Source organism: Pholcus phalangioides, unplaced genomic scaffold (assembly GCF_987345545.1).
Source record: "Pholcus phalangioides strain wild (caught in Gottingen) unplaced genomic scaffold, Ppha-v1.0 ptg000008l_1, whole genome shotgun sequence".
NCBI classification, from domain to species: Eukaryota; Metazoa; Arthropoda; class Arachnida; order Araneae; family Pholcidae; genus Pholcus; species Pholcus phalangioides.
Window position 1 is genome coordinate 19040782 of NW_028301601.1, and position 264219 is coordinate 19305000.

The 264219-nt window shown below is 38.9% G+C and overlaps 5 protein-coding genes and 1 non-coding gene across 9 annotated transcripts in view; 2 read left to right on the forward strand and 4 right to left on the reverse strand.

Annotated features, from left to right (window-relative positions):
- Window positions 1–7551: 7551 nt before the first annotated feature.
- LOC149083940 (ATP-binding cassette sub-family F member 3) lies at window positions 7552–39607 on the reverse strand. Its single transcript, XM_089234315.1, has 18 exons — window positions 39346–39607; window positions 36385–36532; window positions 34908–35046; window positions 29585–29667; window positions 28812–28943; window positions 25159–25263; window positions 24842–25003; window positions 23925–24074; window positions 21993–22049; window positions 21840–21862; window positions 21004–21059; window positions 20506–20706; window positions 19190–19266; window positions 18896–19070; window positions 16406–16586; window positions 15069–15201; window positions 14742–14829; window positions 7552–8065 (listed from the first exon to the last, which is right to left on the reverse strand). Exons 1-18 carry the CDS (start codon window positions 39413–39415, stop codon window positions 7913–7915), a joined length of 2133 nt encoding a protein of 710 aa, XP_089090441.1. The 5' UTR covers window positions 39416–39607; the 3' UTR covers window positions 7552–7912.
- A 1167-nt stretch (window positions 39608–40774) lies between these two features.
- On the forward strand, window positions 40775–41601 carry LOC149083941 (prefoldin subunit 1-like). Its single transcript, XM_089234316.1, has one exon. The coding sequence runs from the start codon at window positions 40979–40981 to the stop codon at window positions 41351–41353; it is 375 nt and encodes a 124-aa protein (XP_089090442.1). The 5' UTR covers window positions 40775–40978; the 3' UTR covers window positions 41354–41601.
- Window positions 41602–78650: 37049 nt separating this feature from the next.
- LOC149083942 (ankyrin repeat and BTB/POZ domain-containing protein 2) lies at window positions 78651–211269 on the reverse strand. 4 transcript variants are annotated; one of them, XM_089234319.1, is made up of 17 exons: window positions 210754–211269; window positions 151391–151946; window positions 149520–150059; window positions 140323–141473; window positions 110459–110617; window positions 107401–107584; window positions 105878–106030; window positions 100731–100989; window positions 96446–96547; window positions 94892–94985; window positions 94509–94780; window positions 91432–91597; window positions 91110–91288; window positions 89849–89954; window positions 89538–89725; window positions 87547–87615; window positions 78651–82471 (listed from the first exon to the last, which is right to left on the reverse strand). In XM_089234319.1, exons 2-17 carry the CDS (start codon window positions 151864–151866, stop codon window positions 82145–82147), a joined length of 4425 nt encoding a protein of 1474 aa, XP_089090445.1. In that variant the 5' UTR covers window positions 151867–151946; window positions 210754–211269; the 3' UTR covers window positions 78651–82144. The 4 variants fall into 4 exon arrangements, with proteins under 4 accessions (XP_089090445.1, XP_089090443.1, XP_089090446.1 ...); XM_089234317.1 differs by having other exon boundaries at window positions 151391–152012; XM_089234320.1 differs by lacking the exon at window positions 210754–211269 and adding an exon at window positions 180944–181369.
- Window positions 211270–228640: 17371 nt separating this feature from the next.
- The window catches only part of LOC149083943 (uncharacterized), a 51227-nt gene continuing 15648 nt past the window's right edge, over window positions 228641–264219 (reverse strand). The window contains exons 2-5 of the mRNA XM_089235431.1: window positions 240247–240325; window positions 231478–231566; window positions 231158–231241; window positions 228641–229568 (exon numbers count right to left, since the gene is read on the reverse strand). Of these exons, the coding sequence (XP_089091557.1) occupies window positions 229425–229568; window positions 231158–231241; window positions 231478–231566; window positions 240247–240310 (381 nt within the window). The 5' untranslated portion in view covers window positions 240311–240325 and the 3' untranslated portion in view covers window positions 228641–229424. The remainder of the gene's footprint in view (window positions 229569–231157; window positions 231242–231477; window positions 231567–240246; window positions 240326–264219) is intronic.
- On the forward strand, window positions 239259–239365 carry LOC149083944 (U6 spliceosomal RNA). The gene has a single exon (XR_016193142.1). It is a non-coding gene; the product is annotated as a U6 spliceosomal RNA (small nuclear RNA).
- timeout (circadian regulator timeout) lies at window positions 256439–261092 on the reverse strand. The gene has a single exon (XM_089234321.1). The coding sequence runs from the start codon at window positions 260963–260965 to the stop codon at window positions 257618–257620; it is 3348 nt and encodes a 1115-aa protein (XP_089090447.1). The 5' UTR covers window positions 260966–261092; the 3' UTR covers window positions 256439–257617.

Consider the following 264219-nt stretch of genomic DNA (forward strand, 5'->3'; position numbering starts at 1 on the left):
TCGCCCCGCTTTGGCAACGCTAGAGCAAGAAATGTGGGTCAGAGCCGAAACTAGATACTTTGTCAGCCTGGGCAAGCATGCATTTGGGTTCCCCCTTGTAATATTGGAGAAGAGGTTAAAGGATGAAATTTGAGCCTGTTCCTCACATCCTGGTTCGGTGTCCGTTACCCTGACCCACCTGCTCACCCCTAGTTTTGGCCCTGGCAGAGGCGCATTTATTGTTTTGCCACCTGCGGGCTAAACGAATATTGCCGCCCTTTCCCATTCTACTTTAGTTTTCTTGACTACTCTCTTCACCACGCTGTGTTATAACCAGCTTGGTCTCACTCCCTCTCCTGCAAGTGCACCTGTGTCTCGGAGTCACTCTTTTAGTCACTCCCATGCTCTCACACTCTCGAAGTCGCTCTTTTAGTCATTCGCATGCTTGCACACGCTCTAGAACGCGCTTTTGATTGCTCATTGACATGGTTCCTTGCTGGGTCACTCTTTTGATCATTTACACATGCTCTAGGTCTTTTTTTATTTTGGTCATTCACACGCTTGCACATGATCTGGGTCACTCATTTGGTAATTGAAATACTTTCACACGCTCTGGGTCACTCACTGACCTGGTCCCCTGATCTACATGCTCAGTAGGTCATTCGCATGCTTGCACGCATTCTAGGTGACTGTTTTGGTCCTTCTCAAGCTTACACATGCCTAAGTCACATTCTGACCTGGTCCCCTGACCTACATGCTCTGTAGGTCATTCGCATGCTTGCACGCATTCTAGGTGGCTGTTTTGGTCCTTCTCAAGCTTACACATGCCTAAGTCACTTTCTGACCTGGTCCCTCACTCTGTAGGTCATTCTTTTGGCCATTCACATGCTTGCTCAAGCTCTAAGTCAATGTTTCGCTCACTCTCGTGCTTGCAAACATCTTGGTCACTTTTGCGGTCACTCACTCACCTTGCTCCAAGCTGTCTGGGCAGAGCCGGATTTATTGAGGGCCATACAAACTTTTGCTGTGCTTATCCACATTCCACTAATTTTCTTGGCCAATCATTCCTCGGATTTGCCGCCGTTGTGAACTTTCCGCACTGGGCTATAGCCCACTAAGCCCCCTGCATAAATACGCCACTGGCTCTGAGTGGTTATTTGGGCATTTTTTTTGTACACAAAGATTCCGAGCAAAGATTCTGACTCATCAGAGTTTTATGTAGAATCTAAGAAACACCCTGTATAAATCGAGATGTAAATACGTGTATCAACAAACTCATATTTTCCACCTTTTTAAGCACCTGTTATGCGTTTTCTTTTTAGTCCAAACTTTTTGTGCACAAAACTTTTATTGCCATTTTTGCCATTTCAATAGTTATAACGATTTCATGCTTCATTTTATGCACTGTTTTTTTTTTTTTAAATCCTCTGAGAAATAAAAACTTACATCCACGAGTGTTGCTTTTTTTCTTCTTTTGTATGGATGACGAAACGAGCGCGAAAGTGTTCACGATACTTAGTTGCGAAGTAGGTGGCGCTTCAGACGTTAATCTTTGATTATTTCGTCTAGATGTGTCATTGACGGAACCTCTCACACTAATGTCGGGATATTAATTAATGTACTGAGCTCTTGAAACTGTGGCTTCGTCTCGAGAGTCTTTTGCCATATCCTTGACCTTTTATGAGGCGTCCGAGAGTGTCGACGGCTGCGGTTAGTAGCGAATTCGAAGCCGCTTTCGGATGCTGATTGATTGGGAATTCTAGCCTTGGCGTCATTCCAATGCCGCCCTGACCAGACGCGGGACCAGGTGCGTCTCAATAATTTTGGGGCAACCAAAAATGTTTAGGGCTCACTTTGCCCTGATTTTCTGGGGGGGGGGGGGGATCGACATCTATTATTTCGGCCTGCACAGAAATGTTGAGATCCGTACAGGGAATTTTGCAAAAACAGAATACAATATAGATAAATACAAAAAATTTATGAAAATTCAGCATTGAAAGTAATTTTAAACTGATGAGAGAAATAATTCCCGCAACTAATGAAAACTTTAGGGCGTAAAAATATTTAGATTTTGTGACGCACTGTATTTTCACTCTCAAAACTGTTACAGGGTAATTTTTGAACGCCTTTTTTGAGCATTATTTATATTGGAATCATACTCCCCTACGACTCCTCGCAGTTGATGAGATGAAGGCAGCGTTAACACTTACTAAGGACACCCTGTATATTTCATTAGTTGCTCAAAAATATCTTCATCCGCGATTCCTATACAGAATTCAATTTCAAACAAGCTTCGTAGGAAAAAACGGGTCATTTTTTATGAAAATTCGGGGCGTTACTAGGACAGTAGTTCTCAACCTTGGGAAGCGCACGACGACCCGCTTGATTTTGTGAGTAGAAGGCCCGGTCATACACACGAGTGATGAGAAATAAAGTGGGGGGGAATGAAACATTGAACCGCTCACGGCCCGGGGAAAGTTGAGAAACACAGTCTCTAGGTGTAAAATGTGGTTTATATGGTCACGCACACTAAGAATAGAGCTGTACACTGTACTTAGTGGCACTAAAGGAGTATTTAACTCAGTCCAGCCAATTAGTATCTTACACAAGATGAACCACTGAATTGTGATTGATTAGCCGGTTGGGTGGCACGTATTTATAGGCCGTTCTACCGGTCTTATGAGCGGGTACCCTTAGGGGGGGGGGGCTATGGTTAAATAAATAAAGAGTTAAATAAGACGTTAAAGGAATATGTAAAAGATTCTAAATATTAGAACTCTGCCTCCAAAAACGACTGACGAACGAACGTATCTACGTCCCTCTATATAAGTTACGGTAAATGTCATAAATCGGTTATGAAGTAGATCATCCTACATGCACCCATTGTGATGATGCATAATACCCAATATGATGTACGTAATATCGGGGGAACAATCGCAAAATTTGTTAAATAAGAGTTTATTGTATTGATGTTCGACCGTGAAATTAATTATACGTTGGGGGTATATTGTACCCGGATATGATTGTGGAATTCGTTTAAATAGGAGTTTCTTCACATAGGGTCTGATCGTATATGCACAAGAACTTGTAGAAATTCATTAAATCGAAGAATTTGTTAAATGAGTATTTGTTATATCGAGTATGATCGCAAAATTTGTTGAATATTTTCGTTATATCGAAGTCCGTTTCAGAATTTGACTTATTTTGGGGATGTTCGTGAAAACTTGCTAAATCAGAGTTCATTATATCCGGTCCAGACTCTGGCTCACAAGTACGGTCATCTAAATAATAAATCTTATCACGGCAATATGGGACCGATTTTTAATATTTATGCCAATACGAAATGTCGATTATGCATAATTACCGGATGAATTTAGTGTGATTTATCATGTCCACCAACGACGCTTGGGTATTATGCATAACTGCCGGTAAAATAGATAAATTTAGGGAAATTTGTCGAATTTGCCAAAATGGTATTTTTTATACGGTTTTATCACATTTACCGCGTAACGTATACAGACTGACCAACGTCCCTTCTATTTCTTAAGATGTTTATTACTGGGGTTAGAATAACCAGAAGTTTGTTCGCGGATTATACGTTACTGTGGATTACAAGGATGACATTTTTTATCGATAGCCGCGAAATTTGAATTCACGGATTATACGCAGGAACTAACGCGGTTAATTGTAAAGATTTATAATTTGCCAAACATAAGAGTCAAATATGGTGATATTTTCATCAGGATGTGATAGGTCAAGAGGTCAGACGTAGAAAAAAAAAGTTGATATAAACAAAGCTCTTTTGTTGGAAATCCGTGGTTTTTTTTCGGAAAGTGGCGTCATCTGCCGTGAGCATTTGTATCTGACGTTGCTTACGACGGTACGCATTTGTGTCCTCATTTAAGGAGTTTCGAAATCCCTAACTTCAGCATGACCATCTAATTTTAAGACGAACGTAATAAAAATCAGAAAGTGCTGTTGCTTGTCAGATCATTAAGTAAATTAAATACAGAAATTAATAACAAGATTTCCTGGAGAGTGCACAAGGAGCACCGGTTAAAAACCGCTGGTATAAGGTAAAGATTGGGTGTCTCTAGTATTATAACTCCCAGTCGCTAATTAAAGATCTAGTGCAGGGATTCTCAACTGGTGCTCCGTGTGCACATTCCAGGGGCTCCGCGGCGACTCGAGGAAAATGAAACTAATCATTAAATTTAATAAATTAAAAAAAAAAGATCTACAGGGGTCCGCCATAAAAATTATACACAAAAAAGGGCTCCTCTTGTCAAACAGGAATCCGCCATAGAAATTATATACAGAAAAGGGCTCCGCGAGTAAAAAAAGATTGAAAACCGCTGATCTAGTGATTGTTTCGCAAAGCGGGAATCGCGTCGAGCTGGAAATTCTAACGTGTGTGTGCCTATTTACGCTTTGAAGTCGTTCTGTTGGGAGAATGCATACACAATATCTACTAAACTGGAGAACCGCAGACGAACCACGAATAGGCAACCGTCCTCCGTCCCCCACATTCATTAAGATCACTCTTGTATTTCGATAGCATTTACTATTGAATCGGGGAAGTATTTCACAGCTGTATATATATACAGCAGTACAACTCTCAGTGGGCAGCTTTTTTCTTGGGGGGGGGGGGGGGCTTTACCAATATATATATTTTAAATATAATTTAATAGTCTTCCAATATATATAAAGAGCTATTATCTCAAAATGGTCAACGGCCACGGCAAAAAGCTCTGAAAGTCACATTTGGCTCTCGGGGGCACCCCCACCTGGTTTTCTGAAGAAAACTTATGCGTTCGTTGTTAAAAGGCTTTGTTGAGTACAAACACTTGAGACGTATCATAAATAACACTCAATGCCATTTTTACCATATGCCAAGGGTAATCGACCTTTTGGGGGGTGTACAGGCCACTTCACTGGTTTGAAAAAGTGACATAGGTCATTTCAGTTATCTTGAAATGTGCCTCGAGCCACTAAGGTGATCTATAAATGTGTTGCAAGCAATTTAAGTGATCTAGAAATGCATTTATAGTCCTTTAAATGATCTGGAAATGTGCAACTAAAATTACCTATAAAAATATCTTAGAAATGCATTTATGACCGTTTGAATAATCTGGAAATGTGCCAAGAGCAACTAAAATTATCTGTAAAAATACCTCGAACCACTTACAGGAGTGGGAAGTGACGAAGTCCATTTGGGAGCAACAAAATATAGGATTCGGGAGCAGTTTTTGAGCAGATACTTATAAATTGGAAACATAGAAGAATATTTTCGGTAACTCCCACCCCTTTTTAAAATATAGCAACCGCACAGTCAGGACCGTCATTTCAGCTTTTTCTGGGGGGGGGGGGGCAAAAAGCATAAACTCAAATGTATGTATATATATATACCATTTCTAGTGTATTTTTCAAAGCCGGGGGGGGGGGGGGAAGTAAGCGCTCTCCTCTGCCCCCCCCCCCCCCCTCCCAAATGACGGGCCTGTGCACAGTCTTTTGTTATCAAACATCTTTTAATCGGCTTGTTCTTTATTTTTGGTCTTTCAGGCTTTCGACACCTTTCAAAAGAGTGGCTGTCAAAATTTTTCACACCAGTTTGAGATGACACTTTTTTGCTTACTGAAGGCTCCGGAACAGCAGCAGTTTAAATGGGCTAAAAATTTTCTATAAGTTTTCAATTTTTTTATACTCTGAAAGAAATTGTTACGAAAGGGGAGGGAATTTCGGAAATTTCAACGATATTCGGCGATTCAGCACTCGTTATTTGCAAGATTGGCGATTTGACACTTGTTATTCAACAAAGTTGCAAATTAGCATTTTACTACGGACTTGCTCTTTTACTCGCGAAATGAAATTGTTTTGAAGAAACATCGGGATTTGGCAATGACGATCTACAATAGTTCTGCTGCTTGCAGTGGCGACTTTTTTCTTTTTTTGAAAACGGAAACCGACTCACACATTTGCGCTTTAAAGCTGAAAGACCATTACAACCATCTTCAGCTGCACGATTACGGATATTATCGGGGTTTCGCGATGAAAAGCCCGATGTGGGGGCGATAATTTAAATAAGGGGCCGCAGTTATACCAATTCGATTTTCGGGGACAAAATCGAGCGCAGGAACTTGTCGGGAAAATTCGAAAATTGATTCGGGGGGGAAAAAAAATCCGCTACTTTCTAATTTTACAAACTTTTCTGGACTTCCAGCCACTCTTTCAACGAGACCAGATGGATTATCGGTTCAACATGCTTTTGTCGCACTTTTAAGAAAAATAACAGTCTTGAGGTAAAGTTGCGAAGGGTAAATAAAAATTAAATATTTTTTGATTGAAAATTTTCGTTCAGATGTAAAAGATACTTCTGTAGTGCTTACAAAGCACACACACACACGGTTAGCCCGCGAGTTTTTTTTCCCCCAGCACTGTACTTTACAGTGTAATCAAACTACTTTCCAACAGACACTTCTATTTTTTTAAGGTCACGAGATAGCACAACTACAGAAGATGGAGAGAGAGAGAGAGGAGGAAGGGGGGGGGGGGTGCTGAAAAAAATACAGAGCAATAAAACATGCTCTTCTCCGAAAATCGTTTCGCGGCAAGCAGGAACCAAAATTTTTTGGCGTCCTTTCGAAATTTCGAGCATACCGAGGCAAAATTCGCTATTTTGGCTATTTGGCGCAGAAAAGTACTATAAGTTTATAAGTATTATTATTGTACTTATAAACTTATATTATATATGAATTTATACGTACAATATTCTCTAAGATATTTGAATTCAAAAATTAGTGAAAAGGACAGCAGGGTGGGAGGCCATATCACATTTTGTTACACACTGTGTTTTGGAGCAGGATGGCGCAAGATGTTAATTTTGGCACAGTGCGGCGCAAAGTTTCCAGCCCTACACCTAAGTGATCTGCAAGTGTACTGCAGAGTGAGCCACTCAAGTGATTCCAGAAGCATGCAGCAGGTCACTAGAGTGATCTGAAAATTCTATGCCAGCCATTTATGTAATCTATAAAAGTAACCACATGCAAAGTAAACTGGGGGTGTGGTGCAGGTCACTCAAGTGATTTGGGAAAGCGCTTGGAGTCGCTTAAGTGATTTGGATGTATGCAACTTAAATGATCTGGAAATGTGCCATGAGCCACTGAAATAATCTTCAAGCTTGCCAAGGTCCACTTCAGTGATTTGATAATCTTTCATGGGCTACGATGGTTTTGTGTGGTTTGGTTTTTTTTAGTCTGGTTTTTGTCATGGGATATATTAGATGACTCCGAGGGCTCCATTTTGCCCACAGATAATGGATTGAGCACGTATGTTGCATGCTGTATATTTATCAGCTGTCTTTTCTATGGCATCACTAATAAGCGATATTTGAAAAAAAAAAAAAAACCCCGACATTTTCCACATCAAGAAACCAAAACATCCCAGTGCTATGATACAAACTCTATGTGAACCACAATTCAAACAAATTCATTAAAAGATACAGAAATTTAGTTTTTACAGATTCCGTGCCTGCCTGAAATTTACGAAGGAAAACAAAATTACAAACAAACAAAATCAAAGAGGTAAAGTATCAATTTATTCTCATCTTTTGATTAAGTGTAGCACTTTCACAAAGATATTGCACTACTTTACAAATATTCCGTCTTTTTTCCCCCCACTATATATTCAAATATAACACGAAAACTAAGTAACATCATTCTCGACACTGACATTCAGATGCGACTCATGCATGCATACATACATACACACTCATGTTATAAATATTAGCAACTCTGCTTTACACGCATGTACAAACAATGAAAAATAATTTAGAATTCGTAAAAGTATGTGCAACCTTTTTTTTCTGAAAATATACCGAGTACTGAATATATATTTTATTATTATCATTTGATAATAAATGAGCTAAGTATAATAACTATGACTGGGCTGCGAGTTCGGTTTCAACTAATTTGCGATACTCAGAAAAGCCTCCCGACATCGAAGCGACACTCCCATTCCTACAAACCCATAGTTCTTTACAGACCATTTCGATGAGTTGTTCGTCGTGACTTACTAGGATCACACCTCCCTGTAGAAGTCAAGAAAAAAATCAATTAGAGTTGGAATTAGCTAAACGATTTCACAACACACACAAATGTTTTCACTAGGGCCCAGATTTCTATGACATTGCAAATTCTTTCAGTCACGGACCCTCTTTCCGCACATTTATAGCAGCAGAAACTACAGTCATATATTAGTGCGAATGTATTCTCGAACAATGGAGGATTTTTTATCTAGAACTAGTTTTTGTGGTGCAATAGCAATGCAATGTACTGCACTGAAAAGAAACCAACAAAAAAAAAACCTGTTTCATATTCCTACAGGGCTCCCAGTAAAAAAATTAGAAAAATAGGACTAAAAAGTGAGATGCTCCTCCCCAGACAATATAATCACAGCATAGTAAAAAAAAATTCCCTATTTTTATCCTATTTTTTTTTAAAAAATCAAAACATGAACAGTACCCTATAAGATTGACTCAAGCCAAAGCAAAATGACAGAAATGACAGTAACAAAAACAATTTTCGGCCAAAATAGGTTACTAGTTTTAAGTCGTACTAGTGCGACCACAGATATTTTTTTCTGTCTCTCCTCAATCTCACAATATATATCACATTCTTTTTCGGAGTCCTCCACAGTCCATCCAGTATGGCAACTCTCTTTGACAATGCACAACAAGTTATGTAGGCATGTCATTTTTTTTAAGAATGACACTCTATCATGCTTTTGCAAGTAAATTTAATTAAAATCTTACTTTCTAACACTAGAAGGATCACGCCAGTCATTTTGGCAGTTTTCGATCTTCTCACTAAATTTTTATGATGAAGCAGATAATTTAGAATGTTGAAATTTTATGACTTTTCCGAAAGTTGCTTAAAGATTGTGCTATCCAACTGTCATAAATTAAAAAAAAAATTGCAAAGATATTTTTAGTTATACCTAGAAAGACCATCACTGGTCAATTTGACCGTAACGTTAGGCACTTTCACAGCCATGCACAACAAATATTTTGTGGAATCATGGCATCAAATTTCTATTAGTATAGATATGCTCACTTCAGTTAGTTGGAAGCATACTTAATTATCAATTACACAATAAAAATATTAATATGGCCAAATATGTAGTGATACAAACCATTGAATTTTGCCTGAAAGCTAGTGCGCATTTGAGCATGCGATGATTGTTTTTAATTATCAATACTTGCTGACATAGGGAAGCAGAATTATACTACCTTGGTAGGAATAATAATAAAAAATGGGAAAAGAAAATTTCACGTGAAATTCATCAGGGACCCCTTTATATGTGTTTATAAAGGGGAATATATTATTAATATGCTCTTGTTTACACATAAAGATGTTACATTATATGTTTTTTGGGTATAAAAAATGAAAATATTCTTCTACTATGTTCAATACATTGGAATGTTGAAATACATATTTTCAAAGTGAGAAAAAATTTCTCAACCGGTCAAAGTTTACCAAAAGAAAAAAGGAAGTATAGTGTTGTGATCAGATTGCTCAAAAGCATTCCATGCGCATATCATTTGACAATGTGCATTTTCTATAATATTCTATGCAATCTCAAGAAATGCTTGGTAGATTTGTAGAAAAAATAAATAGAGCTGGGGAAGTGAACTACCTTGTCGTTGAAATTAGCTAAAAAGCCGAGACACCTTTATTGTTCAGGAATCAGAGTTTTGCTAACACATGCTAGTCTACCAGGAAAAAGACAGCAATGTCAGGTCCTGCTATGCGATAACAAAACAAGCGATAAACTTTCAATGCATAAAAAATCTGTACGTGTAAAATATATTTCTAATGCAACAGAGGTGTGGAAAGTATAATGTGCGAATACAATTGCAATTATAATGTTTAGAATGTAAATTTTTTCTTCTATCAGTTATGCAATGAGGAGCTTTTGGGTGGGTATTATTCTTTAAAAACTGAATTACATTTCCATTCATTCTCTTGAATTATATTTTTATTGGGTTCAGGGGTCAGCACGGATCATGGCCTCAAAAATAGTGAAAATAGTGACCAAATTGTTTAAAAAAGTGAGCAAATAGTGACCAAAATGTTTAAAAAGTGACCCAATAGTGACCAAAATAATTTTAGAAAGAGACCAAATGGACAATGAATTTTGATTATTACCAAATTGAATGAATTGAAATTGAATTTAGTTTTCACTAAACTTTGTATTTCAATGGAGCTCATCGAAATTGCTTTTTTTACATAATAGTGTGAAATAAATCAAACTCGAATGCATTCTGCTAACCAGAAAAGTTTTGAATAACTTATCAAATTTATCAACAACTATGTGTGAGAGAGTAACATTACATCCTTTCTAAGTAACAGTAGCAATGCCTTTCCCCTCCCCATAGGGGCCGTTAAAGTATTACGTCATCATAGATGGGGGGGAGGGGGTTTCCGATTTGCTGACTTTTGATGACAAGGGGGGAGGTTGAATAACGCTTACGTCATCAACCACCCTTTATGAAAATATGAGTTAGGATTCAGGGGGGGGCAGAGCTGATGACGAAATTTTGCTGACAGGGGGGGGAGAGGGGTCAGCGTTTTGCTGACGGGAGGGGGGGGGTCAAAAATGGCTAAAAATTTGCTTATGTAATACTTGAATGGCCCCCATATTGCTATCCACAACCCATCTTAAAATCAATTTAAGCCGGAAAAACTTCAAAACGAGAAAACATTTTCACATTCAAAGAAGGAAAAAAAATGAAATAACACAAAATTTGATGAGAGAATTTGTCCCATCTACATTCTAGTGGATTTTTCATTCATGTTATGCTATGAATGACAGTATACAAAATGTACTTTTTTTAACTAGTACAAATTGATTTACATAATTAGGTTTGTATAATATCTTCCAACAAATTTTAAGAAATTTACTATAATGATTGATTTAAAAAAAAACTAAAATTACATTTTAAACAATATTTTAAATTATTAAATTAAAATATTACTTAAACTACTGAATTAAATAAATTATTTAAATTATTAAATTAACTAAATTATTTTAATTGTTAGGGGCCGTTCAAGTATTACCTCATCATCGATGGGGGGGGGGGTTGGTTTCGATAATGCTTACGTCATCAACCACCCTTTATGAAAATATGAGTTAGGATTCAGAGGGGCAGAGCTGATGAAGAAATTTTGCTGCCAAGGGGGGGGGGGTCAAAAATGGCTAAAAATTTGCTTACGTAATACTTGAACGGCCCCTTATACGTTGAGGGAGGGCAATCCATCCTCCCCCCAACGTCAATGGCAGAGCCTACTGATGTATACATGATGTATATCAATTGTCATCTGCCGCACCTCTAAGACCTTCAAGTCTATCTGCACCTATGGCTGGACTGGGAAGGGTGGGTGGGTCTACTCTTTTACAGGCAGAGGGGGCTCCAAAATAATACCCTCCCTTGGGCGAGGGAGAAAATAAATCAGTTTTGAAATTGGTTTTTGGGAGAAAAATTTGTAAATACATATTTTTCTTTTTTTTTACACACAACATACACCCCTAGCAAAAAAAACATTTACTACTTTACCCAGAAACAATATAATTTTGCCCCCCCCCCCCCCGTAATTTTTAACAGAAAAAGACTCCGCGGTCTTCCCCGGTAAATTTCCCATGAACCTTGTAAGCACCAACGTGGCGACTTTTTTCCGCGCCAACCAATCGCCGTTTTGCGGCGGTCAATTCAAGATGGCTGACAAAGGCCACATAAAATTACAAAAAAATATATAATTTATAACATGAATCAACCAAATATGCGAAAATCGATAGAAATATATCGGGAAATACGGAAAATTAGGATAAAAATGAACACAAAATTCGAATCAACGACATACGGGGTTTATAAATGCGGTTGATACAGTTTATGGATGCCGCTGTCAGGGCTACCTATTTTAATGCGAAAAAAAGTCGCCACGTTAGCTCTGACTCCTCCCGTAATTTTCAACGAACAAAAACAGTGAATTCACCCCCACCCGGGGCACCCGATTTACCATGGCCGTAATACGATATTTTTTCTGGAGGGGAAACGTAATTTTACTGCCCCTTGACTGTGAAATTCGATAATTTTGCAAAGGAATTTATTTCCTTTTCTTAAATATACCATTCCATCAAAAATTCCATTCGAGGCATTGCCCCCCCCCGTGTTTTGGATTTGATCACGGTATGTAGCAACCCGCACCGCAAGTACGAACGAAAATTTACTATCGCCCGGGGCCGGTATCCATTTTTTTAACGGAAAAAGAGTAAACTCGGCACCCTTCCTCGTTCAACACCCGTGGAACCAGACCCCGCCCTCTCCTATTGCGGTCATAACAGCGACTCGAGACAAAAACGTTGTAATAACTTCCGAGGTCTAAAAAGGCTTTTTTTACACAACACCGAGAATGGAGCGCAATATGTCGATATTAAGTCAACAATCAGCATCGTGAAGATGCTCTAAATTAAGTTACGACCAGAGGCGGATAAAGGTCAGTTATTGACGGCCCCGGGCATAAAAAAAAATTAATATTACGCCCCTTAAATTAGGAAAAAAGTATAAAGTAGGGGCCAAAGGCGCGGTCGCTGTGCCCACCGTTAAATCCACCTCTATGTACGGCTCGCATGCACATTAACTGAGTTTTCATCAGCCTGATGACCAATTTTCATCTTATTTGGTTAAACTAAACATTGAATCCGAAGGTTTTAACAACTGGCTGTTGCGAAGATATATTTTGGAAAGAGAAAATTCAACTGCCCCTGCGGGGAATCGAACCCACTAGACTACAGAGGCAACGAATCTCTCAATCTTTCCTTGGAGCTCGTGTACACTGAAAAGGACCGTACATGGACGGCCAGACCAGACTCAGGCCAAGCTCACAACTGCTGACGCTGCCACCAGATGGCGACTTATGGAAGGATGACGTCACTTTCCGCTACCACACGAAGGTTTTTAACAACTGGCTGTTGCGAAGATATATTTTGGAAAGAGAAAATTCGACCGGAAAGTGAAAGGACGTGGGTTCGATTCCCAGCAGGGGCAGTTGAATTTTCTCTTTCCAAAATATATCTTCGCAACAGCCAGTTGTTAAAAACCTTCGTATGGTAGCGGAGAGTGACGTCATCCTTCCATAAACGTTGAATTGCAGGATTCTGTGATCTTTTCATAAATAGTTCTCCTTTCGATCATATCTGGGGCTACGGTTTCTTGCTGAGATTTAAATCCAGTTAGAAAAATAGTACGAATTTTATTTCTAGATAGATCGCGTTTTTCAGTCGGATGATTTTTTTTTTATTGTAAGTAAATTCAAAATACTTGCGAGCTTCTTTAACGTTGGCCAGCTACAAGTGAAATTCAATTCTCCAAAGCGTACTAATAATACGCTTAATACGTATTAATAGTACGCATCTTTAATAGGCGCGCTTTGGTATTCTCCCGCTGCGCGTAAGTTAGTTTCTGCACGGGCTCTCTTTATAAACTCGCTCAATGTAAATGAGCCTTTAAATCGTCATTTCAAATATTAAAAAAAATTAATAAAAGTAACGATAGAACAAACGACAAATGTAACTTGCTCGATGCTCCAAGAAAGGAATTCGGCCCTTAGGACTAAAACTTTTTAAAACAAATAAAATAAAGGATCAATTTTAAAATAAGATGAAAATGAAAGAATGAGTGGGGAAATAAGAAAGAATGGTAGTAGAGGAGGGGAAAAAATTCTTTGTTGTAAATAAGCCTTTTACGCTATTTTTTTCCGACCGGCTTTTCCATAAAATGACGACTCTTTAACTACAAGTATAAGGAGCTTTCTTTCCAAGCGCCTTGAAATCAAGTTATGCTGACGTCACACGGTATGCTCCCGGGAAGATAAAGACGCCTTCATATATATATATAGGGGTTCCTTGTACGATCGTAGTTCAATGAAGGGAGGGAGAAAATTAGCGACCTTGAACCGGTAAAGTTCCTCCTTGAAGAAAAGAAAAACACTGACAGCGGAAAAGAGCGCGAGACTTAGGTTTTCTTGCTAAAAAAAGTGGAAAAAGTGACCTGGGCCCGAAAATAGGTAATAAAAGTGACCAGCTTCTAAAAAAGTGACTTTTAGAGAAAAAAGTGACCCGTGCCGAGCCCTGTGGGTTGCTGTTTATTTTTGAAATATATGACATCCATATTTGTTATGGGCATCTTTTTCTCAGCTACCTCATTGGGCATTCTGCCTGTTGCGGCCTTGTAGTTGTATTAAAACTTGAGTCAAAATTAATTTTTTCCCCCAATTGATTTGTTTTTATTGTATGTCAAAAGAGCCTTTAAAAAAAATGGGGGAGAAATTAATAAATTGATAAAATAAATTAATTCATTAAATAGGCACTCTCACGCATACCTTGAGTCTTAATGAAAAAATAATCAGAATCATTCAAAACCATTAAAAAAATAGGTAAAAAATACCTCTGAAGCGAAGAGGTTAAAATTAAAATTTAATTTATTAAAACATATTTGCAAAACTTTGGGTTTTTATATTCTATTGATTATTTACACGCATATCTGCATTCAAACTTTAAAAAAACACTTAGGAAAATCAAGATTTTATAGTGCAAATCAACCTCTGGTCATTTTGACCAGTATCGGTCCTTTCAGGTGGAACAAAATGTTTGTCCTTCTAGTGAGCTAGATCAGTAAACTGTGTTATACAAATAAAACTGATACTCACTTTGAATTTTTGGAGAGCCCTGCCCAATGCATCTACAGTCTCTACATCCAAATGATTGGTAGGTTCATCAAGGATCAGGAAATGAGGACTGCAAATTAAAAGAAAATAAATCATAAGAGGCAAAAAGTGCAAAAAGTACAGTGAAACTTCCATATATTACTCTTTGATCCCCAGAAGGTTCAATTTATTAAATCCGACATTGAACCAGTTTGTAGAATGGTGATGTACGAATGTGTTAGGAAATGTTCCTTATCATTTGATAAGGATAAATTTTTGAATATTAGTAACAGATTAAAAAGTTCTTTGAAAGCGAATTCCATCACTCACTTTAACATGGACATCAGCGAGAAAGCCACTCTGCTCTTCTGACCACCAGATAAACTTGCAACTGACTGCAAAGACAAGTCTCCAGTGATACCAAAACAACCCAGTTGCCTACGATATTCTTCAGAAGTTTTACCTTATAAAAAAGAACAAAATGGAGGATCGATTAAAATTCTAATAACTGATGGTCTTGTGACAGACTGTAAAAAACATGTTTGCATTAAAGGTAACAATTATGTTTTTGCCCCACTGCCCCAGAATATAATTTGCTTACTGCTTCTACTCCGCATTATCTTCTACTTTATTGTTCAGTTTTGGTGAAAATAAAACTTATTTTATTTTTTATTGAGCTGGCTTATTTTCAATGTACTGTATCGCCCCCCCCCCCCCGAACTAGCAGGCATGCTGAGAAACAGCAAGGGAGACCAGCATGCCAGGAATACCCATATTCTCTGACGTGCTGTAAAAATTTGAGTTACAGATTCGAATAGCTCTTAGATATCTGGACTACAAGAATCAATTAAATCGACCGGTTTGAATTTTGTCAAGTTTCTCTGCATTTTAGGATCTGTTTTGTTCTACGAACTAAATTCAGATAGTTATAGCTTTATGTTTTATTTTAAAACCACAAATCTTGATTTATAAAGATGTTCACATCGATTAGATTATAATGGAAACAATATAAATAGATTGCAAAGGATTTTTGTATTCTTTGATAATGTGAGTAAAACAAACAAAAACAAGCAAAACTATTTTATTTTTAATTACTGAGCAATACATGTTTAAACGAGCAGAAAAACATGTAGAAAACAGTATCTGTATTCCATATTGAGTTGACGTAAGTCAAATTAAAAAACTAAGTTAATGCTCAATTTTTATAATTTTTATCAAATTCCTGGGGAAAACGTATTTTCCAAGGGGGAAACTATGATTTCATTCCAATTAACTTATTTATTTAGCCCTTGATGGATATCATTGAATTTTGCTTTCTCCGACATGCTAGGAATGGACAAGACTAAAATTCAAAAGCTGTCTTCTCTGAGCCTGTATCAACTGGCATGTCAGTTGATACAGGGGACACTGTGAAAATATATTTTGATTTGGACCTTTACCTATTTTTCCACCAATATAATAAGTATAGAAAAGCTAATAGATTCTAGTGGAGGTATAAATAATCCGAATGGATTTTATACCTCCACTAGAAGTTATTAAATTAAATTCGTAACTAATTAAATTATTAAATTCATACACTAAAATACACGAAATTGTTGTCAGACACCTTAAAGATTCAGGACTGCATACACTAATAAAAAAATAGACAAAAAACTTTTTTTTCATACCTGGAAATTTTCTGGCCATAAACTCTAAAGAAGAGATGTTCATATCTAATTGATCGATGTGATGCTGAGTGAAATATCCAATAACCAGTTGTCGATGTGCGTGTCTGATTCCACTGGATGGGTCATATTCACCAGTTAACAGTTTGAGAAGTGTCGTCTTGCCCGAACCATTGTCACCAACCTTTATGTGGAAGAAATTTAAAAAAAACATTGGCAATGGTAGCATGATCATCAAAACAATATATGTTACAGTTCTTAAATACCAAAGTGTCCGAGACTCAACATGACATTGGAATGGTGCTCATCCTGGCAATTGCCCCTTAATTCTTCAAAAACAGTTTTATGAAAATTACTCGTAAAAGACTTCCCCTTGATTCTTCTTACACTATCAGTATGCAACCGCTTTTCCCCCGTAGATATACCTCTCGATTAACTTTCCCTTTCAAAACCCTTCATGGCCATTTTCATATCGACACTTCGAATTTTCTAACTCCAGCTTTATACTTTTCAGAAAGAATTAAACATTCACAAAAATTGAAACCCATCTTTGCATCCACAGATTGCTTCAAATTTAGTTTCTTTCCTTGAACAATAATCAACCTCCCGTCGAACATTATTGATTGAACAACAGTTTCTGATTTCCTTTGTAACATCAATCGTCTGTCAAATTTCACCACTGCATTCCCTTGTATAGGCCTTGACCAAGCAATATATTGTATAAATAAATAATAAATAAAAGACACATAAAACCAGAAAATCTTCCATCTGGCCATCACAATATAAACTTCATGCCAGAGAAGTCATTTGATAATAAAATGGTGATAAGAATATTAATTTTTTTTAAAATAACTTTTAGTGACATTATACAACAGAAACTGGCTTTTCCTAAGAGTTCTATAATAATTTACATTTAAATTCCCAGATGCAATATTTTCTCCAATTTCTGTTCACACAAGAACAGTAGAACCCTTTTTTATTGCAAATGTCTGGGACATAGTTTAATAACCTAAACACAGTATATTGGGTAAATAAAAGTATTTTCTTAATCCTCAAGCAGAATGCTTCACATTTTTCTGCAAGGAACTCTCCTCTGACTGGTAATGTTAGGCTGCAAAAATTTCTATAATAAAGTTTTCTAAACTGAAGAGTACTTTTCATTGCTTTATTAAAACTGTTTTTAGGATTGTTATGCAGCAGTGCTATTTGTTCAACAATATATGTCATTTAGGTATATTCTGCTTGGGGGAACTTAATTAGATAAAACAACATGACCATGTATATTATCCCAATATATATCATATTTTAATATAACAGGATTCAATAGTAAAAATATTATGTACACCATAGGTGCCAATTCACAGACTTGAAAAATCTGTAGTTTATCACATGACACATTCTGCATCAATGAAAACATGTCAAACAAATAAAAGGGAAAATTTGGACACATTTTTTGAAATTTAAAAGGGTGACCATATATATGTCCTGTTTCTCCAGGACACATTTTTTTTAGCTATAATTAGCCACTTCGCTCGCTTTTGTTATCATATTTGGCGCCAACTAGTGATTTTTCGTACTTGAAATCCTGATTTCCCTATATTTTCCGAGAAAACTGGCTCAGCCTAAAATTGCAAGGACTGAAAGTATTTTCTTTAGGGATTTTCCACTCAAACAAAGCTGAATTTGAAGACTTTTAGGGATTTTTCTATGAAGATACAAAAAATCTTAAGAATTTGATTTCCGACGAGAAGATTTTAATAAAGCTAAAAACTTGGAAGCATTGGCATCTACGTGTACACTGTAATTAGGGAAAAAATCAAAAATACTTTGAATGCATAGATTGATTTATTAATGCATTTGATTATTTTTAAACAATTTGCTTTGTCTTTAAACAGTTCTCAAAGAGATTTAACAATATATACTCACTACCACTTATTTAATATTTTTTTTTTTTTTTGACATTGAGAGTTTCTTTTGATGTGTCCTATGCTCCCTACTCAGTTAAATTATGAATCTATTCGATCTTACACATTGCAACATTATATTGATTCTTATTATTAGTACTGATAAGGAAATCATGTAATGTATATTTCATATAGTTGGACATTCCTTGCTGTAGCCAGAACTTTGCCACTGGACTTATCCCGTTGCTGAGATCTCTTCCTGCCCAGCTTATCCTTGCTGTAGCCAAAAATACTACAAATCATGTCAAAGTTTTGTTTCACGATTTAATTTTAAATCCTCCCTTTTGCATTTTTTTTAGCATTTATTTTTTCCGTTTTAGTTTGTTGATATTGTTCACTAATAAGTAACTGTGTTATATAAGTATAAATATCAACTTGCAATATGTTAACCAGTATGGGTCTGGTTGGTCTAGACCCCTTGGCTGTTTTTTTTTTTTTTTTTTTTTTTTTGTCTCATCTTGTATTCATGTAACGAAATGAAGCAATAAAGTGAAAGTGAAGTGATTTTAAAACAGATATTGGAACTCACTATACATATTCTTGAATCCATATTTGCAGAAAGATCAACCTTCTTCAAAACAGGCTTATCAGCAACATAAGAAAATGACACTTCATCTAACTGCAAGACAGGAGGTTGTAGATACTCTGGGTCAGGAAATTTGAATGAGACTGGCTGATCTACTTCTACTGCCACAAGTTTTGGTCTGTCGAGTGAAGAAAACCATGAATAAACATCAAAATACATCACAGGTCAAATCACAAACAAAACAATATTATAATCAATGACCAACAGTTCAATAAAAAACCCTTCAATCACACTTACAGTTTTTCCAACATTTTTATTTTGCTTTGAACCAACGATGCCCTATTGGCATTAGCTCTGAATCTATCGATGAACAGCTGAAATGAAAAAATAATCTAGGCATAAAAATTTGAGAGTGGCTTTAGAGACAATATGCAAATCATCAGATTGTGCAGCAAGAGTTCACAGTGTATTTATGATAAGTAAAATTCCTATGAGCCAAATTGTGTCAATCTCCAGGTGGTCCCGGAACCTTCAATGCTATAGGATAGTTTGATGAGTCAAATTAACAATAACACAAGTTTTTTGTTAGACGCAGCATAATAGACTAATCAATATTTTACAACAGGAAGGACACATAATCAATACCAATTAGCCCAACCAAGTGTTTTAGTTAGTGTTAATACATAAAACATCTTCGTCATGTTTACAAATGGAATCAGTCATTTTTAGGGGTGCACAATAGGTGCAGCTGCATGGGGGCCCTAGAATTTTGATGGGGCCTGTACTCGAGAATAGAAATCCAATTAAAAAAAGGGGGATTATGTTAATAAAACCAGATGACTGTTTTTTTAATGACTGACAATAAGTACTAAAGTCACTAAAGGTAAAAAAAAAACTCATGGGCTAAAAATTTTATCCTAAAAAGTATGGATAACTAATAGCAACCAAAATTCTGAGAAGCATACCAAAGACAAAAGTGAATCTGCAAATGTGTCACTGCAATATGTAAGGGATTGATTGAGCTCCATAGAGTTGAAAAGGATGAAGATACCTGGCAATATCCTGAGATGTGAGATCTTGAACAGTAAACATTTTAAGATGGTACGGACAGTAATAAGAGTTTCAGTGGAAGCATAGAGTGAGAGTGAGTAAAGTCATTGATCCTTTTTGTTGCCCCAAGTAATTTTCTGCACACGTGCGCTAATTAGACCAGGACATACAATTTATTGCCAATTCCAGCTTTTTTTTCATTCTCACCGAGAGGTAGGTGGGCTAAATCCTTGGTGTGGGACTCCCTATGATAGCAATCTTTTTCTGCAGTCATGGCACCACTTCTGTTGTGACAGTGTCAAAGTTTTGAACAATGATGAAATGGGTATTAAACTCGCCACACCTTTAAACATTTGGTATTTTAGGTGAGTATCTTACTGACCTGGGCTACTGTGCCCATGAGTAGCCGGATTCTGTTTTTATAATATAATAAAAACAGTTGTTGTTAAAAGTAAGATCTGCCTTCATGGTTTCGTTGTGACCATCCTAAATTTGACAGTGAAAGGCTAACAATTGGAATGGCATGTCAAGAATGTATAAGGAAAGTAATTATTTCCACACACCTGAACATGCTCCCTGAATTGCTGCTGGGCTTCATACTCCCTCTGTTGCCGTTTGAGCTTTTCCGTCATGGTCTTCACAAAGTTCTCATAGTTGCCCCTGTAGCCTTCGATGTGCTGAGAGTGGAAGTGGAGTATATCCGTCGACACAGAATCCAAGAACCTTCGGTCGTGGGAAACAACTAAAATTGTAGATTCCCATGTCTGTGAACAAATACTTCAATGTATACACACAAACATGAACAAAAGTAAAAATGAAAGAAAAAAAAAAACTAAGCAAAAACCCAAAATAGTATTTTAGTCAAATTTAATCCAGAATATTGCTTTAAGCTGTCTACATTGCTTTGTTTTCATTTTAATAATAATCAAAAGAATGTAGGATGCAATGCATAGGAAAATGAATAAGGATGCAGAAAAAAAGGCAACTTTTTCATTTAAAAAAAATTCTACGACACTCAGAAATGAAACGAATGGCAAGCACATATATTCACACAGACTAACCTGCAAATAATTCTCCAACCATATAATAGCTTTCATGTCCAACATGTTTGTAGGTTCTGAAAATAGCATTGACAGGGGAAAAAAGTAAGTGACAATAACGAGGGAGACTACTTAGATCATACAAAAAATGTTTTTTTTTTAAAATCATAATAATGTTCAACAAACTAGGATGGAAAGAAAGCCATTGAAATCATTAAATCTTGTTTTACATCCTTCTTAAAGATGATAGATGTAAAAAAATTGTTTCCTCCTCCTCAGCTTAACTAAACTTCGGCGTGTACAATTATTTGCTTCTGCCGACCCCATCCAGAGAGTTAGATGTAAAAATATAATTGAAGTATACCAAAATACGTTCTTATGAAAGAGATTAAAAGAGGATGTACTTTTGGCCGTCGTGACCTTTTTGTGATCCCCCCCCCCCTTTTTTATATTTTTTCCATTTTAATTTGTAATTTTAACGGAGATGGTTGGTAAAGATTATTTCAGTTACTAAAAAATAAAAAATAAAAATTATTATTACAAATACAAAAAAGTGTTAAATGTAAGACAAAGTAGTGTTAAATGTAAGACAAAGTAGTGTTAAATGTATACAATGACGTCACAATCTGTGAACACAAAGTGTAGCTCAGGCATAAACAAATTGAACAGATGGTATCCATGCGTGCACAAGGTGCTTTTAATTTTAACCCTAAAACTGTTCCTATCATATATAGATAATGAATGTATCAGCCTGCTCTATTGCTAATAAATACTGTGAATTTTCTGTCAATTGTTTTTACCACTATGCACAAGTTTCAATTACTTTTTAAACGTTCATCAGAAACAAAGAAACTTACCATCTAGCAAAAGCAAATCTGGCCTAAAATGGAATTAAAATAAGTATTTTAAAATAAAGTACATAAAATTATAATATATTACAATAAAATTTATTTTCAACGAATACACATTCCACACATGAAAGAATAAAATAAACAGATGTAAGAACTCACTTTGAAAATAGCGCTCTTGCTAACGCTATCCTCATTCTCCAACCACCAGAAAATTCTCTGCATTGGGGAAAAAAAATAGCCAGAATAAATTCAGATTTACCTTTATTCTTATACAACAAGATTGACGGCAATAAAAGTAAATTGTTAGTTTAATTACTATAATTTACTGTCTATAGTCAAGAGAAGAGAAAACGCTCACAGAAGCTAAAAAGTTAGAAAGGACTACTACGTTCAAAAAGTTCAGAGACTTACTTTATTGTGGAATAATGAATACGGATAGAATAGATTCATTCTTCTATAATAAGTCTCTGAGCTTTTTGAATGCAAGTCTGTCCATATTTATGGGTTTGTTGGTTATTGTGCCCTTTGTTTTCAAAACTCTTCCACCAGGAGGTGAGGATGAATGAGTGATAATAAAATGGAATATTGATAAAACATATGCATGCCACCAAACTCTGGGAACACCAGATATTTTTATTGTTAGGGTCTGGTTCGTTCCTGGCATGCCAGAAAAAGTGAGTTTTAATATGGATCACAGCATGGATTCAGCCAATTCAATGGATTTTTATATTAAAGATATTTAATAATTTCCCAGAATCTGTGAATCAAATCTGCTGGCATACTGGTCTCCCTTGATGTATGCTGGCTAATGCAGGGGAATGACTTCTCCCAAACCTGTTTCCGGGGTAAAGTTATAGAGGATTTTTACATTAACCAGCATTTTTGTACTGAAATTTTTGTTTCTGCATTGCAATTAACCCTTTTATGGCCAATCAGTTTTATTAATTAGAAAAATATTTCCTTACATGAAAGCATTTTATTCATTTATTTTTTCCTGAAGGTCCGAGTCTAAACTTCATTTACAAAAAAAAAAAAGCTTTATGTAAACGATTGCATAAAATTTCATTTATTTCAGCACTTATGCCATACAATTACTATTTTTTTAAATCACCTACTTTTACGGAATAGTATTTTTTTTTTCAATTTTAATGTTATTTCTACAGACATGGGCATGTCCAGAAAACATACATGAAAAATTATTTTCATGCATTTTCCGGTTAATATGACTAAACTAAAAGATCAAAAGGGGAAATAACAGGAAAAAAATTGAGAAAATCAATTCAAAACTCTTAAATACTCAAATTTTTTTTTAAACTGAATTTTTTTTTCATAGTTAATGGCACATATAAACAGGCAGGAAGATAAATTTTAAAAAATCTATAAAGAAGCCATATAGAACCTCAAAAATTGCTCATAAAATAAATGTATTCAAGTAATATTGCACTCAAATATATAACTACTTTCTTTGTGATTCAAACTACAGTAGAAAAAAAAATTTGGGTTGCAAACTTCAAGGTAAAAAACAGAAAGAAATGCAAACAAAACATTTTAACAAATTAGCGAAATCACAGTCACATATGCTCTGCAACAAACAAAGAGTTGTGGCCGTTAATAGGAACAGCTACCAGACAATTCAAGATATAAAATAAAAAGAATATGACCTCAGTGCAAAGTTGATTCTGAATTTTTATCTTCATACTGGCTGTACCAATGAATGTCTAAAGGATTCTTTGCACATATGCAAAGACATGAATTTAAGGGTTAATTCAGCAAGCACAAGGTTAATAAAATATCACTGTATTGTTTATTTATACTATCAACTGAGCACAAAAAACATGTTTTTTACTAGGATAGTGCATGGGTTATGCAGACAAAATTAAGGTATCAATAATTCTATTTTTCAGAAAAACAAGTGACTGTGAATCGCTCAAAGTGCAAAATATGCTGCTTCAATACAAAATATAACATTTTTAAAAGCTGCAATATGTATAATGAAAAACAAACATTGCAAGATCAGCCAAATTATGCTGTTAAAAAAAAAAGAATTATAAGATATTTTTTTTTTTTTAAAAACTTCAAAAGTTTTCAAACCTTGTAGCAGATATTTGCATTTCTGGAGAGAAACCTAAACCTGAAAGTATGACAGATGCTTTTGCTGGAGCTTTATCAGCTTCTATTTGCTGAAGCTCAGTATAAACCTCTTGTAGTCGGGCATTAAGTGAACCATCACTGAGGTCAGGTCTGAAAGAGAGTGAAGTAGGGAAAAATTAGTACTTGATGGCATTTAATTGAACCCCAAAACTTGAACAGAATTCTTAGCAAAATCTGCTTGGTCGTTTTCCTAACCAAAACTCCTGAAGAAAGAAATAGTTTGACCCCAATTAAACAAACTCCAATTCAATGAATTCCTAGATTTAATTAATTTTTTCTGAAGTTGTGGCAATAATTAGAGGGCAAACACCCCCCCCCCCCTCCATTTAACAAATAAAAACAAATAATTTTTAAACTACCCAATTTTTTTTTTTTTTTTTCATTTCTATCCCCCTGAAACCACAATCTGAGATTGGAATTCATCTTCAGCCCTTCTTTGGAGACAAAAAAAAAGGGGGCGGGGGCAGTGCAGGAATATGTTCCTTTTTGAGTAAAGGAGACAATAATGGAGCCAGCTGCCACACTAACCTCGGTTGACCCTATATGTATCAATACTTTACATACAAAATTATCATAAAACAATACTTTTCAAGAAACTTTCTGCTCCAATTATAATTCTCTTCATACAAGAAAATAAAAATGGGCATAACACGTGAGGATCAAAAAAATTTACACTTGGAAAAGTCAGTGTTAAAACTTGCAAGATACAATAACAAAATTTCACTTGCAAATTATTTTGGGAAAATAGACAAACATTAAAAACTAGGGTAAACTTTATCATATGGAGAAGTGAAAAAAATGTGAGATCAAAAGTTGGATATGAATATTAAAAAAAACATAGAAGAGAATGTACTTACCCATCTGCATTTAATTTCGCTGTTATGTTTTTCTCTTCTTGCAGAAGGCTATACCTCTTCAGGTCACACTCAAGAACACTGTCCAACGCTGTGGTATCATCACCAACAACCTCTTGTTCCACATGCAGGATACTTATGTGTGATGGAATTTTGAGCTGGGAACTAGAATACATTGAATTTATTTAGTTTAGGATGTACTTCTAAATTTCATTGGGAAGTATGAAAAGAAATACATATTCATATGAAAGCAAGTAATGGATGTTATAGTTTGATGGCAATTGTGTGAGAGAACAATATATTTTATTCTCATAGCTCACCTTGAAATCATCTTCAAAAGCGTACTTTTGCCGATTCCGTTCCTTCCCACCATACCGTATCTCCTTCCATACACTAATGTAAGATCAGCACTAGTTAATAAGGCCCTAAAAATTAAAAATTTATAAATCCATGAAACAAGATTAGATGAGCATAACCTAGAAACAGCAAAAACCATGAATAATCTCAAAATAGTTGAATCTTTGATTCTTTTTTTTAATTCGTTCAGTAAAATAATGTAGACAGTACAGACACTGTATCCCTGGGAAACTGGTTCCCAGACCCTTCAAACCAGGGATAGTAAGAAACGAGTTTTGCGATCTAAAATGCTGGATACTGCTCTAAAATAACCATACAAAGCATGGGTGTTCAGCTTTTTGTTCAAGGGTCAATACACAAGAACTTTTTTCAGGCACAGAGAAAAACTTAAAAATATGCCATTGCCATAACTATATTATAAATATTTAAAAATATGGTATGCAACAGAGCTTGACTAATTGGGAAAAAATTATGTCCCAGTTAAATTTTCTAAAGCCAAACGTTTTTTTTTTTTTTTTTTTTTGAGCAACTTGGCAACCTTCTCCGAAATGGTCACACACAAAACTTGAATACAACAAAAAATAGTTCAGTTAAATTATAATGACACTACTCTGACCTATGTAGTGCCCATTATCTTCGATGTATTTCATTGAAAGTTGCTATACGGTAGAGTCCTGTTTATCTCACCTTCGCTTATCCGACATTCCGTTTATCTGACGTCCCACAGCGAAAAAAAAAAAAAAAACTCATCAATCGTTAACAAGAACTGCAAGTTGCAAGCATGAGTTTAGTCTATTTTTTGTTGATCTCCACTGTACAGTGGTGCACCCATCTACACAATTACTCATGAGTCTGACATTCGCCCAATCCTCACTCACTACTCAGTGCAGTGCACAGCGGATTATCATTCTCCACGGATCGGTTTATTGTTTGTTACATGTGTACGTGTCTGTGTGGGTTAATTTGCCAAACGTTGTAGTGTTGTTTAAAAGTTGAAATTTATTTAAGTGTATGTATGGCGACAAAAATAAAGTTGTAAAACATGATAATTACATTTGTAATGTGTAAAATTATACCATGGTTAGGCATTTGATATAATTTTTCTTACCACCTCTTTATTATCCGACATTCTGCTGGCCAGTTTATGTCGGATAAGCAAGACTCTACTGTATATGTTATTTGGACTATGGGAAAAAGATAACTGCGATTAAAAAGTGTTACTTTTTACCTGGTGATCAAAAATTGAATTATTTTGTTATTGAATTGTTCTTCTCCCTATGGTCTATATGTCCTATACACAAAGTTTCATCGAAATATGTAGCACCCATTCTGGTGGAGGTACCTCTGTGAGTAGAGTCCGTTCATTCATAACCACCCTGTACATTGCTAGTTTTATGGATATGTGTCTTAAACTTTTTTTCCAAATTTTAAGCCCAAAAAATAAGGGGTTCCTCATACACACAAGAGTTCCTTATACACATTAAAATACAGTAAACTACAGACATTGATTACAAAAGATTACATTAAATAAAGATGTCTGGGCAAACAGAATAGTACAGAATGTTTGTATTGATTTGATCAGGGTATGAAAAATCACAAAAGAAGTAGGTGCCAATCAAATTTCTTAGGAGTCAACCATGATTTTGTTCTCTAGAAAACCAGTTTTACATAATTTTTTAAACTTTTTTCCAAGACTTCATATGCAGACGTGCCAACTTTTGAAATCCAGAAATCCGGAGATTCTCTCGAAGGGGGTACCCCCCCCCCCCCGACACTCATAGACTCGATCAAAAAAAAAAGTTCATAAAAAAAAATTTCTGAATTTTTTTTATTTTATTTTTTAATAAATTAAGAAAAAGTTACATTCTTCTCCCCCCCCCCAGGGCAGGTTCTGCATTTCCCCTGAGCAGAATATAATTTCATGTCAGTCTTTCCATGCGGAATAGAGAAATCACATCTACACTGTTCATAAATTATAAGTGTTTCCTTTCGTGGATGCTATCAGTGATTGATAATCTTGGGTATATGAATTCTTAAAAGCTTTATATTTCGCTGTATATAGCTTAAAATTTTATATTTTCTTTCTGAAGATGTTTAATCGGAAGAAACGATTTAAAAAATTCAAATTACAAAGCTGCGGAGGAAAAAACGTGTTTACCTCACGGCTGTTAATGGAATACAATAACGATTATACAGGAATTTCGGCAACCAAGGTCATGCCCCTGATAAATGATTGCCGATAAACGCTACGAAAACTAAGTCTTTGCCAGTAGCTTAAATGCGGTCACAGAGACTTTTTTTACGGCTGCTCAATGGAAATGATTACGGCTGTCCTCTATGGGTGTTTTCCTTAACGACGACTGTAATCATTGACGCCACGACAACGTTAAAGCTCACGTAAAATCTAATTTTCCGCCAAAATCCGGAGAAATTTTAACAAATCCGGAGAGCAGGAGGAAGGATGAAAATTCGTGAGAGTTGGCAGGTCTGCATATGTTAAAAGACAGTCACACTGTCATGAAATCAGAAAATTTTGTCTGATTCATAGACTCCAATTTATAGCAATCACATACAGAAAATTTCCGGTGCCAATATAAATTTTCTAGTCGCAACCTGGCTCCTGGGATTTAATCAATATTTTTAATTTGTATTTGACCCTCAAAGATATGATTTAGTTTTAGAGCAACCCATGAAAGCATTTCAGGGCAAAAATGGCCCACAAAACATAGTTTTCGCACCTATTAAAAAAAGATAGACACAGGTACATAAAACAAAAGCAGAATGTTTCCATCACATATACACACACAAAAGTAGCAGCATTATGCTATATGATTTATTCTTCTGAGATTGAATGTATTTGAGTAGATGATGTTGATGCAAATAACTTGGACAAAATTTGACCTTTCTGGACGAAATGCTCTGCATTCATGCTCAATTAACAACATGTGTTGAAGTATAAGGAGCCTTCGCCCATGGTCAAGTGCAATATGTCTTTAGAGTGAGAACAATAAAAGAAATTCAAGACTCATTTAATATTATTTTCTGTGTTTTTTTAATAGTTTTCCATTTAGTTCCCTTCAGAAATCAGAGGAAAAAAACTAGCTTAATAATAAACTAGCTTAACGATTAACATTGTATTAAGTTTGTTAATGGATTCAACATGGGTTTTTGTTAAATAAACAGATTGGGCATGGTAGCCTAGGTCGATAGGATACTCATCTGAAGTACCAAAGGATGTTTAGAGGTGCCACGAGTTTGATGCCTGGTTCGTCCTTGTCAGAAACTTTCCTGGCACAAGGGGTACAACAGTAAATGTTGTACTGTTAATGTTGTACTGTTAATGTTGTACTGTAAATGTGGTCATAATATGACCACAGTAAAAGGTTGCTACAGCAGGGAGTCCCATGTCGAGGGGTTATTGTACCAACCCCTAAGTGAGTATAAAAAAAAGGTTGCCATTCAAAATCAGCAATAAGTTATAGGTCCCAGCCTAATTAGCCCTTGTTTGCATAAAATGGCAAGTCGTGCAACAATAACAATCAAATAAAAAGATTTCCAAAAAAGGGGTAGAAGTCAACACCTTAATGATTGAAAACATCATAGAGATAATACTCACTTGTCCCCAAAAGCAATATCGAAATTCTCTATTCGAATATCTTTTCCTCTATTAGCTCCTCGACTCTCTAACTTATCTTCTTTTCTGTTGGTTGCTTGAATGGCAGTAGCTTCTTTGTTACTGAATATAGTGCTGTATAGAAAAATGAAGTTTTAGCATGCTTAGATAAACAGTTTTAACTGATTTTAAATGAATGTATTATTAAAAAAAGTACACTAACATAAAATGAATCCCCAAGATTCCCACAATTTATTTCACATATCATATTACCCCAGAAAAGATCCTAGTACAGTAGGACTTCCTTATAATGGATTAATGGGTTGGGGGGGGGGCCCTAAAGGTTGTCCATTTTAATAAAAGTTTGGTTTATAACAAATAATTCTTATAGGGATGTAAAGCAACAAGGTGCATATCAATGAAAGTACAGTAGTTATAAAAAGTGTTTATTGCATATCAAATAAAAACAGCATTAAACATAGGTTAAATTGGAAAAAAAATGTGTATCTATACAATGCATTAATTTTAAATTTTTAGCTGGCGAGCAATATGAGTCATGCAGCGCATCCATGTTTACGCAAAATAACACAACGATCAATGTTTAATCACTTGCTTGCAAATGTAAAAAATTTATCAGATAAAAATAAGCACCCTTTATTATTAAAAAAAATTTCACAATCCATTATCAGTGATCTTTTATGATGAAATTCTACTGTGTTTCAGATAAATTTTTAATCATGTGTTGCAAATGCAAGAAAAACAGGAAAAAAACCTACACAGGCCTTTCAACCTGGTCCCTACGGCTTTGCTTCTGCTTCAATTTCGCTTCAGCTTTTTCAAGCTTCCTCTGATCAACAAACTAGAGAAAATATCCAGAATAATTATTATGCATGTTATAATTTCATATCTTCAAATTAGTTATATTCATCACAGTCACACTCTAACTTACATCAGTAATTTGTTCCAAGATCTTCAACATAAGTAAAAAAACATGCAGGTCAGCATAAATTTTTCCACTTTTACATTGTTAAAACAATGAGGAAACGTAATCTATTGTATTTAATGAGGGTATTATCTATTCTTGCCAGAAAAAAATGCCAAACATGGAAAATTACCAGTTATGGCTGAAATTGCCTATTGGTAAGGAAGTTACATAATTACATAAACTGGTTATAATTTCACCACAGAAACCACATGCAACAACAACTAAGGGGGTAAAGGGTTGCAAGTGAAAAAATTTGTGAAATGGAGTTAAGTGTTTAACCTTTCCAATGTTCTTATTCTCACTCCTCCTTTCAAGAAATTCTATTTTTTTCCCATGTGGGTGCTCACCCCCCCCCCCCAATATTTTTTGGCATTCGTCCAAGCACACAAGAATTTATTCAAAATCAGAATTTTTACGTGAAGCTCAAGCCAAACACCACTGGTCTAATCTTCCAAAGCCCCTGAATTTAATCCTCTCCACTTAAACTGAGCATTTAGATTCTAGCACCATGCATAAATCAGACGCACAATGAAACATATAAAAAATTAGAAATTAATTCTCAAGCATAATATCTTGTCGAAAAAGAACTATTCGGTATAATACAGGGTGTACATAAATGAATATGCCAACTTTGCAGGGCTATTGAAAGAAAACTAAAAAAAATTCAAACTTGTTGATCATCAGAAATCAAAACTAACAGTTGAAAGTTTAAATTTGACACAGTTATAAGGCCCAGATCCCACTGCGTCGCGGCAGCACTATCTCATATAACCAAACCATACGCTTTAAATTAATTGGAAACAGCTTCAAGAGAAAAATGCTTCAATTCTGATTTCAGAACTTGGACAAAATGGTGTTTCTGCAACTGATGCCCATCGTGACTCATTCAAAAATTCACTACTTCTTGTCTTCAAGCAGATGTTAGGGCATAAAAAACAGTAGTGCTTATTGGTATCAGCTTTTTTTTTTAATCACTTAATCACCCAATTTAATTAATGACTCAAAAAATAAAGTATGAATATGCAACCCCATTTTCCAACAAAAATATTCTGATGTTAAAAGTAAAAATTAATTTTGATTTAGAACTTAATATGAGAGAAGCAGTTTAAAATATTACAGCATCGATTTTAAGATATTTTAATAGTTTTTGACAGTTTTGGGCAATTAAAATCATTTTTGAGTTGTTAAAACCTATATTTTTACATAGTTCTGGTCGAAACTCTACACCCTTAATAAAAAAAAAAAACAAATACGAGTTGTCAGAATAATGAGCCACATGGGGCACCAGTGCTGCACTTGGGGGTATATCACCTTTTGATAATTAATAACCAATCATCCATGTGTAAGAATCGATTCGCAAGAAGAGCGTTAAGAATCGAACTCCGAATGCAACCACGTGATTGTTAAAGGTAATTCTTAAGGTCATGCGATGATGTACAAGCCGAAAAACTTCCCTTTTGAGGAATTTCGCCACTGACCAATCAGCGCCCAGCTAAAAATGAACAACAAGGTGTTGTTGACAAGATGGGGGAGAGAGAACGGTTGTAAAACGATGCTAGCCTTAAAAAATGATGGAGTTCATTTAAGGAAATGTGAATATGGATGCGAAGAAATGATAAATACATAATGCTTTTTCAGCTATGTTGCAGTAAAAAACTGGCATTAGGGTGGGTCAAAACAAAATGAATTTTTTATTTTCAAATTCCTATAGTGCGGAAAAGTTGCCTCCTTTAACAATAATAAAAAGGACGTCCACATTTTCAAAATCGGTTAATATTTTCCTGTCGCCCCTACTTGAAGTTTATGGAAAACGACGAAATTGAAAATTTTTCTTCATTTTTTTAAATATTACTTAAAATTTCATGATCGACATGCAAAAGTTTGTTGTGCTTATTTTATGGTTCAATAAAGTAAAATAAATTAAAACATCATTAATATTTCAATATCTATTGGTCAGCAACATGTTCAAAAACTGAAATTTACCAAACTTTTACGAGTTTCATCGTGCAGCTCTTCATGCGTTCTGTCACAACAAAAAAATCCAACCATAACCATAAATTCATTAAATTCCGAAATATTTTTAAAAGAGCAGTAATAATTAAAAAATGATCTGGTTAAAAGGAGAAGATAGCAGTCATTCTGAGGATTCATTACTCTGCAGGTGCTTTCCAGTTGTCCAAATTAGCCAATTTTGGGGAACTTAAAACTACAGAATAACTTGAAATATCATTAAACACAAATCAAATATCATAACATTATATTGTATATTAATATCACATTATGAAAGACAACCTGTCATATATAGCAACAGATCTACAGAATGCCATCAACTGGCTGACGATTTTAACAGGCTAATTTTCGGACGGGGGGGGGGGGTGTGTGCTTATGAGCATCGTGAAAAATCAAGCTAAGGCTTATTTTCTGGTCAGGTCTTATTCTTGGAGACAACTATACTTTTTGGTCTGCCATAATTGGTCTGCCGGGGTCCCAATTGCCACTGCTGTAGTGGCCCATCTGGTTTCGCCATCTGCTTAGCGAGTGTTGTGTGAAGCCATGGCATTTTGTGAAAACTCAGAATTCATCACAGTAGGTAGCTGCACGTTGAGTTCTGCCACACCCTACCCAATCAACCGTCCAAAGTATGTGTGTGTGTAATTCACATTATATTTTAAAACTTGTCACCAAACCTGACTAGGATTTGGTGGTTCACTGTTACACACTTTTAGTTCTTTTCGAAGTGGGAGAACAGTAACCCAGGTCGATAAGGTACTCGCCTAAAGTACCAAATAATGTTTAAAGGTGTGGTGAGTTTGATACCCATTTCATCATTGTCCCAAACTTTCTTAACACGAGCACAACAGAAGTGGTGCCATTACCACAGAAAAAGATTGCTACCATAGGGATTCACACACCAAGGGGGTTTAACCTACTGACCTCTCTGCGAGTATAAAAAAAGCTGACATTTGGAATCTGCAAAAAATTTTAGGTACCAGTCTAAATAGCCTTCTACATAATTGTGTGCAGAAAATGACAAAATGATCAACGAGCTTATGTCAAAATCAACAAAATGATTACCGAGATCTCTTCCAGCCCAGCTTTGTTACCAAGTCTGGAACAAAGTGTGCACCTAACAGTCTGAGTACATGTGATGTTGTGTGGAATTTCCAAGTATACGCATTTGAAGCAGGGTTGTAAAAACCCGGGTTTTTTGGGCAAAATAGGTAAAATTTAATTTCCTATTTACACAACAACAACATATCTAATTTAAACATGTATGTACATCCTTTATGTGTACATCTTACATTATGTCTAAATATACATTTTTGGTCACGTTAAACTATGTATTTGATTAATAAAATTTATCGTACAACAAGGGAATAATTTCTCACACACACTTCTGCATAATTGTATCTGACTTTTGTATGCAGAACTGCAGCAAGAAAATTATCTGTGGTAAAACAAATGGATTTGGATAATGAAAATTCTGAGAAATCAGGATGATGCCTGAATTTTTTTTTCTCCAGATTTTTCAAACACTGCAGAAAACTTATTCAAAAAAGTGTCCTGATCCGTCAAAAATAAAACCTTTAGCTATGTAACCAGAACCATTAAGTTTTTCTTTTTTTTAATCGAACCCAAACTTTCACGAGTCGAAGTCACATGCTTCTCTTTTTCTTGAATTCCTCACTGTTAGAAAATATCCCTGCTTCATTAAATTCCGAAATATTTTTAAAAGAGCAGTAATAATTAAAAAATGATCTGGTTAAAAGGAGAAGATAGCAGTCATTCTGAGGATTCATTACTCTGCAGGTGCTTTCCAGTTGTCCAAATTAGCCAATTTTGGGGAACTTAAAACTACAGAATAACTTGAAATATCATTAAACACAAATCAAATATCATAACATTATATTGTATATTAATTAATTGTAATATAATCACATTATGAAAGACAACCTGTCATATATAGCAACAGATCTACAGAATGCCATCAACTGGCTGACGATTTTAACAGGCTAATTTTCGGAGGGGGGGGGGTGTGTGCTTATGAGCATCGTGAAAAATCAAGCTAAGGCTTATTTTCTGGTCAGGTCTTATTCTTGCAGACAACTATACTTTTTGTTCTGTTTCACTTGAAGGTGTTCGTTCAATGTTCTAGATTCTTATCTAAACATCAAATCCGTAGCTAAGAATCTGAAGGTGGTACATTCCTACGTGGTCCAGTACTGGAACAGTTTGGAAATTATTGACCCTAAAATTGTGTACTTTTTTTTTTTTTTGTCTCTCAACACAACAATAAATATAATGTTTAGAAGTGTTCTCAAACTATGTGCTGCCAATCCTTGTTGGGGGGGGGGGGGGGGCACTGTGGAGTGGCAGTCCAACAAAAGAGTTTTTGAAGAGATTCTTTGTTAACTTGCTTATCCGTGGCCCCTCGCCCAGAGCATTGATTAAGGTAAGGGAACCAAATGTGGAAAAAGTTTGAGAACCCCCTGGTCCCTAAGCCAGAAGTTCTCAAACTTTATGTGCAGTCTGCCACTTTTAAATATTTATGCTTTGCATAACATAGTCACTTTAAACATAACATGCAATGCATTATTTGGAATTTTTATATTGAAAAGTAACATTTGAGGTTTTGACAGTTTTTGAGAAGGGTTTTGACATGACAGTTTAAACCGTCAGAAACCTGCCAACCCTGCTTAGAGATGATGTAGAATTATGGCATTTCCATATAAAATTAAGGATACAGTTGAACAACAGAAACATCGAATAAAAACTTCTCTTACAAAAAGCGCCAAGAACCAATTAAACTAATCCTTTTTCTCAGACTCTTCTAAACATCTTTTCAGCTCAAACACCAACTACTTTGCGAAAGAATTTTGATTCAAGGAAACATTTTATTTTCTGGACGTTATGCCGAGGTGAACTTGGAAAGAAAAGTCATCTTGTCTCCGCCGAGAATTTTGATTGCTAAATAGTAGGAGGGGGTTACAACCAATCAAATTTGGCTTGCCTATCATTCACCTTTGACCTTGAGGTTTTTTCTAACTTTCAAAACAGGTGGCTCACTACTGGGTGCTCTTACCTTACATATGAAATTTAAAGAAAAAACTCACTGAAGGCATTTCTTTCTGTTTCAGCCAAATACTGGAGATTTCTTCAGACTCTTCCTCGAAATTTCCAGCCATGTTTCCTAAGCATACTGGTGCACTCAAGGTTTTGGCCTCTTGGCGATTAGGATCAGATTCATCACAACTAGAAATATAAAGAGATTTTTTTTAAAAAAAATTCATAGATATTATTTTAAACTCTCAAAAGAAAAGAGAATTGCAGAATTCTTTCCATTGAAACTCATTCGATAAGGAGGAAAAAACTTTGCCTTTCTCTTCTTATTAATGGATCTTATTAAACCCATAGATCTTGACGGTAACCTTCATACTGGAAGACGAGCATCTTTACCACTGCACCACTCTGGCTCCAGCACTAATCACTGTCACTAACTACTGTATCATTTACTGACTGACTCACTTTGTCATTCTTCACTCACTTACGGCCATATTTACCAACAGAGTTTAACTGCAATCCCAGGTTAAAGGATTAGAGATAGACACAGATTGGTGAAAATCCAGAATTTGACTTATCCGATTCAATCTCTAATCCTTTAACCTGCGATTGCAGTTAAACTCTGCTGATGAATACAGCCATTACTGGCTTAGTGACTCGTGTCGAACCCTGTTGTCTGTGAATTTTCTGTCTATGAGTTGTTGGTCGGTGAAGTGAATTTCCCATAAATCTTTCCCAACTACATCAGGTAGTCAAAATGGCAAGAGGTCAGCATCTGTGTCATTTGAAAAATTGCAACTAAATTTTCTGCAGGATGTGTAACTTGAGATCAAATTTGGCAAAAATATTAAGCCTCTCAGCAATCGAATGCGCTTGATGTGTGCAAGAAAAGGTTTAACAAATTTTTAAAACTTGGCGACTGCCGAAGTTTTTAGGAGCCAAGAATTTTTCTTCTTTTTTTCGAGAAAATCTGTACAAAAAATAATGTTATTCTTTTTTAGTTTTGCAAAACAGCACGATGTCAAGGTCATTCTCATGTTGATGGGCAAGTAAAAATGATCTCCAAAATTTTGTGTATTCTTAAACTCCAATTCAGTTTGTCTCAACGAAATATAATCAGCTCAACATTGCATTATAATGTGCTTTCCTTTGCTAATTCCGACAGGAGGATGTGGAAATTGCTATAATGTCTCCACTCAGTGCTTCATACAAGGCTCACACTAAGATATTTAGAGGCATTTTCCACCCAAAATCTTAGAATGCGATAGAAGTGATAGTCACTTTCGCAAAAATGCATATAGGAGGTACGGAATGAGTAGACATCCAACCATCAATCATTACATTAGCTTTGTAGCATTTTACTAAAGCTTTTCTCCCCATTTTCGCTTTTTTGTGAAAGGAATTATTTTTTATCTATCTTAAACCCTGTGGTGTGCATAACTGAATTTTTTGAGTTGTTGCCATCTTGAATCAGTCTATCGATACATAAATATTCATAATTAACAAGAACAATAAACTAAACTTTATTACGTCTTTAAGGCATTCAACAGTTGAGAGCAAAGAGTGCGGATAGCTTTCTCATCCATAGTGTCACCAGCAACATCATGTAACATATCGCCGATGGCATCATAAACGTGTTCAGATGATTCAAATTCGTTTTTGTTATCATCCAAAACACCTGGAAAAAAAAAAGAAAGAAATTTTAAGATGATTATCGCTGCTGCAACTCGCAATTCAATGTCTGAATTTCTCAGGAATGCAAATGGAAAATGATGTTTTGTGAACTATGTCAACCCAGCTATATCATTATTGTGGCCCAACCCCTAGGGGTGATTTGCTTATATCCCACATGGGACAGGGCCTGGGTCATATCTCACATAACAGCTATATCAGATGAACACAACACTGCAGAGGAAGTCACGTTTGGTTATAACATACACCCTTGATAAATCAGAAGTGTATGGTATAAGCCAGGTCTTGGAAACAGATGAATTAGCAATTACAGTTGCCCCCCCCCCCGCCCCCCGTATTCGAGGTTTCCATATTCGCAGGTTTTTTTTCCTTTATTGGAAATTCTTTTTGGCATCACTCAGCAATTGTCATTGACGTGCTTTGCTCACAAAATTTCAGTTGTGTGTGTTTAGGATGGCTCATTTTTCTAGTGCTACTGATAATGCTTCGAAAAGGCAAAAAAAGGGAAAACTTTACAAGAAAAATTGGATATATTGACTATGCTTGGCGAAAGTAAGTCAATTGCTGCTATTACGGAATCAACTAATCTACAGTAAGAGATATCATGAAAAAGGAAGCTGAAATTCGAGCAACCGTGGCCGTAGCTGCAGGCCGTAGTCAGCGAAAACTTTGCATCGCCTACGAGATCCATTTATTTCTCGTACAGAAAATGCTGTTTTTTTGTGGGTACGAGATTGCTACAAAAAAGGTATGACGATGGACACAAGAATAGCAGTGCCCCCCCCCCCCAGCCCGTGCTCGCAAGTATCGAATCACTCGTGTCGTTATCCCCATGAAGACAGCTATCAACTCGATGTAACGTATAAGCCATTTGACTAAAATGTATAGCTAAACCCAATGACTACAGAGAATTGCACGTGCGCCCAGTGGCACTTAAGGGCCGGAGACCACAGCCTGGGATTTAAAAAAAAAATGTGAAAAGACTTGTGGGGCAAGTAAGAAGAAGAAGTAGACATGTTGAAGTGGGAGAGATTTGAAAATGGTCTAAATACTTGATGATATGAAGAAGAAATGGCAAACATACATCACAATGTTCTTTCAGAAAACATCGCCAACAATTGTGGCATCCCTCTTTCACATTCCCTTCTACCTCTGTGTCACCCTGCTCTTTCTCATGATGTTCAATAAACAAGACATGTAAAAATAACCTATGGTTTCGGTTATTCGCAGATTTCCGTTTTTGCGGTCACCCCCCGGAACGTAATCCCCGCGAATACGGGGGGGGCGACTGTATATAATATGCATACAATACATTATAGAGACTGTGGGAAACAAAATAAATATATGCGAGAACAAAATTGAATTTCTAGTATAGGCAGATGGGGGGGGGGGGGAGAAACAGCCACTCTTTTCCGTTCCCAAAAAAATTTATTATTAGCGCATGAGGGTAGAAAAAATCCACCATGACCATTAACAATTCAGCTGCCATTCCCATTCAAATTGCCTGTATCCGCTTATGATTGATAGTATCATATATACAGTATCGATTTTATATTAATTCATTCATCACTAATTGAGTAAATTGAAGGAGAGGAAAAAGCATTCCGAAAAATGCTTTTGAGAAAGCAGGAAAAATGAATCTAGAATGACCCTTAAAAATAGAACACATGGTCACATTGTGTAAGGGGGTCGTAATTCAAAAAGTTTGGAACCACTGCCCCAGGACTCTCGAAGCATCACCCATAGAAAATGCACATTTTGCTCTTACGACTTCTTAATATATTTTTTACCCTTGTGTGTTTTTGTTTTTCCCTCATGCAGTATGTTGCGTATGTTATAACAGTGCATCTGTTGTGCAGCTGTTATACAGGGTTAAAAAGTCTGTAGAAACTTTAAAAATTCATAAAAACCATAATAACAGAAAAAAAAAACGGTTTGCAGGGTTAGCATCACTGGAATTTTTTTAAGACAGGGAAAAAAATAACAAACACAGCTGATAGCTGGCACCGACATGCACAAGTCAAAGAAAAGATACACAAATAATGAACAAATGCCATCTGGAATGACTGCTGCAAAAGCAATGATTGATGGCACGGGAAAAAAAGTTGCCATGCTGGTACCGACCACGCTTATCAACCACGGAAAATCAACCGTGATAAATCCTCCCTCCTAAAACAATACTTTTTCAAATCTTGTTTTGACTCGCCCATTATCTAATATTGAACTCATCTCGATACAATGACAGCCTTTACTACGATAAACCTGAGGCAATCACTGATAGATGGTACTTTCATTTCCGACCCAACCCAATCTTTAGTAAATTACTGTATGGAGTCGGTGTGCTGTGAATTAATAAAAGGTGAAATTGATATACACTGAAGTTAGGTATGTTTCAAGAAAAATCAAATTATCGAGGACTCAATATAAGCTAAAATTTAAGAATTGGGGGAAACCTTGAACATTTCGGAATCGAAACAGTAGCAAATGACTATTTCAGGGTTGTTTTCCCTATAAATCTTCATTTCTAGTCTTTTTAAGTGTTTTTGATATGCCTCCCCCCACACCCAATATCTTGCCACAAGGACCTAGCTAGGATCTCTACAAGGTCCTCCCCACAGTGTGGAAAAACAAAAAATGACAAGAATCGTCCCATGGGGCAGGCTTGAGCTGTCAGCTCCAGCCTTGCGGTTGGGGGGCGCGGGGGGGGTCCTTAATAAAACTGCCCGTTAAAAACTAGATTTTGACATGAGACTTTGTTTAGTCCAATCTTTAAATTAAATAAAAGCACATATAACCAACCTTCAATATAGCCGGATATTTCAGAGTCCATACAAGGAAATGCTGATTCGAGTATTGAATTGGTAGACATGTTAACGGGAAGGCTATGATCAGATGTCTACGGGAGCAATGTCTAAATGTCTATTGATTAAATAACAACGTGATTACAGACACAACACACCGACATGGCCAGCAATACTTTACCCTTTCCTCTGCTATCTAGTTTTTTACGAGTGTAACTTCCATTTTTCTCCTTAAGGGTATCTACGATTTTATCGTAACTGAACGTTGTCAAATACCGGGTGTAGGAGGCCGGGTTTGAGAAATGACTAGATCAAAAGAAATATGGGAGGACCAGTCGATTCCTAAAATTGTTTCTTTCCCTCATGATTGCAAGTGAAATGAACAATGTCAGTAGAAGTGTGGTGCAAATGCAAATTTTTTTTTTTTTTTAATATCATCTCGTGAAAATGCCGGTAATTTTTTTATTTTTATTTTTCTGTAGTGCACTTCAAATGTGGATTAGTGCTGCCATCTGTATTTTTTGTTCACATTATCCAGATTGTGTGCCCCATGCTTTGATATTTCAATTTTGGCCGAACTGAAAATTTTGGGAAAACATAGAATGTATAAACATAGGAAAAATTGATAACCTGCCAGACGGCTTCTCTTTTACACTTTTCAGCGATCTCTTTCCTTGGTGAGTTCCATTGAGAAGAAATATAAGTAGGGAGCATTGAGAAGAAATATAATTCTTTACTTTATTTCTCCTCTAAGGTTAGGCTGACCATATTTCCTCGAGAGAAATACGGGACATTGGGATTCCAAATACGGTAAAATACGGGACATAGCTAAAAACAACGCCAAAACAAACAAAGTTGCCAAATATTGTTGAAATTACGGAAAAATCACAATGGCGGATAATGATGCATCGCTGCAAATTGCAGTTGATTAAAATGTATTCCACGAAAAACAAACGTTCAAGACTAATGTGGGAGATTAATATTCTCATATGTAGTTGTAATTATCGTAAAATAATTTATGAGTTGAAAAATAATGCCAATCTTTGATTTCAATAAAGAATAAAAATTCAAGTAGGCTTCGTGTAAAATACGGGAAAAACCGGGACACTTTTGCCAAATAGTCGGGACGGCCAAAAAAACAGAAAATACCGGAACTGTCCCGGAAAATACGGGACGTATGGTCACCATATCTAAGGTGAGTTCAGATTTCAGCAGTCAAAAAAATTCTTGGCAGTCACTTTGACTGCAATGAGCAATGCGCCATCTATATTTTAAATAATTATAGTCTACATGTTTTTCTAAGAGTTCATAAACGATCGTAAATCGTTGATGATCGTAACTTTACGATCGGTTGTGAAAAATACCAGTAAAATATTTTCTCACAAAGTTTGTTTCAGTTAAAGAAATTGGGATTAATTGTAATTTATTTGAATCTGATATTGATTGAATAATAATAACTCTGAGTTAATGAAGAGAAATTCAAACTCATTCATATGTAAATAAGTCCTTGCTAGATTGGGAGTTTCTCCTTCGCCTCAAGGACTGAACTCTAACTACTGAAATTTTGAGTGAAAGCAGTAGCCGCCTGTTTACATCAGATTTCAGACGAGGTTATCTCAGCAGACGATCCAATGGCCTCTGTTCCCGTCGACATGGAGCTGAAGAAAGCTTTCCAAGAGCTTCACGTCAAGGTGTTGGAGACCACGCAGAAGCTCAAGCTGTCTGACATCCAGATCGAATCCCTGAAGAGGGCGAAACAACACGCGGTGTTGACTTCCAAGGAGATCCGCGACTACGACGACGACACTCGGATGTTCAAACAGATCGGGCGGCTGTTCGTGTTGACCAACAGGAAAGACATGCTGACCTCGCTGGACCAGAAGAGCACGAGGATCGATACGAAAATCCGGGACCTCGAGGGCAACAAGCAGTATCTGGAGAGGAGCATGAAGGAGAGCGAGGAGAACCTGAGGGAGCTCGTCGCGTCGAAGCAAAAAGAGCGATGATGTTTGAGACTCGCCACTTAATTTTGTAAGAACATTTCCTAACCAGCGCTATATGTGTGTACCATTTTGTTCAGTAAATGCTTTCAGTGTTGTAATAACTACCAAAGTGCACGTTGACTATTTCATATTGGGCAAAGACTCACTTTCTAACACTAAATAGTCAAAGCCACTTGTCTGGTTTCCATATCGGCGCATGTTATTTTGAATTGTGATCGAGTTAACAGCTTAATAAATTAGTGAGATAAATACCTCCCGCTTTAAACAAAGTATCTTAACTCTACAGTTACAATATTTATATGTATTGGTGTAGTAGTGATGTGATGCATCATGATTTAAAGGCTGTTATATTAAAGCTCGAAGAGTAGCAGTGCCAATCCGTAACTAGACACTTGATCAGACGGGGCAAGCATGCATTTTGGTGCCCACTCGTAATTTCGAAGGGAAGGTCAGAGTAAAATTTGCACCCTCTCTATCCAGCAACGGGGGCACCAGGCCTGCCAACATTGTGGCATGTGATCGTGTGAATAATTAGTAGTCCCTCGTGCTCCTAGGAGCAGCCAAATGAACCCGTGTGCCGATATTGGTGCGTGCCAAAAATATTGCCACAATATGGGGGGCAGGGATGTTAAGGACACTTGTTTCATATTGATTATCTATTACTTTTCTTTGTTACCTAGTGCTGTAACCAGCTAAGAGCAGACTTCTCTGTTACGCTGGACCAGCAAGGAGTGCTGGTTTTCACTCTAACGTCTTTAACATTACAAGGGGGATGCATAAACGTGTGCTTGCCTTGGCTGACCAAGCATCTAGTTGCAGCCTCGTTGGTTGTGACTCAGTTACTAGCTTGATGAATTGATGATAAATGTCTCCAAAATCAACCAAATTATTTAAACTATATTCGAGACAATTTTAAGTTATTTCAAAGCAATGGACCATAGTTCATCATGATTTAAATGGGCTATTATCAGAATACATATTGAATCATCCTCACTCAGGGCCAGATTAATACGTTTGAAGGCCCTAAGCACAGGTGATTTTGGTGCCCCCATCATAGATATTAGTAAAAATATATTTCGTTCAAATTCAAACTATCTATGAATAAAACTGTGAATTTTTTTTTCCCCAATGTAATGAACAGCTGAGCCAAAATTTGAAATACGAATACAGTTGAATCCCGTTTTAACGAATGCTGTTATAGCGAAAATCTCATTTTAACGAACATTTTTTCAATCCCCCAAAATAAGTTCAAGTAGAAACAATGCAAATAACTAGAATTCCTTTATAACAAAATTTTATTTTAACGAAGTGATTTGTCCGGTCTCTTGGAGTTCGTTACAATGGGATTCAACTGTATTTCTAAATACACATTTTATTTAATGAAATGTTTTCTTCTACTTTTCCTTGGTGCAAAATCCTTGATCAAGTCTTCAAAACCAATGCTCCGCAACACATCTGCCTCTATGTAGCATACGCAGTAACAATAGCATACCTCGAGCCTACCTTGTTGCATAATTGTTCTGTTAAGATTTTTTATATGCTTTAATTGAGAAATGAACGTTCAGCAGAGCAATTATTTATCATCAATGTTAAAAATGTCCTGAAACCGGTATCAACATTCGGAAAAGCTCACTCAATGTTGTCTTCTACAATTATTGTATATAGTTCCAGTTGTGAGTGTATTTTGTTTTTACAGTATTTGTTCCACTGAATTTATGCAGCACATAAGAATGGAACTAGTGTAGATCAGCTGCTAAGTTCTCGTTCAAGTCTTGTGGATAAGCATCAATCAGTTTTGATTGTCACATAAAAAAATTTGTATGAAAATTAATCAAAAAAAAAAATTTTCAACAAAGCGTTGTGCAAATGATTTGTTCAAACATTCAACGTCAGTTGAAAATGTTACCCTTTATATATCCGACATTATGAAAGTGGAATGAGAAGCAAATTGTAATAAATCAGAGTGCCACTGTACTTTAATTTATCTGGGTCCCGGGGGTATTCAAAAATCTGGATCCCTTTTAAGTAAAAGTGGGTCCCTCTCGAAAAAAAATATTTTGTAAAAAGTATGCCTTTCCCCCCATAATTCACTGGTATATCTATGAAATGTTTTTTCCCAGAATGCCCCAGGTTTTTCAACACCTGCTTACATCTCTTCGTTGAGATAGAGCAGTGGGCCATGTTCTGGGTAGGAGAAGAAGGTATCTCGGGAATAAATGATTTATGTCTAAAAACATGTTCTATCCAAAGGTTTCTTTGTCTACTAGTAGGAAAAGCTTGCAAAGAAGCCCGTTAATGAGAATTTAGCCTAACATGGAATGTAGCACATATAAAAAATCTAAACCACAAATATACAGTTGATCCCGCTTATAACGTTCCCATTTAAAACATTTTTCCACGTAGTGCAACTGATTTTCACGGTCCCAACTCTAAATAATCCTTATTAAGATTCCCATTTGAAGTGTTTTCCTGTTTGAAATGTTTTTATGACAGTTTTTTGAAAAGCGTTATAAGCAGGATCCACGGACCGGGCTACCGCGCCCATAGGAGCTAGATGACAAAACTGAATATTGAAGGCAGAGTTTATACAGATTCGTTTCTTTTCAACGATCTCTCGGAAAATGTTGCCTACTTTGAACGGGCGTTCCAAATCGTTAACGATTTTTCAAAAATGCGCATTCGCAATCTTGTAAGAACAAGGCGAATTTACGCCGTATAGACCGCTGAATTTGAATGAGGCTTGGGAGTCTGCCCGCCCTTCCCCCCCTACTCAAAATGTGAGAAAATGACAGAAAATAAGAAAAAAGATGGCCAAATCTATTGTTCTATCCCTTTTGTCCGTCCCCCGAAATGAAAGTGGTCCCCCGAACGAAATTTCTGGCTACGCCCCTGCGATGAATTGACATCATCATCGTGCTTTCCCCCCCCCCCCCAGAGTTCCTAGTCTATCTCATATGTTCATAGAGGGGTTCAACTATGTTGTTCGTGAATGTCTCCTGAATACGAAATAAAGTATCCACTCTCAATGGTTTAAGTGAGCTCCATGACACCGCCCACCTCCCTTCACATACACGTACAATGGTAGCATGGGCCCGGGACAAATATTGTTTATTACACTATAAATTGGCACACCAAAGTACTCGGTCTAGGGTGACCTGGCTCCAGGACGTGGGGGGTGCCATTGGTGGGCATCAAGACGCTCTCGCAGAGAAAGGAAACATTTTATTCTCACATGAAATGGAAGGTTTCTCCTTGGAGTGTTGTTACAGTCTTTATCTCATCAACCGTTCGTCGTATCACAAAAAATGCTTCCCCCCCCCCCTCCTCTAACTTCCAATTAGACAGTTGTTGCTCTTTCTCTTCTGAGCCCAACAAACAAATTACATGTTTTTAACTCCATTATTCCCTGAGATATTCAAATTCAAAAATCGGAGACCAGTCCGGGCTTAGGAGAATTTCACGGCCCAATGCAAAAAAACAAAAAAAATTGCTGCCCTCTCTAAAATTTTTTTATGTAGTTGCTCCCCGACTTACAAACTTTTCAAGTTACGAACATAAATCTTGAAATTTTGTTTTCATGAAAAGAACGAATTCTATCACACTCATTTTTTTTCATTATTTCAGGAACGCGTTGATAGTCTGGATCGTAATCAAACACGATCCATTGAGAGGGAATGACATTTAAATTAATTTTACATTTTATTCTCACATGAAATGGAAGGTTTCTCCTTGGAGTGTTGTTACAGTCTTTATCTCATCAACCGTTCGTCGTATCACAAAAAATGCTTCCCCCCCCCCCTCCTCTAACTTCCAATTAGACAGTTGTTGCTCTTTCTCTTCTGAGCCCAACAAACAAATTACATGTTTTTAACTCCATTATTCCCTGAGATATTCAAATTCAAAAATCGGAGACCAGTCCGGGCTTAGGAGAATTTCACGGCCCAATGCAAAAAAACAAAAAAAATTGCTGCCCTCTCTAAAATTTTTTTATGTAGTTGCTCCCCGACTTACAAACTTTTCAAGTTACGAACATAAATCTTGAAATTTTGTTTTCATGAAAAGAACGAATTCTATCACACTCATTTTTTTTCATTATTTCAGGAACGCGTTGATAGTCTGGATCGTAATCAAACACGATCCATTGAGAGGGAATGACATTTAAATTAATTTTACAAAATTCATAAATTATTAACAATAATTAGCGCATGGTCCACCTGCTGACACTTCATCGTGGCTCGAACCGTATTGAACAAACATAAATTTTTGTCATACTTTTAAAGCGCTTCATCATCTCTTTATCAAATATACGTTGCAATTCGATAACTTTGATCATTTTTCGAATTTTTTATTGATGTTTTTGTCTAATTAATGTGAATTAATAGAAGTAAAGGAATCAGGTACTAGAATTCCATGACCCCCACAAAAGTGGGGCTGACAGGCAGGGTCGTCGTAATAGCATCATAGGCCCGCCCCGAGCCAAAGGATTTTTTGGAGGCCCTACCAGAAAAATTCGTAAATTGAATCTGGTAACCCTACCCGAAGACCACATAATCCGTGTTTTCACTTAGTTGTTCGATCATCCATATTGTCCGAATGTTTTTGTCGAAAGAAATAATTATTTTTTCTACATAAAATCGATTATTGCAAATGTACAATTTTTGTTACCGAAATTTTCGTATCATAAAAAAATTTCTTGCCAAAAAATAACAAAGAGAATTCTCTTTCATCATCGCATGAGTTGCCTGAAATTTCGAGATTAAATGGCAGCACCAACAGTATATAAATCAAGCCTCCGGAAAGAGTAGGACGTCAGCGGTCTCCGCCTTGGCAGTGCTGAGAACTGTCCCCCCCCCCACATCTTTTGTCGGAACATCACGTGACACGGCGAAAACAAACACGATCCCCCCCCCCTCCGGTTATTTTCTTATGGCATAAATAGGAGTTTAAAACAATAAATGAAAAAATAATTTCAGCTTGGACGAGATAATAACAAAATTAATGAAAGTTATAATTTCAGCATTAAAGAAAGATAATTTCAGCATTAATGGAAGAAAATATTCTATAATTAATGTAAGGGATAATTCAAAAATTAGTGAAAGAATTAATGAAAGAGATAATAATAAAATTAATGAAAGATAATTCCAGAATGAAGGAAAGAGATAATTCCAAAATTAATGAAAAAGAGATAATTCCAGAATTAATGAATTAATTAGAGATAATTCCAGAATTAATGAATTATAATTTCAGAATCAATGACAGAGATAATTCCAAAATTAATGAAAGAGATAATTCCAGAATTAATGAAAGAGATAATTCCAGAATTAATGAATTAATTAGAGATAATTCCAGAATTAATGAATTAATGAGATATAATTTCAGAATCAATGACAGAAATAATTCCAGCATTAATAAAAGAAATAATTTTAGCATTAATAAAAGAAATAATTTCAACATTAATAAAAGAAATAATTTCAGCATTAATAAAAGAAATAATTTCAGCATTAATAAAAGAAATAATTTCAGCATTAATAAAAGAAATAATTTCAGCATTAATAAAAGAAATAATTTCAGCATTAATAAAAGAAATAATTTCAGCATTAATAAAAGAAATAATTTCAGCATTAATAAAAGAAATAATTTCAGCATTAATAAAAGAAATAATTTCAGCATTAATGAAAGAAACAAATCCAGAATTGATGAAAGCAATTATTTCAGAAGTAATGAAAGAAATAATAATTAATAAAGGAAATAAAATTCCAGAATTAAGGAAAGAATATTAAAAAAATAATGAAGGAAAATTCAAGAAATTTTGAAAGAAATGATTCCGGTATTAAATGAAAATAATTTTATCTTTTTTCACCTTTAGATCAATGTTCTTCTCTATCCTTTTTTTAAATCTTTAAAACCCAATATTTAGAGACCGAACTGTACATTTCTTTGGAAAAATTGCCAGGCGGGAACTTTGTTTTGACCGAGTCACGCGATTTCCTTGCATTTGATGTCGCTGCAGTCGCGGTGGCTGGATGCTCCCTCCTGTAATGTATAATCTCTGTCGTCTGCTTCTCTCCAGGTTACTTGTTTTGGGCGTCTCCTTGTGTTCGGAAAAAATTACTGAACTGGCAGTTCGAACTTCCAGTTCTGTTTGTGAGCTTAGCTTGTAGGGAACCGAACAAACCGTCTGTCGTCTGCTCATTAAGAGGCCCTTTGTTTTGGACGTCTCCTTATGCTCAAATAAAATAACCGAACTTTCAGTTTGAATTCCCTGTTCAGTTCACGAGCTTTGTTTATAAGGAACTGAGCGGAATAAAGAATATAGTTTTTTTTTTTACTTTGAACTTCATCATCACCACATGAGTCACTTTTAAATTTGACATTAGATGGCAGCACATTACTATAAAGTGCAGTGTGGAAAAACTCACTTTTTACGATATTACCTGTCGTCTGCTTGCGTGGAGGACCTTTGTTTTGGATGTCTCTTTGGATCTTGAAAAAATTACTGGACTGGACGTTTGATCTTTCAGGTCAGTTTATAAGCTTTGTTTACAAGGAGCAAAGCTGAATGAAGAATTTAGTTTTTTATACCTGAGCATCGTCATCACCACATAAGGCACTTCTGATTTTGAAAGTAGGTAGCAGCACCAACAATATTTTTAAATGAATTTCTTAAAGTACTCTAGTATTAAATTAATTTTAATTCCCTTTTAAAATTGTTAGTGTCATTGTGAATTCGCGGCAAATGCTACAAGGAATAAAAAAACAGTTTTGTCATTGCGTAACGCAATGACAAAACTGTTCATGTGAACATAATAATGATTGATTATCAGGATTTCAAATCCATCGGAAAATATAAATAAGGGGCTATTCAAGTATTACGTAAGCAGATTTTCAGCCATTTTTGACCCCCCTTTCCCCCCCCTCCCCCAGCAAAATTCCGTCAGCAGCTTAGAATATTTCATATCTTCAAAAAGGGGTGGTTGATGACGTAAGCCACCTTCAACCCCCCCCCCCTGTCATCAAAAGTCAGCAAATCCGAAACCCCCTCTTATCAGTTTGTTGACTTTAATTTCGATACGGTGAAAATCTGAGATTTCGTTGGGTGACAAGCTACCTTCAAGTGGCTTTTTAGTTCGTAATATGGCCGCTCTCTCGCAGGCGAACGAAGCAACGTGCGAGTTGGCTCAAATCAACACAATATTTCACATAATAGTCTGTACTATATTTAATATACAAGGCGCATAGGTAACGGGGCATATGGCATTTTACTGGCGAACCATTGGTCCTAGAGGCATACTTCCAATTGGAAAAAGTACCTGAATAATGTGTAGTACTCAGATATTTGATTCATGTTGCCAGGGGTTACATAGTTATTAAAATAAAAATATTAACTTTTTATGTGGACACCCTCTGCCCCAAAACCCAATTGGAAAGTTGTTTCCCGGTCTTCAACAAAAAAAATCCATCGTTTCTAAGTGCAATATTCACTGAGATATTCGAAGAAAGTTGGGAAAAAAAAAATCATTAAATGCGAGGAAACCATTCTACCCGCATTTAATGCTGTTTTTTTCTCCCCCAAATTTCCTCAATTTTTCGAATTCGCATATCTCGGTGAATATTGCACTTTGAAACGTGAAATTATTTTAGTTGCCATCGGAAAAGACAGAGCAACATTTTCTTAATTGGGTTCTTAGGCACACGGGGATGGTATAAAAAGTTGTTGTTTTTTTTATTTTATAACTATACAACCCCCTTACAACATGAATGACATATCTGAGTTGGGCACGTGATTTGAATACTTTTTCTAGTTGGGTATGTCTTTAAGACTAACGGCTCGCAAGTGGTGCCATACGCCATGTTACCCATGCAGTCTGCATATACACGTAAAAAAATAGTTTGAGACGAAATACAGTCGACTCTCGTTTTAACGAATACCGTTATAACGGAAAAAAAATATCGTTTTAACGAAAACTTTTCTAATGCCCCGGATAAGTTTACATAGGAACAATATAAAAATCTGAAATTCTTTTGTAACGAAATTTCTTTATCACTCCGGTCTCTTGGAGTTCATTATAATGGGGGTTGACTGTATTCCCACCAAAAAAAAAAATCTGATATTTTTCCATTAAAGTAATTGAACTTTTGCAATTTGATCTGAAAACTGTCCTTTTTATAGTGATTATGTCATTTTACTTTTATAAATTTCGGAAGGAAACAAAAGGAAGAAAGGGTGGGGAGAAAAAAAGAAAAATGGCTAAGAGGGGCTCTGTTGTGCGTAAATGCCATGAAATTCCACTTGTGCGCAAGGGGATTCGGGCCTCACTCTCAGTTTTATGACAGAATTTCACATTTATGAGACGTTTGACTACGGTCACGATTAATCTCTATAGCTTTCAATATTAAAATATTTCATTTATACGAAGTACATAATTTCAATTATTTGACATTTTCATTTTGACTCGAACTCCAAATCTTTGGCCTTTAGACATCATTTCCAACTATCAAATCCACGAGGTTTTTGCAGATTGTGAAAAATGCGTCGCTGAATTGGTTTTGCATGCGTATTATGAACACTAAAACCACAAATTTTAGGTTGAGTGATATAAAGATACGCATTGAGCCGGTCGGTTGTGGACATTTCAAAGTGAAGACTTACGTGATAATTTATTACACGTTTCTGAAAAATCAGCAGATGCCCTGACTCTCAAATAAACGGATTTAAATTGCTTTAAATGTGGTCATACGCCATTTTAGAATTTTCTTTTCTAATGTCCACAACATTGTTCTTGCAGTATAGGAAAATTGCATTGAAATTATTTGGGATGTTGCAGGCCAGCAGCAGGCTTACGTAGTAGGGCAGTTAATAGGAAGCATTACAGTATAGATTAAAAAAACTTTAAAGATGTGGTGTGAATCTTAGTCCTACTAAGTCCCAATACATTATCTGCTTGGATTGCATATAGAAACCAATCAGCAAACCAAATGACGTTAAGATCGTCTTAAATATGTTTAAAATCACGTTTTTCCTGTTAAATTGAAAGGAATGACATAAGAACACTTGCGTTTGAGACACAAAAGCAAATTTATGCAATTACAGTTTCTTAAGTTATACAGCAATGTAGTTTTAAAAAATTTAATTTCGCGGGTATTTTTCCTCATGTATGATTTGGTCTCTTGGATGGAGTTCGTTATAACTGAATTCGACTTTATTTCTTTTCAGTGGAGGCAATGGGTTGGCACACACCTCCCCAAAAATTCATAGAAAAATACCCCAGAGCAATCATTCCTTATTCGATTTTTATAAATATATTCCCCATCAGACCACTCAGGTTTAGAGGCGTCGCGAGTTCGATACCCGGTTCGTCCTTGTCAGAAAACTTTCCTGACATAGGGGGTACAACAAAAAATGACAACTTGAGCGCAGCACAAAATTGCTGAGTCCCCCATCGAGGGGTTAGCGCACCAACCTCTCGATGAGTATAAGAAACAAGCCTGCCGTTCGGAATCGTCAATAAATTGTAGGTCCCGGGGTCTAATTAGCCCTCGTCGTGCGCCAAAAATGATCAATGATCAGACCACTTAGTGCCGGTTGAAGATAGCTTTGTGATAAACTAGATGGCTATCCGTCTGTAATTGCATAAAAACGATGAGGGTTTTTTAAAAGCTTTCACTTTTCACCCATTTACTTCTTGGATTGCATTTACTACCAGCACTCAAAAGAATGTCAATGAATGGCCAAGAAATCTTTGTCTGCTTTCTTTATGGAAGCCCTCTTTGAATGAAAAGTCTTCAAACGCACACAATTTTCTGTCTTTACAGTTACTCCATTTTGCTTTAAACCTCTTCTATAGTTTTTGTCAGGGCCTACCGTCACCCCCAAGTCGTAAACCCACCGAGATTACATGCAACGCGCTTTTTTTTATTTCCCCCCTCATGTTAATGTTACTTGAATAGCGGAAAAATTGCGAAAAATATATTTTATGCATTTTTTGTTTGAAATTAAATTTTTTTTTAGTCACAGTGACTAAAAAAATTTAATTCCACAAACTTCTTCGTGGCCCCCGTATCAGTAGCCGTGGCTCCCCTTTTGCCAGATTTTCATCCGTGGCCCCCCCCCCCGAGGCCATATGGCCCCCGGTTGAGAACCACTGGTCTACATGATCCAATAAAGGGGAAAGATAAAACTTTATCCTTGTATAAGGGGTTTTTATATTTTTAATTTATTTTTGAAAGGGGAAGATCATTTTTCCCTCTCAACTCGTCATAAGTTTTTAGTTCAGTGCCTTCAATTTATTTTAAAAATTCGATGCATCCCATTTATGTCTATGGGAATATGATTAATTAAAATAATATGCAATAAATAATATGCTAAAATGAAATTTTCATAAATTTTTTCTTTTAACTGTTTATTTTGCATTTTCGTTTCGTTCATCGTTATGATAGATCCGGGACATTTCGAAAGTGTTTCAGGGCCCGTGGGCGCTCGTCTTAAGCTTTACATGAATAATTTTGATTTCTGAATCAATTCTGAGGTGCTCGAGCACCTTCTGACAAGACCGTAGCTCGGGGCCGTCTTAAGAGCATTATGGGGTCCCGGGCCAAGTGATTTCACTGGGGCCCTTCCTGGCAAAATCTTGAAAAATTCAACTGTTTCTCATTTTTCTGAGGCCCCTGGGCCATGCCAGGGTAGGCCCATGCGTTAACACAGCACTGCCGTAGCTAGGATTTTTACCACCCGGGGCAAACATGATTCAGCGGGGTAAACAGCATTTTGCCGTCCCCGTGCCTCAAAGTACTGGAAGTGCTCGAGCGTCCTCCACCACTGTGTATTTATGGTTTTGCTGCCTGTAGGCTGTACAAATTTCGCCACCCTTCCTCCGCTCCACTCTCATATTCTTGAATACGTATTACTGAAATATATGCCGTACATCCAAACCTTCCGGTATGTAGATGTAGTATTGAGAAAAAAAGTATTAAAAATAAGAAACTTTTTTCACGAGCCGCGATAAGTCATCTCTCTGGCCTATAGTATTTAGGAAAATAATCACTTGGGCTGTTTTTCTTTTTCCTCTTCATTTTGTACCTATTACTTTGCTTTTAAAGTGGTATGTGTACGAAAATTTGACAAAAAAAAACACAATTTCGAATTGAATTTGAAATCTAAAATTGTTTGTGTTCGAGTTTTTGTTCTAGCCTGGACTGGAAATATTTCTACAATATTTTAATATAAACAGCTGAAAGCCATTATATATGATGATGTTTTGCATATATAATGTTTTTCGCGAAAAAAGTCAGATTTTTTCAAACACCGATGTTCAAGTGTCTTTAAACATTGTCTTTCTCTCAGCACTGAGGTGTTACATGCTTTGGCATAATTATTTTAAAATTAAAATGCCGAGAAGAAATTTTGTGGCACAAGATATGGGTAAATTTTGCTTATTTTCGCAAAAGCTTCCATGTTATTGAAATTAATAATCGAAAAGTATAACAATTAAAATTGTCAAAGCTCTCGTTCAATTGTATAAATATATCCACAGAATTTGAGAAAAAAAAAATTGAGTTCCTGAAGTGAAAAGTTTTTTCAAAACGGGGATGTTTCTCATAGGAAAGCATGGGAAGCCACGGTTTGTTTGAGCTTACTTGGTCCCTTTAATAGAGCGTGGAACTAGAATTTCCACAGTTTGATTAGGCTGACCATATTTCCTCGAGAGAAATACGGGAAATTGTGATTCCAAATACGGGACATTGCAATTATTGCCAAAACCGAACAAAGTTGCCAAATATTGCTGAAGTTGCGAAAAAATCACAATGGTGGGAAATGAAGCATTACTGCAAATTGCAGTGGATTAAAATGAATTCCACGAAAAAAAAAAAACGTTTAACCAAGACAAATGTGGGAGATTAATATTCTCATTTATAGTTGTAATTATGATAACATAATTTATGAGTTGGAAAATAATTTCAATCTTTGACTTCAATAAAGAATAAATATTCAAGTAGGCTTCGTGTAAAATACGGAAAAAACCGGGTCGCTTTTGCTAAAATGTCGGGATGGGCAAAAAAAATAGAAAATACCGGGACTGTCCCGGAAGATACGGGACGTATGGTCATTTTAAGTTTGATTCATATTGGAAGTCCTGCTATCTAGGTTAGAAATTAAAGACGACTCAAGCGGTGATAACAAAATCAGGATCGAGAAGCAGAAATTTTCATTCGGTACTGTTAACTAATTTAACTGAATGGCCAGTTCTGTTCGTTTTTCGGAGCATAAGGAAACCTTCAAAACATAGAACCTAGAACAAAGCAGACGACAACATTCAATACAGTTCCTTACGAGTGAAGCCCACAAACTGAACTGAACGGCTGACCTTCGGGGCATAAGGAAACATCTGAAGCAAACAACCTAGGATATAGCAGACGACAGCAGAAGTTTTCGTTTAGTACGGTTCCCTACGAGCACAGCCCGCAAACTGAACTCAATAGCAAGTTCAGTTATTTCATTAGGGCACAAGGAGACGTCCAAAACCAAGAACCTATCGTCATTTTGATATGTAGAAATTCGTCTGCAAGTTCACGAATTCATCGCTAAATGGCTGTAACGTAACTTGTAGTGGCCCCGGGGGCGTAATTACAATCCCTACTCTCTTAGTAACACAGGAAGCGTTAGCACGCAGGTGATTGGTTATACGATACCAAGACGTCACGAGGGGCGAAGCTTTTGGTGAAATTAACTCGCTAAGCGGTTTTTAGTTGACGCTACAAAAATTAGTTATGAAAATAATTATATAATATAATAAGGGGATACACATAAATTTCTAATTTCCGAAGTGACCGCTATAAATGCGAAATTTGCCAATTCTGACGAATAAATGCTAAATTTTTTTTTTACAACTTTTTCACGAAATCTTCGCAATTTGCACTTTTTGAAGTGGAAACTCGTAATTTTGCCCAGTACGTGTGTGCGTTGTAGGACTGTTGCTCTCTGTGGCGAGACTTTTTAACGGGGAGATCGGCTCGCATTCGCGCCTTGAAGTTGGGAACCACAGAAAACCAACTTCAGCCGAGCACCACTGTGGGGTTCGAACCCGGATCCTCGCATCGTGAGTCCGTGCAATTTAAAAATTCAGAAGAAAAAAAAAGCCCTCCACTGATGTTTATGAATTTGATATACACGTCACACACCAACACGCTTGCATTAGCATAGCTTTTGAAGTGACCGAGTTGATTTGCAACAATTGTTCTGCCATCACCGTCACCAATAAAAATACCACAAAGTAATAAAAACAAGTAAAAATTCAATAATTCGAAAAGCATTAGACGATACAGTTTTACGCAGAAAGACAGGATTTTATTAATTGTCAACTTTTATTGCTGAAATAGTTACATTTTTCCTCGAAAGATGACGGTTAAAGTTAAAGTTATTTGATGCCATCTTTTGATCAGAACTGTAACTGGCAATGTATTCTGTTACATTTCTATCAGAAATGTATTCTGGCAATGTGTTAAATTATTGAAAAAAAATTTAGGTCTTTTTGTGGGAAAACGGCCAAAATATCACCCAAATAAATGAACAAAAGTGTCTGTTTTTTGACTATTTTTCTAGGGCCTTTTTGCAGTATGTCATACAGTCGAATCCCGTTATAACGAGCGCCAAGAGACCGGAGGAATCACTTCGTTAAAACGAAATTTCGTTTTTAAGGAATTCTAGGTTACCTATCATTGGTCCTATGTGAACTTATTTGGGGGATTAGAAAAGTTTTCCTTAAAACGGGATTCGACAGTATCAGGATTATTTTTTTGGTTAAGACCATTCTTTTGGTTTATTATATCCACAGTGTACTTTTAAACAGGGTATGTTATAAAAGAGGTAAAAATATATAGAATATGAATGAGCCATTGAGGACTTCTGGACCTTTTCGATGAATTTTATATCTTTCGCTTTGTACGGACACCGTATCTGCGAACAATATTCCATGTTGTGACATTCAACTGCGAACATTTTGTAATGGAAAGTCTCAAAGGGCAAAATTACGGGAAAATACAGTGGGCATAATGTTCCGCGTACGGGTCATGTTGATTAGGAGCACGCAGGAGCCCCCAAACTTCTTAAAATCATTTTTTTTTCCATCGTTAGGTATCAAACTCATAAAACGACGAAAAATATGTCATTATTTCAAGATCGTGTCACTTTCATCCATACTATAAGCAAGGTTCATCTTTCTCTATGAGGATCAACTCCGAATTAGAATTGCTGACGTTGGTGAAGTTTCTGTATAGTTATTTTGTTTTCTATATATATATATATACACACATATACATATATATGTTTCAATGCGTTGTATTGTGTTATTGCACATGAATTAAATGTGAAATTTCAGAAAAAGCCGTGGTATAGTAAAATTCGTGCTCAGTACACGGAATTACATAAGAAATTGACATTTTTGTTTTCGGACGAAGAAACTTTGTCAAAAGTTTTTTGCTCAGTGTTATATGTGCTAATGTTTTCATCATTTTTTTTATTCAGAATTGTCGTTCATATTCGTTGTTGTCTGAATATGAATCGAATCGATCGGTTTATACGCGGAATTCATCACAACTCCCATTTAAACTCTCAATCAAGAAATGAAACGCAGGTGGGAACATATTATAATCATTCCGTCGCTTGATTAGGCGAAGTCGGGATACCGCATCTGGGAGGCAAAGATGGTCCATTTCCATCACGAGAGTACCTACAAACCTAAAATCCCACCTTCTAGTCAGGTTGATTGTAATGACATGACCGCGTAATGACATGGCATAACAGATGTGATCCAACCTCCATCCAGGACCGGCAGGTTCATCAGGTTTTCTGCCAACCTCATGAAGCTACCCCCTTTGAAGCCGAGGGAACATATAAACCCAAGTCGCCGTTGCTGTATTGATGAAGTTCTGTTATATTACTTTTAAGTAATTTGGTTACTAATTACTGAAGTTGCCACGTCCCAAAAGCCGCTTAACGGCTAAGCCGATCGATTGAAAGTATACGTTATGCATTCCTCTTTTATAAGAGTATGGATTCATTGTTGACGTTCAACAAATCATCGATCAACCATTTTTGCCGCAATAATCCTTGGTTCAACAATTTGATGTTGATCGTAATTATCAATTCCATTCTTGCAATTAATGACTGAGAATTTTGTTTGCATTATACTGCACCGGTAGTTCACAATACATGTAATGGCCATTTATAAACAATTTAAGAAATCAATCAGCGATTTCGTCGACGATTTGCATTACTTTTAAATGAATGTAAACATTCCTTTAGAGCAGTGGTTCCCAACATGAATGATCAGTAAATATGCAGATCCCTTATGGGATCTGTAAATTTATTTCTCTCTACACATACACTCACTATACTACTGACACGTAAGTCTTGTCTTTTCCTTCATATGTAAATCCCAGGCAATTTGTAGGTTGGAAGACGGCCTGTAAAGGCTAGGAACGGACGAAAACGTTCAATTCTGGTCCGATATGAATGGGGCCAAATTCTAAGGATTACACTACCTATGTTATATCTACTGTTTATGCTATATGCGGGTTATGTTATAAGTGTACTGGACAGTATATGCAACTTTTTGGAAGTTCGAAAAAACATATAAAAACATTTGAAAAAGTATGTTACATTGGGGGGAAAGTAGAGATATTACAGTCGAATCTCGTTTTAACGAATACTGTTACAGCGAAAATCTCATTTTGACGAACACTTTTCTAATCCCCCAGACAACTTTACATAGGAACAATGCAAAAAACCTGGAATTCGTTTATAACGAAATTTAGTTATTGCGAAGAAATTTCCTAGGGATGAGGCCATTCGAGGTCCCCAATAATTTCCGAAAAACAATGAAATGCACCATCCTCCTCCTGCGTACGCGCTTGAGGCCCGTATATACGGGACGATCAGCAATTTTCAGCCTCTCCACGTCGGCGCCTCCGGTGAGGGAGCGAGTAAGTGGGCGATAAGGTAAGTGAGCAAGCTACCGTTTGAGGAGGTGAGTGACTGAGTGTGTGGGTGAGCGGGTGAGTGAGTGGGTGAGTGAGTGAGTGACCGACTGGGAAGGCGAGTGACTCAGTGAGTGGGCGAGTGACTCAGTGAGTGGGCGAGTGATTGAGTGAGTGAACGGGTGAGTGGGCGAGTGAGTGAGTGAGTGAATGGGTGAGTGAATGGGTGAGTGGGCGAGCGAGCTACTGAGTCCATGAGTGGGTGAGTGAGGGAGCGAGTGAGTGGGCTATTGGCTTGGCGAGTAAGCGAGCGAGTGAGTCTGCGAGTTGTTTGGGGAGTAAGTGAGCGAGCGGGTGAGTGAGTGAGCTACTGAGTCCGTGAGCGGGTGAGTGAGTGGGAGATACGAACAATGAGTGGGCGAGCGAGCTACTGAGTCCCATGTGTGAGTGGGGGGGGGAGTGAGTGAAATGGTGAGAGTGGGTGAGCAGTAAAGTGATCGAGTGAGTGGGCGATCGAGCTACTGAGTCCGTGAGCGGGTGAGTGGAAGAATGAGTGGGCGACTGGATGAGCGTGTGAGTGGGTGAGTGAGGGAATGACCGGGCGAGCTGCCGAGTCCGTGAGCGAATGAGTGGGTGGGTGAGCGAGCTACCGAGTCTGTGTGGGTGAGTGAGGAAGCGAGTGATTGGGCGCGATTGATCGAGTGAGGTACTGAGTCCGCGAGCGAGCGAGTGAATGGGTTAGCAGGCGAGTGATCGAGTGAATGGTTTAGCAGGCGAGTGATCGAGTGAATGGGTTAGCAGGCGAGTGATCGAGTGAATGGGATAGCAGGCGAGTGATCGAGTGAGTGGTTGAGCGAGCTACTGTGTCCGAGCGAGTAAGTGGGTGACTGGGTGAGTGAGGGAATGACCGAGCGAGCTACCGAGTCCGTGAGCGAGTGAGTGGGCGAGTGGGTGGGTGAGCTAGCTACTGAGTCTTTGCGCGGGTAAGTGAGGAAGCAAGTGATTGGGCGGGTGATCGAGCGAGCTACTGAGTTCGTGAGAGAGTGAACGAACGATTGAATAGGTGAGTGCGGGATTGATCGAGTGAGAGAGTGAACGAACGATTGAATAGGTGAGTGGGTGAGTGCGGGATTGATCGAGTGAGTGAGTGAGCGAGATACTGAGTCCTTGTGCGGGTGAGTGAGTTAGCGAGATACTGAGTCCTTGTGCGGGTGAGTGAGTGTGCGAGAGAGTGAGTGAGGGAATTACCGAGCGAGCTACCGATTCCGTGAGCGAGTGAGTGGACGAGTGGTTGGGCGAGTGGGTGGGTGGGTGAGCGTGCTACTGAGTCCTTGTGCGGGTGAATGAGGAAGCGAGTGAATGAGTGGGTGATCGAGCGAGCTACGTCCGTGAGAGAGTGAACGAGCGAGTGAATGGGTGAGGGGGGGATTGATCGAGTCAGCTACTGAGTCCGTGAGCGAGTGAGTGTTCGTGTGGGGGGGGGAGCGAGTGAACGGGTGAGTGGATGGGCGAATGAGTGGGCGAGCGAGCTACCGAGTCCTTGAGCTAGCGGGAAACTGTTCAATTATAAATGTGTAAGGAATGAAAATTATGCTGAAAATTATTAATTAAATACAGTATGTTTCGAATGAAAATTATGAATTAAACATGTAATGAAAAGTTTGTCAAAAATTCCTCTAAAATTTTCCAAATCTCCAGTTCCCGGCCTACACTGGGCAAAGGGGGTTTTATGGTTTTTTTTGGGCCCCACATGATTGGAAACACCTGCTAACATATTCACATTCTGAATGTCGAATTTTTGACTAGGTCTCATATGGTCATGAGGCTCATTCTGCACTTGAGATTCCGGTGAAATGCCCTGGTGGACCCATGCGTTAAGACGGCAGTGGCTCTGACTACATGCAGTGCTTACATCAGAAGGCTGATAGTGCCTCATGATGAATTACATTATAAAATTGGCAAATTAGTTCTAAATTATAAAAATTCTCTGATTTTTATGATGATATAATTACCGGAAGCAATTGCTTTTTTTCTTTTGAAGCTGACTTAAACTGAAGAAATAATTTCAAAGTAATTAAACGTCTTCAGTTATTTCGGCCCCCCTACTTAACCGGGTTCCCCGTTGGCCCATTGTACACTGTATCAAGCCGTTGTGACTTGTCGGATTCAGCAGAGTTGTTGGCCCGTGGACTACGTGGACAGTTCTAATTTTTCCCGCAATGTTTGATGGTTTGAAAATCCCTGGATTAGGCAGCTGAAATTTCTCTTCATATATAAAAATAAGTAAAATTTATTTTTACAAATAGTGCGATTTGAGGATTAAGATTAATGTATTCTTTATTCCCTTTTGCAAATATTAAACCAGTCACAGAGAAAAAAATAAATCAGCAGTGTAATCATATATAAGCAGCTTAACAACGGGAAGCGTCCATTCGGCATAAACAAGTAGGATAGGGTTGCAGAATAACAGTAAGACATAACGCGAACTATCGCCGAGTCCACAGCATAATACCGGGGAATCTCGTTTACACTACGTTCACAAGAGCATAGGCGTAAACTTCTATAGGGCCCATGGGCCTGAGCCCCCCCAACATTTTTGAAGACGCGGCTCAGCCCCCCCAAAAATTCGTATGAATATGGCTTATTCATTTTGCAATGATGAAAATTTCTTTTTAACCAAAAGTTGTCCTAATTATGAATTAGTTAATGGAAACAATCTGCACAAAATTTTAGTTCTTTTAAAAAATCTGGATGGTCTTTGTCTTTCTTGTTCCATGACAATACGTTTATCTCATTTCTTCCCTGCCGTTCAATCCCCAATTGCACCCTCCATCGGTTCCAATCCTTACTGCCAGAAGGCACGGCTGAGAGGAAGATTCTTTGAGGTGTTGAGGGGGCTCTTTCTTCTTTGCCTGTGGCAAAAACTGAGTGTCTCTTCTTTTGTTCACTGCGACCGGAGGACGGCCATGGCGCCAACATGAAAATATGCCCAAAGATGCATGGTGGGGGGAGGGGGAAGGTTGAAAATTGGGAAGCAATGATATTGAAACCGAAATAAATTACACTCTATAAAGAATAGGTGCCAGAACCTAGAGGCTGAGGCCATTTGAGCCCCCCCCCCTCTCCGCAATACATTTTGTAAGGGGACTGAGCCTCCCAGTAATTACTGAAAAAAACCATTGTGCAATGCATTCTTCCTCTCCTTCGTACACGTTTGAGTCTGGTATATGCGGGAGGACCAATAACTTTTAGCCCCCCCCCCCAATGTTTTTTTGAAAAATATTGGGGAAAAAAGCACATTCTAAATGCCCATTCATAACAGATCTTGAGGACCGATGCCGAAACATTTTTCAAGCCCCTTTACAACAAAATTTGACTGGGGGTGGGGGTAGAACATACGCGTAAACTTGTATCCGGCCCATGGGCCCGAGCTCCCCCCCCCCCCAACATTTTAGAAGAGCCGGCTCGGCCCCCCCCCAAAAATTCGAGTGGATAAGTTTTTCACACTTGGCTCAGAAAAAAATTTTTGACAAAAAATTTCTTTAAATAGTAGAAATCCATCTGCTCGAAATTTTATTTTTTTACTTTTCTTCAGAATCTCAACGCACTTGTTCTGTGACAATAGTAGTCTTATCTCCGAATCAATCCAGCATCCATTCATCCTAAATTGCGTCCTCCCAGAGTGGTGCCTGAAGGCACCAGTGTAGATAACTTGGGGGGGGGGGCGGAACCTTTCTCTTGCTTGCACTGTCGGTAAACTCAAGAGCATCTCTTCCTTCTTTTGTTGAGTGTGACCTTTGGGGATGGGGACATGATACAACACAAAAAAGAAAAAAAGTGGGAGGAGGTAAAGTGAACAATGATTAAGCTTATTAACAAGTTCTTCACAACAGAGGCGCTGACATGAAGAAATTAACATTGGGTGGGGAGAGAGCGCTGAAAGTTGCTGGCCGTCCCCTATATACGGGGATGAAATGAAGCACATACGCAGGAAACAGAGGACGCACTGCATTGTTCTTCTAAAAACTATTGGGGGGGGGGGGGCTCAACCACCTTACAAAATTTTTTGGGCTCAAATATCCTCCACTCCTAGGTTCCGGTGCCTTTGAGGGGAATCAAATAAATAATAGTAAAATAAAATTAACACACAAAAAAAAAGAAAATAAGAAATGAATGGAAAATTTCAAAGCCCCCTGAGTCGGGTACCATTGCATTCTAATACTAGGAATATGAAATTTCCTCCTTATAAATCAGGGATTCTCAAACTATCTACGTTAGCAGCACTCTTATATAGAAATTTTAAATACGGTATTTCAATAAATGTTGAAGAGAGGTTAAAAGGTGAAATTTGCGTCCCCCCCCCCCTCTGGTCCGGCACCCTAGACATTCGACCCCTCCCCCCCAGCCCTGTTTCCAGTACTCCAACACTTAGGTAGCCAGGGCCGGAACTGGGGAAGAAGGCAGTTTTCACAGGCGGAATTCTTGTGGGGACTGCTAATTCTGGGGGGGGGGGGGTGGAAGACGAGAAATATCGTTTCGATCGTTTTTTTTTAGTGGGGAGAGGATGAAAAAATTACATACTCTTCCCTCCCTCCACGACTAAAATGATCCTGTCGCCGTTGGACAGATCTTTCGCGAGGACCCCGATTTTTCACAGGGAAGTGCTTGGACCTGTCGTAAGCGTAACTTGTATTAAGTCGTATGTTAAGTGCATTAAGTCGTAACTTGTATTACCTGTCGTAACTTGTTTTAAGCCAATGGGATCGAGACTCCCCCCCCCCCCTCTTATTAATTTCGGAGAGCTGGCTCAATCTTCCCCTCTCCCCCCCCAAAAAAATCGCATGGATACGTTTTCCACACCTAGACTCGGAATAATCACGTCACGTCAGTACAGTGAATTTGGGCCTTTATACGAAGCTGTGACATGTAAAAAAAAAAGTGGCGATTTTTCCACAAACACTTTTTTCCGGCCATTTTACAGGATGCGACCTCTATTTATCGGAAAATACTGTAAATTTTTCTATGTTCCATTGCAAATTAAATTGGGGAATTTTTCCAAAAAGGATGTAGTATTTCTTACTTATGTTATTCGAAAAATTGTGTTTATTTCAAAATGAAGAATTATTCTCAAGGTTTTAATAGGGTTCCTCCTTTCCCGATCAATTCTTTTTTACGGACGAATTTCTATTTGTCCAGCCGGTGACCGCAAAGAGGGGGTTTTACATGCCCTGTTTACGTTCGCAGCACTGTTAGAAATTTTAAATATCTTGCGGCATCACAGTCGATCTCAAGGAGGTATTTCGATGCTTCCCCCCCCCCTTTCCCGACAATAAAATGATCTTCACTCCTAGTTACAGCCCGTCTGTGGCATCTAGTGGCGTGTTTCCCGGGGGGGGGGGGCACTCAGCGAGCTATAAGCACGGCCATGGACTCCCACATACTGGAGAAGGGCTTCTAGCCTGGGAGCTTTGGCGGACTTTTTATTCCATGTATTTTTTTTTTTCCATGATAAAGGGGCCGCACCTTCTGCAGCTGACAAAGAGCATTTCAATAGGGTTCAGTTTCGGCTGCTTCAATGCAGGTTTACTGAATACAATCACCATTTCCTAATTAGAAGGACGGGGAGTGTATAGCGTGTCGCTTATGTGGGGAATATGTCACCTGGAGGCATCCGTCCATATGGGGACCCCCCTTCTGATCCTGAAAACTACATTCTTCTTGACGCCGCCGGTCAAGGCTTTAAAAGCTTTTGTGCTTAATGGATGGCCATCCGTGAAGGACGCCGACATAGATGATCCTAATTGGAATATAAAGAAATTACGGTGGTGAAGAAAAATCTAGACGAGGTTTGCGATTCTGCAAAATAAGAATAGCTGTGTTTGGAGCCACTTGAAGTAAACTCCTTGTTTTTCCCCTGAAAAAAAAACCCCCACAAATGTTGAGATAGACAGTTCCACAGTATTTTATGGTTTGTGTGGACCACATTCGGTTGTGCACGTACATTATAACCTTCTGTTAGTAAAACATGTTGTATTACAAGAAAACGGAAAAGTTCCTCGTGATTCCGCACAGTTTCCTGACAGAAAAAGTAAGCAATATTAAATATAGCTACACATTTTTGATAAATTCATGCATTTTAAACATTTTCTTTAATGATAATTTATTCAGAATCTTCAAAAACAATCTAGATTTTGCAGCCCTCTAATACTTATAATCAATAAAGCGTAGTATAAAATACTTTTTTTTCTGTTAGACATATCAATAAATTAATAAAACTTACCATGTTTTATTTTTTTCAATCATATTTAAAATTTATTTAAGAAAAATTTAAACTCCATTTGGCTTGCATACTTGTAAAAGTGACAATATTTGAATCGAGTTTTTAATAAGAAATTTATGCAACTAAAAAAATTATTATTTTTCTAATTTAAAACCTGATATATGACTCAATATATGAGAGCAAAATAAATCTTAAATAAGTGACATGTAATTTGATTTTGGGGGAAATATACACTGTATCATAAAATATAAATAAATACAGGGCTCGATAAAAATCATTAAAAAATCTAGGCACCAGCCAAATTTTGTAAGAGCCAAGCATGGTTTTTTCACGAGAGAAGTATCTTAAATAATCTTTTTTCAACCTTTCTGGGAATTGATGACCCCTTCCCAGGGCCGCAACTAGATACTTTGTCACCTGGGGCAATTCGGAATTTCGGCGTCCCTTGCATGTAGAAGAAGCAGTTAAAGGGTGAATTCGACTCACATTCTGGTCCAGCGTCCGGAGCACCAGACCTACCTGCTTTCTCTAGTTGTGGCTCTGCTCCTTTCCATGTTGGAAGACAATTATGAAATCGGAAAATTTTGAGCCATCACTAGATTCTGATTTAGCAATCACATATACAAAATTTTAGGCGCGAATACAGATTTTCCAGTCACCATGGTGACCTGGCACTTGGGGTTTGTCCAACCCTGGAATAAATAAAGATGCATATACTGTTCTGAATATATTTTTTGTATATAGTCATTTTCATGACCCCGCCCAGGGGATTTCGGGATTCATGAGATCTGGGGGAATCCTGGGAGGATATACTCAGATTTACGGCATGACTAGATCTGAATAAATTGCCTATGGCGATAGACCGGAGTTGTGCTCGTTTCAATGAGAGAGAGAGAATGAAAGTATATTTTTACTTGGACCGTGATCAAACTAGAATGGGGCTCAAGGGCAAAGGCTACGCCCCCAACAATCAAATAAATTTTTGTTAATTAAATGCTTTTGGGAAATTGGCACCAACTCAAAAATTCTCTGAAAGAAATTCCGTGTCCCCCCCCCCCCCCCCGAATAGATTGGTTTTCTTGGGTACGCTCATGCTCAGGGGTAATCCCATTCCAAGGGCGTAGCGAAGAGGAAGACTTGGGTGTCTGGTCCCCTCGTCCGAAATGTGAGAAAATGACCGAAAAAAGGGGAAAAAGATGACCAAATCTATTGTTCTGTCACTTTGGTCCCCCCTGCCGAACGAAATTTCTGGCTACGCCCTTGTCCCATTCACTTTGATAACAATACATTAAATGATTGTTATACAGTCGAATATCCTGTTATAACGAACTCCAAGAAACCGGAGAAAACACTTCATTATAAAGAAATTTCAGATTGTTTGCATTGTTCCTATGTATACTTATTAGAGGGATTAGAAAACCATTCGTTAAAACGATATTTTCGCTGTAACGGTATTCGTTAAAACGGGATTCGCCTGTAATTAGAGCCCGAATTTTCCACTTAAAAAAAATGGCTAAATATGAACTAAAACTGAGAAAATATGTGCTAAAAGAACAAATAACCAAGCAAAAAACGCAAATGCTTTTTTAAATGCATCTTTTCTATTTATCTCGATGCATATTCATTTGCAAAAACATTCTCATGCAAATGATTTCTACATGTATTTTATTTAAGAATTTCTAGTTATTAGTACTGTAGCTGCTCACTAATAGAAAGAAAAAGTTGCTCGAAAAAGAAGCAAACTACACGTGCACACAAGTAACAAAACATGAATAATGTCAAAAATGGGCGGATTTTTCTCCTGAGATTTTACTTCTTTTTACTTGAAAAAAAAGAAATGACAAGCAAATAAAGCACCCGGGCTTCGGGTATGGTCCATGTAGCTAGAAGGTCCTTGGAGTTGAGCAACCAAACTATTTGAAAATGTCGAATTTCCGATTCGATAGACGATGTTGCCTGATCCATAAATCCATGGAAGTGAGCATGAATGTAATAAGTTCAGACTTTTAATTGTTCAGTTGGTCATCTAAACCGCTTTGATGATACGAAATTCTATGGAAAACGTCTTATACTCTTAGAGAATCAACTGATTTGAGATCGAAAATCAATTTCACATGACTAGAGTTCCGTTCAATCGTTAATATTAGAACGAAATGATCTCAAAGACGTCCCAATGCAGATAAAGCAGCAATTTTCAATAATTTTATGTCCTTACAGAGCGAAACGTGAAAATTCGTTTATAATGAGAACTACGTTACAGCGAGAACTTTTCTTGTGGTTGTGAGCTGTTGTTATAACGAACTTTTATTGTATTATGAGCAATATTAATTTGAAAAATTACAAAAATTTAATTAATCTTCCGCACAACTTGAAAATTTGCACTTATTTTGAAAATTCTTCAATTACATACATTTATATACACATTAATGCTAAAAAGAGGTTAATTTATATAAATGCAACAAACAGGACTAATCATAACAAATTTATAAATAGTGCAAAAAAAAAAAAAATGAATAAATCAAAATTAAAAAGGTCAATTTCCCGTGACCTTTCATTAAATTAAGTTGTATAATAACCAAGAATGGCCACTGAAGCTGTGCTTTCCAAAGTGTGAAATATCGACCCCTGGGGGAAGGGGTCGATGCAATTGTCCAAAGGGTCGATAGAAGCTATGGGTTTAGTATAGGATCCTATGGGTGGGCTTGAGTTGGGAGAAATGAGAAAGAAATTTTTTTTAAAGAAGAGCTATGGAACACAAAAAGTTTGGGAGACTTTTCACTGAAGCAGCGGTTCTCAACCGGTGCTCCGTGTACACTTCCCGGGGGCTCCGCACCCACTCGAAGAAAATAAATCAGTAAATTCGATAAATGAATATAAGGAGAGCGTACGGGGCTCCACCATAGAAATTTTACGCCGAATAGAGGCGACCACTGATGCATATTTGTGTTTGAGTACAGGTGATCATTTGTGGAGATTTTACTGTATTTAGGAAAATGTAATGGAACCCTTTGTATATATCTCCCTATTACGTTTCTGACCTTACTTATTTGTACGAGGTTTTGCTTCAGTTGCTATACATTTCTATACATTATCCATGTATACAGGGCCTAATTTCTTCATGGGCAAATGAAGCCTTTATAACTTTGAGCCCCCGAAATTCAAACAACATACATTCACTGACCAATTAACATCTTTGACTCTTGTCGCAAGAGCCTCCTAATTCCTGCTTTACCCAGGGCCCTGCCTGTATACACTTCAATTAATCGACGTTTTCACTTCGATTCGAACTCCCAAGTCTTTGGAAAACACCTTTTCTATCAATCGAATCACATAATTTTTCAATTGGTGAAAACGTGTCACTGAAATACAGTGTTTTACAGTTTTCAAAAACCCATCATGAAGAAACGTTGTAAGCGGAAAAACTAAGCGGGATCGACTGTAGTTTCTCATGCATATTTTTTACTGAAAAAGTAATAAAATTTAAAATGATTGACTGGTTCAATCAGGGCTGCAACTAGATGCTTGGTTACCCGGGGCAAGCGCGCATTTTGACGCCCCCCTTGTAATGTTGAAGGAGAGGTTTTAGAATGAAATTTGCACCCCATCCGGTCTAGCGCCCGGGACACGAGACCCGCCTGCTCCTCCCTAGTTGTGGCCCTGTGTTCCATGGCTTTTGACAGGTACTGAAATAATTATTGAACGGGCTACGGTATGCTGATAGCCAGGGCTGTAACTGGGATTTTTGTCGCCCCCACATTCGATAATTTTGTAACGGTGTTCTCTGTCAAGTAAAGGACGTTTTACATAACGTTTAAATAACGCTTTTTTTTCTGTTAAATCTTGAAATGAATACCGTAAAATTGCTTGAGACTTTAGCAACAATAATGTTATGATAGTATTATAAGTATATTTCTTCTCAAGCATAAGATTTTGAATCAAAACGACAGATTTTCACAAAATTTTTTTTCGGAAACGTCTGTAAAAAAAAAGTGGGGGGGAGGGTAATTTTCGGAAAAAGTTCGTTTTTCAGTACTGCTTTCGCATTTATACGACGCGTCGTATAAACGAGGTTCCACTAGAGCCTGAGCCCCCCCAACATTTTCAATAAGTTTACGCCTATGCACAAGAGGCCATGTCATAACATCGTATGAATGCGTCGAGTAACTGAGACTTCTCCCCCAGACATACAAAATATTATGCCGCGAGAAATGAAAATCCCGACAGAAAGTGCTGCTTATACGGTGAAAATTAATATTTCAAAATTTACTTCATCTGAGCCCCTCGCCGCGAGAAATGCAAATCTCGACAGAAATTGCGAAGTGCGGCGTATACAGTGAAACAAATTTTCAATTCGACCCTATCGGGATTTTAACCCTGTTGGGATTTTGACCTGTCGACCCATGACCCAGACCCATGTCCTACTACTGATGCTGGAATGTTTTTTCCAGCATCAGTAGTAGGACATGGGTCTGATAAGCACAGTATGCCCCCAATGAATACAGTGTGTTTTGAGTGAAAATTACTAATTGTTATGAAAATTACAATTTGAGTAATTTTCATTCATTCCCTCACTCACTCACTCACTCGCTTCCTTATTCCCCCGCTCATGGATTCAGTAGCTCAGTATCTCGTCCGCTTACCAATCACCCACTCATCCGTGCACTCGCCCGCTCACTCTCACATTCACTCCTCCACTCGCCTGCTCACCAACTCGCTCGTTTACTCCTTCTCCCAACCACTCGCCTACTCACTCGTTCCTTCATTCACCCGCGCAAGAAATCGGTGTAGCTCACTCTCCCACCCACCCACCCACTCACTCTCTCGCTCACTAACTCACTCATTTGCTCACTCACCCACTCGCGGACTCAGTAGCTCACTCGTCAACTCATTCGCACACCCACTCGTCCACTCAATCGCACATCCACTCGCCCACTCAATCGTACACCCACTCACCCACTCATTCGCCCACCCACTCACCCGTTAACTAACTCACTCGCTCATTTACCCACTCGGCCCTAACTCACTCAATCGATAGTCCACTCGTCCACTCTCTAGTTCGCTCGCTCTTCCACTCGCCCACTCATTCGCCCACCAACTCACGCGTTAATCAACTCACTCGCTCATTTTCGCCCACTCACTCACCTGCTGACGGACTCAGTAGAACGCTCGTCCACTCATTCGCCCACCCATTCACCCGTTAACTGACTCGCTCCCCTACTACTCACTCGCTCATTTACCCACTCGCCCATTTATCCACTCGCCCACTCACGGACTCAGTAGCTCGCTCTCCCACTCATTCGCCCACAAGCTCCGTTCACTCGTCACTCATTCAGTCACTCGCTCACTCGTTCGTCCACTCACTTATGGACTCAGTAGCTCGCTCAGCGTTCCCTCACTCAATATTTCACTCGCTCACGGACTCGGTAGCTTCGCGGCGAACTGTTGTCAGTGAATTGATGGTCCGTGAATTTTCCTAGCAGTGAATTGTTGTCGGTGAATTTTCCGTAAACCATTCGGCTCAGGGCAGTGCTCCGGTTGCCCCAGACTAGTTACGGCCCAGGGTGTCACAAATATCTGATATTAAATCAAACTTCTTCACAGCCATTGAACCCGGGTTTTAATTTTCGTCAATAGATAGCAGCAGCAGCGGCATTTTCATTTTATTTAATTACTGGGGGGCTCTTCGCCTGTGGGGGCCACCCCCACACCCCATTTGCTCTTACTTTAAAATAATAAATGGAAAAAAAAGCTAATGTGATTCATCAAGTACCCCCAGAAAGTTTCTCCATGAGGGTTCCCCAGACTGGAGCCCTGTTGCACCAAGAAAAATTTTCAATTGTATTCATTTCACCATCATATAAATTCCAGGGCTCCCAATCGGGGACCCAGAACCCGATTTGCAAATTTTAGCGGAGCCCAGACTGGATTTATCTCGGTCTTCCACTGTTGCAAATTTTACAGTGTAAAACATAAAAAAAAAGCAATACGATTCATCCAAGGCCTCCAAAATGAAGCCTGTCAACTACCACATGGGGCCCCCGACCTGGTAGCTTGCCGGAGATCCCCCCCCCCCCCCCCGTGAAGGCCACGGACAATTTTAACTTGTATTCAATTTACCAACAAATAAATTCCAGGGGGCCCCAATCAATGGTATTCATCAGTCAGTTTACTGATGATGATACCTCAGCATATAGACTCAATAGATGTCACTGCAAATAGTTTGTTGTCTGTAACAAATATAAGTAAACAAATCGACTTTTTACCACAGCCTAAAACATATAAAAGCCCAATACACTTCTGTCAGCTTATGATAATGTCTCAGCATATAAAGACTCACTAGATGTCACTGCAAACAGTTTGTTATCTGCAACAAATATAAGTAAACAAATCGACTTTTTACCACAGCCTAAAACATATAAAAGCCCAATACACTTCTGTCAGCTTATGATAATGTCTCAGCATATAAAGACTCACTAGATGTCACTGCAAACAGTTTGTTATCTGCAACAAATATAAGTAAACAAATCGACTTTTTACCACAGCCTAAAACATATAAAAGCCCAATACACTTCTGTCAGCTTATGATAATGTCTCAGCATATAAAGACTCACTAGATGTCACTGCAAACAGTTTGTTATCTGCAACAAATATAAGTAAACAAATCGACTTTTTACCACAGCCTAAAACATATAAAAGCCCAATACACTTCTGTCAGCTTATGATAATGTCTCAGCATATAAAGACTCACTAGATGTCACTGCAAACAGTTTGTTATCTGCAACAAATATAAGTAAACAAATCGACTTTTTACCACAGCCTAAAACATATAAAAGCCCAATACACTTCTGTCAGCTTATGATAATGTCTCAGCATATAAAGACTCACTAGATGCCACTGCGAATAGTTTGTTGTCTGTCACAAATAGAGCTCAAACTGATTCCAATGCCTATAGAGTATAGTAAAAGACGAATACTATTTTATCATGATCAGCATCAGCTATGATCATGTCATAGCATTTCGCAAACTCACTAGATGTCGCTGCGAAATGCATATTATGTATTACCAATACCAGTAGATAAACGTATTTCTTACCTGCCATATCAATGATTAAAAAGTGAGCTGATGAATTATTTGCTCGAGTAAAATACGTGAAATTTTCCTTCGAAATACGGGAAAATGCGGGACATTGCCAATAACCCCCAACAAATGATGCCAACAGTGAGCAAAGTCGCCAACTTGTACTAAAATCACAGAAAAGTCACTAATCGAGGAAAATGAAGAGTCATTTCAAATTGCAGTGAATTAAAAACAAAACATGACAAATATCTACTCCGTAAAATATCACAAACTACAACAGGAACCGTTTCTATGCAACGAAAATTAATGACGATTTTGTGTTACGGAAGTCGGTTACGATTTTGGGTAAAGTTTTCATTTAACTCCTGAACACATCGGGAACTGCTTGACCTGTAGGGTGAAGTTTTGTGCATGTACCCAGAAGTATGTGCAGAAGTAACATCAACAGTGCTCCCAGTTAGCAGGGTCGGGGGTGCCCAGGGCGCGGCATTGGACAGATATCATCAATTCACAAGTTTCATTTCGAGCCGAGGATGAATCTCATTGTTTTGCTTTTCATTGCGCATTGTGCTGTATTTGCTTATTGTGGTGCATTTGCTTGTTGTGGTGCACTGCAAATAATGGTCGAAAATGCGGTGCATTGCATATTCGTGCTGTATTGCTTGCTATAATGCAGCGTTATTGAGTATTGTGGTCCATTGCGTACTTTGTGCTTTGCTCATTGCGACGTATCTCATAATGTGCTGTATTGCGAATTGTGGTACATCGGGTAGTATGATGCTGCATTGTTTATTGTGGTGCACTATATTACTGATACACACATCACTGATTGCGATGCTTTACGTGCTGTAGTGCACTGAGTGCTGTGATGCTTTACGTGCTGTAGTGCACTAAGTGCTATGATGCTTATTGTAAAGCAGTGTTTATTAGTATAAGCATGTCATTAATTGCGTATTATGGTGTTTTGCTTATTGCGATACATCGCGTATTGTGCTGTATTTCGGTGCTGCATTGATTATTGTGTGATAAGTGTGTGTAGTGTATTAGAGTGCTTTTGCTTAACCTAATGCAGTGCTTATTATTATGTATTGTGGTGCATTGCGTATTATAGTGCTTTGCCTATTGTGATGCATCGCGAATTGTACTGTATTGCGTATTGTGGTGCTTTGCCTATTGTGATGCATCGCGAATTGTACTGTATTGCGTATTGTGGTGCTTTGCCTATTGTGATGCATCGCGAATTGTACTGTATTGCGTATTGTGGTGCTTTGCCTATTGTGATGCATCGCGAATTGTACTGTATTGCGTATTGTGGTGCTTTGCCTATTGTGATGCATCGCGAATTGTACTGTATTGCGTATTGTGGTGCTTTGCCTATTGTGATGCATCGCGAATTGTACTGTATTGCGTATTGTGGTGCTTTGCCTATTGTGATGCATCGCGAATTGTACTGTATTGCGTATTGTGGTGCATTCCTTATCATGTTGCATTACTTAGGCCCCTTTCCCACGGAGCGCATGCGGGTCCGGAAGAAGTTTTAACAATTGGAATATACTGAACCTTAAAGACGAGCCGAAATTTCCCCGCACTTAGGAAATGTTCATGCGAGTCCGGACGTCGTCCGCATGTGTCAAAACCTAGAACCGGGTTCCGAATCCGCACATAGAAGTTTTGATAATTGGGTTATTCGGAGCTATTCACACGATGCGGATGCGGAGCGCATTCGTCCGCATCTTTGGCTACTTTTTAAAGGTGATTTTGCACGGAATTTTTTTAATTATATATATTTGAAATAAATACACTTAAAAACACCTGTTCATCAAATATGATGTACCCACATACGTCTATCCCTCCGTTTTCTTCTGCGATGGAGATATAGCAACTTTAACTGCCTCTTGTCCATACTTTACAATTTTACACAATAAAACTTGTTAACAACGGCCACTGACGGGACCAAAATTATAAGCCGTTCTGTTCATTACGAACAGAAGTTTTATAGTGTAAAACTTTGATAAAAATTATTTTATAAAACTTGAAAAATGTAACCAATAAACATATCTGTTACATTCGAGCGAACTTAACTGATCCGCCTATTGGTTGCATTTTTCAAGTTTTATAAAACTTTTATAGCGTAATCCCGGCTTTAGACAGAATTGTGAATATTTCTAAGCACAGACATTTTGGAAGTCTCCACCCCCTCCCCTTTTTTCTACTTGCAAATTCTTTGATATCTCCTGAATTTTTTTTGGAACATCGATGTTTTGGATGTTTTTGGAATTTTTCTTTCATATTTTTCCGAAAAAACAATTTCTTTTCTTCAAAATTTTCGAAAAAAAAGTTTTTATGCACGAATTTCAAACTAAAGATGCGGTCGTACGCTCGCATCTTTAGTGCTCGTGTGAAAGGGTATGCGGTCCCGCGTCCGCATCCGCTCCGTGTGGAAGGGGCCTTATTTTGCTGCATTGCCGAGGGTGTTGTATTGCGTTTTGTGCTGTATTTCTCATTGTGGTCCACTGCATATAGTAGTAGTATTGTGCTTTATTGCCGATGATGGTGCTTTGCGTGTTGAAATTCACCGCGTATAGTTGTGCATTACTTATTGCGTGTCGCCTACCGTTGAATATAACGCATATGTTGCTGTGCATCGAGTATATGCTGTATTCATGATGGCAGCGCATTACTTATCGAAATCAGAGTGGGAAACTGGCAATTGAATGACTATTTTCGTGCACTGTAAAAATTAGTCAATTGCTCATTTTTATGCATTACGTATTTCAGTGCATCACGTGCCATATTGCTTGTAGTAATGCGGTGCTTTTTTTCGCCTATATTATGGTGCTTCGCTTATTGCGATACATAGCGTATTGCGATGCATTACGTTTTATGCTGTATTGCGGTGCATGATTTTTGGTGCATTGCGTATTATAGTGCATCACGTGCTGTATTGCTTATTATGGTGCATTGCGTATTATGGTGCATTGCGTATTATAGTGCATCACGTGCTGTATTGCTTGTTATGGTGCATTGCGTATTATAGTGCATCACGTGCTGCATTGATTATTATGGTGCATTGCGTATTATAGTGCATCACGTGCTGTATTGCTTATTATGGTGCATCGCTGATTGTGGTGCATTGCGTATTGTTATGCATTACGTATTTAGTACGTTGTGTACCGTATTGCTTATTATAATATCGTGCCTACTGCTTATTACGATGTATGCTTATATTGTGGTGCACTGCAATATGGAGAATTGCTGATTGTGGTGCATTGCGTATTTTATGCATTAATGCATTGTGGTGCACTGCAATATGGTGCATTGCTGTTTGAGGTGCATTGCATTTGTTATGCATCACGAATTGTAGTGCATCGCGTGCTGTATTGCTTAATAAAATGCAGTGGTTATTCCTATTGTGCTATATTGCTTATTGTAGTTCACTGAAAATAGTAGTACAATGCTGGTTTTAGTGCATAACATGCTGTATTGTTTATTATAATGCAGTCGTATTGCGTATTTTGCCGTATTGCGTATTGTGGTGAATTGCTCATTGTGATGCTTCGCCGATTGAAGTGGATTGCTGATTTTGCTAGTTGCGTACGGTTATGCATTACGTATTGTAGTGCATACGTGCTGTATTGCTTATTGTAATGCAGTGCTTATGAGCAATGCGTATTATTGTGCTTTGCTTAATGTGAGACGCGTATTGTGGTGGATTGCATATCATATTGTATTGCTTATTGTGGTGCATTGCTTTATTGATTATAATGCATTGCGTAGGGCATCACGTTCTGTATTACTTATTTTAATGAGTGCTTATTGCATATTGGGGGTGTATTATGCTTTACTTAATGCGATACGTTGCGTACTGTGGTGCATTACATATTGTGCTGTATTGCTTAACGTAATGCAGTGCTTATTATTATATATTGTGATGCATTGCGTATTATGGTGCTTTGTCTATTGCGATGTATCGCGTATTGCACTGTATTTCGTATTGTGACGCATTCCTTATCATGGTGACTTATTATTTTGCTGTTATTGTCGAGGGTGTTGTATTCCGTTTTATGCTGTATTTCTCATTGTGGTGCACTGCATGTAGTGGTAATATTGCCGGTGATGGTGCTTTGCGTGTTGAAATTCACCTCATATAGTTAGTGCTAAAGAAAAATACGCACATGTTTTCAATTTTTCCACCGTTGATTTCTTGATGGAAGACGCAATGTCATCAAATCATCTCGCAACAGTAAAAATTTGCTGACGTAATACTTGAACGATCCCTTTGCGCTCGAAGACGTCATAATGTCATGAAGTTACTGTACAGGATAAAGTTTGAATTATTTACAAATTAGTTTTTTTTTCTTGGGTAAATTTGAATTTCGATAAATCAGAATTTCAAACTAATCAGAAATTTTAAATAATCAGATTTCAAATAAAAACACTATTGGATTATCGATTATAATTTCGATACGGTGAGATTTACATTCATCGTGAAAATCTGATGTCTCGTTGGATGACAAGCTATCTCCAAGTGGCTTCTTTGGCTCATTATGTGGCCTCTCTCTCGCAGGCGAACGAAGCAACGTGTGAGTTGGCTTAAACGCAACACAATAGTTCACGTAACGGACGCTACTATACTGTATGTAATGTACAGGGCACATAGGTAACAAGACGTATGGTGTATTTTACTTTCAAACCGTTCACCCTACACAGAAATACTTTCAATTAGAAAAATTATGCAAATAACGTGTATATATTGTAGTACTCAGATTTAAGCACAGTGGTCATAAGACCGCGGACGCACCGGGAAAACCTACTGGTGTTTCAGCCAAGCGAAGCCACCCCCAAGAAAATCCAACCCCCCAGGGCACCCCTCACCAACTCTCTCGTCACCCTGCCTCCCTCACATTCCCGACCCAACAATAGCCCTGCATCTCCGGCCGGCACCACCAGGACGTTTGCGCCCCCAACCCCAACTAAACATCCTCAGCCCCAACAGCCACCACCCAAAAACCCACATTACTCCCCACGACCGAATTCCCCCGCCCCCAGAACCATCCCGCCCCTTCCGGAGCTTCATTGTAAGTCAAAACAATAAATAGTTACACACAAAACATATTTGCAGACATCTGGATGCTTCACAACACAGGCCTTTACGGCGCATCCGTTTCGTTATAATGTCAGTTCTCAACAGCTCCTCAGAAATTCATTGCATTGCGTGTAGGGCCCTTATGGCGTGGCTACACAGTTATCCGTCTTCTTCAGGTACAGGGCCCCTGTGGCCAGTCCACGTGGGAGTCTTTCTCCTTCACGTGCAGAGCCCCATTGGCCTGATTACACGGTATCCAACTTCTCCACTCTTGTAGGGTCCTCATCCTAATAAATCCTCGAGTGGAAACCGGTGGGCTTATGGGCCTTTTTCCTTTCCCATTATCAGCAGCCATGGCTCCCCTTTTGCGATATTTTCCTTCATGGCCCCCCCTGGAATATCCTGGGGGCCCCCCCCTTGGGGCCATATGGCCCACGGTTGAGAACTACTGGTTTAAAGGTCGTCGGAGAGCTGTTAAAAAAATAGATTCGAATGCGAAGAAATCAGATTTTTAAGTGAAATATGGTGGGGGAAAGAAGGTTGGTCTATTGCATTTTAAGTTCCATTAAGTGGTACGCGGCACACTTCCAGATCTCTCAAGTAACCTGTGGCATATTCACAGATCACTAACGAACGTGCAGTTCCACATCAGTTAAATAAAGTATGCTCAACCTTTTGGAGAAAGTTAGTCACTTTGGTTTGAAAACGTGTCGCGGGGGGCCACTTGATGGATCTGTAAATGTGCCACTGGTCACTTAAGTGATCTGTGAATGTGCTGCACACCACTAAAGTGATGCGAAACTACACCGCTGGTCACTTAAGTGATCTATAAACATGTCGCGGGTCACTAAAGTAAGCTGCGATTGTGCTGCGGGAAACTTAAATGATGTTAAACATGAACCGCGGGTCCCTTAAGTGGTTTGGAACTGTGCAGCCAATCACTCGAGTGGTCGGTGAACATACCGCAAGCCACTTGAGTGATCTGGGGATGTTCCGCTTGGTTCATTTGCACAAAGTTAGGTTCGAGGTCGCGGGCCACATCAGATGACTGCGAGGGCCATGGGCTGAGCATGTAGTTTCTATGCGCCATATCTGTTGTGAACAGAGATTAATGAGGGTTTATTAAGTCAGTTTTCCGTGGTTCCCAACTTCGAGGCGCGAATGCGAGCCGATCTCCCAGTAAAAAAGTCTCGCCACAGAGAGCAAACAGGCCTACAACAGTACAAATATTCAAACATAACGCTTCACTCAGAATTTGTAATATAGATGGCATAGCACCTTCTAAAGTATCAGCTAATAACAAATTTACAGATCAATTCAGTGATACGCAGGGCCGTCTTAAGAGCATCATGGGCCCTCGGGCCAAGTGATTTTTCTGAGGCCCTACCTTGGCAAATTCTCGAAAGAAAATGCACTCCTTCATTTTTCTGAGGCACCTACAGTAGTGCCATCTGTTATGAATAGAGACAAATGAGTCATTCTTAAGGCGGTAAAAAAGCGTGCGCTCATTTTGAAATTCCGAAACTGAAAGAATCATTTTTGCGGCACAAGACTGGCTATTTTTCTAGTTTCCGCAGAATTTTCATCTGTTATTTTTCGTGTGCCGCAATTTTCTTCCTTATTCTAAAAGTGTGACGACATCATCACAATTAATTCATAAGTACGACCCCTTCAATATATTAAGGGTTGCCCATTAGCGACCGTTCTTTACATTGACTCTTTCCATTTCCTATAAGATAGCAACGTTACCACCTTTTTCAGTTGCGGCTGAATAAAGTTAAGAACCCTCGGGTTATGTTAATCATTACAAGATTCATCCAAAGACTGGTTATTTGTGGAGATGAAGATTACACGGAAGAAAATTCATCACTGCCCCCACGGGGACTCGAACCCCGGTTTCTTCGCTTGCCGGACGAGTGCTCTACCAACTAAGCTATGGAAGCAGATAGAATATTTCAACCTTGGAGCGCGGCAAGCGAGAGACGGGGGTTCGAGTCCCCGTGGGGGCAGTGATGAATTTTCTTCCTTGTAATCTTCATCTCCACAAATAACCAGTCTTTCGATGAATCTTGTATTGACAAGTGGAGAGGACGTTTCTGTATGTATGTTAATCATTGTCTGTCAATAGTCTCGGCCTAGGAACGGGCCGCAGCCGTGGGCCTCAAATGCAGAGGGGAGGAATGGTGACACGATTATTTTCGACAGTAGTACATGTCGACCAATACACCACCTATTGTAAGGATTGAATAAATTGTACACACACACACAGGGACAGTTAAAGAAAAAACAAAATCTCTTCCCGCAGGGTACTTCAAACCTGGTAGCAGCACTAATTTCCGGCAAATTCGCCGGAAACAAAATTTACCTATTCTACAAGCGTCATCTTCCAGCGAATGTTAACCGCTGTGTTGGTCGAGTGGTCATACTAGTTCGAACCTCACCGGCGGCATAGTGGTGGTCAGCTGAATTTGCTTATCTCTGGTTCCCGACTTTTCGAGGCACGATATGCGAGCCGATCTCTCTCTCTCTCTCCGTTGAAAAGACTCGCCACAGAGAGAGCAAAAGGCCTACGACGGTACAAATATTCACTCATTAGACACTATTTTAAATATACATGGCAGCTATGAAGGGGGAAAAAAACACTAGATATACGCACATTGTTCCAGACTCTGCAACGAAGCCGGGCTGTAAGACCAGACATGGCCCAGGGCTCCCACGGAGGATATAAGCACACTTCGGATATAAGGGTTGGGCCACGCTGACACAGTACGAGTCCGTCGACAGATCCCTGGCGTTCATTCATTCAGCTCATACCAACGCTTTTGCTCACCAATAAGAAAATTGAAGTCATCAAACAAAAATTCTAAATAATTATTCAGGTATAGACTTTAATTAACCTTCACAAATCTTAAAAAAAAAAGTACAGTGTGTAGTAAAAAGATATGATTATTTCTAGTTTCCAACAGCATCTGAAACATCTACCAGATGTGCTTTTAAAAAAGAGGCACACAAATACAATATAAATGTATAAAAAAAATAAATTGTATAATCTCAATATTACATCGTTCCGCCATGGGAAAAAAAGAGACAGAGAGAAATGGCTAATAATAATAATAATAATAATGACGTTAAATATGAGATTATTATTAATAATAATACTTGTAACAAAACTGATTTCCAAAACGGTGGGCTACTGAGGTAGAAGAGAATATTTAAAAAAATAATAATTATTATTATTATCCACATGCAACATTATTCCAGTAATCGTACCTCCAACTCCCTCGAGGCTACGCATAATTAATAGCCTCATGATAATTATGATAATAATAATTCAATTTGGGTCTCTCACAGAGGACATAATTCCATTGTTGTCGTTGCAGTTTTATTATTATTTTTTTCTTTTCCCGGGCCTCGGACTGTACAAAAAAATGAGGCTTCGGATTCATGGCACAGTAAAAAAAATAAAATAACGTTATTCTATAGGCCTACTACTAGAGGGCAACTGCAGTAAATTGATGGTTAAGAACTTTTATGGCACACAGTATGTGATTTTGTTCTCCCGTGATAGAGCAACGCTATTTGTGTGTTTTGTTCACCCCCTCCTTAATATTCTAGTTTAACATTTATTCTCACCACACGGGAAAGATATATATATATATACAGACGTCCCCCGGCTTACGAACAGGTTACGTAAATCGAATTGTTCGTCAGTAAGATGAAGTATGCTTGAGTATGTATCTTTAATTCTCAAAGTACTATCATGATACGCCCTGTTTTTACACATGGCAGAATCATAATTTAATATTTAAAATAAGGGTTCTTGACATTTTAAAGCCGCGACCCAAAATCAAAGAAACCATCAACTTCGTGACCCATGGCCCCCCACATCCTGAAGCAGGGCACCCCCCCCCCCTTCCGGCCAGACTTTCACGGGGCCCCTTTATGAATTTATAGCGTGAATAAACAAAAAAAATGATTAAAATTCCACCGGGCCCCAGAGCTGGAGCCTTTTCAGCCCACGCCTTGTGGGGGCCATGTCGTGACCCATGGGTTTAGTTTTGGCGTACAAATACTTATTAAATATTCCTATTTTTCTTCTTCTTGTTGGGTTTTCTTTCTTCTTGTTGAAATTTTTGAAACTAAACAGTGGAGTTTTAACTGAGGCCAGATAGCCCAAGGGCACCCCTCCCCGACCCAAGGCCCCCGAATAAAACAGGAATTTTTAAATTATTGAAAGATTTCCTTAATCCAGAAAAAAAAAAATCTGAAATTATTTTTCATTTTATTCTTTAGTTATTTCTCTCATCAATTCCTTTTTTGTCAATTCTGGTATTATTTTTCATTAATTGTGTGAATTTTTTTCATTTCGGCACAGTTCCAAAACATTTAAGCGGTCCGTGGCACAGTTAGAGATCCCTTAAGTGCCCTTAAGTGATATGTGACACAACTTCGAAGCATTTAAGCGGCCCGCAGTGGAGTTCCACAACACTCAAGTTAACCGCGGCACATTCCCAGATTACTTAAGTGATCCGCGCCACATCTACGGATCACTTGGGTGGTGATGCGCTACTCTTAAGCGGCCCGCGACACAATTCCAGATCATTTGAAATACCCGCAAAACATTTAGAGATCACTAAAGTAGCTCTGCAGAAGACTTGTCGATATGGAGAACATCAGTTCAGGTGCCCACAAACTACGGAATGGTTTTTCTCGTTTTTGGCACATCGAGTGAGATGCCATTAAGAATATTTCATATTTTTATATGGGGGTGGTTGATGACGTAAGCATCATTCAACTCCTTCCCCCTTGTTATCCAAAAGCCAGTAAACTGAACCCCCCCCCCCACATAGATACTGACGTAATACTTTAATGACCCCTGATTCTTTAAAAATTTATATTTCTCTCACTGATTTCAAATTCTTATCAATTCTGAATTTTTATATTAATTTATCTTAGTGTGTGCACATATTTCTGTATAGATATTTATGTTTTCACATTCCTGCGGATTCTGTGATAATATTATGTGTGTGCTTTCTTTGGATACCAATTACTCCCTCCTAAATACAGGGTCTCCCAAATTCATAAATCGGGGGATTTTTTTTTTTTGTCGACAAATCACTGGAAATATGCAAATCAGAGTCCTATGAAATGCAGGGTGTACGATATTAAAAGCTCATTCCTGATTTTTCCCGGTTGCTTTTCGTTCACATAAGGTTGTTTTTGATAGAGAGGAAAAAATTTTGTTCAAATCTCCCTTCGTGTGAGAATAACGTCTTCGTAAACCGCATTCAAATATACCAATTCCTTGAATTTTTATGGATTTTTAAACTGTTTACGAATTTATATATAGGACACCCAATACTTAGAAATAGCGTTATTACTGTCACGACTTGCAATGTCAATATGCCAAACATCATCACTGCAATCACGATCTGGGCGTGATTCTCACATGTTTGAGAAATTTTTTCAAGGGCTTCCTCTCCCCCCAGAATTCTGGGTCTCAAACTGAAACAAATATACCACCTGACTGACCCAAATCCTCTCGTCCAGAAATCCCTCAAGCCGAATTAGATAACTGGACATAACGTACAGTCTAAGCCTCGTCGAAAAAAATCCATAGTCCAATCCTTGCCTAGCAGTATTTTGCATAATATGCACAATGGCGAAATCATCATCATCATAAATCACCCATGAGCGGCTCGAGGAAAAAAATATCTACCCGTGAGACCTATTTTTGGCCTTCTTTGCCAACGATTTTTTTTGTCGAATCGCGTTTTAACTCGAATTTGGTGCCCTCTCCTGGAGCAGCGCCCTTTGCGTCCGCCCAATTCAACAGCTGCCCCTGCAATCACCTAATACATTGCGCTGTAACATAAAAGCTGAACATATATATCAGCTGCATAAATCATTTTTGTCCTTCATGATAAAATCATTTCCTACGCAGTCAAAATCTGTTAGAAACTTCAAATAGTCGCCCTTAATTGCACAGTCAAAATCACATATTCTGTACTGTAAATTGGTACCTCAGAACACTAAATATACAATAATAGCAACAAACTATCCTGGGCCATGATAATGAATATAATGGAAATTTTAAGCGGGAATGTTCACTAGGGAGTCTTCCAAGGGGTACACCATTCGGTCAACCAGTTATTTACATATTCGACATTCCATTCAGGGCAAACAGATGCATTTGAATACCCCCCCGACGAGTCAGTTTTATCATCCGTATACTTACAACCTTCTTCAAGAAAGATAGAGTACCGTGTGTCTGAGAATCAACACATCCACCTTCTCAACACTTGGTATGTAATGAATATAAATTAGAGTCATTATAGATAATGTAGATAAAGTTGGTTTTTTTTTTCCTTGTCGGGCTTCAGCCTTTGCTCGTAGCCGGCGTCTTCGTGGTCTGAGATTTCTCCCTGATTCTGGTCTGAAGGGTGAGCAGCAACCCGCTCAGAACGTCATGGTTGTGCAGCTTCTTGCCGAATATCAGCTTCCTGACGCTGTCGTCGTAGGTGAGCAGCGCGACCATGTTCTGCAGCAGGAAGCCCTGGCAGTACTCGAGCAGGTAGACGGCGTTGTAGATCTTGGCGTGGATGTACATAGAGACGACGTTGTCCAGATCCACGAGGGTCGAGCTCCTCACCTCGCAGAACCGCAGGAGCCCGTCCAGCTGGAAGAAACTGGCAGCGGCCATCAACTGAAATAATACCAGAAAAGACGCAGTGTCAGTTATAAATTACATTAAACATCCAGAGAAGGACCGGACATATCCCGCTTTCCATCCCAGAGAGATATCGAACCGTTCGATATCAACAACGTTAATATAAATACGATATTTCATATATACAGGGCGTGCATAATTAAAAGACCCTATTTTAAAGTAGCCTACACAGGCGAAACCAGTTATCAGAAAAGTGTGAAATTTTGTGGAGGACTTCATGAAGCTATGGGAATTTGTTTCAGGGGGAAAGCTGCACATGTCGCCACCAGAAGGCGTTTCACTTTGAATACCTGTAGTAAGCATGTAAATTAATGTGATGTCACGCAGCGGATGTTATAAAACCTAGAAACATTTGCGGAAATCTTGTTTCTCAATGATTTTGCTGCTCACAATGACGTAAGTTACGAGATCGCGCTTTCTTGGTCTAATTGTTTTACCAAAACGGCCATTTCGCAGTAACCGCTCTACGGAAATATCGGACTTGGAAGAGGATTTGAAAAGGTCCAATGAATATTAGAAACCTTCGGAGCATGATAACGGAATTTGAAACCACGGGATCGCTGGCTGTTCGTCCTGGAAGATGAAAAAACCCCGTTTCTGTACAAGCAGTACAGGAGGTTTCGCTTCAGGTGGAAGAGGACAGAGCTTCAAATTCTCGTGGTATGTAGTGTCACAGGCGTTGGATAGGCCACGTTCAACTGCCTATAACATCATGGGGAATATCCTCCGATACTACCCGTACAAACATTCACTTGTGCAGCGGTTGATTCCACATGATTATGACGCTCGACTCCGGTTCTCACTGCAGTTCCAGCTCGCGTTGGGGTCGATTCAGAATAGCCTCTGAATATCCTCTGGACAGACGAAGCACATTTTCACTTGGATGGTGCTGCCGAATTTGGGAACCAGAAAATCCGCACGCTATCTTTGAGGTTACGTTGCATTCACCAAAAGTGACGGTATGGTGTGGATTTACTTCATCATTCATTATCGGTCCCTACTTCTACGAGGAGTTACGTTCTACAGGTCCAGTGACATGTTCGATCACCGGAAAGCGATATGCATTTCTGTTACAGAACGAAATTGTTCCAGCTCTGCAAGCACGTGACTGTCTTGCAGAACAAAATCTTTATGCAAGACGAGCTCCTCCACACATTGCAGTGTGTGTAAAGAATGTTCTTAAAACACATTTTACAGAAGAACGTGTCATCAGCCGGTATTTCCCTAATCTATGGGATCACCGGATAAAAATCCCCGAATAAATTAGGATCCCCGGACCTAAATACATGCAATTTTTGGCTTTTCTTGGGGGCATTTTAAAAGTCCGGTAAGTCGTCACAATCCAAGAACTTTACCTGACCTTAGAGGCGGCATTTCACGTCGCGTGCTGAACATTCCTACGCACACACTTCGGTCGGTTGTGGAGCATGCCATCTTGCGATTTCACATGGTATCTGAAAATGATGGCCATCATGTGGAACATGTTTTGCTGCAGTAACAATTGTAAAAAGTGTTTAACAATTGTTAAAATTTTAAACGTTTGCCTAAATTTGTAATTTCTTAATAAAACGCCCTCTGGTGGCAACATACGTAACTATTTTTTTCCCTCCTGAAACAAATTCCCATCCACTTCATGGAGTCCACAAAATTTCACAATTTTCTGATGATTGGTTTCACCTGTAGGCTACTTTAAAACAGGGTCTTTGAATTACGGACGTCCTGTACATATATGCAATAAGGAATCTGGAATAACAATCGTGATCATAACATCGTCCGCAGTAAATCAGATATCGTGATCTTACCATTGTTCTTATGTAGATAAATCACACAATAATCATATTGTCTTGTATATATGATAAAATCTGGAATTGAATTTATCCAATCTGGAATATGCTAATATCATTGATTTTCATTTAGGGGCCGTTTAAGTATTACGTAAGCAAATTTTTAGCCATTTTTGACCCCCCCCCTCCCCCCCGTCAACAAAAGTCAGCAAAACGCCGACCCCTCTCCCCCTCCTTGTCAGCAAAATTTCGTCATCAGCTCTGCCCTCTGAATCCTAACTCATATTTTATGTTCATAAAGGGTGGTTGATGACGTAAGCATTATCCAATCCCCCCTTGTCATCAAAAGTCAGCAAATCGGAAACCCCCCCCCCCATCAATGATGACGTAATACAAATACAACGCCACAACAGGCAAATTGCCCAACGAGGTGGCTGACTTAAGAACATCATGGATCCCCGAGCCATTTTTTGGAGGCCCTACCTACTACTGCTACACCACACATGAACCCCTCCCACACAGCTCCCCACCCCCCGCGGAACCCCCCAACGAATCGGTACATGCGGGAATGTGCGTGTACGTGTAGTGAAACCTGACGGGAAGTTTTTTGTTTCTCTGTAATGCTTGTTATGTGTAGTGCTGCCATCTGCCACCAGTTTTTCTAACTATGAGACTATGAGTGAAGTGTTATGATTGAATGATTTATCGTTGTAGGACTGTTGCTCTCTGTGGCGAGACTTTTTAACGGTGAGATCGGCTCGCATTTGCGCCTTGAAGTTGGGAACCACAGAAAACCAACTTCAGCCGACCACCACTGTGGGGTTCGAACCCGGATCCTCGCATCGCGAGTCCGTCACTATAACCACTCGACCACCATACTTGAACGGCCCCTTATAAGCAATCGTGCCGGACCTTTATCTTTATCTGAAACCGACTATAGCTCAGGCCTACCACAATGAAGTGATTTTCTGCCCTTTACCCAATTGGGTGAGCTATAGCGGAAAAATGAGCCTCAACATCACAGCCTTTCCGAGAGCCAGACGTCCCTCCCAATCTCCCACAACGCTCCCGCCTCTCGAACCGACAACGCTGCGGCCGCCATAGCGCAACCCGATCCCCATATCCAAAAAAAAATACATATACTGTATATATATATTAACTTATCCATGCTTTAGATCAATGTCTCGCGACAACAGTCCTCGGTGGAACATTGTCTTAACAGTAGCATGGCAAATATTCAAAATCAAAAATGTACAAAAGAGAATTTGGAAAGCTTTAATTCTCACGCTGGTGGGCCTTAGCGCCAGGCACCAGCGGGTATTCCTTGAGAGCCAAAGAAATTCTCACGCTGGTGGGCCTCCTAGTGCCAGGCACCAGCGGGTATTCCTTGAGAGCCAAAGAAATTCTCACGCTGGTGGGCCTCCTAGTGCCAGGCACCAGCGGGTATTCCCTGAGAGCCAAAGAAATTCTCACGCTGGTGGGCCTCAATCGTGCCGGATCATAAGATGCAGATTGTCGTCTATATGGCCGGCTCCTCTATTTCATTCACACCCGCCAGAGGTGGATGAAATCATTACATTGAGGGGGTGGGCGGCAACTCTCAATATAATGATAATCTCTCTAAAATGATATTTTCCCTTGGTCGGCATAATATCGTTACTTCCGGGTTACACTGTATTGCATGTCAGCGTCATCTATCGATGACTTATGTAACTAATTTCCCCCCCCCCTTTGAAAAAAAATATGATCTCCTTTTGATCCCACTTGAGCGAAGCTAACTTTTTTTCTCATTATCATTTTCTTTTGTTAATTAGTACTTAATATTTTAATGAAAGTTGACACACCCTTTACTTGAATCATAAACTAAAAATTTATCTATAAAAACAGCAATAAACCGTTTGCATTTTTGTTTATGGACATAATATCTTGCATCAGCAATGTCTACAAGAACGTTGTGTGTATTTATGTCAAAGTTGTAAAAACTGCTTTGACACAGAGAGAAGGATTCACCGGACCCGGGACGCTCATCAAACAAGTCACAGTCCGTAATACAAAATTACCAGCAGTTATTGAATTTCCCATCGCTATGGCTTAGTGTGTACAGCATACCAGTGCCTTCTTAACGAACGCATGGGTCCAACCGGGAAGGGGGCCTCAAAAGAAGTAGGCACCTCACAAAAATGAGATATAGTGTAAATTTTCCTGGTTGGGAATCAGATAAATCGCTTGACCCGGGGGGCACATGGTGCTTTTGAGACGGCACTGCAAGCATATTCACGATATTTTGTGAGGATATCTCGAAATCGGCTACAATGATAATCTTGAATTTTGCTTAAAAAAATCACTATCAATATATTTTTAAATTCCTCAACAGGGTTTGTTCTTCAAGGGTGTTTGATGTTTTGCACTATCTAACCCGTTAATGAAGTTGCCGTGAGGCTACTTTCTTCTTAGTGCATAAAAGTGTTGTGCAAAAAAACTACTTAACAGGATGAAACAACTAACTGAAGTCGATTCACCAACGAATCAAGTATAAATATGCATTTTATGCAGGCGCGGATTCAGGACGACGTGTGGGGAGGGGAGAATTGTGTAAGTTCTTAGAATCGTCCCGTACTTTACGGGACAAACAAATTTTCCTTATTTTGTTCGGCTCTTTAGAAGGGCGACCGTTATTATTGCCCCCCCCCCCCACCGACTGGATCCGTGCCTGAGCGAAGGTAGACATCTTCAGCTGTGAATGGAGTAGAGGCAAGTCTCTCCAGCTGCGAATGAAGCCGATGCAGACAACTTCAGTTTCAAATGAAGCGAAGGCAGACCATCTTCAGCTACCAATGGAGCGGAGACGGGCCATCTTCAGCTGTTAGTGGAGAGGAGGCAGCCAATCTTCAGTTGCAAATGAAGCGGAAGCAGGCGGATCTGTGCTTGATTTCATGGTGGCAATAACGACGCCGATTCAGAAGAGACGCCAACAGCAGAATAAATTTAACGGCACCTGATGATAATATGTCACCTCTCGATATAACGATAACCCTATCCACAACGATATTTTTTCTTAAAGTATCGTTATATCGAGGTTTCACTGTATTTGCAGTTTGAAGGTGCACTTGTAATATAAGTTGCATGCATTCATTCTTTGAGGAGATCATATATAATAATAATTATTAATAAATGCTTAAGTAATTATAATTATTTCGAAATAAGTCATTTTTGTATAATAAATTATCAATATCAGTTATCACATAATGAAGGTAAATGAAATTTCACCTCTAAAACGTCGTTCTGATCGATATCGCAGTTCTCAAATCCTCCTTTATACAGGTACTGCATAACCAGCTGATGTAGGGTACATTGAAAGGAAGGAAAACATAGTGAATCAATATATCTCTCAATCGTGAGATAACTAATGTTAATGTATGGAGCTTATTAACACTAAAAGACAAAAAAATATCATAGCATACAACTGAATTTACAATGAGTGTCCCGTATAAATTATTGGATTTAAAAGAAATTATAGCAAAAATTAGGTATGTATTTTATAGGCATTTTAATGTACAGGGTGATTATAATTAAAGTTCTCGTACTGTGAGGGGTTTTTCTCAAAAACTGCTTATATCCGAATACAGGCAAATTTTTAGGAAATCTTAATGAGACCATGGGAGAGAAATTTATGATATAAAAAAAAAGTTAAATTTTTTACCACCAGGTGAAAAAGTGGCACTCTTTTATTGACTTTTTCTTTTCCCCATGGTCCATATAGTGTATATACAAAGTTTCAATATTCAAGTTTCAAATTTGGATTTCTAATTAATACAGGGTTCAAAGCAAAACAACTGCTTGATCATTTCTTTGACTTTTTCCTGACCGAAATAAAAAAAATTTGCCTTCACAGAATCTTTCGATCACTTTTATTAAGGGGACGTTCAAGTATTACGTAAGCAAATTTTTAGCCATTTTTGACGCCCCCCCCCCTTGTCAGCAAAACGCTGACCCCCCTCCTTCCCTTGTCAGCAAAATTTCGTCATCAGCTCTGTCCCTCTGAATCCTAACTCATATTTTCATAAAGGGTGGTTGATGACGTAAGCATTATTCAACCCCCCCTCCCCCCTTGTCATCAAAAGTCAGCAAATCGGAAACGCCCCTCCCCCCATCGATGATGACGTAATACTTGAACGGCCCCTAAATAGTTGCATATTTTCTTGGCCTTTGCAAAGTATTTGGATTTTTTTTTAACCGTTGTGCCAAGTATTTGCATATACAGTCGAATCCAATTTTAATGAATACCGTTACAGCCAAAATTTCGTTTAAACCATAGTTTCCCAACCTTTTTTGTCCCACCGCCCCCTTCTTCAGAAATTGTTTTTCTCCCATTGCCCCCTAACGCAATCTAACCCATAGGATCCTATGTTATATCTGTAGCTTCTACCGCCCCCCCCCTGGAACTTTCCATCGCCCCCAAGGGGTCGTTAACACCCACGTTGGAAATCACTGGTTTAAACGAACGCTTTTCTAATCCCTCAAATAAGTTTACATAGGAACAATGCAAACAACCCGAAATTCCTTTATAATGAAATTTCGTTATAACGAAGTGATTTCTCCGGTGTCTTGGAGTTCGTTATAACGAGATTCGACTGTATTTCCTTGGCTTTTGCCAAATATTTGGCACTCTTCCCAACTTTCCTGGACCATTTCCCGATTGCTGGGAACCCTGAGGTAAAATTTACATCTTTCTCTGCCACACGAAATAAATGTACACCGAAACAACGGGGAACACCCCGTGTTTCAGGCATATTAGAATATTTTTGCCACTTCCTATATCGTAAAATAACTATGTCCCAAAACATTTCAAGACGGATAAAGAGTGAAAAAGTTGCAAAAAATCAGGCATTTTTTCCCATCCACCTATATATCAGCACCATCATGTTCAATTTTTGCTGGGGTGGGCAAATGTTTTTCGGTACAACGGGAATAGGCACCACAATTTTACTTATTAATAATTATTCAGTAAGGGGGGGGGGGCCGATAAAAAATAATTTTTATATCCGCTCCCAATTATTTTTCACTAACAGGTCAAATCGAAGAGGCGAAATCCTCTTTTTGCTGAAATTTTTTTCTCATATTTTACTTTCATTTTAGAACAAATGGTAGAATTTTTATTATATCGGGGCAAAACGGTTTGTGAAACACTAGAAATGCAGATTAAATGTGGTCAGGACGGAAACACAAATTTTTTAGTGGCTAATAATATCGGTAATCACCTGGAATATATCATAGCATATATCATTTATCTGGACGACAGGTGGTACTCCTTCAGAGAACTTCGTAGATAACATGGACTTGAACCTGGGCGAGGCATTGACGAGTATGATTTTGTGAGCGTAGAAAACTCGGCCTTCGACCCTAAACTGAACATCGGACATTTCTGGGTTGTTCACGTACGTGGGATCTGCACGGGAGAAAAAAAAATTATATTTATAATTCACGACATGTATATTATTCCTTGGCCTCATTATACTCAGTACAATAATTTGAAGAAAAAAAATTCTGTCACATCAAAGTTATCCCTCACCGATTCGAGCTCCACCAACATTAGGGACATCACGGATTTCTTTGATGGATTCCTTACCGAAGCAGCTCGAGAAAATATCCGCCAGCAACAAGCTCGTGCCTTCCTTCTATAAACCATATAAGAAAAATATACAGGGTGGTTATGAAATAACTTTGTCGATTTACGCGCTCCCCAGCGGCCGCAAAAATCAACGCATGAAAATGATGTCCGAGCAGAGCCACCGCCAGGGGTGTGCTACGGGTGCAGTCATAAACGGGCCCCGCGCTTTGTGAGGCCCCGCACTCACGGTTAAATTTTATATTTGGAAGCTCTCACCGACTCTTAAAAGTATTTCTTTTATCAATTCTTAATTTTCATCAAGTCTCGAATCCCCCCCTTCCCCCGTTATTCTGAGTTTTTAACAATTCTGGAATTATTTCTTGCATCGATTCTGTGTAATTATATCTTTCAGAGTTTGTTTTGGTTCTCGCTTTTATGCATTGCAAGATGATCAGCGTAGTGGGAACTTTGTCACCCGGGTAAGCAGGAATTTCGGCACCCCTTACGTGTAAAAGAAGTAGTTCGATGTTGAATTCGGCGCCCATGGTCCAGCGCCCGGGCACCAGACCTGTCTGCTCACCCCCCCCCCCTTCTGCCTAGTTGCGGCCTTAAGTATAGCACATAGTTTCCCAAACGTTTTGTTACATCTCTGTCTCAGCCTTATATAATATACCTTCATCAAAAAAATTTCTTTCTCATCGCCTCCCAAATCAAGCACTCTCATAGGATACTACACTAAACTCATAGTTGCAACAACCCCCCTCCCCCCGGGTTCCCTCTCCTCGAAGGCTAGCATACAAACACCTTGGTGAGATCTTTCTTTGACTGCGTCCTGCACCGTCGTTTATGATGCTGCAGGTACCGTTCCAACATCATTCATGGTTTCTAACAACGCCGATCACTTGGCATTGCATAAAGTGAGCGTTGCCATTTGAATTTTTCGAATTTTTTTGCTGTGACCGTAACCACGAGAGAGCTGTTCCGTTTTTCTCTTTAGTCTCGAGCGCATACTGTGGGAAAAACCATATCTCGAATTTCATGCGAGTTGATTTTTGCTGCTGCCAGGGCTTCCTATAGCGAAAAAAAAATTAATTTATGACCACCCTGTGCATGCTGAAGCATGCTTAACGTAATAAATAACTGCGTCAATAATAACGTATTGCACGATCGGGAAAAATAAATCGACACAGAGTTTTTAGGCGCATTTACAAACACAACGGACCTTGCTATGCCTGAAGATCGTGAAAAGCAGTGGTAGGCATTCGTCAATGAATTGCGAGCTGCAGTCTTCGGGCCAGACTTGAAGGAAATCCTGCAGCAACTGATCAATCATCGGTTCGACTTGCATCTCGCACGCCATCGCTAAGGTATTCATCCAGCAATGCAATGTCCAGGGAACGCCTATATTGAAAATTAATGAATTTATATATTTTTTCCCCCTTAAATCTAAGAAGAGAAAAAATCGTACGCACGCATTATGTAGAGCAGAAAAGTTGTATATAAAGTCCATTTGATTAGAGATCGGGAAAATGATAATAACGCACCTATATTACGCAAATCCAGAGTGATGTCGATGTGACCATTCTCAGCGCTGTGATACATCGTTTCCTGGAGAGCCTTCAGCTGTGCCTTCGTTAGTTTGATAACCTGGCTGTTATCGGTTATAGCTGTCACGTTCCCCGAGCTCCTGTTCAGATCGTCGACGCAGACCTAGATTTCCAAAACATATAATTATAAAATCCGCTTTCTCATGCGCATTCTCTGAAATGATGACATGAAAAAATTTCCGAAAACACCGAGAGACGATGATTATCCCCTTGAACCAAAGGTTCTTAACCTTTTGCGTTACACAGATCCTATGTACACTGGTGAAATAAATTAAGAGAATTTGCATATTTTATCGAATTTTATGAAAAGAACTGAACTGAAAGTAAAACCACTGCTTCTAGACAAAGATGCAAATCTTGAACGTCAAATACGTAAGCGTACACGTGTGTGTAGGCGGAGCCAGTAGAGAAAATGGCTTTATAAGCGCGCGTAAGTTAAGACGCATTTCGTTCGCTAGCACACCTCGGCGAATTTCTTGGTGTTATTTTGCAGCAATCTGCTAATTTGAAATTGTAACAGTAAAAATGAGTAACCACCATCGTTTAGATGATGGAATGAGGTGGCGTATTGTGGGGAGGATAGAAGCAAGGCCAATCTCAAGTCCAGATTTGTAGAGTGTTCAATTTAACGCCCAGCGTCGTGTGTAACTTATGGAAACAGTTCCAGGATATCGGATCCATCGAGAGAAAGATTGGGCAAGGTCGTCCAAGACCACTACGGCCAGAGAAGATCGCCATTTGTCGATTATAGCGAGGCGTAACAGGAGTGCTACAACTTCTCAGCTCTCTTGTGACTTGTATGCAGCCAGAGGAAACCGTGTATCAAGGGTGACTGTTTCCAAAAGACTTCATGAGAGAGGGTTGTTTGCAAGAAGACCTGCTGTTTGCGTCCCGCTCACTTCTACGGACAGGAGAATCCGTTTATCATGGTGCAGAGAGCATAGAGATTGGAGTATGGATCAATGGGCGACCGTTCTCTTCACTGATGGGTCCCGGTTCAGCCAAGCACCGATTCTCGCCGTACGTTCATATGGAGAGAACCAGGGACCCGCTACCTACCCTCCAATGTCCGCGAAATCAACCATTATGGCGGAGGAGGTTTAATGGTTTGGGCAGGCATCATGTTGGATGGCCGCACAACTCTCCATGTCTTTGAAAGAGGCACTGTGACTGGTGTGAGGTCTTAGAGCCCTATGTTCACCTTTTCAGGGGTGCAGTTGGCCCTGAGTTCATTTTAATGGACGATAACGCGAGGCTACATAGAGCTCTTCTGCTCGACGATTTTCTAGAGAGTGAGGATATTCGCCGGATGGATTGGCCAGCCAGATCTCCAGACCTTAACCCTATAGAGCATGTCTGGGACGCTCTGGGGAGGGCAATTGCAACTCGCAACCCCCCCCCCCTCTCCGGGAACCATCCAGGGAATGAAAACAGCGTTGCTGAACGAGTGGGACCAATTGCCACAGGAAATGATAAACTGTCTTATTTCAAGTATGAAATCACGCTGCGAGACTTGTATATCTGTAAGAGGGGACCATACCCCCTATTAACCCATCTATTAACCCATTTTTTTGTTTATTCTGCAACCGCTGTTTCATACCTTCCGACTCCAACGAGTGTTACGCACGATCATGCGTGTGTATTACAATTATTGAATGGTTATTTGTTTTGTATCAATGTATGTACATATCAAATTTCATTAAAATCGGTACAGTAGTTTTAGAGATAATCAACCAAGCCTACGAATTCTCTTAATTTCATACACCAGTGTACCATTAAAATGGGGATAACTCAGATTTCTTGTAAGTCCGGGGGATTATTCTGTAAAAGTTTGATAAACGAGTTTTATAAAGCTGGAAAAAAAAACCATAAGCCTATTTTTTTACATTTGCTCGAATGCAACCGATATGTTTATTGGTGAGTTTTATAAAAGGATTTTCATAGTCTAATAAAAACCTGACAATGAAATAAAGTTTAAAACTTGTACCAATAGACCGTGAACCGCTAACCGTCAGGGGCGTACGCAGGACCTACCTTTGGAGGGGCACAAAAATTTTCTTCTCAAGATATTTTGAGTTACAACTTTTAAAAAGCATTGAAATTAACAGAAAGTGGTTAATGCAGCATATAAAAGGTATTTTCTTTTGTATATTTGAATTTTTCACAGAAATATTAATTTTTTTCTTCTAATTTTTGGTCGGCTTGTAGAGCGCACGAGACTCTTCAGGACCCCCCCCCCCGCCCCGTGCGTACAATTCTGTCCACCGTACCAATAAAATTAGAGCTAGACCCCCTTGTACCAATAAAATGGGGGTCACGGAACCCGTGTACTAATAAAATTAGTAAAAAATTAATAAAAGTCCACATATTCCTTGTACCAACGAAATGGAAGCCACTGACCCCTTTGTACCAGCAAAGGAAGGCCATGGACCCCTTATACCAATAAAATGAACACCGCGGCAGGGCCTGTTCCTCATAAGTTTGGGATCTGTCCAAATATGACACATATGAATCTTTTTTTTTGGGGGGGGGAAGTCCCGTTTAGTACTCTTCTTTGAAGCATAGGCGTACGCAGGGGAAGGGGCCCATGTAAGTTGTGCCTAAAATACAAATAGCAGCCAATTTTAGAGCCCCAAAAATTTGTGAGTCCTGGGCACGTGTCCCATTTACCCAGGCGAGAAACATGTCCTGCACCGTGGGCCCTTTGTACCAATAAAAGGAAGGTCATTGACTACTTTTTAAAAAAAAATTCAGTTTCACGCGTTCAAGCTCACGGACCCACTGAAAGGTTGCCGGGGACCCCCAAGTTTATCCAATTAAATTTGTTGTCAATTTTTGGAAGATGACAGTATGTCTTGAAGCACTATATTAATATTATTCAGCCGAAATAGTTGATTGCATAATAAACTGTTTTGTTAGTAAGGAGTATTTTATTTGCATAAGAGCTATGTGGAATCAAGAAACAAATTATTTCGTTCGAGGATATAACAAGACTGAATCACGCCGGTCATCACCTGAATCCTAGCAGCTCTCCTGTCATGAGTTAGCTGAGATGCACCCTCCGCAAGGATCTCCTCCAGGGACAAGACATCTTTGCTGCTCTTGGCGATGGGATGAGACAACAGCAGATGCAGCATCGTCTGTTGGCCGTGCGCACCGGCTACGGCTATGGCACTGTAACAACCACGTTGGGCTGCACCGCCGTACGCTAGCGAATCTCTGGAAGTTGTGGACAGGAATGGGTGTGCGCCGTGCATCAGCAACAACTCCGCTAACTTTAATCGTCCTGAAGAAACAGAGATACGGTAAAGTGATGTTACATGAGCTAATCAAGACCACAGTTTATTTTATTTACATGATATATATGACACCTTTTAGTGAAATTTCTTGAGCTGACCTGAAGCAGCAGCGAGCTGGAGTGGCGTAACAGTAATCTTTTCTTCACTGAGATGCGCACCACCTTCAACATTGGCACCTTTTTCTAACAAAAGCTGGAAAGGGAAGCAAATGAAAAAGTTAACCGTAGAAAATGAATACAATATGATGCAGCGGCGGCTCGAGCTTACCCACGGCCCGGTCGCGAAGCTTCATGTGCCGCTCCTAAAGTGACCCTAGTGGGAGGCTGACAGGGCTCCTGTCTAAGGAACCTCGAGATAAACCTGAATTATTTTTTTTCAGAAGAAAGCCGCACACCATTGTTTAGCGTGAAAAATGTTCGTGACCATACGTCCCGCATTTGAAGTAGATTTTTTTTTTTCCTCCCTATTTTTTGGTCCAGAATTATTTAGTCGTTCTTAATAATTCCAGATAACTTAATCCTCAAAACAGCACATGGTGAGCCATCGTCACTAGGAATTATCCTTTAAATGTAATGTATGACGAGGTTGACTTTAATTAAGAAATTTATTTCAAGTCTGTTTCTGGTGCTCCAGGGACCGGGTAAGTGAAAAGCCAAATTTTTCCTTTGCCTTCATTCGACCGCTCTGGGTGAAAAATACTAGGTGAAGGAACCGAAATGTGTGTGCGTGCGCAATTGCCTCTTGTGATAGAGTACAGGGGCGGCTCTTGGGCTATGCGATTCATTGCGGCAGCATGGAGCACCGTTCAAGAGGGGTGCTAAATCCGAGGTGAATGGGTGGAAAAGTTTCATCGACAAAAAAAAAAAAAAAATCAAAGAAAATGATTCCTCTCTGCCCGCTCTGTAGAGGTGCCAAATCCAGGGATGAAGGGGCAATTTAAAGAAAGGGTTTTTTTTTGTCAGGAATTGTTGAGATAAGTTGTAAAGGAGGGGCATCGCCCCAACAAAGGTAGGACTGACAAGTCTCATCTCGGTCCCCCAAGATCCTCTCTGATTATTTTTCTTTTTTTCACGCTATAAATTAACTGTAGAAGGGAGTCAAATATCCTATCAAATATCTACCTTGGAGGCCTGCGAAAGATTCGAGCCTAGGGTCCCTGACACATGATGTGGGGGGGTCATGGCTCAAACGCGTGATCCCATGTGAATTTTTACTGTGTGAAATTTTTAAAAATTTTAGTCTAACTGAATTCTACGCTTGCCCTCCTTACAACCTGCCACCAAAGTGCAACACCCTTCGCACCCTCGCTTTAGCTGCCCTCGATATGATATAGCATAGTGCAGTCACAGCACACCAGTTAAACTAACACCATAAATAGCAGAACGTGGTCTTCCACGCGAGGCTCGTGACGTCACTGAGGAAGGTAATCTCACCATAGCCATTGGACATACTACGAAAAGGGGTAAAGATGGCTCATGCGTTGATTTCTATATCCAATATCTATCTACACGTAAGATGACCTTCTTCCGTGACGTCACGAGCTTCGTGCAGAGGCCTGCTATAGTACCCTGCCTCAATTTTGAAGCCTCTACTATCCTCCCCCCCCCCCCCATTCTTCCAGTAAAAAAGCACGTTGAATAAAAACCTCTTACCTTCACCACAGACAAATGGCCATGGGTAGTGGCGTAAGTTAGAGCCGTCCAGTGTTGCGTTTCTGGGTTCACACTCGGGAATGAGCTGCTGTAAGCGGGAGTCTGCAATAAAAAAGAAGCAAAACAAAAAAAACCAATTATGCTCTATGTTGAAAAGGTCTCCGGACACTCGATAACATTTTAGTTTTATTTAGAAATCAAGAGGGGGGCGGGCGAATGCCACCTTTCGACACGACTAAACTCTACAATTTTCTGGTCATACTTCAGGGTTTCCAGTGAGCTGGAAAGTCAGGGTAAGTGAAAAATGGACAGAGAATGTCAGGGAAAAATATCAAATGTTTGAGAAAAGTCAGGGGAAAATTCTGTGAACGGAAAAAAACTGAAACTGGAAAAGCATTTGGAAGTTTAAGATATTTGATTATACATTGGATCCCGCTTATAACGTTCCCATTTTGAACATTTTCCCCAGTTAGTATGACTTATTTTCCGAGTCAAACTCTTCAAAACTCACCGAAATTTCTTGTTTTAAGCGTTTTCCCCGCTTATAACGTTTTTTTCCAATGACGGTTTTTTGAAAAACGGTATAAGAGGAATCCATTTTTATTTATTTCTTCAGGAGTTTGGATCAGAAAAAGTAAAGTAAAACATTTAGAGTTTGGTCGAGAGAAAGGTCAAAGAAATAATCGGTGAAATTTTGCCAGGAACCCTGCAATTTCAACATGCCCCCCCCCCCCCCCCCCACAAGTTTGGGGCTTACAGGGCACCAGCTCGGGTCAATCCTCATCATCTTTAGTTTTTCCACAATATAAGCTCACTCTAAAGGGAACATTGAGAGAGACTAGCTTGGGGGCCTCATTAAAGATGCCAGCCTAGGGACCCGACTATAGGATGTTGGGTCTTGCGCCTTAGCAAGGATCACAGTCAATATATGTTGATCTCTATAGTCAATCTCTATAGCATTGAGGTAAGACTTCTGAGTAGGCCTGATAATTTTCTCCACTCTCAAGTCATTAAACAACTGTTTGAAACACCATGTAGTGTGACAGAGCACATTATTACACTGGAACTTGAGTAAAGCTAGGGCTACACTCGTGTCCAGCTAAGCCCAATACTTTCCAATGTCATGGGCAAGTAGTGCTGTCCCTCCACCATTGGCAATGATCATCAAATGTTGGAAGCTGGGGTATTGGAAGGCTTGCCAAACAGAACGACCAGAACCAGCTATCCCTCCAGCGCAATTCAAAGGAATTGCCTTCCTTTCCCGATCTTCCAATCCGCCTGGCCACATATTGGTCAAAGAACGCCAACGATCATAGCACGCGTTGGCGTATTAAATGGGTCTAGGTCAATTCGTCGCAATCAATTTGTCGCAGCGTCAATTCGTCGTGCTACAAACTCGTCGCGGTACAAATTTGTCGCAGAGTCAGTTCGTCGCGGTGCAAATTTGTCGCAGACTCATTTCGTCGCGGTACAAATTTGTCGCAGAATCAGTTCGTCGCGGTACAAATTTGTCGCAGAGTCAGTACGCCGATCAAATAAATTTTCAAAATTCAGTTTTCATGGTATTCATGCCACACTTCCCGCTTTCTGGCGGGATCTCCATTTCTCGCAGCGAGGGGCGTTGGGCGAACACACCAAGATGATAAATTACGATAAAATAAATTTTCAAAATTAAATTTTCACCGTATAAGCCGCACTCCCGCTTTCTGGCGGGATCTCCATTTCTCGCAGCGAGGGGCGTTGGGCGAACACACCAAGATGATAAATTACGATCAAATAAATTTTCAAAATTCAGTTTTCATGGTATTCACGCCACACTTCCCGCTTTCTGGCGGGATCTCCATTTCTCGCAGCGAGGGGCGTTGGGCGAACACACCAAGATGATAAATTACGATAAAACAAATTTTCAAAATTCAATTTTCACGGTATAAGCCACACTCCCGCTTTCTGGCGGGATCTACATTTCTCGCAGCGAGGGGCGTTGGGGGAACACATGAAGATGATAAGTTATGATAAAATGAATTTTCAAAATTAAATTTTCATCGTATAAGCCGTACTCCCGCTTTCTGGTAGGATCTCCATTTTTCGCTGCGAGGGGCGTTGGGCGAACACACCAAGATGATAAATTACGATAAAACAAATTTTCAAAATTCAATTTTCACGGTATAAGCCACACTCCCGCTTTCTGGCGGGATCTCCATTTCTCGCAGCGAGGGGCGTTGGGGGAACACATGAAGATGATAAGTTATGATAAAATGAATTTTCAAAATTAAATTTTCATCGTATAAGCCGTACTCCCGCTTTCTGGTAGGATCTCCATTTTTCGCTGCGAGGGGCGTTGGGCGAACACACCAAGATGATAAATTACGATAAAACAAATTTTCAAAATTCAATTTTCACGGTATAAGCCACACTCCCGCTTTCTGGCGGGATCTCCATTTCTCGCAGCGAGGGGTGTTGCGGGAACACACCAAGATGATAAATTAGGATCAATGCCCATCCCAAAGCACAATTTGCCTAAGGGGTCATTCAAGTATTACGTCAGGATCGGGGTGGGAGTTTCGGATTTGTTGACTTTCGATGGCGGGGGGGGGGGTTTGAAGGTCGCTTACGTCATCAACCACCCCTTTTTGAAGATATGAAATATTCTAAGCTGCTGGTGAAATTTTGCTGACAGGGGAGGGGATGGGGGTCAGTGTTTTGCTGATTTTTGCTGACAAGGGGGGGGGGTCAAAAATGGCTGAAAATCTGCTTACGTAATACTTGAATGGCCCTAATTCACTATTGAATATGTATCTGCCATGTAGAGAATACATCTTTGAGGAATTTTTTACCGACAATATATCTAAGGCCAGCATTACACTATGAAAGTGTTCTAAAAGTCCTTTTATAAAACTTGAAAAATTCAACCAATAAGATTATCGGTTGCATTTGCTCGAATGTAACCTATGAACTTTATTGGTTGGATTTTTTGAGTTTTTAACATGAGCAACTTATCCGGTGCAAATTCAATTTTGAAAATGTGTGTGATCGCAATTTATCATCTCGGTGTGCGCCCCAACTCCCCTCGCTACGAGTAATGGAAATCTCGAGAGAAAGCGACAAGTGTGGCTTATCCGGTGAAAATGAAATATTAATTAAATTAAATTATTAATTATTTCAGGTTCTTGTGGAGATACTGTAGTGGTTAATGTTGGTGGGAGTCTCGATTCCACATGGGACAGATACAAGTTTACACTTAAAGACAGCCTCCGCTGTACTGTAATTTGGGGAATATCATAAACACCGACATTTTTTTACAGAATTTTAAAATTTTATCATAAAAAAAATGATTTTTTTAACATCTACAATAATTGAATAATAAAACATTAATATCAATTGTAATTTTAATTTCGATGATTTTTTTCGAAATGACAAAAAAAAAAATTTAGTAAACTGTGTGCATTTCTTGATGGAAAAAAACTTTTCTTCATGTTTATTTTTTCACGTATGAGACAAAAAACCTACATACAGATCGCGTGACGAGTTGACTCTGCGATAAATTGACGTCCCGACGAATTGGTTACACGACAAATTGTCACTGCGACGAATTTGTACCGCGACGAATTTGCACTGCGACGAATTGGCTCTGCGACGAATTGGCTCTGCGACGAATTTGTACCGCGACGAATTGGCACTGCGACAAATTGATGCGCGACGAGTTGAGCGCGACAAGTTGAGTGCGACAAATTGACCGGCTACGGTATTAAATATTGTTCTGGAAGTAAATATTCGCTAAGTAACAGTGGGCCAGGCTTGGCCGGTAGTGCTTCATTGCAGTAGGGGGGCGGGGAGCAAATATTAGAAGCAAATGTTTTCTAATGACTATTTGGCCGGGGTGGGCCAACATCATCTATAGCAGAAGTCCCCCGCAAACGAATCATCTAGAACATAGTTTTCCAACCTTTTTTGTCCCATCGCCCCCTTCTTCAGAATTTTTTTTCTCCCAGCGCCCCCCAACGCAATCTCACCCATAGAATCCTATGCTATACCCGTGGCTTCTACAGCCTCTTTTGAACATTCCATCGCCCCCCCCCCCCAGGGGACGGTAACGCCCACGTTGGGAATCACTGATCTAGAATGTCTAGGTATGCTCTGGCATTCATGATACCGGTCATAAGAATTCCTGCTCCGCATAATTGTTTCTGCATATTCTCAAAATTCACCAGGCACTTCATTCAACATGGTGGTAAAAGGTAATTGAATGTTGAAAATACATTGCATTTTTAAATGAGTAAATACTTACCTCGATGTCGACGCTTGCCCCGGCATCAAGCAGAGTATGTACAAGTGCCTCGTCACCCCTGATGCAGGCTATCATGAGCGGAGTGAGTCCTTGCTCGTTGAAGGTGTTTATTTGAGTGATGGGCAGAAGCTGTAGCGCGTGTGACATCAAGTCGGTCCTTCCGCTGGTCAGCATGCGGAAAGCTAACTCTACCTTCAAGGCACGAGCGCATTCTAGATCTTCCGTGCGCTTCCGGGAATACAAACGATCTTCGCTTACCCTGAAAGTAGTAATGGCAACTCATTCTATAAAAAACCGAAACGAATTATAGAAAATAAAATTCTCTCTCACCTCTATGCCAAGGGTTCTTAACCTTTTGTTTCAGCCTTTGTGCGAATTATAAACTGGGGACACGGAACCCTTTACGAAATAATATCCAGTATATAGCAAAGTGTGACAGGAGAGAGACCCCTTTAGAGGAGACCTACATTCAGCAGTGGATTGAGAAGATCGCTGTGCGGTCGGGTCGGCATCGTACTGGACTGTCAAAGTGAGAATCCAGGCAATGATTAACTTAAATGATCTGCAGTGCTCTTGAGGGTGATTCAAGTGATCTGCGGCACATTTAAAGATGACTTAATTTACCTGCAATGCTGTTGCAGATCACTCTAGTGGCTCGTGATACATTTTCAAACTACTGAAGTGACCTGTGATACATTTTAAAACCAATGAAGTGGCACACCCTCTTCTAACGCTCAAGCATCCTTGTTGTAAATCAAAAATAGAACGATTGGTCGTTTGATCAAGTTAATCATGTTGATTTTGTGTCGCGGCTGAAAAACGTTTAAAGCCCCCTAGTCCAAGGAGCTATGAGTGAAAGAGATCTAAACTACTCAAAAAATCGTCAACGAATATAAGGCACAAATACCAGGATATTACTAAAATACTTGTAATGCATTTCGACACACTAAGGGTGTCGTCTTTAGAGGATACGAGTATTATGCTGACCGAGTTTCCCACTTGGATTGAGTACCAAATCTTGGTTGCTCAGCGAACGAAAAACAATACGTCTGTTCAAGTCAAACGTCATAGCAAGAAATATTTTTTTTCGTTCCGCTGAGCAACCAAGATTTGGTACTCAATCCAAGTGGGAAACTCGGTCAGCATGATACTCGTATCCTCTGAAGACGACACCCATAGTGTGTCGAAATGCATTAGGAGTATTTTAGTAATTTCCTGGTATTTTCGCCTTATTCATTGACGATTTTTTGAGTATTATTAGACAAAGTCATGTCATCTACTCTTCTGGGATCTAAACTGTTCGGGAGCTAAACTCGGGGGGAGCCCAGTTGGTTCCGTTTTTGAGATGTTACTAAATTACATGAGTTGACCGCGGGCTTCGTGGGAAGTTTCAATATGGCCCGTCATGTCCGAAAAGACCCCTGGCCCTAAGAGGAATCCACAAGATGCTTTTCAGAAACAGAACAGGAATTGGAATAAGATATAGCAAGTGAATATGCAGCTGTGCGGGGATGGACGGGGGGGGGGGGGTTCCCGAGCTTGCCTTTGTTTGCCCTTATAACTACAGACACTGAGTTCTCTTTCACTACTAGCATTAAAGTGGAATGTTGTATAGTAAATCTCTGTTCGCGCGAAGAAAAATAATTCCTTTTTATAAAAAACGTGAAAAAAATATTCAACGTTAAAAATTTTTTACTAATCTTTTTGAACTCGGTAGCACTGCCGTCTCTCATTGAGTGTAGTGTTTCGCGATATAGAAATAGGGCCTTTATCTGATCTCATCTAACCAATACTTATTAAAACATTGTGCATGAGAAACTTCTCAAATTTCCCCAACACTTTCAAGACTACGATTATCACTGATTGTCAAGAGCAGGGGTGCACAACTTCTGGCCCGCAGGCCTACCGAGGGGGGGGGGTCAGTTGGAAAAAGCTCAGTAGAATCCGTCTTAATCTGGGCGGGTCTGATAACAGAGAGACATCGAAAACACCACTTTAATACCGAAAACGGTTCCTATTCATATTTTGTGACCTCTTGGTACAGGTCTTTTTATACAGTACATACCGTATATACTCGTGTATAAGCCCAGTTTTTTTTGTGGAAAAATTGGTTCCTCAAGTGTGGGGGGGGGGGGGGGTCGGCTTATACTCGGGTCAGTTTTTGATGAGAAAATATCGACCCCCGCAATCAGTAGTCATTTTTGTAGCAGTGTTCGAGAAACTGGTATTATTGGCATGGGATATGTTCAAACCCCACAGAACCGATAATGTCAAAGCCGAGGCAAAGAAATCGAAAACATCATTGACTTTGATACCAGGTGGGCTAACGTCGATTGTACAGCCTTTAGATGTGAGCATCAACAAGCCTTTCAAAGACTATTTGAGGAATTTGTAAATCGAATGGACGAGTTCCGATGATAAAGAAACTACAAAAAGTGGTGCTTTGAAGAAATCTGACATTGGTCTAGTGTGCGAATGGGTACATGAGGCATGGAATTCTGTTTCCGCCGATCCTGCGAAAAAGTGTTGCATGAGCAATGCAATAATGTAATAATCTAATGCGATGGACGGAACTGAAGACGATATCCTCTTTGAAAGTTACGATGGCGATGAGACAGGCCAGATGAAGATAAAAACGAAGATGATGCCGCACCCCCAAGATGATCTGATGGATTACCATGAGCTTGGAGAGTTAGAAGAAACGGATTTGAAAATTTGAATCATTTTCTATTGTAAATTTCTGTAAGCTATTCATTTTGCATGAAAATATAAGAATTTTTTTTCCTCTGAAATTCACGGATTTTTTTTTTGTCGGCTTATACACGGGTTTTCAATTTATTGCGGTTGTGGTGGTCCTGAAGTTGGGGGGGGGGGGTCGGCTTATACACGAGTATATACGGTAAATGTAATGTACTAATCATCTAAATGTATAATCTGATGTACTAATGTATGTAATAATCTAATGTACTAATGTATGTAATAATCTAATGTACTAATGTATGTAATAATCTAATGTACTAATGTATGTAATAATCTAATGTACTAATGTATGTAATAATCTAATGTACTAATAATCTAATCGTACAGTATGTTACATTTTCAAAATTTATTACAGAAAAAGGATGTTCAATAATATATGTAGATAGTGTTACGGAAAATTATAAATAGTTCTTATTAAGTATTTATTATGTCATTTTTAGCGCGCCTGTAAATAGTCATTATCTTATGTAAAAATGAAAATTAACGCCTTCCCCTCTATAAATATCGCCAAATTAGCAACAAACTTAGCGAAATTTGGCGACAGCTCCGATGATTTAGCGACGTCATGGCGCCAAGAGACTAGGCCGGATTGAGGCAATACAATATAGCAGAAGGATAACTGATATAAAATGAATAGCTGTAAATCCAATGACTAGGGAGAAAAATCGTACGTAAGCTATTCCATTTATTAACAACCCTATTAGAGAAAAACTCCCTGCGACACCATAACCTAGAATTGTCCCTTACCAATCGATACTGGTGTCCCCATCATATCCCCCCATTGAGACCTGTGCTCTTCCAATGAAAACATTTAAAAATTTCAAGTCTCTCTTCATAGCTTGAGCCCCGTATGCCCTCAAGAACACGCGTGACTATTCTCTGCACTCCCCTGACCAAGTCAATGTCCCTGTGTAGGTATGGGTCTCCAGAACCTGACGACATACTCCGATCCAGGACGAACTAAGGCACAAACTATTGGCAACTTTACGCCCATTGTTATATTTCGTATGCATTCTCCACGTAACCACACGTCTTTAGTTTCGCGTTTACGTCATTTTCTGCCCTCTAACAGGTATCTGACGACTTAAGAGCTTATGAAGAGGGGGGGGGGGACAAGATTGTGTGCATGTATGTGTTCTTATATAAAAGTCATCTCCTAATCTCCCTAGTCATTGGGTTCAGCTATCCATTTCAGTCAAGTGGCTTGTACGTTGCATCGAGTTGATGGCTGGAGAACGACGCGAGTGATTAGATACTTGCGAGCACGAAGCAAGGGGAGCCACTGCTATAAATATTTGCTAACTTTTTCTGACACAACTCTGCCTCTTTTGAGCTAACGGAAGTAAGGTGCTTTGCATCACTCCGGGATTGTGAGTGGTTCTATCTATCTGTAGCAGAAGCTCGAAGCTCGTGACGTCACTGAAGAAAGTCATCTCACCTATAGCCATTGGATATACTACAAAAAAAGGGTAAAGATGGCGCTTCGAGCAGAGGCCTTCTGCTATAGATGGCGTTGATTAAAGCGACAGGAATAAGGCTATATCCAGTAGCCATAGGTCGGGTCATCGCTAGCCGGATAGTTGAGATTCCACTGTATTATTAAACACCAAAAATTATACATATTTGCACTACTGACCACATTTTCTCCATAAAAATAGGATAAACCGGCAATTCTTTCCCATGTGAAAAATACGGGACATTTCCAATTATCGTCAAAAAAATCAAAGGCAAGCAAAGCTGCCATTTATCGCTGGCAAATTTGCTAATGGCTAAAATTAATCACTGCTGCATATTGCAGTGGATTAAAAATGTAATTTCCGAAAGAAAAAAATGTTTAATATGACAATATGTGAGATGAATATTTATATCACTGATTAATTTGTAATTCTAATATCATTATATAGTTTATCAGTTAAGAATCATTGCATATACTTAGGGGGAAGAATGGGGGACAACCACAGTTACGAGATGTCCCGTAAAATACGGAATACGTATGGTCACTTTATGCATAAAGGTTTCCGGTCCCACACTGAAAAAGGGGTTGTGCACTTCCTGAGCAGGAGTGTATTACTAAGGGTCTATATAAGGATCTTTCATGCTCTTCATGCCCAACTCAACCCCCCCTCCCCCCCCCCCCAAAAAAAAAAATCTATTGTTTTTACACAAGGTATAACATCGCTTCCCACCTTAACTTCCGCCATCGTGTATTTATGCATGTTGATATCTGGCACTTCCATACTAACTCAACATGCTTTTTACACCAAAAATGTCTCCTCTTACGGAGGAAAAAAGAAATGGGGCGCCACTATAAAATCTTGTGAACACTATTATACACTTCACAGAAACAGTCACGAGAATAGTCGAATTGAACAATTTGTAAATCTTACCCGAATTCTCTGATAGGACAGTCCACTCCCGGAAGTAATAGTCTCGCAGCTTGCATGACGTCATCCTTATCCACAACATGAGATCGCCTGTGCTCAGCATGGGCCGACGATATACGCACCCACTCGATCAGAGGCGGTAGAACTAAATATGGCCTGATAAAATACATTTAGTAGGTTATTGTCGATCGCATACCCTGGTCCTTGGTATTTCAACTAACTTTTATCAGCACACAAACGAAAAACAAGGGGGGGAATAACATTGAACATAGATAAATATGCGTGAATAGCTGCCAACCTTTGAGAATGAGTGTTAACGAGATTTTTGCGAAGATCCGAATTCAGCGGAAAAACTGCAGAGAAACTTAATCTTATCGATTAGACCAGTGTTTCTTAACCTTTTTTTGCCCGTGGCCCCCTTTGAACCATATTTTTTTCTCGTGGCTCCCCTGTCTTACCCAGAGATTTCAACTCTCATCTAGAAACAAGACACTTTATACTTATTGAAATGATTTTTTTTTTCAGTGAATTTATACTGAACGAAAATTTTGCAAAGAAAATTGGCCTCCAGACCACTAGCCTAGAACTTATTGATCTCCCCACTAGTCCGAGTTCTATCAGGACCGTCTCAATATCATGGGCCCCCCCCCCCCACCTTAGGCAAAGTGATGCTATGGTAGTCCCATACTTTAGCTGGAAATAAACGGCCTACATATTTCCTATTTATTTTCAAAATTAATTGCACTATACAAAATATCATAAGGTGGGGTCACTTATGGGCATGAGGCCCCTCACAAGAGTGGGACTGATAGAGCTACAACCCGGGACCTAATATGGTTTTCATCTTTTTTTTTTTTTGTTTTTGTTTACCATACAATAAATTTCATATAGGGAAGGGGGTCTGAAAAATTTAGCCGGAGACTTGAAAAAAAACCCCATCCTAGGGAACTTGTTGCAAAATGTAGGCGGTGAGGCCTGGGTGGGTCCATGCCCTAAAGAAGGTCCTGGTTTTATGGGGGGTTTTGTTGGATTCTCTCTTTCACTGTATAAGTGTTAGTCACTAATATAAAATCTTTATTTCTTCACACCTTAATTTTTCTTCTCAGCTCTCCAAACCACCTGTCATGGCCCCTTTCTCCATTTTCTTCCGTGGCTCCCTTGAAGTATCCCAGTACCACAAGGGGGGCCATATGGCCCCCGGTTGAGAACCACTGGATTAGACTATTCATAGGCCAAACCATAAAGTTATAATAGTATATATCTTTAGTCTATGAGTCAAACTGACACCTAGCTGTTTGGCAAATTTTGTCTTTTCCTCGCAAAATGAAACATTTATTTGTGATTTGGCGAAATGGCAGAAATTTACTTAACGTAAGTGACGTCAATTTAAGCAAAAAAAATTAAATTGCAATTTTAATTTTTTTTTTTTTTTTGCAATTCGAGAGATGGAGTAGAAATTCGGGACTATGAATTAAACTGCTAATATTGTTATGCGATATATTATTATATGTATCTGCATAGCGTACCTCTCGTACACAAGTTCTTGCGCCTGTTGTACCCTGTGAGTCGTGTGCTCAGTATGCTCCAGCTGGGAGCACCGCATGAAGTAGTACAGAGAGTGAAGTGCTCCGGGTCCCCAAACAGCTGATGATCGACTCGAATTGCCGTGCATCCGTTGATAATACTGGACAACTCTTCGCAGTAGGTCACCTTTAAAAAAAATCGCATACATAATATAAGTTTTTGTGCTTTTCATTCTGTTACGCAGCGCTGCCGTGGGGTTTGTTTCCTTCATTTCGGAGTTTCAAAACATTACTTTTATTAGATAGAGTATATGAGGAGCTTACTTTCGGAAGGGAACATTTCCATTTTTGCTAAATTTACAGTAGAAGATAAAAAGGTATTCCTCCAGAATACGTTTGCGTCACAAAAGTAGAAAATAGCTCAACAGGTAGCATGTAGAAATGGTAGAAGGATATTTAAATATACTACATTTCTTGATCAATATTCAAGGGAGCTATCCGCATTTGAATTTTGGAAATGCTCCGTTTTTAAAAAAAAAAATTAGTGGAAATGTTACCTTTTGATTAAAATTGGAGCTTTTAAGTCTGAAAAATTGGAAATTTCTACGTGACCTGTTGATTCCAGCCAAGAAATGTTTTACTCGTAAGTAACATAAGAAACACGACCATTCTACTGTGGAACCTCCCATAACGGACACTCCCGTTAGCGGACACCCAGACTGATGAACGCAAATTTGAAATACATCGACGAGACTCAATGTATCTTACTATCCATTAACGGACACTCCTCGTTGGCGGACAGAATTTCAGGTTCCTAAAGGATGAGCGCTATCGAGAGATGAAAAATACCGAAGCATATGAAAAGGTCGATATGTTCCCTTTTGATAGAAACGACTGACTGTACGTTGTAATTTCTACCAAAATTATTTCCGTTTGAATAATCCCGGTCGCATAATCCGACAAAGCTTATCCCAAAGATATTCTTAAACTGTAAAAAAATTGCATTTTGGAAAAAAGTGGAAATGTTCCCTTTTGAAAATAAGCTCTTCGTACATAAAATTCGAAAATTATAAATATAGATCACGTGCTTTATATAGAAAACCAGGAAAAGTTGAAGAAAAGATTTTTCACAATGTATGCTTGTAGGCTCTCAGGAGTGTTACACCCACACTTCATCAAAGGGCGCCACGTTGAGATGAAAGATTTTGTGCCTGATAAGGGGCCGTGCAAGTATTACGTCATCATCGATGGGGGGGGGGGAGGGAGTTTCCGATTTGCTGACTTCTGATGACAAGGGGGGGGGGTTTGGATAATGCTTACGTCATCAACCACCCTTTAAAATATGAGTTAGGATTTGGAGGGGCAGAGCTGATGACGAAATTTTGCTGACAAGAAGGGGGGGAGGGGGTAAAAAATGGCTAAAAATTTGCTTACGTAATACTTGAACGGCCCCTAAGCGGTTAGAAGGAGAATCGGAGTTTATCCGATTCAAGAAATTCCATAGAATTTTTTCATGAGGGTTATCTCAGGGCGAGGGGGGAAGGGTCCTCGAGAGTCGAAGGATTGAGAACCTTAACAGGAAAGGACTCAGGCAGTTGCATAAGATACGATTGCACTGGAGCCGCAAAATGGTCAGCACCAAAGAGAAGGTAGCCTTTTGGTTAGCCAAGTTTTCCTCGAAATTTCCCCCTTTTGAGAAAATTTTTCCCATGCTTTCAAAACGAACGAGATGCTATCTTTTGATCAAAATCTGCAGTCGAGTATTTAACGCTAAGAAAAATCATTGCACTGAATTTATAAAAAAAAAAAATTCAAATCGTTCTTTTGTTTGATGAAACCTCAAAATTTCCCACAAATGCTAAGAAATTTCACGTACGACCAATTTTGGACACCAATGCATACATCCAGTTAGATGTGTGAAAAATGGCATACCGAAACTTGGCCTCCGACATTTTACCCCTGGCATTTTAATCCTGACATTTCATCCCAGAAGGGGTCTAAATGAGTGGGTGAGTAATCATATGAGTGAGTGACCTTTGACCTTTAAGACCGGACACACCCCGCTTCCTGTCTCGGACAGATATCAAATCGTTCCCGAAGGATGGGGGTAAAAATCCGGAAAGTTTTATTAAAAACAAAGAGGCATAGTCACCTCAGACGAAGGCAACAAAAAATAAATAATTAATTAATACGATCATCTTGGAATATCAAGTGAGTGAGTGACCGGAAAATTCAGCAGCAGCAATCCACCGGCACGCCAACGATGCGATAAATTGACATAGTGAGCAAGTAGATAAGCAGTTGAGTGAGCAAGTCAGCAAGTGAATGGTTAATCAAGTGAGCCATGGAGTACGTGAGTAACAGGTGAGCAAATGAGTGAGTGAGTCACTCATACGGCCACTCACTTGATCGCTCACTTAGTGACTCATATGGTCATTCACTCCCACATACGATCACTTAGGTCATTGGTCACTCACCTATTCATATGGTCACTCATACTCATTCACTCAATCGCTCACTCCATCGGGGAAGGGGGGGGGGATATGTCAGAGGTGAAACGTCCAGGGGAACGAAATGTCGGAGATGAATTTCGCGGATCCCGGGAAAAAAGGGAGCGCTGGGAAAAAGATTTCGAACACTTTTGGTGAGACATTCCGAATCACTAAAAATGCTTATCTCGAAATTAATCATTAAATGGCCATGGAAGAAGAAGAAGAAAACTAAAAAATGGTTTTTCTCTCTCGAAGGTGTACTGAACTCTCTCAATACATCTTCGCTCTCGATTACATCCCACACATTACATACATAAACTTATAAGGCCTTTTCCCCCTTCACAAAAATATTTCTCCCTTCGCTACCACTTTTCTTAAAATAACAACAACAACAACAACAACAACAAAAAAGAGCAGCAGTAGATGAGGCTACTCTTTAATTAACGGTCAAGATGAGCTGTTATCGTCCATCATGAAGTAAATTGCCTTCTTCTTCTTCTCTTCGCAACGGTTAGTACGTATATAACGTACATCAATATAAATATATAGTGCATATAATATTTTCATACCAAGTTCAGTGACGCTTCCAACGCAAGTCGTTAGCAGGTGTTGCTCGACAGATTTACTGGTGGACGGTCTTTGCTGTTCCTCGGCCAGGTGAACCGAGCTGCCAGGTCGGCTGTTGCTGTTTTCTGATTGGTTTGGCCACCTCGGCAGCGATAACGCTCCTGTAGGAAAGATAATAATATTGGGTATCGGAAAAATCTGTGTAATTTAAATAACTTAGGGAAATTATTACAGAGAAACTCGATAGTAATGATATCGAAGATTCCATGGAATTTTGTCGTCTTCACCGAGGTTGACGCTTTAGTGGGGTGTGTGGAGTTAGTACCGCCATCTATGTTTCAAATCGTGAGAGAAGTGTAATTGGTGAATATTTGTACTGTTCTATGATGTGTTCCTCCCTGTGGCGAGACCCGTGATTCGAAATTAGAAAACTACAGTCAGCCGACTTACACTTCTAGGTGGCTGACGTTATACCTGGGAAACAGCAGTAGATTTGAACGTGTATAATTGTTATGTCATACGCAGAAATCACCCAACATCTTCAGGAAGATGCTACCCTACTACTACACCTCACATGCACCTCGTAAACATCCCTCTGAATAATTTACAATGAATCGGTGCGTGTTCGGAAAACTTTGCGTCGTATATTCACACGGTCCGAAGTTATTTATGACATCAGAGTTACGCGTGTTTCGTGTTCGAGAATTGCTGTCGTCTGACTTCTATATTTTGAAGTGAAAGTGAGAGATGCCTGAATCTTCGTGTTTTTAACGAGTATCGTGTTTTCATGGCCAAATATTGTAATTAGTTGAAATTGAAATGCGTCGCATGGAAGAAATTACCAATTCCTTCTGGTGAATGATTGATGCCATCATTTTGTAGCGGTAAAAATATTGACTAGCCACCTGCGATTGATTCCTTACTCCGCAGGAGTGACGTTGCAGATTGCGTATTTAGAGCAGGCTGCTTCAACTTGCAGCTCGCGAGCACAGCGAAAAATTCGAGAAAAAAAAATCAGTGAAAAATAAAGAGACAGCTCAGTTCTCATGATTCCGATTTGATATTAGTAGAGCCCGGATTACATGCAAATGCATATTTCACCAAGCACTTTTTATACAGTTAGTGCATATAAATGCATAAAATCACCAAAGCTTTAGAACAAGATCGCATTTTACTAATGTTTTCAAGATCATTTTTAAGTTTTCATTCTTCAAATTTAATAAAATACTCCAATTTTTTTCAAGAAAATATTTCAACATTGAGTATTGTCCAGTTTAGGGTGAATTTTTACATTATTAAATGCATGTGTTTTGCGCTCCTATAACTACATGCTTTCTGCATGTTTTGCGCATATTTTTTGTTTTTACTGCATATTTTTCTTTTCTTTTAGGTACGAGAAAAAACACTTTCTACGTGATTTTTGAGTTCTCAGTTTTTGAGTTCATCCGTAAAGATTGAAAAAAGGGGCAAAAAAACTGCAATTGTTGAGGGGCCGTTCAAGTATTACGTAAGCAAATTTTTTAGCCATTTTTGACCCCCCCCCGTCAGCAAAATTTCGTCATCAGCTCTGCCTAACTCATATTTTCATAAAGGGTGGTTGATGACGTAAGCATTACCCAAACCCCTCTTCCCCCCCCCCCACTGTCAGCAAAATTTCGTCATCAGCTCTGCCCCTCTGAATCCTCTCATATTTTCATAAAGGGTGGTTGATGACGTAAGCATTACCCAAACCCCTCTCCCCCTTGTCATCAAAAGTCAGCAAATTGGAACCCCCCCCCCTCCATCGATGATGTCGTAATACTTGAACGGCCCCTTATTTAATCTCCAAAAAATGATGTCATCAATAACCAGGACAAAACTTATAAATTTTCCAGTTACATACTCTTTTATATTCCGAAATCATAAAATGAAGAAATGGTAAGAAATTTGGTTTCATGGGTAAACCCCCCCCCCCCCACCTTCCCTGCTTAGAGCTAAGAAGTGTGAAATTGTTGTTTTTGTTGCTAGGCTGCAATATGATATGCTTGCAAATAAGGAGACAGAAGTATGTGGTTTTCTGGGAGGGTGGTGTCTTTCCCCCTTTTTCTGAAGAAAAAGAAAAAAACGTACCATAAATGCATTGACGTACCAGTAAAAATGTGCCTTTTATAGAACCAAAGAGAAGTACCACTGAACAATTACTATGTGCAGGTGTCGCCGTGTTCTTGTCAGAAATGTGCCGCATGTTTTGAGAAATTTGATGATTTGTAAAAGTGATACGAAAGTTTCGACAGCTGGGTTGATGCGAAGATAAATCCAGGAAAGAAAATTCAGCTGGCCCCGCGGGAAACCGAGCCCACGTTCTCTCACTAGGTCAAAGGTTCAATTTTCAAAGTTCTTTCGGTTTTCATTTTGCTGGTGGACATCGTCTTCGGATTGTAAACGTTAGAATATTAATGAATTTTTTGTAGAAATTTTTACTGAATACTTCTTGATAACTTCCTGTAATTTATGATTTTATTTATTTTTTTGTAAATATTTACCAATGAAATGATGAATAATTATTACTTATTTATCCTTTTGATATAAAATTAATATTTTGAAAATTCCATTCAATGTCATGGTATTGCCTACAAGGGAGCTAAACCACCATCCACTTTCCCTAGCAGCAATACAAAAAAAAAAACTTTCTAATCATATTTTACATTCATAAGGCCTAGATATCCCATTGATCTTTATTGTTTTAGGCAAAAAGCCTCTGCAATGGGTGGCAACAATAACAAATACAGTATGACAAATAGTAAAAGAAATAATTACAAATAATCATTTTTGGAAGTACACAAAAAGGAAAACAAATACCGTACATACTCGTGTATAAGCCGACCCCCCCCCCCCACTTCAGGACCACCAAAACCGCAATAAGTTGAAAACCCGTGTAAAAGCCGATCCCCCAAAAAATCCGTTCATTTCAGAGAAAAAAAATTCTTATATCTTCATGCAAAATGAATAGCTTGTGGAAATTTACAATAGAAAATGATTCAAACTTTTTAAACCATTTCTTCTGAGTCTCCAAGCTCATCGTAATCCATCACATCATCATAAGGTGCGGCATCTTCGTTTTTATCTTCATCTGGGCTGTTCCATCGCCATTGTCACTTTCAAACAGGATAGATATCACCTTCAGTTCCGTCCATCGCATTGCTGATGCAACATTTTTTGAAGGATCGGATGATAATTTCGGCGGAAACGGGAATTCCACGCCTCATGTACCCATTGTCACGCCAGGCCAATGTCAGTTTTCTTCAAGACACCACTTTATCATCGGAACTCATCCATTCGATCCACAAATTCCTCAAATAGTCTTTGAGAGGCTTATTGATGCTCACATCTAAAGGCTGTACAATCGACGTTAGCTTACATGGTATCAAAGCCAATGATGTTTCAGATTTCTTTGCCTCGGCTTTGACATTATCGGTTCTGGGAGGGGGTTTGAACATATCCCATACCAATAATGTCGGTTTCTCGAACACTGCTACAAAAATGACTACTGATTGCGGGGGTCGATATTTTCTCACCAAAAACTGACCCAAGCCTAACCCCCCCCCCCCCCCTACTTGAGGAACGAATTTTTCTACAAAAAAACTCGGCTTATACACGAGTATATACGGTAGCTATTAGAAATGAACATTTCCGTTTGGGAGGGGTTCAAACAGTTATTATTAGTGAAATATATACTGTATATTACATGTTAGCAAAAAAAAAAATTATCAAGTGGTGTGATTCATTCCACAAAAAGATCTCTAAAGGATATTATATCAGACAGCAAACGGAAAAGACAGTTTTGCCTTTGTTCACAAAATTTGAGAAAGGCAATAAAATAGATTGCATGGCTGGGTGTGCCGAAATACCTGCATCTAAATGAATTGTAAGCCGAACATGTCATTAGTACGTGAGCCCAGGTCTCAAATTCATTGGAATTACAATATGTACATGGCACCTGCGGATTGATTCCAAGGACCCTCCCGTTTATGAACAGCCTATTTGCACCAAAACGAATGAGAGTTCTTTTAAATTTAAGCGGAATATTGTAGTCAGTGAGGTAGCTCTCGAGTCCAAAATTCATTTTAAGTTGTTTGTAGTGGGGTGAAAAGTTGGTGCTCTGAATATTAGCCATGTCATTTTGCATGTTTTGGATGTTAATTGAGTTTAGAATGACAGGAATGTAGTATTGGGTGATAGCTGGGTCACTTGAGTGCTTCAAAAAACAATAACCACTGTTGTCAATTATTTTCCACTAATTTGCAAGCCAATTGTATTTTTCGCTTTTACTCGCCTCGTATCTCTCGCGAAGTTCAAAAAACATTGTTTTGGAAGCCTGTAGGTCGGCATTTTTTCGATCCTGAGCCAGTAACGCAAAATAAATTTCGAAAGAAGTGCGGAAATGTGTGGTTGCCCAAGTTCCGCTCTGACCATACGTCCCGGAGTTTTTCTATCTAAATGGAAAATTCTTTTGGCAAAGGTGTTAAAGATCGATTCAAGTTTTTCAAGATAAGAAGGGGACCAGATCGCCGAACCGTAAGAAAGCACTGAAAAAACAAGAGAGGGAAAAGAGTTTGAATGCTACAGGGGGGTGAGGATATTTTTGCGCCAGCTAAAATGGGTAAAACTGTATTCATTGCTGAATTGGTTTTTGAATGAAAAGTTAATCTTGCTAAATGAAAATGACCTGAAGAGGAAAATGGGACACCCAGATATGTGTAATTTGCTACTACCTCTAAAGGTAGACCCTCAAAGAAGAATTTTTCAGATTTCTTGAGCTTACCTCCTCTCCTAAAAACCATAACTTTGGTTTCGTCAGTATTAATTTTTAATTTTTTACGAGAGCAGAAATTTTTCCACAATTTTGATTTTTCTCTGCAGGTTCAAAGGAGAGTCCGCTAGGATGACCGTATCATCTGCGTAAAATAGACAATGTACCGAAGTTTCGGAGTTAATAAAAATTGGTTCAATATGCGATTCCTCCAGCAGTTTAACAAGATCGATTATGTAACAAGAAAAAAGAGCGGGCGATAAAATCTCCCCCTGCAGAACCCCACAAGTAATTTTTATACTATCTGTCAGGCCGAACGGGGTCGGTCCTGACCCTCAAAGTCGCCTTTTTGTATATGTCGTGAATCACAGCTATAAAATGTTTACTTACAACCATTGCAGACGCTTTTTGCCTAAAACAATAAAGATTATGATGATGATGATATCCCATTTATCAAGTAATTTCATTAAAAAAATTGCGAGAAATAAAAAATGCTCCTCTAAAAGGGGTAATCAATTGCGCCTTCATATATAGGGATTCTAGGCCAATGAATGAATGAACGCCAGGGGCTCTGCCGCCGGACTTATCCCGTTGCCGAGATCTCTTCCAGCCCAGCTTCGTGGCAGAGTCTGGGACAAAGTGAGTGCACCTAACAGTCTGAGCGTGTAGATAGTGTTTTGTTTTTGATATTTCAGTGGCGCCATCTATACTTCAAATTGTGAGTGAAGTGTAATGATTGAATATTTGTAACGTTGTAGGCCTGTTGCTCTCTGTGGCGAGTCTTTTTAACGGGGAGATCGGCTCACATTCACACCTAGGAGTTCTGGGCCAGTGCGGAAAACTCTGAAAAACTTCCTCCTTCTTTTTTTAGCTCTAGTAAGGAAAGGAGTCCCAAGGTTACGCCGTCAAAGAGTTTTGAAAAAAAATTACCACTAATTTTCTACTCAGGGGTTATTAAAGTATTACGTCAGCATCGATGGGGGGGGGGGTCGGACGATGCTTACGTCATTAATCACCCTTTATAAAAAATATGAAATGTTCTTAATGGCATCTTACTCGGAGCCATAAATGAAAAAAACCTTTCACTAGTTTGTGGGCACCTGAACTAACATTCTCCCTATTGATAAGCCCCTCCCCCCTCTACAGAGACACTTTAGTGATCTCTAAATGTTTCGCGGATCCAAGTGATCTGGAAATGTGTCCGGGCCGCTTAAGTGGAACTGTGCCAAGCGTCACTGAAGTAGTCCGTAACTCTGCCGCGGACCATTTAAGTAATTTGGGAATGTGCCGCGACTAACTCGAGTGATGTAGAACCGCAATGGGGGCCACTTGATTGCTCTCACATGTCACTCTAGTTCTGGAAATGTGTTGCGGGACTACTTGAGTGATATTGAAAATATGCCACGGGCCGCTTAAATGCTCTGGAATTGTGCCACGGGTCACTTAAACGATCTGTAAATATGCCACTTAGTTCAGTTTTACATAATTAGGTTTGAGGGGGCAGGTCATCAGATAAACCCCCAGTGCTACATTTGGTCCGAGGGCCATGGGTTTAGCATACAGTCGAATCCCGTTTTTACGAATACCGTTATAGGGAAAATCTCGTTTTAACGAACACTTTCCTAATCCTCAAATAAGTTTACAAAGGAACAATGCTAGGTAACCAGGAATTCCTTTATAACGAAATTTCGTTTTAACGAAGTGATTCCTCCGGTCCCTTGGCATTCGTTATAACGGGATTCGACTGTATATGGCTAAGTGGGTAGGTCGCAATGAATGTCTTTAAAAAAAAATTTTTTTGAGTTCTTAGCCTTCAAATAGCATTGGAATTAACAGAAAGTGCTTATAATAACATAAAAAAAATTTTCTTTGGATATTCCAATTTTTTTAAAATATCTTTTTCCTTAAAAAAATTAATTTTTGATTGTCTTGGTGGTGGGGGGGGGGTGCCCATCTCCTATGCCAACCCCTCCCCCCCCCCCTCCGCATACGTCTCTGATCCCAACAATATCCGTTAGGAGGTAGGGAGCAGAGCTGACGAAATTTTGCTGACGGGGGAAGGGAGGTCAGAGTTTCGCTGACTTTTGCTGACGGGGGGAGAGAGGGTCAAAAATGGCTAAAACCTTACTGACGCAATACTTGAACTGCCTCTCATTTAAATATTCACAAAAAAAAAAAAAAAATCACTCAACCCTAGAGTGTTAGATTGACGTTCATTCAAACAACACAGATCCAAGTACAGCCCAGACAAAGAAAGAGAAATAACTAGAGTTTCCACTAAAAAAAGCAACAACTGTTTGCGAAAAGAAAGTGAAAATAAATGTTTTATAGACACATCACCAAGAAGCGCGAAAGGCGAAAGGCGATGAGTAGCCAACTGCTGCCATTTATACTAATTTTTGCGGCTTTAATAATCGCACTACGCCACTGATTTTCTTTTATACTTCTTGAGTGAGAGATGAATGTACTTAAATGTTTTCATATATTTTATTTTGAGGACGACACTTTGGGGACCCTTTCACTGTAAGAACTTGAAAAAGTATTAAGGAAAATTAATTGAAAACTATGAGGTGGTATTTCTGATTCATTTGTAATACATCGAAGACCAACACCCCCAAGACTACTTCCCCCGTAACGCGAATCACGGAAATCAACTCAAGTTTAAATAACTTCGTGACTTTTAAGAGTATTCTTGTTATTTTCTGCTGGTGGTGGTCAAATTCCTCAAGATGCTATTAAAGCAACAAGACAGCAAACAACAACAACTGAATGTTTTTCCAACACCATTTCCTCTATTTCTCGTCGTCCCCCCCCCACAACAACATTATATGCATATATATACGAAGTATATATATTATTGGAAGTCGAAGCTCCCATCGTGATTCATGAAATGATGTTTACCCTACCTTGATAGGGTAAATGGAAAAAAAAAAGAAGAAGAAACATGACTTATGACCGAACCACCTACGCTTCTCATATAAAGTAAATGGCAGTTTAGAGGGAGGGAGGGAGGGAGGGGGAAGAGCCATAAATTTTTTTATTGCAGGGCGTAGCGATAAATCATCGAATCGCGTCCGTCTCGGGAAAAAATTGCATTTTTCTTGAAGACATTGGTGGAGATAACGATCGAAATTGCGGTCGGTCAGCAGGAAAGAAGATGGAAATACGTATTATAATGAGAGGTTAGGGACCAGGTAGCAGCAGCAGCAGCATTTACACGCGCGTCTATCTCTCCACAATCCACCTCCCCCATAGAGCGAAAATAACTACACCGGGGGTATAAAAATGAAATTGTTTTCACACTCTTTTTATTGATTTCAATGAAGTGATTGAAATTTGAATTTCAGCATTTGTGGTGACCCCCGCAACGCAATAAATGTCACGGTGATTTAAGATGAGGGGTGTTCAACCTTTCGGAAAGTGCAAACCACTTCATTGGGTATGGAAACGTGTCGCGGGCCACTTCAGTTCTTTGGAAATGTGCGTTACTCGGGCGATCTGAAAATGTGCCGCGAGGCATCGAGTTACCTGGAAATGTGCAGTGAGTCACTCAGGTGATCTGAAAGTGCACTGCGTGTCGCTTGAGTGATCTGGAAACGTGCTTCTTACTACTCAGGTGATCTGAAAATGTGCAAAACGCTGACCTCCTCCCCCCCCCCCCTTGTCATCAAAAGTCAGTAAATCGGAACCCCCGATGATGTCGTAATACTTGAACGGCCCCAATTTTCTCGCCATAAGCTTGTACGTGAAGTGGCTAAATGATAAGTTCTGTAAATGTGCCAAGAGTCACTTAAATGATCTATAAAAATGCCGCGGGCCGCAGTGGTGAGCATTAAATGTTTCGTGCTTAAGTGATCTGTTACTGTGCCGTGATCAACTCAAATTACCTGGAAGAGTGCAGCGGGGCCACTGAATTAATTCGGGAATGATGTGCAGCGAGTCAGTCGATTGATCCGAAAGTGCGCCGCGGGCCGCTTGAGGGGTTCTGAAAATGTTGCGAAAGCCACTCAAGTGATCTATGAATGCCGCGTTCCGCAATAAGTGAACGGTAAATTTGTCGCGTGGCGCTTAAGCGATCTGTCAGCGTGGTGCGAACCACTCAATTGATCTGAGCTACTGAGTTAATCCAGAAATGTGCCACGGGTCACTAAAGTGATCTTTCGAGGGCTAATTGAGTGGCTTGGTTATTCGTCGCGGGACACATCAGATGAATCCGAGGGAAACATTTGACCCGGCGGGCTATGGCTTCAGCATGTATAATTTTAAACATGGTCTTTGTGAAATTGTGTGTCCCCTATTCTATTGCTTTACATTAATATTCTGATACAGAAGTTCCAAAATAACATGGCGCAGCTCCACAACATTCCGAAAATATAGGGTTAACTAAACTGAAATTCCTAAACTCAGAGGTTTCTGGTTATTCCTACTTGTCCCAATGACACCAAATTCCGACAACAGACACCTCAAAAGAATGATGCGTTCATCATTAATATTTAAAAAGATAAATAAACAAAACTACAACAACTCGCCGATATGTGGCGCCACAGCATTTCGTTAGAAATTGCTTGCGCTACGGCATATTCGAATTACTAATAATGGCGATAGTCCAAGTTGGTGTGTGTGGAAAAAGAATTCAAAGATAATAATTACTTGATATGGGCAGGCATAAGCGAATACGGTCTCCTCGAACGGGGGATAGGGATTTCCTACCCTCTCGCGTATGCTAATAATACACACTTTTTTGGGAGAACGAAAAACTCAGAATTTCGTGCTCAGCGTTGTTCCTAAATCAAAGAGTAGATGTACAGTACACATACAAGATGAACGGTCAAGTCCCAAGTCCCTCGGCCGCATTTTATTGGTGGACCGTTGATCCTAGAGGCATACTTCTATTGGTGTACGCAAAGGGCCAAGATTATAGTGTTATTTTGCTGGAAAAAACCTAACCCCCCCCCCCTGAGAAGAACAAAAAATTGAGCCCCCCCCCCCCCGAGAAAATTCTGCGTACGCCTATGCATACTTCTAATTATAAAATGTTTCCAAATAACGTATGGACTTCAGATACGGCATCCATATTGCGAGGGGTTTCATAGTTAGTTATTAAAAGGGGAAAAGAAATTTACTTTCTATTTAGTAACCCTAAATACGCAATTAAAAAGTTATTGCCCTGTCTCTTCTGATGCCAACAACAACAAAAAAAAAAATTCCACTTCAGTAAGTGCAATATTCGCGGAGATAATTGAATGCGAGTATCGGATAAAAGTTTGGGAAAAAACAGCACAAACTAGCAACAAAGCTTCTTTCTCTTGCCCTTTTACTGTCCTTTACTATCTTTTTTTCCGATTTTTGAATTCGTCAAAGAATACTGCACTTATAGTTCGTTTCAGGTTAACTTTGCAGTGGAGAGAAAGGTAGAGAGTGTACTCTTCCGCCGCAAAATAAAGTTCCCATAAATCGGAGTTTTATTATGATTATTTATACAGAATATTTCAATTTTTTTAATGATTTTGTGAAAAAGAAAGGAAAAATATCGTTTTGAACCGATGTTTCTTCGTTTGAAATTTTTAAATTAGAAAAAAATATTGGTTACCATTATCCAAAAATCTATAACAACCACAACAACATTTTCGCGGTATCCTAGAAATCGTCCATACCTTACCCAGGCCGCGCATCGATACATTGGTTGAGAGGCTTTTGTTGCCATAGCAACGAGTGATGAGGTTCCCTCGTAGCTTCCTCTTCACTGCAAAGTTAACCTGAAACGGACTATAGAAACATGGAACTTTTTTTGTTGTCCTCGGGAAAGGCGGGGCAACAACTTTCTAATTAAGTTTTTGAAAACGGCTTGAGGGGGGGACCCACCATAGAATTAATCAAATTAATTTATTAATAATATCATTAAAATCACTTTAAAAATATCTAACTATATCTACTTAAGAAATATATAAGGTAAATATGCCGTGGAAGATCAACAGCAAGTTAAAGTATGCCGCGGGATAAAAAAAAAAGGTAGGAAAAACGCTGATCTAGATTCTCACGTAAAGATTCCATATAAATGACAACGAATTCACCATCCCAGAAAACAACCGAACAATAGCGATCCATTTATTAGTGTATTCCATCGAGTGTATTTGTATATAGGATTAATCCCTTAATATAAATTCGCTCATCCAATAGTGAGTCCATTAGACTGAATGTGCGGTAGACAGAGTTCTTAATTTAAGGTGAAGTAGAAAAAGCAAACAAATTAGACTGTCAAATGAATCGTTCGGGATAGGGAAATATCCATTCGTATTATGGGGGAGGGGGGACTGATGTACCTTGAGCATAGTTAACCCTGCAAAGAACCATAGTAAAACCTTAAAGCGCTTAAAATAGTTTTAATAGTATTGCATTCTAGTTGATGTTTTTGGAGTGCAAGAGATTAGAAATACATAACCTCCCAACTGAGTGTTGTCTCGGTTCTTTTTCTGTGACCTTGACAGAGGAGATCTTGCAAGTGGGCACGTTTTAGAGACAAAATTGTGAGTTTGGTTCTGCTGTGTTTCTTCTCAACATTGCAAGTTTAGTTAACTAACATTCAGTGCCGTCTTAAGGCATGGGCCCACCCGGGCAAGGCCCGGGGGCCTCAAGATAACAGGGGCCTCACAAAAATGAGATCTGGTTGAAATTTTCGAGAATTTGCCTTATAGGGCCTCAGAAAAATCACTTGGCCCGGGGGCCCATGATGCTCTTAAGACGGCCGTGCTAACATTTAGTAATTAAAATCTATGAACCATACCAAGTGCTCAATCATACCAAGCGCTGTGAACAAACTTATTGATATTTTTCGCAAATGATGGAACATCGTGTACCTTGAAACGAAAGAGATCGTATACCTTGGAATAGTAGATATTAAACTTGGAATTTTAAGTTTTACTAATTTTTGGTAACTCTTCTTCTTTCGTCTTTCAATACATTTTATATATTTTAAATTTTATAGTTCTGTACTTCTCTAATACAAAAATTACAGCTATACACATTTCTTCTCTTCTATCCACATTTGGTTATCTCCTGATTAAATTTGTTTAAAGGAACAAAATTCATGCAGTGTGAGAGATGCGTCCAAGAAAAACTTTAATTTATTGGAATTGAGAAGTGAGAAAATATTCTATTGCTCATCAGTGCCAGGTATAGCAAATGTTACAAGGTATAGCCTTGTAACATTTGTAATGGCATCACCTAGCATCAAAGGAACTGACAGAACTAAAGATTTAAAATATTCAATTTCCCTTTCTACAAGTATATAATATAGAATATACATTTCTCATCTACACAAATACGTCCTATCTACATTATTGTTTCTTTTCTGTTTATGTACATAATAACCATATTTGCGACATTATGTATTTTTACATATTTACATGTATGATTTATATTAAAATTTCTCATTATATATCTTATTCGAGTAATGTTTGATTTTTTTTTGTCTTTGTAAGCCTGTTTTAAGGCACAACACTACATGTATCAAGGTACAAAATCCAATGTTGTACCTTGGAACATTTTTGTCCCCTCTTAAATCGGTATCTCATGGTTACAGCGGAACAGAAAGGTAGTTTAAGTATCATACGATGTCTCATACAGTATACAGATAAATACTAAAACTGAATTTAGTGAAAGTTTTAATGTAAAAACTGACTTTGACGGAAAAAAAAGTTTGAAAATAATTGTACAAGGTGAAACAGTCTCCCTAATTCGTGGGATATATGCTCATCGTTATGGGTATCTCACTATACCTTCAGCCTAGAGGCATTTTTCCGCTATTTCCATTTTTATGTGCGTGACTCTCGGGACATGTTGGTTCAGTAATAACTTTGTACGAAACCGACTTCCCACCAAAACTTTTCTTTACCTTTTCGTTGTGTCATCAACCTCAGGTTGATCAGCAGATCTTAATCCTCAACATCTTATTTTCTTTCTTCTTCCTCCTGTTCCGTTCCGAAGATGGCAACAAGTAAAATATAACAAAACAAAAAAAAAAACTACCTTGTCAAGTATGTATGTAGTATGCACTTAGCACCTGCCGAGGTGATTGCAATTTACTAGCGTTACATATGTAGTTTCTTTTTTTTTTTTTTTGACGTGAGATTAAGGGGCTGGAAGGAAAGGATTACGATATTCGAATGAAAAATAAAGCTAAAAAGTAAAAAAAAGAGCAGTTTTTATCTTCTCTGCGGTTTGAAACACGTATGAGAGGTATAATATATGAAAATATTTTTTTCCGAGTTCTTTTTCTGTGAGATGATTTCAATTTAACCTTTCCACACCCCAGCATTCATTTTTTGGAATTTTCAAAATGTTTTTATTCATTTTTGGCACTCAAGAAATGCATTAAAAAACATAAATGTCAGCAAATCTGTATTATTTCAAATTTTCAAATTTTTTTTTTTGTGAAGAAATAATTCACTTTTTTTCAACCAAGATGATGCAAGGTATACCTTCACATCCAATTTTTTCAATAATTTTATTGATAAAATTTTATGTAATAATAATAAATCACACTTTCCCCGAAGGCACTTTCGCCTTCACGCCATCTTGAAAACTCCTGAAAGTTCAACTTTAATTGCTGCCCTCTGACGAAAGCCCCAGAAGTTCATATTCACTATATTTTTCACTCAAAACCTATACAATAATTCAATTGAGGGCGTAACTCTCTGAGTTCAAAAGAAAAAAAATGTACAGAGAGAACAAGAAATCCACGCATATTTGTGGCACCAGGGTCTAAAAGGGGTTAAAGAGCTTTTTAGAAAAAGATGTGGAAATTCATAGAAAAATTCCATAATTAACAGCGAGATCGAAATTCAGAATTAAAGAGAGAGAAGATCCCAGAATTGATAAAGAACGAGAATTACCGCGAGAAAAAATCACAGAATTCAGAATTAATGAGAGAAGAAAAATTCCATTATTGAGAGAGAGAGAGCAAAATTCAGAATTAATTAGAGGAAAAATCCCAGAATTGAAGGTAATTGACAATTATGTGATAAATAATGGATGAAATTCCAGAATTAATGGAGGATTTCCATATCACTGAGAAAACCAAATGAAATTTACTGCATACCCTCATTTAGAACAGATATATTTCGCAAGCATTTTTACTACATTGCTCCTAAACTATTTAATGCTTTACCGTTGGTTATACAGAATACTTTTTGAATTTCTAATAGCAATACATGATATTGATGTATATTTTCAATTATAGAAGCGAATTATATTATTATCAATATGCCTGTAGTTGCCTCATACCATTTTTTTATTGTATCAAATGCTACTGTTTTGTGAACAAGTATTTTTTCAATATTAGTTTTTACAAAAATTTACCCAAAATCATTTTATTATTTAACTTTATTTTTTATTATAACTTTTGTATTATTATTTTCTTATTTTTTGTTTCTTTCGTCTTTAGTTTTTGATCAGTTGCTCTGTACAGGCTTAGGCCCCCCCCTGGTGGTACTGGGATACTTCAAGGGGGCCACGGAAGAAAATTGAGAAAGGTGCCATGACAAGTGGTTTGGAGGGCTGCAGAGAGCTGAGAAGAAAAATTAAGGTGTGAAGAAATGAAAAAAGCTTTTATATTAGTGACTGGACACTTACAGAATCCAACAAAACTACCCAAAAAACCAGGGCCATTTTAGGGCATGGACAAACCCGAGACTCACCGCCTACATTCTGCAGCAGGTTCTCTAGGATGGGGTTTTTTTCGCAAGGCCCCTCTAGATAAAATGTAGTGTGAAAAAACAAAAAATGTTTGACCCCCAGTCAAACCCGGGGGTCTCAGGTCCATAAGTGACCACACCTCATGATATGTTGTGTAGTATAATAAATTTTGAACATAAGTAGGGAATATGTAGGCTGTGTATTTACATCTAAGTGTGAGACTACCATAGCATCATTTTACCTAGAGGGCCCCATGATGTTGAGACGGCCCTGAATAGAACTCGGACTAGCTGAGAGCTCAATAAATTCTAGCCCAGTGGTTCGGAAACCAATCTTATTTGCAAAATTTTCGTTCAGTATAAATTTACTGAAAAAATCCAATACGTATAAAGGATCGTACTTCTAGATGAGTTTCGAAGACTCTGGGTGAGACAGGGGAGCCACGAGAAAAAAAAAATGTGGTTCAAAGGGGGCCACGGGCAAAAAAAGGTTAAGAAACACTGCTCTAGACGACAAACATCAAGATTTGACTGTTTTATTTAACTTCTGAAACAAAATAAAAATAACTAATTATTAGCCCTCGTATACAAATTCAGAATCAATGAGACGAAAAAATCTCAGAATCGTAAATATGTTTGATATATGTATATTTTTTCACTTCTATTACGGTAAGTACGCACCACCCCCCCCCCCCCCACCAAACCGTGGTTCCCGGTGCGACTACACCTGTCGCACACACTCTAAGGGCGGCTCTGACGTCAAACAAAGCGCTGACGTCTAAAAAAGTTAATCAGCAGTGCTAATTACAAATACTGAGCTACGTTGTCATTCGTAAAAATCTTATCAACATTCCAAAACGAACAGTAAAGGAAAAAAAAAACCCATGTGTTTAGTCTTCTTTCATGTTCACAACGAAATCCATTGACTAGAATTTTTTATTTTACATACACATGGTTGCGTAACATACGGTTAACATGAAAAACTTTTACCTCTTCTTTTCATTCATATTTCGACTCCACCTCTTTCCCCCCCCCCCAACTGATTAGAAATGTTTGACGTTTTAATTAATCGTGTGATTGATTAGCCAATGATTTTTGACCATCGATTATTTGACGTGTCTTAATCGGGAACATATTTCCCCCCCCCCCCCTATTTCATTCTAATCCGTGCATTGTACTCCAACAAGAATTCGACAGATAGTGGATTGTTAAATTAGTGTTTCAAAAGAAAGTATCTGTTGATGTTCTTAGAAATTCACGGATATTGGCGAAAAATTGAGTTTTTAGTGAGTAACCAGGGTTGTAACGAATCAGGAACAAATTTAAGCACCAGCCGAGTTTCATAAGAGTTAAGCATGGTTTCGTTCTCAAGAAAAAAAGATCCAATAAACCGGCGTTTTTCAACCTTTCTGAACCCAAAGACCAGTAAAATGTGGGAAACAATTTTGGGCGCGGTAGCCCCGGTCGATAAGATACTCGCCTAAAGTACCTAAGGATGTTTAGAGGTATCGCGAGTTCGATGCCCGGTTCGTCCTTGTCAGAAAACTTTCCTGACACAGGGGTGCAACAGAAACGGCGACATGACCGCAGAAAAAATTGCTACCGCAGGGAGTCTTCCCCCCATTGAGAGGTTAGGGCACCAACCTCTGGATGAGTATCAAAACAAGCCTGCCGTTCGGAAGCGGCAATAAATTGTAGGTCCCGGTCTAAAATTAGCCCTCGTGTGCAGAAAATGATCGTGGTATCAAAAAAATGATCTGAAACAATTTGACAGACCACTTGTGTCCCATATTACGGGACACTCCTGTATATTTTTGGTTGTTCCGAACTTCTTTATACATTTGTCCCGTTTTTTCCCAACGATACTTTTTTTAAGTTTGTGATGTTCACTAAAATTGTGAATACACAGCGTTTTCATAACTTATTATGATAATTATAGGCTATAATTTATGGCTATAAATATTATTCACCTCAAATATTTGTCAGATTCAACGTTATCTTTCTTCAATTTTTCAGCGATTTTTACCGCAATTAGAAATTCTGCTGACTTTATGGTAGCGTTTTTGATTACAAATTGGCAGTATCCCGTATATTTTACCTTATTTAAGATTCCTATTCTTCTTATCTTTCACAATGAAATATGGTTATTTAGTAATGTGAATGTTTTTTTTTGGTCAAATATTTTTCGTCAAATAAGTTTTTTTGTTTACTGCGACTTGTCGTAAATTGAATTCTTCGGCTACAATTAGTGATATCCAGTGTTTAGGGGCTCCAATTTCCTGCATTTTCCTTGATGAGGTATGGTGAACCCGTAAGTAAGAAGGTAAAACTTTTATTAAAACCCATATGGATAGTACAAATAGCAACTGAATAATTATTCATTAAGTTGGAACTGAATTATTAAATCTATCAACGGAACACCGATGCCCATCGTCACGGACCATAGGTTGAGAAAGGCTTCTTTAAACAATGATTTTTTTCTTCGACTTTACAGAGACTTTATACTAAGGCTGGACGAATCTCCAAAAATCCACATGCCCGGTTGAACATGTAACTTGAAATTAGAGATGCCCGAATCGATATTTTACATGTCTGAAAAATATTATCACTGGATTTACTTACTTTGAAAAATTTTAAATACAAATTAATTTATTTGCATAAAAAATATCGAAAGTGGTATGATTTTTTCTTAAAACCGAAGTTTCGCGAGAAATACAAGAATTCACAGGGAATGTGATTGCCAATTTAAAAAAACCTAGAATTAGTCTACGGCCGGGATTACACTATAAGGGTTTGATGAAAGATCTTTTACAAAATTTGAAAAAAAAAAACCAACCATTAAGCGTATCGGTTACATTCGAGCAAATGTAACTAATATTTTTACAGGTTGTTTTTTTTTTTTCAAGTTTCGTAAAAGATCTTTTATCAACCTTTTATAGTATAATCCTTTCCTAACCAATAATGCTGTTGGCGTTGTAAAAGAGAAGTCACCAAATTACTATTCGCCTTGCTTATATTATCAAAGCCGATTCACGGTACGGGATCGAACCTGAACAGGCGCATACCTAGGATACGGTGCGCAGATCATGTGACTGAGAAACCCGGACGAATCCAGATGAAAACCGGGATAGTTAAAAAAAAATGTCAGAGCATTATAGTGTCGAATTGAAAGGCAAAGGATAAAGTTATTTATTGGCACCTTCCTCTGGCCTTGTTACCCCTGGGCTTTGTTAATTGAACGGTTTAGTGTGATGTTCTCATTGAAGACCGCTGAAATTGAATGAAAATTTTCTTGAACTGGTATAAATGGGAGAAATAATTTGCGAACCAGTGAAAAAAAGTGTGTTAGCACACATTGGGAGCATTCCCTGATTCAAACAAAAGGGGAAAAAAAAGTGTATCATGGGATAAAAACTTAAAATAATGCAAATTACAACGTAAAGTGCAACGTTAGAATTTGTATTTTTGTATAATCTGATTTGAAATAAAATTGACAGAGGTAGTTTAAACGTGAATACGTCTTTTTTAGACCCCGTGCTGCGCAATGCGACATATTTAGCAGCCTAGTAATTGAACCTGAAGGTTGCCCTTGCTTGCATGGAGCATCGTGTAATCTGCCTCTCCATGTTCATCTTGCACATACCAAGACAGCGTAAAACAATTTCGTTACGAATCAGGACAGAGGGTCTGGTGCCCGGAAGGGAAGAGGTATTAAAACCAAAATGAGAGTCATTGGATTGGTACTTGCAATACCCATCTCACGATATCATTGATTTTGATTTGCATTGCGTATTTTCTGAGATATAGCGGGAAAACAATTTCGATATGAATCAGGGCAGCGAATCTGGTATCCGGAAGACGGGAAGAAGCATTAAATCGAAAGGGCAGTGTCATCGGACTGGGTTTATAATGAGCGTTTAAACTTCAAAGCATTCCGTTACGCATCTTTTTTGGTGATTCAATACAGGTATCGTCACATAATTTAAAAGACGAATTCACGTAAAACAAAAAAAATGTATCACAATAAATTTTCTGTCAATTCCTTCGGATGTGGGGAATAGAAATGATTTTTCATTCATTATTTTTTCTCTCTTCCATTATTTCGCCCGTTATCCCAGAAATGAAGGTTAATGATGTAATCGTGTGCTCCTCAACCTCATTTCTTTTACCTCATACTATTTTTCTTTTATTTGTGACTTCAAAACCCCGGTAGGTTAATGAAGCAAAAAGGATGAACATGTTAAGGAATGAAAAGGGCAAAAGGAACTTCCATTGTGTTCCACAATGTCCTTTCGCTCTTCTTTGCCAACTTCTAGTTATGATTAACTACTTACTATACTATTATTGATCCCTGCACGCATTAACCAGGTCGTTACACCGTACGAACTGGAAATACGCAAGTGGGGCAGTATAGTAAAGATTATACGCATTACATTTTTTCCACTAATAATAGTTATCAGAAAAAAGATCACACTACTGCTTCAACGCTAGTGTTATCTTTTCTTTTCTTTCTTTTCTTCATAAAACGTAGTTTAGTACCGGAATCCGTTTTCTTTAGTAACTAAATACGCAGTAAAGTCTTTCTTATCCCAAATAAAAAGAGCTGGACTCATTTTGGACTCTTTGGATTCATTTTGGATTCTGGACTCTCGGAAGAGGACTCTTCAAGCATATGGATACCTACTCTTCCTCACGATGGATACCTAGTCCAAAACCTAGGTTTTACTGAGGCTAGTTGGTGCAAGTCCGAAATACGCTTGTTAAAGTTTTTACTTCTGAGTATTACAAAGTTTAAATTTGTTAACTTGTCTAAATCTATACGATTAAATATCCGTTTTCGTAACAATCATGAAAGTTCCTGCTGCTGATTGATTAATAAATAATTGGAATTGATAAATAGTTAGCAAATTAATAATTAACCATCATGAACTTTATCACTTCTTGACGACAGTTAAGCAGTTATCAATTGTCATTGACTAATTAATTAAACTCAACAATAAAAGCCTATTCTAAATGAATCAATTAAACATCATGAAGTTATTAGTTCCTAACGCTTATTAACTAATTGATAATTACAATAATTTAATAATTGAAGGTTATTAATAAACTAATTATTTAATAATTAATTATTATAATTAAGAATTATAACTATACCACGCAGCAAGTGTGCCATGACCCCCACCACTATGAAATTAGCGTTCGGAAATAATAAGTTCATGGTGGTTAATCAATTATTAATATTAGTCAATTATGATTATTGAATAATCATAATTGAATAATTAACCTCTAATTTTTCTAGAAAAATAACTATCATTATTATTTTTTAAGTGTCAGGAGCTGATAAAATTCTTGATGGTCGATTGATTCATCAATAACAAGCTTTTGCTGTTCGGAATATTTACAGTAACTAATTATCTCCGGACACTATGAACAATTTAATCAATCAATCAATCAATTAATTAATTAATGATAATTATTTATTGCTCAGTTAGCGTCACGAACTGATAAATTCGTGGTGGTTGAGTGATTCATTAAAAAGAGGGTCATTGACTCACTTAAACTCCGTAATGAAAACGTTTAACAAGCTTATTTCGGGCTTTCACCAACACGCCTTGGTAAAACTTAGGGGCAAGGGGGTGTCACCAGCCTTCGGGCTTTAACCGTTAAACCATTTCGGTCATAATTTTGGAAAACATTCTAAAATAGTAGTCGGAACGTTATTCTGATAATACTGTGTATGTAGATAGTTATTTTTAATTCTTATCTTTAGAGAGAGAGATCCGTTATAACAGATGTCAATATAACCATAATTTTTTTTACTGTTTCTCTGTGCTCTTTTTTGAAGTTTTTCGGATCGATTTTTTTTTTAAAATATTGTAATCATTTGAATTTTATTATAGTCCACTTTCTATCAATTTCGACAATATTTTTACACTTATCACTATCTAAATGATTTTCATGCGACGGTCCGCATCTAGTTTTCCGTTCAATAACATTTTGAGATTGCAGGCGATGCATTGTGAATTTTTTTGTTCAAATTTTATTTTTAATACTAGCTATAATACTCGGCGCTGCCCGGGTTTTCTTCAATGAGGGTGTTTGGATCACGTGATATCTCCCTCTTTCTTTGAGGGACATGCAAACCGTGTCTAAGTTAACCAATATGGCGACTTCCTGCGCCACTTCATGAAATAAACAAATCTAGATTTAAAGAAACATAGAAACAAATATATATTTTTTTCGTTTTTTAAGTGGCGCTAGGTATTTCGATTCCCCCCCCCCCCGACCTGAGTTTTAAGTTATCCATCTGCCTGTTTCAGCTTTCAAAAATGCTTAATTTAAGCTGTGGAATTTCTTCGATGTACTTTACGGGCCCATAATTAATTTTAAAACATCCTAAACTACATGAATTTATGCAGTTGAATATCAAAAGACAATACGGAGACATTAATTTTCATGCTTGAAGATATAAATAAAAAGTTGAAATCAATGTTATTGCATGGATATCCAACTCAAAGGTAAGTCCGGCTAATTACGTCATATTTGATCTCCTGGGCTTCATATATCTCTAATCGAACTCAATATTTCAGAAATCTAGAATTCAATACAATTTTTAAAATTATTGATGTGACAGAGAATTCCACAAAATTTCAGCATTTATACAGTAAAATCGGCAATTTTAACACTGATTTCTATGAGGATCACCCTATTCCTGACCCTCAAAGCGATGCTGATGATGATTATGACGCCTATTCAAAGAGCCTCATTACTGGGAGTATTGAAAATGTGGCAAACCATTATAAAGGCATAAACTATTATACATATACATATACTAACAGGATTAAAGAAGTGACGAACCGTTGTAAAGGTATATACACGTCTGAAACGCATTGCTAGGGAACCACGGTAACCAAAGTAAACGTTCCGAGGGGCTCTTGCCCTGCTCTGACGAAATTTTAAAGTAGCCTATCGTTCAAGTCAGTCCATTTGGTATATATGCAAAATTTGGCGACGATCGATCTAAAATTGTAGATTTGTATAGAGAACATACACACAGACACACAGAAAATCAATTTTATATACATAGAAGATTTATTGATTTCATTTCAGTTTTATTCAGGATAAAGAAGCGTTTGCAATAGTTCTATGTATTTTTGGAATTTTTTAAAGCCATTGACAGGGTTGGTCGTCTTAAACCCATTTTTGATTGCTTTAAAATTTTTTGATGATGAAAATGAAATTTTTTTTCTTGAAATTAGAGGTTCTAAAATAAGTGCCACAGTGTTTTTTAAAATTTATTTGCAAAGAAATTTTATTTTCTTATGGCTTTTCAAAAATAAAATTTTCGGAAATTTTATCCTAATTTTCGATCTGGATTTTTTTTTCAGTGACCATGAACAAAAATCAAATAGAAAAATATAGTTTTCCTTTAATTTTTCTTTAAAAAATTTATTTAAATTAGTATAATTAATTTATTTTATTTAAAAAGTTAGTTAATTTAATATCTACGTTTATTACGAAGAAAAACATGCTAAATTAATGCCCCATTTTTTTAAAACTTATCAAATATGTTATTTAAGTCACCAGTTATCATATATAAAAAAAAAATTGTGAAATTTTGTCATGAATCGGAAGTGCTGTCAATAATGAAAGAGCACCATGCGCACCCCGTTCAAAGTGATTTTAGCGAAGCCCTGCTAGAGAAATGCCTGCCTACTAATTTACATGATTTCTCTTGAAAATTTTAAGCAGATCTATTTTCCATCAGGCCCTTTCTGCTCTTGCACCCTTGGGTCAAGACGGCACTGACTGTGAACTGCACTTTGGAAATGATACCAAAATCACGTTAGTGTTTGGAGATGATTTTTTCCCAGTTATATAAAACGGATGTATGACGGCTTCTTTCTACGCAATTTCGCAGAACAAAATTGATTTTTAATGTTAGATCTTTCTTCGATTATGAAATATCCGTGTACTAAGGTTTTTTTTTTCATAGTTTTCTTTTAAATTTCAAAATCAAAGTCATTTCCTAATATGTGTAAACACCTGTATTAAGGGCACATATGAAGGTTTCATCATTCCTAGCGTGGTTGGCATTCCCGGCATATCTGTTCGTTTCCTCATATTGATGGATGACACTGACATCCTCGGAATGCTGTTAAAATCAATCACGGCCTCACAATCAACGAGTCGTTTAAATACATTCTCTTCTCCAACGGCTATTCGATTTAATGCGAGAGAAATTTCGAAATTTTCCCTTTTTTGCGGACAAGTACTATAAATAGCCTTTCGATTCCAATTTTAATTACTACGTAGAACATCACGAAACAAGAAAACATCCCGAAATTTAAAGTATGATCCTATGTGTGGTCATAAAAACCGAAATCTGAGCACCTTCCTTCCAGGAACTTGATGACCTGCTCATTACAAGGAAACGAGTGCAAAATACACGATACCTCTACGAATTTATTAGCTTGCAAGACAAGGATTTCTCTATCGATAAACTGTCTAAGCTCTGCATATTTTGTATTTTATTATTATTATTATTATTTCCACATCAACTACTAATTCGGTACATTGAACTCCGGCAGCCAATCACATATTGGCGTGGTTTTTTTTTTTCAATAATACCACTTCATGAGTCATTGCAGTGAATCATCGCTCATCAGCAAAACTATAAACGCACGGGCATACCTTACCAATCGGAATTGGGGAGACAAGAAGAGGCAAACGAACTGGGTTGGTTACGCCCTCCTATTACATAACCTCGAACCATGGCCTTAATAGTTAATAGTACTAGTAATGGAAATCCTCTCCGGCAATACCAAGAGAAATACGTGTCTTACGACAAATGCGTATCGAAAAGCAGGAAAAGAAAACAAAATACGCCACCAGGAACTTAAGATTGGTTTTTTTTTTTTTTCCATGATCAAAACAAGCTTAATGGGAGATGCTGTGGTAATGGAAATGATAGTCAGTGAATTATTTGTCAACGGCAATGAGTTCCTTGTTTACGGGGATTTGGATTTCGGAGATGATGTGTTATGATGTTACAATATCGATAAACGTTAATCTATGATGATTATGTATAATGAAATAAAAATGCTCAATGAGAGAATAATTAATTTTTCTGCCAAGTTTTTGCGGAAAAATGAATTAATATTCAATCAACCCAGCTTAATGTGATAGCATCGGGCTCTGGGTTTCTGATAAGAAAATGACAACTATATCCGAAAAAAATCCCGTTTAGAAGTACGGTGGTCGCACGTCCCGTTTGGTCAAACAGGACGTATGGTAAACAGGTATCGGTGAAAACGGGACAACTCTTGTTTTCTTCCCCACATAATTGGTTGCAAAATGCTCAATCATTCCATTTCCCCCCCCCCCCAAAACGATACATCTTTTTTTTCTTTTTTCATATTTAAGCTGAAATCATGCATTTTTGTTATTAAGCCATTGTGATGCACTAGAATGGAACTGTCAAACTGATATCACGTAAAGTGATATTGTTTTTCTGATGTACACACACACACACACAATATGTTCCATAGATCCCTTGAAAAAAACCTCTCAGGAAAGAGATTTGAATCTGGTCAACTGAAAGAAATTGATCAGGACCTGAAGGAAAATTCTTGTTTTTTTTAATTTATAAATTTGCCTTCACATTATATGAAGACCATTGCAAAAACAGCACAACTCGTACATGGACCACAGCGAATACTACGGACCAATTACAATATTAAGTACAGAAGTACAGAAATAGTGTTTATCAACATGGCGGGGGGGGGAATACCTGATAACTATAACTTGCAAGAAAATAAAAATTAAAGTTTGGTTGAACCTTTCAGCTTCAGAATGGGTAAAAAAAATTTTTTAAGGGGGGAAAATTTATGTATATATACAGTAAAACCTGGATAAGTCGTCACTCAAATTATCGAAAAATTATGACGGCTTAAGCGGAGTGACGACTTAAGCGGAGTTCTGTCAGTTTTAATGGTACATATAACACAGGTTATAATCTATTACTGAAATTAGAACCTTGCTGACACCTTTCGGAATGTTTTAATATACGCGACTTTCTTTTATTCGGTAAAGATCGTTAGGTAAACCCAAATTACCATGGAAAGTTTTATTATACAGTATAATGCTGTTCAAAGTCTAATCTTTCCAAAACAAATATAAAAAAAAAAACAACTCACGCAATATATCCAAATTTTCAAAACCAGTAGGTAGCAATAGACCTACACATGGAGCTTCTGCTTAAGATCCGAGCAAAAGGTAACATCTACAAGCTCCGAAAATTCGAAAACTACATTTTAAGAGAGTTCAGTGGACTGCCCAAGAGTTTTCGAATCACGGATTTACATTCGGAGGTTCGGGGCTGCCTTGCATTTATACATTCTACACCCAGAGCTGCCCTTAAAGGTGCGTGACAGGTGCGGTCGTACGGGCTTTAGAAATGTATACCATTAAAATATATCACAAAACTAACCCCTGTTTTTCATTTAAAATCATAGAGGGATCACAAAATTAGGTGTTTGGGGGGCTGATAGATGATTCAAGGGGTTAAATGTATTTGTGTTTCTAGTTGTTGTTGGGCCAAAGGAACCCAGATACTTCAATCTAACAGGGGATCCTAAAATATTGAAGGCTTTCGTCAATTCTCAAAATGTATCTTTCACTGATTGTGGAACTATTTCTTTCATTAATTGTAGAAATATTTCTTTCATTAATTGTAGAACTATTTCTTTCATTAATTCGGAATTCATATCATTTCTGGTAAAATTTCTTTCATTAATTCGGAATTCATATCATTTCTGGTAAAATTTCTTTCATCAATTCTGGAAAAATTTCTTTCATCAATTCTGGAAAAATTTCTTTCATCAATTCTGGAAAAATTTCTTTCATCAATTCCGGAAAAATTTCTTTCATCAATTCTGGAAAAAAAATTTTCATTAATTCTGGAACTATATTTTCATATTCTGGAACTGCCGTATATCGTTCATTAATTCCGGAACTATTTCTTTGAATAGTTATGATTAATTTTCATCATTTCTTTGGCAGTTTCTTTTAGTAAATTTCAACTTCTCTTCATTTCTGATTTTTTTTTTTGTCAATTTTTGCGTTAATTTAAATTTATTTGTTAGTTAATATTTTTTCAGCATTCCTGTGTATATTCTGTAATAATGTATGAATTTTCGGAAGAAGATTCTTCCCCCTTCCCCTGCAAAATATACAATCTCGGGGGGCTAGAAGGGGGGGGGGGGAGAAATCATCAAGACGCCCCTGTGCTGCTATTATTTTCTAACCGAATATGCATTATTTTGAGGCCCAAAATTCATGAGGTTCACGGCAAATGCCCCACTTGCCCATGTGGACATCGGGCCCATACAATGCAAAAACGATTTTGGTGCCCTCCAGAATTCTTGCGACGAGCAACCACTGCGTAATATAAACTTGTGTCTTTTGGAAGCGGGGTGCATAGCACAATCACGACACTTGTTGACTGATGCTATCGCCTAAAATGTTTCATTTTGTACATCAAATATTGTTGCTTATCGGCTAAACTAGTACACCATGGAAAACATGTCATAGGTATCTTCAGTGACAAGAATCTAACCACCACCACCCCTTGCCCCCCCCCCCTATCCCGTAGGACGGACTCATTTTGAAAGCTGCACGTCTTCTCTCAGCCATCAATTCTTTTTGGTAGATCGAGTATTTCTCGGGGTGAACGCAAGGGGGTAGAAGCAGAGGTGAATGGAGGTTATGATAATGATAATAATAATACTACTGATAATAATAATAATAATGGCAGGGAAGAAACACATAACATTCTTCGTTGTCATGTGAGAAAACACTGAATGGATAGCCAAGAAAAGAAGCAGGAGAAAAAACCCTCGGCAAAACTGTGCGTATGTGGATTGGGTTCCAAATAAGTCGACAGAGAAAACGCCCAAGGCTAGTCGACATGTCGTTTGCGAAACTGGGTTCAGTCCCCCCGTATATATGCACAGGGCTGAACTCGTATATAGTTTGCAATCTCTCTCTCTCTCTCTCTCTCTCTCTCTTGACTTTATCTATCGCCTAGGGATTGTCCTCAGAGGAGGGATGGAAGGCAATGATTGAGAATTTATACGGAATGTTAATATGCCGGATGTATTCAACGCGTCAAGAGCCCCTCTCCTTTCCCACGTCTTACCGAGAAAAACTTATAATTAAAAGGGAACGGGGGGGGGGGAACAAGCAATTTATTCGCATGTTTTTCATACACACACACACATACACATACACACACACAGAAAAACGTGATCGATGGGAATTATGTGCTCTCTCCCTTCCACTCGTTCTTCAATGGTCCATTAAACTTGGCTAATTCCTTCGCTGTGCATAAATACCATTAAACTTGACTAATTCCCGAGTGAAGTTATGCGTCGTATTTAATACAACGTGACAAGACTCCGGTGAACAAAAGGCATTTCTGTTTTGATAAGTGTGATCGCTATGTATGATGATTGTTATCTGACTTTTTTATCAAGTACTGTGAAGGCATTATCAGATGTATACACGGCCACCTATTGTGGTCCGTCTCTGATTATGCCCATGCATTGTGTCATGGGAGACAATTCTTAAACTATGGTGGAGGGGTTCATATTTTACACCAGAGCAGTGATTTTTTTTCCTTCAGAAGATAATCCTTGTTCTACCAGTAGGGCCGGAGTTAGGTCATTAATAGAAAATTCGCCGACAAACAACCGATGGAAAAATCACCGCTGGGAAAATTCAACTACAGTAGTTCATCACCAGGGTGTGAGTGATCCAGTGACTGAGCAAGCAAGTGAATGTGTGAGCGATTTAGTGACCGAAAAAGGTGAATGATCTAGTGAATAAGCTAATGAGTGATTGAGTTACTGCATGAGTGAATGAGTGACCGCATGGTGAGCGAATGAGTAACTTTGTACTTTGTGAGTGACCGAATGAATGACCGATTGAGTGATTTAGTGAGTAGCTATATGAAAAGCTGAATAAAAGTATGAATGACCAAGTGATTGGGAGCGAGACCCATTCACTAGCTCACCTGCTCACTCACTCCGCGTTTGTTCACCTGCTTACCCACCCTCTCATTTGCTCACCTGCTCACTCACTCATTTTCCCACTTGTTCAGTCACCTACTCACTTGCTCACTCACTCATTTTCCCACTTGTTCCGTCACCTACTCACTTGCTCACTCAATAATTCCCTCCCTCATACATTCACCTGCTCACTTGCTCACTCAATAACACTCCCTCCCTCACACATTCACCTGCTCACTTGCTCACTCAATAACACTCCCTCCCTCACACATTCACCTGCTCACTTGCTCACTCAATAACACTCCCTCCCTCACACATTCACCTGCTCACTTGCTCACTCAATAACACTCCCTCCCCACTTCATTCACCTACTCACTTGCTCACTAAATAAAACTCCCTCCCCACTTCATTCACCTACTCACTCAATAACACTCCCTTTCTCCCTCACTCATTCACCTACTCACTCAATAACACTCCCTCCCTCCCTCATTCACCTACTCACTTGCGCACTCAATAACACTCCCTCCCTCCTTCATTCACCTACTATACTCACTTGCTCACTCAATAACACTCCCTCCCTCACACATTCACCTGCTCACTTGCTCACTCAATAACACTCCCTCCCTCCTTCATTCACCTACTCACTTGCTCACTCAATAACACTCCCTCCCTCCCTCATTCACCTACTCACTTGCGCACTCAATAACACTCCCTCCCTCCTTCATTCACCTACTCACTTGCTCACTCAATAACACTCCCTCCCTCCCTCATTCACCTACTCACTTGCTCACTCAATAACACTCCCTTTCTCCCTCACTCATTCACCTACTCACTTGCTCACTCAATAACACTCCCTCCCTCACTCATTTGCTCATTCTCACCTGCTTATCCACTCACTCACTTTTTCACTTTGCCGATGAGTTCGTCGGTGAATTCTCCTATTATGGAACTGTCATGTCAGTGGCGGTAAATTTTCCTTTCGGTGAACTACGTGTCGGGGATTTGTTGTCCGTGAATCGGTTCGAAACATGTTTTCGAACCAGAGAGAAGAGAGGCGGTAAAATTGGATATTTAAGACATTAATTACCATACTGCATTTGGGCTATAAGTGCTTATCAAAGGCATGGCTTGAAATTCTATCGGTTCATAGACGTGTGTGATATGAAATATCTGTGTCTTTGTCTCACTCCTTTTTGTTTTTAAAGAAGTCATACGATTGAAAGTATGTAAGATGGATTACTTTGTTCTCCTAGACTTGAACCCAGTCAGCCTATGGGAGGGAGGGGACTATGATCTTAACAGCACCATGCCCCCCCCCCTCCTCGGGCTTACAGTTTCTTTAAGGGAGTCCCTACTACAAGACTGCCAGTGCCAGTCGTCTCATTTCGGAAGCTTGCACGGTATGTTAGACATTACCGAAAACAATCAGGCATAAAACTAATTGGACGCGGTAGCTCAGATCGATAAGATACTCACTTAAGGAACCAAAGGATGTTTAGAAATGCCGCGAGCTCGATGCGATATTCGTCCTTGCCAGAAAACAACTGTGGTATAGCAGAAACAGCAACAACATGGCTATACAGAAAAAAGATTGCCATCGCAGGGAATTACACACCGAAGGGGTTAAGCGCACCAATTTCTCGGTAAGTGAAACAAAAGGAAGTTGTCGAACGCTGCCGTTCAGAATCAGCAATGAATTGCAGGTCCCGATCTAATTTGCTCTGGTGTGCAGAGAATGACCGTGGTGCGGCAAGAATGTGATTAATGAAACTAATTTTTGTTTTACATCCTGTTATCCTCAAGGCTACTCAGCATTTGCCCTACCCAGTAGCCAGACTATAGACGGTCTATAGCCCCCCCCCCCACGTAAGGATGGGGGGCATATAAGATAGCCTAGATGCCACAGAACTGATTTCGCAGCTGACCGCAAAATCACCAAGTCCGGTTGTGACTGCCAGGCATGGACATAAATGTGTCTTCAATTTCTTTCGAGTCATGAGCACCTCTTGGGCGTCATTCAAGTATTACGTCAGCATCGAGGAAGGGGGTTTCCGATTTGCTGACTTTTGATGACAAGGGGGGGGGGTTTGAAGGTTGCTTACGTCATCAACCCCCCCTTTTTGAAGATATGAAATATTCTAAGCTGCTGACAAAATTTTGCTGACGGGGGGTCAAAAATGGCTGAAAATCTGCTTACGTAATACTTGAATGGCCCCTTGTGATAAAAAGAACACCTTATAAATTCTGGCCTGGGGGTTTAAAAAACAATGAAATATTAGTATAGTAATGATCTATGATTTTCTTAAACTTACCGGTGGCAGTTCTTCCAGCATTAAGATGCGAGAATGGTTGGAATAATCCCCAGAGGTCACTGCTGTTGGAAACGGCTGCCTCTAGTACAGATGCGGTAAACATCGTTGATCCATCAACTGGCATGCACAGTAACACAATCTCTTCCAGCAGGTTCTCGATGGCAGCGGTCAAGTAGATGGCTGCGTATTGGTGCACGAAGGATCCTATGCGAACGTCACACATCCACCGGTGGAATCTCCCGACCGACAGCTGTAATCCTGCCCTGGCACTCTTGCTCACTTTCAGCTGGTCCCCGCTGACAGTGGATATGGCCGCGGCCCTGTGGCAGGCCTTGATGCAACTGTCAGCCAGAGCTGGAGATAGAACAACCTTCAGAGCCCCACTCACGTCCAGCTTCGTGCACATTCCGAGAGCTTTCGAGAATCTCTGCGTTTCTCTCGCGATCCTGACCAGAGGCCTCTGCAACAAGTAGGCCAGTCTCGGCACAGTTTCCATCGAAATCAAACTGAGATGTTCCCTCAACCGACCACATTGAATGACTTTAAGGATGTCGTGGTTCGACCACGGGACACGCTGTAGCTCGACCAGCCTCGTGTGGTTGTCGACCCAAACGAACTCGTCGGCACTCGTTATGTTGGTATTTATGGTCTCCAAGCTGGAGTGCCGTATCAACCTCCTCACTGGTTCGGATTCACTCCCGCTGACGGAAGAGTACGTCGACGTCGAGTAGCTGTTCCGCGACCCATGAGTCCTCTGGGCGAGCTGTTCAACGGCCTGCCGGATGTCTTCCAGGCCGCAGCCACTCGTCTCCAAGGGAGCCCGGCTCCCTTTCCTCGACGTGGCGGGACGTCTGCAAGGCACTTTAGTGGAAGAAGATGACGAATGATGGGTCGTCGTCGTCGTCGTCGTTGTCGTCGTGGCGAGCCTCTCGTCTTCAGGAACGGATTTCAACGGCGACCCGCGCCCGAACCGATGCTCCGCTGAATCCGAGGTGGTCACTTCGTCGTGACATCTGCTGAGTATATCTGGACCGTATGTCTCCAGAAGCTTCCCGTGTAGTCTGTTCGGTGTCCTAGACAATACTCCATCCGTGGGGGATGAGCTAATGTAAGAAGATTGCCCATCACTCATACTTGCGTGGCCGGAAGATCTAAATTTTCAGGAGGGGGGAAGAGAAAGAAAGGAGATTAGACATGAGAAAAAAGTTTGTTCCGTGGAGACACGAGTATGGTTAATAACAGAAGACTCTATAATCCAGTCATGACTAGTCCGGTCCGAGTGAGCCGAGTAAAGCCGAGGGCACATTCGTGTTCAGCCTGGTCCAATACTTTCCAATATTACAATATTCCAATACATAGTAATACATATACTTTCCAATGTCATGAGGCGCGTAATGTGGCCACTCCACCATTGGCAATTATCGTCAAATGTTGGAAGCTGGATATTGGAAGCCTGGTTGAAGAGAATGGCCAGGATCTTCCAGCTTCCACCCTATTTTCGAATGAGTGAAGTGAAATGATTGAATATATGTAGCGTTGTAGGCCTCTTACTATCTATGGCGACAGGCCTACAAAGCTACATATGTGTAATCATTGCACTTCACTCATAGTTCGAAAAATAAATGACTGATGGTAGCAAGCATTACACCGAAACAAACTTCACGTTAGGTTCACAACACATACACGCACATTCCAACATGTATTCACTCGTTATAAATCCCATAAAGGAATATGGACGATGTGCACGTGTGATTCAGTAGTATTAGTAGTAGTAGTAGTAGTAGCTTCTTCCCACAGAACAGTGTTTCAACCAACCTGTGGTCTGTGGACCCGAGCTAGAGATTTCTCTCGTGGAGAAAGAAATCCAGGACCAGATCACCTACTGCCATTTTAGAAAATTTAATTTTAATTCAGTTAAAATTATTTGGGCCAATACTTTTCCTATCATTAGCCATGAATGTTGAAACAGATTAATGCATAATAACGATTTTTGACCTCGCAATTTATGGATCTCCATAAGTTAAGTAGCACCAGGGACGCCGGAAGTCAAAAATGTTTGGTATTGCTCGAGTAATAAACATAATGTTCACTTGGATATGTATGAAGACCATACGTCACACATTCAACAAAAATTTCTTGTTTATGGTAAATCTTCCATCGCCCGAACTGAGGAGGGGAGGGGAATGAGCTATATTTGAATGATGATTGGTGTTACTGAGCAATACCATTCAAATGATTGGTGTTGCTTCAGCAGCATAAGCATATATGTTCCGGCGTCCGTGAGTAGCACATCGAATTATTTCAAACAGTTTGCTGGTCTTTGGAGTGTATAACACCTTGAGAAACGCTGATGTGGGACTTATGTTTTTACTCTGTGCTCCGTAGAACTTTCCACGAAAGCTTTTTTGTGGTTCTGGAACCAAAAAAATACAAAAAAAAAAAAAATTGTGAAATTTGTGCGTTGTAATAAGTATTGAATAATCTATATTGGAGGAATCAGAAATTCACGTTTGTTTGGTTTCCGCAGGGTAATCTTCTGATCAAGGGTTCCTTCATAACTTACACATTGGAAAATATTGCACTATTAAAAGTAATATATTTTTAAGAATAGATTTTAGGATTTATCCTAATCTTAAGCGTCACATACCTCTTAACATGGAGAAAAAGTTAAAATATCATTAAAAATACTATTTAACCATTGATTTATTAGAAATTTTTTTTCATATGTTTTTGAAATGTGAGCTAAATATGCTATACTATGCTGGTATAAAAAATTTTGCATATCTTTAATACTTAATTTTTTTTAATTTTCGGAAAAATACATTAAAAACAGCTTGGGTGCATGATAAAATGATATGACATCAATGTAACCATACAATATTGAAATTAAAATAAAGAAAAATATTCATTTTTCATAAAATGATCTGAAAGATTTTAAGATCCATTCATAAATATTTTTTGGAAATTTAAATTTTAAATTAAATTTTAAATAAGAACGAGTCAATGAAATTTCAATCTTTTAGTTCAGTTTATGTGAAAAATTGAGCGTTTTCTTCATTTTAATTTCAATATCGTATGGTTACATTGATGCCATTTTATCATGCACGCAAGCTGTTTTTAAAAAAATTAAATGTTATAAACATATGTAAAATTTCATACCCGCTTAGGATAACATAATCATTCAAAAATATGTGAAAAATTTCGTATAAATCAATGGTTAAATAGTATTTTTAATGATGTTAATTTAACTTTTCCTCATGTTAAGAGGTATGTGACCCTTAAAACAATCATTTCACACTTCATAGTACAGCGCTACCTACCTGTTGCCAATAATCAGCAGCAATTCTTCCAACTCATAATCTTTTCATGTGTATATAAACTGAAGAGCCAAAAAAATTGGTACAGGCATGCGTATGCAATTAAAGAGATATGGAACCAATCAGAGTACGGCGCTGCGGTCGGCAACGCCTATATAACACAAGTGTCTACAATGGCAGGTTATCGAGATTTAAGTGAGTTTGAACGTGGTGTTATAGTCGGCGCACGAGAGATGGGACATAGCATCTCCGAGGTAGCGATGAAATTTGGATTTTCACGTACGATCATTTCACGAGTGTACCGTGAATATCGGGAATCCGGTAAAAAATTAAATCTACGACATCGCTGCGGCCGGAAAAAGATCATGCAAGAACGACGACTGACGGGAATCATTAAACGTGACAGACGTGCAACCCTTCCGCAAATTGCTGCAGATTTCAATGCTGGGCCATCAACAAGTGTCAACGTGCGAACCATTCAACTAAACATCACCGATATGGGCTTTCGGAGCCGAAGGCCCACTCGTGTACCCTTGATGACTGCACGACACAAAGCTTTACACCTCGCCTGGGCCCGACAACACCGACATTGGACTGTTGAGGACTGGAAACACGTTGCCTGGTCTGACGAGTCTCGGTTCCAATTGCTTCGAGCTGATGGACGTGTACGGGTATGGAGACAACCTCATGAATCCATGGACCCTACATGTCCACAGGGGACTGTTCAAGCTGGTGGAGGCTCTGTGATGGTATGGGACGTGTGCAGTTGGCGTGATATGGGACCCCTGATACGTCTAGATACGACTCTGACAGGTACGTAAGCATCCTGTCTGATTACCTGCACCCATTCATGTCCATTGTGCATTCCGACGGACTTGGACAATTTCAGCAGGAGAATGCGACACCCCACACGTCCAAAATTGCTACAAAGTGGCTCCAGGAACACTCTTCTGACTTTAGACACTTCCGCTGGCCACCTAAATCCCCAGACATGAACATTATTGAACATACTGACTGAACAACATACATTGAACAACATACTGTTGATGGTTACTTTCAGTTTTTTTTTTGCCGCTGTGGTGGTCGAGTGGTTATAGTGCCGGACTCGTGATGCGAGGATCCGGGTTCGAACCCCACAGTGGTGGTCGGCTGAAGTTGGTTTTCTGTGGTTCCCAACTTCAAGGCGCAAATGCGAGCCGATCTCCCCGTTAAAAAGTCTCGCCACAGAGAGCAACAATCCTACAACGATAAATCATTCAATCATAACACTTCACTCATAGTTAGAAAAACTGGTGGCAGATGGCAGCACTACACATAACAAGCATTACAGAGAAACAAAAACTTCACGTCAGGTTTCACTACACGTACACGCACATTCCCGCATGTACCGATTCATTGGGGGTTCCGGGGGGGGGTTCATGTGTGGTGTAGCAGTAGTAGGTAGGGGCTCGGGGATCCATGATGTTCTTAAGTCAGCCACCTCGTTGGGCAATTTGCCTGTTGTGGCGTTGTATTTGTATTTGTATTGTATTTGTATATCTGGGATACCTTGCAACGTGCTGTCCAGAAGAGATCTCCACCCCCCCTCCCCTTACTCCAACGGATTTATGGACATTCCTGCAGCATTCATGGTGTCAATTACCTCCAGCACTACTTCAGACATTAGTCGAGTCCATGCCACGTCGTGTTGCGGCACTTCTGCGGGCACGCGGGGGCCCTACACGATATTAGGCAGGTGAACCAGTTTTTTTGGCTCTTCAGTGTAGGTAGGCTTATATGAGCTGAATTTCACCAAACTCTACATTATATAATTTATATGCTATATTTTGTTTTTAAAAATAATATATATATATATATAAAGAAATTTGAAAGTATTTAAAAACTAACGAAGAGGTATTTGTATTATAAATAGATACACGAAATAAATATTAAGTGCAACAGCATGTAATACACATGATATTTGTAATAATGGTAGTATATGTAATGATACTTTGCATACCGCTCCGTTGAATCGGTAGAGTTAAGATGAATGGGGGTTTGTGATGCGTTATGGCTACACATGTAACCCACACCCACTGTGATTATAGCTATACACAGAAAAATATAAAAAGAACTGATATCTGTAAATAAATCTTCAATCCAGATGGAAATGATCCGTTAAGTATAACGAATATCATAACATAGTCCGTCCGAAAATGGAAAAATATAACATCTACAATGTTTTCGTAAACTGTTTGGGACAAATCAGGAGGATTGATAGTACCAAAGACTCCTAGATAGACCATATAATAATATCTAGGAGGCTTTGATAATACCCATCAAGACGAGCAATACAGTATTTACAATAGAACCCTATGGTCGCAATCGACTCATAATTAGAGTGTCACCAGACCAAACACGGTCCCGACTCTGTTGTCTCCAAAGAGGACTCAAGCAGTTGGATAAACAGTGCTGGGAGAACTTTGCAGCCCGGCCAGTCAACTACTCAGAGTATCAGAAACTGTAGTTCCCAACCTCAAGGCACGTAACTACACCCTTGGACGTCACTTTGAGCATCTCGTTGGGATTTTCCGCTGATCTGTACGGGAAGCATTTGAAACTCCTAGAAAGATTGTCCATTCAGAATACCCGACACTGACCATAGGTATAATAATCCGTCTTTTCTTAAAGATCCATTTAAATCATATGTGCTTAACCCACAAGATGCGATGCAGGCTAATTGTGGCCCTTGGAATCATCTTGCGTGACCCTTGAACTCAAACCGAATATTGTAAAAATGAGTGAATGTACGTGGTGCACTTATATAACACTTTGATTGACTCGCGGCACTTCACCAGATCTCCCAAGTGGCATCTACTACCATTAATACTACTAAATGTACCTCGTCCATATTCCTCTGCGGAACTTCTACCGAATTGGTACATGTTGGAATGTGCGTGTTGTGAACCCTTAACGTAAAGTTTGTTTCTGTGTAGTGTTTGTTATGTGTGGTGCTGTGCCATCAATTTTTTCAACTACCCAATTGGCCTGTGGCACGTCTCCAAATCATTTAAATAACCCGTGGCGCAGTTGCAGATCACTGAAGTAGCCCGCGGCGGCAAACTTCTGTATCACTTAAATGACTCGTGGCAGGTTTTTAGATCACTTTAGGGACTGGTGGCGCTATTCCAGATCACTCAAGTTTCCCGTGATACATTTCCAGATCACTTGAGTTTTCCGCAGTGCATTTCCAGATCACTTAATAGCCTAGCCTGCGGTGCAGTTCCACATCACTTGAGTAACCCGCGCCACACATGAGGAATATTTACCGGTCACTCGAGTGACCAGCGGCAGAGTTTCATATCACTTAATTGGCCCACGGTACATTCTCAAATCATTTAAGTGTCTCAAAGTTCCAGTACGGCACAAATACAGATCAATTGAGTGACCTGTGGCACATTTACAGATCATTTGAGTTTCCTGCGGCGCTGTTCCAGATAACTTAGTTAAGTTGCCCGCGACAAGTTATCAAATCATTGAGAAGTGACCCCGCCCCTCTCTTAAAAGTTGAACACCCCTTGATTTACATCTGGGACTAGACAGTGAATGATCGGGGGGAGGGGGGAATCAATGTCTAAGGCCGGTATTACACTATAAAAGTTTGATAAAAGTTCATTTATAAAACTTGAAAAATATAACCAATAAGCATATCTGTTACATTCGAGCGAACTTAACTGATCCGCCTATTGGTTTCATTTTTCAGATTTTATAAACGAACTTCTATAAAACTTTTATAGTGTAATCCCGGCCTAAGACGAGAGCGGCGAGCGAATACAAGAAAAACGCCAATGATGGTAATCAGAAGACAATAATCTCTCAAGATTTTAAACTATGGCGATGTTAGGCCGAGAGACATAAACAGGAAGAGACGCTGAATTTCAATCAAATGTATTTATATGCATATTACGCCATTGGACTATTTTTAAACATTTCTTTTTTGACATGCATAAGTTCATCTACTTCCTCCCCATGTTCAGTTGTCACGAAGGTGTGTCTGATGCACGTGCGCTGAGAACAAGTGCAAGTCATGCACGCGAAACGTGCCTCTCCATCTTTCTTTTTTTCCAACATGCACGTGGGTTTTCCCAACACAAGTCCACTCTCTTCATTTTCTCTCTCTCTCTCTTCCCAAACAGACAACATGATTAATCGTCGAGATTATGGCTATAAAAACGCTTCTTTTACGGATTTCTAAGATCAATTTGTTTCTCATTGGATGCAAAACGAGAATTCGGCTTCTAGATTTATACTGAATTAATGTCTATGGTACGTTTACCGTTCCGTCAGTTCCGACTGGACTCCGTTATACATATATTCGGCATTATCTCAGTGACTCATTCACGCATTTGCAAATGTGGGTGGGGGAGGGGTAATTGGAAAGAGAAAAATATACGCAATTTACAGATGCTGTAAAAAATACGTGCTCGCGAGCCAAATGTGTCCTTCGGAGCCATCTGATATGACCCGCGATCTCAAACCTAATTTTGTAAAAATATAACCAAAGTGGCACATATTCCCAGATCACTTAAGGGATAATCCCTTGAGACACATTCACAGATTACTTGAGTGACCCGTAGCACATTCCCAGATCACTTAAGCGACCCATGACATATTTTCAGATCTCTTAAGCGATACACGGTACACTTACGGATCACTTAAGTGGCCTGCGATACGTTTTAGAACCAGTTAAGTGGCCCAAACTCTCCTAAAGGTTGAGTACTTTTTGCTGTAAAACAAGGTAGCTACTCTACACGGGGATACTCAAATCGATCTCAAGTTTACCCGGATATCAGGAAAGTGTTCGTCTGAGGGCGGTATTCACCGACATGGTTTAAGCTATAGTCACAATTTTTTGATAAGAGATCGACACGGATTTGTTAAATTCAGGGGTTTAACTAATCTATGTTGATCTCTTATCCGAAAATTGTAACTACAGGTTTAAACCATGTCGGTGAATACCGCCCTGATACAGCCGAACCATATGCACTGTAGAGCCACCCATGGAAAGAAAGAAGGAAAACACTAGCAACCACCAGATCTCACACAATCACTACACACACATGGCCCTTTTGCCTCTTTACAGCAGCTCCTGCCCTGGGGGAGGGGCAGGCTATTTTTAATTATCTTTTGTTTTTCACACTATGGCTTTACTATAGGAGGGCCCGTGAAAAGTCGGGCACTGCGGTCCGCCGAAGATCTCTGCGAAGGGACCCCTGCTGCAGGTGGAATGGGAAAAATCGAAACTTTTGACTGATTAATCTCGTGGCACTCCTGGAGTTGAAGCTTGGACCGAACGGGAGAGGGTGTTTACCGAAGGCGTTCATAGTGAAAGGGGAAGGCAGATGTCTCCTTACCACCTATGTCATTAATATGACATTTTTACGGAGGGGGGGGGCTGATCGCCCCCTTTCTGTATCTACCCATGTGACACTCGCACCGTCGCGTGTGCGTCGTCAACTTCTGACAGGGGCGTCGTGGTGAGCGTTCAATATAGGATATTTAGTGCTTTGAAGCAGTTCTTTTTCTAGCCTATTCTGAGGAGTGGTGGGTAAACGATGTCTAAGACAGAGGGACCAAGGCAGAAGTTTGAGACAATGGCCCACACTAATGCCCTTAGAACCAGGACACAAACGTTATGAATAAATCTCCTCAACGGATCGCAGTTGTAGTCTGTGTCTTCAATTGTCTTGCAGCATCTGGGAACTGTATATGCTTCTTTATCAATCACCCTGTATTTTACGATCACGTTAAATAAATATAAGGTAGGAGCAATACAAGTGAATATAAAAGAGAACAAAGTCTCGTATTAATTTTCAACAAGAAGATTCCACCATTTCTCACCTGTTTTCATCACTAGAAGATCCCCCGTAGCAGTCGCTCCTGCGCTGGAAGACTTTGGAATCGTCCAGACTGAATACCTGAGGGAATGATAATATATTCCTCCTTTTAGATTTTAACCTCGTCGGCGGTCGTTTCCGGCACGCTATGGGATCACCGTCGGAGGAGCTCTTGCTGAGGGAACCGCAATCCGTATTGGAGAGCGAAGAATCCATGTAAGGTGAGAGGTGTCCGTCCGGTGACAGGAGGTCGTCCTCATCCAGCTCCTTGTGGTGGTCACGGAAAGCCGGACATCTGTAGTCGATACGGTCTGGAGTCACGGCGGGATCGACGACAACGACTACATTGGACGTCACCGGTGACGAACGCGTGATCAGTCCGGGGGAACTCTTGGCGTGGTGAAGCTGGTAGAGCTGGTGTTGCTGCTGCTGATCACCGGGTATGCGGCCTGTTGTCGAATGTCCAAAGTTCTGGCAGCCGCTACCTTGATTGGCGATGACTTCCTTGCTTGGGGTTCTTGCATTCCTGTGAGGTGAATTTTCTCTGTGGAAAGGAAGATACACTGGAGATTAAGAGTCTATTTCTGGCCACTGATATCATTAACATAGTAAGAAGCCATTCAAGTATTACGTAAGCAGATTTTCAGCCATTTTTGACCCACTCCCTCCCCACTTGTCAGCAAAACACTGACCCTCTCCCCCCCCCCCCTCGTCAGCAGCTTAGAATATTTCATATCTTCAAAAGGGGTGGTTGATGACGTAAGCAACCTTGAAACTCCCCTCTGCCCCCTTGTCATCAAAAATCAGCAAATCCAAAACCCCCTTCTCCCCCCCTCGATGTTGACGTAATACTTGAATGACCCCTAACTTGTAAAAAGAACGCTATTGCATGTTAACATAGTCAAGACCACTTCAACCACCCACCAACATCGGTCATATCGCAATTTAGTACCTATACAGCAATTTAGTACCTATCGAGTCAGGCTGGAAATAAGAACGTGCCATCTATCGTGGTCTCCTGAGATTTATTACGGAAAAGAACTTGTTATCTATGTTCTTCCCCAGGATCGAAATGTCGAACATTGGCGACAATCTTCTTGGTGGTACACGAGCATCTTATCACTGCGCCACTTGGGCACACCTACATATTCAAAACTACTAACACTCGACCGCACATGCACCTCGTACACATTGCAGAATTTCTGACAAATCAGTACATGACGGAATGTGTGTTCTGAGAGTATGTGTGACCTCCCCTCCCCCCCACGTATTTATGGTGTGAGAATTCCGCTTGCTTCGTTTTTTTTTTTGCTAATGCCAAAATCTGTCTTCCATATTTTGAAGTGAAGATGGTAAATACTTGAATTTTATACATAGTCAGAACTGACAAAAAAATTATATAGCATGTTTACTTTGTCGCACCCGAGTGGCGTGGTGGTAAGATGCCCATTTCCTACCATCAGGTTCTAGGTTCGAACCAGAGGAAGAATATAGATAACAAGATATTTTCCCCTAGTGAACTTGAGATGACCACTTGACAGTACCTTCATTTCCACCAAAACTCATTAACGGCATTAAATTGTCCATAACGATACGGCCGGAGTTCGTGTGTGGTGAAGTGGTTAACCTATAGAGTGAATATCGATAAACAAATTGTTATTTCATGTTAAAATAGTCAAGACTGGAAAAAAATGCTATGGCATGCAGGGCCGCAACTAGGGGGAGAAGGCGGGTCTCGTGCCCCGTGCGCTGAACCAGAGGGGGCGCAAATTTCATTCCCAAACCTTACCTTCAACATTATAAGGGGGTACCAAAATGCGCACTTGCCCGGGTGACCAAGCATCTAGTTGCGGCCCTGATGGCATGTACATTTACCTAGATGTGTTGCATATCAGTATCTTTTCCCTTGATGCAGACTTGTGGAAGTTTGTGACCAGAGGAGGAGGTTGTGGCTGTACTTCCACAGTGATATCTTGAGAGCTGGAATGCTTCGAGATCACCTGCGGGTGGGACGAAAACGCTGCTGTCACAGTAGTGCTGGCGGTCGTCGTCAGTACCACTTCCTTGCTCGGAGTTTTGCAGCGAGAGGACTGCAGGAGACCTTCCCTACTGCCGCTCCTGTGACAGAGCCCTCCGCCGACCACCACTGGAAGTTCCTTATCGTGTTGCTGCCTGAGATTGTTGACGACGAAGACTCCATCTCGACTAGATGCTGCTACTTGAGGGTGAGAAGGAGCAACAACGGCGTTATTGTTGAGAGCACCGGTGTTGACGTGGTTGGTGCTCACAGCAGTACCGGTAGTATTGCTGTTGTTGCTACCGACTAAGTTACTGCCTTCCGGCTTCGTCATATCTCCTAATCGTCGTGGCTTAGGTCTGATGACGTCATTGTTGAGAAACGGTTGCCAATACTGGTGGGCATCCCGGAATTCTGGAACAGGTGAAGACATTGTCATATAGCCGGATGAAGATCCAAGAGGCGGCAATCATGCCCACCCTGCGGAAAATAAGAAGCAAAAAATTCAGTCAAGATCTTCAAAATTTAATCTGAATTATACATGGCAGCTTAACATTAAAATATTGACAACATCATTTAAATCTCACTAATTATGAATGGCATAAAAGTTCCGACATTTTATTTGTCATTAAAACGGTAGCATAGGCATGGTCTAAAATGTTTTCGTAAGGTAGTCCGCGATCCGCGCGATGTGTTTCAGAATGAAAACAACAAAACAAAAGTACAACTACAACTACAAATACAACGCCACAACAGGCAAAATGCCCAACGAGGTGGCTGATAAAAAGATGCCCATAAAAATATGGATGTCATATATTTTCAAAAATACAGCAACCCAATTAAAAATGCAATTAACACAAATTATAAACAATATATACACATGATAAAATATTATACAACACCCATAAAGAATACCTATGGTTGTCTTAAGGACACGTGTAGCTCTTCTCTGCACCCCTTCAACCAAGTCTATGTCCCTCTGTAGGTATGGTCTCCAAAACCTTACAGCATACTCCAGTCCAGGACGAACTAAAAAGCGGAAGCCTCGAAAAAGCGGAAGAATGACTTTAGGAGAACGCGAAGAGACCTTTTTGAAAATGAGACCAAGCATTCCATTCGTTTTTTTAACCACCGCTGAACCATGTTCAGAAAACCTAAGTCGCTCGTCAATGACACCGCTTCTCTACTACCCTTCTTAAATATCGGAACAACGCTAGCAAGTTTCCAATCTCTTGGGACGATACTCTCAGCAACACTACTCCGGTATATCTGTGCGACTGGCCCCAACAATTCATTAGCACATTCCCTGAGGACCCTGGGATGGATATCATCTGGTCCTGGTGCTTTGCTCGCACATACATTTCTTAGAAGATTTAGGACCTCCACGTCTTCTACTTGAATATCGTTGAGGGTTTTATTACCCAATGCAACACCCGTATATCGAATATCATTATCTCCATAAAAAACCGACGCGAAAAAGTCATTGAAAGCGCTACACATGCCTACATTGCTCTCTACCCTAGAGCCTCCTATCGAGAGGGGGGCCAACTGTCCCCTTACATCCAAAAAGCACACGTTATCAACAATGAAGTGATAACTGTCACAGATCACGGGGTTCCCTGTACTTTCGGTAGCTGGGCAAGAGTTTCTTAGCTAGGTGGCAACACCACTAGCACACGTAACACTAACAACTCGGACAACATAAATATAAGGACTTAAAGGCCAGTCGTAGTCCAGGCTCTGTCCCTGATGGGATGTAAGCCATTTACCCAGGAGGGTTGGACTGTCTCGTGACGCGCCGGAGTCGGTACCAGCTGACGTCATCGCCCTGGCGGAATTGGCTACCCTGATATTTGAAGGTAGCACTTCAGTTGAGATGCATTAGAGCAGTAACACGTCACGCACCTGATCCAAGACGCCAGAACAATTTTAGAGGGATCACATAGACCCGCTTAAATATCACATCGAAACGATTAGCCACACGAGGGAGCTCCGTAATGGAGGCTTCCATCACAGTAGTTAAAACACGAAGATTGAGAAGAAAAGTACTACTAATTTATATAATAAAAATTGACTTAAAAATAAATAAATTAACAGAAAATTAACTGACTTTCTGGAATCATAAATAAACTAAAATAAAGTATATTTATAACAACAAGAGCCAAATAACCTATGAATTGTAGATATTTAAATCCACTTTTTGGTATTAATTTGCTGATAAAAATTTCTCAAATATAGATGGCACTGCATTTTCTGCATTGAATTTTTAATCATGCAACTGATTTCTATCCAAAACATGTAACCATCTATCAGTGCCGTCTTTACGCATGGCGTTCATCCGGGCACGGCTCGAGGTGGGGAAGTCTAAGGATTATAAGATCTAGGCACAATTTTCGACAGCGAGTACATAAATTGGTAGGCAGGTATTTATAACCAGGTGGTGGGGGGGCTCAGGATAACTATTTTGCCCGGAGGTCTCTGTGATGCTCTCAAGATGTCCCTGCCATCAGTACATAATAGTGCATTCGCCTCCATTATATTAGTGAGAGGAGGTGGGCGCCACGAGATATTTCTAAGATAAAATAATAGATAATTGGAAAACAATTTCTATAATCAGGTATTTTAGGGGTGCCGCCGGAGAGCCTGGACCTCTGGACCTGGATAAATTTTTCAACATTGTTGAAAAAATTTCTCTACATATGAGTACAGATATTTTTTTGGAAGTTTTAGAATTCTTTGTAAGAAGTCAAACTCGACGAATAAAAGAAAAGAGGTTCTTTGAAACTATGTCTTTATAACCAGATGTCGTTACAACCAATGCTGACAATTTCAAGGTTTATTATTATTTTTTTTTTTTGATGGAAAATATAATCAGATGCAATCAAATGCAGCATGAATTTGTTTCATTATAAAGTGACCATATTTCATCGAGAAAAATGTGGGCATTAGGGATCATAAATATATAGGACATCGCCGATTCTCGCCAAAAATATTGCCAGTTGTAGGCAAAATCACCATATATTGTTTTTAACCCCTTGACGATCAGGAACGAGATATCTCGCTAAAAAGTAAATGGAAGATATTCCTTCCAGCTCTCCCTGTTTTTCTCTGCCTCTTTTTTCATCATTGTAACCTTGTGAACGGAAGTTGCCCCTGTCCCTCCTTTCTTTCTTTTCTTTCTATACTTCACAGCTGTTTAATGATTCTCCTCTACCATATGATATACCTTTCTCCTATATATTTATAAGAGAGAAAAAAAATAAATGGGAGGGGGATGAGAGAGAAAGGTTGAAGGACGACAGAGAAAGAGAGGGTGAGGGTCGACAGAGAATTCTACTGCCACTAATCTTTACCCCATTCTAACATGCAAACAAGGAAACCAGTTTTTCGAAAATTATCGCTGATACTTCAAATAGAGATCGTTCAAAGTTGTTGCTAAAAGCCTGAACGTGAATGGGTTAACATTCTATTTCTCACGCCTGGTGTCATTTATATGCAATAAGTGGTGATTTCGCCGACACTTGGCAACATTTTTTGGCGAGAATCAGCAATATCCCGCATTTTTCTCGCTTTAGTACGGTATCCCTCTGATCATAATGAAACAACAGCTTCGCGTGCCCAGTATTTTATTGCATATGATTATTATTTCCAATTGTCTTGAAAACGTCACAACCTCGGATATAACGAAAAATTTCGCAGAATCTTCAACATCGTTCTAACCGAGTTTCACTGCATTTTTGTTGTTACGTAATCCTGACTTTTCTGAAATGCAGCCGGTTCGGTCACAGGTATCTGATTTAAACGACCCGTATCTACGTCGAAAGAGATTACGCAACGAGAGATAGAGCGCGCCATGTTGATGGCATTTTCTTAAGTTTGGAGAGCAGGGGAGAGTTAATATCAAGTGGGTATTATTTCTTTACCTCCTTGGTCCTTTTCTATTCTGAACAAACTGGTTTTAAGGCTTCCTTGGAAAAGAACTAAAATACATATATATATTTATTTTTCTGATGTTCTGAAGATTGGATTCAATTTTTCTTTAGTGCAGTGTTTCTGCATCTTAGATAAAGCGCGTTGAACTTTCCTTGCATTCAAACTTATTACTGCATACGTACAGTCAAATTTGGTTATAACGACCTCGGTTGTTACGATGTCTTCGCTATAGCGTCAATAATCGGCAGTCCGGACTGATTCTCATAGAGAATAATGTTAATGAACCTTGCTTATAACGCCAATAAAAAGTAACAGCCTCGGATATAACGACAGTTTTTCGTTGCTTTTGTTTCCGATTCAATTATGTTAATTCCAAAGAGGAATTCTTAATATTAGAGCTGATCACATAAAGGGAATGTTCGTCTATTGTTCTATTCACACTTAACGTTAGAAAATAAAAGTTACTGCATGTTCGGCATTTCAACATGATCATTGAGATGACGACAAAATGAAAAACTCCCGTATTTTGCCCTCTCCTACTATTTTTTTACGTTCCTTTTTTTCAATGAAGCTTGCTTTAATGCTTAATCGTTGCTAGAATCAGGAATGAAATTAGTAAACTCTGCATAATTTATAAATTGTGTTAGAATGAACATGATTTTAAATAATATTAATCTCACATATTTTCCAATTTTTTTTCCTGCTAAATATATTTTAGCAAACTTGCCGTAGCATTTTTCTCTCTCTCGCCTAAGGTTATTTGTAAAGAATATTTGATCATTTTGCACAACATGTTTGGTGAGAATCGGTCTCCCGTATCAATTATCCCAATATCCCGTATTTTTTCGCGATCAAATTGGTAACCTCAGTCATAAAGAGATAAAAACTTCGTACAAAAGTATTTTTGAAAGCCTCCGAGATTATATTTTTGCCAAAAATTGTCACGAAAACGTCAACCTCGGTTGCAATGTCAGAAATCTACGGGATCATCGGTGTCGTTATAACCGAGTTTACTGTATTACAACATTTCTTCACAATTATAAAACTGAAGCTCGTTAGGCTACTGTTGAACGTCGTGTAAAAATTCGTTTATCGATCTAAAGATGTGAAACTGAACTCTTATAAACCAGCTGAATTTGCGGAAAGCTGGAGCAACTGAAACGCTTTAAACGCTTTTAAGTACCGTATAAAGAGCGTATGTGAATTAATCATATTTTATTAATTATTTTGTTTCAATTTTTTGGTGTCTGCGGATGTGAATTTTTCTTTATATAAATCTAGCGATACCCTCCACTGCTGGTTTTAGTACCAGACGACAGTACCTATACCGTATGGTAGTGTCGATCTGGTACCGAAACCCCGTAAGCGACCAAAAAAGTGAACTAAAGTGTGTGCACGAAAAAAGAGGGACCTAGAGAGCAAGGAATCAAGTCAGTGAGCGACCAAAAGAGTGGCATAGATAGCGCGGGATCAGATCAGTGAGTATCCTAGAGAGTGTGAGAGCACAGGAGTGACTAAAAAAGCGACTTAGAGTGTGTGTAAGCATATGAATGACCCAAAAAAAGAGACACCTAGAGAGCAAGTGAGTGACCAAAAGCGTGACCTATAGAATATGGGAGCATGAGAGTGACCTGGAGAGAGAGAGAGAGGAAACCAGGTCATAGAGAATGTTAGGGCATGGGGAATGACTACAAAAGTGACCTACAGAGTGGGTGAGCTTGGGAATGACCAAAAAAGGGACCCAAGAAGTGTGTGAGCGTGAGAGTGGTGAAAAGAGTGACCTAAAGCATGTGTGAGCATAGGAGTGATCAAAAGAATGAACAAATATGTGAAAGACCAAACGAGTGACCTAGAGAATGCACAAGTATTGGAATGGTGTGACCAAGAGAGTGTGCAAGGATGCGAGTACGCCCAATTATGACTAAACGAGTGAACCAAAAGAGCGTGTCAGAATGAATTGATCAAAAGAGTACGCAAACACATGAGTGACTGTCAATTTTAGCCATTATCGTGAGCGGGCTACGGTCAATGTAGGCAAATCTAAGGAATGAGTCGTAAAGGAAATTAGAAAAGCATGGGAGAAGAGCGGCAAAATTCGTGTAACTCACACGTGGCCAAATCATGAATGCGTCTCTGGTCAAAGTGACGGCTAATCGCTAAAGAAGAAAAGATCAGCTAATATAATGGTAGATGGTGAGACTGCTCGAATTCTTTACTGGCTGGAGCGTAGACAGAACCACGACGCAAGGCATTTCACATCTCATTTTACTGCACCAATTAGTTTACGAGAAAAGTATCTCGAATAACTCAATCGAGACTCAGATAAAAGACATATTCACTCTCAAACAGGCAGCCATGTCGACGCTACAACAACACTTCTTTCTCTACCTTCAGTGTTTTCATCACACCAAATAAAATCACCCTTCCTTGAACAGCAAGGGTGCGCAACTGCACATCCTTTTCAGTTCGCGGGCAAAATATACGATATTGCTATCACTTGCGGGCCAGAAACCGGTTATGTATGCTGACCATAAATGACCCATATTTGGCGTGAAATTCCCGTGGGGTTTTGGCAGTCTTCACCTTTTCTATGAAAATGTCCCGTTTATTCACGTATTTTCGAGGCGAGGATAACCTTAATTTTTATTCATTTCCGAAAGTAAGAATCACATTTTAATTCATGGCAATTTTCTTCTCACCCCATTTGCTTTTTTTCAGTAATTTTAGTGAGATTTATTTACCTTTGATAATTTTTTCGTTAAAATTGGCAACTATACTTATATATGACCATTTTCTAACTTTAAAATTGGCAAACTTGGTTTTGACAATTTCTTTTGCTGTGAATGGCGACAGCTTTGATAATATCTTTGCTGTAAATGGAAACATTTCTGACAGTGTCTTTGCTATAAACACTTCAGATAATTTTTTTGACGATAATTGCTTATGTCGAAGTATGGATTTCGAGTTTTCGTATTATTTTGGCCATCTTAGGGAAAACCTTATCGTAGCGTGTGTGTGTATGTTGATACTTTTTCTACAGGAACACTTTTCGCCGGCCGGATAGTACTACTTGGCGGGCTGCATCTGGCTCGCGGGATGGAATGTTGTGCACCCACTGCTGTGCAGTATTATGACGAATATGTAAATGAAATGAAGATGTGACGTTGTACTTCAAAGAAATGAAAAATTCAAAGTTCTAAGTATACCGGCTGAAGAAACATTGATGAATTATTTAAAATATTGTTCCAGATCATGAAAATCATTTACTGATTGATTTTTTTCAAAATCAGTTTTTTCTGATAAAATAATATTAAATCTCTTTTGATCGATAAAGGTTAGGCGTAAGTCATATTTCCATTAAGAAGTCTCTCTGCAGAGAGCAATCAGACCTCCAACATGATACTTGCATAACATGGAAGTCCAAGACTTTGCCTTCTTTACCTTAAAGTATAGAGCACGGATGGCAGCACAAGAACACGAAATAAGCACAGCTGTGTTAAGAGGTATACGAAAGGTGCGTGCATACACTCACACAACATGTTCCGACGTGTTAGAAATTCTGCAAAGAAATGTATACGAGGTGCATGTCTGCAGCCTCCATTAATTGCAAGCATCGCCTAAGGCGGTGACAGTATATAGAGCACCACCGATGGATGGAGCCTTCATCTCCCATCCAGCTCCTCTGGTTGGAAATTGCCGTATGACGATATACGGCCGGAGTTGGTGTGCGGTAAAGTAGTAGTATATAGAGCATACATGCTTCACCCATGGTAGTCCAACAGTAATCCTCGGAGTCATCTCATATAGCCCGTGACCTCAAACTTAATTGTGTGGAAATGAACTAAGCGTCACATTAACAGTTCACTTAAGTGATCTGCGGCACATTTTTACGTCCCTTAAGTGCCCGCAACACATTTCCAAATCATTTAGGTGACAAGTGACACATTTACGTGTGTCACTTGTCGCGGGTCACTTACGTGACCCACCCGCGACATATTCTCAAATCACTTGAGTGGTACATTCAAAATCACTTGAGCGGTACATTCAAAATCACTTGAGCGATACATTCAAAATCACTTAAGTGACCTTCGAAGCTTTTTCAGATCACTTGAGTTGTCTCCCAACAGCACATTCTCATTTGAGTTAAATGGTATGGGCCTACGGCACATTTCCAGGTCACTTAAGTGTACCGTCGCACATTCACAGACCACTTTAGTCATCCGCAGCATACTTAAAGGTCACTGAAGCGACCTTGGGTGCTGTTCACATGTTCCAAATGTGGGTAAATGTGCCCCTGTGTGTGGTCACGTTTAGTGATCACATAAGTGACCTAGGGTGTTGTCCCAGATCACGTTGAGGAACATTTCGAGATCGCTTAAGTAAGCTGGAGTGTTGCTCCAAATCACTTAGGTAGCCCGCGGCATAGTTCTAGATCAATCAAGTGTCCCGCGACTCAGTTCCAGATCACTTCAGTGACCTGCGACACATTTTCAGATCACAACTCGCGACAAGTTTTCAAAGCAATGAAGTGGTCCGAACTCTCCAAAAGGTTGAACGTCCTTCATTGATATAGGAAGACTGTGTTTTTTTTCTCGGCCTCGACATAGAAAAGAAATTTGTGTCTCTTGTGTGTAATAGTTAGCACTTTTTCTCGGTACGCAAGAGGACCCATGTTTCGATTCCACAGATGGCGGCAAACGACTTTTTTTTCGAAGTTCATCTCGTGTGTGATTGATATCCAAATAATCTCTCACTTTGAAATTGAATTATTGTTCTTACATTTTTACTGTATATGTGAGGAATATTATTGTGGAAAGGAGTCCGTGTGGGTGTTCATCTTACTGGTAAAAAACGTCCGTCGTCCGTGGAACATAAAAAGGACTAATTGTTAAGGTCAAGGACTAAAGGTGAAGTCAATTATAAAGGTCAAGGACTAATTGTTTAAGCGGAGGAGTGAGGATTAGATAAAAGACCCGAAAAATGTATCTTACTTTGTTTAGCCGTCGAAATTTTCGTAATACTATGTAACTTTCGAATGAGTAATAACGTCCACATAAATGAAGGTAAAGTAACTATATAGAGGAAATAAATGTAACAACATGAGATATTTTGCCAGGACCAGAGTTTTGCAAGTGCGAAGGGTCACAAAATGATCACTGATGGACTTCAAATATAGATGATTGAAAACGCAATTCATTTTAGTTTTAACTGCTGAACAAAGCTTTCTCTTTAAAGTGTATACAAATACAAGGCCACAACAAGCACAATGCCCAGTGAGACGGCTGAGAAAACGTAAAACAAAATCAATTTATATAAGGGTGGATCAAATGAAAACGGAGCAGTTGCAATAATTTGGTTTGTTTTCGTATGGGCGTGACGAAACTGTGTAGAGCTAGAATAGAAGGTAAGGAAGGGAATCCCCACTGCGGAATTGGGGTAGGTAGTCGCGCGGAATCACGTGGTATGTGCTGGCGGTCGGCCGATAGTATCGCACAATCGGGGCTTCAACTAGATGCTTGGTCATCCGGGCCAAGCGCGTATTTTGACGCCCCCTTGTAATGTTGAAGGAGAGGTTTCAGAATGATATTTGCGCCCCCCTCGGGTCTAGCACTCGGGGGATGAGACCCGCCTGTTCCCCCACTAGTTGCGGCCCTGCGTCCAACAGGCAATCGAATGAACATGCACAGTCATTGACTCGTGTGCGCTACGTTTCCACTGTGCACTCAATTTCTTGTAGCGAAGTTTCTCTGCAATGGTGGTATGAAGAAAACCAAAACGCACTCCCACCTTCTTGCTGATGTTTGTGTTGATTATTTGGTCGACTTTTCTTTCACCAAAGCATGCGTGTTGAAGAGGTGACTTTGACAAGGTCGCAGCATATCATCATTTACAGATTCCCATCCCTCGCGGAAACGCTTGTGCCAGTCCTGTGCAAGAGTCAATGACAGTGCATGTTCAGCGCACACTGCCTTCGTTCGGCAATGCACTTCGCGAACTCCGAATACGAAACGAATAAATCGAATAATAAAAAACATCATGAAAATAACATCACGTTTCTCTTCTTTACTTGCAAGCATGATGCAACTGAAAAAAAAACCGATTGCCTGTTGGATGATAATTTCAGCCGAACGCCAGAACGTATCACGTGATTGCGGGCGACATTCTTTCTTATATCTCGTGATTCCCGGATGGAATCCCTTTATAACGAAATCTCGTTATTACGAAGTGATTTTTCCGGTCTCTTGGAGTTACTGTAATCAAGCTCATTTCTCTCTCACACACGTGCAGATAGAAAAGATAAGTTCCTAAGAATGTCCAGACTGTTCAGTTTTGTATCAAGATCCTTACCGTATCCACTGAAATGAATCGTTCATTCTAGTCTGAGGATTTTTTTAATGTTTTTTTTTCTTACGTTTATAATTTATTTCACATGATACGGCTCAAAATCTTTCTGAGAAAGATTTAGAGGGTGTATTTGGAAAGCGATTCCGATGTGAAAATAAATCAATCTTGCTCAGGTTACTCATTGGACTCATTTTGATCAGCACGAAAATTTAGCTCATGACGCGTCTGCTTTACGTGTGTGTTTAGCGCATGTAACACCATACCATCAAAAATATTCATCAACCGAATCCGTTTCAGAAACGGAAAAAAAAATCTTCGTTAGCCGAAAAATTCCTAAGTTCGTTGGGTCACTGCAGTTTCGAAATCAGTGAATTGCCTAAAATGACCGATTTTCTGAAAGAACGATAAGATAGTGCAGGCATCTTCAACCCGTTGCTCGTGAGCACCAGAGTGCTCGATGCTCTTGTCCGTTTTCGTGCTCGCGAGCACTTGGTCAACGCTTCAATTAAACACACTTTAAAAATTGCATTCAAGGACTACAATTAATGCAAATTTCAGGCATAAGTATGCCATAGTAGTGTAAGGGTGCCCTTCGTTTGATTATGGGTATAGTCAGTGCTGGCGAATCGAGAAAGGTTGAAACCTCCGTCCTAGTGAATAAATTTCAGGATCTGACAAAAATGTTCAGCTTCAGCTTAAACTTTTACGGTCCAAGAAACTTGAAGCGCATCAGGAAAAAAAAAACGATGCTTCACTGTTATAACGGTTCCTTACGATTACAGGAAGGCCCCTTTGAATCCGGCTAGCTCTTGAGCTATCCAAAAAACCCGAGAATCAGCATACTTCCATTATTACGGAAGGGGGCACTGCAAAGTACGAACTGTACCAACGAAGTATAAAAAAAAAACAAAAAATTGAAACGCTATAAATGGTTAATTTCTTAATCTATTCCAATATTTTTTTTCTAGAGCGAATGAAGTGAATAAAATACTTTTTTTAACGTCAATTTAAAAAAAAGTTACCTAATAAATTCAATAAAATACAAAATATCATTCGAAGACATTCGATTAAAATTTGATTAATCGAATAACATTTTATTATCAACCAGTTGAGAATTTTAATCGATTCCCAGCCCAAATAAAAATGAATAACATATATAAGAAATAATACAGCCAAGAGAGAGGAACGCTTCAATGAGAGCGTTTTTCTGCGACGATATTGTCCCCCTCCAACTATAGGCGGAGTTATAAAACGCCCGAAGTCTGATGGAAGCCTAGAAGAGAAAAATATAACCACGAGTCAAGTCTATCTCCGCAAGGAGGGCAACTGAGAAAAGTGGTAGTTTGCCGAGATTAAATTCGACAACAAAACAGCTTCTTGCTTTGCTGCTGGCATGAAACAGACGCTTCAAGTTGGAGTGGCATTCCGAAACGTCAATCATATCTAACATTCCTCCTTTCCGGCATTTAAGATTGGCGTTTATTTCATGACCGCCCATAAAACTCGTGCGAAGGAAGATAAAGAAATAGCACGGGACGGGGGGGAAGAAAGACCGTTCTTTTTTTTTTCTGACCAGCTTTACTTTCGGAAAAGATACCCCATGCAAATAAAACAAATAAATCATCATAAAATACGGTTGGAAATTCGAGTTCTTTTTAAGAGAATCTTAAATTAAGGGACAGATGGGAAAGGAGAGAAAGAGAAAGAACCGCGTATCACATGTAAAGCGTGGTGGCATCCGTGTATTTCTGGTGATAATTGACGTGATTGACGAAAACAAATTTTCAATGCCGTAGAAAATATTATCAACTGCGATATTTTTTTTTATTTAAACATACCGTATATATATATATATATATATAACACAGTAGACTCCTGCTTAATCGGGCAATATTTGACTAGGGTGTGCCGGATTGCCGAAATCACTAGATTACTGGAAGATAATTGAAAAAGCCCATTTATGTGATGCCATTACATTTCTGTGCACAGACATGCAGTGACATGCTTTCCTGACGTGGGTCGAAGAAAACCGGCATAGAAACCAGAAACATCGGATTACTGGACAGGCCGGACTAACGCACGGACAAATTATCGAGTCTACTGTAATGAATTTGCAAACTGCAAACTGCTAAAAATGTTACTGAGAAATTTCTGTAATAAGTATGCATAGGGTCAGGCAGGATTTCCTCAGGAAAAGCGGGGATTCCATAATTTTTTCTTCTCGGTTGATTGGGGGGGGGGGGTGTCGTTTTTTAATCCAAAGAAGTACTAAAATCTCGGTTCGCTCGACCTGTGGCCTTTCTATTGTCATTTAAAGATCATTTAAGCATCCCAAAGCACAATTCCAGATTACTTAAGCGTTGCCCACGGCACATTTCTGGATCATTAAAGGGTCACTTTCTATAATTTACAGATATAGCGTAAAATCGCAGGAAATTATGTCTGTACAAAATACAAGACGATTCAATAAACCTACATAACAAATAAAATCGCCTTTCTCGACAAATCACCAGGGGTCCGCACCTACCCGGGGCTAGAACTCGGTTAGCTTCCTAGATGTGCATCTTTACCCTCGGGAGTTACCAGCGCTTACCCAGGAGTTACCAACGGGAACTAATGGATAGCATACTGTAGATTGATGATAATTGACGCGAACTAATATGTGATAATACGATGCAGTATGAATAAATAAGATGTAACATGATAATAGTGATGCGATTAATGCTAAAGATGATAATGGAGATATGTAAATAAAGTGCCGATTGTATGATGAGTGGTATTTTACACGGTATTTTTAGTGGTATTTTTCAAGTATGAGAATAGGAAATTTCATATATGTAGTCATAAAGTATTTACAGTGGCATATGCAGTGTATCGATCCTAGCAGCACTAAAATGAAGACAATGAGTTGCATAGTCCCGGAACATTGGGTCCGGGCATGTCAAGAAAATTTTTAGGCTTCTTTTTTTTAAAGTCTTAAAAGTATCAGTGCAATAGTGCAATATTGTAAGAGTGAGATTTCACTAAAATGTTCATAGAGTTGCGAAGAGAATCATAGCAGTTTCTGGCGAGAATTTTGAAATAATCATGCTTATTTCTGATGAACCAGGAGGATTGATTGATTGATGGCCGCTCACGCCCAGAGCTTGTTGTGCAAGACAACTTCCTCTCTTCACCTTCTAGGAGGTAGGAGGCTGGGTCGTGTCGGAGAGCATCTTCTATTTATTCAACAAATGAAACAATCATATACACTCTATGGAAACAATCCGTCATAAAACATTGAGCACGATAAAATCAGGATTAACATAAGAAAAAATGAAATAATAATAAACTGAAGGTACCAAAAAAGATTAAGCACACGCTAATTTACACTAATTAGCTATGAACTATTATATACATCCTATGGAAACAATCCATGAGAAAACATTGAGCACGATCCAACTCTTATGTTAATAACTCTAATGTTAATCCTGTATACAACAATATACTGGATTAACATAAGAGAAAAATGAAATAATAATAAAATAAATATACCAAAAAAGATTAAGCACACGCTAATTTGCACCAATTAGTCGCGAACTACTATACACATTCTATGTAAACAATCCATCAAAAAACATCAACCAGGAGGGAGGGGGAGGGGGGTAGCTCGTAAAACTTAGGACTGTTCCATTTTGGAAACGTTCAAGAGCAATAACATTTCCATTTCTACGTACATCCGCGCAGCAAGGACGCATGATCAATTTGTACAGAAGTTTTAAAATTTTTCCTTTTTTAAGACTTGATAAACCAGAAAAAACATCGTGTTAACCGATATTTCATTGTATTCGATTATTTTATAAGTAAGCGTTACTCAAAAATAATATTGGAAAAAAAAGTAAAAAATATCATCGTATATAAAGTTTATAACTCTTAAATATCAAGAAGTATCATCTACAAACAACGATAGATAACACTATAAAACGAAACTAATTCATATTTGCACGCACAATACCGAAACTGAAACTGCCTCGAAATGAAACGAAATTCGTCCACCGCAACAAAATAAAATAAAAAGTTGTTAACCGATATTTGACGGCATCAAATGTATCTATAATCAAGTTTATTTAAATGATTATGAGTTAATAATATAATAACATAATATAAATTTTAAAAAAAGGTAAAGATAATTGTATTATTTTAATACGGATAAATCCAAAAATTAGTGTTTTAAATCAACAGCAGAGGACACTAGTACAACTTTTTTTCCGCCATCAGATTTTTGATCCTTCTTTCAATTTCTTAACCAAATTACACATAATTTTTACATATGATTAGCCTACTGGCTACAAAAGTAACATGCTTACATATTTAAAGAAGTTTCAATCCCCCTCCCATCATCGGAAATGACAAAAATCAGTTTTGAGGGCGAACGAATTGTTGCGGGAACAAGTTAAAAATTCAAACCCACCTATTTTGAGGGAAATCGACCAAGCCCAAAAAATCGACGACATAAGCCATTGGTCTCCAACTGGTGTTCCGCGGAACCCTGAGGTTACGTGACAGCTTCTTGGGGGTTCCGCATGATCAAACGCCACGGAACCCTTAAAAAATCTGGAACTCTGTCAACTTTCTAAGAAGAGAACTTTGTTGCTGCTGATACACGCAAAGCAATTCTTTATTTTTAATTTTAACGGGATAGTATTGTTTCAAAAATCAAACCACGTGGATGACTATATACAATATGAAAACAGCAATACTACATATTTTCGCATCGTATTTTCGAACCAGAAGTTCATGAATGCTATTTTTCGTTTCATCAGGAAATTATAAGCAATAAAAACAGTTTTTTTCGAGGGAGGGGTATTTATCCACTTCGAAATGAGGATTCTTCAATTGCAGAATTTGCATGGGCGGGACACAAAGGGTCATCTGTCTTAACACATGAGTCCGACCCGAGAACGGCACGGGGAGGACTTCATTTGCATGAGGGGCTTCCCCGATAAGATCTGGCACAATGGTTTATGGCAACAAATGCGTAAATTAAGGAGTGGTGGCCTAAGATCTCTTTCATTTCACCCTGGGACCACGATGCTATTTAAACTTCCTTTCTTTTAAACCGAGCACAACTCTGGTCTACCTCCATGGGCAATTTAGTACCGGTTGAGCTGTGCCGGAAGTGCGAGTACCTAACAGTCTGAGCGCGTATATAGTGTTGTGGGTGAATCAACGTGAGTTGTGAGTGAAGCATGATGTTTGAATGTTTGTAATGTTGTAAGCCTGTTGCCCATTGTGGTGAGACTTTTTAACGAGGAGATCGGCTCGCATTCACGCCTCGAAGTTAGAAACCACAGAAAACCAACTTCAGCCAACCCCCCCTGTGGCGACGGTGGGGTTCGAACCCGGGTCCGTCACTCTGACCACTCGATCACCACACAGCGGCGGCTATGTAGACTGCAGTAGGGACACACTTTTTTTTTAAATAAATATTCTGAACTCTGTTTGAATTCCGCAGAATAGCCTCATTATCACCAAGGTTTTCGAGGAACATCCTTATACCTATCAAGGGTTCCGCGAGAGGTTTCATGTTGGAAATCCCTGACATAAGCACCAAGAACTTTTGGGAGCTCCAATAAGCAATACGGTGCTAACAAGTTGAAAATGGCCGTCTTGAAATAACCAACCAATGTCATTTACAGCTAAAAACACATAGTTTGAAATTTACGAAATCTAAAACTCTTGTAACTGTTTTCAAGCGCTTCCACAACCCGCAATGCCTAAATATTCTTTAGGACAGCAAGGGAGAAGAAATGAAAATGGCAGACTGACTTAAAAAGGGAGAGATCACATCAATCACACATATGCTTATTGTATCTCTTGGAGAAAGCTCTTAACTTTTGTTCCGTTCAAACAGACTTTGAGGTTAAGGTTGATGCTTTCTCTGACGGCATTTATTATTATTACATATTATCATTCCTTTCTTATTGTGATTCGCTCGTCCTTGAGTTAATTTTCTCTACAGTAGAAGGCTTTTAAAAAGGCCTTTTCCTTTGAATGAAGGAATTTTTTTAGGCAATGCAGAAACACACATTAGATAATGGTTACAAGAAACACGCACGCAATTCTCGAAATGTGTCGAGTTAACGAGGTGCAATAATGTGAAATGCGTATCCAATTCAGATATTTCTTGATTTATTCTTTTTACGCAACCTTTTTATTTACGGACATGTGATAAGCCTTTTTTTTCTTCGGTTTGATCATCAATTAAACGGGTATCGATAGGTATCAGTAGAAACGTTCAAGGTTTTTCTGTTTCATTGTATTTCAATTTATTAACCTTCGTTGCACAATAATTGAATATCGATAACCGTAATGAAGGCTGGGGGGGTTTGTTATTAATTTTATTGAATCTATTCTGTGTTTCTATTGATGTTTCACAATAATGTATGTCTCTCATTTGGTGGTGTCTTTTGTGGTCATAACGCACTGAGAAAAGCCGTCGGTATTTATATATGTATTATCACGTGTGCTTCAAATGTTCCTGGGTTGCATACAGATGCATAGTTGAAGATCTTAACACTAACGTTAATATCCCACATCACCTATTATGAAGCACTTTTCACTGATTTCATGGATAGTCCCGATATCCCCGGGCCTCTGGGACAGAGTCCTGTCAACTAGGATGCCGGAGCCGAGGTAGGGGGTAGAGGGGACAAAGGGGTAATTGACACCCACCTCCCCCTCCTGAAATAGGGCTGGGCAGCATTTACTTTTCTGGTCTCTATTATCGGTCAACAAACCTGTCGCCTTCAGATGTACCGTGGAGCAGTGGCTCCCAAACTGTGGGTCACGATCACTGAGGGGGGGGGGGGCACGTAAATGAGCAGGGGGGGGGGGTCTAAAATTCTAATGTTTTAAAATAAATTTATTTTATTATTCGCAACGTAAATAAATGTATGTTGAATCTAAAACACACCCTAATTCTTAGCTGAGCTATTTTTATTATCTATGTGAGCACTCATTAGTCTCAAAAGTAAAGCACTGAATTAACAATTAACAAATTAGAGACGAGAGAGAGAGTGTGTGTGTGTGTGTGTGTGCGTGTGTGTGTCATTGTAGTTGAATATCTTAAAAATAATAAATAACGAAAAATCATTTTTTTTTTTTTGACGAATTCATGCAGTTGCAGATGATATTAGGAAGGACTGACACATACAAGCACAAGCACTGTATGACGCATCCCGATCTCTATCAGAACGTCAGTTTTTAAAAAATTCGAAAAAAGCAGAGTTGATTATGCACACAAATGAATAGTATTGTTGCATCGCCATCTGTCGATTAAATTTTAATTGAAATTGAAAAAATGGAAGGCGGTGGGGGTTGTACTTCAACAGTTTTGGCTCAACTAACGTAGAGCTTCTCGATAAGGGACATCCGACTTTTTTGGCCTCTTAAATAGAGGTGTTCTTCATTCAGAAGTAAATTAGTTCTCATTCAAGGAGACGCGAGTAAAAAGCCATGGACCCCCCCCCCCCACCCTCCCGCGCACCAACAGTTAGGAAGCAAAGGACCGCTTGCACCAATAAAATGAATGTCACAGGGCCCCTTGTGCCCATAAAATCAAAGTCACGGAACCTCCCCTCGTACCGACAAAGAGGAATAAACGGACCGCCCCCTCCCGTGTCAATAAAATCAATGCAAAAAACCTCTTGTAACAATAAAATGAACATCACCGACCTTTTGTACTAATAAAGGCAATATGTATCCTAAAAGCAGGGGCACCAGAAGTGCTTCGAACCTGCGGGTGCTTCACTTGTCTCATGCAGGCAGGAAATTTTTGATTTCTGTATCAGTTCTGGGGTGCTTGGACCACCACCCCCCACCCCGGGCAAATTTCATTGAATGTTCAAACACCCACATCACCCCCGTCTCCGACGCCACTGCCTAAAAGTATCCCTGGACAGATCGGATCATACGGATCTCTTGGTAATACGTGAGGATCACGTTATGAAAAAAAAGGAGGCCATACGGACCCAATTTTGTCGATAAAATGAACGCGACGGACCTCTTTTACTGATACATGAAGGCTATGGACCACTTTTCAGAATAACATTGAGTACATATTACTCACGGGTCCCGTAAAGCAGTGGCTTTTCAAACTTCCATCACCCTCGGTTCCCTTGCTCGATTCATGATTCATCTTTCGCTCCTCACAATAGTTTGATAGATATTTTCCCATATAAAGAATCGCTTCAAAGCATAAATAGGCACACAAATCAATATCTCCAGCTTGCGGCGACAAAGGTTGGCGACGTCCCTAGAAGAAGCAACGATAAAGGCATCCCAAGGTGTACGTGGAACCCTAGTAAAAAACACCTGTGATCTACAGACTTTCACAAATCTAGTTTTATTTCCCCCTCAAACAATAATCGACTGGCTTGATTAATATTGTCAATATTATTGGAAGTATAATACAATTTCTGATTTCCGTAATGATATGTAACGTCAAATTTCACCACCGCATTCTCTGGCCTCGGCGCCAGCCAATACTGCATTATAATAAATAATTAAAGTAAGCCTTTTGGGAAACCAAAGTAGTATCTCTGAGTTGTTTTGAACGATTGGAATGAAGAAACAACGATTCCAAATTGAATCTAATCATCCCATCGATATCAATTGCATCAATTGAAGCTATTCTGTTCCGGACCTTCGACGATAGCGTATTTCAGGACGGGGAAGAAGCTCTGGTATGCGAATACCACGCATATAAAACATCTCGAAGCACTTTTATAATGTGTTTTTCTTTTTTTTCAAGCGTCTTTTGCACGTTATTTCTTCTACTCTCTTCCCTGTTCCTCATTAATCTCGATGCTCATAAAGTCATTTATGAGGCAAGCAAAAAAAAAAAAGAAATGGTGTATCGGTGGTGATGGTGCACGTTCCCGGCGAACGAGACGCAAAGTGGAAAAAAAATAAAGTAAATGAAAATAATAAAATGCTACAAATCCAGTTTTTACGGGCCTTATTAAAGTCACTTTTGCTCCGTGAGTATGCCACACCACCTTTCCTGCTCGAGGAGTTTTCATCCAATGGCGCCAGTCATGCCACATTACAAGACTTCATATGGGACCCTGAAGTCACGAAATTAACGTTTTCTCTTTCCAGACTTGGAGAGAGAAGATTATCTTCTATATATATATATATATATATAAGTTCTTTGCTTTTCTTTCCTTACTTAACTTACAGTGTGTTCCGTGACTTTCGTAAACATGTATAGTCAACGGAATTTTTTTTCGGAAATTGTAGTCATTAAAATGAGGTAGTCATGTACTGGCCGATCTCTCTCTCTACAGAGTCTAGAGACTAGAGGTCTCTACCTGATAAAGAAGCTTTATTCGGTTATCTATAATTCCTTCTCGTCGATTGAATGCAGTAGCAATAAAATGTTAAGAAATTTTTAGTGATAAGAGACTCTTCTTTTCTTCGTACATAATGGGCATGTTTTATGGATTTGAGGAAGTGAAATAGTCTCGTTCTCTTATGTAGACTCTATGACCTTGAATATTATGTAAGATACCATAAATCTTATATAGCGTGTAATGCTGTCCCATGAAAAAACATTTAGCGTCTGCAAGACGCATATCATTACAGCGTGTACTTCCCCCCCGTAATCTGTGTCGGTTTGTGGTTTCTCAAGTACACCCGTAGGGCCGAAACGCTTCAGAGCTTTTGAAATGGTGTGGTATCGGTTTATTTACAGTCAAACTCCGTTGTAACGACATCTCGGCTATAACGACAATAATTGTTGTTCCCAGCTGATTATCGCAGGGATTCTCAAGGTGCGCGTCGCGGCCAGCTGGAGATATTGATTTATTTGCATATTTATGCTTCGAAGTGGTTCTTTTATAAGGGGAAAATGCTTACTACAGTCAAACCCCGATTTAACGGGACCATTTCTTTTATAGAGTTTAACGCTATAACGAGTTTGGCCTTAAATCGGAGCAGAAATTAACTAATTAAATTAATTCTGAGGAGTCGCAGGTGAACCCTGATTGGGCATGAGACAGACGCACGGGTCACTAAAGTTTGAGAACTGCTGCCGTGGAGCAGCGTTTCTCAACCTTTTTCAACCCATGCCCCCCCCCCCGCTTTTGAACACATTTTCTTATCTGTCCCCCATTCCCGTGCACCCCTGCTCCACTAACCGCATCCACGAACGAGAGCCTTCCTTCTTATTAAATTGAATTTAGTCAAAACTAAATTTATAATGAGAAAAATATATTAATAAGATTGTTCTATGAAAAACATTGTGCCAGGCACGGATCCAGAAGGGAGGGGGGAGATGATCATCCCTCTAAAGCAGTGGTTCTCAACCGGTGCTCCGCGGATCCCTTGGGGCTCCTCGTGCACTCTCCAGGGGCTCCGTGGCCACTCGAGGAAAATAAAAAAAAAACAGTAAAATTGAAAAAATAATAATTATAAATATTTTTAAATAGTAAAAATAAATCAGTAACTTTGATGAATCATAAAAATTTGCCTACGGGGCTCCGCCATAGAATTTTTTTAACTTAAAAGGGTTCCGTGAGTCAAAAAAGGTTGAGAACCGCTGCTCGAAAGAACCGAATTATATGGGAAAAATTGGTCTGTCTAAAATACGGGGCAACGAACCTCGAGAGGAACGAAAAATGACCTCTCCCAACACATCACTCTAGATCGGTGCCTACCCTGGACCAAAGTTTTTGCGAGCTTTTCTCTTCTAGGGGTTCTATGTATGACCGTCTCAACATCATGAGTCCTCGCAAAGTGTTGTTCTCTGTAAAGTTGATAAATATTTGAAATTTATGCAAGTAAAATACCATTATTATTATAAATGTGATTATGCAAAATATCATTAGTGTAATTGGTTAATTGATTATAAAATTACATTGGAGTACAATCGTCAAATAGGAGTCGTTATATCGAGGTGCGATAGTAAAAATTCGTCAAATCGGAGTTTGTTATATGGGAGGGCTAATTGTAATTAAACAAAAACTTGCAAAAATTCGGCAAATCAAAGACTTGGTTAAATGAGAGTTCGTTATATCAGAGGATGCCATATTAGAATTTGTTTTATAGAAGTTCGTTATATCGAAATCAGATTTCAGAATCCGTGAAATAGGAGTTGTTTCGGGGATGTTCAAATTCGTTAAATCAGCTCATTATGTCCGATTCAGACTGCCTCACAGTTTCGGTCATCTAAACCAGTAGTAGTGGACAAACTTTTTTAGGAGGGGAGGGGGACGCCAAAAAAAAAACAAAAAAGACAAAATTTTGGCGGGACGGGCATAATTGGTCATTTCTTCATAATTGGAATTTTTATACTTAGAAATGAAGTTGGCGAGATGTGTTTGAAGACTGCCACGGTTGCATTGCAAATGAGACTCAATTGTTTATCCTTTACAACTGTAAAAAAAATAAATGTAAGCACAGCATATATTTATTGCATATTATGTTCAAATTTTTTGCATATGCAAAGGTTTTTAAATCAATTTCTATCTAAATGGTTGCAACTGTATTTTCCACATGCCAAAGACGGAACAACCCCTTGAATGAATTCTTTAAAAACGCTGAAATTGAAAACTTCTATTTTGACATCTGCGAGGACGGGGGGGGGGGAGATGGGACATATGCGCGGGCCGTAGTTTGCCCATCATTAGCATAAACAATAAACTTTAACACGGCAATGAGACCGATTTATCATATTTACCAACACGAGATGGCGGTTATGCTCAACAACCGGCAAATGTGATGAATTCTGTAAGATTTATTATGATTACCAACGACGCTTGGGAATTATGCATAATCGCTGGTATATAAGCGATAAATTTCAAGTATTTCAAGTAACTTTCATCTTCATCAGATACTCTTGGATAGTATGCGAAATTACTGGTAAAAGTGATAATTGTTTAGCATTTGTCAAATTTACCAACAGCGCTTGGTTATTATGCAAAATCGCTGGTAACGGTGATAAATTTATGGAATTTATCAAATTTACCAAAATGTTCTGTGACTATGCATAATAATCGGTAATTATGAATAATAATTAGTAATTTTGCTTAATGGATTTATTACATCACAACTGAATTTATCACATTTACTGTGACAAATACATTTTAATTCCCTGCAAACGCTGCCACACTTAATATACCACCAAGGCCGTTTTTATAAGCAATAATGACAATTTTGCTGGTAACTAGCAACATTTTTTGCGAGAATTGGCAATGTCAGTGTTCACGATCACATCGTATCGTATTTTTCCCGTTGTAATATGGTCACCTGAACCTTGATGAAATTTCAACTACATATGTGTAGTTTTTGATTGCATCTAATTATATATTCTGCATTCTGAAGGTCTTGTAAATTTCGACCTTGATTGTATGACCCCTCGTTTATAACGACAAAATTTCACGGATTCTTCGATATCGTTACATCCGAGTTGACTATATTTATTGTCCTAGTAGTTATGCTTAGGTTTCTAACATAGACTAAGAACGAATTGTTCCTTTTTTTTTTCATTATAGGAAGTACAGTATGTTTCCAAAAATCTGGTTTTTTGGGGGTGTTTTTGAGTTTAGAAATTTTTTCAAATTTCTAGGGAAATACTGGGCGACTCGTACTGAAATTCCGGTCATAGGACCCCCATATTAGTACTCACTACTCCCGGTGAAATTTTTGTCACGAGTGCACTTGGGGAGTGTGGGGGGGGGGAAGGCGATAAATAACAAAAGAATGTTTTTGATCAACCCTGCATCAGAAAAAGCTGTAAATGGCTTTCAACTTTGTAAAAACCATTGTACGAACTTTGTACAATACGTCTGTGCATTTTCGCGAGAATAGCACGTTATATTCATGAAAATACAAAATAATGTTTTCTACAAAAATTTCAATTTTCATCGCATGATTTTTGCTTATAACTTGCAGAGTTTTCACCTAATTTTTACGAAGTTTGTTTACAGAACGTAAACATGTTTGCAGAAAACATGATGCTATACGTTAGACATACAGTATCTAAATAAAAAATTCGAAAATTATTATTCAATGAGAGTATTTTTAGTAAATGATTATTAATCGCATCACAAAAATATATATATAGTGCAATTTATAAGCAAATTTTTTCCAGCCGAATATCGTAAAAATTCATAAAGATGTACGTGAGCTGTAAATTTTCAGCTACCTGAAAGTAACTTTCCACAAATAGGTATACAATTCCACAGATACGGAAAGCTGGCTGAGTGAGGAGATATCGATGTTTCAGGAAGGGAAAATTTACCCCTGCCCTCACGGGATTCGAACCCCGGTCTTTCATTCTCTACTATCTAGGCTGTGATTATGTATACAATCACTTGCTGTTATTTTATTTTGACTTCAGTTTGTTTATTTTAACATCGTATACGCGTGATGCTAAAATTCTTCTCTTACATAGCTTCAGACACGCATCTCCACTTATTCGCATAACTGTGGGCTTATTCTCGAAATAATCAAATAACAGAAAATAATCGTATACCAATATTTGTGAGAAATCCCTTATTATTCAGTACTTTCAGCGAATTTCGAAATTTCAGCTAAGCATATCACCTATATCTTTCTGAATTTTCAGGACATTCATCTGGAATTTCTATGTAAGTTGCAGTATATATTTTTCAATCAAATTACGAGAAATTATATTTTTATTTCTTGCGCTTGCGTAATTAATGATCCTTCAGTAAAAATACTCATATCTCTCATTGAATAATAAATTTTTACATTTTAAATTTAGATACAGTATAGTGTCATGTTTTTCTGAAAATTTCGTAAAAATTTATTGAAAATTCTGCATGTTATACGTAATCAACTACCGTGCTATGAAATTTGAAATTTTTATAAAAAACATTCATATCTTCTTGAATATTCATGCTATTGTCACAAAAATGCACAGATGTATTGCACAAGTTTAATAAAATATTTTTTCAAAGGTGCAAATTATTTGCAGCTTTTCTGATACAGGGTTGATCAGAAACATTTTTTTCTTATTTAATTTTTTGTCGGTTCCCCCAAATGCACTCGTGACTAAAGTTTTACTGAAAATTGTATTAAAATCGGGTATATACGACCGAAATTTCAGAACAATTCGTTCCGTATTTTTTATAAATTCGAGAAAATGTCTAAACTTCAGAAAGGACACCGACTTTTGGAAACCATAGCGTAGATCAGTGGTTCTAAAATTTTTCTCATCCTCGGCTCTATTACCCAATCAATTCATGGTTTACTTCCGTGGCTGCCCATAATAATTTTTTTTGTGCAGTTTTCCCTTATAAAAGAACCACATCAAAAAGCATAAATAGGCACACATATGAATATCTCCAGTTTGTGTAGAGACGCCCCGACGAACTTGGTGAGGCTCCTAGTAGCCGCGACGCACACTTTGAGAAACACTTATATAGATGGGTATAGTATATGAAATGTCAGGGCGATATATCTCATTTGTCCCGCAAAAGGGTTCCATCCGGCCTGTGAAATCTGTTCGCATGGAAAAGTATCAATACACATTCAATGCATATAACATGATAAATGCCCAGGCCCTAGGGTAACCATATTTCATTCATAAAAGTACGGGAAATCGGGATACACAGGGGATTTTGCCAATTATCACGAAGCAATTGTCAAAGGCTAATAAAGTTGCCAATCAAAGAAAAAAAAATAAAGTCAATTATTGACAAAAAACAGTCAAATCATGTAATATTGCCAATTACAGTTATAACATCTGTCAAATGCAACTTAAGTTGTAAATTACAGCCAAAAAAATTATCAAGGGCAACTAAAGTTGGTGAAAGGTAGAAATAGGTTGGTGAAGGCTGAAAAATTGGCAATGTCGAAAAAAACAGGGCTGTAAGTCCCGGGTAAAAATTTAATCGACAAAAAAAAAAAAATTGTTTTGTTTGATAAATATGTAAAATGGATAGATTTAAACGACTATAATATTAACTACATGATAGAATCTTAATTGTAATAATATAATTTGTAAGTGAAAATAATCTTAATTCTTGATTTCAAAAATTCGAGTAGGTCTTGTTGAAAACAGTGGGGAGAGGAGTATAAAAATGTTGGGACGGCAAAATTACGGGAATGCCCCGTAAAATACGGGTCACATATGCGAGTTTCTGGCCCACAAACACATATTATGACACGCGGACTTGAAAGATTGCGCACCCCAGCTTCAGTGTATTCGATTTCCAAAATCGAAACATTAATGAACAATGCTAGTGAGATATTCAATACTTATATAATAATGGGCAGCTTTGATTCTTCAAATATTATCACTCACATCACATCGATATCAGTACTCACTTAATCAGTAAAGACAACGATAGGCCATATAAGTTTCCCCCCATCTCACACAATGTACCCTTTGGGACGAATGGGTCAAACAATGGCGTATTCATTTCAATGGACACTAAAATATTTCATACGAAAAAGGTTATAAGAAAGGAAGGGGAGGGACAAATGACTTCCCTGAACTATTTTTTTTCCCCTCTTCAATAACATTATAGTTCTTTTAATAACTTTTTAATTAATGTGAGTGTGTTCATTACAAACAATAATGAGCTTTTTTTTTGTTTGCGATGAACTGAACATCGTCAGTTTGTAAACAAATAAACAAAATGGTTCACAGAGTCTACAACAAATAAAACAAGAAAACAGTCACGATTCATTACTTGGGAAACCTCTCTTCTCCCCACGGTTATTGTTGTTTCTCGGATCAATTTTAGAAGGGAGGAAAAAAATACTACTATCACGATCATGATGATTGTTGCATTTTGACTCGAAACAATTGACTTAGAAAATTACATTTTTATAGAGGAATTGTGTTTAGTTGAACGAAATGTTACCTCTTGTAACTTGATAGAATGAAATGAAGGTTTTCATTGTGTGTGGACTCGCATGCCTTTAGTAATGGTGGGACTTCTCGATAACGGACACCGATAGGACAAAAAAAAAATTTTCCGCTAAAGGGCATTGTCCGTTATTAGACACTGGATTAAATGAGACACCTTTCGGATAGATAAATCCTTTTTCTTCCTTTTTAGTGAATAGAAATTGAGGAAGGGGTTCCCTAGAGACCTGCACATGCCACGATTGCTGAAGTTGTGGAGAAATGGAACCTCCGAAAAAATATAAATATATTATAAGCAAATAATAACGTGATTTTTTCCGGATGAAACTTCCGGCACAATATGGTGAATTGTCTCGAAACTGCGCATCGCCCAAGCAAACAAATTAGGTGATGTGTCCAAAAACAAATAGCTACACAGCAAAATACATTGAATTTCGAATTCCATTCGAAGTATAAAAATACCGAAAATTGGCCATATTATTTCCCCAATCACACACCTTTTAACCCTTAGGCTGTGGAAATAGCCGGGAAAAAGCTGCTCTCAGTGCGGATAATGGAAAAAATATTCTTCCTTTTTTTTTCAGTTCATTTTTGTGAAAGATCATTTCACATTTTTGCAGCGCCACGGTCATTTTCTGCACACGAGGGCTAATTACACTGGGAACCTACAACTTACTGCCGATTCCTTTTCCGATTTATGCTGCACTTACAGAGAGGTTGATGCGCTAACCCTTGGTGTTGGACTCCCTCCCTGCCGCAGCAATCTTTTTCTGTTGTCATGTCACCGTTACTGATGTACCCCTGCGTCAGAAAAGTTTCTGACAAGGACGATCCCCGGGTATTGAACTCGCGACACCTCCGCACATCCCATGGTACTTTATGTTTTATGAGAGTATCTTATCAACCTGGGTTACCACGCCCATCTTTTGAAAAATAGATGGTAATATCAAAATCAGACTTGTAACCTGAATATAATATATAGGTGTGATTCAAATAGGGAATCTTCATTTAAACCCACCATCACTGACAAAATAGTGTTGGGGATATATATATATATATATATCTACTACTCAACAACGTGCAATCGTCCAACACAGTGCAAGCATACCTGTCAAAAAATAGAGAAATAATGATAAAAAAAAAACTAGAACAAAATTGCTGTGTATATATGCGTACGCCATCTATACGCCATTTAAAGAATTTCACCTTGAAAGAAAAAAAAAATCATTTCCGGATGATCGAGCACACTACCACGCTGATCATCCTTGGATGATGGAAACTCGCTCAGGGTTAATATATTCGTTACAACTTAAGAGTCATTCCGGGATGCGAGTGGAAACGAAAAGGGAGTCAGCCCCAAATCGAAATATTGCGCCACTGCATTTGGCCAAACCAACTTAGGAGCGAGCACTGCGGTGCTCACCGGAACAACCAAAAATGCTTCATGTTGTACACGCGAGGTATTGATGGTCCTTCTCGTTAAATACCCCTCTAAATCAAACAAATCGCATTCAAGAATTTGCACTTTTTCAGTAACGTTGGCATAGCCATTTGGCTCTGTTCAACTTCTGATAATGATAATTCGCTAAGGATTCCCAAACTTTTTACGTTTGTGGCATTTTCTCAGAAATTTTAAATATTTCACGATAAACCACTACCCAAACTCCAACACTTCGATCGTGCCATAAATAACGTAACAAACTGGTTGGGAGTCACAGCCCTATCACCACATTCAATGTGCGGTAGAACCCAGCCCACTTGGAACGGGGGGACCCAGAATTGCCCATTTAAGCCCAGAATGGGACAGAAAGGGCCTAAATGAAATTCTTGCACAGGGCACAGGAATGGCTAGTTATGGCACTGGTAGAACCAGTCGAAGTTGGACACCTACGGTCCCATTAAAGTCTGTCCAAGTTAAATCATTTGATCATTTTTGTCACACCACGGTCATTTTCTGCGCACGAGGGCTAATTATACCGGGGCCTACAATTTATTGCCGATTCCGAGCTTCAGGCTTGTTTTTTATATTCGTCGAGAGGTTGGTGCGCTAACTCCTCGATGAGGGACTCCCTGCGGTAGCAATTTTTTCAGCGGTCATGCCGCGGTTTTTGTTGTACCCCTGTGTCAGTCCAAGTTAGATGACTGAGATACAGATGTATTGTATTGACACTCTGTGCATTTAGCCGGTTCCAGGTTCAAAACCGTCCAATATAAAGAGTTCTCAAAAATACAGAGGTATGAAAGCTAAAGGGTTTTATTGCAGCACCCTTGAATCGATCTCATGTCATCTTATATATATAGGAATCGCATTATACCCCTTCCAAATAATAATCGCATTGAATATTATACCCCAAAATAATAATTATACTTAACGTTAATATGTATTGATTTTTCTCGACTTTTCAAGTTTATAATTATGTCAAAATTCTTCAGATATAACGTGGAAATGTCTCCCAAATAAACGTACCACCTGAGATTTATGAACGTTATACAGTCGACGCTCGTTATAACAACCCCACATTATAGCGATCATTCCATTACAACGACTGGTAAGATAAGTCCAAAATGTTTACACAGAAAAATTACTATACATGTTTTGTTTTCGATATTACGATCCTCCCATTATAGCATCCGTTTCGACGGGACGAAAGTGGTCGTTATATCGAGCGTCGACTGTATTAATACGATCACGGCAATATGTATCGCACTAATTTAGAGTTTCATCCCACTATTCCGTGGACAAAATACCCATCCAACATTTAAGAAAAAATTCTATAAAGTCAGATAAATTTGCATCCACACACTGCGACTAATATTCGCAAGGAAATCCCATCAACAGTAATTTCCGGTGAATAAGCCGCACCACTAAGAAAAAAACCACTAACAATTTAATAGGTTTTCATAGAAACATCACAGCTTTTCGCATAAGCCGCACGATCCAATAAACATTCAAGAGCTAAAACAACACTGATATCGAAATAAAATTAAAGATTATGCTTTCAACTTACTATATACGTTTGGCTCTCCTTGAGAATTTTTTTTTTTTAGCGACATTATAAATCATACGAGAGTAAAAATTTGATTTTCTTTCACTGGATCAGAATACAATGATTATTACAGTACTCAAAATCTCTTGAAGGAAGAACGTCAGAATACTTCTTTTATATGATACAGTCCGTGGGCGGGTCCGAATTAGCTAGAAATTAACCCCGGAAATCACAGTAATTGAAAAATGTATATTTACCTAAACAAAATTCTCCATCAAGCAACTGCGCTTCTCACAGACAGTAAATAAATCCATTGGCAGCGAAATAAAATCCTACCGTGCTTTCACACTGGTTCTTGAAACAACACATTAGCAGCACACGGAACAACATGCGCGTTATAGGTGCCGACATGGGAAATGAATTAACAAACACACATATCTATAGTAATAAAAATAAGAAGCGTGTAAACACACAAAATTGAAGCCGCGCGGCGTGTGTGTGTGTGTGTCTCGAACATACAACACGCGATTCGAGTGCTCCAAAAGAAAACAAGAAGCAGGGGGAAGAAAGAAAGAAAGAAAGAAGAAAAAACATGGGAAAATATAAAGAAGAGAAGAGAAGAGAGAAGAAAAAAAATGAAATTATAGAGGCCGTGTGGTGATTTCTTTTGCCGGTAGGTTTGGTCGGAGATGGATTGTGGCGATTCCTTCCATGCCTTGTGCTAAAAGTCGCGTTCGCGGGGTTTTGGCTCTTTTTTTTTTTTTTCTTTCTTATTTTCATTTCTTCCTCAGCTTAAGTAAGGAACAAGTTACCAGTCACAGGTATAAACCTTGGTAGCTGCGGCATTCCTGTCCTCAGGGGCCGCAACATTCTTTCGGGCCCGTCCCCTCCGCTATAAGACCGCGAGCATAGGATACTACCACTCTTGGATTTATTTTTTTTTTTCTTTCCTTTTTATTTTGGACGTCGTCGACGTAAAATATATATATATATATACTTATATAAAAGGAGGGGGAAAAAAAAACAGATAACCTTCCACAAATTGAGCTACTACAGGTTACAAGTATCAGACTTTTTGCGTCATGTTCGTAACCAGAGATGGAATTCTCAAACGTAGCGAAGGGCCAGAAAACTAGCTTTTGAGGGTCGTATTATGCGTAAAAGCCGAACTCTGTTCTCGAATATACAGTGAAATCTTCGAGTACTACGATAAATCCCTCTACTACGATATTTTTTTCAAATTTTGTTTGGAACTGCTTAAAACAAGGGTGTTCAACCTGTTGAAAGTGCGGGCCACTTCATTTATTTGAAAGTGCGTCGAAGATCACTTAAGTGATCTGGAAACCCACCGTGGGTCACTTAAGTGATATGGAAATGTGATGTGGGTCACTTAAGTGATATGGAAATGTGATGTGGGTCACTTAAATGATCTGTAAATATGTCGCGGATCACTTAAGTGATGCGTAATCGTTCAGCGGGCCACTTGATTCGTCTGGAACTGTGTATAGCGGGTTACACAAAGAGTTTGTAAACATACCGCGGGTAATTTCAAAATCTGGGAGTGTGCTGCGAGCCACTTAAGTGATTTAGGACTGTACCGTGGGTCGCTTAAATGGTCTGTAAATATGCCGTGGGGTCCTTCAAGTGACCTAAATATGTACTACGGGTCACATATCTAAATGATCCGTAAAGGTTCCCACTTAGTTCATTTTCACGAATTAAGTTTTCGGTCGCGGGTCACATCAGATGAATTAGAGGGCCCATGGGCCATTGGTTGAGCATTTATGACCTTAAGTCTTTAACTCCTGTCGATACAACGATACCCTTTATTGCGATAAATCCCTGTATAACGGTATTTTTTAGGATATTTTAAAACTGCTACAACGAGATATTTTTTATACACTCTATAAATCACATATGTTTTAAAATTCCTCACCACATTTCGCTTTTTCGAGGGTATTTAATAATAAGTTTCATTGGGCATGTGTAGGATCAAACTTTGCGGGGGAAAGGGGGTGCACAAGAAATTTCTTCCAGGGAAATTTTGAGTTACCGACCGTCAGAAATAACCTGTAAATTACACAGAAATTGATCAATGCGGCATGTACAGGATGTTTCAAAATTCACGCACATCAAAGTTTTTAACGTTCTTTCCAAATGAATATGAACTATTTAACAGAAAACAACTCACGGAATGAAACATTACCTTTAACAGAAGTTGAAAAAAAACCCATTTTTTTTTAGCAATAAATGTTGAAAATGTTGGCCTTTTTCACAGACGCATAGGCACATTTATTTTGCCAGATTCCTTGAGACTTTACAAAAAAAGTCAGCAAGAATTAATGTCTGACATTGCATTAATGATGTTGGTCTTGAGTTCATTAATCGTATGTGGATTATTGCAGTATTCCATATTTTTAAGATAGCCCGAAATCTTGGTATAGGTCCACTGTGAACCCTCATATTATTCATGAATAGCACTTACGTGATTAAAAGAAAATTGTGATTGTTGCGCTATATCACGCCGTTGGATTATGGAGGCCTATTATTATTATTATTATTATTATTTTTATTCCACCGTTGATACCAAAGACTACACACAGACATTATATATTACTCAATTCATTTCACTGTTGAACAGCGATGAATGGTACTCCTCATTTCAACAGGATAGTGCCACACGTTAAAAGAAAGTTATCATGTTTTAACTGAATTTTTTGTCGATTGTGCATTACCGCGGACTTATGCAGCCTTTTTCACCGGACTCGTAACCCCAGGGCTTTTTACTTTGGGGGCTACCTTAAAAATGGGGCGCACTGCAATAATCCATGTACGATTGATGAACTCAAGACTAACGTCATTAATGCAGTATCAGACATTAATTCTCGCAGACTCGAGCAATCTGGTAAAGCAAATGTGGCCATGCGTCTGGGGAAAAAGCCAACATTTTCAACATTTATTGTAAATTCTAAGTTTTTTTCAACTTTTATTAAAGGCAATGTTTCAGTTCATAAGTTTAATCTGTTATTTTCTGTTAAATATAGTTCATATTCACTTAAAAAAAGCATTCGTAAACTATGATGAGCGCGAGAATTTTGAAACAGCCTGTAATAGTTATTTCCTTTCGATATTTTATTTTATTTTTTAAATTTAAGAAATTTTTCGATGAATGAAAATGAAAATATTTAAGAAAAAAAGTTGGTTGGTTTGAGAGGGGAGGAGACACGTGGCACCCCTAAAGCCAACAAAATTATTGTATCAAAGCCTTAAAAATTACAGTTACACCCCTATTACTACAGTACAACTGCATATACCCCCATTGGCTTACGCAGGGGGGATTACCAAGATTATAGTGTTATTTTGCAGGAAAAACCCCCCCCAGAAGGGAAAAGTCTGAACCTCCCCCCTCGAGAAAATTCTGCGTACGCCTATATATACCCCTCCCCCTTTTAAAAATCCATTGTTCATAGTTATATTGTCAAAAATATTCACTTATATCATGTATTAATACAGTGTAATACATAGTGCTATTAATATAGCACCCTCTATAAAGGGGAGGCTGATAGAGTTCGAGCTCTCGCACTGGATCTTATTATACACCGTAATACTATTTTCATTAGAAATTTACAACTGCCTGTGTTAAATCCTGAACCGTTCCACGATACTGAAGTATCCAGACCAAACGGTCTAGGGCAATTTAATTGGTAACACTAGAGAATAAAAAATTCAAAATTATACACCTAAACAAAGACTTGAAAAATGATTGAACAAATTTAATTTGCTTGCTTAAGCGACATCTATTGTTCTTATTTTATGAATTTTTTTCTGATCACCAAAACACGGTTTGAAAACCAATTTTAATATATTTAATGACGCATTGTTTATTTTATTTTTTAATTGTAAAACTTTAGAACGCACGAAAGAGGAGGGGGAGTAGCCTTATATATCAAAAGGCATTTAAATTATGACATTGTTGACCTCCCACATTCCCGAGATTGCGAAGCGTTGGCAGTGGATTTGCACCTCACTAGCACTAGAAAAATCCGAATTTGTGTTTTATACAAACCACCAAATAATCAATTTGATATCTCTCTGTTAAATCATATATTTGACTGCAATTATGCAACAATTCTTAGCGGTGATTTAAATTCTAAATCACCAATTTGGAATTCAAATAATTACAATGCAGCAGGACGTATATTAGAGCAGTATTGCAGAAATAAAAATATTATTACATACGGGCCAAGTGCTGCGACACACTATCCGGATGACAGCAACCGAACACCAGACGTCCTAGATATTACACTGGTCAAAAACCTCAGTGTTCCTTTAGCAGTAGAGGTAATATCAGCACTTACATCAGATCACATTCCAACAATTATTGATGTTGATTTCGAAATTCCCATACAACAAAAAATCAAAAAAGTTACAAACTGGCCACTATATAGGCAAGTGCTTACAGGAATTGAAACACCAGATAATGCTAGTGAGTGTACCATAGATATAGAAAATGAAATAAACTCATTAACACAAAAATTGCAGGACACTGTTAATAATTCCACTCGGGAAAGGTCAAACGAAAACAACCCATTAGCACTCCCCAGATATCTGAGGGAAATGATAAGAGAAAAGAATAGAGCTAGAAGAAGGTGGCAAAGAACCAGAGATGCTACACATAGACTCAGATATACAACATTACGAAACAATACACGTCGAGAAATCAGGGAATTTACAAGTGAACGATTTCTAAGGTTCCTAGAAGATGCTAATTGTGAGGATGGGTCGTTCTATAAAATTTATAGAGCACAAAAACCCCGTAGCCAAAGACTTACATCTATACATGGCCCGCATGGACTGGTATATACAGATGAAGATAAGGTAGAAGTATTTGCAGATACCTTTGAACTGCAATTCTCACCAAACACTAATACTTCAAATGTTCAGGTCGAGAGAGTGCTTAGAACTATTAATGAATATTTTGATAATCCTCCACCTGAAACACAAACAGCTCTCACTCCAACAGATATCAATGAATTAAAAACAATAATAAAACATTTGAAAATTCGGAAAGCATCTGGGCATGACCTAATTTCAAATATGGCACTGAAGAATTTGCCCAATAATATTTTAGAATATATTGTCAAAATTTTTAATAGATTGCTGGAGCTCAAATATTTCCCATCTAACTGGAAAACAGCAATTGTTAAAATTATACCAAAAGCTGGCCAAGATTTGCACTTTCCAAGCAATTGGAGACCCATCTCATTGCTTAGTAATTTTGGAAAGTTATTCGAGAGAGTGGTGGTAACACGTATCAACACTTACGAAAAGTCTCATCCAACAATTGGGCCCGAACAACATGGATTTAGAGACGGTCATTCTACAACCACACAATTATTAAGAGTTATAGAAACACTCCAAGAAGCTAGAATTTATCATGATACAGCTGCAGTTGCACTGTTGGATTTAAGTAAGTCATTTGACAAAGTGTGGCATGAGGGGTTGCTCTATAAAATGGTTAGAATGGCCCTACCCTTTGGCATAATTAAAATTGTACGTCATTATCTTGCAGCAAGAACTTTTTATGTAAAAATCAATGACACAATATCTACAACTAGACGAATTAGATCATCTATAGTGCAAGGCAGTGTTATAGGACCTTGCCTCCACAATTATCACATGAATGATTTTCCAGTGGCAATTAAGGGTATTACTGCGCTGTACGCAGACGATTCAATGATAATTTGTACAGATAGAAAACCACAGAAGGCATTAAGTAATTTACAAGAATTAATTGATCAAGTCGAAACATGGTGCGAAAACAGCAGAGTTAAACTTAATGCAGACAAGACAGTATTTATGTGGATCACAGGAAAACTAGATCTACCCCCAGATGCCGGAATAGTGGTTGGGGGGAAATTCATTGAACCTGTTATAAGTACTAAATACCTGGGAATAATAATTGACAAACGATTGACATTTGTGCAACAACGCAATTATGTAATACGAAGAGCAGACGTAGCAAAACACACTTTAAAACGCATACTTGCAAGCAGATCAACATTGACAATCAAGAACAAATTAAATGTATACAAAATGGCTATCAGATCCATACTTTTATATGCTGCACCAGTGTGGCTCTACTCGAGCAATCAACACATGGTTAAATTAGAACAATATCAAAACAAAACGATAAGAGCTATGCTGGGAGCCAATTGGTTCATCAGGAATAGAAGTATAAGAAACGATATAGGAATGCCAACCATACACGCCTTTGCTCAAAAGCTGGCTAATAATCTCTTCCAAACTCTTGAAGAGTCAGAATACCAACATCTTAGGGAAATATCCACTTACCCAAAAGATCAGATATCAGCTTTTTCCAGACCCAAAAACTTTCTGGTTATGAAAAGACCGGAGGTACCGGGATTGTGAAAAGTGTATATAAGCAACTATATATAGTGTAAATAATTAGACCAACTGCAAAATATCAAATTTGTAGATAATATATATTTAATCAAATAATCATAATTAACTGCATTTAATAACATATAATCGCATTTATTAATATGATCTATAGTTGACGCTGAACATAAAAATGAGAGTAGGTAATATATGCATTATGATGAATGATTAATGTTAAAAGAATAGCATTAATTATAACTTAATGACGTCCTAACAGGCTGATGAAGTGACATTCTGTCACTGCCCTGTTGAGTGACACTTTCTGCTTTCTATTTCTCCTCCAGCCTACTTAAGCTTTCTTTTCCCCCTAGATTAATAACCCAATATGGGTAATATTAAACTCTAAGTAGTTTAAAAAATAAAACATATACAACCATGGCGAAAATAGCACTACTAGTCCAGGATGGCTAAGAAATGACTCAGGGGTATGCACTGATTGCCAATTTCAGTCGGAACCCACAGGCCACTATGTCATATTTAGGATTTAGGATTTAAAATTGGAATATACTGTATATACAGCACTTCAATTTTTTTCTTTCTCATGCACAACGCATGCAAACACTCCTTTAGTTACGCCGACTTACATGAAATACACCTTCACAGGCTCTTTGCCAGCCAGTTTTTAAGCCGACAGACGGCCCAGGCGGAATGGGACTCGGCTAAACTTCAATTCTGGTCTGGTAGTTAGGCCGGGATTACACTATAAAAGTTTGATAAAAGTAATTTTATGAAACTTGAAAAATACCACCAATAAGATTATCAGTTTCATTTGCTCGAATGTAACCTATGAGCTTTATTAGTTGAATTTTTTGAGTTTTATACAAGGGATTTTAATAAACTTTTATAGTGTAATACCGGCCTTACTGCACTTCTAATATCAAAATATTCTTAGCATTAAAATCTATATTTTCCAATTTTCGGAAATATAGAATTAGTAAAATTTTCAAGTGCATTCAGACTCCTGGGATGAGTATAGTAATTGAAGAAACTAAGTGTCTGCATAAGAGAGACATCCAAAATAAATTTTAGTAAATTCAACGATAAAATAATTTGTTTTCTAATAAACAAACGCACAAATTTTCTCAATTTTTTAATGTTTACTTATTTTTACATCTATGTCTGTTGTATCAATTTTTGTTTAATTTGTTAACGTTTTCATGTTATCAAATTTTTAAAGCAAATTTTAAACAAAATTGTTTTTTTTCTCATGCAATATATATTTCATTTTATAACAATTTGCTCAATTGTGCATCTTGTCTTATGTGAAATGTAATGTTAGATTTCCATAAGAAAATAGCAAAAATTCTCAGGACATAGTGCAAATAATTAACAATAATGTTTGCTTCTATTTTTCCCATCAATGTTGCAAAATTGCATTGTAATAGCGATGACAATATACGTCACAATAAATTTAGGTAACATAAAGTCACTTCTGCAAGAGATATCGGAACTAATCGTCCATAATTCAGAGAAAAAGGGCAGGTTTGCCACTCCAAGTGATGTCGTTGGGAAAAAGTGTGGGATATGGAACAGCGAGTGGCTATAGCGATAATACTGACGTCACATTTTCGCTCGAAGATGGCAGATGAGCCGGCCTAGAATTTAAAGGAGCTCTAGGTGTGAATACTATGACCAAATAGAATTTTAGTTCGGGTGAGTATAACGCCCAAATTTTTTTCCGGAAACTTATATCCAATGAAGGTTTGAGGATACTAATCCTTTGGAACACGACCTTTCCCGCAAATGCATAGATAGACAGAACCGCACACAACCCCGGACTGATGCAAAGCATCTTACTTCCGTTACCTCAAAAAAGGAAGAGTTGTGTCGGGAAATAATTAGCAAAGATTTATAGCAGTGGCTCCTCTTGTCCCGTGCTCGCTTACGGAGATTAGGAGATGATATTTATACACCAACACAGACATGTACACAATCTTGTCCCCAACCCCTTCACAAGCTCTTAAGTCGTCAGATACCTGTTAGAGGGCAGAAAATGACGTAAATGTCAAACTAAAGACGTGTGGTTACGTGGAGCATGCATACGAAATATAACGCCGGTAGCTGGCTTGCTCCCGTAATGGTCATTCACCCGCGAGACTCCTCTGAGCTAACAATTTGAACTAACCAGTGGCCCACACCTCCTACGTATCATAGGTATGCACTGGAAATTTTTATGTACCATAAAGGGTCATCCAAACTGATATTTACCCTTTGCAACCCCTTGTACCTGTCTGCAAAAAAAACACCATCCTAACAATTTTTCTTAATTTCCAAAAATTGTAGTAGTAAATCTCATTATCATTAAGGCTTCCTGTACACCCAAGGCAGCCCCGACATGCACTTGCTTTGATATACACTCATGTCCATAAATTGAGGATAATGCCAGCTCCGGCAAATAAAGGTTCAGAAACAAAACAAACGTTACTTATTCATAAAGCCCATTTATTAAACAAAAGATAAAGAACAAAAACGATGGTGTATGCATGATACCATTCATAAAAACTACGATTTTTGCTCCCTGGAGCAATTGTAAAAAATATCTCCTTTACAAAAACTTACTATTACATGGTTGGTATGATGGTTAATACATTGTATGTCTCCCATGCGATGAAATACAGAGTATAAATTATCGATCTGATCTTGGAGAAGATCACTCCACTCAGCAAGCAATGCTCTCCGAAGTTCCATTACATGTAGGAGAAGGTTGACGGGCTGCAACTCGTCGGCCAAGCATGTCCCACACATGCTCTATCGGATTCAAGTCAGGTGAGAATGCTGGCCATTCCATACGGGTTATATCCTCAGATTCAAGGCATTCGTTTACGATGTTTGCTCGGTGAGGACGGGCGTTGTCATCCATAAACACAAATTCTGCGCCCATGGCACCCCTAAAAAAACATACATGTTGTTCCAGAATGATGTCCCGATAAATTTGGGCTTTCATGGTTCCGGTTTGAACATGCAGATCTGTTCTGGAACCCAGTATAATTCCACCCCAAACGAGCAATGCTGCACCACCGTAACGGTGTCGTTCAATGATGTTGTCTTGGTGGTAACGGGTACCTGGCGTTCCCCATATGAAAGTCCGACGTGAATCAGACTGCAAGCTAAACCTGGACTCGTCGGAAAACATCACACAAGCCCACTGTGACGATGTCCACATTGCATGTTCTCTACTCCAGGCTAATCGCTGCCGACAGTGAGTTGCCGTGAGCGGAACACATCTGACAGGCGTGCGAGCATATAGACCAATATCTCCCAAACGTCTGTACACGGTTTGCCTTGAAACTGTGGTACCCGTGGCTGCAGATAGCTGACGAGACAGGTCGGATGCTGTGCTCCGTCTGCTTCTTTTGGCAGTTACTGCCAAATACCGGTCTTCATTCGGCGTTGTAACTCGGGGGCGACCTGTACTGTAACGTCTACTAACATTTCCGTTATCTTGGAATCGTTGCCAAAGCCTAGAGATGACACTTTGGGCAATTCCAAGTTCCTCGGATACTTCCATCTGAGTACGCCCACATTCCAGGCGGCCGATAATTCTACCACGTAAAAAGCATCCACATGCGTCCTCATAACTATTCGCTTATGGCACTGAGCACCTTACAGAACTCCTGTGAACAATTTCACTTCTTTGCCACCATTCCTTATATACCCCCCTCTTACACTCTCGTCATTGTGACGTACTATCGGCATCATCTGGTGACTTCTTGAAATTTGCATATTCTTGCAGATGTGTGTGATAATTCTACAGGTGAAATTTTTACTTTAGATTTCGATTTCCGTGTGATTCTGAATTATCCTTAATTTATGGACATGAGTGTATTACTATTATACACCTAATATACACTATTAGCTCTCTGCCTTTCCGCTCTTTGTAACCCAAGGATATTGCAAGGGAACCAAGATTGAAAATGAAGTAAAAGAAGGGTTGGGAGGGGGCACGCAGACCCGTGAAAAAAAGATGTGAAATATGAGCGAAATATGTCAGGAAAGAGTGCGACTATTTTTAGAAACCTGTAGAGCGTAGAACTACCCGAAGAACGCCCCTGTGGTACGAACATCTATAATATTTGTAAAATGTTTGCACACTTTAATTTTATTCAGAAATCAACACACTACAGGGATTCTAAACATTTTGTGCACCAAGGATAATCGGGTAATTTTTAATTTTATCTGTTTATAAATAACATTAAAATCAAGGCAAACTGTATATTTCGCCCTTAATTAACTATTTTAGCCAATTAAAAATTCCACTTTTATTAATGGAATTACTGTGCTGATGTATTGTTTCAATTAAAAATATGCTAAAACGGCAGCCATTTATATCCGTATTTTCTAAAAAAAATGTTCCATATGTTTTTATGGGAGTGAACCCCATAGAGCAGTGGTTCTGATCCGGTGCTCAACGGAGCCATAGGGCTCCTTGTGCACTCTCTAGGGGCTCCGCGGCCACTCGAGGAAAATGAAAAAAACACAGTAAAATTTAAAAAAATAATTATAAATATTTTTAAATAGTAAAAATAAATCAGTAACTTCGATGAATAATTAAAAAACTGGCCTACGGGGGCTCCGCCATAGAATTTTGTTACTTAAAAGGGCTCCGCGAGTCAAATAAGGTTGAGAACCGCTGCCATAGAGGATAAAAAACCCTGCACTAATAGCAAAGGTTGCACAAATAATTGGATAAAGAGTCTACTATAAAGAGTCTTCCTATTAATCATCATGAGGCGAATATCGATATCTTTAACTCGATGCAACGCCATAAAAATAGTTTTATGACACCCTGGGAGCCACGACGCACACTTTGAGAACCACTGACACATTAGAAATTAGCTGTAATTTCGTCAAATATTACACTGTTTTTATATTTTCTTCTTTTGTTGCTGCCATGTACAAAACGGAATGCGTCACGAGAGCTTTTTCCTTCTTGAGAAAATCATTAAAAGTGATATCGCACTGACCCCACGAGGAAATAGTCGCTCTCTGTGCGCTGATTCTAGTAGAGGGGGGCCCGTAGTAGCAGTAGTAGTGGTACAGGGGAACCCGTTTAATGAGAAAATGATTGACAAAAAAATGCACCGAAATCACTATCATTAGCTTTTTTTCGAAGTACTGCACACAGAGGAGGGTAGAGCATGTTCGTGTATGGATCCTATTACCTCTATAATCGAATGGAAAATGAGGGATAAAAAGCCCTTATACGTGTCAATAATTTCCTCATTTTACGAAGAGTGCAACTTTTTTATATTGCCTTGATACAAGGGAGGGGGGTCGCTTAATGTCCTCGATGCAATATTAATAGGGCAGAAACATTAGATTGCGGAATATACGTCTGCTTTCCGGATAGAATCTCTAGATTGATTTACGGAAAATTCACTGGCAACAATTCACCGCCACGCAGTTCACCGATAGGAGAATTCACCTACAAACAGTTCACCGGTAGGAGAATTCACCTACAAACAGTTCACCGGTAGGAGAATTCACCTACAAACAGTTCACCGGTAGGAGAATTCACCTACAAACAGTTCACCGATGGGGAAAAAATCAATGACAACTCATCACTAGTGATTGAGCTAGTAAGTGAGTGGGTGGGTGATAGAGTAAACGCATGAATGACCAAGTGAGTGGGTGTTCAATCGTATGAATGACCTAGTGAGTGACCGTATGAGTGACCAAGTAAGTGAGCGATTTAGTGGCCAAGTGAGTGAAATACTGAGTGATTGTATGGGTAAACTGGTGAATGGGTGAGTGAGCGATTGAGCAAGCCAGTGACCATATGAGTGGCAAAGTGAGCGGATGAGCCAAGTGGATGAGTACAAAAACGGTACCAACATTCAATCCTTACACTTCACTAATTTCACTTCTGAAATACATTGAAAAATCAGACCCAACACTATATACTCACCAAGATTGTTAAGTACTCACACTACCGGCACCACTCATTCGGTAGTAAATTGCCCCTGGCAATAGACCAGAGTTATGCCAGAGTTGCGCTGTTGCATGTGCATGCACATAAAACAAAGAAGCAATGAAAACACATGAAATATAGAAGCAAAATCACCACATCACACATGAAAAGGTATCCGACTTTTCCGGATCCGTGAAACCAGTCATCGCATCTGTAATTCATGATAGAAATCACGATAAGTGAAAAAACAAGTTCTTCTTGTGTTCAATAACAGAGTCTCTGCATGACAAAAAAGAAGACGCAAATATCAAACATCTGTTATAATCGCGATGCAGTGAAGTATGGGAAAAAATTTTTCTTCCGGACATACGAAAATATTTTGTTCACAATTTTTCCCCCCTTTTACACCACGCATGGGAAAACATTCTCTCCTGCCAGAAAACCCCCCATCATTTATAAAACTTTTATAGAAGCATTAATCGCGCTATAGGGTTGGTCTATGCACAGTATTTCGATAAGTCCCAATCTTACCCAAGTCGTCGTGTCTTATAATATCTCGTACACACACAATAGTGAATCGTATCTCAAGATCAGTATACAGGATCATGACAATGTATACAGCCGTCCCGTGTAAAAATTATGCAAGGTTAATATATCCACTCGATCCTTATTCCCCCCTTAATTGCAGGAAGCTCTCTTCCTCTCTCTCTCTCTTTCTCTATCTTTCTACGATGGAGACACCTCTGGGCCGAAAAAAAAAAAACCTCTTCGATGGTCACATGAAAATATGTCACCCAAGAGAACAGCATCCACCACGCAAGAACTTCCTGTAGATAAAAATTCTACTCAGCACCAGCAGCATCCACAGAAATGCATTGAGAATTCTAATGGCCACCATGTGGTGCTGCTATCTGGCGTAGAAATTACGACGAATCACGATAATAAAAATACAGTAGATTGTCATTAACATTTTTTTTCAGATAATTGTAATCCGAAAACTTTTTGAATTCTATTTTTTCTACACAGAATCTCTTGAGAATCTCGAGAACGTGAGACTTAAGACTTCAAGGTCTATAACTTCAGAAGGTTTATGTCAATGGTTCTCTCTTAACCCTCTGTGGTTCCGTGTATATTTGAATATGCATGGCGAAAAAATTCATTGCATAAATTTACTTTCTAAAATTTTTTGATATTTTGGGAAGAACAAGTCTTTTGGTGTCATTTCAGTACAAAATACGAGAGAATCCAAGTACAATAATTTTTCCATCTAGAAAGTTTACTCGTTGGTGTCATTTTTTGAGAGCAGCTGAAATTGTACGTGTTCGGAGATTTATGAAATAGCACCAAATTGAGAGGATTAGAAATGAAATTTGAGGTAAAAACTATTCAACTTTGCTTATAGTTAGCATTAAAATCGAGGTAAACTGTATGTTTTACCCTTGATCAACAATTTTAGGTTTTTTTTTTCTTTTTCTTTTTTAAAAATTCCATTCCCCCCCCCCCCCCCCACTAATTAACCAAATTCCTGTGCTGTTTCAACTAAAAATACACTAACTGCACCAATTTACATCCGTATTTGCAGAAAAAAGAAGTTCAATGTTTTTTTTTTATGGGGTGAACCATAGAGAGTTAACCGGGGGGGGGGGGCGGTCCACGGATCCCTTGGTGTTCCTTGTAGGGGTTTTGGGAGGGAGGGTTCGTGAGCTTTGGCGGTATTTCTTTTACATTATTACATACCTACCATCATCTCATTGGCACGGGGAAAGCTGGCCCTCGTCTTATTGACACAAAGGTTACGTGAAATATAAAAGGTTAGGAACCCCGGATTTAGGACTACAGAATTTCGAAGACTTCCAGAACGTGGATCTCATCTGAGATCTCATCTGAAGGATTCTTTAGAATGTTGCTGGGGGTAAGAAAAGTGAAGTAGGGGGGAACCCCCCCCCCCCCTCAGCATACGTCAATTGTTTCAAGGGCTCCTTCCAAGACATGGGAATTATTTCAAGGGTTTCGCACTGACAAGAAAAAAAGATTGTAAACATATTATAAGGATTGGATACAATTTATTGAAAACCAACAGAAATTCCTTCAAGTTAAATTTATGAAGCAAAAATTTATCCCTTCTGAGTTTAAAATTCCCACTCTTGAAACAAAATTCACTACACATTCACTGAACATTAATCCAAGGCCCGAAATTAAAAGCGGTCGTTGAACAAAGTAGGCATTTGGGAGGCTCGTGATTGCGATCAACTATGTTTGGTCAGTCAGACAACAACTATGGAGATCCTGAACCAATGTCCACTTGCCCATACGGAAATCTGATCAAGAATCTCCAAGTAATGCCTCAATGTTTCGCCAAGCGGCGATCCAAACGGGGGCGATAGAGGCGATCAATCCTCCCAAGAGCCGAATCATGTGGGATAAAGTTTTCAGTCTCGTAAAATACGGAATGATACAATGCACCTACACAATAAGTCGCTTCTCCGAACACATTGCCCTGGATCCGCCTGCCGCTGCTTCATTTGCAACTGAATATATCCGCCTCCGCTTCATTCAGCTGACAATATCTGCCGTCAATCCATTCATAGCTGAAGATGTCTTCCTTCGCTCCATTCGAAACTGAAAACGTCTCCCTAGGTTTCATTCGCAGCTGAAGGTACCTACGTCCATTCTATTCATAGCTGATGATGTTTTTCTTCGCTCAGGCCCTAATTTATTGGACGGGGGAGAGGGGAGGGGGACAAAGCGATCGCATCTCCCAAGAGCCGAATGATATGGGAAAAATCTGTCTGTCCCGTAAAATACAGGATGATTGCAAGAACTTGCACAATTCGTCCCTCCCGCCACATCATCCTGGATCCGTGCCTATGTCTTGCTTAACAAGATTAAGGAATTGGAAGTTATTGAAGACAACGCGTTCACAGAGTCTGAATGCTGACATATCATAAACATAATCTCGCTAAAAAGAATGCTATATATATATTATTTTTTTTTTCAGTCGGTCAAAAATTCTCAAAAAGAAGAAAAAAAAAAAAGTGAGTAAATTCTCTTTTTTTCAAAACGCCCCCGTCTTGTAAATTCTCTTTTCTTGCGGCGGATTCTTCGCTTAAAAGTCACGTCCTTGATCTCTACGGCAGGGCAATGTCACGAGGTTGACTCTCAAACAGCACGAGTAAAGTAAGGGCAACGAAATTGTTATCGGGCAGCTCCATCTCCGCACAAAAGAGAACTAGAGAGAGAAAAAAAATCGTATCCTCGAAATTTTTCTCTTGAAGGAAAAAACTATTTTTATTACTATTATTATACAGGACATGCCTAATAGAAGAGTTCCCGCTTCTCTTTTTTGCTCCCGCTACTTCCGCTATGAAGTGACTATTTCCGCTTGTTGTCCAAAAAAATGCCGACAAAATTGTAAAACCGAAACTTCTGAAAAGAACTAAATATTTATACACCATATATACACTCAACCCATAGCCTCCGAGTCATCTGATATGCACCGCGACCTCAAACCTTATTTTGGAGTGACCCGCGGTACAGTTCCAGTTCACTTGAGGGACCTGCAGCAAATTCATAGATCGCTCAAGTGACCCGCAGTGCAGCTTCACATCAATCAAGAGGCGTGTTCTCGGATCATTTAAGTGACCGGCTGTGAAGTTCCAGCGCTCTCAAGCGGCCCGCGACACCTTTTCAGATCGCCTAACTGACCCTGGACACAGTGTCAGATCAGTCAAGCGGCCCACGGCACACCTACATATCTCTTTGGTGATCCGCGACATCTTTACAGATTACTTAAGTATCCCGCCACACATTTCCAGCTTACTCAAGCGATCGTGGCATATCAACAGATCACTTAAGTGACCCGCGTCACATCTACAGATCACTTAAGTGACCCGCGTCACATCTACAGATTACTTAAGTGACCCGCGTCACATCTACAGATCACTTAAGTGACCCGCGTCACATCTATAGATCACTCAAGTGTCCCGTAACACATTCTCAAATCACTCAAGTGACCCGTAACACATTCTCAGATCACTCAAGTGACCCGCGTCACATCTATAGGTCACTTAAGTGACCTGTAACACATTCTCAGATCACTCAAGTGACCCGCGTCACATCTACAGATCACTTAAGTGACCCGCGTCACATCTACAGATCACTTAAGTGACCCGCGTCACATCTACAGATCACTTAAGTGACCCGCGTCACATCTACAGATCACTTAAGTGACCCGCGTCACATCTATAGATCACTCAAGTGTCCCGTAACACATTCTCAAATCACTCAAGTGACCCGTAACACATTCTCAGATCACTCAAGTAACCCGCGTCACATCTATAGGTCACTTAAGTGACCTGTAACACATTCTCAGATCACTCAAGTGACCCGCGTCACATCTACAGATCACTTAAGTGACCCGCGTCACATCTATAGATCACTTAAGTGACCCGTAACACATTCTCAAATCACTCAAGTGACCCGTAATACATTCTCAGATCACTCAAGTGACCCGCGTCACATCTATAGGTCACTTAAGTGTGACCTGTAACACATTCTCAGATCACTCAAGTGACCACGGTGCTGCTCATCATCACTTGAGTGATTTAAAAATCACTGAAGTTGACATACTTTGAAACCAATGAAGTACCCCGCACTCTCATAAAGGTTGAGCATCCTTGCTAAACAAAGTTTCGTACTCGGTTATAACACCTGAAATGCAGCGACACCTCTGCTACAACGCCAATAATTGTCGGTCCTGGCTGATTCCCGCGTCAAGAGTAATATTGATGAATCTTCCTCGTAACGTCCACGAAGACGCAACGAGCTTTGATATAACGATATATTTTTTTGTCGTGTTCGCTTCCGCCCTCTCGTTTTTTTCCCGAAAGATTCAAAATTCATTGACAGCTCATAACATTTGGAGAATATTCGTCTGTTGATACCTAATGATCAAAAAAATAATAATAATTACGTGTTTGATCCACCGACTTTAAACATTGACAAAACCCGTATTCGGGACATTCACTTATTTTAGCGTAAGAGTTTGCAGTTACCGACATTTATTTTTTCCATAAAAATGTCCCTTTTTTTCAACGAAGCTAACTTTAGTGCATACTCTCTACTAAAATCAGGAGCGAAGGTAATTTCTACACTTTATAAATTATTTTGGAATTAAATGCGGCAATGAATACAAGTATTTGCCTGACATTTTCCATGTCCAATTTTTTTATTTTTTTTTTCGCCAAACACATTTCAAATTGTTGCAGATTTGCTGCAGTATTATATTTCAAGGATTATTTATAAGCAATATTTAGCAATTTCACTGACAATCAGCAAACGAGAATTGACGAAATGCCCCCTTATTTTTCCCATGAAATATGGTCACCCTTTCCGAACGCTAAAATAAAAACTTCACGCACAGTAGGTTCATATGGTTTTGCATTTGATTACAATTTTTTCAAAAAAAAAGACCATGAAAACGCCGACCTCAGTTGCAAGCATATCTCTGTTATAATGACGAGAGAAAATTTGCAAAATAATCGATATCGTTGTAGCATGAATGAATAGATAATAAATATCGTTATAGCAGAGTTCGATTGCATAAAAATAAATTACGATTTATCATGTTTACCAACATGGCGCGTCGCTTGGGTATTACGCATAATCACCGGTAAAAGCGATAATATTTCAGTATTTTTTTGGGGCCATTCAAGTATTACGTAAGCAGATTTTCAGCCATTTTTGACCCCCTACCCCCCCCCCCCGCCAGCAAAATTCCGTCAGCAGCTTAGAATATTTCATACCCTCCATAAAGGGGTGGTTGATGACTTAAGCAACCTTCAAACTCCCCCTGCCCCATCAGAAGTCGGCAAATCCGAAGCCCCCCCCCCCCACTCGATGCTGACGTAATACTTGAATGACCCCTTTAAATTTACCAACGACGCTTGAGTGCTATGCATAATCGCTAAATTTAAGGGGAAACTTATCAAACTTACCAAAACGCTTGGTAAGCGTGCATGATAACCGATTATTATGCATAATAACCGCATTTATCACATTCAACGTAACATATCACAGCAAAACACAAATTAAAAAAAAAAAAAAAAATTCTGACGATTTCGCCCCGGAAACTGACCAATCGGAGAAATGACCAGATACCTGAAGATTTTCCACTCAGAAAATAAGAAAGAATATCTCTGGGTATCCTTCAATATCCAACAAGTTTCTGTCCGAAGACAGTTCGAACCTGACAGGCGTCTTGCAGACGGCCGAAATCACTTCTAGAAATTTCGCAAGGCAAGGGAGGAGGAGAAATACATAGCATACATTCATACAAACGTTGAGAAGAAAAGAAAAAAAATAACTCTCTTAAGTTAAAGAGAAGAAAGAGATCTGAGAGGGGAGAGAGAGAGAGAGAGAATGGACACATGATGGAAGAGAAGGTGGCACAAGACGAAAAGTTTTAAATAAATAAAATAATATGAAGAAGCCCTTCGATGCATCAGTGAAGGAAAAATTCCATCTTCGGTCGAAAGGTCAGTGAAGTAAAGTCCCTTCGCTGTTGCTGCTGACATTTCGAGGGGGGGGGGGACGCGGAGAAGACTGTTCGAGAGGTTTGTTATTAACAGGCTTTTATATATATATATATACGCATACCTATGATGTGATGTGCACGGGCAAGAAAAGAAACCCCGTGGTCGCGTGCGAATTCATTGACTAACTACCGGTCGTCTTGTTGTACTAAGATCTACGGTCATTGGACCACTAAAATAAATGAATAAAATTGCGCAATGGCTTCGAGGTGGAAAGAACTTAAAGAGGAAAGAAATACCCGAATGATTTATGAGACGGCAGTGATTATGGTATTTTGTTGTGTTGTTATTTTTGTTTTTTTTTTCTTCCCCTAACTAAAAATGGTTTTCTAACAAAAAAAAAGGTTTGGAGATATGATTCATTGAGCTGAGTCATCTTTACTGTGACCCTCCTCCACCACCAAACCGTGGTTCGAACTGAAGTTTGGATTTTGTTTTATGGCAAGGTTCGAGTCCGATACCGAAAATTCTCGGAATTTTTATTTGCAAAAGTGGAGTTGCAGAAAAGCGGTTGGCATACGAGGTCATTAATGGACGATATGGAAGAGTAAACAAACTTTTCCACCCAATAACACTCAGAAGTCGGCAACGAAAAAGGCAAATACACTGGAAAAGCAAAATTCCAAATGCATTCCGACACGCTATGGGTGACGTCCTCAATAGAAAAATATAACCACTATCGTGCTCGCCGGAGATTCCACTAAGGTTGGTTACCAAATCTCAACTCCCGCTTGGTCAGCGGAAAAAATTACGTCTGCACCAGCAAACTTCGCGGTCAGAATAAATCGTTGTAGATCAGAAGATGTGTTACAAGCTAGTCCACACCTCTGGTTTATCTACCATCAGAACCTTCTTTGAGATCGTGGACAGACAAGCAAACCTACGTAGGCGTCACTTCCAAATAGGAATACCAATGGCTAGAACGTATTGCTTTTTATACGGGTACAGATGCCGTGTTGCGAGAATCTGAAACAGTCTGTCATCAAACATCGCATGCGCCACCTACGCGAGGTTTGCTTCCACTATTGACGATTTCGACCTGACTCCATGTGCAAAATGCGGTGGTGCCCTTCTAACTATTTTATATACTGAAACAGCGCCTACTACTAAATACTTTATATACATGTATATATTTTTTAGCAGTCTTTCTTCAATATATCATTCTAAATCAAAAGCTGAAGGTCTGCATCTAAGTCTAATGAAACGTTCAGATTATTCGCGAAAAAATGGAGCGATTTGATTGATCTATTCAACCAATCAAATAGCTCCGTTTAATTCTGGTTTATTTCAAATGATCGAGCTGATTATCAGAATATTCATGTTTAACATGCTGCTAGGGCTGCTCACCTTCAAAGTATTGAAGAGTGTTCAATAGTTATGTCAGATTTCTAAATTGGAATGACTTCCAATTTATTATAAACCCTATCTACCAGGACTGGACAAGTGTCAAGCCCAGCTGTCTACATATCCATTCATGCTAAGCTTCTTTTTTTTTAACATGTCACCTGGTGGGCCAAAATAAATCCAATCACACTTTTTATTTGGCCTTCCCCCCCCCCTCCCTTCAGTAAAGAGCAAAAATGGTTACCGGTCTTTCTCCAATGGTGATTTTCGTAAAGCTTTACAAGTTTTGAAATCACTTCATTCACATTTCACCCCCCCCCCCAACCCAACAGACACGAACTGGGGGCTCTCAGCCTGAGAATAATGTGAAATCACTAAAAAGTCGCCTCAGGGAGGGGTTCGCAGACCACAGCAAGAGGTTCCTAAGGGCTCCGAAGGACATATTTCATATTAAAGCAGCAATTAGAACGAAATATTTCGCAAGTGACTCTGACACAGCGCAGGGATGTGTTCTTGTGGTTCCTTTAGTATTTGATCAATGAAGTTATGGATGAGTGCTAAATAACAACTACCACCAGCTAGAACAGTGAATCCCAAATAGTGTACCGTGCCCTAGGTCTCGTGAGCACAGGTGCCCAAAATACAAAGTGTTTCAAAACGAATCATCCGATTTAAAAAAAAAATCATAACTATTCAACTTTTAATCCGTTTTGATCAAATAATATATTGGTAGAAAGAGGGGAAATCTCGAGTTTCACGCAGTTGCCGACAAGTACTAAGCTCTAACGCTCTTCCTTCGGCCACCACTTCAGTGTTTGTCAAGGTTGGCTTTTCCCGCAGTTAGAAACCGATTCGGATGATTTCATTTTCCAGCAGAACGGGGGCACCACCACCACACTGGAACTTGGACGTTCGAGAATTTTTGAACAATCGCATTCCTAAACGATGGATCTGCCGTAGGGGACCTGACGATTCAGTTAAAAATCACTGGTCTCCCCAAGATCGCCGGACCTCACAGTGTGCGATTTCTTCTTGTAGGGGTTTATAAAAGACTACGTTTATGGGCCTCCCCCTTCCAGCTGCATTAGCCGAACTGAAGATACGCATAACAGCAACCGTAGGAGCAGTGGATGCAAACATGCTCGCAAAAGTCTGGGATGAATTTGACTACAGTATAGACATATTTCGTGCATGTCAAGGTGGACATATTGAGCACCTTTAATTTGATTCGTAAAATAAGCTTTATGATTAGCCATGCAATTAATTAAAATTAATCTTAAGTGTGTACGTTCAATATTTTCCGTAATATACGTATTTCAAATCAGGTGATCCTTTTGAAACACCCTGTATATAGAACTCTATTCTCATTTCCTAGAGGGTGCCGCGAGCATAAAAGTTCAGAAATGCGTGATCAGTGATTCCCGAAGGGAGTGCCGCGATATCAGTCAGGAGATGTCTTGGGAACAAAATTGTATTGTGAAATTAGTGATAAGAACGAGATTTTCCTGAGCAGGCCTACTGAGTGCTTCCTTAGTGTGCTCAGAATGAGCTCTTCTTTGAATTTCTGTTGTTTGAAGTGGTCAACAAATATGGATTTCTTATAACATGGCCTGACTCACGCAGTGGCATCGGAGTTCGAGCATCCCCAGTATTCAGTAGCAAAGGCTTAGGCACCCTCCATCCCAGAATTAGTTGAGAAATCATAATTTTCTAACTGAAGCGGAAGCCGAGAACCCATAGGTTTAGAACACTTCCAAAAAGGAGATCATTATTCCTGGTTTCAGTTTCACCATATGACAGATTTGCCCATGTGAGTGCTCTTTTCTCATGATGGGCGTGGACCAGTGCTCGCGACTATAAAATTGTTAATTCATGATTTTTATAGATATTACTTCCAAAGCACGAAATCGGCCAGTTCGCGAATTAGCCAATTTCGTTGGATATTGACCCAGCCAATGCCAGAATTTCGGGCTTTGACCGGCCAGTTCGGAAAGTGACCGAAGATCCCTGGCCATATATAGTCCGGTTACAAAAGACATGATTCGGGGAAATCGCCAAGTTAGAGTATTTTTTCGTGCTACTTATGTCCTCCTTAGTTATATCAAAAGTCACGATGCGATAATAATTTTTTTTTTATTCGAAATTTTAGTGGCCATCCATTTCGCGAATTGGCCGCATTTCGGGGTTTGGTAGTAACATAGACAACGCGTTAGTATGTAAACGTGTTATGACCCTTTATGAACAGTATGAATGTGGGGGGAAAAGTTTTAGAAAGTGATCAGTGCCTGTTTGTCGCACGGGCAAGTTGTGTTCATGACCCCAAAACTAGCTACTTTACAATTTTTAGATGTGAACACAGCTTACACATATCTCTCTCGCGCCCCCACCCCCATCTCTGCTTACGCATCTACCTCAACTCTGGGGGGGGGGGGGGGTCTACGCACTGGGGCCTCAGAAATTCAAATTTTCCCAAACTGGGTCAGGAGGAACAGGTCCTGATAAGAATTTATTGCAATGAATGTTTCACCGTTGATTCGAAATACCGAACAATCAGACCCCCCTTCCAGCAAAGCTGAGGCACATATAATCCATTTTATGAAAATCCGACGCATGAACTACAATCACAACATTGCGATCGCGTATTAGTTCCAATAACATTATTAACGTAATTTAATATACAAAAATTTGTTTATAATACATATATTTATTTATTTATATTGACTGCTAAAAATTCGCAATATTTTATTCTCTATATTTTACTGAGAGAAATTCTTACATCAGCAAAGTTCTACTCAGGATCTTTTTGTTGGTGTAAATACTATTGCAAATAGATTAAGTTTATGGTTGCAGTGAAAAACAACAGATGGCGCTTCACACATCTGTCCTTTGGGGTGTTGTCTTTTTTTATTAATTTTTCAGCATATAATTTTAATTTCAGAAATGCATTAATAAATTTGAAATAAATTACATAAAAGAATGCGTCGGATATTTTAACGTGATAATAATGGTTTCAAATCCAACGTATCCGTAGCCAATAACATTAGAAACGTAAAATAAACAAATGATGATTAAAAGCTGAGAATGGCAATTAAAAACTGGTCAGAGATAAAAATTTCAATACCTAATTAAAACAAAATTATTGTATCATAAGACGTTTACATGGCCGTCTGAACATTGCCATGCACTCTTGGAAAAAGTGTGGTTCTGGGGCCAACCCTTCAATAATTTTTATTTTACGCGTGTAGACCCATTTTCTTCTAAATGGTAATATGCCATAGGCTTATCCATCTGTCGTTTATTTCGTGATTTCGCTTGGAAGGAACAGTATTCTGCCCCCCCCCCCCACCATGCTTGTGGGCCTGGGACGGTTAACGACATTTTTCAAGCCAAAAATCCACTGTAGAGGGCCCGTCAAAGATCGCAGCTTAGGGGCCCTGCTGCATGTAGGGGGGGGGGGGGACGTGCATCTTTTCCCTCCTGACCCTCCTAGCCTACTGATTGAGGTCCGTTTTGACAGCATCGTGTATCTTTGGGCGAAGTGATTTTCTGTAGCCTCTGCGTGGCTGAAAAAAATTGCATCTCACCAATTTATATACTTACTCCCAAAAACAGTACCAGATCTAATTATCGCGGAGGCACCTATGTAACTGATATCCTAGGTGGTGTCCGGGTTGCCCATGCGGTAAAACGGTGACTTCTATACTTTCTCTAGTGAATCAAAGTATGTACCAAATCTCATTATCAAGAAGACCCCCATATACCATGACTCTACTCAGCTAGCTTCAAATCCATATGGGGTCACATAAAATTTGCGAATCGATTGATAAATTAAATTCTATAGGCCTACTGGAATTTTACTATTCGATACCAGTATTTTTTTTGGAAAGGACGATTTTATTGAAACCTGCGTTTTCGAGGGCTATTTATGTACTAAAAATTTTGCACAGTGAACTTTCATTAAAGACCTACTCCCCTCAGGATGTCGGGTTTTATCTACAAAATCCTATGTCCGCAATTATGTAAGTAGTGCATAGTAATAAATTAATGCATAATACAGTAATATAAAAGATTTTACGAGTCTTCGAAATATTTTGTTTAGGTTTTAAATTAAAAATTTCAACGTTATTTGAACTAAAAAGTTGAAATAAACAGTGATTCTTCAGATAGGTTGAAAATTAGATATTTTCAAAAATAATTTGTGAAATTATTCGTAAAAGATCACGAGCAGATATAGAAAAGAAGAATCGCCATTTTTTTTTTTTCAAAAGGGAAGGGGGGGGCCAACAATCCTTTCATTGATTGAGATTGTATTATTGTTGAATGAAATTTGCATATGTAGATTACATATTTAAAATACACACCGCTGGGTGATTCATAAGATGGAAAATTTCCCTCAAAATAGAGGAATTCGCCTGTTTAATTTACGCCGCCCATTACGCAGGAAATTACTGTACATGTCAACCTTTTCTTTAACCCTTTAAGCGGTTTTTAAAATTTTCCTGGACCGCATTATAACTGCCACATTGGAATTAAAAGCGTTTTAAGAGCCCCGAGATATTTCGGAGTGACTGAAATAAAGGACATGTTTGACGAGATATCTCGGGATGGTCACTGTAAGGACTAAAAAAATAATAAAAGCTATGTCAAAGTAATGAAATATTTTTCTCACGTCTTTTTATGGACCCGTATCCCGGTCTTAACCGCTGGGCCAACGGGCACTTAGCACAGAGTAAGAAAATTGGGGCATCCGAAATTATTGAACACTTTCATCGATACTCAGTTCTTTGAATCAATCTTTTGTACAATTCTAAAATTATTATTTATCATTAACCCTGAAGTTATTAATTTTGATATTATTATTTTTCAGCTTTTAAAATTTTTGATTTATTCTGAAATCATTTTTTTTTTATTTGCAGTGAATCACATTCTAAAATTATTTATTTCGATGATTATAAATTTTCATCCGTTTTTTACTTATTTTGTAAGTTAATTCTAAGCTTTCATTCATTCTGAAATTATTTCTTCCGTTAATTCTGGGCTTTCACCCATTCTGAAATTATTTCTTCCGTTAATTCTAAGCTTTCATTCATTCTGAAATTATTTCTTCCGTTAATTCTGGGCTTTCATCCATTCTGAAATTATTTCTTCCGTTAATTCTAAGCTTTCATTCATTCTGAAATTATTTCTTCCGTTAATTCTAAGCTTTCATTCATTCTGAAATTATTTCTTCCGTTAATTCTAAGCTTTCATTCATTCTGAAATTATTTCTTCCGTTAATTCTAAGCTTTCATTCATTCTGAAATTATTTCTTCCGTTAATTCTGGGCTTTCATCCATTCTGAAATTATTTCTTCCGTTAATTCTAAGCTTTCACCCATTCTGAAATTATTTCTTCCGTTAATTCTAAGCTTTCATTCATTCTGAAATTATTTCTTCCGTTAATTCTGGGCTTTCATCCATTCTGAAATTATTTCTTCCGTTAATTCTAAGCTTTCATTCATTCTGAAATTATTTCTTCCGTTAATTCTAAGCTTTCATCCATTCTGAAATTATTTCTTCAACTTTAATTTTTTCAACTTCTCTACTTTAATTTTGAGGTTTAATCCATCTTGAGATTATTTCTTCCGTTAATTCCTAATTTTACTCATTCTGGAAAAAATATTTCTTCCGTTAATTCCTAATTTTACTCATTCTGGAAAAAATATTTCTTCCGTTAATTCCTAATTTTACTCATTCTGGAAAAAATATTTCTTCCGTTAATTCCTAATTTTACTCATTCTGGAAAAAATATTTCTTCCGTTAATTCCTAATTTTACTCATTCTGGAAAAAATATTTCTTCCGTTAATTCCTAATTTTACTCATTCTGGAAAAAATATTTCTTCCGTTAAATCTGAAACTATAGCTTTTTCTGTAATTATGAAGTTATTTCTTTAATTAACCCTGGATTCCATTCTGAAATAATTTCTTTCATAATTTCTCAAACTTTTTCTTCCATCGATCCTTCTTCAGAAATTTTTTCTCTCTCATCGCCCCCCAACTCAAGCGAACCCATAGGATCCTATGTTATACTCGTAGCTTTGGGCTTTTAACTTTCCATCGCCCACTTTGGGAAACACTGTAAAGTTGAGAATTAACTAAACTTTAGTTAATTCTCAACTTTACTCACTCTGAAATTATATAGTCCTTTAACTCTGCTTAAATTCACATTCTGAAATCTTTTTTTTAGTTAATTCTGAATGGATAAGTTGATTTCAGTTAATTTAACAACATTCTGAAATTATTTCTTCCATTATTTCTCGATTTCATTTATTCTGAAACTATTTCTTCAGTTGATTTTGAGTTTTAATCCATTCTGAAAATATTAATTTTATTAATTCTCAACTTTTCTCAATCTGAAATCATTTCCTTCGTTTTAGTTAACTAAGAAAACTATCACTTTTTCTTTAGTTCTGGAATCGTTTCTTTTATCAACTCTGTATTCCATTCTAAAATTATTTTCTCTAGTCAATTCCAAACTCCCAACTTCACTCATTCTGAAATTATTTTTGTTGGCCCGCAAAGGCCAGGCCCGGGAAGATAAATTTAATTCTGGAATTCTGGTCTAAAATTATTTCTTTTATTAATTCTGAATTCGGATCCATCCGGGAATCACTTCTATATATTCTGAATTCGGATCCATCCTGTAATCGCTTCTATATATTCTGAATTCGGATCCATCCTGTAATCGCTTCTATATATTTTGAATTCGGATCCATCCGGGAATCACTTCTATATATTCTGAATTCGGATCCATCCTGGAATCACTTCTATATATTCTGAATTCGGATCCATCCTGGAATCACTTCTATATATTTTGAATTCGGATCCATCCTGGAATCACTTCTATATATTTTGAATTCGGATCCATCCTGGAATCACTTCTATATATTTTGAATTCAGATCCATTCTGAAATCGTGTGAATTCCAAACTTTCATTTGTGTATATTTCTTCTAAAATAATTTCTTGACGAAATTCTAAGCTTCAGTCATTCTGAAATTTTTTCGTCCGTCAATACTGAACTTTCTCCATTCTAAAATTATGCCATACGTTAATCCTGATTTTCGATCAATTCCGATTATTTCTCGAGTTAATTCTCAAGTTTACTCATTATGAGTTTTAGTCCATTCTAAAATTGCTTCTTCAGTTGAATAATTCTTCTAGGAAATTCATATATCATATGAATTTACTCATTATGAAATTACTTCTTTCGTTAATATTCTAAAACTATTATTTCTTCTTTAATTAACTCTGGATTCCATTTTTTTTTCCAGCATGGCCCAGATCTTCTTCGGCCACCTGCTTATATCTCTTATTTGAGGGCCAGGGTCTAGTAAGAAGGAGGTGGGTTCCATTCTGAAATTATTTCTTGCATTAATTCTGAACTATCATCGATTCTGAAATTAATGCGTTCATTAGCTCTGAGTTTAAATACGTTCTGAAATTGTCTCTTTAGTTGATTCTCAACTTTAAATCATTCTGAAATTTTTTCGACCGTAAATACTGAACTTTTCATCCATTCTGAAATATTCTCGTTCGTTTATTCTCAACTTTACTCTGAAATTATTTCATTAATTAAATCTGAGTTTTAATTCATTCTGAAATTCTTTCTTCAGTTAATAACACAGGTCTGCGATGAAAAAGCTTTCTTAAAAATAATTAGTGTTTTTTATAGTTTTTTTGAATGCTAATTACTAGGAAAATGATTAAAAAAATTCCATCACGTCTAGTTTTTGAGGTGAAGTTTCAAATAAATTTCAATGGCAATACGTAAGCATCATACGAATCGCACTGAAACTTTGCGCTATAAACGAATGTAGGCTTGTGAATCATTACCAAAGATGATTCAGTGATTTCAGGGTGATTTTGGAGGTGCTGATCCCAAATCTAGCATTGGTTTTCTCGTATTAGTTCTGCTTTCTGAGAAAAAGGGGATAATCAAATTCAATGGTACTACATAAGCAGCATACGAATCACATTGAAACTGCGCGTAAACAAATACACTGATCATTGCCAAAGATAATTCAGTGATTTCTGGGTGATATTGAGGCACTGGCTCCGAATCTGGCATCTCTTATTGGCTCTACTTTTTGAGATAAAGTGAAAATCATATTGATTATCCGATCGTCGCCAAATTTTGCATATATATACGAAACAGGATCCGGATTGAACGGTAGGCTACTTTAAAAGTTCGTCAGAGCTAGGTAGGCGCGAAATAGGCAAAAAACTGTCGGGATACAATGGTTTCTGAGTCTCAACAATGGCTTTCATAATGTTTACTTTAGTTACGCCGTGGATCCCAAACAATGTGTTCCAGTCATGTATATGCCTTTACAATGGTTTGTCACTTCTTCAATGCTGCAAGTATTATGTATTCATAGTTGTATTCGAAAAAAGTTCATTCCTTATTAATGGTTTGTCACTTTTTCAATCCTTCCAGTAATTGAAGAAAACTCGGGCCGCACCAGGTATTATAGTTAGTTTACTACAAAATTCAGTAATATCAATAATTAGAGCTCGGAAATTTAGGCACTAAAAATGGTCGAAATAGGCAGGCGAAAAGGCACTAAAAATGCCTAAAATAGGCACTAAAAAAAGGCATTTATAATATTTAGAGGAAGGAAAAAATAACTAAAAACAAAGGTATTAAGGGCCCAAAAACTAGTTGAAAAATTGCTTGCACTTAATTCGTATATTGTTTTGATTCGTGTATAGTTTGTAATGACTGCACTATTATCAAAGTTAAATTGGTTTCAAGCCTTTCAAGACAAATCTAAAATGTTAGTAGATCCTAAGGATTAGGACAATTCCAGGGCCACCCATTACCAGACGCGGAGATGGTAGAGAAAATTAATCTGTGAGGCTCAAGTTGCGAATAATTCTCGTTTATTTGTTGTATTATTTGGAATAATCATTATCATTTCTATGGTTGAATATATCTTGTTCTATTATTACAATATAAAAAAAACTTTGTTGTACACCACGTATGCGGGACTCCCTCAAGCGCGGGGCCTTGCGTGGTCCCACTTGTCAAACGCCGCTGAGGGCCATTCTGGTCAATTAAATTGAATACTAAATATGTACGTTTAATAAGTAGCCATGATTGTTTGCAGTTCATTTATGGTACAAAAAATAAAATCAAAACATTGGCCCTGCTCCTACTCCGTCCTGTGTGAGTCATGACGTCAATTCGTGACCTCTTGGGATCTTGGGACAGTCATCGGTCAGCCAGCTACACATATAAAATGCAGTCCAATGCCTGAGTGAAACATATTATGTAAAACGTGTTGGAGAGAAACAAAAATTTCTAGTTTTCCTCTGTTTTTCTAACACAGGCTTCGTTCATCTGAAACAAAATCATTCACGTCTAACACCATCCGGTCAAAGCAAAGTTAACGCATGGCAACGCCAATCTCTCAGATCAGTTATTTACGTCTAAATTCGCCTTGGGGGAGGGGGAGGGGGCTCTCTGATGAAAATTAATGTGGGAGTCGCGAAAATTTTAGTGCTCAAAATATCCAAGTTTTACAGATTATGACCTCTGAAATTCACTAATAAAATCTAAAACTATGTTAAAATAGGCAATTATGGCACGAAAATTTAAAAAAAAAAAAAAAGCATTTTTACCAAAACAATTTGAAAATAGGCAAAAAAAAGGCATTTATGGCATTTCTCGCCTGAACTTCCGGGCTCTATTAATAACAATCATATATCACTTACTCCAGAGAAGAGCCGCATCTTTGCCGGTCGACGAATGCAGCAGAGGAATCAATAACACACGCCACAATTATTATTACAGTCAGGCGACAGACCAAAAATTGGAAAACAACACTGCACAAGCTCGTGAAAATCCAGTTATGTGGAACAACAGTGTATGAGGAGGCGAAACAAACAAAAAAAATATTAAAAAAAACACGTAAACAACAATAAAATAAAAAGGGAGGGGGGAAGAAAAAAAAAACAATCACCCCCTACGGCAGATCTAAATTCTCGTCTGCAGAAGAAGACGGAGAATTAAAAGAGTCGACGCGTAACAATAAAAATTAATGAATCGAATTATTAATAAATAAAACCGGGACACATATTAATATTATGTGTACAGTAGAGAGAGAAAAGAGAGAGCGCGCGCGAGGATTAAAGCAGCAGACGATGACGATGACTTATTTGCATACGCTATTTGCCCAACGGATATTCGGAGACATGTGAAAGAAGAAAGAAAGGTGCAACAACAACAAGAAACAAGTTGGCTCCTGACGTTTTGTTGATTGTGGCGCCTTTAACCCGGGAGCAAGTTTTCTAGTGACTTTACTTCTTTTTTTTTTTTTATTGTTTTTTTTTTCTTTTAACGTTTATTCTATCTCTGTTGGCAACGTTAAAAGGTAATAGGGTTGCCGTTAAAAATAAAATATAATAATAATAATGAAAATAATAAAATAAAGTAGTCGCGTGGTATTTCTTGGCGAAGTAATAATTATTCAGTTACAGAGATGGATAGTTGGCTATTTTTCCCTCTCTCTCTTCACTGAATGTTCCCCCCAATGTCGTCGCAGGAGCAGATCCAGGGGTGACTTATCATGTGTGTTGCCGTTGGAACGTCCCGTATTTTACTACCTCTCCCATATTATTTGACTCTTGGGGAGGAGTAAATGTCCACGTCCGCCCTCTCACCCACGCCAATAAAACAATTTTTTTGTTTTAATTTACCCAAGTATCTACCTAAGATTCAAGCAGGCAGTACATCGGTGGTCACCTGAAGTTTCGAACATTCAAGAGCAAATGCGTTCCGATCTCCCGTTAAAAAGTCTCGCCACAGAGAGCGACAAGCCTACAAAGGTGCAAATATTATATCGTCCCACTTAATTCACGATGAAAAGTATAGATGGCTGCATTAAAACTTCACGCAGATCTCTAGATTCCCACTCAGACTAATAGGTACACATGCACACTTCTGGCACAACTTACTAAGTAGTGAATTGCCTGGCGATAGACCGGAGTTACGTTAGGCTTGAAAGAAAGAAATCTAGGTAGGGTCCGCCCAGCTGGGCCAGCCGACGTCCCATTTTTGAGCAAAGATGGTGGATGAGTCAACCCGGTATTTCAAGCAGCTCCAGATGATCAACGTTTCATTCTACACACATCAGCAGTCTCCTAACTTGTTTCCGTGTTTCTTCACGAGCAACTTATATACCCGTCATCAACCAGCACCTCCTAGAAATAGAAGGCCTCCGCAGTCTGCTTGTGATGTCAGTAAGAATATTCAGGGGGAAGAATTCCTGCTCGAGCCAGTATCATCGTCGTAAGGAAAAAAAAGAATTGGCGGTCTCAGAATTGGCGATTTCCATGCCCCACATCCAATCAACATGCGGTATTTGTGAGCCAATCAGGAAGATTCTACGCCAAAATGAGAAGAAACGAAATAGGATGCTGTGTTTCAAAATGTGGCAAACTTGCTAGGTTGTGTGAATGGTGTTTATGGCAAGCAGTGCAGAGGCCTTCTGTCTCCAGGAGGTGCTGGTCCGCCGCGCTGCGGTCATGGGGACATAGTGATGAACTCTCATCGCAAGGACTCAGTATAACATCACTGATAGCACAGTAAGTGGTGTTAGCAAATTTGGCGCAAATTTGAACAGAACTCATCTTCCATTTGAAAATGTCTCTCCACAGAAAGCAATCAGGCCTATAGCATTAGAAATTCGCTCATAACACAACAGGCAAAATTAATTTTGCTAAGTTTTTTTGCTTCCGAATTCGGAAGGCAAGTGGCGACACTTCTGAAAACGAATAACAGGTATTTCTCTGGAAGAAACTTCACATGCACCAAATTCGTCAGAAGTTCTTCAGAGGAATGTTACAGGTGCATGTGTGATTTCGTATTACTAGGAGAAAGGTATGAGGTGACAAGGGGATCCCCATAGAGCTAAAAATCTCTGTCTGTTACTGAAGTCGTACGACTTACCTTGGAAGTCCCGAATCAGGTTATGGTCGTGACCCATAGCTCAAGAATCCTTGGCTGTAAGTGGATTTGTACAAACCATCTCAGAAGCCCCCTATGAATCAAGTTTGGGTCGTGACGCATAATCAAGAATTTGGTGTAGTGATCCCTAGCTCAAGAATTAAGTGGTTACCCATATAGCTAAAGAATCCCTAGCTATATAACTTTATTTTTACGACCTATTTCTCGGACGCTTCTGTGAATCAAGGTTGGAGCGTAACCCATAGCTAAAGAATCCCCGGCTTTAAGTGGATTTTTACGACATATCTTCGAAGCCCCTGCAAATCAGGTTTCGGTATTGACTCAGCTCAAGCATCCCTGGCTATAAGCGGATTTTTACGACCCATCTCGGAAGCTCTGCGAATCAATGTTGGTCGTGTCTCATAGCTCAAGAGCTCCTGACACTTAGTGAATTTAAACGACCCATCTCTGAAGCACCTGCGACCTAGGTTTTGATCACGACCAATAGATCAAGAACCCATGCTTTAAATTTTTCTATTATTTAAAGTTGGGAAAATTGTTGGATTTTTTTCAGAAGCCGGTTCGGATTCCCTGCGACGGTAAGATATCATAAATATTATTTTCCGTTTTATCTAGTAACTAATACGGTTACCATATGGCCCATATTTGAGTTGCAAAAACGATTGTTGTTTGGAAAAGTCTTGAACCGCAGATGTTACCCGACTTTAAGAGCCATCCTGTATATAAGAGCTATATTTGAAATTCGTTTGGGCTCTGTGGAACAGCTTCGTAATCATTAAGAGTTCCACGAGAGATTTTACGATGGAAACCTCTGGCTTAAGGATCGGACGTGTAATATTTCATCCTATTCTTCAGCGGCGTCGGAGCTGCAGGGTGCGGTGGGCCGAGTTCCCACGGAGATTAGAAGAACGCGTCCAAGCATTCCCAGAATTGATTCCGAAATCAAAGTTTCCCGTTCAACGCGAGAGATTGCTACTTGCGAGCAAGGAAGTAAATTTCCATTGCTGTAAATTTCCACTTTCATTTTCCAGACACAACCTTTCCTCATTTAAGATAACGGAAGTAAGTTGCCTTTGCATTAGTCCTGGAGCAGGGCCCCTAGGATGAGATTGTTTGCGGACTCTCAAGGCCAGACTTTCACAGGGCCCTTTATGATGAATTTATAGCATGAGAAAACAAAAAATTATCAAAATCGTCCTGGGGCCCTGTCAGCCCCACCCTTGTGGGGGCCATGGTGAGTGGTTCTACGTGAAGCCCGACACCAGCAACCATAGTTTCGAAACATTTCCGATGCTCCTGTTGCATTTGAATGTTTTTGTCAGAATGATAATTTTGAAAAATTGTTTCTTACCTAAACTGTGATTTACCGGGGGTTAGAGCTGTCTGGGACAGACTCAGCGTCGAATGTGCTTTGCTGTTCCGAAGTGCTGTCCGTCGAGAAGACGGCTCAACGGACGGCATTTGGACTTCTTGCTAACACATCACGTGAATGATGCTTAAGTGATTATCTCGAATCAAAGCTACGAGATGTAGGTCTGCAGACTCGACAAAAAGTTCTGTCAGGCTTCTTTTCTGAACACGCCATAACGGACGCCCAACAAGACGCCCCAAATAAAATCTGTGACGAAATTGCCAACTTTCTGAAAGAAGTGGTCGACCCACGCTTAAATAATCATTGTGAAATTATTCACAATGTTAACGTGCACGTTCATAACGAACGTGTAGCGTCAGACAAAAAATTGATAACGGCTGCGAACAAAGCTGCATTAACCCTTTGACTGCCGAAGACGACCAAGATAGTGAATATGGGTACGTTTTTAGGGATTTTGCGAACGCCGGGGAAGAAGATTGAATCTTTGACCATTTCTTTCCAAGTCTTGTTCAATTTTTTTTTCATAAACAACCCTCTCAAGAAATTATTTTAGAATAGTTGAAAAAAATTATATCATAATTATGATGAAAAAATGCATAATTAATAAAAAAAACAGTTGTTTAAAGAAATATATAGAAAACTACTACTACTTAACCGAACATGCACCTCGTACACATTCCTCTACGGAATTTCTAATGAATCGGAACATGCCAGAATGTGTGTTCTGAGTGGTATGCTTGGCCTTGAAGTATTTATGTTGTCGAGTTTCACTTGTTTCGTGTTCATGCTGCCATCTGGCTTCCATTTTGTGAAGTAAAGAAGGAAATGCTTGAATTTTCATGTTTTGTCAGTATCGTGTTGTAGGCCTGCCTGCTCTCTGCGGAGAGACTTTTTCAAATGGGAGACCGGTGTGGAGAACCACTGAAAGTGAGAGAAATCAGAATTATTCAGAGTAATTTCTGAATTTTCAAAAGTAAATATCTTTAATGAAAAAATAATTGCATAATTATCGGGACAAATTTCAGAATTAATAAGAGAAATAAAATTAATAAACGGAAAACGGAATCGGAGAAAGTTTATTTCAAAAATGAATTCAAATTCAATGAAAGAATAAATTCCAGAGTAAATAAAAGTGTTCAATAATTTGTGGAACCCTGTTTAATAACGGGGAATAACAACGATGTGAATTGGAGTCCCGTGGGGCCTCATGCAAAATTTTAATTTGACCTACAACGCGACTAAAAGGTTGAAGATCCCTCTGATGTAGACAGTTTTAAGAACTCCTCCAGTAAGGGGCCATTCAAGTATTACGTCAGCATAGAGGGGGGGAGGGGGTTTCGGATTTGCTGACTTTTGATTACAGGGGGAGGGGGGGGGGGTTTTGAAGGTTGCCTACGTCATCAACCATCCCTTTCTTAAGATATGAAATATTCTTAGCTACTGACGAAATTGTGCTGGCAGGGGGAGGGGGTCAGTGTTTTGCTGACTTTTGCTGACAAGCGGGGGGAAGGGGGTCAAAAATGGCTGAAAGTCTGCTTACGTAATACTTGAATGGCCCTTAATATAACGTACGGGCTTATAATGTCCCATGTCTACTATTCCTTTGTGAGTTGATTTCAATTTATGTACATGCATAGGCGTAGGCAGAATTTTCTCGGAGGCGGGGGGGGGCGGTTACGTTTTTTCTGCAAAATAACACTATAATCTCGGCGCTTGGGGGCGTCCCCCCTTTGCGTACGCCAATGTGTACATGTCAAACACTATCGTATATTCCTGCTTTTGCACAGACAGCAAAAACGGACAGCTCACTGGAAAAAAAAAAAATCTAAATATTTACTTATCGCGTTATTTCATTATTCGTTAATATCAATGTAACGAACCGCCAGAAACTGAAAATCTGTTTCGTTGTATCCGATCTACCTGGAGAACCAAGGGCGTAGCGAGGGGGGGGGGACTTGGGTGTCTGGTCCCCTCCCGAAATGTGAGAAAATGACCGAAAAAAGGGAAAAAGATGGCCAAATCCATTGTTCTGTCACTTTGGTCCCCCCCCCCCGAACGAAATTTCTGGCTACGCCCCTGTGGAGAACAATATGTGGGATACACAGAGAACCAAATATTTCTTCTGTAATATCGAGAATACTTTTGTTTTATCACTCCCCGAAACTCCTTTAGACGGTCGTGATTGCAGTTTGTCGGTGTACATGGTCCCCATATCCAGGAGTAGGGACCCAAGGCTAATATATCTCCGTGGGGTGGGGGAATCCGAGTCCAGAATGTTTCACGAGGCTTCCCCTCCCCCTTGAGAAAATCTCGTTCAAAATTTCTCTTATTTTATGTAATTTACATACATATACAGTCGACGTTCGTCATAGCGACCTCACGTAATATAGTAACCATTCAATTACGACTACCGGATAAATCCCAAATGTTTTTCATATAACGACTGTCATATATGTTTTCGTTCTGATATAACTACCCCGCAAATATAACGTCCATTTTCGACGGTATGAAGCGAGTCGTTATATCGAGCGTCGACTGTTAAGTCATTACTCTTCTTTCTTTTATTTTGAAAGAACAAATCAACCGATTAACACGAAATTTATTTATTTTTTTTTTGCATTTGATTTGCAATTATATGAAATGTGTTTCTAACTTCAGGGGTTGCGACACCACTGATTTCATACATTCGTGAGTTAAACTTGCCGTAAGGGTGCTCTTCTTTTGATGACGGGTACAGGCAATACTCGCGACTGGGGAAAGGTTGAAGACCTCTGTCCTAAGTGGTGTCTTCAACCTTTCTCCAGTCGCGAGTATTGCCTGTACCCGTCACCAAAAAAAGAGCAGCACCCTTACGTCAAGTTTAACTCACGAATGTATGCAATCAGGATGATTTCGGTACTTGAATGCGAGGTTTACAAGGTTTTTTTTAAATTGGATCAAATGCTCGTGAGCACGAAATCGAATACGAGCATCGAGCACTCTGGGTACTTCAGGGGAGCAGAACTGTCATGCTCGCGGGCAACGGGTCGAATGAAGATTGCCTGGACTTAGGACATCAAGAAACGAGAATTAATAGCAGTAATGATCCATTCCAGACCACGCTGCTGGAATCTCATACGTTCCTGCGATCTCTCCTTCTCCTGCGTGAAGAATCTACAGACTACAGACCGGATCAGAAGACGCTGGTCCTAATTTTCTTTCTTTTTCTTTCAGAAGTCTTTCTTCTGATTCGAGAAGAAGAAAAAAAAGGAAAAGATCAACGTCGAAGACGACGACGTCGACGATGGCTGTGGCTTGGAAAGTAATAGTGTATATATAAGTGTGCGTGCGTGCAGGTGGAATGAGGGAAGCTTGAAACGTGCAGGGATGGGCTGACCATGAACTCAGCGGTTTTTATTTTCAATTCTTTTATTTTCATTTTTTTTCCAGTAGAACAAAGTCCCCCCCCCCCCAACAAGAAGGCTTTCTTAGGTTGGCGAGAAATCGCCGTTTTGTTGTTTTCTTTTCCCCTTGAGACCCGGTTTTTACGTAATCGTACGAGGACATTTTTATTCTAATAACATCAGGTAACTGCCCAAGGCGGAATGTCTTCTTATTAACCGGGCATTTCGTGAAGGGAATGTCACGTGTTCGTATAAGTGTTAGTTTTTTTGACTTTATGATCGCGAAATCGCAAATAAATGTCGAATTTGACTCAGGGCCGCCCTTATCAGACGCGGGACCAGGTGCATCTCAACAATTTCGCAGCGACAAAGATGTTTAGAACCATGCTTTTAGGGTAAGAACTGGGATTTTTATGTTGTTTTGCCTTCCCCCCACCACTTTAAAATTCAATAATTTTACAACGGTGTTTTGTGTTTCCATCTAAAATTTGCCACCCGGGGCAGTTACCCCCTCTGCCCCCCCCCCCCCCAGTTCTTACCCTGCAACTCCCCTTTACTCTGATATATAAAAATATATTTTTGTGGGGCAGAATTTCAGCATTCATTGTTTCCGAATATACAACAATGCTGACAAATATCCCTACAAAAAATTTTAAACTTCATGAACATTCAGCACTGAAGGAAAATTCGGAACTGAAAAAAAAATGCCCCCAGCGTTAATGAAAATTCAGAACCAATGGAAGAGATAATTCCCGAGTTGATGAAAAATGTAATTCCAGAATCGATGAAAATTCAGTGTTAAAATGAACGAAATAATTCCAGTATCGATGAAAATTCAGTGTTAAAATGAACGAAATAATTCCAGTATCGATAAAAGAAGTAGTTCTGCAATTGATGAAAATCCAGAATTAACTTAAACAATGATTCAAGTATTGTGAAAGCCTCCATAAAGTTCCTGTGAGAGCGGGGCCCTGTGCGTCCGCACCTGCCCCATACCCCCTAGGCGGCGGTTATAGTGGAGCGAAGAGATACGAGTTAAAAGCATTGCGACTAGGATCTTCCCGTTAAAAGGTCTCGCCACAGAGAGAGAGAGAGAGAGAGCAACAGGTCTTCACTCATAGTTAGAAAAACTGATGGCAGATGGAAGCACTACACACAACAAGCATTACACAGAAGCAAAACTACGCGTCAGGTTCACTACACATACACACACATGCCAACATGTACCAATTTGTTAGAATTCCGCAGAGGAATATGGACGAGGTGCATGTGTGGTTCAGTAGCAAAAGAGGCGGGGGGAGGGCGGAAAGGACCGGAGGGGTTCTGAAATGAAAGGGTGTGATGATGATGATGATGATGCCTTCGAAGAAGAGGGGGTAGAGAAGAAAAAGGGGCGAAATGGATCAATCAGCGGATAGCGAAAATCCTCACACCTCGCGGTAAAAACAAACTGGATTGTTCAAGTCACGCACCTCGTTAAGTGGCCTCTTTCTCTTCTTTGTCTCACTGCTCGAGCATATGAGGTTGTAGAACAAAGCAGTACAATATTGTTTTCGTCGCTCGTCTCTATTATGCACTTCCGTACCTCGTGGTCGCGTGTTCAGCCTTGGGGCGGCTCAGATTTGACGGATTACATTAAGACAATAGCGACTTAAGCAAGGGTGTAAGAGGTGCAGTGCAGCCTAGGACAGTGGTACGTAAACTTTTTGAAGTCCGACCCCCCCCCCCCCATTTGATTAAAATAATTATCGGCGACTCCCCCTATATGACTGACTGGGACATTCCGATATTTTACCAGCAAATGTGCTATCCAGAAAGTACTTTTTGGACCGCTTGTTTCGATCTTAATCAGGAGATATTGACTTCCAGAGATATAAAAAATAAATTTTAATATCATGCAAAAATTTAATTTGATTTTTTTGATGTACTTAGAAGATGGAAGTGCAGTGAGGTGCATGGTCCTTGATTTCCGTATACAGGGTGATTAAGAAAGAATCAATCGATTTCAAAATGATTCTACATTTGAAATCGACCATTAACAGAAATTGTTCATAAAGAGTAGACACATCCCGCCCCCCCCCCACTTATATTCACATATTACTTATCTTATCATATTATTCTGGGTTATCATACTATTCTTACTTTTTAAGAATTGTGCAATTTTGAAATCGGATGATTGAATCGAGCTTATATTACTGGAGAGAGTATGACGTGAGCGGTCTCTGTATATTTCCGTGAGCAAATTGCCAGGCACGAACTGTGTTTTCACCGAGTCACGTGATCTTCTTGCATTCGATGTCGCTGCCTTCGCGGCCGCTGGATGCGCTCCCTCCAGTAATATGAGCTCGATGAAAATAATCGCCAATTGCAGAGAGATTCTCATCTTTTTCTGATATGAAGTTCAATGTGATTGATGATGTTTCCAGAACGCACACATATCTTTTTTTATGGAAAGCAATTCACACTCATTAAATATTCCACGGGAAATAAGCGATTTATTTTGAAGGAATTCATTTCAAAAGGGAAAAAAACCATTGATCGAGATTGTGAGATTGTGAATATTATTGTGATCCAAAAGAAAAAAATTGTGGTGCGGGGAAATAAAGATCGTAAATAAATCCAGTCGAAACCTATTTTTTCCCAAAAAAATTGATAAACGTAAAAAACTTGCAACTTGCGAAATTTGGTCAAAGTTGCAAAAAAAAAAATGGGTGGAGCAAAGTTTTCCATTCAGTTCAGATCCTACAACTACGCTCAGTGGATCCACAAGCGAAGCCAACAACTTGAACCAGATAAACGGTGCATATACCACTGAACTATAAGGACAGCTCACTTACTCATAGCTCTGTGGCATATACAGCAGGCCTGTAACCGCCGCTGTGGTGGTCGAGTGGTCATAGTGACGGACTCGCATCGCGGGAACCCGGGTTCGAGCCCCACAGTGGTGGTCGGCTGAAGTTGGTTTTCTGTGGTTCCCTACTTCGAGGCGCAAACGCGAGCCGATCTCCCCGTTAAAAAGTCTCGCCACAGAGAGCAGCAGTCCTACAAACAGTACAAATATTCAGTCACTACGCATCACTCGCTTCACTTCTGAGATATAGGTGGCAGCACTGAAAAATCATACACAACACTAGATACGCACGCAGACTGTTAGGTACACTTACACCTCCGGCACAACTCACTAGATAGTAAATTGCCTATGGCGATAGACCTGAGTTGTGCTCGGTTTAAAAAAAAAAAAACGCCTGTAACCAGAAATTTCGTTCGGTGGGGGAACTACTTTCATTTCGGAAGGGGGACGGAACCAAAGTGATAGAACAATAGATTTATCCATAGGGTGACCATACGTCCCATATTTCCCGGGACAGTCCCGGTATTTTCTATTTTTCTGGCCGTCCCGACTTTTTGGTAAAATTGACCCGGTTTTTCCCGGTTTTTTACGCGAATCCCACTTGAATTTTCATTCTTTATTGAAGTCACAGATTGAAATTATTTTTCAACTCGTAAATTATATTATGATAATTATAACTATAAATAAGAATATTAATCTCCCACATTTATCTTGGTGAACGTTTTATCTCGTGGAATTCATTTTAATCCACTGCAATTTGCAGTAATGCTTCGTTTTCCCCTAATTTCAGCAATATTTGGCAACTTTGTTCAGTTTTGGTGACATTTTTGGCGATAATTGGCGATGTCCCGTATTTTCTGGTATTTGGAATCACAATTATCCGTATTTCTCTCGAGGAAATATGGCCAGCCTATTTATCCATCTTTTTCCCTTTGTTCATCATTTTCTGTAGTCCCCCCGCTCCTTGCTATGGCCTTGATATACAGTAGTTTTAAGGAGTTAAACAAAGAACGTTTGAAGAAGCAGCCAACAGGTAAATAGATCCCCTCTTCCCCCTGAAACTCCGAAATGAATACAGTTTCATTCATAATATTGGTGCTGCCATCTTATCTGAAAAATAATAACTATTTAGTGGTGATGACGATTATTTAAAATACGAAAAGTGGAATTCTCTATTCAGTGAGATTCCTTGTGATTGAAGCCGAAGAACTGAACTGGATGTTTCAATTCACGGTTCACATATTTTTTCGTTACATAAGGAGGTGCCTAAAACAAATTGCCTGGTTGGAAGCAGACGACAGGTGAAAAGTAAGTTTCCTCTTTTTTTATTTTTACTACTGCTGCTGCTGCCATCTTATCTTGAAAATAGTAACTATTTATCAGGTGAAGCTTATTTTTTTTAAGAAAAGCAGAATACTTCATTCAGACAGATTCCTTGTCGCAGAACCCCGAGAACTGAACTGGATGTTCTAATACACGGTTCAGTTATTCTTTGGGTACATAAGGAGGCGTCCAAAACAAACAGCTTTGGTAGAAGCAGATGACACATGAAAAGTAAGTGTTAATCTTTCTTCTGCTGCCATCTTACAAAAGAAATAATAACTATTTATAAGGTGAAGTTCAATAAAAAAAGTAGACTACCTCATTCAGTCTGGTTCTTCATGGACGAAGCCAAAGAACTGAACTGCATGTTGCAATTCACAGTTCAGTTACTTTTTAGGTACATGAGGAGATGACCAAAACAAAAGACCTCGGTAGAAGAAGACGGCCATCGAGCTTATATTACTGGAGGTAGCATCCAGCCGCCGAATGCAAGGAAATCACGTGACTCGGTGAAAACACAGTTCGTGGGTGGCAATTCTTTCCGTAGAAATGTACAGTTTCAGTCTCTAATAAATATTGGTTTTTAAAGATTAAAAAAAATAGTGAACTCTCTAATCTAATGTGATGAAAAAAGATTAACTTATTTGTTTCGTTAATACTGGAATCACTTCTTTCATTAATGCTGAAAAATTTCTTTCATCGATTATGGAAGATTCCTTCATTAACTCTGGAACTTTCCTTCATAAATTCTGGAATTTTCCTTTATTACTTCTGGAATTTATCTTGATTAATTCTAGAATTTTCTTCCATTAATTCTGGAGTTATTTCCTTCATTAATAATTATTTCTTTCATTACTTCTGGGATTATTTCTTTCATTGATTCTAAAATTATATCTCATTGATTCTGAAATTATATCTCATTAATTCTGGAATTATCTTTCATTAGTTTTGGAATTATCTTTCATTAATTTTGGAATTATCACTATATATCATTAATGGTGAAATTATCACTATATATCATTAATGGTGAAATTATCACTATATATCATTAATGGTGAAATTATCACTATATATCATTAATGGTGAAATTATCACTATATATCATTAATGGTGAAATTATCACTATATATCATTAATGGTGAAATTATCACTATATATCATTAATGGTGAAATTATCACTATATATCATTAATGGTGAAATTATCACTATATATCATTAATGGTGAAATTATTTTTTTCATTGATTCTGGAATTATTTCTTTCATTGATTCTGGAATTATTTCTTTCATTGATTCTGGAATTATTTCTTCCATTGATTCTGGAATTATTTCTTTCATTGATTCTGGAATTATTTCTTTCGTTGATTCTGGAATTATTTCTTTCGTTGATTCTGGAACTATTTATTTCGTTGATTCTGGAATTATTTCTTTCGTTGATTCTGGAATTATTTCTTTCATTGATTCTGGAATTATTTCTTTCATTGATTCTGGAATTATTTCTTTCGTTGATTCTGAAATTATTTCTTTCGTTGATTCTGGAATTATTTCTTTCGTTGATTCTGGAATTATTTCTTTCATTGATTCTGGAATTATTTCTTTCATTGATTCTGGAATTATTTCTTTCATTGATTCTGGAATTATTTCTTTCATTAATTTTGGAATTATTTCTTACCTTAATTCCGAAATTACCGCTTTTTCTTTTATTTCAAAATTATCTCTTTCATTGATTTTGGAATTATCTCTTCCATTAGTTCTAGAATTTTTTTCTTCTTCCATTAATTCTAGAATTTTTCTTTTTCTTCCATAAATTCTAGCGTTTTTTCTACCATTAATTCTAGAGTTTTTTCTTTTAATAATTTGGACTCTTTTTAATTAATTCTAGAATTTTTCTTTCATTAATTTTGGAATTATCTCTTTCCTTCATTCTGGAATTACCTCTTTCCTTAATTCTGGGATTGTCGCTTTTTCACTAATTCCGGAATTATCACTTTCATCAATCTGAAATTATCTTTCATTAATGTTGGAATTATCGCTTTCATTAATGTTGGAATTATCGCTTTCATTAATGTTGGAATTATCGCTTTCATTAATTTTGGAAATATCTCTTTCCCTAATTCTGGATTTATCTTCCCTTTATTCTCGAATGAACTTTCATTCTTTATTTGATCTTCGATTCATTAATTCTGGAGTTATCGCTTTCAATTATTTTGGAATTATTACTTCATTAATGCTGAAATTATTTCATTGGTTTTGGAATTATCTCTTTCATCGTTTTTGGAATCATCTCTTTCATTAGAATTTTTTCTTTCATTAATTCTAGAATTTTTTCTTTCATTAATTCTAGAATTATCTCTTTCCTTCATTCTGGAATCAGCTCTTTAATTACTTCTATAATTTTTCTTTTATTAATTGTGGAATTATCACTTTCATCATTCTTGAATTATCACTTTCATCATTCTGGAATTATCACTTTCATCATTCTAGAATTATCACTTTCATCATTCTGGAATTATCTTTCATTAATGCTGAAATTATCGCTTTCATTAATGCTGAAATTATCGCATTCATTAATTATGCAATTATCTTTTTCATTAATCACGGAATTATCTCTTTCCTTCATTCTAGAATTATCTCTTATGATATGCGCCTTATATATCTATATATATATATATATATATATCTATGCGCCTCCCGGGCGACCATGTTATATGATACTTGTCCTTTCCGTACTTTGCGAAAATGGTAACAATGCCCGAATGATAATATTATCCGTGATTCTAATGAGCGGCGTCTACTGTATAAGAAAAAAAATATGAAAATGGTCGTTTTCTTGCATTTACATTTAGATGCAGATAGATTTCTTACCGCTTTCGGAGTGGCTTCTGTCCTCAGGATCAAGTATAGATCAACCCACTCAAGGGCGTAGCCAGGGTGGGGGGACTTGGGGGTCTGGTTCCCCCCCCCCCCGAAATGTGAGAAAATGACCGAAAAAAGGGAAAAAGATGGCCAAATCTATTGTTCTGTCACTTTGGCCCCCCCCCCCCGAAATGAAAGTGGTCCCCCCCCCCGAACGAAATTTCTGGCTACGCCCCTGAACCCACTACATCAGCGGTTCTCAACCTTTTTTGACTCACGGATCACCAGAAAGGTTCTGGTATGTAATTTCTATGGCGGAGCCCCCCGTAGGCTTATTTTTCATTTATTCATCAAAAGTTACTGATTTATTTACATTATTTAAAATATTTATAGATTTTTTTTCAAATTTACTGTTTTTTTATATTTTCCTCGGGCTGCCACGGAGCCCCTAGGGAGTGCCCAAGGAGCCCCTAGGGCCCCGGGGAGCACCTGTTGAGAACCGCTCACGACGGACGATGGAAGTTCGGGTGTGCGGGGGGAAAGAAGCAGAAGGGTATTTACGGGGGGGGGCTTAGCGGACTATAGCCTAGGGCGACAAGTTCGAAAGAGTGGCAAATTTGAAGAATGAGTGGTGAAGAAAATTAGTAGAATGGGAGAAAGTATGAAATTGAAAGTTTCAAAGAGAAACTTCACTACTCACATTTACGACATTAACCATAATAAGAACATGGGGTCATCGAAAATGTTTCGAACCCGTGGTTGCTCGTCTTGAGTTTCATGGAGGAAATTTTGATACCTGAATCGATTTTAGGAGTGCTCTTACACGTTCTGCAAATTTCCTTAGGTGCTCGACCAAGGGCGTAGCCGGGGGGGGGGGGGGACTTGGGGGTCTGGTCCCCCCCCCCCCCGAAATGTGAGAAAATGACCGAAAAAAGGGAAAAAGATGGCCAAATCCATTGTTCTGTCACTTTGGTCCCCCCCCCTGAAATGAAAGTGGTCCCCCCCCCGAACGAAATTTCTGGCTACGCCCCTGTGCTCGACCCACAGCATCCCCAGCTCCGACGCCACTGAAGTACGAAATATTGCACCTCCGTCCCCTTACAACAGAGGTTTCCAACGTAAAATAAGTTGCGGAACCCTCTATGGTTACGAAACGGTTAAGCAGAACCTCTGGGGCGATTCCACGGAACCCAATCAAGTTTCGATCTTAGCTCTTTTAGGGGGGGCCATTCAAGTATTACGTCAGCATCGATGGGGGAAGGGGGGGGTTCCGATTTGCTGACTTTTGATAACAATGGGTTTGGATGATGCTTACGTCATCAACCATCCTTTACGAAAATATGAAATATTCTTGATGGCATCTTACTCGGTGCGCCAAAAACGAGAAAAATCTTTCGCTAGTTCGCGGGCACATGAACTAACATTCTCTCTAATGATGAATCCCTTACAGAGCCACTTTAGTGATCTCTAAATGTTTCGCGGATCCAAGTGATCTGGAAATATGTCCGGGCCACTTAAGTGCTTTGGAACTGTGCCACGCATCACTCAAGTGATCCGTAATTATATGCCGCAGATCACTTAAATAATCTGAGAATGTACCGCGGGTAACTTAAGTGATGTAGAACCGCACTGGGGGCCGCTTAAGTGCTCTAAAACTATGCCACATGTCAGTCGCGGGATCTCGAAATGTGTCACTGATCGCTTAAGTGTTCCGGAACTGTACCACGGGACACTTAAGCGATTTGTAAATGTGCAGCTTAGTTCATTTTTACAAAATTAGGTTTGAGGAGGGCAGGCCGCGTCAGATAACCCCCAAGGTCAAATTTGGTTAGGAACCACAGAAAGCCAACTTCAACCGACCACCCCTGTGGGGCCGTTGGGGTTCGACTACAGTTTTTCGTGGGCTCCCTTAGAGGACTGCTGGCAACGTGCATTTGTGTAAGCACCTGCCCAATGTAACCCCAACTTAGTGTCTTCTATCCAGCTGGCGGTCTTTCGGTGCTTAGTGCGCCGGGCGTCACATCGCTCTTTCCACCATGGTCCAAGCCAGCTTATATCCCCTCAGGGGACAGAGCGGAGGTCATGGTCGATTTTGGCTCCTAGCGATGCGAGTCCTGAAGACCAGACAAGACTCGGACTCTGTCCCTTGAGGAATGTATGCCCTTTACCAGATCGGGTTGAGTCTTGCTGGGGAGAGAGATGCGAGTCCGTCGCCATGACCATTCGATCACCACAGCGGCCATACTACTACTACTACTGCTTAACCGTACATGCACCACGTACACATTCCTCGATGGAATTTCTAACGAATCTGCACATGCCGGAATGTGTGTTCTGAGTGAATGTGTGGCCCTGTATTTATGTTGGTGAGTTGTGCTTGTTTCGCGTTCATGTTGCCATCTGTCTTCCATGTTCTGAAGTAAAGATGGAAATGTTCGCATTTTCGTGTTACGTCAATTACGTGTTACAGGTCTGCCTGCTGCTCTCTGCGGATAGACTTTTTCAAATGGGAGACCGGCTCGCATTCGCTCTTCGAAGCTGGAAAACCGCAGGAAACCAATATCAAATTCTGGTCACATGCCGAGTACTTATAATGGTACTTTCAGTTTTGTATCGTAAAATGTCGCGCTCGCGTGTTCATTTTTCGATTGAGGCACGCTGACCACCCTTCCTATTGACCCCCCCCCCCCTGGTCAGCAAAATCTTGTCATCACTGCCCCCTACCTCCTAACGAATATTGGTGGGATCAGAAACTTATGCGGGAGGAACGGGATAGGGGGCTCGTGCAACTCCCCCCCCCCTGTGTCAGTATACTGAAACTACTCAGACCTATATAGCGGCCGTTCTTTTAGACGTATTCTATTCAAACTTGGTGAATATGATATATAAGCCATGGGGGTAAAATCTAAAATGAAATAAAAAGCGACACTTTTTCACCTGGTGGTCGAAAATTGAACTATTTTTTATTTCAAAAAATCTCCCTCTCTCTCTCATGGTCTCGCACTATAAATTTGGCTGTATCAGGATAAGGGGCCGTTCAAGTATTACGTAAGCAAATTTTTAGTCATTTTTGACCCCCCCCCCCCTGTAAGCAAAATTTCGTCATCAGCTCTGCCCTCTGATTCCTAACTCATATTTTCATAAAGGGTGGTTGATGACGTAAGCGTTATCCAAACCCCCCCCCCCGTCATCAAAAGTCAGCAAATCGGAAACCCCCTTTCCCCCCCCCCCCCCCATCGATGATGACGTAATACTTGAACGGCCCCTAAGCAGTGTTTGTGAGAAAAACTACTCAGAGTACAGAAACTTTAATTATATATAATCACCCTATGTTTCTATTCTTTACTTTGAAAACCCTCATGGAGAGGCTCTATATAATAACAATACAATAACAGTATGGTATTTATTTATTAATGATTTCATATTGTTTTTCTCTGATTGCTGAAATATTTAGAGCAAGTAAAAAAAAATTTTGTTTGATCTTTTTCGTTACCCTGATAAATCGCATAGGGTTGCCAGACGGCTCGTACGGACGGTATATATGATACATATCAAATGTTTGGAAGAAATTTCCAAATGTCTTTAAAAACTTTCTTCAAAATTTCTTATGAAGTAGTGTCTTCTCCGGGAAACATAATTTGAGACTGAAATTTTAGTCGTTAAATATCGCTCCGCCAATTGGAAACAGGGACATCATAATCTCGCCACATCCGTAATAAACTGTTTCATTTTAAACGGTGCTGTCATGCACGTTTTAAGAAAGAAATGTGTCCCGTATTTTTTTTTTGAAAATTTGGTAACCGTATTGATCTTTTATAGAATAAATTAATGAATTTACATACTAACGAGTTTCATTTCTGAAAGTTTTTATTGACAAGTTGAGTTCAGAAATTTAATACATATTTCACGTTTTCAGAGTAAATTATAGCTATATCTTCATGCATGCACATCAACCAAAAATGTATCACGTGACTGGAAGTGTTCCAAAGTCTGCTATCGACTGATGATTGCAGGTATCAGAATCCTGAGAGAAACGCCAAGTACAGCGATATAACTCCCATGATCCTCAGAAACTAAAAAGTTTTCTAAGGGTACGGCTGTACCAGGACTATATAGAGAAACTCATTTTTTTTTTATAGAGATTACGGAAACAGCTCAAATCTTCAACTGACGTAAATGCCAGCAGCCGTATTTGACAACAGGATCTTCCAACCATAAAAGTAGCAGCTAGATGTCTCTGTCTAGCGTCTCATTAATATTTAGCTTCGGAATTTATTTTACAAAAATGAAATCATACATATTATATATCCAGAAGTTTGCTTAATACTGCTTTCTTCCTGTTTTGAACTAATTTTTTAGAAGAAAAATCAGAAAAACTGGAACTTTGGTTCTGTTTGAAGCTCTTGCGTGATGCACGACGTTTCATTCACAGTCTGTCACACGTGACATTTGTTTTTTTTTTTGGAAAAAAAATACTATTCTGTAATGCACCAATGGCATATTCGAAAACTTATTGCTGTGAAAAGTTTTTGGGTAGTTCATTCACTTAACATTAGCAGCAGTTAATTTTGTGGCGTCATCAGCCACTGCCGAAGTTCAGAACTTTTGTTTTCTGAGCGTGTTTGTTAATGGTTCAACTCGCTGCCTCTTCGTCTTTCGTTTCTTCTTCGTGATGGTCATCTTCCGATTTTGCGGTCACATCACCATTCGTGACGCTCTCGGATCTGTTGAACGCCTTCTGAGTCTGTCGGGCGACTCTGCACTTCTCTTCCAGGATCTACAATTAGAATAAAATCAAAAAAAATGCCGAGGATGAATTCATTGATTTTTTATTATTATTATTTTTTTTTTCATATTGATTTGTTTGGAAATTGAAAATGGTCATTTTGTTATATTTCAGTCTTGAGATTTTACGATACTATTTTGTTTTTTATGAAATACTAGCTGTAACCCGTGGATTTGATCATCTGAAAATTGCTCGGCAATGATTTCCCCCATGTAACATTTCCACCCCGTTGGGGGTTAAATTTCCAGAAATCCCGTCGTGGTAATTCTCTGTATTATAAAATATAAAACTCACCAAATTTCATATTTATAGCTTCTGCTGTTTGGACTCAGTGATGATTGCGCCATATACCCTTTGAAACACCCCCATGTGACCCCCTTAGATGTTGAATTTTGAAATATCCCTTATTAGTGAGTCTCTATATTACGAATTGAAACTACTCACAAAATTTTATATTTATAGCCTCAGCGGTTTCAGCGAAGCGTGATTTCTCTGTGTAACTTTTGAACCCTCTTTTGACACCCCCCCCCCCCCCCCAGAGGTCGAGTTTCAAAACTCTCCTTCTTAGTTTGCTTTTACGTCATCAATATAAAACTTATGACCAAATTTCATAATTATAGCTCGAGTGGTTTCGACTCTCGGCGTGGTTTCTCTATATAACCCTTTGAACCACCCCCCCCCCCTCTTATGACCCCCTTAGGGATTGAATTTCGAAAACCCCCTTTCTTAGTGGGTCTTTACTTCATGAAATGATTACTGACTAAATTTCATATTCATAACTTCAGTGGTATCGGCTCGGTGATGATGAATCAGTCAGTCAGTCAGGATATGTCATTATATATACATAGATAGATGTACCAATGACCACAAAGTGTACTGCTATGTTACTTCCAAAGAGGTGACACTGTCGAAATTAATTATTGTGGACCTTAACGAAGAGAAAGATTTGATTTCTGGAATATGTTTACATTGGAGCAACGCAAGTGTTGGGAAGACATGATCGAAGTGTTTAAAATTTTCAATGGGAGGGATAAGATGGACCATGAATCATTAATACACTTCGACAAGGAAACACCAGTATCGTTTAGTAAGGGACAATTCCAGTTTGTGGTGTGAGCAGACAGGCTCCCGGTGTAGACACTTTGCATAGCCACGTAGAAAAACGTAGAGAGTTTACATTTCCTTAGAAATGTGTGCGGTGCTTACTTACTCCAATAAATGCGGATGATTGCTTATTACTTGGGGACATGTAAGATGATTGCGTAGAAATGTCGAGCAGCCTTGCTCATAAGAAATTCAAGATGGGTGTGCGTACTCCTAGACACACGTAGAAAGAAACCTTGTGTACCACCACCCCCCCCCCCGCCCACACACACACACATACTTTTTTATCACAACCACAACTATAGAAACGATAATTTACTCTATCACCCGGGGCCCATTTGTAGCCTGATTTGACGTATTAGTTGGGTTTTTTTCCCCGCGTACCCTTGAATGGCTTGTCTCGTAACCTCGGAAGTAACGCGTGCGACAAGCTGGGAACCACGTTTTTATAACATCGGTGAAATATTTCTTCTCACCTCTTGCCTCCTTTCTTCAGCTTTCTGTAGTTTTTCCTTGAGCTCTTCTTCTGTCAGATTATTTTGGTTCTGTTCTTCGAGGCGCTGGAATAAGGTGCATTATAAGAAACGCTCACTTTTCCAGCATAGTCTAAGTTTTCATTTCAATTTAATGGTAATTTTTCACATATCCACAGTCTATCAAGATTTCATCAACTGAATAAGTTACAAAGTGATTCATTACCCTTAAAAGTTCTTCTTGGATCACAAATTTACATGTTATATATATTAATAGGAATTAGTATTTGTATTTTTATCAAAAAATATACGTCATCACTAACCTGAAGAATCTGTGGTGGAGGTTTCTTAGAGGCTTTATTGGCATCTGATTCGTCGATCGGTATCTCAAACGCAACTGGTTTGGGAACCGCTGTAAATAGACATAAATGTTATTTACTATACAGTCAAGATTCAATTGAGATTTCACAGATTCGTGAAGCCCACGGAGCATGGGCGACAGTTTTCTTCTGTGTGTCGCGTAAGAAAACTCAACCGTACTTAAACTTTACTTTAGTTAATTGTTATGTGTCCAGTATTCTTAGAGCAGCTAAGGAAAAATGTTTTAAACAATTGAATTCTACTATCTGCTCTTGTAAAAATTCCACTCAATTTTGGGACGCTCTAAAAATATTTCGTACTCGAAAAAATTTTGTACATTGCAATATACCTGTCGAAGTTTGGGAAAATTATTATCGTACCCTATTTTCAACTTCACAAAATTATAATCGCACACCTAGTTATGATGCGGTTCATCTAACTGATGCGTCGGATAGGAATCTTGACACTACAATAACATTGACAGAACTCAATACAGCTATAAAGAAAAGCTAAAAGTGGGAAAGCCCACGGGTGTGACTTGATCTTAAACGAATTTTTTCATAACTCCAGTCCGAACACAATGCCCGAGTGGCGCAGTGGTAAAGATGCTCGTCTTCCACTATGAAGGTTACCATCAAGGTCCATGGGTTCGAATCCGGGCATAGAGCATCAGAAGCAAGTTCTTTACCTACCGAACCTAGGGCGACCACCGATAGATGGACCCTTCATTTCCCACCCAACTCCACTGGTTGGAAATTGCTGTATGGCGATATATGACCGGAATTTGGTGTGCGGTGAAGTAGTCCGAACACAAGACAAATTTTACTATCAATATTCAACAATATTTTTGACTCCGCATGTGTCCCGGTGAATTGAGCTGAAGTGATAATCTGTCCAATCTATAAAAAAGGTGATCAAACACTTCCGGAAAATTATCGTCCAATTGCTCTGGCCTCAAATATCTTAAAGTTGTTCACCTCAATTTTAAACAATAGATTTAACACTTGGTTGAATCAAAATAGTATCATTCCAGAAGTACAGGCTGGCTTCCGCGAAAACTATGGTTGTGAGGATCAAATTTTTAATCTGCATTGTATGATTCAAAATAAATTATCGAAGCCTAAAGGCCGCTTGTATGCCCTTTTCGTTGATTTTAAAACCGCCTTTGACTCAATTGACCACAATATTCTCTTCCAAACTTTAGAAAATTTGGGTGTAAGTAAACATTTTATAGCTGTGATTCATGATACATACAAAAAGACGACTTTGAGGGTCAGGACCGACCCCGTTCGGCCTGACAGATAGTATAAGAATTACTCGTGGGGTTCTGCAGGGGGAAATTTTATCGCCCGCTTTTTTTTCTTGTTACATAATCGGTCTTGTTAAACTGCTGGAGGAATCGCATATTGAACCAATTTTTATCAACTCCGAAACTTCGGTACATTGTCTATTTTACGCAGATGATACGGTCGTCCTTGCGGACTCTCCTTTGAACCTGCAGAGAAAAATCAAAATTTTGGAAAATTTCTGCTCTCGTAAAAAATTAAAAATTAATACTGACGAAACCAAAGTTATGGTTTTTAGGAGAGGAGGTAAGCTGAAGAAATCTGAAAAATTCTTCTTTGACGGGTCTACCTTTAGAGGTAGTCGCACATTACACATATCTCGGTGTCCCATTTTCCTCTTCAGGTCATTTTCATTTGGCAAGATTAACTTTTCATTCAAAAACCAATTCAGCAATAAATACAGTTTTACCCATTTTAGCTGGCGCAAAAATATCCTCACCCCCCTGTAGCATTCAAACTCTTTTCCCTCTCTTGTTTTTTCAGTACTTTCTTACGGTTCGGCGATCTGGTCCCCTTCTTATCTTGAAAAACTTGAATCGATCTTTAACACCTTTGCCAAAAGAATTTTCCATTTAGATAGAAAAACTCCGGGACGTATGGTCAGAGCGGAACTTGGGCAACCACGCGTTTCAGCACTTCTTACGAAATTTATTTTGCGTTACTTGCTCAGGATCGAAAAAATGCCGACCTACAGGCTTCCAAAACAATGTTTTTTGAAACTTCGCGACAGATACGAGGCGAGTAGAAGCGAAAAATACAATTGGCTTGCAAATTTGTGGAAAATAATTGACAACAGTGGTTATTGTTTTTTTGAAGCACTCAAGTGACCCAGCTATCACCCAATACTACATTCCTGTCATTCTAAACTCCATTAACATCCAAAACATGCAAAATGACATGGCTAATATTCAGAGCACAAACTTTTCACCCCACTACAAACAACTTAAAATGAATTTTGGACTTGAGAGCTACCTCACTGACTACAATATTCCGCTTAAATTTAAAAGAACTCTCATGCAAATTCGTTTTGGTGCAAATAGGCTGTTCATAAACGGGAGAGTCCTTGAAATCAATCCGCAGGTGCCATGTACATATTGTAATTCCAATGAATTTTTAGACCTGGGCTCACGTACTAATGACATGTACAGCTTACAATTCATTTAGATGCAGGTATTTCGGCACACCCAGCCATGCAATCTCTTTTATTGCCTTTCTCAAATTTTGTGAGCAAAAACTAAACTGTCTTTTCCGTTTGCTGTCTGATATAGTATCCTTTAGAGATCTTTTTGTGGAATGAATCACACCACTTGATAATTTTTTTTTTTTGCTAACATGTAATATACAGTATATATTTCACTAATCATAACTGTTTGAACCCCTCCCAAATGGAAATGTTCATTTCTATTAACTATTTTTTTCCCTTTTGTGTTCTTTCAGAAATGATTATTTGTAATTAGTTCTTTTAATATTTGTCATATTGTATTTGTTATTGTTGCCATCCACTGTAGAGGCTTCTTGCCTAAAACAATAAAGATTATATATATATGTGTGTCCAGTATTAGGCATTTTATGTTTTGCTGCCATCTATCACCCATATTTGAAAATGACAAATTAGCGGACGATTCTTTGTCTGAATGGGATTCACTAATTGTCAACTGTTATTAATCCATTTGAAGATTAATTTATCAAGTAGAAAGAAGGTGTATCAATTACTTCATGGCTGTAAGCTTGAAAATTTGCTTCACTTTATACGAAAGTTATTCTTTTTTAATATAAAAGTTTCCTATTATTTTAATGGGTGAGCTCAAACGAAGTTCAATTAATAAGTTAATTTGAAGAGAATTAACCAATCAAATCTAATTATTATCTCGCCCATGCTAGTCCTCATAATATCGCATTTTCAGCACTTTCTGGCAGTTATGCTTGACCATCTGTGTTTCCCCCGGAGCAAAGCGGCTCAAGATTTAATACAGCTTTGCCCCGGACCCTTTGTGCCAATAAGATGGCGGCCACAGATTCCCTATACAGAATGATATTCCGTACATTATAATGTAAAAACGATATAAGTTAATTTTTGTCTTCTCCTCCAAGCTCACGGACTCCATTCCTCTCGGCGAAAACCCGAGAGGTCCGTGGACCCCTGGTTAAGAACCACTGCTTCGCAGCACGGGCGGAATGTGTATGACATTCCTCTGAGATAGAGGAGTAGTAGCTGGGATCTTTGAAGGGCACCCAGATCAGAATTTTTTACGGGCCCCCCTTTATAGCAAATTTACAGAATAAACAGAAGTGATGGAATTCGTCCCAGGTTGGAGCCCTACCTACTAAAAGTGACTAAAAAGTCACTAATTATCCACTTCTTTTTTATGGAATAAACTTTTGCCCTTACATACATGATCAATCAATGGCCCGCGAAAGCATCTCGTGTGATCTCAGCCTTTTTTTTTTACTTCACGAATACAAACATGTAATACACAAATCTAGACATGCGTTACACTAATACAAACATATAATACACCAAAAGCATGACAAGCAAAAACATGCATACATATTACAAACAAACACTTTGTAGCCTCAAGGGACTGAAAAGTCCTTTCAGCAGGCCTAAAGGAATAAGCTATAGAATTTTGCAACAGCATTATTATATTTATTAGATATGTGTTCAAGTGCAGGGGCGTAGCCAGAAATTTCGTTCGGGGGGGGGGGCCACTTTCATTTCAGGGGGGGGGACCAAAGTGACAGAGCAATGGATTTGGCCATCTTTTTCCCCTTTTTTCGGTCATTTTCTCACATTTCGGGGGGGGGGGGGACCAGACCCCCAAGTCCCCCCCCCCCCTCGCTACGCCCTTGTTCAAGTGTATTTCCTCTTGTGTATTTTATCTGAATAAAGTTCACAATTAAGTTGCTTAATCGTGAAGCTCAATGTAATATAAATTATCGTACATCATTTCTATTTTTTATTATTATACTCTTTACTTTTACTCAGTTCAATATTGTTTTTATATACTCTTTCAATGCATTCATGTAGATGGTTTCGTAATCTATGCGTCTGAAGAAGTCAAAAATTACGTGATTTATGTTTTTATTATTATGAAATTGATTTTCAGTTTGTGAAAAATGTTTAATATCTTAGGGGCAATGAAGGAAAAGCTCGTTTTGTATAATGTTTTATTTGGTTTTGGTACTTGATAAACTCGATTATATCTATTTGTAGTTCTATTTTGATTTTCCGTTAAGTAATTTTCATTTAATCGTGAATATTTGATAACTCTGTACAAGAAAGTTTTGTCTCAAAGTTAGAGTATGGCATTGTATTTTGGAACTACCGATTAATATCTGAGATCTTATTCTGTTATGTATATTATCTAATTTCCGAATATTCTCGTAATATGCTCCTCCCCAGGCACTGATTGCGTAATTGACAATTGAATATATCCATGCATGGAATAAATCTTTTAAAAAATGTTCAAGTTTTTCATTTTGTGAATGATCATTTCATATTTTCTAATCTTTTATATTATAATGTCACAGTGCGTGTTCCATTTAAGATCATTCTGTGTTGTGATACCCAAATAATTGTACTCCCGGACAATATCTATTTCTTGGCAATGGCATTGATTGTTCTCCAGGCACTGACAATGATTATGTATTCTCAAATGTATGCTTGTGTTATAATTTATGTTTCTTGTCTTCATATAAATAAATTTTGTTTTTTAAGCGTTAAATTTTAATTTATGTTTAATTAACCAGATATTAATATTTGTTAGATCATCTTCTACTTTTCCAATTAAATTTTCTGTATCAGTATCTTCTACATAAAGCACTGTATCATCGGCAAATGTTATAGTTTTTCAATTCAATCTCAAGTTGCATAAATCATGTATATACATCAAAAATAATATAGGACATAGAACAGAACCCTGAGGTACCCCTTTTTTCACTTCTTTTTGAATAACGAACTGTTAGTTTCCTGTTGCAATAGTATGATTTAAATCATGAATCTAAATTTAACTAAACCTCAAATCTAAATTTGTGAAAATGAACTAAGCGGCACATTTTCAGTTCACCCGAGCGGCTCGCGGCACATTTACAATTAACTTAAATGAACCGATAATTTTATATTCAATTTCAGATCACTTAAATGGCTCGTGATACATTATTAGATTCGCGACAGATTATTAGATCACTTGGTAGTTCGCGGCACACTATTAGATCACTTAAATGACCAGTTGCACAGTTTCAGAGCACTTAAGTGGCCCGCGACGTGTTTCTAAATCGATGAAGTGGCCTACACTCTCCTAAAAGTTCCAGATCTTTGCTTTGTACCGTGTCCCGTAAACATACAGCACATAATAGCAGCATCGACAGCAAATTCCGGATTTTAACCGCGGTTAAGAGAAATATTCATGACACTATTGCCTGTGAATGCCCTCTAATACGTACTTTATAAAGTGGCGGAAGTTGATTTCCATCATGGTCACTCGACCGAGTAGAGTAACCGTAACACGGTGTCCATTAATAATGGCTTCAAGGTACAGAAAATGATTGACTCCCAAAAAAATAATGTTTTATAATTTTTTTTTCTCCCTTCCTCAGGCCTTTGTCGCCCATTAGAACAAAAATAGACCTACGGACACTGACCTCACTCGCTACTTCTCTTGTTCTTTCCACTGGACGCAATCCTGGTGGTCAATCGCGGTAATATGTTTCTTTTGAATAATGAAACAGCCGCTTTTAATCGAAGCAAATTGAGTGTTAAATCATTAATAGTGGACGTACGTTTATTTTGGTGTTACTTCGAAAAGCCCTTTGACGCCAATTACTTAATTCGCCTCGAGACTCGCCGTCCGTGTAAATGGACGAATGGACTGACTCATAATAGCCGGAAACGGTCAGTCATTTGAAGGGTCAATAAAGCCTAGTACAAGGAATTTAATATTTAACTCCGTCAATTATTAACACTTCAGAGAAGATAGTTATGATTTATATGGGAAAGTTTTTTTTTTATGTCTGCGTTTAAAGTTATTAGAAAACAGTTTTCAGGCCGAAAAGATATGCCGCATTTTGAATTGTAGAAGGTGTCCCATAAATTCGTAAACACAGTCCACGCCGCTTGGCCACTTTACGATCAAGGACGTAATATTGCGTCCAAACACCCGTGGAATTCGAATTTTTGTCGATATAGGCGGCTGCACAGAAGCAAATCAGAATTTGAGACTTCTTTTCTTCAATCTCTTCTGTGTCTGAAACGTTCATAAAGCTTCGCCGGCGATTCGTGGCTGAGGTAAAACAGCTTCACCAATAGTGCTTTATCCACAAATGCCAACATCGCAATCAATTACATAACTTTATGTAAGTGAGAATAACTTTTCTAACTTTTCGCAAACCACGTTCCAAAAACCAATTCTTGCTATTTTTATTATTTTTCAAACCATTTACGAATTCATGGGACACCCTGTATTTTGCTTTCCATGCTATAGTCTCGAAATTAGTATTTTAAATTTTATCAAAAGTAGTTAAATTTCACCGTGTTAGCTAAATTGATCAATACGTACTCTCTAAGACTTGTTATTGCATTATACTGCACAATTATTGTTGATAGAGACATAGTTTCTGTCTTTGGAGAATCAACTGTCAAACTCGAGATTGTTGAATTTTTGGTCTAATCCAATGGCTGGCCAAACTTTTTCTAACCCGTCACTCTCTCTAAATTTGAAACAAGACCATACATTTCGTTTTACGAAACATAATCCCCTTGTGAATTTCTTTCACAAGGCTATTCCACATTGTTTGGACAGCCGATATCACTACTCCTACTACTTAACAGTAGATGCACTTCGTACACACTACCTATGCGAAATTTCTAACGAATTGGTGCATGCAGGAATGCAACGCACATCCCTGGCCCGAACGTATTAATGTACGAGTAGCAGGCGTTGTGCTTGCTTCGTGTTCTGCTGGTGCTGTCATCTGCCTTCCACATTTTGAAGTGAAGATGATAAATATTTTTTTTTTTGTTATGTGGTAGTCGTGTTGAAGCTATTATTATCAGTTATTCTGCCTGCTCTGTGCGGAGAGATTTTTATGAATGGGGGAAATGGCTCTCATTCGTACCTTGAACTTGAAAAGCCGAAGTAAAAAGACTTCAGCCTTCCACCACTGTGCCCGAACCTAGATCCTCATGATGAGTATCCATCACGTTGCCCACACGACCACACAGCTGCTAGCCGACGTAACTGCAACCGTTGATTTTAGAAGTATACTTCCAATCACATTTTTTGTTATAAATGACGTGCGCATGGGCAGAGATAGACCCTTATCGCCCAGGTGTCATCATTATCGCCCCCTCCCGCCTTTCATATCTATCTACGCCTATGAACGTGCGGTCACTTAAAACAGTACTCGCTTCGGCAGTACATATACTAAAATTGGAACGATACAGAGAAGATTAGCATGGCCCCTGCGCAAGGATGACACGCAAAATCGTGAAGCGTTCCACATTTTTAACGAAGAGTTTTGAAGAGCCCCATGAGCCTTGCTCGGGTGCGGTGGATTATATTGTTCCTCGAGATAACAACTTACACCGCATACATACTAAGAAGACTGGAAGTGCGCGTCTGAGCGGTGGGAGCGATGACGAGTTCACACCGTCAAGAGCCCCAGTGATTGATCTTAAGAGGAAATATGATCTTCGACCACGTCGGCGTCAACAAAAGTAGCCGATAAATGGAAAACAGAAGCAAGTTCACCTGCAATGAGATGAATCAAGTCATTGATGGCAAGGACGAATTAAGTGTTATTTACTCGGCTATATAGTGAATTGTGCTGATCGTGACGATTCACCCGGTGACGATTCCGGTAACGACTTGCGGCCTAGACGATGGTGATCTGCGACTAATTCACCGTGATTCGAAATTTTATATTCCAATATTATCGGCAATCATTCGATCAATTGACTATTACTATATTCTTATGGGATGGACGGCTATTCACCGCCATCTTATAATCCCGTTTATAATTTTGATTGCCCATTGGCGTTGATTGTTTAGATTTTATTTATTTGTTATATGACTTCAGGAGTTGACGATCAATTTTTATGTAAATTATTTTATTTTGCTGCCTTCGTCTGAGGTGGTCATGTTACGTTGTTTTTAATAAAACTTTCCGGACACACCTATCCTTCGGGAACGCTTCGATATCTCTCCGAGATGGGAAGCGGGGTGTGCCCGATCTTCAAAGGTCACTTAAAACATGAATTCCCCCACGGGTGTCGTAAACATAACAGATATATAAATTAACTTTCTATATACATTCCGTGTGCTGAAATTTCCAGTTTGTAAAATATGAAAAGGTAATTAATCATAATATTTGTTGTGTTGATCTTACAATTTTCTTGACCGTTCTCGGACGTCCCGGGCGGTGTTGCTGCTTTGGATGCTGCACAACCCATGGCATAGTCATTCACCTGTGGAAATTGCAATGAAAAATGATTAGCTATTGCTTGACTGCCAACAGCCAGCCAGACATAGAAGAATACACCAACTTTATATTTTTTGAACGGAAAAAACAAAACAGAAAAGAATTTATTTCGTCGTTTCCCAGCTCCAATGAGGCTGTCTGATGACTTACAAATAGCCTTTCTGAGGCGTTGTGAAGGAGGAAAGACAAGTTTGTACTTGTATGTGTTAAGCATGAGTGTGTGTTTGTGTAAACAAAAGTCCAGTCCAAAGTACGAATTCAGTCTGTGCTCCGAAAAATCACAATTAAGGGAAAAATTATGTACAACACGTATAAGAAATATAGATAACATACGGATACAAGAATGAGTGCAATATACCAGTGGCAAAATAGATAAAGTGGGATATAAAAAGATGGCTTATACACCCACACACACACACACAGAGCAATAGGAATGGAAATGTACAATATATATACGTATACATTTTTTTAAAATTTATCTTTTTCCCATTTATATTCTTTTTTTCCTATTTTTTTAATTTATTCTCTTTTTTTGTATTCATTTTTTTCTCGAGAACATTTCTAACAAAAACAATATTAATAGAATACATAATTGTCTTTAGGGGCCATTCAAGTATTACGTAAGCAGATTTTCAGCCATTTTTGACCCCCCCCCCCCCCCTGTCAGCAAAATTTCGTCAGCAGCTTAGAATATTTCATATCGTCAAAAAGGGTGGTTGATGACGTAAGCAACCTTCAAAACCCCCGTCGTCGTCCCTCATCATCAAATGTCAGCAAATCCGGAACCCCCCCCCCTCGATGCTGACGTAATACTTGAATGACCCCGTATAAAATCAGTAGAGTGTCCAGTCAGTGTGCAGTACCCTTTTTGGCCTACGGTATATGGTTCTAAGCAATGGGTCGTAATCTCCTATCTCATTTAGATGGCCATATTCAGAATTCTGTAGTTTGTTATAGTGGACTGTAAGTAGCTCCTTGATGAAGTCCAGTATAAGGGTCTTTCCTGATGTCAGCTCCAAGTATAAATTTAGGTGCCCTCACGAGAGACCTTAGGATCTTGGTATTGCTGAGATTGTAGCTTTTGCATGTTGCTATGACTTGCGTAGGCCCAGACCGGGGCTGCGTATGTCATAATTGGTCAAAGTATAGATTTATATAGTGTGACTTTATTTTGTAAGGAGAGACGAGCTTAAGGAAAAGTCATTTTTGAGAGCATGCCTAGGGCTTAGGTGGCCTTGTTTCTGACATAGTCAATCTGCTGACCAAAACCCATTGACCGGTCCAGAATACAACCTAGATATTTCACTTTCTTACTTGCTCCACGGCCGCGCCACCAATATAGATGGGAGCGTTTCCTGGGTCCGTTTTTCTTGTGAACCAAATAAATTGGCAGTTGCTGTGGTTCAGCTCAATGGCGTTGATGCCACACCGATTCTCAATGGCCTCGACGATTTCTTGAAGATTTTCACGGCATTTATTAGATTTCCTATGATTGGTGAGTATGATGGCATCGTCAGCAAAAAGTGCTATGATTCCTACCAGAGAGGTGCAGGAATGTCATTAATATAAAATAAGAAGAGCTGAGAGAGAGAGAGAGAGAGAGAGAGAGAGGCGGCCTAAACAGGATCCTTGCGGAACTGAGGCTCTCACTGGGTGCACGTTTGATAATATTTTTCCATTTTTGACTCTCCCAAAGTTTTTCCTGAAAGATAGCTATGGAAGACTAATAATATAAAATGCTCCGGGAAGCCCATGTCGATAAGTTTGACCAGTAGTGTATCATGTTTAGTCTTGTCGAATGCCTTACTTATGTCAGGACATGCTGCGCAGACGTAGTCTTTGTAGTTAAATGAGCCAATTATGAATTCTGTCACTCTGTGCAGTTGGGTTACACAGGAGTGCCCTCGGCGGAAGCCATGTTGCCCAGGTCGGATGATATGTTGATTGAAATAGTTATCAAGTCGAGTTATATATATATATATACGCTCAAATAATTTGGAGATGCTAGAGAGAAGGCTGATGGGGGGTGGGCCTGAAATTGTTTCTAATGAGAGGATCAGTACCCATTTAATGAATAGGTTTTATAAGACACAGAGCTTGTGAAGAACGTAGTTCAAGCGTGAGAAAATATCACATTTATATTACATGTAATTTTCTGTTACAAAATACCGATTATACGTGATATAAAACTTAGAATATAAATTACTGTGAATTATTGTTATTTTTCTTCTTTTTTGTAGCTTTTTTTTTTCCTGAAAGATTTGTGAGAATATTTGAAAATGATTGATGTAACAATAGATCAAGATAACAGATGGCGGGTTAATGCGAGAAGAACCTACATTTTTTTTCTTTTTTGTTTGTATGAGATTTCCTTGTAGGTGAATAAAATTGTGCAAGTGCAAAATATACGCAAGCAATTTCGAAACTCTCAAAATATCCGGAATCAATAGATCGTGTATGTTCTGGTATCGGATATGAAAACATTCCCCGTTGCCCGATTTCTTTCCGCATAAATAAACTCATTCAAGTGCACTACGATGATGCACTAGCGTATTTACGGGGGGGGGGGGGGATTTTCATATTATAAATACGCAAGACTCGTATATATTTCCATGAGTACGCAAGCCTCGAACGCATTTCTATAAGTACACACGTTTTCTACGCATTCCTACGAGTACGCGAACCTCGTATACATTTTTAAGAGCGCGCACACACACACGCACGTCTTCTACGCATTTCTGGCAGTCTTGAGGTTTTTCCTGTTATTTTTATAACAAAAGCATCATAGGCCCCTGGGCTGATATTCCTGAGGACCCTCCAACTTGGCTGGAAATGCCTGCCTACCAATCTGCTTAGCTTACTCTCAAAAAAGTATAACCAGGTCTCATTTTCATGAGGCCCTCCCCCAGGCCGTGCCCTGGTGGACCCATGCGTTAGGACAGCACTGATTTCTGGGGGTACGCAGGCCTCCTACTCATTTCTAGTGGCGCGAAAGCTTTGCGTATTACTATGAGCACGCAATGCATTTGTGAAGAATGGGAGGGGGGGATGAGAAGCACGTCTTTCTGCTCATTTCTAGTGGGGGGGGGGCAGGTCATCTAGCAAGTCTCCTGTTACAGATGTCCTCAACGTCTAGTTCACAAGGGAGCCTTCATAGTTACGAGACTGTTGCACGTAACCTTCTCGACCGTATACGAATGTTTGTTATTCAGGAAAAGTGGAGGAGAGGGAGGGGCATGGCCCCCACAAGGGGGAGGCTGACAGGGTTCCAGCCCTGGGGCCCGGGACGATTTTCACCATTTTTTTGTTTTTTCACACCATAAATTCACTATAAAGGGGCCCATGAAAAGTCTGGTCTGGGGGTCAGCCAAAAGTCCCATCCTAGGGGCCCTGCTCCAGGATGTGGGGGCCATGGGGAGGGGGGTACTTGTGAGGTATCTTATGAAACGTTGGTAGCCAACGGCCTACACATGATCATCAGACACCTCGAGTCTAGTCATGTCTAAGCAGGGCGTCGAAATTCTCGGTATTTCGTAATACCGTTCAGAAGAATCGAAGAGGGGAGGAGGTAAAAACTTTTTTTGCGATAGAGAGGGGGGATCCGACGCTGTCGTCATTCGATGTCCATTCTGGTTTCCTTTTGTTTTCGGCAGCATTAACATTCATTCCGAGTTATACATTCCTGGTAACCCTGTTATGGGCAGGAGTCACGCAAGAGCCTCGGAGAAGTCGGTGACGGAAACATACAAGCAGCGGTGGTTTCCATAACAAAAGTTTTTTTTCCAGAACGAATAATAATATCGAAGATAAAAAAAAAAAATAATAATCTCTTGCACGAACACGCACAGATCCCAGACATAATGAAAAGTTGTTCGAACATTTTCCCCGTCCCCACTTTATACAGGAATATGGTCCGAAGCAGTGAAGTATGGACTGCGCAAAAAAAAAAACATTTTAACCATACCTTGTAAGGTATGTCAGTATATGATATTCCTGTGCTTCTCGACAATAAAGGACATGCATAATTTCGTGTTAATAGTTCAGTCAATGAACTGTCCTATGAGTTTTTAATGAGTGTTTATATTTTCGGCATTTAAAAAAGTACATGAGCAGTGAAATATGGGCACAATCATTACACAAGGGCTTCCATAATTATAAGACCCTTATTTTAAACTAGCCTACAGGCGAAACCAGTCATCAGAAAAGAGTGAAAGTTTGTGGAGGACTTCATGAAGAGATGGGAATTTGTTTCAGGGGGAAAAGCATTAGTTGCATATGTCGCCACCAGAGGACGTTTTATTAAGAAATGACATTTAGGTAAACGTTTACAATTTAAACAATTGTTAAGCACTTTTATAATTGTTACTGCAACAAAACATGTTCCACATGATGGCCAACATTTTCAGATACCATGTGAAATCGCAAGATGGCATGTTTCACAACAGACCGAAGTGTGTGCGGGGAAATGTTCATCACGTGGCGTGAAATGCTGCCTTTAAGATCAGGTAAAGTTCTTGGATTGTCACGACTTACCAGACGTGACACGACTTATCAGTCAGTGAATCAATTAGTTAGGACACGTTATTATATATATGTCATATACACAGATGTATGTATTTAGGGGTTACCAACCGTCCTCCTTTAGGAGGACACACACACACACACACACACACACATACATATATATATATATATATATATATATATCCTCTTTTTCTTTTATGTCCTTTCAAGCGTCCTCCTACGTTTCGGAAAATTCGCCTTTTTGTCCTTTTCATGTTTAAAACATAAATTTCTTAATTGACACTTAAATGGCCGCATATTATTTCCCGTAGGCTTACTCTAAGACCTGCGATTTTCTCGTTTGGAAATTAAAAATCTCGAAATCTCGTTGCCGGTATTTTACGTCTCAGCATTGAAACACGAGAAATCTCGTGAGCGGTCGTTTAAGTGTTAATATGAGTGTTTTTTTTGTGGTGTTTTTGTTTTCCCATACGCATTCACCAATAGCCGTGGAAAAATTCTCAGAATTTTTTCTGTTTCTGCTTATTTTTAGCGGTTCTGTTTTAGAGTTATCAAGAATCATTGTTGCGGCCGATTTTCAGGGCCGTTCAATGGCCTAGCCTTTCCTGTGTCCTGTGAAAGAATTTTAATCTAGGCCCCTCCCTTTCCAAGTGGGCCCTGTCAAAGCCTCCTAGAGAGACTAGTAGTATCAAGGAGGCTTTGGCCCTGTGCGGGTGCACCTGTCTAGTTACGGCCCTGCTGGTTTTATTGATGGGAACAGTGGCATCATCTAATGAGGTAAGTGACGTCACTAAGGCTGCGTGCGCAGACGTCCTCCTTTCTCAGTCTTCGGATCTGGTAACCCTATATGTACTTCAATTTCCGTAATCTACGGTGAATGAAATCAAATTATTTTTCGATATTTAGTTGACAGATGTTTTATTATGAGATTTGAATGCTACCCCATATAGCTTCATATGTCTCGCGGGATTCAAAGCCCCTTTTGGCTTTGAATCCTTCGAAGTTCGAACTTTGTCATCCACACAGCCGCAAGATAGGACGGAATGCGTATTTTGCGCATAATAATGTTTTAATTCCCCTCGATTCTAATTCCCTATAAATATTTGCGATGCACTTCTGCATCAAAAGAAGCTTCGTAAACGACACACTAGCGTTATTAGTTGTTCTATAATCTAAAATACGTAGACATTTCCTCTATAAATTCACATACAAATGTTTACATTCGCATACTTCTCTGTTTTTAATTTTTAAAAATATACAAAAATATTTTAAAATCTGTTTGTTCTTTCTGAATTCCCCCCCCCCGTGCATATAATAACTTGATCTATTCATAATATTACATGTGGTATTTGATGAAATTACATTATATGATGCATGTATAGTAAGCAGCTTCTAAGCTGAGCTGAGGCATTTCTTTCTTAGTTTTCACACATTTTTCTTGCGTTATGAAAAATAAAGATTAATTTCTTGTTCGGACGCTTTCATTTTTGAGAATCTCTCGTGGGAAGGGGCGGGGCTGACCTGAGAGCACCATGTTAGATATTTTGATTCCCGTATAGAATAAAAATTTGGGATTGCTCAGATATTTACGGCGGAGTACTACATGTGCTTGACAATCCAACTTGGTTAATTCGACGCCCGAGTTAACCACTACTTCAAGCGAATTGTTAGCCTGTTTTGGTTAAGAATTATTATATTTTGTCAATTTCATTAGCTTTTTCCTTACATAAACGTCAACTGTTAAAATTTTGAAGCAAATTTGGCAATTCAACTAATATTATTGCTTATAAGTTATTAACTAATATCATACATATATTTTTTATGTGACCCTTTAATTAAAATCAAGTCACGGATTTTAATAGAAGAATTTTAATCTAATGAACTCAGGGCTCTTTCGATAGAAAAAATTTCTCAGCAACGTATTTTTTTTTCCCCCATTAAAGGGCAGGGAAAACATTTTTATACTACGCGTGTATAGGCAACATAACGTAGACATCATTTAAAAAACTAGAAAATGAGGAGAGTGATTCTTTCCAGGGACGTTGGAAGTCAAAAATGTTTGGTATTGCTCGAGTAATGAACATAATTTTCACTTGGATATGTATGAAGACCATACGTCACACATTCAACAACAAAAAAATGTCCCGTTTTTGGTAAATTTCCCATCACCCGAACTGGGGGGGGGGGTGAATGAGCTATATTTGAATGATGATTGGTTTTGCTGAGCAATGCCATTCAAATGATTGGTGTTGCTTTAGCAACATGAGCATATATGTTCCGGCGTCCCTGTTCTTGGATTTTCAATAAATAAATTTTGTCTTTGGATTCAGAATAAATAAAGTGCGCAAAAGCCCATTTGTGATACTTGATTGAATACGATTTTTTCCTTTTTGGCGTCATATCTCTCCCGCTGTGTGTGTGTGTGTGTGTGTGTACCGCCAGTTCAGAAAATTTTCTGAGGCCCAGAGGAGTATTTACAGGAGAGGATAAGCGGGCTATAGCCCAGAGCGACAAGTTCGGAAGGGGCGGTAAATTTGAGGAATGAGTGGGTCAAGAAAATTACCAAGGTGGAAGAAGGGTGTCAAAAATTTGTATAATCCACAAGCGGGGGGGGGGGGTAAAACAACATGTTACAAAGAGAAGAAAACTTACAATAGTAACTGGACTCGGGGTCGCTGAAAAAAAAAACGTTTTAAGAACCCGAGACATTCAGTACTTCCAAAATAAAGTGGATCAAGTTAGGCGAAATAGCGTTTAACTATGTTTTACTGTTATCCATGTTCCAGGATATCTCTAGAATTTGGTTATTCAGAGAGCAGCAGGCCTACAATGGTACAATTATTCAATCATTGCACTTTACTCATAGTTGGAAAAACTGATGGTGAATGGCAACACTACACATTACAAGCCTTACAGTAGCAAACTACACACACACATTCCAACATGTACCAATTTGTTAGAAATTCCACAGAGGAATGTGGACAAGGCTAGGTACATGTGTGGCTTAGTAGTAGTGGTTATCCATGTTCCCCTTCCCCCACCATTAGCCTGGATAATCGAGGTTGTACTGTATTTTTGTAAAATGCGAACTATAAATTTGTTTCGATTCCCAATCCTTGAAATAGTCCTACACGTGGCCAGAGATATGGGGCCCCCGAGTGTCAATGATAGAGCCGACTGATCCAATGTATATATATGAATCGACATCATAATCATCATGCCCCATCCTTTCAATTCTATCTCCGGCTATGAGCCTACCAAACCTAACGACAAACATCCGGATATAACAAACAACATTTTTGTTCCTGTTTCTCTCCCCCCCCCCCCCATAGGATATTCTATTATTAGATTTAATAAAGCGATACGAATTCTCTGTCCCTGGAAATTCATTGTAACAGGGTTTGACTGGAGAATGGGTAAATGGGAATGAATTTTGAAAACCATATGCCTACGGAAGCTGCCAGTCGCCGGCAGACGGTGTTGAGTGAGGAAGTGTAAGTGAACACGCCAATTTTTTGTTTTTGATAAAATGGCAGGAAAAAATTGAACAACGTTACTGCATCAATCGTGATAGAGCTGCGAATTGCAATGTAGAACCTCTTAGTAGTATTCCTTGGTGATGGCTGTGCTGTGCATACTCAAGCTGAACCACGCAACTGGAGTCATAGAAGACGGTCAACACGACATTGCATATCCTGAGGACCAAATTATCAGTCAAAATGGAATAAGCAGATCTAACACTAATGCTCGCTTCATTTGCAAGTTCTGTGATCATGATTTGATTATCCTGAATCACCAGTCTTCACATCTTTGAAGCGGTTGTACTTTTCCTTCATATGTGTGATATTCATTTGTTCATCTCCGAAGGTCTGTTGAATCTTGCAGATTGTTTCCACTCACGAATCACTAAGCTTTACACAAAATTGAATGCAGTAGTGTTGTTCAAGTTTTCCCCGCCATTTCGTCAAAAACAAAAATGTGACGATCAGTGACGCAACTGGGGGGGGAACAGGCATTTCTCGTGCCCCGGACGCTGGACTAGAAGGGGCGCAAATTTCATACACAAACCTTACCTTCAACATTACGAGGGGATGAAAAAATGCGCACTTGCCCCGGGTGACCAAGCATCTAGTTGCGGCCCTGGTCTTAGCTCTTACATTCCGGAAATATATATGGTGATCAGCGAATAAGTCCTTATTTCAAAATTAAATATTTCTACAACAAAGATCAACAGAATTATGCGGTAAACGGTACGTTTATTAGCAAAACTGTAAGAATGTTGTACAGAAATTTCGAAAATTTAGTTTTTTTTTAATTTTTTAAAATTTAAAAAAAAAAAAAACTGGAGATTTTGGGGTTCCGAAAATCCTCATTTGTGTGAAGAGAAACCAATACTGCATTCGCCTAAAGTTACTGCATGGGCTGCGGTATGCGCCAGAGGTATTATCGGCCCCTTCTTCGTGCGAGAAACGATTGCTACTGAACGTTACGTTACAATTTTGGAACAATTTGTCAGCACACATGGCGCATACCGCAGCCCATGCAGTAACTTTAGGCGAATGCAGTGGTTTCTCTTCACACAAATAAGGATTTTCGGAACCCCAAAATCTCCAGTTTTTATTTGTTTTTTTTAAATTTTAAAAAATTAAAAAAAAAACTAAATTTTCGAAATTTCTGTACAACATTCTTACAGTTTTGCTAATAAACGTACCGTTTACCGCATAATTCTATTGATCTTTGTTGTAGAGATATTTAATTTTGAAATAAGGGCTTATTCGCTGATCACCCTGTATGTACAAAGATTGTGAAGGAACGCCCAATATCCCTCTGATTACTTAACAAATAATCTCCATAGAGATTGTTTTGATTGCAAAATTATTTTTGCTTTTCGTTTACGCCATACGGGTCCCAATATATCCCGGAAAAAATAAATGTTCGTTTGTTGCTTCCTTCGCTCTTCCAGTGACGTAGTCAGAATTTGGCGAATTGTTAGATAATGTACACGGCGTCCAAGAAAGATCTTTATTATTCTAAACATTAATAACAAAAATACGAAAAGGTGAAATGAGATGCAGTTTGCGGCATAGGCGGAGATAGACTTGGAAGTCTGGGGGGGGGGGAGGGAGCACGATGATGATTATGTCAATTCATATATGCATATATACATTAGATCAGTCAACTTCACCTTTGACGCCTCCCCCCACGCCCTCCCGTATCTCCGCAAATGGTTTGCGGAATACGAATGGAGAAATCACGCAGTTTTTTTCATATCAATTTCCTGAGGTAGACGGCGTTAGTTGCTCGGCAGCTGCAATAAGAAACAAAAATGACATGAATGTCGCTCTTTACTTGTTAATACAAGATATACAGAAGACTGGATGTTGTGAAGATATTTATTATTTTAGATGTTAATTTTTTAAGGACGGGAAAAACTCATCTCTGCCTCTACCGGGAGTCGAACCCGTTTGGCACATATACGCTCTAGCGAAGGGAAATCTCGATCTCCTCTGTAGCTTAGTGGTCCGGCCATCGAGGGACCCGGGTTCGACTCCCGGTAGAGACAGAGATGAGTTTTTTTCCTTCCTTAAAAAAAAATAACATCTAAAATAATAAATATCTTCACAACATCCAGTCTTCTGTATATCTTGTAGGAACAAAAATGGCAACCAAGCAGGGGAATGCGCAGTGTGTATTGTGGTCAGTTTAAACAAACTCACAGAAAACCGGGCAAAGAAACTTTGGTCCAACTTAACTTTTTTTAGTCAACAAACAAACATAAAATAAATAAAGGGGGGGGGGGTGGAAAGCGAATTCTATTTTAGATTTGGTTCTTCTTAAATTTGTCCACATACATTTATTTGTGTTGACGGCAAATATTTGTTCTTGGATCTTTTGTTTCTTTTATTCCATATGGATCGCATCCCTGGTATGAAGAAAACCATTATTCTTTTTGTCTTCCAAATATTTTTTTGACTGCCTGTATAAATCCCTTTCTGAAAAAAATATTATTGTGAGTGGTTAGTGTGGTGGTTAGAGTAAGTATGTTAAGAAACTAATTGTGATCGAAGAGAAAGCAATAGGAGATCGAAATTTTCATTTTTTCTCATTATTACTTCTTTTTTCATTAAAAGAACACTTTTCTCTGTAACAGGATGTAGAATTGAAAGCTCCATGAATTGAATAGAAAATTTGAAAGGACAAATACCTGCATAAGAAAAGGTTATTTTCAAATGAACTATATGCTGCAGTTTATGATAATTTTCTTATTTTCGAAAATTTCACTAAGGCGACTAAATAAATCATGTCATTTAATGCAAAAGTTAGCAACATGCTTAAGCGCAGCCAGCTGCAGGCCCACAACACTACAAAAACATATTTATCCGCATTTGGGATAAAAAGTCACCAGAAACTACGCCAGGAATTCGTATTACACACACACATTTAGTAATCAAAAATTACTTAAAGTGAATTTTCTCACCCATGACCATTTACCTACATCGTGAATTCCTAAAGTTCGTAACTTCGCGTTACTTCATACACGTCTAATAAAATTAAAAATTCAAATATACTGAAAACAAAAGTCAAATCCTATGATTGTTTCTATCTTTCGCGTTCGACCAAAATCCATTACGATTTCCGATCACGATCGACAAGTTGCCGATCGCTTCTCCTAATCTCGCATATTAAGAGAAACCCCTGAAAAGAGTGACCGGTATGCCCGTCGTTCACTCAGCTCACTCGGAAAAAAGCCAAGAAATGAATCCAGCCAAATTCTAAGGGCAAGCCCGAAACCTCCGTACACTGTCATGCTAACGATCTCGGTAGGCTGACACGAACATAATTTGTTTTAGGCCTTTCGTGGAAGAAGGAGAGCTTCTCACCCAGACATCGCATACAAAGAATTCGCACCACAACATTCTTTTTTATAATGTCTGAACTCATTGCATCTATTGTTAAAGACTGATAGAGAGTGCTCATTGTTGACAGTTTAAGAATGTAGTTAGAATTTATTTCCCTGCCATTGTTGAAATTGCCTCCCATTGTTAAAAGTGAAGCTTTTGTAGATAATTCGATGACGTTCCATCCCCGAACAGGTGAGTTGCGTCGGTATATTTTGTTGTGGGATAGGGTTGCCAGATGTACTCATTTCTGATACCATTTTAAATAGCCTCATATGATTTATTAGTTTCTCCCTTTCTCCTGTACTATCAGGGTAGCGGAATTAATTCTAATATTTTTCTGTCGGGAGGAAAAATAAACCTAATCATAGAAAAAAATATATGTTTGCTTATTTGTTTTTTTTTCCACACATATTTAAAAGCGCTTATCAATTACCAGCGAAATTCCTAGAAAACGACGATATGATTCGCTCCTATATTGGGCATGTTATATCACTTCATGGTACCGCTTGCTCCATTGCGTCAACACCTTTGGAAGGAGGAAATCGCAACATCCATCTTCAGAACACCATTTCTCGCTCAACAACAGCTGATGTCGTGCTCGGGAAGATTACACGAGCTGTCTCAAGAGCATCATGGGCTTCCTGGGAAAATCGAATTCTCACGCACGTTAGAAATACAATAGTAGCATACTAGTTTACACACATTGCTAAATTATAGCGTCAGATCTCATTATGATGGAATCCACCTATACAATTGACGCTCTCGGGCAGTGTCTATGTGGGGCCCGACATGTGTAGGTGGTCTTAGCAGTGCCGCCACTAGGGGGGGGGGAACAGACGGGTCTCGTGCCCTGGACCAGAGGGGGCGCAAATTTCATTCTCAAACCTCACCTTCAACATTACGAGGGGGCGCCAAAACGCGCACGTGCCCCGAGTGACCAAGCATCTAGTTGCGGCCCTGGTGACGACGCTCCCTTACCCTTCCTCATTCATTAGTAGTCTGCCGACGACTGGCAGGTTCTGCAGGCAGGAAAAATTTCAAGCGTGCAGACTAGGATTGCCTACAGATGTGCACTAAACCACATCTCTCTAGCTCCATTGGTTTACCCCATGAAAGATTGTGGTCGGATAGTTTTTCAACAAACCTTATTTGATGAAGAAGCAGGAGAAAAACAGAGCCTTAAGTTATGAGGAGGGATACATAAATTTTGTATTTATGAAATCGATGCGAAATTTGTGGAATAAATTTGATAAATGTGAATTTTGAGGAACAAATGCAAAAATTCAATTTTTTACTACTTTTCCGCAAAACCATCCGTAATTTTCAGTTTTAAAGGCATTAATACAGAAACCTTGCTGCATCTTTACAATTCCTACGTAAGGTGAGTTCTAGAATATTGTTCCTTTATCTGGAATCCGTATTACTTGTACAATAACATGAGGATTGAACGCACACAAAATAGGCTTTTGCGCTTTGTTTACTTCAAGAAGTTTCAAATTTTTGATATTCGAATTCCTACAGACATACTCAGATCTACTTTTCACTATGAATCACTCGAAATCCGCCGTCAGAATGCACTGATCACCTTTTTTGTGAAAATTCTGCACTTCGACTTGGATGTACCAGACATTTTAGCGCAAATCAGTTTTTACTGTAATAGCACCAATCTTCGTAACCGAAATCTCTTGTATGTCTCACCATACCGAACAAGTTCTCATGTGCTTTTTTGACATTTTTTTCTCTTTTTTTTTTTGTACACACATATGGCATTATTTGTATTATATTTATTTGCATTATTATTGTGCCGTTATTATTTGTATCATTCTTTGCCTTTCTGTATTGCAACGTGCTGTTTTTATGTTGTTTTTTTTTTACTTTTTTCTTCACTCCACTGTAATTGGGCATATGCCTGTGTTGTGTGAGTTTATATATAAATAAATAAAATTGGTTACAGATTTTTTCCTCAATACTAGTGCCTTGCACCCTATTATGTGCTTTAGAAATCAATTTTTTTCTTGCATAAACTGGATCACCTTCTTGAACGTGATTGTTTTGCAAGTTCCGATAATCTTCCTTCAGTAATTAACCGACTTACGGTTCTAGGATTTTCAGAAAATCGACTTGAAAAGGGTTCAAGTGATTGTCACAAAACTACTTCAAAAAAAAAAAAACTCTGACCATTTATTCCTTCCCTCGTACAAACAGCTGGACATCGGATTTTAGCACTATCTCCTATATACAGGTGTATATAGGAGGTGTGATTTTAGTCGTGTGACTAACATTTTTGTTCCGCCGCCCACTCTTGAATGACTCTTTGTACGAGAAGAAAAAAAAGGCGCGTATCTTCCTTATCAGGATTCAAACAAATTTGGCTATTTTTATGTGGACTTCCCCTTTTTCCATTCCCCTGTTCACGTATTTTTCAAGTATTATTCTGCGCTAAATGGAACTGAGTACACAAGCAATGATTCGAACAAATGGTCAAATTATTTTATTTTTACAGATTTTAGTAAACTTACCGTAACCCCACGCATTGGCCGGCATGCCGTAAAACTCGAGGGACACCAGCATATTGAATCTTGCGGTCTGGTCCGCTTTCGGCAAGCCGGAAAAATCACTCCTCGCTTTCAAAAATTAGTTTTCTTTAAATTTTAATTTGTCCCGTTCTTGCTCCAAAATTAATTCAGTCTATCCTTGTGTTCATAATTTGAACAGAAAGCATTTTACTTACATAATTCCTAAATTTTGTAACTCTGCCATCTGATATGAATTCAACATTATCTCATGTATACCTATACAACTTGAATTTCTTCATTACACAACTTACGTTTACTGAAATTTCCAATATAGGTACATAGATATATTCACCTTGTTCATTTTACTCTAACGCGCTTTCGGCTATCTCTCTCATTTATTTCATTATTGAATTGTTTTTTTTAATTGCGCTACCAACACTGTTTGCCACAAAATTTTTAATAATTTATCAATCTTTTTCTTTGATAACTCTTTCACACACACTTCAGGAACACAAGTGTGAGGGGATTGATAGATGAGTAGTACGAAATTTTATTTTATTTTTTTGCACTGAACTGCTTAATTTCTAGCCGTGGCTCACCCGTGACCGCACATTCTAGGGCTACTGTGTGGTCATGTGGGCATCGTTCTGGGATCTCATTGCGAGGATTGAGGTTCGTACCTCGCTGGTGGCACAGTGGCTGTCTGCTGAAGTTGTGTTTTCTGAGGGTTCTCAGATTTGAGGTGTGAATGTGAGCCGGTCTTCTAGTTGGAAAAAGTTCTGGGAAAGGGCAGGCAAACATTTTCTTTCTCTTGACATGATCCTTACATTATATGAGAATTCAGCAGCCTGCCATTTTCAATTCAAAATATGGAAGACAAAACATGGAACACGTATAACTCTGACAACATAAATACATTAGAGGTCGTTTTAGTATTATGTAAGCAGAATTTTGGTCATTTTTTGACCCTCTCCCTTGTCAGCAAAATTTAGTAATCAGGGCTAGTCTCGACCGAAGAGGTTTCAGCCCCACCCTAAGAGTATGGTGGAGGGGGGACATAACCCCAAGCGATAAATTTGAACTAAATTTGAAATATTTTTGTAAAAACTAATTATTGACTGAAAAAAAGCCTTTGAATGTTTTTGTGAATAAAGGTAATAAGTGATAAAAAGGTAAAGATGAATAAATAAAAAATAAAATTCAAAAATGTTGCCTCTATACTGATAAACAATTGAAACCACTGAAAAACCAGGATATGTCACAATTCGGAAATGGGGGCAGATCTTGTTTATCTGCATCACGAATTCAGTGTTTCACAGTCATTCAGATGTGATACACAGTAACTTCCATGCCAGAAGAAAAGTGAATGCCAATATATCTTGTACAATCGAGCAATAGAATTTCTATAATAAGCTAAAAACGAGCCTTTTAGGTGGGGCATTTGTTGCTAGCAGCCTTCTTTATACATTCTGAAAATTCTTCTTCATTGACAAAAGGGTTAAGGTTTCTTTGAACTGACTGTTCATGAGGTGTTTATCAAACTTCTGTATCTGCTAAGTTAATTTGAAAACTGTCTCCCCCCCCCCCCCCCCCATGAAGAGGCAGAAGCCATTTTGTCGTTTTCTGACACCCAGCGCTGTTTTGAGTACAATGGTCATTTTATGGAGAAAGGGGAGGGGTGTATGCTAAGCCAGCTTAGTGATCCTTTATGGAGCAAAAAGCAAGGCAGTATATTTTACAGGCAAGACCGTTTGGAAGTCAAAAACTTCACACGACCGCCAGTTTGTTAAAATGAACTTCTAGGTCATAAAATACGAGTTCAGTTGACTTTTGCATCCGAGTTCTGCAAGAAAATTAAGGAACTAATTGACAATTAGGAATGATCAAACTATCTATTCACACAAATTTTGTGAAGTTAATAAGTCTCGTTTCAAGTGCTAAAATAAGAACATTTTTCAAAAAAAACAAAAATTTTTGACAAATGAGAATGGTGAATTGAAGAAAAGTATAGTATTACGCTAAAGACAGTATTTTGGTCATCTCAAGCCGCAACAACACCTACGTCATCTTTGTATTCAAATTTATTACTAGAAGCCTTTTAACCAATAGACTTTTGGTAATGTCATACAGACTTCAAATGTCACAGTACAACCCAAAGCATGAATAACTTCTGCAACATAAATGTTAGGATTACACATACAGGGTGCTGCTTTGAAGTTGCGACAAACTCAGTGTGGTGATATTAGGCATCAAGAGGAATAAAAGTTGCCATAGAATATGGTATAGTCTGTGAAAATCGCCAGGCATACCCGGTATCCTTGAGCGCATCTGACAATCACTACTCCGTTGCTGTTGGCTGTGCAATTTCCTTCGCGGCCGCAGCTTCAAACAACTCCTGCAATCCTTTCTCTTCATCTACTTTCTGACATTGAACTGTGCTGCCAAGACTGTATTGCAATCATGCTGTCAAGTAAATTAAATTTTTCTTCCTACTTATTATTGGCCTTTTTGTCTCACTCGACATATCACATCCTTCATAAGTATTTTTGAGATTTTCACTGACTAAACGTGATTTGCAATACCATGCTCTATGGTATAAGGGTATGCAGAATTTTCTCGAAGGGGGTTTCAGATTTTTTTCCCCTTCTGAGGGGGGCTTTACTTTTTTCCCTGCAAAATAACACTATAATCTTAGCTCAAGGGAGGGGGTTAGAACCCCAAAACTCCCCCTTTGCGTACGCCAATGCTCTATGGCAATTTTCGTTCCTATTGATACCTAATGTCACCCTTCTGAGTTTGTCACCACTTTTCAAGGCAACACCCTGTATAAACACACCATGTTCCTGTATGTACCGATTCGTTGGAAAGTCTGCAGAGGTAGAGAGAGGTGATGTGGAGTTAAGTAGTAGACTTCAAAAAAAAAAAATGTTGGTATTCCAACTTTACGAGGGCAACTATTAATTGCAATTGAAAACATAATTCAGAAACAGCCAATTTTTCTTGAAAAAAATTGTCGTTTTCAGTGAACAAATTTTTAATTTTTTGTACAAAATTTCTGATTTCAAAATTGGTTTTTTTTTTTTGCAAAATTTTGATGTTTTTTTTTTTATTTGCGTGAAATTTAGGTGTATCTAATCATGAGCTGTGATCTAAAATTGATAAATCGGAGTGAGTCAAATCGTTATAATTTTTAAAACATCAGGAACACATGGACTGAATTACAAACTTGATCATCACAAATAGGTTTACACGAAAGATGTCTATTCGGTGCAAAAATATATAATTCAATCTATTCACTATCGTGATTTCCATTAAAAAAACTAAGTTTGTCACAAGTTAGTTGCCGTCAGATGTAACATTATCAATATTAAGAGCAACATTTTCATCAGTGGCACTCTGTGGAGTAGTCTCTGTGTTATTAATAAGCATTCCGATACGATTACCTCGCGAAAAAGTCTCATCATCATTATCGGAAGGCATTTCAACACGACCATCCCGCAAAACAGCCTTGGAACCATCCGAAGTTGCTTCAACATGACCACCCTGCGAAACAATCTCTTCAGAACCTGAAGCCATTTCATCGAAGTCATCAGGTGGATATCTTCCGCTATCAAGAGCCATGTCAACATGGGCATCTCGTGAAACAGCCTTGACAGCAGCATCTGAAGCCATTTCGACAGAGCCATCCCGAGAAAGGATCTCTGCAGCATCCGTAACTGTTTCCCTGAAGTCTTCCTCCATGTTGTCAGGGGCAATTTCGACCTGGGCATCGGTAGCAACAGGAGGTGTTTCAGTGCTACTGCTGGGCCCACCACTCTCTGGATCTATTTCAGCAGGGCTGTCATGTGCCAAATAATTTCTACGATTTTCAGAATAAAAGCCTTCCAGATCATCATCAGAGGAAGTGTTATCGTGCTCTTGCGTTAAGTTTTCTGGAACTTCCATAAATTGACTTTCCAACATCGCTGGACTGTTTTCTCGAGCCTGTGAAGATGCCTTTTTAGATTTCTTGGGTTTCTGTTTCTTCAGTTCTTTGGCACTCTCGATAAGTCCTAGTCCTTTCAATTTCAGTGTTATTTCTCTGTTACTCCTTTCTTTCTGTAAAACTTCTCGGATAGCGTCCACAATGTTTCCATCTATATCATCTGATGCACGGTACTGTTCATATAGCTCCTTCAGTTCCGTTTCTTCTTCTTCCGCCCACAAACCGGCAATAGGCTTCTTTTTGTACGTGTCGTACCCTTCCTCTATTTCAAATGCTTCTTTCGGGCCTTTCCAGAACAGCATTTCGACAAGAACCTTGTGATTCTTCTCGGCTGTCTCAATAAACTTCCCCACAATGAATTTACAGAATCTTGATAGTTCCTTGGTTATAGGATCGTTGTTCACATCAGGGTCTTGTAGGATCTTCTGGAAAGTTATGAAGACTCTGGCCTGGAAAAATAAAGCAAACATCTTATGTTCCCAGGCTATGCGATGCATCAGCTTCAACAAGGCTATGTTCGTAGATTCAGAATTTGTTTTGTACTGAGCGAGAAGTCTGCACAAGGGCTGTACGACTTTTGATGATGCAAACTTCTTGAAAAAGTCATTTACGTCTAGATGCTGTTCAGCTACATTGTTATGAGCAGCTGCTTCGGTTTCTTCATCCTCTTCTGGGTCGTCAACCTCTTCTTCGTCCACAATTGCAGCAGTTTCCGGGAGCAGACTGGATTTTTGCGGGAGATTAGCAAAATAAATCTCACGGAGAATCATGAACTCATCTTCTGGTTCAATGTCACTCGAACCAAAAACGTCACCATCTGGCCATAGCTCTCTGGCTGCTCGCAACAAGGCTATAGCTTCACCACAGTTGTTACTGATCAGAGCGTTTTGGATCTTATATGTCGCATCAACTTTCTGCTCCTCGAAGCTCGTCTCTGATGTAGCATCGAACGGGATGACATTCTCTGGGATTGGTTTTCGGCCTTGGAGGATAGCGGACAGTTCACTCGAAACGACTTCGTCCCACTGCTGAGCTGATTGAGTTTCCACAGGTTCTTCTTGATTACGCGCATGATCTGGCTTGTTCTTCTTTCGCCTCTTAGTCTTTTGTCTCTGTTTTTTCTGAATAACCAGCTTAGAATGCACTTTAACGTATTTCTCCAACATTTTGAAGAAGAGGTAGATCGTTTTTATGAGGTCAACCAAGTACGAAAATGTGAATTTAATCTCATCATAGGATGTTACTAGGCCAAACAACAACTCTCGATACTCTATGACATAAAACACATTCGTCTCGATAATGTCAGCGCATTTCTTGACATGCTCGTGCAAGCTATTACCCATCATGCGCAACGTCTCCAGGAGTTCTTTGTAAGCCTTCAAGCCGAGATGCATTCTTCGTGACCAAAATTTAACTTTCTTCTTCTCGACCATCATCATATCGCTGTAATTATCTATCTGAGTCTGCACGTAATGGAAACTCTGCACGGATACTGTTTCACTCACAACAGCCAAGTCAAACCCAACGCGTCGATTGAACTCCATGAAATAGCTCATAGCCCATAGGTAATAGGTATCATCATGATCCTCCATCTTCTTGTTTGCCAGAGTCCTCTTCACAGACACCATCATCACATTGTAACAGTTATTGATGAACATGGTACAAAACTCTTTCAGAAACAGGCACATGGACGCAGTCGAATGTCTATGATTTTGGACATCAGGAACCGGGAGACGATTCTTTGGAGTCCTCTTCACAGCCCTGTCCGAATCGAATTTAACAGTGTCCAGATTCGTCAACAGTTTGTGTGATATATGCTCCCGATCACTTATCGACTTGAGATTCTTGACGCAGTATACGCCGCTGAACCTCTGAGCGCACAGCTTCCTTTCCCTCTCCGATTTACTCTGATACTCCCTCCGACGAACAGTGTTCAGTTTCTTCTCGTCTTTCTGGATTTCAGTGGCGCTTCTTGGCTTATCCGCCGAAACCAACATCTCCGGGGTTTTCTGTGAAAACATCAGCGAAACGATTTCCAACACATGGAGACAATATTGATGTTCGTCTTCATTCTGAGCTAAGTATAAGATAAAGTTCTCCAAATCGGCAAGATGCAAACTCCACAGAACCCGGTCATGCAAACTGGTATCGTCATCCGTCCTTTTCTCATCGCTATCATCAGCCGGTACGTGAAGTATGTTACGGATTATGATGAGTATCCTCTCAACAGTCAACCTGTCATCCTCGTCGCGGTCAATATAACTATGACTCACCAGATCTCTCAAGTTATTACCGAGGATTTTCCACACATCGGTGTCGACAAAGGCTCTCTTATAACTCTGTAGGTGGGAAACTATTGACAGGTAGATATTTAGGGTCAGTTTGTCCTCAGGGACCTCTTCCTGGTATAATAGGAACGCTGGATGAGTTAGGATCACCAGTAACCTTAGGGTCATGTCAAATATAACCTTGTCACCTGAAGAGCACTTGAGAATGGGTAGGAGATCGGTCTGGACGAGCTTAAGTTCGCCAAGCTGCCGCAGCACGGAGTGTTCATCGTCATCCCGCCGTAGATATAATATCAAATCCTTGAGGCAATTGAGACAGTCCGAGCTCTTGCGGTAGGCGCCACGCACCACGGAGCCGAGGGCGTTGCATGTCGCTAGGATCTCGGCCGCGACATAGGTGTCTACGGGCATTTTTTTTTTTTTTATAATGACGAAATTCGCCTATGGACACTTCGAAAATAGACACTCAACTGAATGTAAATAAAAGATCCGCGGAGAGACAACAAAAGCGCGCGGACTAGAGACTTCCCGCCATAAACATTGTGGTGGGGAGGTGGTATAGTTTTTCTTGATTCACTTCCTTTTTTTTATTTAAAACTACAATCCAGAGAAAAATTATTGTCGGAAGAATTTTGGTTTAAGAAAAGGTTTTTGGTTTTAAAAACTTTGATTATCGTAGGGTTTTAATTTGTTTTTATTTCCGACAAGGTCATTTAAAGATGAAAGTTTAGGTCGCGATATTTGTTGATGACCATATTTCCTCGAAAGAAATACGGAAAGTGGGGTTTCAAACACGGGAAAATACGGGACATTGCAGATTTAACGCCAAAATTGAACAAGGCTGCCAAATATTGCTGAAATTACGGGAAAATGGTGGGAAATGAAGCATTGCTGCTAATCGCAGTGGATTAAAATGACTTCCACTAAAAAGAAAAAATGTTCACAGAGAGACAATTATGGGAGAGATTGATATTCTTATTCATAGTTGTAATTATCAAACTATAATTCATGAGTTGAAAAATAATTTCGATCTTTGACTTCAATAAAGAATAAAAATCCCAGGGGTCATTCAAGTATTACGTCAGCATCGATGGGGGTTTCCGATTTGCTGACTTTTGATGACAGGGGTATTGGATGATGGACAGGGCCGCAACTACATGCTTGGTCACTCGGGGCAAGTGCGCATTTTATCGCCCCCTTGTAATGTTGAAGGAGAGGTTTGAGAATAAAATTTGCGCCCTCTCTGGTCCAGCACCCGGGTCTCGCCTGCTCCCCCCCCCCCAGTTGCAGCCCTGCTTACGTCATCAACCACCCTTCATAAAAATATGAAATATTCTTAATAGCATCCTGAACTGTGGTTTGTGGGCACAATCTCCCTATTGATAAGTCTCCTATAATCTCTAAATGTTTCGCGCATCCTTCAAGTGATCTAGAAATGTGTTTGGGCCACTTAAGTACTCTCGAACTGTGCCACGCATCATTCAAGTGATCCGTAATTATGCCGCTAATCTGGGAATGTGGCGGGGGGTAACTTGAGCGATGTAGAGCCGCATTGGGGGGGGGGTGTCACTTAAGTGCTCTAAAACTGTGCCCTATGTCACTCAAGGGATTTCTAAGTGTGCCACGGTTCGCTCAAGTGTTTGATCCGTAGTCAGACGCGTTATCCGTTGCGTCACTGGTCCACGCTCAAGTGTTCTGGAACTGTGTCGCGGGTCACTTAAGTGATCTGTGAATGTGCCACAGGCTTACTTGTGTAATCTGAAAATGTGCCACGGGCCACCTAAATGTTCTGGAATTGTGCAATGGGTCGCCTAAGCGATCTAAGAATGTACCGCTTAGTTAGTATTTACAAAATCAGGTTTGAGGGGGCAGGCCACGTCAGATAACCCCCTCCCTCATTATAGGGTGGGTCACAATGATGTTTTGAAAAGGAAATTTCAAGTTCTTAGCCTTCGAATAACATTGAAATTAACAGAAATTGATTATAATCGCAATTTTGATTTTTTTTTAAATATTTTTTTGCATTTAAAATTTTTTTTTTGATCGTTTGGGGAGGCAGGAGCCCCTCCCCCCTGTCTCCTGTTCCCGCGTACAATCTCTGATCCCACCAATATGTAATAGGAGGAAGGAGGACAGAAATGACGAAATTTTGCTGACAAGGGTGGGTCAAAAATGTATGAAAAATTGCCGATATGATACTTGTATGGCCCCTAATGACGGAGCCGACTGATCTAGGGTGACCATACGTCCCGTATTTCCCGGGACAGTCCCGGCTTTCTCTATTTTTCTGGCCGCCCCGAATTTTTAACGAAAGTGTCCCGGTTTTTCCCGTTTTTTACACGAAGCTTACTTGAATTTTTATTCCTTATATTAAATCAAAGAATGAAATTATTTTCCCACTCATAAATTATATTATGATAATTACAATTATAAATAGAAATATTAATCTCACATTTGTTTTGGTGAACGTTTTATTTCGTGGAATTCATTAAAATTCATTGCAATTGGCAGTAATGCTTTATTTCCTGCCATTTTGATTTTTACACAATTTCTCCAATATTTGGCAACTTTGTTTACTTTTGGCGTCATTTTTGGCGATAATTGGCGATGTCCCGTATTTGGAATCCCAATTTCCCGTATTTCTTCCGAGGAAATGTGGTCAGCCTAGACTGATCTAATGTAGCCTATATGCATGAATTGGTATCATCATCATCATCACGCCCCGTCCTCTAGTCGTTCATGTCTATCTCCACCTATGCCTAAACCTCAGATATAACTTATTTAACTGTAGGCAAACACATTTTTTCTTATGAACTATCGGGGCTGGAAGCAACGTACGTACCCTACATCCTAAATTTTCGCACCTATGTGCTCTTAAATGTTGCTATGCATGAACTCTCTATTCATAAAACAAAATATCTCTTATGTTGGTACTGTACTAAGTGAATAATTAAATTGAGGGGAAAAAAATCACACAGAGAGAAACGTCTTACCATTTTTTTCGGAAGTTCAGTAGTAAAAATTGCCAAAATTTATAATTTATGCATTATATATCCGTCTTCCGGAATAGATGAGAGAATGATTCAGATGGTGATGTCTATGACTGAAAAGTACTCAAGCCCCCCCCCCTTAGGGAAACATGACAGCTCAGAGGTTCCCACGAAGGCATGCAGTTAACACTTCGGAGGACAGAAGAAGTTTCCTCACTCCGGAGCAGTCATCATCTAGAGCACGCGTTTCCAACTGTTGTTCCGTTACGGTTATACCCAATACCTTGGGTCTCCGTTACGGTTTCTTTGGGGTTCGCACGATCAAACGCCACGCAACCCTTAAAAAATCCCGGATAGCTTCCAAAGAAGAAAACTTTCTTGTTGCTGATATTTACAGAGCTGTTCTTTGTTGTGAATTTTAACGAAATTCGAGTGTCGAAGTTTTTTTGTGTCGAGTTTTAAGAAAATCCAATCCACTTGGACGACTAATTTAGGGACTGTGGTAGCATGTGAGTTACCAAAAACAGTGTGCTATCATGCTAGTGGCTAAAACAAACAGTGTACAAGTACGCATTGGCGTACGAAAAGAGGGGTTTTGGGGGTTCTAACCACTCCCCCTTAAGCCGCGATTATAGTGTTATTTTGCCGGAAAAAGCGCAACCCCCCTCCTTGAGA

Excerpts from the sequence above, each read along its gene's own strand:
- LOC149083940 (XM_089234315.1), bottom strand. The coding sequence starts at position 39,415 with ATGTCTACCAATTCAATACTCGAATCAGCATTTCCTTGTATGGACTCT. Across the intron at positions 29,668-34,907 it reads AACAGAAAGAAATGCCTTCA|TTTGTTGATCAGAGGAAGCT; the intron begins GTGAGTTTTTTC and ends TATTTTCTCTAG. Across the intron at positions 16,587-18,895 it reads TGGATTCAAGAATATGTATA|GTTGGTGACAATGGTTCGGG; the intron begins GTGAGTTCCAAT and ends TTCCACATAAAG.
- LOC149083941 (XM_089234316.1), top strand. The coding sequence starts at position 40,979 with ATGGCCTCTGTTCCCGTCGACATGGAGCTGAAGAAAGCTTTCCAAGAG.
- LOC149083942 (XM_089234317.1), bottom strand. The coding sequence starts at position 151,971 with ATGACAATGTCTTCACCTGTTCCAGAATTCCGGGATGCCCACCAGTAT. Across the intron at positions 107,585-110,458 it reads TGGAAGCGTCACTGAACTTG|GTGACCTACTGCGAAGAGTT; the intron begins GTATGAAAATAT and ends TTTTTTTTAAAG. Across the intron at positions 100,990-105,877 it reads TGTCCTATCAGAGAATTCGG|GGTAAGCGAAGATCGTTTGT; the intron begins GTAAGATTTACA and ends TACTACTTTCAG.
- timeout (XM_089234321.1), bottom strand. The coding sequence starts at position 260,965 with ATGCCCGTAGACACCTATGTCGCGGCCGAGATCCTAGCGACATGCAAC.